Genomic DNA, 255,304 nt, shown 5'->3' with positions numbered 1-255,304 from the left:
TTTATACTGTTTGATGGTAGTTGTAAGTATATACATCTGAATAAAATTGTTTCTAACCAAAAAATTTCTCCACTGCACAAAATATCTTCCCAGAAATTTAAACCTTAAACTATTCTGAATCCTTTAGAATATTTTACACAGTATGTCAGCTTTCTGGAATTAAACTGCCTAAGTATTATTTTAGCAACCATGTGTAGCTTTTTTTAATGATTTTTTTTTTTTTATTTTTTATGATTTGTGTCACTGGCATACCTACATCTCATATGAGGTTTAGGAGAAACGGAAAGATTATCCAGTCAGTTCACCTTATTTCAGAAAGGACAACCATTAAACCAGATGAAAACTGTTTTTAGAATCTTCCAGAGAAAGAAGTTCATAATTTCCCTTAGTAAACTGTTACAGGGTCTGACAAACATGTCATTTGTGGTTCAGTGTGAGTAGCAGTGGCAGCAGATGCGGGCTGCATTATGAAGAAGGTGGCCAAAGAGTGGCTTTTATTAGCCCTAAACGGAGCTACGCATTTCTTCTCAGTTTGAATTCCTTTTAAATGTTATAAATATAGTCATAGAATGCTTTAGAACCCCTCCCCACCCTTGTCCTCTTTCACTTGTTATTGTACCATGGGCTATAATGTGGAGACCAATTTCTAAGATACTGTTTACATTTATTTGCTATTTGTTATACTGGAAGCTGTATAACATAGTAAAATGTTTGTAGCCTTAAAAAAAAAAATTCCATGCTCTCTTTTGTTAAGCTCGAAAATGCCATCCTTCCAGGCCATCTGTGATCCTACCATTGCTAAACCCTTGACCTGGTCAAAAACAATGGGTTTTGACTTAGATGCACGTTGTCAGATTTCAGCGGTCACTAACTAGCCGTATGATTTGAGGCAGGTTTTTTTTCCTCTTTTGTATGCACCAGTTTCCTTATATTTAAAATTAGGGTAAGAATAGCTATTTTGTAGGGTTGGTGGGATAATTAAATGAGAGTGTGGAAAATGTCAACACAGTAAGTGGTAGGTGTTTGGGGGAATATTATACACTGACAGCTCCTTGTTCTGTAAAACAGACTGGCATCATTTAATTTGACTTTGGCCAAACTACTTAATCCCTGTGTGTCCCAGTTTCCTCTTTATTAAATGGGGTTGACAGCAGTGCCCACCCAGAGCTGTTGTAAGGACTATTTTAGTTAATATGTAGTTCCCGGACATAGTAAGTGCTAAATAAATAAAGAGCAAAATATTTAACATCTTAGGGTTGTTTTAAGGATTAAATGAGTTACTCTCCCCCTATCTTAAAAGAATAATTATTTTCTGAAAAAACCTCATAGGTTGACTTTGCCTCTGTCAAAAGTATAATTACCATTAATTTCTGTAGGTCGGTAAAAAGGTGCTCTGTTCTAAACTGAGCTTCAAAATTGACAGACATTTTGCTAAAACAGTACCGAACTTCATTAAGGGGACTACAATTACTTGTGCAGTTAGAGCTGCAGCTAACATTACACATCATACGGGGTGCCTGGGTGGCTTAGTCAGTTACGCATCTGACTTTGGCTCAGGTCGTGATCTTGCGGTTTGTGAGTTTGAGCCCCGCGTCAGGCTGTGTGCTGACAGCTCAGAGCCTGGAGCCTGCTTCAGATTCTGTGTCTCTCTTTCTCTTTCTGTGCCTCCCTGATTCATGCTCTCTCTCTCTCTCTGTCTCTCAAAAGTAAATAAACGTTAAAAAAAAAAAAAACAAAACTGAAAATATTACCCATCACAATACAACCTAGCAAGGAATTCTTTATTTTTATTTATTTTTAAAATTTTTTATTACATTTATTTATTTCTGATAGAGACAGAGCACAAGTTGGGGAGGGGCAGAGAGAGAAGGAGACACAGAATCCGAAGCGGGCTCCGGGCTCTGAGCTGTCAGCCCAGAGCCTGACACGGGGCTCGAATTCACAAACTATGAGATCATGACCTGAGCTGAAGTTGGACGCTCAACCAACTGAGCCACCCAGGCGCCCCTATTTTTATTTTTTTAATGTTTTATTTATTTTTGAGAGAGAGATAGAGTGTGAGTGGGGGAGGGGCAGAGAGACAGGGACACACAGAACCCAAAGCAGGCTCCAGGCTCCAAGCTGTCAGCACACAGCCTGATGCCTGCCTCGAACTCACAAACCATGAGATCATGACCTTAGCTGAAGTCGAAGTCGGAGGATTAAGCGACCAAGCCACCCAGGCACCTCAAGGAATTCTTTCTTTATTATCACTCTCTTATATGGTTATTTACTTCTTTCCAAGAGTGCATGTAGCTTTTGTAGCTCTGGTACATGCTGAAGACAAGAGTTAATGAACAGCATGCATATGATACTGTTTATGCAGTTCAACCTTTAATACAGAAGGAAAAAAAAAAAAAAAAGGAAAAATCAGTGAAAACAATTATAGCATTACACCCACCCAGTAGATTGCCATCATAGAAGTCATGACACCCTTGCTAAAAATTAGTAAAGTACAAGGATTTTGAAAAGAGAAGCAGTAGCTTTTATGATCTATACGTTTGTATAGATGGTGGCACTCAGCTGCTTCTAAAGCCTGAGAAAGCCATATGGGGCTTCATAAACACAAATGCTTCCTAAGCCACTTCTCAAACACCTCAGAAGGTCGAGTTCTCATCATGTAAGGGGGGTATCTAATGAACCACTGTAACTCATGTAGGGTGTCAGAGTGATGGCCGGGACCAGTACTTGCTAAATGTTAGCATGGTTATTCAGGTGAGATGAAGAAAATGATGAACAAGTCAAAATGTGCCTTGAAAAAGAACAATCAAAAAGCGACGGCAGCCTGTTTATTTTTCTTCCACTATCATATTTGGGTTAGTTGGTTACTAATAATGAACTTTCTTAACCCCCTTGACCTAAATGCTTGATGACAATTCCTGCTCCATGAGGTTCATATAAGTTCACCATTTTGGTCATTAGTGCTATGTTTGATTACAAAATATTAGAGTGGCACAAAAGCAGTTATAAAATACTGAATTTTTTTTCAGAAAAAACTGTATTATGAAATGTAGATGGTGCTAATGTGAGTCGAAATACATTAATATTTACCTGTAAATTTGATGCATAAAGGTAACCTTGGGGAAATTTACTTTGCTTAGCCACCTCAGCTTCCTGATGGGAGGAAGGTGAGTGCACATGAAAGTCAGTGAACTTTTCTACTCACAGCAAGACCAAATGCTTAATCTCAATTAATGTTTGCTTTCAACTAACACGGAGGAAATCATGTGAGCTCATCCTCAATGCTCTGTAACATCTGCCTGGCCAGTGTTAAGGTGTGGTTAGAATTCCATATAGAGATATTTTAGGATGACAGTAAAGCCATTTATCAGGCTCATACTTAAATACCAACTCTTGTCGTGTATAGAAGCCAACTATTTCAAAGATCAACACTCTTCTTATGAATAAAATCATATGAGGTTTTATGCTCAAATTTTGCTGACTTGGGATTCCGTCCTATCATGAGACAGGATCTCAGTCCCCGAAAGTCCTCTTGTCACGTATTTTTGGAAGTCCCTGGGGTTCCTCACTGATGTACAAACAAGCTCACACTCTCACGTGCAGCTTGCTCCTCCCAGGCTTTTCTTGGGCCTCTGCTATTTTAGCTGCTGCCGTTCCTGTAGGAGAATCCTGCCTTGCTTAGGTGTTCCAAACTGTGAAACTCTTTAGTTCCCCAAATAGTGCTGTTCCCTGAGAACAGGATCCTTGCCTCTCTCCTCACAGGGGCTGCTCCCACAGGCTGGGGTAGGAACCAGTTACCAGACAATTTCTCATTTTCTCATAGTACTCCTATTTTCATTGTACTTGAGCTCTCCTGTCTCCTCCTGAGCATACAGTCTCTGAAGCAGATTTTCCCCTCACACATCTCCTCTTCAAAATGTGGATCGACTCCGGCAAAAGATGCCTGGGTTGGAGAGTTGGCAGGCTCTTCCCTTTTGACATATCAACTTTATGTTGAGTCATGATCTCCCAGCTTCACATATTGACGATTGCTAATTCTGTCAACAACCTGTCAAGAGAGGCGTTATGACCCCATTTTACAGGAAAAGAAATTGAACAACCAGAATATTAAGAAATTTATCTAAATTTATTGTTCCTAAGTGTGATATACATTAGATTTTGAAAATACTGTTTTCTAAGTTGCTCAAAGCACTTTATGAACTTCTTTTCATACTTCTTATAAATAGTTTCATGACATATTATATTCATAACTTATAGATGCTTCTGTGGTATAGGGTAGATTTGTGCATAAATCCAGATGGCAAGATCTTGCTTGGTATTTGATCTTAAAGGCGTATCTTCTGTAACTTACTATCTTAGATTTTGTTCTTTTGGAAACTGGTGCCTCAATGTATTTTTTTTTTCCAGTAGACTTTTCTGCTTCTGTTTGAAGATAATATTTTAGACATTAAAAACCAAACCAAAATGAAACTTAATATCCGTTTTTATATTAGCCAGGATTCTTGGCCAGAAATAATAGAAACCTACTAGTTTGGGCAAAAATCCTATTTATTGGCTTATCCAGTCATAATGTGGGGAAAAGTAGGGGTTCAGCAAGCTTTTCAGGGACATAAATAACACGAGGGTTCTCCGTGTCTCATTTCTTCCCCTCTGTGTATTGACTCCATTCTCCCAGCTTCCTTCACGTAGCTGAAGATGTGGCAACCAGCAGCACTTGGGTCCAGGGGAAGAACTTCTCTCCATAGCTCCAAGTCTAAAAATCTCAGGGAAGCACTCAGACTGCCCTGCCTGAAAGATCACAAGTTCATCTCTGTGGCCAGAAGTATGAGGACTGGGATTGGCTGGAAACACTTGGACTTCAAAATAAGCGGGGTGCTAGTTACAGAATAAGGTAGGATGCCAGGCAGACAGAACATATGTCTATTACAGATGACTGAGTATGCTTTGTGTTTTGCACTAAGGTGAGATATAAATAAATGTTATTGATATGTTATATTAAAAGATATGATTTTTGTGAAAATGAGTATTAGCCCAATTGCTGGTAATATATCACCAGAACACACAAGTGACATTCATGTAGTCAGCTGCCACTCATTTTTAAACTCATGTGGCTATACCTCTATTTTGTTTTTTTTTTAAGTAGGCTTTATGCCCAGCAGGGAACCTAACACAGGGCTTGAACTCATGACTCTCAGATCAAAACCTGAGCTCAAGACTCAGACACCCCAATGATTGAGCCACCGGATGCCCATATACCACTCTTATTTATTGAAAATATCTTTCCCTAATCCAGTTTTACAAGTAGAGTATTCCTCCCACCCCCCAACCACCACTAGGATATTTACCCTTCCTTACAGTGAAGATGCATCTGAAAACAAGAAAGGATCAGTATGTTAAAGAGGAATGGTTTAAAAAGTGTGGTATAGCTTAGGTAATATTTCCCTTTTATGTATAACTGATTAATAGAAGATTTTAGAGTTCTTCAGCCTAACTACCTCCTTTATGCAGTTGGAGAAGCTGCAACTCATGACAGGCAATGAATTTTGGACAAAGTTCTTTTGATTGTATGGTTGACCCACACTCAGGAGAAGGTAGAGTTACTTTAAACATGGGGATCTCGTGAAAATCCAAAGATAGGAATCAAAGTTCAGCCTTCAGGAAAGGAGGCGATGATGAGGACCTACATTTTAAACTCTGACACATAAAGAATTTGGAAGTCTTCACTCTCATCCTTACAACTTAGAGACAGCTGGTCAAACTGAAAATTCTCTTTCTTGGACCTCTGGAGAAACCACCACCGTGAAATCTGGGGATAGAGGTATAGGCACAGAGTCACAGCCAGGGTCTGCTTATCTGGAAGAGACTGTTGGAGCCATAAATTAGTAGGCATTCTTTAGTGGTTACTCTGAAGAACTGCTTAAGTCTGAGTGGGAACTGGTGGGAGAGTAAGAAACTCCTGGGGCTGCAGTCTTGCGGGGCCCACACACTTTCATGGACTTTACCTGTAGGAAGCGTGTTGTCACAGTGAAGACCCAAGAAAAATCCCCTCGTGGCGCTGACAGGAGGAAAGTAAGAGTAATCGTGTAGTAAACCCAGGATCTTCTCCATAAGGACTACTCTTCAGGAGAAAAGACTTTGCTGGGGCCTTATCCAAGCTACGGTAAGGGCATTCCTCCCAACCCCTAGTGGTTTTTGTTGTTGTTGTTGTTGTTGTTGTTGTTGTTCTTTTTCCCTCACCTAATATGGGAAAGGGAACAAGGTCAACAGGGGTCATGGCTTCAAGGGAATAGATTGGGAACTCTGTGGCCAGTGAATGGGGTAGGGAGTAGGAGTCAGGGAAGCTATACTATGGGAGAAATACTTGCAAAGATCACAGCCCAAGGACACAGGACAATTTAGAAGACTGATATTTAATCATAAGTTTATAGAACACTCCTCCTTTCCCCACATTATCATCATCCGAACAGGGCTTCAGGATAATGCCAGTGAATTACCATTGAAAGAGTTGCAAGATACAGACTATCTCTGAGGAGGAGTATGTAAGGAAGCCCAAAATCAAGAGGGGAGGCAAAAACAAGGACACTAGAGGATTTTGTAGCTTCTGTCACCTACAGCTACAACAAACATGAAATACATCCCAACACTTAGCCAGATTAACATACATCCTCACACTAAAGGGCTATTTACCTCAGTTCCTGTTATTCAATACATTATGTCTGGATTTCAACAATTACAAGACATGCCAAAGGCAAGAAAAAAACATAGCTTGAAGAGACAAATCAGTCATCAGAATCAGACTCAGATATGCACAGATTTAGACAGTTTAAAATAACTGATTGGGACGTCTGTGTGGCTTAGTCAGTTAAGCATCCAAATCTTGATTTCGGCTCAGGTTTTGATCTCACAGTTCGTGAGTTTGAGCCCCACATCCAGCTCTGCACTGACAGTGCAGAGCCTGCTTGGGATTCTCTCTCTCCCTCTCCCATGCACATGCTCTCTCTGTCTCTCAAAATAAACTTAAAAAAAAAAAAAACTATGATTAATATATTCAAAGCTCTAAGGGACAAATAGATAACATATAAGAACAGATGGTAAATTTAAGCAAAGAAATGGAAACACTATGAAAGTATTGAAAGCATATGCTAGAAAAAATAGAAATTTAGAATGCCTTCAATGGGTTCATCAGTATACTCAACATGGCCAAGAAAAAAGATCATTAAACTGGAAAATAGGCCATTAACAACTTTCCAAATTGAAATGCAAGATTAAAAGGATGAAAAAACCAGAACATTCAAGAACCATTTCAAACGATAAAACATATAAGCCATTGGAATACTAAAAGGAGAAGAAACAGAAGAAATATTTCAAGTAATAATACCTAAGAACTATCCAAAATTAATGGCCAAGCATCTGGGTGGCTCAGTCATGATCTTGTGGTATGCTGCTGTCAGCAAAGAGCCTATTTTCGGATCCTGTACACCCTTCTCTCTGTGCCACTCCCCTGCCTGTGGTCTCTCTCTCTCTCTCTCTCTCTCTCTCTCTCTCACTCTCAAAAATAAACATTTAAAAAAAATCAAAATTAATGGCGGACACCAAGCCACAGATTCAGGAAGTTCAGAGAACACTGGACAGGATAAATACTCAAAACAGAAAGAAAAACATACATGTAGCTGCATCACATCCAAAGAGCAGAAAACCGAAGACACCATGGAGGCAACTCTCACACATGAACTAGCAAGTCTCAGTCATGACACCTCTGCTTCTCTCTTTTTTCTGTACCATTCTAGACTTTACTTTTTTTATAACTGTTTTCTTAGACCATCAAGGCCCTTTCGATTTCCAATTTTATCTCATTATTTTATAGTTCTAGTTCCCACATTAACACTTCATAGTTTCTTGGTTCCCAATTTCAAATTCCTGATGGAAATGTGATTGCCCTGTTCATCTTTTGGAGGCAGTAGAGCTCATGGAAGGAAATCTCTGGGTGGGTTTCTTGGAATCAGTTGCCCACCTCCACCTGTGTTTCAGGGGGTGGGATAAAGTATGAATATGGTTCCTTTTTGTTCATCAAAAACAGTTTGTAAGGCACTGTTTCTTGGGGTTTGGGAGGTTGGGCTTGGGCGGTGATGTATACTTCTACTACAGAACAAATTATGTAGATAAATTGGGTAGAAAATGAGTTTCAGAGGGGTGAAGTGATTTGCTTAAGCAGTCAGTATGACTCAGACTCAAATCTACTTCCCTTTACTCAGTGATCTATTACATGGATTAGAAACAAGCTGTTTTGAAAAGTATATTGCTTGTTGACCATATAGTATCCATCATATACCATCACTGTTATGGTTTGAATTTGCCACTTAAAACATATATTGATGTGCTAATCCCCAAGATCGCAGACTGTGATCTTATTTGGAAATAAGGATTCTGCAGATGTGATCAGCTAGGATGAAGTCATGTTAGAGTTGGATGGACCCCAATGCAGTATGACTGATGTCCTTATAACAAGACAGTCATGTGAAGACAAAGCCACGCAGGGAGAACACTGTGATGATGAAGGCAGAGACCAGAGTGACACAGCTGCAAGCCAACGGGTGCCAGAGATCACCGGGAAACCACCAGCCGTGAGGAAGAGGTGAGGGAGGGTTCTACCACATGTTTTAAATGGAGCATGGGCCCTGCTGATGCCTTGACCCCTGGCCTCCAGAACTATGAGACAGTCAATTTCTATTGTTTTAAGCCACCCAGTCTGTGGCACTTTGTTAGGGAAGCCCAAAGAAACTAATATAATTGTCTGAGTGTAACTTGAAAAAGGAAACTCCTACAAAAATTTTATTACACTCCTCTCCACCCCAAATATAAGAATACATTCTTTGACCTTCCAATTCCGCCCTCCCTCGATCCCTTGACAGCCCATAAAACCAAAGGAACACAAGAGATGCCTCATGTTTCTCTTGTAAAAATTCCTTGCTCTTGTTGGTATTCCATAATTTCTATCATACCTTGGCACTGAACTCATTCATTGTAAAACGTTTAGACAATAAAGAAAGCAATGTAAAATATAAAATCACATGTAATCCTCCCACTCAGCTATAAGTATTAACGTTTTTATTTATAGCCCCCTAAGTCTTTTCTTACACACCCATATACTTTTTATTAAACAAAATTGGGATCAGAGTGTATACATTGTAATCGGTTTCAATTTTCAAATAGTAAACATAACCAAAAATAAATCTCAGGAAAGACAAGAGGCTTTCTTTGAAGCTTCTCCTCACTAATTTTATCAGTTTTATTTTCCTGTTCCTTTGCACTTTACCCTTCTTTTATTTCCATCTAGTCCTGTTGCAACTGGTTTCCTGTGTCTCCTAGACCACGTTTTTTGATCCGTAAGTAAATAAAAATTTCCAAATCACAGAATTGGTAAGTATGAAGAAGTATTTTAAGATCAAGGACTGAGAATTGATATTAGTATAACTGACAGACTCAAACAGTTATTCACTATAACACATGCATGCTCATTCAGCTGTTGGCTACACTTATCCAAATATCAGAATTTGGCACCTTGTGGGGGGGAAACAGATTTTCGCTGAGATGGAAGCTTCGGCTTCATATGGGATCTTTTTTCTCAAGGGAATTCCCGCTTTTTCTGGCCTTTATATTACTTGCTTTCCTCCTGGTTTCGTCTTGGAATGGCATCAGTAAGTTTCTGCCTCCACAGAATACAGCCTTGATATATCTAGTCTGCAGTGATGGAAATAGTGGGTATGAGTGTGTGTGTGTGCACACACACAAACTTTTGACTGGAAAGGGACAAGATTTATGCATCTGGGTAGAAGTTACGTGAATGTACATATATGTAAAGTATACTCGTGTCCTTTATTACTTGATGTTATATCTCAATTTTTAAAAATTACCGCCAATTTTTAAAAAGTACTGTCCAAGGTTTAAACTGGAGATCTAGTCAAGGGTAAGTAAATTCCAGAGACTGCAGACCAGCCATTATCTTAGCTATAGAGACCACTAGCCTTTTCAGCTCTTGGACTGTTCCATAGAATAGCAATACCCAGGGATGCTCTCCACCCCACTAATGGAGTTTTGTGGTCAAGGAAGTTTAGAAAATGCTTCACTATCCAGGCCCCTTTGAATGATTCATTAGGCATACTGAAATATCAAAGGCTCTAAGTCCTACAGCAAAAAAACACTTATACCAACTTGTCCCAAACTTATTTAACCACGAAACTCTTTTCATCAATGCCTGTTAACACCTCATTAGAATAATCAGCTTATGTTTAGAAGCCTGGTCAAGGCCTACCCACCTGCCAGTACGCCACCTGCTGGTTTTATTGGGTATGAGGCCACTCAGGAAGCTTCTGTTTTCACTAAATCTCACTCACAATCCAGAGTTCATTGTTCTAGTGCTCTTGATCAGCATTTTCTTCACATTTAACAAACCAGGGACTGAACGGCATAGTTTGCTATCATTCAGTTGCAAACGGAGGTTTTTAGAGAGTTCAGACTCTCAGCTAGCAAGTCAGACCACACAAACCAGCACTGGATGTGTCCAAGAGAAATGAAGCATCTGATAAAATGAGAACAAAGAATGAGCGAGAAGTCCTTTAGAATTCTGATTTTAGAGCTTAAATATTTATGATAATACATTCAGTCAGTCTGTTCTATTTATTCTCTAATTTGAAGTTCGACTTATTTTTAACAGACTTGTTCAACATCTAATAGACTGATGAACTAAACTCTAATTCCCCCTAAACCCAATGTGAGTCACTTTCACTTAAATTGCAGCTTCACCACTCTTGGTTCTGGAGGTTATAGTTGCTAAAGTGATATCATCATTTATTTGGGAAGAAGAAACAAAAATAATATAAAGGATGGGAATGTGATAATAAAGGACACTTATGCCACAATTTATTTTTTTAAAGAGCTTATTTTGTCACAGATTTGTTTATAGACTGCCACACAACCTAAGAAGAAAACTTTTAAATGTTTTCTACAAATAATCTTTCACAATCTGTTCTATATATTTTCCTGTCCCCAAATAATATATACTGCCAGGAGAGATTTCTTTAAAACCACCGTTTTCGCTAGAACGGTTGAAGCATATGTACGGTTATTACCTGACACTGGGTGGGTTCAAAGGTGCTGGGTAGCCAGGTTTTCGGCCCCCTACCTCCCTCTGCATCTCCATTTTATCTGATCTGGATTTCTCAAGGAGCCCCAGTTCCTTGGGAAAAACAGCAGCTGGGTCTGAAACCTTTGCCTAATTCTTCTAGGGTGAGGGTACTTATATTCCCAGCTACAGTTTTAAGGAAAGAAACTCCTAACTTTAAATACTACAAATTATTTGCCAATAATTTTATTCTCAAAGAAACATGGCCCGTAGTATGTTAGCCTCACTATAAAACAACTTTTTTAATGTTTTATTTTATTTTTGAGAGAGAGACAGAGTACAAGCAGGGAAGGGGCAGAGAGAGAGGGAGACACAGAACCTGAAGCAGGCTCCAGGCTCTACGCTGTTAGCACAGAGCCCGACGCGGGGCACAGGGCTGGAACCCATGAACTGTGAGATCATGACCTGAGCGAAGTCGAATGCTTACCGGACTGAGCTACCCAGGCGCCCCAGCCTCACTATAAAGGGCTGTTTGAATTCTATTCCTGGAGCACCATTCCCAGTATTCAAAGACCAGTTGCATCAGCATCACATAACAATGTAAGTATGCTGATTCCTAGGCTTCTCCTCAGACCTGTGCAGTCCCTGAAGGCAGGGCTCAGGCCTCTGCATGTTTAGCAGGCCCCGTAGGTGCTCATCCAAACACCTATGGAGATGCTGGTTGTTCAATGCTGGTGATGGATCTGCTGGCAGAGTTGCCTCTGATTGCATCCAGATGAGGTATGACATCAGCATTTATAACGAATTCCACAGGTTATGGGAATGAACACTGAAGGTGGAGAACTGCTCCAAGAGCTGATAGGTTTTTTTGCTTTTTTTTTTGGCGGGGGGGGGGGGGGGGGCGGGGGGGGCAGAGGGAGAGTGGGGCAGGGCAGAGACAGAGGTAGACTGAGAATCCCAAGCAGGCACCCAGCTGTCTATGCAGAGTCTGCCTCTGGGCTTGATCCCACCAACTGTGAGATCATGACCTGAGCCAAAATTAAGAGTTGGAAGCTTAACCGACTGAGCCATCCAGGTGCCCCTCCAAGAGCTGATAAAAGGATGAAAGCTGAAAAACCTATTTTGATTTGCCAATGAACTGTTAATGCAGAGAAGGATAGGCAAACATATTTAGTAGTGATGGATGGAGGAAATCACGTGAATGGAAGATTGAATATTATCACCTCTCAACCTAAAAAAGGCTCACAGTGGTATTTCAATGACCTTAATTCTTAACCCCGGCTGTCTTTAGAATTCTTCAGGAGTCAGCCTTTAAAATATACCAGTGCCTGGGCCCTACTCCAGACCAGTTAAATCAGGCTCTATGGGGGTGGGATGGGGGGGGTGGGTGAGGTCTGAGTTGCTGCTTATTTTAACAGCTCCTGGGGTGACTTTAGTTGTGTAGCCAGCTGAAGCACCATTGCTCTATGACGTAGGAGAAGCTGTCTGAGTCACCTGTTATTGTTGACATCACAAGCAGTTCATTTTGCTTCCAGATCCTTGGAGCCCAGTCTTTAGAAAAAAATGAATGCTTGGCACTGTTCTTTTATCTCATTTCCACCTCTTAAACCACCATCATTAGGATTCACTATTTTATTTAGGAAAGCAGTTTCCCCCTGTTTTCTTGACATAATTTGAGGCAGTATATTGCTCAGAGCAAAGGCCAGAACGTTCTACACCTTATGCATTTGCTAGTTAAAATCTGGGGCTTGGGGGTAGAATTTGTGGAATTTTGCGTTCTGTTGCTTGGCAACTTTAAGAGAGTTAAGCCTATACATTCTGTGAGCATCAGAGTTACAAAGTTTGGTGAGCCCAGTCAATTATTTCTTGATACTAAAAAGAAATTAGTTCTCCATTATGTAGAGGGCTTGAAAAGTTGTCATTCAGAGCAGGGCATCTGTAGCGATGTCACACTTCTTCTACTTGACTCCACAAATTATTCTGCCCTTCAGCCCTCTCACCTCTCAAGAGTTCGATCTGATCAGACGCATGGCTGGCATATCTTGGCAGAATGAAGCAAGGTGGTCACATTCCTCTGTGACGACATATGCAGGCAGTTACCGGAAAAAACAACTGGATGAGTCCACACGCAGCCGATTTTCTCTTAAAGCAGGACAGCATTGGCCTGAGTGTAACCAGTAAGACTTCTTTGTAATTTGCACCTGGATATGTCACTATAAATAGACAAGAATGCTAGTAGGAGGAAGAAGGTATTGTAGACCCTGAGAGCCTTCATAGACTTTTAACTCTGTGTATTTTCCTGTGTAAATGTCAGCTGGAAGAAGAGCTAAATGTCAGTTACCAGCTGAAATTATGATTATATTCTCTTTTAGTCCCAACATCATGTATAACTATCTACTCTTGAAGAGATAAAAATGTGAGTATTTGATTAAATTGTAGGTATTTTGTATTCTCTGTTCAGCAAAGAGGTGCTCCTGAGAATTTCAGTTTTGTTTCTTGTCTAGTTTTTCCACTTTTAGAAGTTGAAAAATTCCCTCAGAGCAGAAAGAAAGTTGACAAAATCCTCCTCTTTTCCCCACCTTGTATCGTCTATCCATAAATGCAAGCGTTGAGGTCCTGAAAGACATTGTCTGAGTATTTAAGCTCAGTCTTACGAAAGGCCCATAGAAAAAAAGAATTTGTTTCATATGGTGACTGAAACTATAGAAATAAGTAATCACAAAGGAAGGACATTTTATCGGTGTCTGTGGTGGGGGAAGGGGTACTGTGTTTCTGGAAAGATCTCAGTGAAGCAGGTTTCCTCTGAGCTGGTTTAGGAGGTAGGGAAAGGAAAAGCATATTGCATAGAGAAGAGAATATGCACAAAGGCAAAGAAGTGTTTAATCCAAGTACGATCAGACAACCACAAATAGCTCAGTGAGTTTGAGACAGAAAGCGTAAGTGGAAAACTATGAGGACATGTTATGAAATATGTCCTTCTGTATATTAATTGTCTACTATCTCATCCAAATTCTGGAAATGTATTTGAAAATCGACTGGATTTTTGACTCCAACTTGAGATGTGAGTAATTTCTCAAATAATGCCCTAATAATTATTAACTGTACTGCCTTCCGGGTCTTTCCAAATCACCAAAACAGTGCTGAAAACTAAAATGTCTCAGAATTACTCTTCTATTAGATGCCTTGTCTAGTTTATTCCAACACACTCTAATCTCTGTATTTTTATTAAAAAATTTTTTTAATGTTTATTCAGTTTTGAGAGACAGAGAGAAACAGAGTGCAAGTGAGGGAGGGGCAGAGAGAGAGGGAGACACAGAATCCAAAGCAGGCTCCAGGCTCTGAGCTGTCAGCACAGAGCCCTACGTGGAGCTCAAACCCATGAGCAGTGAGATCATGACCTGAGCCAAAGTCAGACACTTAACCGACTGAGGCACTCAGGCGCCCCTCTAGTCTCTGTATTTTTAGTTGCTCTCCAGTATGTTGACACTTGAATTATTTTTGGAAATCCTTTTGCTAATTCTGTGAATTCTGAAATACCTTTTGGCCAGATAGAGGAGTCTTTATGCATGACCAGGGTCATCTTCTCTGAAAACAGTGTTTGAAATCTGGTATCCAAACAGATCCAATCATCAGAGCAGAAAAAAAAAAAAAAAATTAGTAACTCAAAAAGTACAGAAATACGACATCTGGTGAAAATGTCCAGAACTTCAAATCTGTGTCCTATTCAGAGTGTGATCATCTCACACATCATTCCAACCAGTGCCCTCTTGTGACATTGCAGACATGAAAGACCCCAACCTTGTGAGGCTTATCTTTTTGGGGGGACCTCAGAAATGTAAATATATCATTGGCATAACTACAGCTTATTCTGTTACAGGTTAAAAAGCAGTAAGTGTTATAAATGAAGATGAAGGGCAGATTCAGCTCATTTTGAAAGCACTGATTAAATTCTAAATTTGCTTTTGTTTTTAATCTTTTTCTTGGTTAATTTTAGCCCCAAGGCAAATGTCTTAAGTTCTGAGCAAAAGCTGTTTGATTAAAATTTTGTAAGGCTCTAAGCAGACATTTTTACACTGCTATACAATGAAAATGGTCCAAGGGGGATTTTTGAACAAAATATAAAATGACTGGTTATTTAAAATGTGTTAAGGCAGGGGAATATTAAGTATACAAAACACAAGACCTTTTTTTCACTTATTTATTCACCACATACATTGACTAGCCATATAAAACAAGATGGAAGAAAATTGGTAGAAGTCTCAATCATTTGGTTCTGAATCAGTTTTAACAGTAAATATATAAAATTCATAAACATGCAAAAAGAAAGATCCATGCAAGAAACATTGGAAGAAGGGAGATTAGTGTGGTATAAAACGTAGACTGTGGGTTATCAATTCCACTTGTCTGCCAAAGTTAAAATAGGAGTTGCATTTTGACATCTGAAACTAATGTAACATTGTATGTCAACTGCACTTCAATTAAAAAAAAAAAAAAGTTGCCCTTTGGAATGCCTAGACAGGGATATGGCTCGGTATAAATAATTTTAAGTCTTGATGCTTTTTTTATTAAATTATTTCTTTTATTCATTCATTAATCATATATTTATTAAGATGCTACTATATGTAAGATCTTTTAGGATAGATGCTGGGGCCACATCAGTGCTCAAAACATACATATGGCTCTTGTCTTCATGGAGCTTATAGTCTGGTGAGGGAAACAATCACCAGGGAAACAAGCTATTTGTGTTTGAAGGAAACAAATAGGGAACTCGGTTAAAAACAAAGAGGGGTGGCAGTTTCTTACAAAACTAAACATGGTCTTTCTATATAATCTAGCAGTCACGTTCCTAGATATTTACCTAACTGATCTGCAAACTTACATCTACACAAAAACCTGCATGTGAATGTTTATAGCAGTTTTATTCATAATCGCCCCAAAGTGGAAGGAAACAAAATGTCCTTCAATAGGTGAATCAATAAAAAACTGTCACATCCACACAGTGGACTATAATTCAGCAATAAAAAGAAATGAGGTATTAAGCCACAGAAGACATGGATGAATCTTAGCTCCATAGCCCTAACTGTACAAAGCTAGTCTGACAGGCACAAATTGCATATTCAACTATATGATATTTTGGAAAAGAAAAACTAAGACAGTAAATAGATCAGTGATTGACAGGGGATAGGAGAGGGCTGAGTAGGTAAAGAACAAGGATTTCTTAGGTCAGTGAACCTATTCTATATGAAACAGTGATGGTGATTATAAGACATTAAGTTTTTGTGAAAACCCATAGTACTTTACAGAGCAAAGAGTAACATTTAATATGTATAGATTTAAAGAAATTATTTAGGAAGTAGGAGGGTTCCCAGGATGGCATACAAAATGTGACAAAGCGATATAAATGTATATTACAGATGTATGAAACAAGCTCACAGAAGGAGGTGTGGGAATAAAGTGTTGATCTAAGTAACTATTTTTTTTAAGTTTATTTATTTATTTGGGGGGGAGGGGCAGAGAGAGAGGGAGAGAGTTCCAAGCAGGCTCTGTGCTGTCAGCAGAGAGCTTGACATGGGGCTCAAGCCCATGACCTAGGATCATGACCTGAACTGAAATCAAGAGTCAGATGCTTAACTGACTGAGCCACCCACGGGCCCTGGATCTAAGTGACTTTAGAAATGAATGGAGATTGCGAGACTAAAAGGCTAAAGGAACAATACATAACCTCTGTACCCTAGTTGATAAAGTTGTTTCCTATAGGGGGACAGGCGACAATTCTGAAACCAGTATACGTATATTGGAACTGAACAATCAAGTAGATGGACAGTGGATGTTGGAGTGGGAACTTAATGATAAACAAAGGGAAGAGGATAGAATGATCCACGTAGTAATGGATTAGAATTGAGTACATCAGTATGAACACGTGTTTAGCTTAATATAGATATAGATGGTTATGTAAAGAAACATTTATCGCCTTATGTATATACACAGATTAGTATGCACACATGTGCTTCCTTGGTCCCTGTGTGCAGCCCATATCAGTATGGGACATCGGCTGAGAGGGCCTAGAAATAAGACCTTGGAACAGTGAGCACACCAAATACCCAGATTTTAGTTTTTAATACTATCGTCTAGTAAAGGAACCAGAGTTTCTTGGACAAATGGTGATTCTCAGACTGGAGCAGAAGATATACAAGATGAGTTTGGAGTATCTTGTAGTGCCAGATAGTAAGAAAGTGTCAAACAAAACAAAACAAAACAAAACAAAAATGATGGAGCCAACTGAAAGAGCTCCCAATGACCAAAGCTGGAAAAATTTAAGCAACAAAATAAAGCAGCATTGGATCATAGCCCAAAGTATAAAATAGGCACCAGTCCATACTCTGATAAATGAATGACTAAATTAATTCATTAGTGAGGGGGGAAAGGACACATCCCTCATGCAGAACATTTTCATAATTTATGTAGTTATCTTGTACTCAAGGAGGTGGAGCATAACTCAGAGTAGTTAAGTGTGAGCTGTGCACAGCGACTTTCTTCCATTGACCATAGAAAGAGAAAAGACAGTAACTTTATAGTGGGGAAACCTGACAAATACTACTTCAAGCTAGCTGAGAGAGGTAAATGTCAATAATGATAAGCCATACTGATAGTCTTTAGCCTTGGTATGAGAATGGTACTTTAACTCTGTGGTTTTCTTCCTCAAAATATATTACCCTCATCTAATCGTGAGAAAAACATCAGGTAACTCCCAATGAGGGACATTCTACAGAATACCTGACGACTAATCCTCAACGTTGTCAAGGTCATCAAAACAGGAAAGTCTGAGAAACTGTCACTACTAGGAGGAACCTAAGAAGACACGATGACTAATAATAGATGTAACTGGGTGTGGAGTACATGAGAACTCTCTGTACTGTCTTCACAATAATTCTGTTGATCTAAAATTGTTTAAAAGTTAAATTTTAAAAAAGGTAACACTGGAGCTGCTAAAAGAGAAATGAGCAAATCCACAATCATAATTGAACATTTTAACACTCTTCTCTCAGTAACTGGTAGAACAAACAAATATCAGCAAGAACACACCAAATTTGAACAACATGATTAAGACACTTGTCCTGAGTGACATATCTAGAGAAGTGAACCCACCAACTGAAGAATACACATTATTTTCAAGAGTATGTGGGCTATTTTCAAAAACTGACCATATGTTGGGCCGTTAAAAAGTACCAAATTTCAAGGGCGCCTGCAGGGCTCAGTCAGTTAGGCGTCCGACTTCAGCTCAGGTCATGATCTCACTGCTCGTGGGTTCAAGCCCCACATCGGGCTCTGTGCTGACAGCTCAGAGCCTGGAGCCTGCTTCAGATTCTGTGTCTCCCTCTCTCTCTGCTCCTCCCTGATTCATGCTCTATCTCTCTCAATAATGAATAAATGTTAAAAAAATTTTTTAAAAAGTGCCAAATTTCAAAGGATTCTAATCATATAGAGTATGTTCTCTCATGTTATCAAATGTTATCAAACTAGAAATTGATGACAAAGAGAAGACTAGAAAATGTCTAAATATTTAGAAATTAAACAATACATTTCTTTTTTATTTTTATTTTTATTGTTTATTTATTGTTGAGACAGAGAGACAGAGTGTGAGCAGGGGAGGGGCATAGAGAGAGGGAGACATAGAATCTGAAGCAGGCTCCAGGCTCTGAGATGTAAGCACAGAGCCTGATGCAGGGCTTGAACTCACATGCTGCGAGATCATGACCTGAGCCAAAGTTGGACTCCCAACTGACTGAGCCACCCAAGGGCCCCAACAATACATTTCTTATAACCCAGGGGTTAAAATAAAATCACAATGAAAATTAGAATATATTTTGAATTGAGTGATAAATAAAATATAATATACAAAAAACATGAAGGCAATACTCAAAAGGTGAAAACAACCCAAACATCCATCAACAAACAATGGATGGACAAAAGGTGGTATATACATACAATGGAATATTATTCAGCCTTAAAAAGGGAATGAAATTCTGATACATGCTGTAACTTGGATGAACCTTGAAAACATTATGCTAAGTGAAAGAAGCCAGACACAAAGGGGAAAATATTGTAGGATTCTACTTATTCGAGGAACTTAGAATAGGAAAATTCATAGCAACAGAGAGTAGAATAGAGGTTACTAAAGAATAGGGGGAGGGGGAAATGAGAAATTATTGTTTAATGGACATAGAGTTTCTGTCTAAGATGACAACAAAGTTCTGGAAATGGATAGATGCACAACGGTTGTACACCATTGTGAATGTACTTAATGCCACTGATCTGTGCATTTAAAAAATGGCTACAATGGTGAATTTTAGGTTACGTACATTTCATAATAATAGCAATGGCAACAGCAGCAGTAATAATAACTGATGAAGGTCAGGATTTCCAGAATGCAGAGGGAGGATATATGTACATCCACTCCTCTATAAAAAAAGAAAAATCCTGGAAGAACTGTCAAAATCAACTTTTCAAAAACTCTCAAAGTTAACCATAGGTGTGCAACAATCTGACGAGTGTGTTTTCAAGAAAAACTGCAGAACTTTGGCAAGAACATCAGGGTTTGTGGCACTGAAACTGTCCTGTTGATAGTTCTTGAGAGCAATGGTTCCTACACTTGTTTGATCATGAGAATGATCTGTTTTGTTAAAAAGAATGATTCTCAAGCCACTCACCTTAGAAATTCTGATTGAAGCATCAGTGAATCTGAATGTTTAACATATGTTCCACATGATTCTTATGATTAGAAAACAATGGGAAATGCCACTTTGTAAGAGGGTGAAAGACCCATTCTAGCAACATGGCCACCTGATGCCAAACTCAGTGTCGCTCCAGGGGCTTTTGAGTAGTCACTCTTTCAGTTACTCTTTTCAGTTGAGTAATCTACAAAACCGGATGTTGTAGGGGTTTAAGTACTCTCCTTTACGTTCTAGGGCAATGCTTGCTTGCCTATCTCAACCTCGGACTCCCAGGTGGCCTCACTGTTGCTCAGGAGGAGTACAAACCCAGAAAAGATGAAAACTATGATAACTCTGACAGGGCCTTGCAGAACAGTCCCGAAGTATTTGAAATGATTTTCCTTTCTGACTTGGTACTTATACAGACAAATCCCTTTATGAAAAAGCAGCAGCACATTGGACCATGCTTCTGAAGTGAAGAGGAACTGGGCCAGGCCTTACCGAAAGCCACTGGACGAATATGGAGCATTAGTTTGTTACAAAAATAATACAAGGGGAACAGAGAGCAGAAACGTTTTTATAATGAAGGAATGTATAAATGAATTTTTATAAGAAAGGAAAGGATAGCATGGTACAAAATTTTCATGAATGTATAAATTAAAAAAAGGAAATATAAAAGAAATTTAGTGCTTACCAGTAGGCTAAAATATGTCAAATTTCTAGGAATAAATGTATTCAAAGATGGGCAAGATCTCCACACAGAAAACTGTAAAACATTAGTGAGAGAAAACAAAGATGACCTAAGCAAATGGAGAGATAAACCGTGTTCTTAGATTGGAAGATTAAAAGTTGTAAAAATATCAATTCTCCGCAAATTGATTTATAGATTCTATGCAATTCCAGTAGGTGTTTTTATGGAATTTGACAAGATGATTCAAGACAAGGAAATAGCCAGGACACCCTCAAAAGAGAACAAGGTTAGAGGGATTGCTCTACAGATAACAAAATGTACTATAAAGCCTCAATAATTAAGATGGTATTATGGCATAAGGATAGACAAATAGACCGATGGAACAGAATAAAGAGCCTACAAACAGACCTCTGTATATATGGACAATCATTTATGAAAAAGGTGGCAGAGCAGTGGAGAAAGGCCATTCTAGGTAGATGGATTCCAGATGAATCAAAGATCTAAGTATGAAAGGCAAAACAATAAAGCCATTAGATGACAGAGAATACCTTGATCTTGCAGTTGGCAAAGACTTCTTAAACAGAACACAAAAAGCCCTAAACACAAAGAAGAAGTTGTATAAGTTGAACCACTTTAAAATTAAGAAGTTCTGGTAACAAAATACACCACTAAAGGTAGGAAAATGTGAGCCACAGAGAGGATGAAGATATTTTCAACTCAGTGACCGACAGAGGGCTCGTAACTATAATATAGTATAAACATACTATAATCTAGGAGGAAAAAGACAATCCACTAGCAAAATGGGAAAGAGACTTTTAAAAATGAAATTCACAAACCATATACCATACCATATTGAGTATAACCATAATGTTACAATGTAATGTTGAGCACTATAAGCCAGATGCAGCATGTATTGTATAATTTCATTTATATGTATTTCTATATATCATTAAAAAAAAACAGCCCAAACCATAGTGTTTGGGTATGTCTGCTTAGGCGATAAAAAATATGAAGAGAAGCAAAGAAGATTCCCATAGACATTAGTAAACTGGTCCACTGACTACCTGTATTGGACCTACCCCAAACCTACTGAGAATTAATTAGTTGGATTGGGCTCAGAAATCTGCATTTTATTTTTATTTTTTCAAATATTTATTTATTTAATTTGAGGGGAAAGCAGAGAGAGAGAGAGAGAGAGAGAGAGAGAGAGAATCCCAAGCAGACTCCACGCTGATAGCACATAGCCCAACACAGGGCTCGAACCCATGAACCGTGAGATCATGATCTAAGCCGAAATCAAAAGTCCAACGTTTAACCAAATGAGCCACCCACGTGCCCCAGATATCTGCATTTTAAAATTAACACCCTCAGGTGACTCATCTGCTGCTTTAGGTTAGGAGAAGATGTAGGGTGGGATACCAGGCCCTGTCTCAGGGATGATTAGGGCTAGTTTGTTGGCTGAATGAATGTCTAGGAGCATTTTACGACTCTCTAGGCTAACATCAATTCCACTCTACACCTACCTCACACACACATAGTTCCAGGTCCCTGGAGCTTGGAGACTCTCTTCTCCCTCTAATTAGATGCCATAAACAATGTGCTGCACTCTAGAAATTGATGACTGCCCATTCTATACAAAATAACTGCTTCCCACCAAAACCTGCTTGCCTAAAGTATCATACGTGTTTTGAATGATAGACACAGTATCTGAAAGTTCCTGAATTACTCCTCTGCTATTAAATTCTACACTTTCCTGGGAAATCAACACAATTACTGTAATATTTCCTGTTCCATTCATAGCACTTATCTTATTTTGAAAACAACTCCCCTGGGGCACCTGGGTGGCTCAGTCAGTTAAGCATCTGACTTCGGCTCAGGTCATGATCTCACAGTTTGTGAGTTTGAGCCCTGCATCGGGCTCTGTACTGACAGCTCAGAGCCTGGAGCCTGGAGCCTGCTTCGGATTCTGTGCCTCCCTCTCCCCCTCTCTCTCTGCCCCTCCCCCGCTCATGCTCTCTCTTTTTCTGTCTCTCAAAACCAAATAAACATTAAAAACAAAAAAAAACACTCCCGAGAGAAAGACTCACAAATCCTGTTAAAACAATTATGAACTTAATGTTTGAACTTTTCATGTAGAAAAATTGAATGTTTTACCCTTTTATGATGAAATAGAACAAACAAATCACTAAAGATAATGAGAAAGTCCAACTTGGGTTGATTTTAATGGGAGTGCAGGGTTATGGCTGGGAGTGTGGAAGGAGGAGCAGAAGCAAAAGTTTATGGAGTCAAATGAAAAGATGAGTGAAAATCCCTCTAAAACCACAGTCTGTGGCTCATCACCCACAGACTCATAACTTGTTTCTTCTACTTGCTTCAGGGTGTCATCACCTCATGGCTCTGCCTTCAGTCCCAGACTCTGCAGGACTGGTTCCCCAGAGTCTACAGATGCTAAGGGTAAGTGCGGCAGTCAGCTGCGAGCCCATTTGCCAGGGCTGCTGTCTTTGTAACTTTTAGGCTCTTGACTATGGTCCACATGGTTTCCATTTGCCTCTGAAAGACAAGGTGTCTTTCAGGGAGAAACGAATATGTTGCACCCTGGATCTGTGATTCTTAAAAATGAGCTATTCTGGGGCCAAAATGTCCTCATACATATTAGTCCCAGAATGTCACTTCTACCAGAGTTTGGAGATCCAGGTAAGGTATTCTGAACTTGACTGGGTACATCAAAAAACTTAGAAGAGAAACCAAAGCTATAAACCACCAACGAGTAAGCTATATTTACTCATCTATAACCACCACCACCCTGTTTTAGTTATATTAGAATAACACTAGCCGCTGAAACATGGAAACCTCAAATTCCAGTTGCTTAGCATAATAAAACATTTTTTTCTTTATATATAGCCCAAGGTGGGTGTTTTGCAGGCACAGACGTTCCACATGCTCCAGGGACACAGATTCCCTTTATTTGGGGGTTCCACCATCCCCTGGGGTGCCAGAGTTCTTTGTTTCCATTTAAAGGGTAGGGAAGGCACACCTGCTTTTTTCTCACTTCAGCCTGGAAATGACGCCTCTCTGGGTCACATTGCAATGGGAGTAGCCACAAGGCTCCACCTAGATTCCAGAATGTTTACAAATGGGTTCCTCGGCTGGGTGGTCACTTCCTGGTAACAACTTCACAGTATAGAGGGGAACAACTAGCCTTCCTGCCACACGCACGCTGATTTTGAGGAAAAAACACAATAGGTTTTCCCATATAATTTCCATCTCTCAGGGTGCCATCTTCAAAGGTTTAATACGACTTGAAATCTCAAATTAGGACTTTTTAGCACTTTATAAAATCTTCTGGTCATTTTTCTCACTTAGTATTTAAAGGTTTAATATGCATGCATGTGTGGTGGGTGCAGGGTGGACATTATTTCCCAAATAATGGAGATAAACGTCTTTAATGGCTGCCTCGGACAATCACTATCCTGCGGGCTTTCCTATTAAAATTTGGCTTTATTGGAATAGTACATTTGAAGTGGATTTTATGTGTTCTTCTATGGTTTGTTGAGGCAAGAGGACAGGACAGCTAACCATTTGTGCTATGGTTAAAATCGGGACAGACTTTCTTTCTCTCCTTTGCAGTAATGAACACAAAATGAAAACACACTGTGTAGCTCCAAGACAAGTCTGAGCTAGGGTACGGGGAATTAAACAGCCTGATCACGTCATTCGCAGTAAGTTAAGGTGACAGTGCATCTGATCTGAGTAGTGCAGAGTCCAGTCCTATTGCATTTACACTGCTATCTCTGCCCTTCAGAATTCTGATTAACCATGCTAATTACCCATGGCCTGTGAGCGCTGGTAGCTGAGTGGTCCTGGAGCTGGATGGGTGGAAGTTCTTTTTTTTTTTTTTAATGTTTATTTTATTTTATTTTTTTTTATTTTTGAGAGAGAGAGAGAGAGAGAGAGAGAGAGAGAGGCAGAACGTGAACAGGGGAGAGGCAGCGAGAGAGGGAGACAGAATTCGAAGCAGACTCCAGGCGCTGAGCTGTCAGCACAGAGCTCGATGTGGGGATCGAACCCCTGAACCATAAGATCATGACCTCAGCCAAAGCTGGGTGCTCAACTGACTGAGCCACCCAGGCACCCCTCTTTTTTTTTTTTTAATGTTTATTGATTTATTTATTTTGGAGAGAGAGAGAGAGAGAAAGCAGGGGAAGGGCAGAGAGAGAGAGAGAGGGAGACACAGAATCTAAAGCAGGCTCCAGGTCTCGAGCTGTTAGCACAGAGCCTGACTCAGGGCTTGAACCTACGAACCGTGAAATCATGACCTGAGCTGAAATTGGATGCTTAACTGACTGAGCCACCCAGGCGCCCCTTGAAAGCAAAAGCAACAATTTCCCACTACATGATGTTTTCCTACCTCCTCTTCTGCTGTCATAGCACAATACTGGTAGGAAGAAAGGAAGAAACAACAGAAGTGTATACATTCATGACGATGACTTATTAAGTGATTTGGCCCATGTTGCCTTCTTCACTCTCCTCCAACGGTCATTTTAACTTAACTTGATGACTACTCTCTTCCTTGAGAGGTGACAGTACACCTAGGTAGTATTATTTAACTTACTCAAATAATAACTTCTTGTGTTTCTTTTCAGTTTCCATGCCCAGTTTTTGGATTATCAACCGTAATTTTGCTAGAAGCCCCTAATGATGGGAGGTAAAGCATGGAATCAAGTGACCATTGATCTATTATTGATTATCTCTTTGTAGACACATATACATTCATCTATATGCAAATAAGATGGGCTGTTCTTTTTTTTTTATTTATTTTTAACAGAGAGAGAGAGACAGAGCATGAGTGGGGAGGGGCAGAGAGAGAGGGAGACACAGAATCCTCCAAGCTGTCAGCACAGAGCCCAACGCGGGGCTCGTACTCACAGACCGCGAGATCATGACCTGAGCCAAAGTTGGACACTCTACCGACTGAACCACGCAGGCGCCCCTATCAGATGGGCTGTTCTTAAGTGTGATTTATGATCATCATAGGAAAAATACTCTCAAATTCTTTTTCACAATTGCTTTTCAAAGATTCATTCAGTCTTTTGTTCTACCTACACTAAGGTGGTTTTTCCTTTTGCATTATTATCCATTTTTTTTCCAAGTGTTTGATTTGGTTGTGGCTTTCCCTCCTATGGTCCATCACATGCTCATCTCTCACATTCAAAGAACAAAAAAATAGCTAATAAAAATTAGAATCTCTTTTTTTCTTACTGAAGTAAAAAAAATGGTATATAATTTGTATAGAAGTTTCAGGTGCACAAGATTATAATTCGATATTTGTATACACTACAAAGTGATCAATGCTGTATGTCTAGTTATCACGCATCACCATACAATTGAGCCCCTTCACTCATTTTGCCCACCCCAATACCCGTTCCCCTCTGGTAACCCCCAAGTATCTAAGAGTTTGTTTTTGTTTTGCTTTGTCTGTTTTGTTTGTTGGATTCCACACAGAAGTGAAATTATATGGTATTTGTCTTTCTCCATCTGACTTATTTCACTTACCATCCATGTTGTCATCAATGGCAAGATATCATTCTCTTTTATGGCTGGGTAGTATTCCATTATATGAATACCACATCTTCTTTATCCTTCAATGGATAATCAATCCATGGATACTTAGGTTGTTTCCATATCTTGGCTATCATAAATAATGCTGCAGTGGACATAGGTGTGCATATATCTTTTCAAATTCATGTTCTTCACATAAACACCTAAAAGTGGAATAGCTAGGATCATTTAGTTCTATTTTTAATTTTTTGAGGAATATCCATACTGGTTTCCATAGTGGCTGCACCAGTTCACATTTCTACTAACAGTGCGCAAATGTTCCCTTTTCTCAACATCCTTGCCAACACTTATTATTTCTTGTCTTTTTGATGACAGCCATTCTAACAGGGTGAGGTGATGTCTCATTGTGGGTTTGATCTGCATTCCCCCGATGATTAGTGATGTTGAGCATCTTTTCATGTACATGTTCGCCATCTGTATGTTTTCTTTTAAAAATGTCTACTCAGGTCCTCCCCATTTTTTAATTGGTTTGTTTGGGACATTTGTTGTTATTGTTGAGTTGTGTGACTCCTTTATATATTTTGGATATTAACCTCTTATCAGATATATCATTGCAAATATCTTCTCCCATTCAGTAGGCTGCCTTTTTGTTTTGTTGATGGTTTTCTTCACTGTGCGGAAGCTTTTAAGTTTGATGTAGTCCCATTGGTTTATGTTTGCTTTTGTTTCTCTTGCCTTTGGAATCAGATCCAGAAAACATCACTAGGACCAGTGTCAAGGAGCTTACCATCCATGTTTTCATCTAGGAGTTTTATGGCCTTAGGTTTTGCATTCAAGTCTCTAATCCATTTTGAGTTAACTTTTGTGTCTGGCATAAGAAAGTAGTCTAGTTTAGTTTTGCTCTGTAAGGCTGGCCAGTTTTCCCAACACCATTTAGTGAAGAGTCTGTCCTTACCCCACTGTATCTTCTTGGCTCCTTTGTTGTAAACTAATTGATTATATATGTGCAAGTTTATTTCTGGGCTCAACAAATCAAAATCAAGCATTATAAAACTGCATTACAACAAACAGAAATTGTTAAACAATTTAACTGTCTCTCCATTTATACTCTGCTAAGACAGACACTAGCAAAAATTTTTTGTTAATTAAAAACCTCTCCAGCAGAAGCAATTTCTGAAGAATGTGGTGGAATGCAGCACACTAGAAGGCAGCACTCCCCAGCAAGCCCTTTCCCTTCTTTTCTTCTTTGCACCATGCCTGTGTCCCATCTAAGATGTGCCCAAGTTACCCTTGCAAAACAGTACACTGGCCTCTTTGATTCCTGCTGTTTCAGGAGATGTAATACGGACTAGGGAGGAGGTTTTATATACTATGACCACATCAAAGCCCAGATGTGCCAACATGTGTGAGATCTCCCTGGGATATTCCCTAACCGCAGATAACAAATTCCAAGTCCCAGAAGGAGCTCCTTGGAACTGTTTGTATGGTATATAGCTTCTTATAAGGATGACGATGTTTAGGAGAATATTTACAAGAATCAAATAATATTTGAAGAGGACAACATGGAGATAGTTTGTCACGTTAGTTCAAGTACTTGTGTCCATTTTTAACATCCTTCTTTTTCACTTATTCTTTTACTCCCACTTTTATTCTTCTGTGAAGACTTCTCCAAACCTCAAAAGACTTCTAAAAGCAGTAAGAATTCACCAGACTATTTCACAAGTCATGTTTTCACACGGGGAGATCTTAAAACATAAACAAGATGTTTTCACTTCTTTTTCCTGTCTCACTTGCAATAAAATCCCAATTCCTTACCAAAACCTATAAGGTCTTGCACAAACATGACCCAATCTTTCCAGTCTCATTGCATGCCTCTGCCCTTTTGTTCTTTTAGTAACTTGAAAATGCTAAGCCATTTCCTACCTCAGGACCTTTGCATATACAGCCTCTTTGTTGGAATGTGATTATCCCAGCTCTGCTGAGCTGCATCCTTCAGGTATGAATTTAAATGTTACCTCTTCAGAGAGGTCTTCCCAGGCCACCATATTTAAAATAAGTTCTTCACAATTTTTCCCTCTTAAATTCTATCTTGGTGCCTAGTTTGCTTTCTATGTATTATTGTATTTGTTTACTTGTTATCTCTTTCCATTTCTGGAACATAAGTTCCATGAGAGCAGGGACTTGTCCATCTTGTTTGTCTCTGTATCTCTAGCATCTGAGACAGGGCTCAGCATAAACCAGATGCCCTATAATTGTGTGTTGAACAATGGTTTTTATGGACCTTCCATTGTGGACTTTCCCCCGCAACGATAGTTTCTTATTTGTAATTTGTCTTCCAAAAGGGAACTTATGAAGTACTTTTAAATATTAGAATGTAGTCTTCACGGAAGCAACCTTTCAAAGACTTGTGTTCCCAGTGGCCAGTCTGTAGAATTCTGTGTCGTGGCACATAAAATTGTAAGACTTTAAAAACTGCATAAATAAGTAGTGTATGGCCCTATTGCATGTGTACATGATTTTAGTTACATATACTCCTCCATCCCGGCCCCAGGTCTGCAATGGGCTGAAGGAGATACAGCTAAGCAAACCCCAAATCTGAAACATAGACATACAGTAGTACAAACGAGAAATGGCAAACATGATTTGGGATGAGAGGGAGAGAGGAAAGAGAGCGGAATAGCTGGTACCTGTAGGGCCTAAGGCAGGGGAACTGCCTTCCACTTCTTAGGAATGTTGATGTCTTGTGGCTTTCGAGTTTTGTCAATCTTGTTTCCATAATGTCTCAGGGATACATGCCTCTGGTACTGTTTCTGGGCCATTTCCAAAGCTTATTGGTCCTAGAGGCTGGGGCCCCAGAATGAAAGCAGAAGATGGATTAGGGCATGCCTGAACAGAGGAGGCTTTGCCCACAGGTTTTCTAGTCTATCTGAGAAAGGGGCAATAGGTTGGCCCTGGGATGGAATAAGAAAGGAGTAAATGGCAGCCAACCCAGACAACCTGCTCCCTGCCTTTCTGGAAGAGCCTCACAGCTCCCCAGTCAAGGCTCCTTCACACCCAGGCCAGCTTTTCCCGGATAGGGGTGATGAAATTATGAAATGGGGCTTAGCTAAGGCTAAGAATGAACTCTTGAGATGTTTTGGTGCAAAAAAATGATGTTTGTTAAAGTTTATTCATTTAATTTAAGAGAGAGAGAGAGAGAGTATGCGAGCAGGAGAGGGGCAGAGGAAGAGAGAGAGAGAGAATCCCAAGCAGGCTCCATGCTGTCAGTGCAGAGCCCAGTGTGGGGCTTTAACTCACAAACCATGAGATCATGCCCTGAGCCGAAATCAAGAGTCAGATGCTTAACTGACTGAGCCACCCAGGCACCCCCAAAAAGGTGGTTTTATTAAAACACAGGGACAGGACCTGTGGGCAGAAAGAGCTGCACTGCAGTTGTGAGGAGTGACTGATTATATACTTTTAAGTTTGTGGAGGAGTGGGGATAAAGATTAAGTAAGTTTCTAAGGAATTTTGAAGCAAGGCTTTCAGGACCTTGGGGAGGGGGGGCTAGCCGCTGTTAAGATAAGGTCACTTTTATTCTTTAATAAAATATAAACATTAAGACATGGAGGCAGCCATGGGTTCCTGGAGGAAGGTCACGCTCTGCATGTTTCAGGTGTCAGTGAGCTGCAAGCTGAAAGCAGATTTAATTTAAGCTACATTTCTCTTGCCTTTGTTTCCCTCATCAGAGGCATCAGGGGGACCTTCCCTCTCCGAGGCATTCTCATTAGTGCAGAAATGGGGCCAACAGAAAAGAGTGTCACCTCCCCCTCAGCTACCAGGAGAAACCCTGGAATGACACCTCCCTGCACAAACAGAAACCTGGTTCTTGTCTTTCTCTTCCACACAGTCCTATGCCTGTCAGCTGAGTTGTTTCTACCCTAAGACCCCATGCTTTTCACTCCTACCATAGGCACCCACCCATCCCCCACCCCTATTGCCTGACAGGGACTGATGTTACCATTTTTCTCCCGGTACAGCCCTTCCAGGTTCATCCTGTCCAGAGGAGGAGACTCCTCAGGCTTTGGTGAGACTGTCTTCATTGTCTTTTCTTAGGGCACCCTTGTTTGCCTTCCACTGTTGCCAGACGAAAGCTGCCCCTGTGGGAGAGCTGAGGACTTGGCAGGCTGCTCCCTCACCTCACCACCTAGTGCCCTCATTCCCGCCCCCTCCTCCTCTCAGTGCACAGCCTGCCGGGCCACTGGCTGCCCAGGCACGCAACGGAGGGAACAGGGTGACTTAGAACAAGCCTCACTCGCTGCAGGCTCCCCACATTCGCTCCTAGTGTGGGCGGTCAGAGCAGAGGGACCTTGTAACGATGGGATTTAGTTTGCTTTCTGGCTCATTTGTATGCTTTGCTGTGGGAAGTGCATTTCTTTTAAACTATAGAAAGACAACAATCTTACATCGATGACAGATAAATCTAGATAGCCTGATGAGCAGTTTGCCTGGGATTGATGTCCTCACCACACAACAAGTGACAGATATGCTGAGTGACTGCCAGCACACCCCAAAGAATCCCAGGATAGAACCCCCAGACTCAGGAATTACCAATGTCCCTTTCAGAAGTTGGGGATTTTATTTTGCTCTCTCTGACTATTTTGAATTGGGAACCAGTGTCATAAATGGTTAAATGAGTTTGCCAGAAAATATTCAAGTGTAAGGCAACCGTATCCAAGTTCCCTGCAGAGACTGGACACAAAGGAACACTGGCAGCCAAGCCTGTTATTAAGAAGGTCACAAGATGCCATCTGTTACCGTGTGCACTTTACTGTTCAAGCATAACATCAACTAGGAGGTAGCTGCAATAGATTGTGCCTGTGAACTTAAAAGACAGCACTCTATTGGGTGATTTTAGTGGGCTTGCGTGAACAAACCGTGCTGTCTGCCTATGGGGATGCACAGGGTTGTATGGGGAGAAGATTAGAAGAAAACAAAGTACTGCTTTTAGGTCTGTTCTTGGTAATGGCTCCAGTGGAATTTGGGATGATACTGGCTGGTTTTCCTAATCTTTTTCTTGCCTCATTTTAGCCATTATAAAATATTATAGTGGCACTCTTTCTTTATCTGTAATTATGAAAGTGCCTTATTCTTTAGCCACAACTTAAAAACATTTTTTTTTAATCCCTAGAGAAATGTAACGAATTGCACAATCAGTGTTTGCTTACTCTTGCCTACATTCGTCAATTGTTAACATTTTGCCACGTTTGTTAACTGGAACTTTTTCTCTTGTTTTAAATTTTTACTTATTTATTTTGAGGGAGAGAGCATGAGTCGGGGGGGGGGGCGGGGCAGAGAGAGAGGGAGAGAGAGAGAATCCCAAGCAGGCTCGGTGCTAACAGCAGAGCCCAAGTTGGGGCTTGATCTCAGGACCGCGAGATCGTGACCAGAACTAATATCAAGAGCCGAATGCTTAACCAACTGAGCCACCCAGTGCGCCCTCTGTCTCTTTATACTGATACTTGGTATACACTTCTTTGCTAAGCTTTTGAGAATAAATTACAGATATCATAACAGTATATCCTTAAATACTGCAGCACTTACCTGAGTAAGAATGTTCTCTTACATAACCATAATACTATTATCATATTCAAGAAGCTTAATACTGATAGAATACTTTTCACCAAATATACAGACAATTACGTGCCTTATTTTTTTTTTAATTTTTTAAAATGTTTGTTTACTTTTAAGAGAGAGAGACAGGGGAGCAAGCAGGGGAGGGCCAGAGAAAGAGGGAAACACAGAATCTGAAGCAGGCTTCAGGCTCTGAGCTATCAGCACAGAGCCCGATGGGAGGCTTAAACCCACAAACCATGAGATCATGACCTGAGCCAAAGTCGGACGCTTAACGAGCTGAGCCACCCAGGTGCCCTCGTACACTTGCTTTCTTGATAACATGCTTTAAAAAACCAAACACCTGTAGCATCACATCAGTATTGGCACAACATTTAAGGACCTAAATGTAAAGGTAGAATTTGTTGGCTGTTACTAATATTGTTAGTTTCATCAACAAAATTGCTCAGTTTGGTACAGTTCTAACATTAGGAAGAGAAACAGGGAGGTGAATACACACTAGCAGATTAGGGTAACATTAAATGTCCTTAATTAAAAGGCCAGCTGAAACTACCAATGTCAAGTTGCATTGTGGACTCACTTTGTCAACTTTGAACTCACAAAGAAAAAAATTACTAGCTAACCATGCTCCAACATATGTGGGTTTGCTGATGTTCCTCTCCACAAACAGACTAAAGAAAATGAGAGACATTTCTGAAAATGTCAGAAAAATGCTCAGAAAGATGACCACGTTTGGGTAAAAGATGGACATATAAGTAGAAATCCCTCACAGACTGTCTAGCACAAATTCTAGTGCCTGTTTTTTCCCATAATCCATCAAATACCTCAAAAATACTTTCTATAAAACTTTAATATTATAGAATCATATCATTTACTAATTACTGATTATCATATAATTCTTGAAAGAAAAGGTGACATAAAACCATTCAAAGCCTCTGGCAGTCCAGTGGGATTTATAGAAGTCTCACAGAGCTTTGAAAGGCTAAGGATTCATAGCTAATGGAATAATCAGAACTAACTGTGCAGCATAAACTTTTTATCCACCTGCTTTTACTGTAGCTGTGAAAAAGCAGGTTTTTCTTGAATTCACCTGAATAAATTGTTGGACTCCGTATTGGACTTTAGCTTAAGATATCTTGTTTTTAGAAGTTTATCAGCATAAAATTGCACAAATAGCAATGAGCATTTGACAAAAACTATTCCTCTCCCTTGACTCATTCGTAATGAAGAGACCCCATATTATGCCAAGCAAGCCCCCTTTCTCTTTTAAATCAATTTTTATTTATTTTTAATCAAATTAAAATGTTCTCTTATTTTTTAAATCAAAATACACCAGAGAATGGAACATGACTAGTCATTAGAGAAATGTAAATTAAAACCAGTGAGACAGCACCTCACATCCATGAGAATGGCTATCATCACAAAGACGGACAATAACAAATGTTGGAGAGGATGTGGAAAAACCAGAATCTTCATTCATTGCTAATGGGGATGTAGAATAGTACTGCCACTGTGGAAAACACTTTGACAGGTTTTTTTTTTTCAATATATGAAATTTATTGTCAAATTGGTTTCCATACAACACCCAGTGCTCATCCCAAAAGGTGCCCTCCTCAATACCCATCCCCCACCCTCCCCTCCCTCCCACCCCCCATCAACCCTCAGTTTGTTCTCAGTTCTTAAGAGTCTCTTATGCTTTGGCTCTCTCCCACTCTAACCTCTTTTTTTTTTTTTCCTTCCCCTCCCCCATGGGTTTCTGTTAAGTTTCTCAGGATCCACATAAGAGTGAAAACATATGGTATCTGTCTTTCTCTGTATGGCTTATTTCACTTAGCATCACACTCTCCAGTTCCATCCACATTGCTACAAAAGGCCATATTTCATTCTTTCTCATTGCCACGTAGTATTCCATTGTGTATATAAACCACAATTTCTTTATCCATTCATCAGTTGATGGACATTTAGGCTCTTTCCATAGTTTGGCTATTGTTGAGAGTGCTGCTATAAACATTGGGGTACAAGTGCCCCTATGCATCAGTACTCCTGTATCCCTTGGGTAAATTCCTAGCAGTGCTATTGCTGGGTCATAGGGTAGGTCTATTTTTAATTTTCTGAGGAACCTCCACACTGCTTTCCAGAGCGGCTGCACCAATTTGCATTCCCACCAACAGTGCAAGAGAGTTCCCGTTTCTCCACATCCTCTCCATCATCTATAGTCTCCTGATTTGTTCATTTTGGCCACTCTGACTGGCGTGAGGTGATATCTGAGTGTGGTTTTGATTTGTATTTCCCTGATAAGGAGCGATGTTGAACATCTTTTCATGTGCCTGTTGGCCATCCGGATGTCTTCTTTAGAGAAGTGTCTATTCATGTTTTCTGCCCATTTCTTCACTGGGTTATTTGTTTTTCGGGTGTGGAGTTTGGTGAGCCCTTTATAGATTTTGGATACTAGCCCTTTGTCCGATATGTCATTTGCAAATATCTTTTCCCATTCTGTTGGTTGCCTTTTAGTTTTGTTGGTTGTTTCCTTTGCTGTGCAGAAGCTTTTTATCTTCATAAGGTCCCAGTAATTCATTTTTGCTTTTAATTCCCTTGCCTTTGGGGATTTGACAGTTTTTTTAAAGTTAAACATAAACTTATCGTAGGATCTAACAATTCCACCTATAGGCATATATCCAAGAGAAATGAATACATATATCTACACAAAGACTTCGACATGACTGTTCACTGCAGCATTATCCATAATAGCCAGAATTGGAAATAAGCCTTATGTCTATCATGGCGAATGAACAACAAAATTTGGTATATTCATACAATGGAATACTGCTCATCAATAAGAAGGAACAAAGTACCAAACAGCTGCAATGTGGATGAACCTCAAAAATATTATGTTAAGTAAAAGAAGGCAGAGAGACAAAACCACCTGGCAGATGATTCTGATTTCTACGCGATGTCCAATAAAGGCAAATCTATAGGGAAAGTAGGTTAGTGGTTTTCTGGGGCTGAGGGCAGGAAAGAAGATTAGCCAAAAATGGGCATGAGAGATCTTACTGGGATAATGAAAATGCTCTAATACTATATTATGGTATTTTGATGGTTGTATAACTGAGCAAATTTACTTGGAATCACTGAACTATATACTTAAAGTGGGTCAATTTTATGATATATAAGTTATATATCTCAATAAAATTGTTAAGAAATATACCAGGCCGTTTCAGACCTTGAGAAAAATGTATACCCTTACAATTTCTGCATAGCCTTGGTTCCCTCTGATTCTAAAAGTATAAGCTGTGTATTACAGAATGTTCCAGGTATGAAAATGTTTATCCCAACTTCTGGTTTCTGGTTCTGCTTGTAAGGAGCTTGGAAGATGCCTCTCCATTCTAGCAACAGGTAAAAAGCTGGACAAAATTTAAAATTAACAACTCCTCTTGGATTCATAAGAGAGGTGAGGACACAGGGAAAACTGCTGACCCCAAGATTAGAGAGACAGAAAAGGGAATATAGGTAGTGACAGCTTACCAAAGCAGAGACTCACAAGGAGAAACCACCATAGGAACCAGTAACGGGGTCTGAATATCCAAGCTATACTTGATGAATCGCTGGAGCTGGGAGTTAAAAAAACTCCAGGAAGGCCCAGGCATAGGAAAGCACCTACTGTATTGTGAGACTTACCTTCAGGAATTTGGCCAGGCTACCACAGTAAATATCAGAGAACAATTCCCTTGTGCTTCCAGCAGGCAGAGGGGGAAGTACCATTTTGAAGTACTCCAGAGTCTATGTTCTTAACAAGGTCTGCCCTTAGGAGAAACTACTTTGCCAAAGCCTAATCTGCTCGGGTATCATTATGGTAGCCTAACTGAACTGGGGGAAAAGAAAAACCAAACTCTAGCTTACCTTAGCCTTCCATGAGGGAAAAGAGAAATACTCAACTCCAGCCCACTCTAGCCATCCTATTCCACCTAACACGGAAGGGGGAAAACCCTAGAAACACTGCGAAGTTCACTGTCCAGAGGGATAGTCTCACTGAAAGACTGAGACCTAATCATAGGACTGTAGAATGCTTCCTCTCCCCCCATACCCCATCACCTCATTATTAAGGGCCTATTTACAGCAATTCTTTTCCTTGGTACATCATGTCCAGCTATCAAGAAATGTATATAAGCCAATTTGACAATAACTTATATTCATAAAAAAGAAAGAAAGAAATAGTTACAAGGCATACTAAAAGGCGCAAACATAATTTGAAGAGATAGAGTAAGCATCAGAACCAGACATGGCAGGATTTGGTATTATCAGACCAGGAATTTAAGGCAACTATGATTAATATTCTAAGGGTTCTAATGGATAAAGTAGACAGCATATAAGAACAGACAGGCAACGTAAGCAGAGAGATGCAAATCCTAAGAAAGAACCAAAAAAAGAAATGCCAGAGATCAAAAACACTGTAGAACAAATGAAAAATGAAGAATGCCTTTAATGGATTTATAAGTAGACTGGTCACAGCTGAGGAAAGAATCTCTGAGCTTAAGGTTATCTCAGTAAAAACACCTAAACTTGAAAAGCAATGAGAACAAAGACTAAAAAATAGGACAGAATAGCCAAGGACTGGAACAACTACAAAAAGTATAACATATGTTTTGGGAATACTGGAAGGAGAAGAAGGAGAGAAAGGAATAGAAGAAATGTATGAACAATAACAACTGAGAATTTCCACAGGTTAATGTCAGACACCAAACCATAGATCCAGGAATCTCAGGGAACATCAAGCAGGATAAATGTAAAACAAACAAAATACTTAAACCTAGGCATATCATTTTCAAACAACAGAAAATAAAAGATAAAGAAAAAAATCCTGAACAAAGCCAGAGGGAAAAACACCTTACCTATAGAGAAACAAGAATTGTATCCAGCTTCTCCTTAGAAACTATGGAAACGAGAAGAGAGTAGCATGAAATAATTTAGTGTTGAGGGGAAAAAAAATCCACCAACCTAGAATTCTGTACCCTGTGAAATTATCCTTCAAAAGTGAAGGAGAAATGAACACTTTGTCAGACAAAGAAAAAGTGAGGGAATTTGTTGCCAATAGATCTGCTCTGCAAGAAATGTTAAAAGTTCTATACAGAGAAGGAAAAGAATAGGTCAGAAACTCAGATCTACATAGACAAGAAAAGCATTGAAGAAGGTATAGGTAAACATAAAATCAAAACTTTTATTTTTCTAATTTTTAACCTAACAACAGTTTATTCAAAATAATAATAGTAACAATGTATTCATATGTAGGCTTATGTATGTCTTCCAATAAAGGAAGCTAGAGAAAAGAAAATGTTATGAAGAAAATCATAAGGGAGAGAAAAAACATTTTATAACACTACATTGTAAAAAATCCATGTGTAGGTGGGCCTTTGCAGTCCTAACACATGCTGTTAAAGGGTCAACTGTATATGTACTTATTTATGCTTAAATACAAGAGAAGTGAATGACAACAATGCCATAAGGGAGGGGAGAGAGGAGTTAGGAATATTTTGTTATTATACGGCACCTGCACTACTTGTATAACATGTGGTGTAATGTGACTTGAAATGTACTTGGAGTAGTTGTAACTACTCCAAACCCTAGGGCAACTATTTAAAAAGTAAAAAGAGAGGGAGGGAGGGAGGGAGGGAGGGAGAGAGAGAGAGAGAGAGAAATATAATTAAAATGTTAAGAAAGGAGAGAAAATGAAATCATATAAAATGCTCAACTGAAACCACAAAAGGCAGAGAAAGAGTAGAAGACAAATTTAGGAACAAGGAACAAGGGCAACAAATAGAAAACAGTAACAAATACGGTAGATGTTAATCCAGCCATATCAATAATCCTCCAGGTGCCTTGACACTACCCAACTTCAATACTTACAAGAAAGAGTAATTAACACAATGTGGTGAAAGAAGAGACATATAGATCAGTGGAACAGAATACAGAACCCAGAAATAGACCCACATAAATACAGGCAACCTATCTTTGACAGAGGAACAAAGGCAGTGCAATGGAGAAAAGATAGTCTTTTCAACAGATTTTGTCGGAACAACTGAACATCTGCATGCAAAAAAAAAAAAAAAAAAAGATCTAGACATACACTTTACACCCTTACAAAATTTTCTCAAGATGGATCATAGACCTAAATGTAAAATGCAGAAGTGTAAAACTCCAAGAATATAGCATAGGAAAAAACCTAGATGACCTTGGTATGGCAATGACTTTTTAGATATGACATCAAAAACATATTCCATAAAAGAAATAATAGATTAGATGACCTTTATTAAAATTAAATTTTTCTGCTCTGCAAAAGACAAGAGAATGAGAAGCCACAGATTGGGAGAAAATATTTGCAAAGATACTTTTTATAAGGAGTTGTTATTCTAAATATACAAAGAACTCTTAAAACTCAACAACAAGAAACAAACAAAAAAACTGACTAAAAAATGAGCCAAAGACTTTAACAAACACCTCACTTAGAAGATATAAATATGGCAAATAATCATATGAAAAGATGCCCCACATCATATGTCATCAGGGAAATGCAAATTAGAAAACAACAATGAAATATCATTACACACATATGAGAATGGCCAAAATCTGGAACACTGACACCATCAAATGCCAGCTGGTAAAGATGTGGAGCAAACAGGCACTCTCATGCATTGCTGGTGGGAATGCAAAATGGTGCAGTCACTTTGAAAACCAGTTTGGTGGTTTCTTAGGAAACTAAACATGCTCTTACCATATGATCTAGCAATTGTGGTCCTTGGGATTTGTCCAAAGAAGTTGAAGACTTATGTCCACACAAATACTTACTTACACATAGATATTTATAGCAGCTTTATAATTGTCAAAATTGGGAAGCAAGGAAGACGTTCTTTAGTAAGTCAATGGATAAATGAACTGTGGTACATCTAGACAATGTGATACTATTCAGCACTAAAAAGAAATGAGCTGTCATGGAAAGACATAGAGGAAGCTTAAGTGCATATTACAAAGTGAAAGAAGCCAATCTGAAAAGGCTACATACTATAGGATTCCAACTACCTGACATTATGGAAAAGGCAAAACCATGGATACAGTAAAAAGATCAGAGGTTGCCAGGGGCTGGGAAGGAAGAGGAATGAATAAGCAGAACACAAAGGAATTTTAGGGCAGTGAATATACTCTGTATGAAACTATAATGATAGACACATGTCATTATACATTTGTCCAAACCTATAGAATCTACAACACCAAGAGTGAACTGTAATGTGAACTGTGATTAGGATGTTACAATGTAGGTTCACTGACTGTAATAAATGCACCACTCTGGCAGGGGGATGTTGATAATGAGAGCTATGCATGGGAGGGGGGGGGGAGGCAGGAGTATATGGGGACTCTATGTTCTCTCAATTTTGCTGTGAACCTAAAACTGCTCTAAAAAATAAAATCTTTTTTAAAAAGAGCAGCATTTGAAAGGTTAACTATTTTTAGATGGGAAAGGGGACATAGATAATTATTTTTTACTGGATTAAAATTTAAGAAAATTAATAAAGACTGAACACAGTCTCTACTTTAGGCTTACGTCAGGACAACCTCATAGAGAAAGCCAAAGTACATGTAAAACTGAATAATTTTGATAACATTTTAAGAATCATAGATGTATAATTTCTATGTCCCCTTAGCTATTATCAGTCTGGTTTTCTTTTTAAAATAAAATTGAAATGTGTACCATAAAAAAAATTACCTCCACCCTCAAAAGCTCCAGAATATTTACTAAACATTAACTTTTAGTCACAGTGTCTTTTTACCTGACTCTTAATTTTTCCACCAGTTAAATTCTAAAGGGAAGTAAGTAATGTGTGTACAATTCATTTGCATGGTACAAATGGGAATGTAAGAGATTTTACTCTAACCCTGGGTTTAATCCTGGTTTTCCCTCTTCATTTGGATGCAGGACTATTACCTCATATGACCAGTTCTTTCAAAAATTCACATGATGTCAAGCACAGTGTGGTAAGTCCAATATTTCTCAATGACCTTGACATGGAGAGCGCTTAAACAATCGTACCCTGCATATTTCATAAAAAACTATTTATTGTTTAAAATTACTTACTCATCAAACATGTATTTATGAACGCTTATTATGTGTGTAGCTTTCTTTTAGCTGATGGGGATACAGTGATAAACAGCCAAGGTTATAAATTGTGAACTGATGGTGTTGTGTCTCTTCTTTACAGTTACCAACATTCCTCTTTCCCATGTAAGGCAATAACTATATAGATTATATTGACAGTTTAAAAACAAAAACAGCTTTTCTCTGATTGTAACCTTTCAAATAATACAGAGAAATAGAGACGGAAGTAAAAATTATCTGAAATCCTTTCCCTCCCCCCAGCGATAATTGTCATTAACATTTTAGTGAACTTCCTCAGGAATGTCTCTCTATATTTATGCATATGTAAAAATACACAAACACACACACACACACACACACACACACACACACACACACACACACACAGAATGCCTTGATGGGATCTGCTGTCCTCTGCAATCTGCTTTAATCACTGAATATTTTCATGGAAATATTCTTTCAGTATTAGCAATATTTATCATTTCAATGGATACATAATGTTCCATTGACTGGATATATCCCAATGTAAAAATATCCTGTATTGCTAGGCATTTAGGTGTTTCAAATCGGCAACTATTGTAAATAATGCAGTGATGAGTAAATTTAAATGTAAAATTTTGCAATTGTACAATTATCTCCTCAGGGTACTTTCTCATAAGTAGAATTCTTGGATCAGGAGTTGTTATGCTTATTTTAAATCTTGATATATGGCCAAATTGCCTTCCAGAAAATTGGCCTCATGCACCAGCGGTCCTCAAGAGTGCCTGTTTTCCTATATTTTCTCTAACACTGGCTTTAAAAAATAATTTTAGTATTTCCCAATTGGATAGATGAAGATATTTTACTTTCCTTTTACTTTTAATTTCCTTGATTATTAGTGAGTTTGAGCATTCTCTGCTTATTACTTATTCATAGCTTTTTTGTGCTGATAGTCAATTTTCATAATTCAAGGTAGTTATGTTTTCTAAAGTCCCTACTAACAGTGAAGTGGTCATTATGGAACTGTTGCTCCTAGGAGAAATGTAGGGCCAGGTTCCTGTGAGCCTCTGGTCACAACATTTCATCAACTGTAAATTTGTATTTATGTATGTTTCTGTTTAAAGCTACCTTATTTCATATGTACTGTTGATTCACTGACATTGAACTCACAGCCAACAGCTCTATAAATCACGCCTGGATGAAGTTTCCCTAACAAATGTATCTTTTCCATAAGGCACATCAAAGTCCTCTTGCACGTAGGAACGTTACACAGCACGTCAGCATGACACTGGGGGCCACTTCAAAAAGTGATACCACTCACAAAATGCATAACAATGCAGAAAACGTGGCACTAAACAGGCCACAAAAAGGACACTTGTGTAAAGTACGAGAGCTGAAACAAGAAGGCAAAGTGACCTCTGGTTTGACCTCGACTGGAAACGTGCATATCAGGTGACTCAACTTGTTAACTGCTCTGTGCATGTCCTTGAACGCTTCAAAAGTGCTGCACGTATTGGCTTTGGGGTTACAAATAAATTTTAACGAGTAGGAAAATTGGAAACTACAGAATCCATGAATAATGATGACTGACTGTATTCATTTCCTTTGCCCACTTTTCTATTAGGGTGTTCAGCTTCTTCTCATTGATTTGTATAAGCTATCTCCATATTAAGATAGTACTCTTTTGCCTATCCTACTTTATACATTTCTCCCCCAATTCTGTCTTTCGGTTTCACTGTTGGTGTCTGTTACGACAGTGGGTTTTGATAGCAGTATCAAACTGCCTTCTGAATGAGGAAGCACAACACTGGAAAAAGAATTTTATTAAATTTCTATTGTTGTGAAAGTGGCTGGCATTTATTTTTATATTTTTCACAGGCACACCAAATTCTGTGTGGTGATTTTTCTCCAGCACCTCCAAATTATGAAAAATCAGGTAAGTCCTGTCCTAACCTACCACTTTACATCATGTTCTGCCTTGATTTGAATGATGGTCTTCATCTGATATTTTCACCCCTTCCAGCGTCTGAGGTCATTCAAGGCCTTTTGCATTTCTGCTTCTTTCCTCCTGTCATGCACCGTTATTTTGTTGTACCTCTCCTAACAGTAAGGATGGCAGGATGCAGAAATAAAAGGAGGGGGAAATCCCAGAGAAACATTCCCCAGCAGCACCTCTGAAAAAGACTGTACATGTGAGAAGGTTGTGGTGGTAACAGATGTTGGGTGGGGCTGGGAAACTAGTATGTATGTGAGTGTTTGAAGTTATTGATTAAAAGTGATTTTGGAATACTAGTAAATTTCATTTACTCATACTACGATAGACTCTACCATAAGCACTTACACACTGCCTGTCTCTGTTACACTAGGTATGAGAATTAAAAAGCCAGCATCTAAGAATCTGATGAGCTACAATCGACTAAAGAAAGACTTTCTGAATGTAAGAATCTTTTTACTTGTCACCCAACAGTGGACCCCTGGAGTAGTGTCAGTGAGTGTGCAGTGTGGCAGTGAGGGTGGTGGCGTGTGTGTGTTCAGAGTTGGTATGCAGGGGATCCCAAATTTACAATCAAGTGACAAATAGAAAAGTACACTATCCTGATGAACATTCTTTCTTTCTTTTTTCAAAATTTTTTTAACGTTTATTCATTCTTGAGAGACAGAGCATGAGTGGGGGAGGAGCAGAGAGAGAGAGGGAGACACAGAATCTGAAGCAGGTTCCAGGCTCTGAGCTGTCAGCACCGAGCCCAAGTTGGACGCTTAACTGACTGAGCCACCCAGGTGCCCCAGTTGAGCATTCTTTCTTAAAGCATCCTGGACATTTTGTATAGATCTCTCCGGTTGTTGTGGAAACAAGCCTCAAAGAGGCTTAGGTGGATTGGAAATTTCTCTGGTACTACCTAAATTTTCATCAGTGATATCAGTGATTTGCTGGATTCTGCCTCTTGCAAAAAAAAAAAAAAAAAAAAAAAAAAAAAAAAGGCAGTAGGTTCTCAGATTGTCCTTCCTTTCTGGAGACCTACCCTGGGTGCCCAGAGTCCTGGCCCACTCTCCTCATAAGCTTGTTCCACCACCCAATATCTACTATCTCTGCTCCCCCTGACATGGCTCTCCAGAGCAGGGCCTCTGTCTTTGCCGATCAGACTTTCTCCAAATCAAGTAATTTTCTTAAAGTTGATTTCTTTATTTTGAGAGAGAGGGAGAAGGAGAGAGAGGGCAGAGAGACAGCATCCCAAGTAGACTCCTCACCATCAGTGCAGAGCCCAACACGGGGCTTGAACTCACAAACTGTGAGATCATGGCCTGAGCTGAAGTCAAGAGACAGACGCTTAACTGACTGAGCCACCCAGATTCCCCTCAAAATCCAGTAATTTTTAACAGGATGTTAAAATGGAATTCTTTTTTTGTCTTAAAAGTTCTGGCAGAGATTCCTAAAGAATTAGTTGAAAAAAAGAATAAAAACTAGTTTCTACAAGTACTCCACTGACTTCACCTCAATATAAAAGTTACAACTAATTAGTTTTGCTATCCCATTACTTTTGTTTATTAAGATTTATCTTTAAATTAACTTGAAAAAGGGGTTAAGCATCTGACTTTGGCTCAGGTCATGATCTCATGGTTCGTGGGCTTGAGCCCTGCATCGGGCTCTGTGCTGACAGCTCAGAGTCTGGAGCTTGCTTTGGATTCTGTGTCTCCCTCTCTCTCTGCACCTCCCCCACTCAAGCTCTGTCTCTCTCTGTCTCTCAAAAATAAATAAATGTCAAAAAATAAAATAAAATAAATTGGCTTGAAAAAAATCCCAGCCTCACCCTAAGTAATTATATTTGTGACATCACAGATTTGGTATTCCTAGTTGTATGTATTAGACAAAAACCCTGACTATTAAAATAAGAAATGTTATTCAGGTACCACCTAACATTATCACAAGAACCACCAGTTACATGTACATATCATTTTGGAACATGCTAGTCTATGAGCACCAACTAGCTAATCTCACAAAATTAGCTAATGGGGCCTGGCTAGACAACCCACCTGGGTTCCCCGGTACCATTCAATGATGGCCTTCCAAAAATTGTGCACTTTTCTTGATTTTTCTGCTTTAGGCTTTGATACCTCTCCTAGGGAACATTGTAAGCACGACAGGGCAGGGCTGTGGTAGGCTGTGGAGGGAGTTCTTTGGGGGCATTCGAAGCTGGGCAGTGGACTAAAAGATGTATTGTACGGGTGGCCGGGGACCTCCCTTCGCTGTAGGGTTGCTGCATCCTTCTAGGAAGGGTAGATGATTTCCTGAAAGTGTATTTACTGCTAGCTGGGCCTCCTGGGGTTTGCTTGGGAGAATCATTAACCATTGCTAAATAAATCAGTCCCTCTTGCTGCGTGGAGTTGTACTGGTTCCAAGCAATTCCACTGCCAGTAGCTGCAGCTGCTCTTGGGAACAGTTGCCTTTCTCTTTGAGGTACTTCCCCGGCCCCCACCCCTAAAGTGACTTTACTATACTCACAGTGGCCTCTTTTAAGTCAACAATTCCTGACAAATTAGTGGCATTACACTCTACTCTTGATTTTGTGGTACAACAGGTTAAGAGTACTCCCCGTCCCGAACCTTGCTGCTCCCACAAAGAATATGGGGTACTTGTTTGGGAAACTTGGGGCTTGAAGTTCTGACCAAAAAAAAACAAATAAACCATGACCTTTTATTTATTAGACAAGGCAAAATCTTAAAATTTTTTAGGGGTGCTATATTTTGGGGGAGAACAAGCATTGAGAGGTAAAATGTACAAATTCCTGCATCAGCAAAAAGTAGGGATTGAATGAAATCCTCAGCAACACGGATGAAATTTTCAACCATCATTAACAACATTCTCAGTTTTTAAAGAATCTGCTTGGCGTTGAATGCCTTGGTAACCATCTTCTTAATACTGCTTTTCCTGGGCCCTATCTTCAAGGAACTCACGTTGTAAAACTGTCAAGTAGAGAAACTCACACCCAGGAATGTCCATACTAAAGGAACCCTAGGGGAGGCAGGGGAAACAATCTTACCACTCACGGATGATTAAGGGGCGGGAGAGAAGCAGCATGGTTGGTTTGCGATGCCAGGGTTCTTACATGTTTTCTCTCTCCTGCGTTTGGACTGGCCTTCCTAACAGAGAGACACGATACATGTAATAGGTTAACGGAGGTGTTAGAAAATGCAGGAACAATCCCTACTCCTGCTCAAGAATGAGGTCTTGGCAACTTCACTTCCAGTTCCGTGCAGAAAGTAACCTCAGTGGAAGGGCAAGGGCTAACAACCAGGCCATTTTTCTCCAGCTTCAGGAACCGTGTAATTCCACCAGCAAGGTTGGCTCGTCTGAAGACTCAGAAAGTGATCAGTACTCCGTTTATAGCCTGGGAGGACCGTTCTCGTCACTGAGCTGAGTCGGAAAACCCAGTCCCAGAGCTGGAGGCCTGCAGCTTCGTTTAGTTAAAGACTTTGAGGTAAGAGTGGGCCCAGTAAGATCTAGACCTTAACGACTGGCTTTTTCAGACACTTCCCTGGGCTTCAAACACCCTCCATCCCTCGATTTTTTTCCCTCTTAAATTGGAAGCGGGAACAAAAGTTATCGGTATGATCATTACATAAAATCATTTTTTTAAGAGTAAATACCTGGAGCCACCCTTCTCTACAAGAACCACAGAAATGGTGCTGTGGCCCCCACAGCTGCAGGCTCCAGCATCAACGGGCCGGTCCCCTCTATCTGGAGCCCCGGGCGGGGAGGGTCGCAGGGGCGTGAGAAAGGCTTTTTTGTATTCAGAGCAATAGCCCAGAAGAGCCGCAACCTTCCACGGCCAGGCTTTCCTCCGCAGCGGGCGCCGCGGGGAAGCAAACGCGCCCGGGCCGTGGGACACGCGGCGGTGATTCCGGGGACGCCGGCTGGGAGCTGGGGGCGGGGAATGCCGCGGTTTTTCCAGCCCCTGCTCTCCCGGGAGGAGCCTCGCGGCCTCCACGCCCCGCCCACGCCCCGCCCCTCTGTCCGCCGCGGACTTCCTCTCCCCCTCCCCCTGCTCCCCCTCCCCCTGCTCCCCCTCCCCCCACGCTCCTCCCCCCCCCACGCTCCTCCCTCCCGCAGCTCCGCACGTCCCGTCCGCCTCCCGCTCTCTCCGGCGCTGCGCGCTGGAGGCGGGGCCCAGGCGCGGCTGGCGTGGCGGCGGCGCAAAGTCCCTGCGCGCGGGAAGGAGCCAGACGCGGTCCAGGGCCGCAAAGCGTCCCAACGGCTCGTGTTTTTTGAGGGCAAGCGGAACAGTGTGGTTACGAAAGTAGCTACTTCCTACCCCTTGCTGCCCACCTCCCGCTCCGCCCTCTGCCCCCTCCTCCATTTACTTCCATTTACCCAGACCGTCCTTCACATGATTGCTGTTGAATAGAAAAGGTAATTCATTAAAAGTCGCACCACCACCCCTACCCCCCCCCCCCACCTACCTCCCCCCCCCCGCCCGCCTCAACTCCTAGTGGTTATTTTTGTTCTTTAACCCGGGTTAGGCTAAATACATTCCCGGGAAGCCATCTGGTCTGGTTCCCGGGATCCCTTCGTATGGTTTCCATTAAGCTCGCCAAACCGTGCATTGAAAATGTAGCCTTGGAGCCACTCAGGAACCTCCAGGATTTTTGCTTTTGCCAACCTCGTTTAGAGAATCTCAGGCAGAGGGAGGTAAAGGCCTCTGTTTAAGCTCTGAGTCAGGTACCCAATGTTCTGGCCTATGTTGTAATTAATATGCTTGACTACTCCAAGAAAATACAACTCTCCATGTCAATTGGCATCATTCCTTCCTTCCTTCATTCATTCAGTATTTGTTTACCAGATGCAAGGCATTGCTTATTAGAGTTCTGTTTTAATTCTAAAACTCTATGTTAACGGCTTTACAGATGAGGTTACAAAATAACCTGGCCACAGAAATTCAGTTCGAACAGCAGCATTTGTGCGGTTGGGTCTACACCTTTTCTTCTGTTGTCTCCCATTTCTCTATCCCCCACAGACAAAAAACAAATACTGGCTTGTGGGAACATATTCCCTTACACATGGATTGGGGTTTATGGTCCAAGAAAAAAGGAAACAGATTCATACATAGTGTTATAACTGCAAAGTTCCTTAGAATTCATCACAAATAAGCCTGTCAGTTTATTGAGGAGACTCTGAAAGTGTAGAGAAGGTCACTCTGCTTTCAGTACTGTGACCTAATTTGAGGAAGAGACAGAGACATCAAGTGCCTTCTCATACACTGCACAAAGGACTTTGATCAAACTCAATTCAGTTGTAGTACATCCTCTCTCTTGCCCTTCACTCCGCAGTCCCTTCTCTGTCCCACTCTGGATCTTGCCTGGGGAGGGAGGTGTTACAGCCCTTTCTTCCTTCCCCTAGCCTACGCCTCACTCCCTTCTTTCTCTTTTTCTTCCCTTGCTATCTCCACCACCACCCCCAACCCCTGACCATGAGATTTTATTTGGGTTTTTAAAATGAAACCAGGTGCTGCATAAAACAAAAGCAAAGTAATAACAAGGAAAGACTATCCAATGCCTAAGGAATGTGCTGAGTTTTATGACTCAGGCTGTCCTGGCAAAGAACTCCGACTTACATGGAGAGGTGGGTGGCACAGAGCACGGACCATACATGGCAGCCCTGGCCTCCCCAGATAGGCACGGTCAAGGCAGCCTGTGACTCATTTTCATAAAACCAGAGACTCTTGTTCCTTGTGGAGCAAGACTTCCTGGAGGCTAGAGCCAAATGATCTTCAACTTTTCCCTACGGGGCCACTTCAGCCTGACATAGCAGGGGCCACCTTGATGTTTGCAGGGGAAAGGAGCCTGGGCAGAAGGCCATCCCTGGGAAAGAAACAGGCTTGCTGGACTTGGGCAAGGGTTTTGGTGCACTGAAGTGATGAGTAACACATATGCTGCAAAGAGACATGAAAAATTGGCTTGTATTGTACTGGAGACAATGGCTTATGAGCTCCAGGTGACAAGACTGCCCCAGTGCCTTGGAAGAGGAGAGTGTGGCAGAGGTGCTGGGAGCCCAAAGGGTGTTTGCTCTTTGCAGTGGTGGGTGGTGAAGAGTGCAGGAACAGCTGGTCCGATTCTGGCACCATTTCTGGGGGGGGGCTATTGCTAATGCAATCGAGAGTAAGTAAGGGCAGGAGTGGGGGTCTCTACATAAACACTCCAGAGACACCCAGGCACACATGCTCACATTCTGAGAATTCTTTGCACATGAGCATAGGAATGGGGTGAGGTGTACATTTTTTCTGTTACTAAGAGACAGGCTGAGAGAGCTGAGAACGCGAAGGAGAATGTCTCTCCCAGCAGAGGTGGTGGGAGGGGTCTGAACTTGGGTGACAAGGATCTGTTTGTGCCTCCTTCATTGCACAGGCCTGGGTAGAACAGGACTGATAGTGTTCTTCTGGTTTCTGCCCACCTCAGAGGAGGCTGTCCCTTTTTGAATGAGAATGAATCTTGACTGGCATAAATGAGATCTTCGTGCAGCAGCCTCTTGGAATGGGGCCTTATTTTTCCTTTTCTTCTTTCCCTTTCCATGGAATACCCGTTGAAAAGCTACAGTGACTATTCCATAATTGCAGGAAAAGCTCTGCTCAACTTTTTCATTAAAGTCTACTTACCTGGAAAAATAAAGTCTTTTAAGGACCATGACTTCATAAATATTTATAGTGTGAACAGGCGTCACTCTGGTCCTGTAGGAGAATGGGCTCATTCAGTTTTATTTATGATGTGACACTCGGGTGAGTGACATCCGTCATCTGGGTCGGTCCTACACTCTGTTCCACTGAAGCATGTTTATGGAGTGATTATGCCTGCAAATATTTGCTATATTTAGTCCCTCTCCTCCCCTAACCCCCTCTTAGCCTTTTAAACTCCCCAAACCAGCAAAAAGCCAAGCTTATGGTCTAGGGAAGATTTGAACCCTAATGACAAGGCACAGGGGCTGGAACAAATGCTATAGAAGCATTTGACGAGCTGCGAGGCAATTTGAGTGGGAGCAATGGTGGTTATTATAGCATTCATACACTGTGGTGTTTTTGTTGGGCCTGTATCTAGCAGGTGAGAGCTCTCAGCTGGGCATTTGACAGGTGATGGGCACAAGCCTGGGTGATGAACGCAGATGGGTACTTATGAAACTTTCTTTCCTGGGGAGCTTTCTCTGGACAGGCTCTCATAGCCCTCAAATCTGTCACTGTGCACCCTGGGGGTCTGGGGGCAGGGGACAGTGTGAACTCTGTGGCCTCCCCTGGGTCAAGGTTTCTGGTGAAACCCGAGGCTGTCCCCTCTCAGCCACACCTGGCTCCTGGCTGTGGGGTAGCAGCTGCCCTTCTTCAGCTGGGGAGGAGGGAGGGCCACCTTTGGCTTCTAGTTTTACAGCTACACATGCCCTGACCTAGGCATTCCAGGCTGGACCCAGGCCTGCTCCTGGGCTCAGTGCTCGCCTGGGATCGGCTTGGCCACCTATTGTTTATCCTGGGAAGGGCCAGGTCTTGGCACAGAGGCCTGAACTGTTGCCAGCATTTTATTTTTAGAGACAGGAAAATGTTTGCTTTTTGGCAGCTTTTTTTTTTTTTCTTTTCTTTTTTTTTTTTGGCACACACCGGGACGGCACAAAAAAAGTTCAAGTGAGAGATTCCAAGCCTTAAATTCATGGCATGTGACATAGGCAATAGTACCATGAACCTCTCAACAGAAGCCTTTGTGGAGCCTAAGGCTTTCCATTAGCAGGCCTCTTTTGCGGAGTGGGTCCTGCCTGTTCCCTCCCCCCACACCCGCCGGCAGCAAGAGGTCTCTAGTCCATAGACCCCCCAAACTGGACATTTGATGAGTCCTTTTGCAATGTGTCAGCTGGTCTGAGATTTTGTAGTTCTTACCTCCATTCATTTCCTTCTCTACCAATTCATAATGCAGTCCAACTTGGTAGACAGAGGAAGAAAAACAATCAGCCCGCTAAATCTGATGTTTATCTCCCCTCCTCAGACCCACTGTCATTGTCATCATGATGCTTGGGGCAAAGCATCCAGCTTCCATGGCAAGAAGGGCATTACTACACTTGGAGAGTGCATTTCCAACTTTCATTGAAAATTATTATTTGTCCCAACATTGTCCCTCTTAAAACATATTTTCTAGGTCCTGGGATTCTAATTACTGACAATTTATCTGAAAGCACTATGTAAACTGTAAGACATCGGGCAATGGTAAAATGGAATGAAAACAAAAAACCAGAAGCAGACCCATAAATACAGGGAACAAACTGGTTGTTGTCAGAAGGAAGGGGGGGTGAGAGGAGGGGCGAAATAGGTGAAGAGGATTCAGAGGTACAAACTTCCCGATAGAAAATAAGTCACGGAGATGCAAAGTACAGCATAGGGAATATAGTCAATAATACTGTAATAACATTATGTGGTGACAGACGGTGATTACACTTACCGTAGTGACTCCTGAGTAATGTATAGAATTGCTGAGTCACGATGTTGTTTACACCTGACACTGATATAACATTGCATATCAATTATACTTCCATAATAAAATTTTTTAAAAAAGAAGTTGAATTGCGTTTTCTACCTTCCTTTCTCCCCAACCTTTTCAAAAATTACTTTCTTTTTCATTGAAGAATGGTTGACACACAATGTTAGTTTCAGGTGTGCAGCATAGTGATTTGACAAATCTGGATGTTATGCAATGATCATCACAAGTATAGCTACCATCTGTCACCATACAACCCTATTGCAACATCCTTGACTATATTCCCTTTCATCCCTGTGATTTATTCATTCCATAACTGGAAGCCTGTGCCTCCTCACCCCTTCACACGTTTTGTCCACCTTCCTCCTCCCTCTGTGGCAACCACCACACACACACACACACACACACACACACCCTTTTAATTACAAAAATAAAACACAAAGTACATTTGGGGCATTTGGGGCTCAGTTGGTAGAGCAAGCAACTCTTGATCTCGGGGTTGTGAGTTCAAGCCCCATGGTCGGTGCAGAGTTTACTTTGAAAAAATAAACATGAATATATTCTTCTTTGCCATTTGATTACCTTTCATTTTTCTTTTTGCTGGAGTACATCCTCTGGTAGGTTCCTTTTGCTCTCTCTCTTTTCTCCGCCAGAAAGTGTCTGTGGATAATACATTTTTCTGAGGGCTTGTGTGTCTGAGAATATATTTTCATCTCTCTCTTGAGTGTTAGAGTTGTTATACAACTCTAAGTTTGAATTTACTTTTCCTGAACATTTCTAAGCTATTGTTCCATTGTTTTCTTGAAACTTCCATGGTTGATCTGAATTTCACTCCATTGTAGGTAATTTATCTGAATCCTATTTTACCTTTTAGGACTTTTTTTCACCTTGATGTTCTGGAGTTTTAGTATAATATCTGTATGTGTCAGTTTATTTTTAAAATTTGTCCTCCTTAAGACTGATAGGCTCTTTCAATCTGAAGGCTCCAGTCTTTCTTTAGTTCTAAGATGTGGGGTGGTGAGGAAAAAAGCCAGAAAAGTTATAGTGATCTATACGAAAGTGCCAGGGAGTGGAGAAAAGGAACTAGGTGGTCTGAGTATTGGGAGGAATTTTAAGGGGTTCTAAAGAGAGGGAGAAGAGTAATATTTGAAGGGATTCATTGTCAGTAAGGTAAGGAAAATGTCCTCAGAAGAGTTTTTAAGATCTGTGGATGTACATCAAGACTATATTCCCCTCTTTGGTGTTTTAGGGAGAGGCTAACACTTGAATTGCTGTTTGTTATATTTTTTTCTGTAGGAATGTTTTTTCTGTGATCTGTGGCTGAGACTGAACCACGGACTGCCTTGGATTAATTAGTTATAGAAACAATTATTATTATTCTTATTAAGCAAGTATTTTCTTTCACTCTTTCTCTCATTCTCCCTCTCCTCTCAACTTCCCCTCCTGGTCCAGGCTGCAGGTTCTTCTTTTACATAATGAAGAAATGGAATTACATGCTCTGAGGTCCAGCCACTTCTCTATGACTCTCATTCCCTCTCTCTTACTCATCTTTCATTTACCTACCCAAACATTCTTTTTTAATGGCTAATAGCTCATAAGAAGCATAGACAAATAGTTTGTTCATTCATTTCTGTAATCTAATTAGTCACTAAATGAGCTGTCGTGAGTAGACTATAGATTTGGACAGAGAAGATGGGATGTGACCAAGCTTATAGCAGGTCAGAACTCCTGGCTTAAGATCTGGCGTGTGAAGTTTTGCCAACCTCCCCAGAAGCAACTACTCTATCCTGAGGAATTTCTTCCATAGATTGTCTCAGTCCACCCACTGGAGTTGATATGTGGCAAAGGGGAGAGATATGGGAAAGGCTCCACTTACAACAGCATCTCTGAGCAGACAAAGGCCAAAGATGGCAACAAAATTAAATTATTCTTTGGGGCACCTGGGTGGATCCATTGGTTAAGCGTCTGACTCTTGGTTCTGGCTCAGGTCATGATCTCACGGTTCGAATCGGGCTCCACACTGACAGCACAGAGCTTGCCTGAGATTTTCTCTCTCTCCCTCTCTCTCTCTCTCTGCCCCTCCTCTGCTCTTTCTGTCTCTCAAAATAAATAAACTTACAAAAAACTTTAAAAAATTAAATTATTCTTCTTGAAACCTAATCATTGAATCAGTTTTTATTTTTACCATGTGCATGTATTACCCTTTAAACAGTACTAAAACTTGTTATTAAACTTTTACAAGTATGAGGAATATAGGAGTAATCATTGAGGGTCCAAATTCTCCTAGGAGATTTGGATTGCATGAGGGCTATTTCTTCCACTTCTAAATATACACATTAAAGTGTTTGATAGGAAGAGGCAGTAAACATATGCAGCCTATATAATTTGAATTACTCACTCTCCAAACTCAACAGTAATTAGGGCTTGAGCAGCTACAGGCCCAACACCCCTGACAAATACTGAGCTGGTCGATAGATGCTATTCTTCTCATTAGACTTTGAGACATGCCTAAGTAGGAATGCAGTATATCATATTAATACCATTTTGATGTGTAATGTGGCTCTTTTCAGATGACTTCCTACATAGCGATTGAACTTTGGTAAGTGGATGCCTGGTGGTCTTGGGTAGGATCAAGATGGGAATGAACTTTCAAGTGCTGAAACTCTATCAAGGTCAAACTCTGCTGACCCTCCCCATTCTAGACGGAGGAATTTGTTCTGTGGATTCTCTAGGTTCAGCCATTGGAGCTGACGTAGGACCTGGAGGAAAGATTTTTTTTTTTTTAATTTGGTGTTTATTTATTTCGAGAGAGAGAGAGAGAGATACAGAGTCTGATGAGGGACTCAAAATCACAAACCGTGAGATCATGACCTGAGCTGAAATCGAATCAGATGTTCAACTGAGTGAGCCACCCAGGTGCTCTGTGGACACAGAGGAGAGAATTTTGGAAAAGGGAAAAAGGATTGATGTTCAACCAACAATAGCATCTCTGAGGGCAGAAGATGCACTCAGAATTAAGTTCAGGAATCCTTTGAAAATGTAGGGCAGCCAGGTGAGACCGGTTCACTTGGACCCTGAAGGAGATCAGGTGTTTCTTTCAGTTGCCATCAACATTTCTTCTTTTCTGGAATGCAAGGTTTCCTCTACTTTGTGTGTGACCAGTGCTCCGTGCATCTCCAGAGAGGGTATATGCTTTCCATGTCATAGATACTCCTGCCCTTCTGCGAAGAGTGTGACAGTGTGAGGTTTTTAAAAACTGTTTTACAAAAGAAACTTGTATTTACTTTATAATCGCATAATGTTGTACAGTATTTAAAATTTTTGGTTCATCTCTAACTGATCGTGGCTCCTGACTCTTTAGCTGTCCTACGTTGTCCTTCAGCTTCTGTCTAGACTTTCTGTTCAGCAGTAAATGCTGTATACATTTGTATGTAAATACTCTTCTGGAATTAGGTGCCTAAGGAAAGAATCCATTTTTAAAGGGAGAGAACCTGAAATAATAACCACCCCTTTTTTTTGAAAATGTAGGTTTTCATATAACAACATTTGTAAAAGCAGGCCCACCTCTCAAGAAACACATGACAAGTATCTAGCAGATGTCATTACTGCAAAGCATTCCCCTCAAAACCCTTCAATTTTCACTTCCTCTGGGTTTGCTGCTTTAATGGCAGAGCCCGGCATGGTGACACCCTCTGCTTCTCAAAGTGTGGTCTGCGAGGCTCTGCCAGATGGTCTCCTTCAGAATAAATGCTTTCAATATGATAACGTTTATATTTGTGTTTCTGGCATGAATTAACAATTTTGTCATGATACTTAATAAATAACAGATTATTTCATTTCAATCTCATAGAATCCGGTACCTTTCTTTCCATTATGTCTGATGAGGGTGACTTTTTTTTTTTTCCTGTTGGTAGGATGACAGCAAGCTGGGGCAGAAGAATTGAGCTGTAGCTCTTCTTCCCTAGCTGAAGCGGTGTGCAGCCTAGAAGGGTTTGAGATCCATTGCTCTTACAAAGGTCGGGTTTGCACAACATTAGAAAGGGACAGTTAGTTAGGGCTCCAACATGAACAACCTCTGTAAGCTTCAAGATTTACCCCCTGGGCCTAATATTCTGGAATTTGGTGACTAAGTCTGTGCTCTCTGGCCACATCCATCATGGTTTGTTGTTTTTTTTTTTGTTTTTTGTTGTTTTTTTTTAGAGACCTATCATATTCCTTTCTAAGCCTTCATCTTTCCACACAGAAATCCTTATTTTATAGTTCTGGCAACAGTAGAGGGGATTTGGAGGGTGACTTTCCATCTCTTGGTCATCTTTTTTTGCATTTCTCTAGACTCTCGTAGTTAGAAGAACTGCTACTAAATTTTATTCATGCAGTCCGTTTCCTGCGGATGTCTGTGGCTAACAGAAACTGGTCCAGGCAGACACAGCAACAGGAGGCATGGTGTGAACACAGACTTCATGCACTTCAAAGGATGAGTTACATCAAAAGCGGTATGGAAAATTGGTTTGGAGAGTGGCTAGGGATTGTAATGTCAGTAGCTTACGCTTCTCTCTTTGAAGACAAGTGAAGTTAGGAAAGGGAAAAGAGTAGATTTCCTTGAGAGAAAAGGGAAGATTGGGCATCTTTTGGCAAGGGGTAGGCATGCATGATTATTTTTTTTTCCCCACTACCAAACTCACTACAAGAGCAGACTTTTCTCCTTGTGACTGGATCCTCACCATCAATTCATTCTTTAACCTGTAAGAATTTGGTTTCCATTCCCAACCTGTCTCTGAAACTACATCCTCAAAGACCGTCAATGGCCATCAAATTGGAAAAGACTAAAATCCGACTTCACACTACTCATCCTTTCATCCAATGTCGTATAAAAAATTCTCTCTAACCTTGGATTTCTATAACAATGTTGCGCTTATCGATGACTTCTCTGATGGTTTCTTCTAAGTCTCCTCTGTTGCTTCCTCCTGCTTCTCCACTAAAATTGGAATCTCCCAACATCCTGTCTTTGGCGCTCTGCCGCTGTTTTGTTGTTGCTGTTGCTACCATGATGTTATCATCCTGTCCCCTGGCTCCACCTCTCATCTTTGTGTCTGCAAGTCTGATCATGAACTTTATTCTGAGCTGTGGAATAAATTTGTACAGTCTTTCCCACACAAAAATGTCCTATTCAGACAGGAAACCATTGCAAAGACACCTGGCAAGGATGCTAAGGACCTGCACCGGGACGTTAAGAGTGGAAAGACAGGATAGATTCATGAAATACTCGGCAGATAAAATAAGCACAACTCTGATGGATCGACTGTCCAAAGAAAGGGAGGAAGAGACAGAAGGAGAGAGATAGAAGGGGGCAAAGTTGAGCGCAGGTGTTGTAGCTTGGATCACTTGGAGGTTGGTGTGCCCTTTACTGAGCTGAGGAATACATGGTTAAGGGGCAGGTCTGAGGGAGAAGACAATGGCTTCCCTTTAGGACATTCTGAATATACCACATATCTCTGCCTTTTTGTCATTCGAGTCTTCCTTTTGTAGTGCTGTTAGAATTATCTGCCTAAAACAAAGGTCAGATTATGCCATTCTCCTCCTCAATTTTTTTTTTTTTTTTTTTTAGTGCTTATTAACTGCGGAGTTGTTTAGACATTCTGTCTCCTTAACAAGGGGTTTGAAGCCCTGCACAAGCTGGCTTTGTTTGATTTCATTATAATCTCCTAGCACAACAGAACCCACCATGCAATTTCTCACCTTCTTGCCTTTTCTCAAGCTGTTCTTTCAATCTGGACTGCACTCCCCACTTTTTCTGCTTAGAAAATTCCACTCATCGTTTAGATTGCAGTTTGTATGGGATTATATCCTTCATAAAGCCACCTCTCACCCTGGTTGGAATTAGTATCTCTTTATTCAACTTTTCCGCAGCAATTTATGTGTATTTTTCCTGGTATTATAATGCATTTGCTCAAATATGCATTTCTTCTATTGGTTGATAAAACTCTTTAAAGCTGGGGAAAGTATCTTATTTGTCTCTGTTTCATACCAGCTGCTTGCACATGACTTCCCACATATTTGTTGCTTATTAAATAATGAATGAAAAGCAGAGAAACAGTTAGAATGGAAGAGGAGTCAGGGGGAGAAGTGATTGGTAGGATAGGCTTGGGCTTGCTTTAGAATATGGCCAACTGGGATAGGCACTTTGTGTGTGAAGAATAAGTGTGGGGAATAATAATGAGGGAGGCAATGAATTCTGGGTAATATGAGGGACTCATATTTAAAGACAGGATCTTATGACACAAAATCATGTATGTACACAATTTAGCCTTACTCAGAGGCAGACAAGCCAAAGTGTAAACTCCTTCATCAGCAGGAAATTATTACTCTGCCCATTTAAAAAGATACATGGCCTTTTTGTGTAACCAAGACTCCTGTATATTTAGCTATTGCTGCTGCTGTCCATTGTCTGATGCCATAGAGAGACGGGACCTTGACTGATACTGTGGTGATGACTGCTATGCCCATTTAGTTAATTGTAGAAAAAGAAGGGCAGGAAGATATGCTGATTAATGGGATTTCCTTGACTCTTAATTATTCTTTTCATATGTTACCCTTTCATCAACCTGCATTTATTTTCACAGCAGCACAAAGGAAAAATGAAAAAAAATATTTTAATAAGGTGAATCCCAGAATAATAAAATTCCTGACCTTCTTTCTGGATTCTTTCACACAAATACACACATCTTTTATGTTTATGTCTATATTATGTATGTATTGTATGCATTCTTTATATATATTTTCTATGTAGCTGTGTAACTCTCCATCATCAGTCCATGCTTAGCCCAAACCTCTGTTAGCAGGAGGACTGCTAGTTGTGGGTTAGAAATAGAAACAGAGATGACCCATATCCTGACTATTTCTATCTTCAATCAGCTGTTTTCCTTGAGGACAGATACTTCCCCGCTTAGCACCAGGTTTCTGAGGGAAACCTGTGTACACGAACAATGCCAGGTAAACCAAATGTAACCATTTTATTTCTCTCTGAGGTCTGGCTGCCAATCCCTTTGCTGGACCCCCGTTCATGGTAAGTTGGTACGTATGAGAGATACCAGGGGATGCCTTTTGCTTGGGCTTGGGGCTGGCCTCAGAAGCCTGGGGGATGGCTCCTCTCTTCTGGCCTCACTTGGGCTCTCACGTGGCTCCCCCAGGTCAAGGAGGCTTTCTGAGGTGGGAGGCAGCCAATGTCCTTGTCAAGTGACTTTCCCCAATGGAGTCCTAGAAGAGCTCAATTCCTTCACAGACATCAAAAAGCAAACCCCAAAGGGCAGACTCTAGAGAGACTCTATTGTATGGAGCCTTCACCTTCTTCTTATGTGCCACCCCTTCCATTCCGTAGCATCATGACCCAATACTGTCTGTCTTTGGCTCTGCCCAATTTCAGTGTGGGGAAAGGAGAAGGGCTTTGAGCTAACTCAGGAGGTTGGATATGTGCCCAACATTGGTTTAGAGGCTAAAGTGATGGCAACATTCTTGCTGAAGATGATGATTTCATTGGATACCTATGGTTCCCCATCTCACAAATCCACCTTCTTAAGCCAACCTTTGCAATAGTAACCAGCTGTGGTCAGATGCAATTGACAGCACTTGCCCTTGGCTTCACCAGGCGCCTCTCACATTCTGCACCATTGGCTTCTTTGCCACCTTTGTGGCTGCCTGTGGGAACCTATGCAGACATTCTAAATCATGGGTAAACCTGGAAGTGCAAGGCAGTTAACTCTCTGGGGCTATTCCAGCCCCTTCTTTTTTCTGTCCCTTGGGCTGTCAATTCTGAGATACATTGATACAACTTCTCATGAGAGTTTCTGGAAGGATTGCATCCTACTTGTTCACAGCAATGACCAGCTGGTCAATACACCCCGGGGGTTGGCTTTTCCTTCTTACTTGCTTCACTCTTTATGGTTCTCCACTTTTGTTTCTAGAATTGCTTCCCAAAATAAATCTCAGGGTTCTGCTTTTTAGGGGGACCTAGAAAATAGATTGGCGATGGGAGTGGGGGTGTGTGTCACTACAAATGCTGATCATACCCATTGCATGTAGAATGTTATGGCATTCTATTTGAAGTGGGACATAAGAGGACAGGGGGCTTGTTGGTTCTTTATAAGACACACTGAAAAGTGTGGACCACCAATTAGGAATTTCAGTTAAAATAAAAATAAGAGTACGCTGAGGCCAAGTGATGGCATCTCCTGTCTAGAAATTTTTTTTTTTTTTTTTTTTTTTTTTATTTATTTTTGGGACAGAGAGAGACAGAGCATGAACGGGGGAGGGGCAGAGAGAGAGAGGGAGACACAGAATCGGAAACAGGCTCCAGGCTCTGAGCCATCAGCCCAGAGCCTGACGCGGGGCTCGAACTCACGGACCGCGAGATCGTGACCTGGCTGAAGTCGGACGCTTAACCGACTGCGCCACCCAGGCGCCCCCTGTCTAGAAATTTTTAAGATCGAAAGACACTCACCATTCTGGAATGGTTTGGCTGGAGCCCTACATTCAGGCCAGAGGATGGAGATAAATTTCCCTCGTCCTAGACCAGTGGCTAGACCCAGACTCTTGGCTTTAATTGTCTGATGACAGGGATAGATCAGTTATTTTCCTGTGTTTCTGTAAACACGTGGAGACTTTCCATCCAATGGAAGTGACCAGGAACTTTCTTAATGTGTTTAGAGTTTTGGGGCTGAGAATCTTTTTTTAAACAAGTAGAAAAATAAGCATATTTAGTATATTCTTTCATTGTATTAAGACTAAAATGTCTTTTTACTTGTTAAAAGCAACTGTTTGCCTTTCTACAGAAAACATTTGAAATGTGGCAGGTGGTGACAGAGGGCTCAGAGGTCACAGTTGTGCTAGTTACCTGGACTAGGTTTAAAACAGTGGGGAGTGGGGTGGGAGGACGGGGTGAAGTTAGAGAAATGAAGACAGCCCGGCAAACACTTTCCATCCCCATCTAGTTACCCCCTAACCCATCTAACCAGATTAAGTACCCACAGTTTGGTAACATAATGTTTAAGCCACCCTCAAGATGATGGCAGGCTATATAAGCATGATGATTTAGTGTTTAATCAGAAGAGAAAAGTTTTAGACTTCTCAAACTGAAGACAGCAGAACAATATTTTTAGCCACTTTTTTTTTTCTCCCACGAGTCTGTTGTAGTTTGAAAATGTTGAGATGTCATTTTTGCTATAACTGCCTTTCAAGGATTCTGCTTTGTGACCACTTTGTTTCCAAAGGCTGATTTTTGCTTATTTAGAGAGTGATAGAATCATAGTTTATTATACGATATCTGTTAGGGGGTAGGCGTGTTACAGATCACCCAATTTAACCTATAGCTTAGGCCTCCAATTCAGGTGATCCGACTCCACGGTAATGGCCCTCAGGCTTGGAAAACACTATCTGTAATCTAGCTATTTGCACTAACTAGGGTAGAAAGCTACCTGTTAGGGATTGGCATAGGGGAAAATAAGTTTGAAGTGTGAATTGAGGTGGAATCCGCTGTAGGTCAATAATTCTACTGAAAACTAAGGACTAACGAACGAATACTTATCCTCTTATCAAAACAGAATTCCAAAGGGATACAGCAGTTGACTTTCTTTTTCCCCTTTGCAGCTCTGACCAGTGTGAGCAACATTTGCATTTCCTCTTTTATAGATCCAGCGATCAAGAAAGAATTTATCAATAGATCTGCTACCTCATAAAGAAGAGGTCTTGGTTGATGACTTGAGTCCATTCAGAGCTTGGACAGGGGAAGATTGTGCACCTTGGTCCCCACAGTCACCGCACTTTATTTACCCCAGGCGCTGCTTTTTGGATACCTGCTTTGTTACTTAACGGTAGTTATTTGCAAAATAAACCTCATTTTGTGTAGGACTTTTCTGTTTTGAGACAGTGGTGTAAGTAAGAATGTTGGCTGGGGTCTCTTGAATATTTGTGGTTGGTGGCTCCTTAGAATGGAGTCCAAATCCCCAAGGGCATTATTTTGTCCTGTGATTTTGCTCACAGGGCGCAAAGGATTCCAGTTCTACGTTGTCTGTCTTCTGGAAGCGGGATGCAGTCACTCAGCCGCTGTCCTCTTCCTTCCCCCCTCCCCTTTTGTACGTGAAGAGCTCCTCTTGGGTCTCCTTCCTCCCCAAGGACCGAAAACAGTGGGGTGACCTGAGTTCTGTTTCAGCAACTAATGGGATGTGTCCTCTCCTTCAAATAGTTCACAAGCCCCACATGATCTTTGGCAGGTGGGGGTTCTAATATGATTAATCTGTGGGGAAGGAGGTACATGTGCTCATCAGACCTTGAGATTTCTTCCTGTGCCCCTGTCTGTGACCAGCACTGGGGCTCTGTTAAATTGTCAGGGACTTTTTGGTGGCCAAAAAAGAGAGCCAATCAGCCATAGACACATTATAGAAAACATGGCCTTGAGTCTTAAAGTATATTTATTTAACATGACAGTAGGAAATGTATGATTTCAGATTAAATTCAAGTAGGGGGCCACGACACTGCCTTGGAGCTGCCCACGTGCACATGCAGCATTCTACGTAAGCGAAGATGTTAGAGGCTGTGGTCTGTTCCGTCACAGATGGCTCCGATCCCAATCATTCCTCAGTCACTGGAAGCCCATTAGTGGAAGACGACTATGAAACTGATGATTATTTTCTTTGTATTTCTGGCTTTTCTCAACCACAGGGAAAATGTGAGGTAGGTGTGGGATCTAAGAAAAAAAATATGTGTACAAAATGAGAAGCCACCCTGGCCTATAGTGCTAGCAAAAGGCAAAGAAGTCTGACTTATTTTAATATTTTCAGTAAATATCAGCTGCCTGCAAGCAAAACTGATATTGAATAAACTGAGAGAACTTGATTCAATTCCCTAAAAATAGCTTTTGGACGAAAAACTGAAGGCGAAAATAGTGTCTGCTTAGTAACTGGTCATTTTCAAAGTGGCTTCTCCTACATTATCTCATTTTTATGAAAAGTAAATTTGACCTTTTTAAATGCTAGAGTGAAGCAGTTCATAATTTCTTACAAGGAGCAAAGGACATTACATTTGTAAGCATGCAAGCTGTGAACTGGATAGAACATTTTCTTTTGCTGCTTGTATTTTTGATCAACCATCATCGATTCATAGGGAAGATCTCTAATGCACAGAACTTTAAAATGGATTTCAAAAAATTATTGTTTCAACTTAGTGTGCGTTTCATCTTTTTTTTTTTTTTGTCTCAGTTTCTTTCTCTGGTACCTTCCTTTGAATGGTGAACTATTACTTGCATTTCGATAGATTATTATTTAGCTTGCAAAATAGACTATTTCCCCCCTCATTAAAATCTCATAGTTGCCAAACTTCATTAGGAGAAATGGAATTATTCATCTGCTTCCCCCCTGCCCTTTGGCTATGGGGTCAGTAAAATGATGTTAAGCACGAGAGGGTAAGGCTGGTGAACACTTTTAAATGTCACTACGTAATTTCAGGAAGGAGCCGGCCTGCAACTGTACTGAATGATGGATATGCTTTCAGCCTTAATGTCTATTAATGACTTACAAAATGACAGTTTGCATTATCACCATCGCTGTTCAAAACTTGCATTTTGCTATAGCTGTAACTAGAAGGGGACATTTCCTGAACTTATTTAAAATACGCTGAAAAGTTAAAATGGGAACAAAACAAGACAAATAAAACCCTGTGACTAATAAGTAGTCAAGGATGGCAACCAAGGAGAGAGAAAAAAAAAAAAAAAAGAAACAAAGAGTATAGCCAACCTTTTTTTTTTGTTTAATTAGAGTATATTATACTTCCAAACTGGATACACTAGAAATTGGCAATGCAACATAAGATGCAAAGAAATATACCAGTTACTGTCAAAATGACCCTGTACAGCCTTGTAATGCAAAAAGCTTTATACAATACAAATTTTCAGTAATGTACACAAACCTTGACAGTATGATCATCTGAACATAATATGAAGAATTAAAAAAAGGATAGAAGAAAGTGCTGAGAATGCTAACTGCAGTACTATATGGAAAAATAAGCTAGCTTTCATTGAAGAATGCATAGTGAAAACAGAATTGAAGTTAGTTGGCAGGTGAATTTCTCAAAGACGTTAGTGTTTTACACGGAAAGGATATCTATGGAATAATCCTTCCCTGAGTATCAAACTGCAAACCAAATTCGAGGGTATATATTATCTCGGTGGAGTCTGAAAAATGCTGTAGATTTTTCTTTATTAATAACAATAATAATAATATAAAAAGTCAAACAAACTCCAAACACACCTTTTCTCACTCAGAAAACTTTTATAATTTACCAGAAAGATTGATGACTCTTTCCAAAGTGCTAAAAAAGTTGCCCAATTACATTAAGCATAACTAAGTCATTCAAATACAAGTTCAGTGGCAAGCAGTGAAATGCATGGCATTTGAGCAGTAAACATCTCCTTCCAACATCCCTCTCAATCTTGAAAGTATCAGCCTAGGACCTCATATTGCACAAGTGGCATGCTGTAAAACCTGTAGTCCTAAATGTAGGGGCCACCCTTTCAGGTTTTTAACCTGCTGGTGCTTATGTGTGATTCACCTTTTCTGCCAGCCTCAATGGGATCACCGTGGCCCTCTATTCTGTCATCACTGAACTTGTAATTTTGAAAGCACATTATTAGCCAAGTGGCACATTCTCCATTATATGGGGATAAAGACAAGACTTAAAAAAAAAACCAACCCACCCATAAGCCCAGTATTCTTGGAGTGTATTGTCCATAACTGTCTATAGTGTCTTTTACCGAGACATTGACATGGCGAGGTTGAACGACATTTCTAACATAGCCAAGAACAAATGTCTCTGCTGGAGAATGACCGAGGGTTCGGGAGCTTCCTGCCCTAGCTGGCTCAGCCTCCCTGCCCCTGGGGACATCTCCTTAGTGTAAACAGGTTTTCCAGGGCTGGATGACTGGCGAAGAGAAGTGTATCACACCTGCTCGGTCTGGGGGAAGGAGGATGGTATGGGGGTGGGGGAGTCCATGGTGTGGACAGATGGTACAGTCTTCTGGCTTCCTGTAGAACTGTACCAAGTTCGAGGGGGCTTTCAGTGAAGCAAACTGACTAGAGGAAGAAAATGAGGGATGTTTTTATTTTCCCCTGGTGAAACAGATGAAAAGAAAAACCCCAACTCTAGGATAACACGTGATGGAAAACAGCAATGCAGTAAGAAGGCATTCCTCTTGTACACCAGTTCGTCAATAGATAAATAATATATAAACTTTTATATTCCAATCTTTCCATTATTATACAAAGCACATTTCTTCCTGCTCTTTCAGCCTGTTTCATACCGGAAATTCTGTTGTCTTAAAAATACAAGCAATTAACATATTCTGCCAAAGATTCTTTTTTTTCTTGTTAAATCACCCTTTACTTTTTTAGGATTAGCAAAGGGCTCTGCAACCAATCCACATCTGCTTCTTGCTGCAATAAAGTGCTGCACATAAGTTGCCATTTTAATGACCACAAGATAAAAGCTTTAAATAAGGATAAAGTTAGCCTCCTAGCAGGTTACATCTACCAGGCGTTAACAAAATGGAATACAGAATTATTAATAACATGGAGAATACCACTATAGCCAGACGATCTGCAAACACAAGGGAAACTTCTCAGGGGCATAAATTGAACCGTAGGACTAAACAGCACCTTTTTGTTGGGTCGTTATATGTCAAAGAGGTTGTGACAAAATTTTCAAACATACAGTCTACTCATTCCATATAAAAGGTACATTTTCTTCCTTTTTACTTTTTTTTTTTTTTTTTTTTTGCAGATGAGAAACAAAAAGTAGTGCAAGACCAAAGCACTGTGCAAAAAACTGCCGTTTCTTTTTTTTTTTTTTTTTTTTTTTTTTTTTTTTTTTTTTTTTTTAGTCTGAGCATTGATACCCAGAATTTATCCAAACCCCTTTAATCTCCTTGGCTGGATTTATCAACCATAAAATTTTCACTCATACAGTTTTTTTTTTCCTGCAAATGAATGGTAACCACTGAATTAATACATCATATATATATATATATATATATAATCATATATATATATAATCTGCCCTTTAACAAATGATGCAGTGTGTGCACCATACACATTGTATATGTATGAACACACACACAAAACACACAAGTTTTGTGATGTTGGCTGCAGTTCTGAGAGATACTTCTTCCAGAGTGGTCTCTTGGTTCTCACATCTTCATAACCAAGAAGATCTGAGCACAAGGTCTCTGGCACCCTGTCGGAAATCTCAAGCAGCACTGCGGGTGTCTACCAGTCCTTCATCGACTAAGCACCAGGCCCTACCACTCTGTAGCCATAAAATAGAGAGGGAAAGGTGATGAAGGAGCTCGGGGAGAGACTGTCATGGATGAACAACCCAGGAGGGAAAAGAATGTTCATCGCTGTGAAAGAAGCCAGTACAAAGAGATGTGCAATAGAAATGTCATGGCACACGACACACGGCTTTCTCTTTCAGAATCCGCAACACCCACACACCCCATTCACCCAACAGAAAACAAAATGCACCAGTACATAAGCTTGCAAGTGCTGATTGCTATTAAGGACACTCTCTTTAGGGTCTAACAAGACAAAATTCCTTTCAGATAAAAGTACGGAGAAGGGGCTGAGAGTGGGAGTGGGTGGCTGGGGAGGCATGCCTCTGAAGGTAGAAGTATGCAGTAGGTCACCTCTCTGAAGATTGGATAAAGCAGCTTTCAGGTCAATGCAATAGGTATACACACAGAGCCAATTCTCTATTCCTTACTAAAGATATACAGTACACGTGGTTCAGACCCAGGGCGGGTCTGTAGGTTTTGCAGCAACATACACCTGCTGGGGTTGTGTTTAAGTTTTGTGGGTTTTTTGTTTTGTTTTGTGTTGTTTTCTGTTTTTGTCTCTGTCTCTTTGTTTTTGGTACAGAACACGGCTGTCCTCAGACAGTCTCTGCTCTTTCTCTTAGTCCGAGATAGGCGAGGAAGGAGTGTTTGGGTGAGGGGATGCTGGGAGGCGCAGTCTGAGGTCGGGGAGGGTGGAATGTGAGATCCAAGTGGTTCTTGGGGTATAACATTGTCAAGGGAATGAGATGGGCAAAATCCGAGTTCCGGTACTTGTCAAAGCGCAAAGGGGAGCCGTTGAAGGCCAAAGCCTTGAGTGCCAGGTTGGGCTCTGAGCTGCTGCCGTGGGCAGCCGACAGGGCCACGGTCTGCAGAGCCTGGGAGGCGGACATGACCGACAGGGGAGACAAGAGATTCCGGGAGCTCCCGACGACGAGAAGCGGGGCCCCGGGGCCGGCTGGTTCCTTGGGGGCTGGACACAGGCCCTTCTTGTCCTCCTCGGGGCAGTCCCCACTCTGGTGCTTCTTGACGTGGCGGCTGAAGACGAAGGGGTGTGTGGTCTTGAACAGGCACTCTTCGCAGCTGAAGGTCTGGCGTGGGGCGTGTTTCAGCTTCTTGTGCAGGTTGAGATTGTCCTTGCGCTTGCAGCTGTAGCTGCACTGGTCACAGTGGAAGGGCCGCTCCCCGGTGTGGACGCGCACGTGCTCGATGAGCTTGTTGGCGGTCTTGGACAGGTAGCCGCACTGGTCGCACTTGTAGTGGTTGCCGAGGCGATGCTCCCGGGTGTGCGTCTCCAGCTCCAGCTGGTTGGCCTTCACCGTCTGGCAGATCCGGCACTTGTACTCCATCTTGTAGTGGGTCTTGAGGTGGCACTCCATGGCAGCGGGGCGGTTGGTGGAATAAATGCAGAATGGGCACCTGCCGGGGGGTGGGGTGGGGTGGGGTGGGGGAAGCAACGAAAGGGGAAGGTTCAACCGGACAGGTTCTGCTGCGGCCCCGCCTTTACCCTCCTCGCCAGCCTCCCCTCACGACCCTCCCCCCCCCCCAAACTCTGAGGCCTGGCCTGCCCCTGCCCCTGCCCAGCCCAGCCCTGCCGCCTCTCCGGGGTTAAGACGACCCGCTTGGCTCTCTCTGCCGACAGAGCCGTCCCCACTAAGGAGCCGCTCTGGCAAGGTACGCTCGGCCTACTGTGGGTCTCCTGGCTGGACCGGTGAGCACCAGCCCGCAGGAAGGGGAGCAGAAGAAGTGCGAGGAATAAATAAGCGGTTGCTCCCCTCCGTCCTCCCCGCCCGTCCCCTCGGAGACCTCCCCGCCTCCCACCAGACATAGCAGAGGTCTAAACCTCATGACCTCCCCTCGAGATGGGAGCAACACAAAGAATCGACTTTTCATGCACCACACCAAGCACACGCAGAAAGGCTAAGAGTTTTGAAGAACAGCTTATAGGGGGAGAGCTACCTCCGGCAAACAGAAAGTCATAGGGGTCAGAATCGTGCTTATTGAAAGGGTTGTTAGGATGAGAAGGCCTGTGTGTGTCTGTCTGTGTGAGTGTGTGTGTCTATACATAGGTCTGAGCTCCTAAATCCTGTCTCCTGCAGTCCTGGTTCTCCATCGGGGAAGGCAGATGCGGACCAGGATGGGGCGTGGGAGAGGGAGGCCCACCCACCAGCCCATCACTAATGAGGGATAAGGAGGGAGGGAGGCGACTGCTCTCTGGACTTTGAAGACATTATTAGAAGATTATTACATCATGGAGATAATAGCAATCCAACTGGATCATGAATTGTCAGTGGGCAGGACCGTATCTTACATTTCTTCTGCGTTCTCTGCAGTGCCTGGTAAAGTACTCAGCACACGGTAGGCACTGATTCATTACTGGACTGGTCTCTACAACATAATTCTGGCAGATTCTGGTCCCAGCTCCGTCACCTCATTGGGCTATATCTGGATGTGCCCTGGGACCAAGCCTGGGCCTCTCCGTGGCTCGGTTCCTCCATCCTAGGCAGTGAGGCTATGCCACCCCCAAGCCTCCTGGCTGTCCAGAGGGGCTAGGAGGAGCAGTGAGGGCATGTTTACAAATTCTGCTGAGCTGCTCTTTTGGAAGCCGCAAGGCTCAAGTTGGTGGCTGACAGGATAGCTGTAGCGTGTTTGCTCTCTTTGCACAAAGGATGCAAATGCAAAAGTGGCTGCCTCAGCCCTTGCTTGGCACCTGCGGGGCAGGGCCCAGGAGTGATCTGTCCTCTGAGGGTTTGGAGAGGTGTTCAGCAGAGCCCAACACAACCAAGTGCACCGTGCACTGCTCCTCAGCGCCAAGCTCGCCGTTAGCCTTTGAACCTCAGCTCACAGAAGAGTGCACACGAGAGAAATATAAAGCCCATTCCCAGGTCAGGTGCACACACAACCCCTACGCCAAGCTGGGCCTTACCTAGAGGAGTCTGAAACTCACCACTGTCCTGAGCTACGGCAAAAGAAAAATAATAGTATAATCTTATTTGATCTGCATTATGAACAGGATATAGAGTACAAGCAGTTCCATCACAGAAAAGCAACTTAGACATCGGCAGTCTGTTTCATTTTAAGGACATTTCTGTGACCCACAGCTCAATCTTTCTTTCGCTGCTCAGGCAAAGTGCTAAGGGTTTTCTGTGCTCCCGTTATTTATCGTAAAGACACTCTCTCAGGCAAATTAATTCTCTGATATGGCAAAGGGAAAACAAAACAAAACAAAACAAAACAAAGACTCACTGTATAGCCAGAAGGCATTATCAATTTTTTCAAAGTATTCTTCTACTTGGTCATCCTAGAACATAAACTATTACACAGGGGACCGTTAGCACCACACCGGAAGTGTCTGTACTGGCATAAGCATCAGCATTCACTGTGCATTCTCCCCAATGGGTCGGAGGCTCGGGACTCTGTAGGTCCCCAAGGAAAGGCTAACTGACAAAGCCACAACTGGCAGGGGCCGCAGAGTTAATGGGTGTGACGGGGCTACTGGGAAGGGCAATGAGTGCTAGTCCAACCACGGAAGTACATGGCTTTTTTTTCTTTTCTTTAAATAAGAGTAAACAAGTATTTAGAAAGGGACAGTGGGAACAAACCAAATCAAATTCCCAAATAAGCGCTTGCTGGGCATTTCCCATTTATTGGCGGTCTTGGATTATAATCTCCCCTCCCCCATCCCTGCAAACATCCCCTCCCCCTCCCACTTAAGTGCCCCAAGAGTGAAACAAAACGGAATTGGACAGTAGGTGCTGCTCCCTGACTCCTCTGTTTCGTAAAGTTTTTGAGGAGGGTGCCTCTGACCAGGCAGGAGCTTGGAGGAGTCAACCCTGCATTGCTCCCGACATTCGACCCCCAGGTTGGCCCCCAGGGTCCTTTTGGGTCTCTCCATCCCTCACCCATTCAGGAGAGTCATGCCGCCTCTCTGGCAATTTGTGAGTTTCAAAGATAAAAATGGTTAAAACAAGAGGTTCTTTTTTTTTTTTCTTGTGTCAAGTAAAATATAAGTTTTCATTCTTTTAATTACACGGTTATTTCAGCTAAACATGAATAATTGTGCCTAGAAACTTGTGTGTCTTCCTGTACTCAACGACGTATGCTTCCTTCTCTACTAGGTCATGAGTGCCTTGTGAACAGGGGCTGATTTCGGAATCACTGGGAAGATTAAATTCTGGTAGTGCTAGGACATAAATTTCCTGAGGGTGGAAATCACGTTTTATTCCTTGTTTGCCCTTCAGCACCTATTATCAAGCCAGACACACCGTGTGTTTGATAATAACTGATGGGTCTCACTTCAGACCAGAGGGCTTCTTGCAAATATTGGTTAATGATGATGCTTGTGGTCTAGGTCTTTGGGGACCTGTGAATAATGTGTGACTGGAAACGTCAGGTCTCATGAAGGCTAGCCAGGGAGATCCCAATCCCAGTTCCTGGGAAGGCATAAGGCATGTCTGCAGGAAGACCCGAGGCACATGATCTCTGCATGAAAAACACTGCCTCCTGCCTGTTCGAAAAGGCAAGGATCCAATAGCTGGGGGTGCTGTGCAGATGGGGTGGTCGTAATGCTTGTTTAAAAGATGTACATGGCGAATCATCTAAAAAATAGAAATGGTGAAGTGCTGTGACAGCGTAATGACTTACACCTGGGGACACGAACCCCCAAGTCCACAAAATCAAGTCTGAACAAAACTCAAGCAGTGTAGGATGAGTCTCCCCCTGCATGCTGGGCTCCTCCGCCAGGTCCTCTTGCTTGCCAGGAATCCTAGGATATTGGTGAAATGGATTCTCCTGCTGTGTCTGCTGGACCCCTGGGCAACAAGTCTAATTCACATCCAGCGAAAGGTAGCTGACTAACTGGCCCCATGCCAAGCTCTCCCTCTCGATGACCCCCCAAACCTTCGGGGAGGGGCTGGGGTAGGGATGGGGAAGGGTATTAAATAACAACACAGTAAAAGGTTCTGTACTTGCTTTCCTTACTTGAGCCCACCGGTGGGGACAGTGTGGCATTTCTTATGCTCCAGCAGCTGTTCAGGTGTCTTCATGAACTTGTGGCACACGTCACACTCAAACATCCGGGTGATAAGGTGTATCTGCAGGTGGCGCTCAAACATGTTCTTCGTCTTGCAGACAAAGTTGCAAAAAACGCATTCGAACCCTGAAAGGACGGGAGCTGGGTGTGCGGGTGCACGCGGCAGAGGGACAGGAGTGGGACAGACATCCCACTGTTTCTCCTCCTCCCCTTTCAGGCACCGCGCCCAGCATCTTGGTGGTAAAAGGAGTTGAACATACAGCTCCAGAATCAATGCCACACTGCCCATCTACCCACCCTGTATTTGGATGCCACTAAAGCCAAAAGAAATACAAATTTTAGGCGACAGCATTACACTGTTCACAGGTTGAACATCTATCTTCCAACATCACTCCCCTCAAGGGCTGATTTGTAAGTCTGGGTCATCCTCCCAGACTGGGGAGGACTGAGCAGGCCCACAACCTCCTCCCTTACCTTTCTCTGGCTTTTCCTCACTATTCAGTGAGGGCTGGCTCCCAGGCACAACAGAGATCACCAGCACGTTGTTTCCACTCTTGTTTTTCTGAGAGCTGTCTGAATCATCTTTGCTGTTGGCTGAATCACTCAGAGCTGAGAGGGAGGATGAAGAGGGGCTATTTGATTCACTGGGGGTCTTCCTGTCTTCTCCTGAAAACACAAACAAAACCCCCAAAGCCAGGTCTGTTATTTAGGAGATGGTAACCCTGAAATAACAGCAATTAGGGGTGGGGGAATTGGGCTTCATGGCTGCATCATCATTCAGGAAACACAAAGTGAGGCTTCTAGAGCTCTCCTAGTGCACCGACTGGGATCTCAGGTCTCCGTCATCGATGGTGATGACACTTGTGGTACTTGGGAACTCTCTCATGCTTTGAATGCATGATTTCATTGTATCTTCTCAAAAATCCAATGAGGCACAATGGTTACCATCCCCATTTTACAGATGAAGGAAGGGAGGCACAGTCAGGGCAACTTGGCCTAAGTCACATGCTAGGAAGTGGCAAAGCATAGATTTCAGTTGGCCCTACTCCAGGATCCATGCTCTTTATCAGTGCACTGGACTCTCCCTCAAAACCAGGAGTGAACCGGTCAGTGGGCCATTAAAACCCAGTGTCAAGAGACTAATGCTTCCATGCAAGATGAAGTGTTAGGGACTGGATTTACCATCGCAACTGAAACAACTAGAACAAAACCAGACAAAATATATCAAACAAGAGTTTTTGTTTTTGTTTTCAAACAATCGTTTTTACAGCGTTGAACATCAGGCACTGAAGAGTGATCCCTGAGAGACAGGAAAGAAAAGAGGTGGCCCACTTCCTGCCTTAAGAGACTTTAGTCTCCAGGCTGCAGTGCCCATCAGTTTCACTGAATTGAGGAAACAGCACTGAGGGTCTGGGGAGATCAATATGGCTAGACTTCACAGAGCAGGGTCTAGAGAGGGGAGGTTTCCCAGAGGGGAGAGAGCAGCACAGAGGAAGGACTGAAAGACCTTCAGAGGGTCCCCCATGAGTATTCAGTAGAGTAGGGACCAAAGCACCTGTGTGAGAAAACTACCCAATGCTGGAGAGAAAAAAAGGCTTAGAAAACAGTGAGTGCTGTTTCCACTAGCTAAATTTGAGAAACTCCTAATTCCCAGGACACTCGGTGGGAAACTGAGGAAGATCTCTTAGTAATGGGTAGTAATCAGCCCTAGGTTGACCACTGCTCCAGACCCGCCTGACAAGTCACAAAAGCCAGACACAAAGGAATCATAGTTTCCAAGTAATTAACTGCACCCTAAAACAAAGGTCAAGAATGTTTATAGGAATATAAAATAACCAGTACCCAACAAGGCAAATCACAATATCTGACATCCAAATAAAGATTATCAGGCATGCCAAGAAACAAGAAAATGCAACCTAAAATGGGGTAATCAATCAGTCAAAGCTGACCTAGAACTGACACAGTTGTTAAAATGCGCAGACAAGGACATAAGAACAGTTATTATAACTGCATTCCAAATATTAAAAAAGTTAAATAGAGATGTGAAAGATATAAAAAAAAGATCCAAATCAAATTTCTAGAGAGAAATTTACAAAAATTACAACGTCTGAGATGAGAAATATGCTGGATGGGGTTACCAGCAATCTAGACATGGCAGAAGAAAAGATTAGTGGACCCTGAAGATAATAGCAATAGAAATTATCTGCAATGAAACAGAGAGAGAAAAGAATCATAAAAATGAAAAGAACATCAGTGAATTGTGGGATGCCTTCAGATAGCTTCATATAAGCTTGATTGGAGTCCCTGATTGGGTGGAAAGGGCAGAAAAATTTGAAAAGGCCAAAACTTTTCCAAACTTGAGAAAAACCATAAACCCACAGATCCAAGAGGCAAAATGAACCCTATGCATAAGAAAGCTGAAGAAATTGGGGAACTGGGGTGGTTCAGTCGGTTAAGTGTCCAACTCTTGACTCTTGATTTCAGCTCAGGTCATGATCCCAGGGTTTTGGGTTTGTCTCATGTTGGGCTCCACACTGGGTGTGGGGCCTGCTTGGGATTCCCTCTCTCCCATTCTCTCTGCCCCTCCTCCACTCACATGTGCACCTCTCTCTCTCAAAAAAAAAAAAAAAACAAAAAAACAAAAAAAAAACCTCTCTCTTTCTCTCTCAAAAAAAAAAAAAAAGATGAAATCTATATCAAGGGCTATCATAATCCCATTGTTCAACTAGTGATAAAGAAAAACTCCTACCGGCAGCCTGAGGAAGAAGGATACATTATGTGCAGAGGAACAAAAATAAGGATGACAGCAGATTTTTCACTGGAAACAATGCAAGTGAGAAGTAGTGGGGCACCATCTTTAAAGTGCTGAAAGGAACACCTGTCAATCTGAGATCTTGTACTCTGTGAAAAATATTTCAAAAATGAAACTTTCCTCCCCACCCCAAAAGCAGAAAGAATTCATCACCAGCAGACTAGAATTACAGAAAATGTTAAAAGAAATTCTTCAGGTAGAAGGAAAATGACACCAAATGTAAAAACGGATCTACACAAAAGAATGAAGAGCATGCATTTACCCACGAGGGTAAGTTGGTACTGAGGCAGCAAGACAACTGGTAATTTTAATGGCCTCAGTTTACCATTTTGTGTCATTTTAGATTATGAAATCGGGGTAAAAATTTTTTATTAAAATTTTTTTAACGTTTATTCATTTTTGAGAGACAGAGACAGAGGGTGAGCAGGGGAGGGGCAGAGAGAGAGGGAGACACAGAATCTGAAGCAGGCTCCAGGCTCTGAGCTGTCAGCACAGAGCCCGACACGAGGCTGGAACCCACGTGAGTTTTTCTTATTTAAAACTCTTTGAGAGATCATAAAAGTAATTTTGTTAAAAATAATATAATAGAGAGTTTATAACATATATATAAGTAAATGTATGACAGCAAAAGCATAAAGGCTAGGAGAGGGGACAGAGAACTACGTTATTGTAAGACTCTTACACTACCCATGAAATGGTTTATGACTTAAACGTGTACTGTAATAAATTAACAATGTACATTATAAACCCCCAAATAACTGGAGGGCTCTACACTGTTCATGGTTTAGGAGATTTGATATTGTTAAGCTGTCAGTTCTCCCCAAACATAATCAAAACAACCCCATCATTTTAGGATAAAGTAGGTGATATAGAGAGACTGTGCTTCAGTAATCTAGTGATTGTAAACTCTAGAAACGAACTTTCTTTGTTAAAAGATTAAAAAATAAGTCATATATCGTATATAGGCACAAGAAGTCCAGAAGCAAGCAAAGCTGTAATGGTGCTTACAGCTAGTGTGTGAAATTATTAGTGTTATGTTTATTTTATTTTATTTGGTTTTCAAAATTGTCTAGAATGCCGTAAATTACTTGTCCAATTAAAAACAGGTTTTAAAAAGAGGAAGGAAAAAAATATTTACCCTCCTACAGTGTTTCCAAGTCTTGTTCCTGGCAGAACTGAACTTGGTTCCTGGACAGACATGATGTGACCTCATTCATGGACCCCCAAGGAGGGATGGAATATGCCTTGAAAGTATAGACCTCTTTTGGTACAAGGAAGGTATGTGAAAGCCAGCCCCGTCATTGGGGGTCTCTACTATGTGACCTAGGTTTAGTCACATTTTGTAGACAAACAGAATATTTTCAGTGGGGGCCCTAAGTCTATTGCTTCACCAAATCCACCCTCTAAGATGGGTCTCATTCACAGAATATTGCAAGTGATTATTTTAAATTAGTTTTTAGAACGAAAACATATGATTTTAATTACCATCTTTAACAACACCTTTAAGTACCTTCAGGCTTAAGGCAGTGGGCAGAGCTGCCTAAATTAATCACTGTGTAAATACACAGGTGTCATGACAGCAACTCTGCTATTCGGCACGGGGATATGGCCCAGCCCGCTCAACTTGTAATCCCTACCCCACACCGCTTCGTCTGCTCTCAGTCCTCCTCTCCCTTTGCTCTGTCTGTAGGGAGTGAGCTGGGGTGCCCTTGTCAACTCAGTCCACAGCTTGCTGTCATCCAAGGGGTCATTTACTTTCAGCAGCACAAAGATTCTTTTTTTTTTTTTTTTAAGTTTATTTATTTTGAGAGAGAGAGAGCACAGAGAGAGGAAGAGAGAAAGAATCCCAAGCAGGCTCTGTGCTGTTAGTGCAGAGCCCGATGTGGGGCTAAGTCTCATGAACCATGAGATCATGACCTGAGCTGAAATCAAGAGTTGGATGCTTAACCAACTGAGCCACTTGGGTGCCCCAGCACAAGGATTCTTGGTGAATGATTCTCTGCACAGGCAATGCAACCTCATACGTAAGGACAGCCAGCTGAAGTGAACTTTAAAAAAACCTCGATATTTTAGGGGCGCCTGGGTGGCTCAGTTGGTTAATCGTCTGACTTCAGCTTAGGTCATGATTTCACAGTTTGTGGGTTCTAACCCCGTGGTGGGCTCTGTGCCAACAGCTCAGAGCTGGAGCCTGCTTTGGATTCTGTGTTTCCCTCTCTCTCTGTCCCTCCCCTGCTCACCCTCTGTCTCTGTCTCTCAAAAATGAATAAACGTTAAGAAAAATTTTAAATAATTTTTTTTAAAAATCTCAATTTCATAATCTAAAATGACACAAAATGATAAACTGCGACCATAAAAAATGACCAATTGTCTTGCCACCTCAATATAAACACCATTTTTGACATACTTCTTCTTTTTTTTAGAAGTAAGCATATCTATTTTAAAATTGTTGCTGTTAAGGGGCACCTGGGTGGCTTGGTCGGTTAAGCGTCCGACTCCGACTCAGGTCATGATCTCACGGTCTGTGAGTTCGAGCCCCGCATCAGGCTCTGTGCTGACAGCTCAGAGCCTGCAGCCTGTTTCAGATTCTGTGTCTCCCTCTCTCTCTCTGCTCCTCCCCTGTTCATGCTCTGTCTCTCTCTGTCTCAAAAATAAATAAACGTTAAAAAAAAAAAATTAAAATCGTTGCTGTTAATTGCAAAGTAGTTAAGAATAAAGACTTTAGATCCAGAACACCTGAGTTTGAATGCCACCTGTTCCAATTAATAAGCTGAATGACTTAAGACAAGGTATTTAACTTAGTGCCTCAATGATCTCATCTTAAAAATGGGGATCGGGGGCGCCTGGGTGGCTCAGTCGGTTAAGCGTCCGACTTCGGCTCAGGTCACAATCTCGCAGTCTGCGAGTTCGAGCCCCGCGTCGGGCTCTGGGCTGATGGCTCAGAGCCTGGGGCCTGCTTCCGATTCTGTGTTTCCCTCTCTCTCTGCCCCTCCCCTTCTCATGCTCTGTCTCTCTCACTCTCAAAAATGAATAAATGTTAAAAAAAATAAAATAAAACAAAAAAAAATAAAAATAAAAATGGGGATCATATCGGCAGCCTCATACGTGTGTTGTGAGGGTTAAATGGGTTTTTATATATAAAGCACTAAGAACAATGCCTAGCTCATTGCAAGCATTACAGAAAAATGTATTATTATTATTATAAAATATAACATAATATTTATAAGTAATACTAACAATAATTAACACTTTGTATTTTCCCATGCTGTTTTATATACCTGGCACATAGTTGGCTCTCAAAAAATTTATGAAAATAATTATGAGTTAATGGTTTTAAATGACAGTATTCTATATCCTTGGAGTAGACTTATCCTACATTACTTATTTCCTTAAAATTAAATTTTAAGTGAAAATTAATATTCCACTGGTTGATTTTTTTCTCCTAGGGACAGACTCCCAGAAGAAAGATGACTGACCTGCAGGCATTTTCAAACCTCTTGGTCTACACTACCTAAGTAGTTTTGAAAAGTTCTCCCACCCTATAGCGTCATGGCCATCAGTGTCAGCAGCATCTGGCGATCGTGGGTGACGCTGTGAAACACGCTCCTCACGTGATACATGAAACATAAGCCACACTTGAGTTTTAACTGGTGGCTAGTGAGGTTCCTTAGATGGAGTGGTTAGCCTTTCTTTCTTTTATTATGTATGGACTGTTTATGCCCTTTGTAAATTCTGTACTTAGAGACCTAAAGTGTTTCTTACCGGGTTTATATCAATTCTCTGTATAGTAAATATATAGCCTCTGTCATTTCAGGCTGGTTTTTGGGTTTTGTTTCCCATCTTTTCCTTTGCTTTGGCAAATAGAAGAAGATATTTTTATCCATCAAATCTCTTGATTCTTTTCCTTTGCCATTTTTTGTATCACTTAAGCTTTCACAAATCCTTCTCACTCTGGAAGTTTGATAAACATTCTATTTCCTTCAAGCTTTTCTAGGGCTGATTTGTTAAGGGGATTGTGTAAGTCATCTGGTATTTATTTTGGTGTCGGTGTGAGGGTAAAGTATTGATGGTGGTATTTTCCAAAGAGCTATTCAGATTCCTCAGTGCTGTTACTGCAACATTTAAAAACTGCAGCAAAATTTGCATTGATGAAATCAGAAGCAACCAGAGGGAATATTTTTCCCTTGCAGAGATCACTTCACTTCTGTAACAAGAAAGCATTGAGGAATTCTTAATGTACTGAAATAAAAGGCGTCCATTTCTATGTCAGGTAAATCAAATCAGAGGACAAGGCCCACAAAATGAGAGTCTTATGCCTGCTGGACATCTCCTGCACATTCAAAAGGTCAAGGAATGGACGGCCCAGAGAAGTTGAATGAGTTCCTACATTTGCAGCGTTATTTATGGTAACATCGGGTGTAGAACCAGAATCTAGAATTCAAAATGTGTTTTCCTCCATCCCAAGTACCTTCTTCCACATGGATTATATGCATAAGTCAGTAGACTCTCAGGGTTCGGTAAGGGGCACGTTTGAATAATTTTCTTGCTTAGACCACACAAATGTGTGTAGACGTGCTCGGGCACACATATTCATTCACCGGATGAATGTTTACTCCTCACTTGCACTGTGCAGGCACTGGTCTAGGTGCTTGGGAGACAGCAGCAACTTAGATAAGCTTCCTATTCTCAGGAATATATAGTATAATATGTATTACATAGTATATATACTGCTCTATGTCATAACTTTGTAATTACACAGTTTATTAATTTGCAGATTTAGATGGACATATCTTGGGTCAAATTCAAACACTTCAAAACAGCAACTAGATGCAAGAAACCCTCACTGTGGAACCATTAGCTTATAAAAAGGGTCAGCAAATTATAGTCCTTTGGCCAAATCTAGCCTCCCGCTTTTGTAAATAAAGTTTTATTGGGACACTGCCAGGCCTGCTCAATTGTGTATTGTCTCGGCTACTTTCAGATTCCAATGGTAGAGCTGAATGTAGCGACAGAAACCGTTTGGCCTGAAAGCCTAAAATATTCACTATTTGGCCCTTAAAAAAAAAAAACAAACAAAAAGAACTGTCTCCCTGGCTAAAAAAAAAAAAACAAAAAAACCCCAAAACTATAAAATAGGTTACAACCTTATTCCCTAATAGCAGCAGTGTTACAGGCTTCTACTATATTAAAAAAGCAACTTCTTTAATGCATTTCTTTCTGGCTCTCTGTGCCAACAAACAAGAATATTCTTTGCAGGTAGACAAGGAGCCCTACCACCTCAGAGGGAACAAGATCTCTGTGTTCCCTGTGGCAATGAGTGTGTTTGCATTGGTTACTTGTCAATGTGAAGTTTCCACCAATGACGATTAAGTGACTCTAAATCCAATGGCTTTCCAGCCATTTTGGTTTCTATGGTTTCTACGGCTTCCTTGAGGTGGGGTGGTGGCAGAGGGGCTGTGGCCTGGGGAGGGAGGAGGAAGGTTCTCGACTGGGTTTAGGCATCCCTGGGGTGCAGAGGGTTAGAAGAATGGGAGAGTAACAGAAACGGGGGGGAAATATCTGAAAAGCCAGCGGAAATGGAAGAGAGTTTGGCCTTTCCCTCCACTGGCACTCCTGAGATGCTGAATTTAATTTGTCTTTGACATGGGCTTCCCAGCTCACCTGCTGCCCATGGTGCTAATGTGGTTATAGCGAAACAACCAACGGTAGAAATGGCACCTTCTCACCCGGCATAATGGCTCTCTGCAGACCTCCAAGTCATAGCTTCTCAACTTATGATAAAAGCAAGCTTTTATTGCTGTTGGCACCCTGGAACCAAAGCGGCCGGTAAAGCAAAGAGAGATCCGTCTCGGCTGAGCACATCGTCAGCACAACTGTCAGGAACTTCCCCTTCTCAAATCCTTCAAGGGCCAACGATGTGAGGGGCTGACCCAACACCCAGCGTTGGCAGTTGGCAACATCAGCTCGTAATCTGTAAGCACCACACAACGCAGGGTGGGGGAGGCTCTTCCTCATTCTCATTTAATGACTCCACGCTAGTGTCATTTGTAACCATCACTTGTGAGAGGATAATTGCATGGTGGATTCAAAATGTTAACACCGTTAAGAATGGCAAGAGCCTTAAATGGAAGGAGAACACTGGCAAAGTCTTGGCCACACACAGCCTGGAGGGCGATCAGGCTGTTTGGGGAGAATCCGGTTTTCTGCCCCGCCCCCCTCCCCAAGCAGACCTGATATGTGTCAGGGCTGGAGTTTCACGGGACAGGAGCAGAGCCTGTTAAAGTACGTGCACACAGTGTCCTGGCACAGAGAACCACAAAGGTTCAAACCTCTGCCAAGGGCTGCTCGGACCTGTCAGAACAGCAGTGAGAATGGACTAGAATGGAAACTGTTCTGGCCCAAGCTTCTGGAGGCACATCCTAATTGCTGACTTTGGACAGAATGCCTCACCTCTGTGAAGCCTCCGTTTCCCCACCCCTATAGCACAGGAACAGTAGCATCGGCCTCAGAGGCCTACGAGGCTTAAATGAGATCCAGCATGTGAAGACACAAGGGGAAGGGCATCCGACGGCTGCTACCTAGGATGACGACATCCAGGGTGAGGACAAGCCAATGGCTCAGCACCTCACAACTGCATCTGAACGTGTGGGTCTTTCAGATCAGCGAGGCCCAAGCTGTGCCAGGCAATGGCAGGATGGCCACAGGGCACTGTGACTCCGAGACCCTGGGAAAGTCCTCCCTTCTGAGGAAGGGAATGTCAGTGTCACAGGGTGATGAGGACGCTTCTGCCAGGTGGGCGTGCATGCTGGCAGGTTGGGGGATGGAGGAGAGAAGGACCGACAGTGATGGTCACCTGTGTGCTTGGTGCCAATGTGAGCCTTTATCTCTGCTTCCTCCATGGTGACAAAGTCACAGGCGGTGCAGCAGATGGAAAACATCCATTGCTCCTTGTCCACGTGGAGTGACATGTGGCTGACAAACTGGACATTGAGCTCGGTCTCAAATCCACACACGTGACAGCTGTATGAGGGGACGAAAGAAAAGAAGGGGAGAGAGAAGAGTGATACTTTGTGGCACACTCAGAAAACTGGACTTTGACACATGCTTTTCTTCCCACCAAAAGGTTTTGCATTAGAAAATTATTCTACTTGGGGCGCCTGGGTGGCTCAGTCGGTTAAGCGTCCATCTTTGGCTCAGGTCACGATCTCACGGTTCAGGGGTTTGAGCCCCGCGTGGGGCTCTGTGCTGACAGCTCGGAGCCTGGAGCCTGCTTCGGATTCTGTGTCTCCCTCCCTCTCTCTGCCCTTCCCCTGCTCATGCTCTGTCTCTCTCGGTCTCTCAAAAATAAACATTACCAAAAAAAATTAAAAAAAAAAAAAAGAAAATTCTTCTGCTTTCTGGAATGCCTCTGAAGTGGTCACCGTGCCAAATGGATTAAGTGTCAGCATAATGTAACAATCCCATACATGCTATAATGATGCTGAATAATCATACAGTTAATTAAAAATTACAGGTTCCAGATGCCGCACATCACCTTACTGATTCCTGTGGGCAAAGAGATGTGGTGCAGCCTTGCCAAGATATTAGCGGTGTGGATACACTGATCAATTCAGAGCACCCCGCATGCCCAGCGAGCCTCTCTCTGGCTCTGGAAACCTTCCGTGTAGGAAGGAAGGCACATGCAGGTCATCAGATCACACTGCCAGCAGGAGCAATTCCTGTCTGTGACAACTGCTGATAGAAGTCACCGTCCATGGAGATATTTTGTGCAAAAGCAAGTGTCCACCAATCTGTATGGTCTACCTCTTGGGCACAATTCTGAGACTTGGGATTTCACTGCAACCAAACCAAATATTGATTCATGGTCAAATATGAAAGGGAAACATGAAATTCCAGGTACTGAAGTCAATACAACCAGGGGCAAATATGCAATGCCTTCAAGGCTATTTCCTCAGAGTTCTCAGATTTATTTTCCCTGGTCTTTTTCTCCTTAGGACGGTTCTCAGGAAGTAGCAAGGTGCTCAGTTACAAAGGTTGGGAGCTTTCCAGCTGCACAAATCGAGAAGCTAATAATCCCCGGAGCCCTGTCACTCCCTGGAGCTCCACCCCAGAGAGCTACCTCCAAGACCATTTCCCTTTCAATTAATTCTACCAGGGCCATCCAAGCCAAGAGAGGAGTCAGTGTGGCTGGTGGGTCCAGTGTAAACAAAGCAAGTATTAAAATGAAGGTCAGCACTATGACTAAGAGGTACCTCATCACATATGCCCTAGCACCCGGGTGGGGAGTGTTCTAGAAAGTTGGGGAAGGCTGGGCCAGTTCCACTCACAGCTCACCTGTAATAATAAGGGTGCTTCTTCCCATCACTGCCTTCAGAGGTGACGGCGCTGACAATGTCCTCAGTGTCCGTACTCACCAGCTTCACCGAATGGACAGTCAGGTGCTGGTTCAGGTTCGCACGGCACTTAGCAGCATAGGGGCACAAGTGGCATTTGTATTTTCTTTCCTCTGGGGAGAAGGAACAGGAAAAAAAACCCAAACTGCTCTCAAAAATGAAAACCCAACACCTGCAGGAGACCACTTAGAGCTGTCATGGCAAGGAAGGTTCAGATCTCATTTCAAATGGGGACAAAGGGAACACCTTGGAATTATAAATATCTAAAAGTCTTCATCTGGGAGGTCACTGCTGTATCAGTACTTAGAAGAAAGTCCCAGGGCAGCTGGACCATCTGCTTTTTCCTAGACACGTACAGGTCCCTCTTCCTGATAAGGGGAGCCCCGCAGGGGCTAAATGAATGTGTGTGTGTGTGTGTGTGTGTGTGTGTGTGTGTGCATGCACACCTGCCATGCGTCAGCTGAGGGTGGGTGCTTAGCTGGGGAAAGGGGAGTGGAGCACAGGATTCCTGGGTCTGGTGTAAGAGAAGCCCCATCATGTTCCCTAAGCTCCAGGCCTGGGTCAGCCAAGAAATAAAAACTCATGAAATTAAAGGGGGAGAAAAATGACTCATGTGAAGTAATATGATGGGAGATGTTCATTTTACATAAATAGAACTAAAAGCTGCAATTAATTTCTTAATGAAAACCCTCTCCTAAAAATGACAATGTTTCAGGACTCTTTCCAGAGTGGCATTCTGAATTCATTCGATTAATCAAGCAAATTATAGTAGAAGGAGCAGGCTGGCTTTCATTGTGCAGATAAAGGGAATGGACGATAGTGGAAAAAAGCAAAGAGCAAACTCATTTTCCATCCTTACTTCTTACTTTGTCTCACTGGGCTTGCCCTTAAAAAATACCTGTCTTACCACTTCACAGCAGAGAACGAGGAAAAAAGTTCTTCCCCAACCAAATGCAAACCATCATCATTGTTACTGTAGATGGTCCCCACATCTGTCCTGCCGGTGGCCTGGGGCTTGGCGGGGCCAGGTGAGGAACCGGCCATACAGATAAAATACAGCCCTTCCTTTTGGGGGCAAAGGAACTTATTCTTGCCAAATTGATTAAGTTACTATTTATTCCTCCTTTATCCTTTCTTAATTTGGTTTGCCGTCCCTTTTGCAATGCGCAGAACCAACCACATTTCTCTACTATTATATGAAGATAAAGATAGCAACTGTTTCTCCACAAGCTGCTCTGTCCCTCTGCTGCTCCCATTTCCCACGAAAAGATGGAACCAGTAACGTGGGTGCAGCCCCCATCGCCTGCACCCTCCAGGTGAGAGCAATGGATTTCTCAGAACTCAGGAACCTTACCTGGATACACTTACATGTGTATCTTTTCTCATCAAGCCTACTTTCAATACAAATAAAAACCCTTTCCGGGGCCTCTTTGAACATGCCAGCTAAAATGGTTTGAAGGGTCAGGATAAAAACATTTCCACCACTTCCAGTGAGAATTGTCTTAGACAAAGTCAGCTTCTTGACGGTAGAGAGGCTGGTGATCCAGAGTGCAGACGGCCTAGGAGCAAGGCCTTGACTCACCTGTGTGCAGCGAGAGATGTCGGGACAACGTCTGCTGTCGGCCAAACACTTTCCCACACACATCACAGGGAAAAAGCTGGTCATTGAATTTCCAGGATGGCAATCCGTTTCCTGCCTCTAGTACTATCTTTTCTGTTTCTGGGCCAAAAGAGCAAAGCATCATGAGGGATAGACAAGGCATCATGAACAAGCTGCATTTTAGTCAATATCCAGCAGGACGTTAGCAGGGGATTCCTTCTGAACAGCGTGGCTGATAACTGCAGAGAAGTCCCAGTTAACCTCTGGCCTTCATGCTCACTTCTTGTTTCTAAGAAGGCTATTCCTGAAAGTTGTGGTAGCAAATGGATGCCACTTCTAGTCAACTCTCTGGTGTTTTCCCTCCCTATCATTAAAGGTCAGCCAACCAGACCCTCCAGTGGGTTGACAGCATGGTTTAGCGCTATGCCCAGTATACAGTTGGTACACAATATTTGCTGAGTGACTAGTTGAGTTGCACGTTAGAACTCCAGACATGTACGCTCTTGCCACAAGACGGTAAGTAAACAATCTCCGACTCTAACTGAATTGGTAAGAATCTGACGGTAAGTAAAGAATCTCAGATTCTGATGTGAAAACGAATGGTTGGATCCCTTGAAAGGACATACACGTTCACTGTTCTTTATGAAGAAAGGTTTTGCCCTGCGTTCTGGGTTGTGTAAAGTCCTTCATGAGGAACTTCATGTTTCACAGGCGCAGTGATGACAACTGCACACTATTTGCTGTGGTCTGATGTTTGTGTCACGCCCTCCCCCCATTCATATGTTGGGATCCTAGAGCCCAAGGTGACGGTATTGGGAGGTATCACCCCCAGGAGCTGACTGGGTCATGAGGGTGGAGCCTCAGGAATGGGATTAGTGCTCTTATAAAAGAGACCCCAGAGAACTCTCTTGCCTGTTTCGCCTTGTGAAGACACAGCGAGAAGTGGGCAGTCCGGGCCCTTACTCAACCATGCTGGCCCCTGGTTTCAGACGTCTGGACTGCGGAAGTGTGAACAGTACATTTCTGTCGTCATTATAAGCTAGCCTGCCTGAGGGATTTTGTTACAGCAGCCCAAATGGACTCAGACACTACTCCACATAAAATTCCCTAAGGCAGTAATGTACCACTAGTGTTTCCCCAAAGATCTCATCCTATTAGGAAAAATGGTGAGATCGCCGGTTATCTGCACATACTTCACAGTCATGACTGAGATGTGTGGACACTAATACATCCTCTGGTCCTCTTAAAAAAAAAAAAAGGTTTCACTTTCCCATCATCATCCATAGGAGTACGTCTGATTTTTTCATCCACGTTTCTTCTCCCTGAACTGTAATGGTTTGTACAAGCATTATTTCTACAGTAATAAAAGGAGCCAGGTGACAGAATACTAAAGAGTGAAGGGGACGAGTCAACGAGAATGCTTTTTTTAGGCCTCACTCTGAAGAACAAGACAATTTACGTAGTTGGTGTCTTGTCCACTACCTCAGTAAATTATCGTGAACCTTTTTAAAGCATTACTTTTTAAAGTATTACTTTATAGAACTGGATACCAAGTGGTGACAATTAAATGGCAGAGAGAACTTTTTTGTAAGATCCATGCAGATGAAAATGCTCAGACCACCAGACAGAGAGACATCAGAAGAAAGGACTTTATTTCACACAATTTGGTTAAAACTGCTTCCCGAATATGGGCTTCCACCTGTATTTGGGTGAGTCAGCAGGATCGGTTTTTGTTTGAGTGCAGATCTGTCAGATAGTGGAATCTAAGGAAAAGAAGAAACAAACGAGTGTGTGTCCAGGGGAGGGGGAGGGGATGAGGTGGAATCACAGTCACGTTTGCTCTGGGGCACCTGCCAGCAATCCCAACACTGATAAGGCACATTTACTGATTTATCTGTGTTTGCAAAAACACAGCTTTTGGGGCCTCAGGGAGAACAGCTAGTCTTATTAAAGCAGGGAGGTGCCACTAAAACCCTCTGGGGGGAGGGGGTGGAATTGTGGGGGGGAGGGAAGGTGAAAAGGGAGGTGCTGGCCACTGAGCTGTTGAGGACACAAGAACCACTCTCAGGTGACTGTCCTTGAGCCCAAGCAGTGGGCATTTCAGCCACACGGCGCTGAGAGGGTATTTCAGTAGCTCCTTTTAAGTATGTAATCAAAATGGTGCTTCGAAGGAGGGCAACGGTAATAATTATAAGGTCAAGAGGGTACAGGGTCTTCGAATACCTTCACAACAAGAATGAATTAATTGGGTCACATACCAAACAAGGAGATGCAATTAAAACTAAAGAAGTCTCTTAATGAGTCTTTTAAGTATTAGTCACACACTCGAGAAGCTGAGCATCATATGAAGTCCAATTTCCTCCACTGGCCTTAGAAAACTCTTAAAACTATGAATACTTGCTTCAGCCAAGCAGGAAAAAAAACCCCACAGTCACGGTGAAGCAGCCAGAGCCATCAGAAGCCGTCCATCTCTGGTACCCTAGGCCTTGAATAGGGATCACCTGCTTTCCCTGCTCGCTTGCTGTCTGCATTTAGTTTATTTTAAGATGTTAGTTGAAAGACAACTTCCCCACAGTGTTGTTGTTGTTTTTTAATATTTATTTTATTTTTGAGAGAGAGAGGGAGACAGAGCACTAGTGGAAGAGGGGCAGAGAGACAGGGAGACACAGAATCCGAAGCGGGCTCCAGGCTCCGAGCTGTCAGCACAGAGCCCGACGCGGGGTCTGAACTCAAGAACTGCGCGATCACAACCTGAGCGGAGGTCGGACGCATAACAGACCGAGCCACCCAGGCGCCCCACTGCTGTCTACATTTACAGGGGCCACGCATTTTCATTTCACAGGCAGGAACAAGGCAACCACAGGCCCTTTGCAGCTGGCCCTGAACACAACTTGGAAATCACAGCTGGGTGAGGCTGGGGAGTGGAGGGCAGTGTGAAGGGGAGCATTGTTTTGACACAAGAAGCACTAAGGTAATGGGCCTGCTCCTCTCCTCACAGAACTGCCATGAAGCCGAAAGGAAGCTCAGCGGATGCTGCGTTCTTGCACGTGTCCTGTGCATGGCGCCATTCAAATGCTACCTGAGAAACTGCAGAATCTTTTTTGATTCCTCCCTCCTTCCCTCTCTTTCGGCACATCCAGTCGGTCACCAAAAACTGTCCATCTACTTCTAGACTGAGATCTGAATGTGATGGGCACCTAGCAAGTGCCATGAAAATGTCCATGGCCTGCCTCTCTGAAGCACGACTGGACCCCATTGCCACTGGCAGTTATCAACTGCGGCCACAGGCTCTCGAGGGGAATGCCCGATCAGGGCAGCACCTTCTGTCTGTTCTTGATGATCGACCATTACCAAAAATATTTTAAAATCATTAAATTTATTTAATAAATATTTTATAAAATAAATATACATAAAGAAATATTTATAAAACCTGATATACAGGCCTGTCCTAGCCTCTATGAATTAGCAATAGTGACTGTAACCCTACATTAGGGAAAACACTGTGAGGACGGTGGGCAAGCTTTGCGATTCATAGACTCAGACACCGTGCTTTCTCGCTGTCATGGGGCCCGAATGAATTGGGCTGTCCTTGTGGTCACAGGCCACAGGTTTATTTTTTATTTTAATTTTTTTAAATGTTTATTTATTTTTGAGACAGAGAAAGACAGAGCATGAACAGGGGAGTGTCAGAGAGTGGGAGACACAGAATGTGAAGCAGGCTCCAGGCTCCAAGCTGTCAGCACAGAGCCCGATGCAGGGCTGGAACCCACCAAGCCTGAGATCATGACCTGAGCTGAAGTCGGATGCTTAACCGACTGAGCCACCCAGGCGCCCCCACAGGCTATAGGTTTAACAAAAAGATTTCATGTTCCAATTTGTGTGTGTGCGTGGACAACACCGTGGAAGCTACGTTTGATATACTTTTATGAAAAATGTTTCTATTATTTGATTTGTTTAAAAAAAAAACTTTGGAAACAAACCAACAAAGATCTCAAAGATCTTTCTGGGACCGCACTGCCTGAACGGAGTTATCATCTCTCACCGGGATTGTTGCAAAGCCTCCCAAACAGCCTCTCTATTCCACTCGTCCCCCGTCACTGGTTCCAAAATGGTCTTTTGGAGGCACAGATCTGATCCGTCTTGTCCTGGACTGCAATGGCTCCTCCAGGCCAGACTCCTTCATGTGCCTTCTGAAGAGCTTCACAACCCTTGCAATCCTTTTCCAACCACCTTTCACCTTCAGCTCCCCACGTCACTCCCAACCACCCAAGCATTCGGCAGAGTGAGCTACGTGCCCTTTTGGAAAACTAACCAGTCCCTTTTAAGTCGTCAATGCTTTTGAATCAAGTGCACCTGCATCAGAAGCTATTCCCCATCCCAGCCCTTCTTCTGCACAGCAGTTGGGCTCATTTTCAAGCCCTATCAGGTTTCATCTCCTTGGTAAAGCCTTCCTCAATTCCCCAGGCAGAATTAGTCATTTCCTCTTCTCTGTCCCAAAGCACCTTTATGAATACTTTCATTGCACCACTTTACCTATTATATTATTTGTTTGCATATCTTCTATAGTACATATATCTTTCTCATATAAAGCAGCCAGTGAGTCCAATATGCAGCAGCACTCGATAAATGTGTTCCCTGGTCTCTCTTCTCTATGAGAATGTGAGTCACTGAGGGGAAGGGTTTCTACATGATTTGCTTCTGTATCTGCAGCATTAGCACTGCCTGACACATAACCAGTGTATATGGTATACATGTGTTGAATATATGAATGACTGAATGAATCTTTTTTTTTTTAATGTTTATTTATTTTTGAGACAGAGAGAGACAGAGCATGAACGGGGGAGGGTCAGAGAGAGAGGGAGACACAGAATCTGAGGCAGGCGCCAGGCTCTGAGCTGTCAGCACAGAGCCCGACGTGAGGCTCGAACTCACGGACGGCGAGATCATGACCTGAGCCAAAGCTGGAGGCTCAACCAACTGAGCCACCCAGGCGCCCCTGAATGAGTCTTTTTCTAGAGAAAGCACGTGCGAAAGTGTGGGAGTGCATGCACACACGTAAGTTGGTAAGGGACGGAGAGAGAGAGAGAGAGAGAGAGAGGAGAGAGAGAGAGAATCTTAAGTAGGCTCTACGCCCAACATGGAGCCAGACATGGGGCTTGATCTCACAAATTGTGAGATCATGACCTGAGCTGAAATCAAGAGTCAGAAGCTTAACCGAGAGAGCCATTCAGGTGCCCCTGAAGAATCTAAGTGAGGTAGGGAATAAACACTATTCTTATTTCATACTGGGAAAGACTGAGGCTTGGAGAGAGCCTTAGTTAATAAGGTTTATGGCCAATTCAGGGTAAAAATAAGGCTACTTGCCTTTTGAATGTGTTTCAACTCAATCCAAGAACTGTGATTTAAGGATTCTATCAGTGGAAACATCTATGTTTCTGAGCCATACCGCAAATGTTCTATATCCTTACTTCCTCCCAGTAACAATAAGCCAGAAGATTATTCTCTTCGAGATAAAGTTTTGGCAGACATTGTTTATCAGTTAGCTCAAAACTCATTCTCAACTTTCTTTCTCCCCTGCCTATTTCACTATAGAGGCAGCTGGGGCAGCCACGCACAAAAGTTCTAGGCAGTGAGAATGCTTTTGCTTTCCCCATCAAAGAGAAGATATCCTTGGTGTTGGTCCTCTTCTCTTTTTTCTTGGCTTGATCACAGAGGAAATGCCTGGATATGGCAGCCATTTTGTGAATAAGAAGCATGAGGCTAAAAGCCAACCTGCTAAGGATAGAGGAACGGAAACGTGGGAAAAGTCTGGGTCTTTGATGGCATCTTCTAGTACTTGAATGACTGGCAGCAACCACCCACCTATGGACTTCTTGTTTTGTGAAGAAACTAAGCCTGTTTGTTTCAGCCACTATTAGTTGGGTTTTCTATTACTTATGACATTCTTTTTTTTTTTAATTTTTAATGTTTGTTTATTTTTTAGAGACAGAGAGAAATGGAGCGCGAGTGGGGGAAGGACAGAGAGAATGGGAGACACAGAATCTGAAGCAGGCTCCAGGCTCTGAGCTGTCTGCACAGAGCCTGATGTGGGGCTCAATCTCACAGACTGTGAGATCATGACCTGAGCCAAAGTCAGACGTTTAATCGACTAAGCCACCCAGGTGCCCCTACTTATGACATTCTTAACTTAAGTCCCCTCCCATGATTCCTCTTGGTCTTAGTACTTTGAATGTTACATTCTGGCCTTTGACGAACTTTGTTCTAAAGCCCCAGAACCCTATGGAGAATTTCATGTTCATTATCAACAGCAACAAGCGTACAGGCAGCTGATCACACATCCACCTTAATTATCTTCTTTTGTTCTGATAAAAAACAAAACTTAAAGTTTCTTTTAGATTAGTAAGGAATTTCCTTTTTAAAAACTTTTTTTTAATTGAAGCGTAACATTTAACAGATAACAGCAACTGCTTTTAAACTGTTCCATAGTCATGAAACAGTTTGGAATGTAGGTTTATTGAACAAATGTTTTGCTCTTCATCTTTATTCCCACGTCCCTTAGCATTTGTTTCATTATTTTAAGTAGCTATGAATAATGATTTTCTTATTTCTTTTATAACAAAATACTCATCTAATGATATCTTTTTTAGCCACAGCCTCAGAGGATTTCATTTCCTACAAAGCAGTTTCTGTCTCTTCATAGTCTTAAGCTCAGATTCCTAGGAAAGCCATTAATTGTTTCCACAAATTCCTGACTACTCAGTATTATCTGATCTGATGCTTTTCTCTCTACTTTCCCACCTGTGGTTTTGGTCCTGAACGTCATTTGGGACTTTCCCTGTTCCTTAAACAGGTTTTTGTTTTATTTATTTATTTATTTATTTATTTATTTATTTATTTTTAAATGCTTTTGTTTATTTTTGAGACAGAGAGAGACAGAGCATGAGCAGGGGAGGGGCAGAGAGAGAGGGAGACACACAATCCGAAGCAGGCTCCAGGCTCTGAGCTGTCAGCACAGAGTCCGATGCGGGGCTCGAACTCACGGACTAGGAGATCATGACCTGAGCTGAAGTTGGACGCTAAACCAATTGAGCCACACAGGCGCCCCAGGTTTTTGTTTCATATGAAGTAAATGTATATAGGAACAAGCACCTTTATCCCCATGGTGCAGCTGGAAAAACAGGAACTGAGTGAAAGGAGAGTCACTATCTTAGCGGTCCCCATACTCTCAGCTCTTCCCTTAGACAGTGAACTGTGGTTCCCTCATTCCTAATGAGGAGGCCTAATGGCCAAGAGACAGTATGCCAAACTGTGCCTCTTATAACCTAATGATCCAAGGAGACAGATTTCATTTCATACACGGGCCCTGAGAAGATGAACCCCAGCAAGTGTTTCTCCAAAAATTTCCATGAAATAAACCAGCTGGTAGAATCTGGGAGGGAGCTTGACAGACCTGCAGAACACTAAATCCAGTAGAAAACTCAGATTCCTTTGAATCCATCTTTCATTTCCATGAGGAAGAAACCAAGGCTGGATTCCAGGCCCTCTCTCACCCCAGCACCCCCCACAACTTGTACAGGGTTGAATACCAGAATCAAGGGTTCCCTGGTAATGAAGGCTCCATCTTGCCCCAAATCGCAGTTCGGGAGGAACCTTAAGGATCCTCTCCTTCAATGTTCTCTTCTTACTTACAAGGAAACTGAGGCCCAGAGAAATGGAGTAATTGCCCTAGGTAACCTGGCTCATGACTCTGGGAGAGCAGAGACTTCAGACCCATGGTCCCACTGAAGCTCCTCCAAGCTTTGTGGGATTAATGCCAAAGTCTACAGCAAACAAGGAAGGGGTTTTTCTTCTCCTGTTCTTTGGCTCTGAGTTTAATATTCTTGGTTACAAGTGGACATGTGCAGATTTAGCAACAATTCACAGACACTAGGATTTCTATCCATTTTTCTTCTTGAAAGTAGCAGCCTAGAATATTTCCAGCCGCAGAGAAGTCAGAAACTGTAGTATGTCAAGAGTCAGAATAAAGAAGGAACAAGAGGAAGATTAAATAGGAAAATCCTAAAAGTCAATCCTGTCTGAGGTAAACTGGTCGTTACCAAAGAAAATTCCCTTGGACATTTCATTGACATTTGGGGAGTTTTTGGCAAAAAACAAAAAAACCCTGCCCCGAAACCCAAAATCAAAAATAGAATAAGCAGAGCAAAGGAAAGGAGTTGAGTTTAATTCTTTTCCATTTTAACACCATTTAACCCCCGACTGGCATTGGTGCATTTGCTGTGTGAGAAATCCCTGCATCTCCTGCCAAAACAATGGTCTCAAAGAACCATCTCTCAACCTGATTTTGGCAAGAGACATGCGGAGAGGGAAGGCTTTATTTGGTTAAAGTTGTAAGCAAAAGATTGGCCAAAATGTGACCTCAACGCATAAATAACTGTCCAGATTGACTAACGCTGTGTGGCTGCTGCATGAGGAAGAGGCTCGGGGCTGCCTGGGTTTTCCATTATGACAGATGGTATTTTGATCATTTCTTTCTTTCATCGTCAAGCCTGGAGCTTCAAGGCCTTTGTCAACTGAAATTCTGAAATCCTGTGCCTTTACGGTCAGTACCGTAGGTACTGGATAGGTTAAAACCCACCAGGTCATTTCCAGGCAGGCCATGTGATTTTCTGGTTAGATCCCACCCCTACTGGCTCCATTCTTTGGTGTCACGGGCTCTGCAGGCCGCTGCTTAGAACAAGCTGCTGCCTTCTGAGGGCAGCCTGTGATTTAAGGGGTCAGCTGTGGTTAAAGACTTTTGGGGGCTTGACATTTATGCTCTAGTGTGTAGTTCTTCTATAGTCTTATTTTTTTCTTTTTTCTTTTTTTTATTTTCTTTTTTTTATTTTATTTAAAAAAAATTTTTTTTTAACGTTTATTTATTTTTGAGACAGAGAGAGACAGAGCATGAACGGGGGAGGGTCAGAGAGAGGGAGACACAGAATCTGAAACAGGCTCCAGGCTCTGAGCTGTCAGCACAGAGCCCGACGCGGGACTCGAACTCACGGACTAGGAGATCATGACCTGAGCCGAAGTCGGCCGCTTAACCGACTGAGCCACCCAGGCGCCCCTCTTTTTTCTTTTTAAGGATCACTTCAACTTAGGGTAACTCAGCAGGTCCTCCCAGATCTATTAGGCTCCCTAGGAACTCCTCTCTGCAAGTCTTGGTGTGACCAAATCCCCTTTAAGGACCACTTCAAACAATCTCCCAAAACACAGGATTTTCTGCTGGTCAAGACGTCAATGCATGAACAGCTAAGAAGCAGAATGTAGTGATAGTTTTAGTCACTCTGTGTCCAATTAAAAACACCAAGTTGAGATACTTAGGCATAAGAGTTCACAGGCTCTATCTTCTGTAGACTCATTTCAAATTTTAATGCTTAACAAACTTAGGAGGGTCCATGCACAGGCCCTGGGAAGATGAAACCCATCAAGTATTTCTCCAAAACTTTCCATGAAATAAACTCAGTTGGTAGAATTTTGAGGGAGCTCTACCAAACTCTATTCAACAGAACATTCGGTCAAGTAGAGGACTCAGACTCCTTTGAATCCAACTCTTTCATTTCCATGAGGAAGGAACCAAGGTATAGACTCCAGGCTTCTCCTATTCCAGGGTACCCCACAACTTGTACAGGGTTGAGTACCAGAATCCAGGTTTCCCTAGTAACAAAGGCTCCATTCTGCCCCAAACCTTAGTTCAGGGAGGAACTTTCAGGAACCTCTCCTTCAATGTTCTCTTCTTACATATAAGGAAACTGAGGCCCAAAGTACTTAAGCAATTGCCCACAGTCTCATTCAGGCTCCTTTCAGCCTTAAGAAATCAATGCAAAGTCTATAAACAAGAATGGTCTGTGAAATTGGTTCTTAGTAAACATCCTGGTATTAACCCAGAAAAATTTGGGTAACATTTTTTGCTTAGTGCTTGCTGGGCAGCAGTTTGCCTCAACAAATCCTTACTGGTTGACTTGTAATCTGTTAAACTGGTAAAGAATCATAAATGTTTTCTAGGTGTGTGTGTGTGTGTGTGTGTGTGTGTGTGTGGGTGAGTGTGTGTGTGTGTGTGTGCGCGCGCGCACGTGTTTTAATGCAGGTCATTTTAAGTCAATAGAAGAAAACTGGACCTTGATCCCTCTGGTAATAGAAAATGGTTAGGACTTGGTACTCCTAATTTCAGTGAGGCCAATCACATAGATCTTGAGCACTTCAGGGAACTTCTCCAAGCATCCAAACATAGAGCATCACTGTTAGCATCTAGGCCTACTGATGTCTGTCACCTCTAATTTAGCCTTAAAAAAAGGTTTGGATGTTGCTTCTATATTTCCACCCTACTTGTATTTCCAAGATCAGTGGGTCCGCAATAAATGCTTATTGAATAAATGAGACAGTCATATCACCAAGATCATAATTGTTGAACTAAGTGGCAACCTCATTCTACATTGCAACATGAAAGCAAACTGACAATATTGATTCAGGAGTCACATCTAAAGGACTTTGGCTGTTATCTTGTCAATTACATAGATCAGTGACCATCTCCCTTCTTAATGATGATAGTAGGACCTAACAGAATGTCCCAACGTTGAGGACATTTATAAATCTTTGTAGGAAAACCATCAGGCCTAGGAGCTATGCCCTTCTTGCGCCTTTGTAACAGGCCTTGCTAATTGCTTATGTAATATCTAACAGAGCTGCAATTATTTTTTTTAGGGCCGTTATGTGCCCAGTTAGAAATATGCCCTTCCCTTCCCAGCCTCCATTGCAATTAGGGGCTAGTCATGAAACACTGTTCAGGCAAATGAGATATAGGTGGGGGTTCCTGAAGACAGAGTCTCTGACATTCCCCGACTCCTGAAAAAATGGCAGTCTGGGAAAAAGGCCATTCACCCTGGGCTCTTCTCTCTTGGATGTCTGGAGGTAGAGCAGCCCCCTCTCAACTAAGAAGATAAAAGCCATCTGATAAGGGAGGTGGAACAGAGAATTAGAAGGAGGCTGGGTCCTCAAACAGCTACACCAGTCCTATCCTGTCTATTTCTGAATTCCTAATTACGTGGAAAAAAGAGACTCCCATTTGGTTGAGTCGCTGTGGCTAAGCTGAACATAACTGTAACAGACAAAGGTTTAAACTGTATAACTAGTTTCACCCCATTTTGGCAGTTTATCTCCATTAGGCAAAACAATATCAGAGTTTGTTAAAAGTATATCAAGGAGATAATGCATAATTAAAACAATAGCTTATGTTTATGGAGTATTTACCATTATGTGAGCCACTGTACTACGCTGTTTACACATATTATACTGAACCTTATAACAGCACTATGCATTAGTTACTGATATTACCGCTCCCAGTTTACAAAAAAAGGAGTAGCAGGCTCAGGGAGGTTGAACAATGAATTCAAGGTCACCCAGCTAGAAAGTGACAGCCCATCCCAAATCCAGGTCTCTCTGACTCCAAAGCCCATATCCTTAACAATTCATTACATTATACTATTCTTTACTGTAAGATCAAAGAAGAAAAATCGAAACATTCTGGTTTATTTTATCAGAGACAAATCTGCTACAGTCTTGATTGGTTCTACTTTAAATTCTCCTGTATTCACCAACCACAAAGAATAAGCGTCTATGGTCCCATTGATGTAACGGGGGCTTTACCGGGGCAACCCAAACGCCTCATTGCTCTTGCCTACTTCCTCTAGGCTTCTTCCTGCCTCTTCACTGCTGGTGGGCTTCTGTGCGTCAAAACTCTGAGCACCGATTATGTAAATTTTAATTACAAAATTCCTTTCAGGCCAGCTTTCACCTGCCCCAGAATAAGACCCTCTAATAACTGTTCTTCCAATTTTCCCAAGGGAGGAAAAGAACAGGCATTCAAGTGTGGAACTACCCCAACTGCACATTAGGTGATGGAAAATCTTTAAATCCAAGAGTCTCCTTCTATGAACTATTATAAAGTATGGGCACATATGAGAATATCTTGGGAAAAACCTTTACCGTCATTTGGGCAAACAGAATTCCCTCTTTTTTCTCATCTTCAGTGTTGTACTGGGTGGTAAATATATACTTATTGAATAAGGAAAATAGCAGAATACTATAAAATAGGAAAATTCAGACTTCTGAAAACACCTTCTAAGATATGAAGGTTTTAACGTCCATTTACTCCTAAAATTATATGATGTGCAGCACACCTATAGAGTATTTTTAAAATATTTAGTATGTTTCTTTTAAAATTCAAGTCACAGTCATTTCCAAATGTTATTCAAGTAAGCCTTGAGGGATTGTGCACTTCTCTTCACTAAGATTGGAATCCACTGGTATTCTCAATTATTTTAGTCCTCTTTTCTTATGGACAAGCCTTGATCATATCATGCATTCCTTTAAAGATTTCTAAATTTCCTTAAAGCCCTTATCAGCTCCCAGACACTGCAGTATTCTTGTGTGACTGTATCCAGTTTCAAATTTTCAGACTTCTTCTCTCTCTGCTCCTAATCTATTGAGTTCTGTATTAACAGAAAATATAACTCTTCTATTTTGCCTTTCTCTTGACCTTGAGTTTTAGCACATTATAAAATTTATGTTAGTTGATGTCAGCTTTAACATTTTATTATTTTTTTTTCAGCTTTAACATTTTAAAGCAACACTGATCACAAATATTTTTTTCCTGGACCCAGAAATACTATCTATTTGATTAAACAGACTCATGTGTGTTTATATGGTGGAGATTTCTGTTTGTTGGTTTATTTAATGATTTAATGACAGGATTGGGAAGTACCTCGTTAGCTAGGAGATATGAGAAAGGATTGTTAGCATTTTCCTACTAAAGTCTGCCACAAAGACTGGCAGTACTAATAATCTGTTACCAAGAATGGTAAGTAACACAGTTGGCAAATATTTCATTTTTAAAATAAAAATATCAGGCCATCTCCATAATAATATCATTGTCATTAGTTCAAATATCTATGGCTAAGGTTTACTCAGCACTTATTTTGTTCCTGGAACTGTGCTAAGGCTGAGTCCTCTACTTGTATTATTTCATTTAATCTTCACAACAATACATTAAGATTGGTCTCATTAGTATCCTCATTTTATAGAAGAGAGAAGTCAAAGCTCAGAATGATTAATGAATCGGCCTGTTCTCACGCAGCTCCTTAGAGGCAGAGCCAGGATTTGAACCCAGGATGCTCAAGCTGGGAGAATGTGTACTCACTCAATGGCTTCCCTTACACCGCATGTAACCCTCTAGGTGTGTCCACGGAGTGTCACTCCTTTTTGTGAAGGATCTTTCATCTCTGTGTCAAAGTAGAAAAAGGCTGTGCTGGCTGCTGGCTTTGAGATTTTCATAGGCTGATGACCTTGATTCGGACTGGGTCCTACGGAGGCCACGGTCATGTGTTAATTTTTCTCTTTCCTAGGTGGCAAGTGTCACTTCATTCTATGGTCTCAAATGAAAATACAATCTTATCAGCCCCCTTGAACATAAACGTCCCTGTTGAATACGGTGTGGAAGGTTTAACATAAATTTAATCCTACTCCAAACAGATATCCTTCAGACAAGGGGTCTGAAGAATTGAATTTGTATATGAAAGTTAGGGCATAACCATTATCAATACAAATACATGGAAAATCTAAGTCACTTCTATTTAATCATTTCAGGATTGAAAGAATAAAACATGGATTTTTGGCTCACAAACCAGAAATATGAATATCTAATAGCTCAAAAATACATTAAGAAACAGGGAATACTCAATGACACAATTCCAAGTAGTTGAGCAAAAGGAGAAATCTAAAAAAAAAATCTTCCTTCCATTTCAGTTTGAAAACTGAAGAGGAAATCAAATAAATTAAATTAAAAAAAATCAATGCAATATTTTCATTACAAATCAAACTATTAAAGATCAAATAATAGATTTGGAAAAATGGAGGCACTACCTTGCTCTATAGTGAAAATGCAATTATTTTAGTTACATGTCCTGTATCACTGTGGGTGCTATGTATGTACTTTATTCATGTATTCTGACTTGGTCATCTTTCAAAGCATCTCTGCTCATCCTCTGTCTGTATACAGACCTTAAATAGAGTGGACAATAAATATTTGTTGATTTGATTAAAAGTTCACTAATTACAGGCAAAGGAGAGAACACATGCATTGATGCATGATATATGTAAATTAATGTAGATCACTTGCAAACAGACAAAACTGAGGAATCCTAGCCTGTCCCTGACATGCCACTTCCAACCCTATAACAGAAAGCCATTGCCTCTAACTTTGATAATACAAGTTCAAAGCTCATTCTTTGGAGACTTCACTTTAGCAGAATCTTTGCCTCGCCTTCTGTGAACTAGGGAGAACTAAAAAGAAGGCACATTATTACCTCTAGTTTCTAGAGAACCCGAGGTGCAGGTCAGCCAATTGTTTGCCTAAAGTTATACAGTGAAATCCTGGCTGGCAGTGAACCAGTCTTAGCTTAGTGCCCTCTTCACCTCATCCCTCCTGCTCCCCCACACGCTGAAGTTCAGGTTCTTAATCATACTACATGCCAAAGGCTTTGCATAACTAATCAGTCTTCAAACTGTACACTGTAGTATAGAACATGTACTATAGTGGAGAACAGATGTCACCGTGAGAATCTTATTTTCTGCTATTTCTCAATTTTGGCGTGTGCACATTTGTAACCTTAACATTGCATGAACAAAGATTCTTGCATTTAATATTAATATGGGGACTCACAAATGCTCCTTGAATTGGAATGCTGCCACATTCTGATTTCAACAGCGTATGGCTGCTTTTTCAGCGTATGAATTTGCCTCAAGGTCCTGTTGGTGCCTTCGGAGCTGAAAACATGGTCACATTCTAATCTTACAGGAGATAATGTCAGGTGGAACTCCTAAAGATATCCACATTTCTCATTTAAAAAGCGCACACATACCCAACATCTTAAAGGCCAATGGAAAAGCTCTTTACTTAGCAAGACCAAATTCACAGAACTATTTCTATTGTTAAGGAGACCAGTAACATCCTGAGCAAGACAGAGGACCAAATAACACCAATTCTCAAATACTGGTTTGGCAGGTAATCCTGGGTCAAAAGTGAGTATCCAAAGGGAAGGTTTTCAAACAGATGGGCACATCTATTGTTCCAAAGGGAAGGTTTAACCAAAATGGCAAACCACAATACCTAGACTAGGTCTGTTAACCACGCACGTGGGCCTGCCATATGATGTCAGTCACCGTCAGCTGCTTCTAGGGAGTGAATGTTTGCTTCTTCCCTCACTGCATTACTTACAGATCATGTTACCACATGACTAAGGCACCATGATAATCTAAGTATGCCCTTTTAACCCATTTTTGTCCTAAGTGACAGAATGTGGACGTGCCAACTCATGATTTGATTAGGTTCATGTGTGTGGGGCGATGGGCATGTTTAAAAGAAGAGAAGTAGAAGCAGCGGTTGCTTTTCTCCGATTCTTTGCCGTATCTACTCGACTAGAGTAGTGTGTTTGACATCAGTGACTCCTCAACTAAGCCTTCCAATTTCCTTTCAATTGGGAGCCAGTCAACCAAACTTCATATGAAATTATGTAAAAGAAAACTGGTTGTTGATTCTGGGCCCATATAGTTGGCCCAGTAGTTAAATAATCATGTCTCTAAATGGACATAAAATGGTCTACTGAATGCAGTAATACACTCCAGTGGGACTCCACTGAACCACTTTGGGCCTCAATGTGTATCCTATCAAAGGATGCTAAGGTCCTCCACATCCTGTTAAATCGGGAAGGACATACCCATTTGATTCCACAGGCTAGAAGAAGTTGCCATTTGCAACCCTGGAGGGAAGAGACAATTACTTCATTTCCCTTGTCAATTATCAGCTTGAAAGGAGGTTCTTTACTTTTTCAAGTGGAGGGCTGCTTAAGAATAAATGTTTCAAAAATAAATATCACTATGCACAGATATGTTTTCACTTGTCTGTATATTCAGTATCTCTGGAAGGATGCCATGAAACTGGTAACACTGCTTGGGTGGCAGAGAGGGGGAGGGAAGAGATGTGGAGGGTGGTGGTAGGAGCCAGGCGTTGTGAACTGGTGGTGAGAAAAAGGGTGGGAGGGGCACTTCATTTCATCACTTCCGAATTGAATTTCTAATCAACCTTAAAAATTGGGTATCATCTCTCCATTTACCCTCTTAACACTAGCGCAGGAAATATGGCAGCAGCACCAATAATCATGTTTACTGGGGTGGCCTAGGTGTCTCAGTTGGTTAGGCATCTGACTCTGGTTAAGTATCTGGTTTCGGCTCAGGTCGCAGTCTCGTGGTTCGTGAGTTCGAGTCCCACGTTGGGCTCTGTGCTGACAGTGAGGAGCCTGCTTGGGATTCTCTCATTCTCTCTCCCTGCCCCATCCTTGCTCACACTCTCTCTCTCAAAATAAATAAATACACTTAAAAAAAACAACAACAAATTCACATTCACTGTGTTAACGATGTTCCAGGCGCTCTGTTCTTCCCAACAGCCTATAGGGTAGGTGCTGTTCCCTTTTCACAGATCCTGAACCAAACCACCCACAGTGATCAGAAATGGACATGCTGGGGCTGTCCTTCCAAGGATGGCCCCGAGTTACACAATTCCGGGACTACATTTGCAGTAATTATTAATCAATGGAATCCTAGTTTGACCTCGTATCCCAAAACAAACACTGAGGTGTTGAAGAGTCTCCCACAAACATATCATACCTGGTTCAAGTCACAGTATGAGTCTCTCTGTGTTGGATAAAAGAGACTCTATACAACAGAGTAAGTACAGATCTTGCTCTTAAAGGCAAACTCTTTGCCTTTATGTAAAATCATTTTCAAAAGTTTCATGTTGACCTTTATAGACACTCTCTCTACTGCTCTTATATAATAATAGCCAGATGATTATCTTTCTATCAAGTGACAACTGTTTACTTGGTCACGGACATGAGTCTCATGCTTTAAATTGGCCAAGAAAAGATCTGTCAAGTCCCTAAACTTAATGAAATTATTCATAGCCCCCTACTCACAAATGCTGTCTTACAGGAAATGGACTTTTCCCCCTTTCCATCGGAGCTTGTTCACCAACGTAAGGTGACCAGTCTTCACTCTTATCTGCTCCTTCTCTGCCTTTCTGTTTTCTGTATTCATTTATTTTAGAAAGAAAGAGTAAAGGAATGGAACCGTTCTTTTCCTGTTTGGAGGAATTAACCATTCTAAGGCCTGTTTCTTCAAGTCGTGAGTAATTTTTCAGCTTATACTATGGTATGTTGAGTTTTAAAGCTTCTGTAGTAGAAATGGAGATGCTTATTCTAAAATTCTCATTGTGTTGTTGTTGTCAAACCCACACAACTTCTGAGTGTTTCTTATCTGGCCTACTAAATATTTTGGCACGGGTCAGTCTAAATAATTTTCATTTCCATACGACTGTATGAAATTGTTTTCATTATCATTTTCTGCTGATAAAATAATAATAATTGCTATGATGTCACCATCATTATTCTTCACTGAATTGAACATTAAATGGATAGAGACACAACCTGTTAAATTTTATGTTATGAGGACCAAAGGGACTTTGAGAAGAAAATCAAGACACAAGTTTGTATACTGGAGTATGGCTTCCCCTACTAACTTCACATTCACACCAGAGTATGTTATGGCCTATAGAAAAATACATCCTTTTCTCAATACAGCATTACATGATTTGCATTTCTACCATTTCAAATAGAGGTAAAATATTGACTTGCTTTCAAAATTTATACTAGTAAAAATCATGCAATGACCTAAAAATGAACATGGTGTTTCAGGGGCCAAACAATACTAATTTCAATACAGGATTTTCTTTGAGACACACACACACACACACACACACACACACACACACACACACGTGTTTGCAGCTTTAAAGATACTCTAACTTTATTTTTAGTCATTTGCTTACTAGCACTGAAGAGACAGAATGTCAGGGAAAGAGATCGGCTACAAGATGCTGAAATATAAAATACCGTAAAAAGTAAGACAAACACGGCCATTTGTAGATCTTCTGAGTTTGAATGTTTTCACGGTGAGTTCTTAAGCTCTTTTACTGAAGAGTGAAGAAAATGATCAAGTTTACTGAACTTTGTTGGCTTAAACCAGATTATCTCTGAAATCTGCTGAGAAATCAACAAATGTGAAGCAAGGTTATCTACTGACAAAGCAGCTGGAGCACCAGATGTCCACTGAATCTCTCGCTTGTCCACTGATGTGACTTCGTTGTAAGAAACTGGCAATCCACTGGTTCACGAGTTAGTGCAAGTCTACAACGATCCCAGTCTAGCCTCATCTTCATGTCAAATCAAATCCTACTTTTAGGGGCATCTGGGTGGCTCAGTTGGTCAAGTGTCTGACTTTGGCTCAGGTCACGATCTTGCGGTTGATGAGTTCGAGCCCCACATCAGGCTCTGTGTTGATGGAAAAAAGTAAAGTAAAAATCCTACTTTAAAAAGTTTTTATTTTTGTGGAAAGAGAGAGAGGGTGCAAGTGAGGGAGAGGCAGAGAGAGAGAGAGAGAGATTGAGAGAGAGAGAGAGAGAGAGAGAGAAGCAAGGCTCACCAGAAGTGGGGCTTACCTGAAGCAGGGCTTGAGCTCACCCGATGTGGGACTCGAACTCGGGCAAGATCATGACCTGAGCCGGTCAGATGCTAACGACTGAGCCACCTAGGCACCCCCAAATCCTACTTTTTTAAAAAATTGAAGTATAAAAAAAAAAAAAAAAAAATTGAAGTATAGTTGACATACAATGATACTTGAATTTCAGGTGTACAACAGAGGTCCAACAACTCTGTAAGTGCCTTACAAGTGAACTACAGTCCATGCAGTGCTATTACTATACCACTGACCCTATTCCCTATGCTGTACCTTTTATTCTCATTACTTATGCATTCCATAATTAGAAGCCTCTACCTCCCAGTGCCCTTCCCTCACTTTGCCCTTTCCCCTCCCTCCCTCCCCTCTGGCAACCACCCATTAATTCTCTGTATCTATGGGTCTGATTCTGCTTTAAGTTTGTTGATTCATTTGTTTTGTCAAATCCCACATTTTGACACTTCATTGGGTGTGGGGGCCACAGCTCAAAATTAGATCAAAACAACAAATATTTATTAAGATTTTAAAACCAAATGAAATTAACAGATATTTATGACCTTAATAAGTTAAGGTTCAAAAAAACCTAAGGCTTCAATCAGCCGATACGAAAACAGTTAGTCAGGTGCAGGAACCCGCACAATGATAACAATGTTTAGAGCTATCAGGGGTGCTATGTGAAGGACTGTTCTGAGTGTTTTACATGTTATTACTTCACTGATCCTTATCATAACCCTATCATTAGCAATTTACAAGAGGAGGAAGTCCAGGCATAGAGAGTGGAAGAAAACTTGCTAAAATCAACCCACCTGGCAAGAGGCAGAGCTAAGATTTGAACCCTGGTGGTTTAGCTCCCGACCTAGTACTGCCTCTCATGTAATTTAGGATTAATGCGAAAACACAGGCCATTGTAGACACCATTATAGTCTATGATCTCTATCTTGACCAAAGGCCATTTGGAATTATTAAGTAGCCTTTGAGTTCCTTGACCTTGAATTAACCTAGGACAAGATATCTGAAGCAGAGACCGCTAGCTGTCCTCCAATATCAGCGGGTTTCTTCTTCCCTTAATAAAGGCAACCCTGAGTTTTAGCTGGACACCCATAATACAACACTGATGGTCTCCCTACCTGGTAGGTTTAGCCACGTGACCAGGTTCTAGACAAGAGGGTGAACAGAAGTAATGTGCACAGCCTCTCGATCTTGCCTTTAGAAGGAGGGTTATGCCCTTGACTTCCTTCTTGCTTTTCTGCTGTTTAGGATGTGGGTGGGATAGGAGTGCTAGAGCAGCCGTATTGGACCATGAAATGGAAGCCGTGTGCCAAGGATGGCAGAACAAGATAGGAGGGAATGGTTCGAGTGCCATGAATCCACGACATCAACCCTGGACTGTTCACACTCTGACTGCTATAGAAGAGGAAAAGAAACTTCTACTGGGTTTTTTTTTTTTGCTTTTGTTTTTTAATGTTTATTTATTTATTTTTGAGAGAGAGAGAGAGAGAGAGAGAGAGAGAGAGAGAGAGAGAGAAAGGGGGGCAATCCCAAGCAGGCTCCACTGCTGACAGCACGGAGCCTGACATGGGGCTCGAACTCACGAACCATGAGGTCATGACCTGAGCTGAAGTTGGATGCTTAACCAACTGAGCCATCCAGGTGCCCCAAAACTTCTACTTATTTTAAGCCACTATTATTTTAGTCTTTTCACAGCTGAAACCTTATCCTAACAAATACACACAATTTCTTATATCATTTAACATGTGTTCAGTGAGTTTATGGGGCATGGGACTCTCATTCTATAATGCATATTCTGTTTCCTGAGATTTTAATGATAATTCACAAGCAAGATTCTGTCATGTTTAAGGCTTGTTTTTCAGAGTACTATTACACTGAAATAGTGTCAAAATTGACCAGTTGTTTATTATGAAACAGGTGCAAGTGTTAACAGCTATTAAGTAACCAAACTGTAGCTTAGAAACTTGACAAGTTTTCCAGAAGCACATGTTTACACACAGCTGAAGTGGTATCATCTAATTTGTATATGTGGTCTGTGAGTTTCAGCTTTCCACATGCCCTTTGTACACATCTGCCAACACCCGAGGCAGGGTTTCTACCTCGGCACTATTGACATTTGGGCCAGATAATTCTTTGTTGTGGGGTCTGTCCTGTGCACTGTAGGACGTTTAATAGCACTGCTGGCTTCTACCAACTAGATGCCAGGGGCATCTGCCCTCTGAATCATGACAATGAAACACCCCCCGTTGAGAACCCTACAATTCGTGTATCCTGGGGTGGGGGGTGGGGGGGAAGCTTTGGGGAGAGCAGAGATTGTGACTATTTGAATTCTAGCAGAGATATAGACAGGTAGGTCCTTAATATACTTTTTGTGATAGTGGTGCCCTGGTTATTACAGGGGCAAGGAGCATGAGCTGAGTCTTATTTTTTAAATTAAGAAGTTCACTGAGCTTTCAATAAGAAAATTCACAGGGCAGTAAAAAAGTCATAGGCATAATTCCAAGCACATTTAACTCTTAGTCCAACTTCCGCTATCCAAGGTTAAGATGGAAATAATTGCCCATGTGAAGTGAAAAAAAAAAAAAAAAAAACCCTCTATGTATGAATAGAATTCTTTCATAGAAACTTTAATGATAGTAGAAAACTTGACCCTGCAGAACTGAGAGCACTGCCTTACTAAACTTCCAGTTCCTTTTAGCCTTTATATGTTGCTAGCTCCATAGTTTCAGACATTTGGATATTATGTATATGTTACCAGTGAGAATGATTTGCAGGTATGTTCAACCATGGAAGCTTTTTTAGCCCCACCAGTCACGTTCTACCATGGTACCTCTGGCAGTCCTTAGCACTGAATCTATTCTGACGAATGGAACTTTTCTATGTTCCATGGGATCAGCCTATTCGAGGCAAATAATACCTTCAAGATCTCTCTCTTATTAGGAAGAGAGGGGAGGAAGTGTATTCTGAAAAGATACGTCAGTCCTGTCACCTGGTCCTGAGATGGAACTCTGGGGGTGAAGTGAGGAAAAAGCTGTCACCTTGCATTTCTTTCAGATCACTACACTCATCAGGAAGGTCCCCAGCACCTTTGGCATAATTACTGATTGTCAGGGTGTGGGAAGCCAATCAATTTGACGTTCATTTTCATCAACAAAGCAGAAGTAATGCCCCCAGGGTGGGATGAAAATGACATTATGTTTTAATTGAGAGAATTCTCTCTTTGCTGATTTCTGGAGTGGGTGGAATCCAAGATATTTTTTCTTTTCTCCTTCAGTACTACATATGCTTTTAAAAGCTCATTGCTGCAATCCATCATTTCCGGCAACCAAAAAACTCCATTATTTCATTCCAAGCATTTTACCATTCAGGGAGGTGGGGGGGGAGGGGGCGGGGATGGCACTGGGAGGGGGATGGCAGGAAGGGTGATCTGCTATTCATAGGAAGAGATTATTTAAAAAAATGGAAATTAAAGGCAACATACTGGGAAGAGGGGGTTATTTATCCCTTATCTAACACACTGAATAAGAATGAAAGCTGGGCATTGTCATGGCTAACCTAATATCTAAGAAGGTGCAAAACCAAGGACTAGTTTCAGATACAAGGACCTTAACAGCTCAAGTAATGACAGATTTTTAAAAATTTCTTTTTCCTCCCACTTAAGTTCACTTTGCCATCACTGTAAGATTTTGAAAAGCCATTCACAGACATTTGTTCTTCAATGAAATTCAATTCACTCAAATGTAAAACATCATTCCTTTGTCTTTCTTACCTAGATACAAGCCATGTATTACCAGACCACGCTGGGAAAGGGTTTCGTTCCTTGTGTTTTGTTTGTTTTTATTAGAGTAAGGTGCAGCTTCAAAGGTCTAGTTCTGTAGTGGTCCGGTTATTTCAACACAAATGGGATTTTGGATCCATAACGTGTTTGGCACAAACCAGCCTGCTGAATCAAAACCAAAGATGGCAGTTCTTGGATTTGCCAGAAAGGAACTCAAAGGTGGGAGATGACTCCAGGTATCCTTATCTGTGAGTCTAGTGATGTCCAAATTTCTGGTTGTGACTCACTGGCAGATCATGAAATGAACTTAGTGGGTCTCAACCACCATAAAAAAAGGTAAAATACAATCGGACAGATTAGAAAATATTATATATGGTACATGTGTGAAGATTGTTTCATTCATCTGTCTTTGTCCATTAATCAACCAACCTCTCTGCATATTTTATGTTGCCATTTATCTATTTTAAAGTTTATTTATTTCTTTTGAGAGAGAGACAGCACGAGTGGGGGAGGGGCAAAGAAAGGGAGAGAGGGAGGGAGAGACAGAGAGAGAGAGAGAGAGAGAGAGAGACAGAGAGAGAGAGAGAGAATCTCAAGCAGGCTCCACACTGTCAGCACAGAACCTGATGCAAGGCTGGAACCCACGAAACTGCAACATCATGGCCTGGGTGGAAACCTAGAGTCAGATGTTTAACTGACTGAGCCACCAGGGGCCCCTTTTTTACACTGTCATTTAGCACACACAAACACATACTCATCTATAAACATGAAATTTACTCTGCGTTTTTTGTCAAAAAAGCTTGAAAGGTAACAACTCAGTACATCATTCGACCTACTTTGTTATGAAAAAGTCTCTTAAGAGTCCAACTCTATGAAACCAGTACATAAAACAACAGATACCCTTTTCCTAGTGCAGATTTACAACTCATTCTCCCAGAAATCTCTTCAATCCCACCCACCTCAGCAATTAAAAAAAAAAAAAAGAGCCTAACCTTGTTACCACCTGCAAGAGGGTAAAAAAAAATCACTTCTTTGCTAGCAAACAGTGTATCAAAATCACTTCATAGTTCTTCAATTGCACAAACCAACAGTCATGTTGGAATCCGGCTGTTTGCAAAAGGATTTAGAAAGTGTTATGGATGTAATCTGAGAGGAGTTAATATCATCATCTCTAGAATGTCAACCACACAATCTGACCTGTGAGACGTCTTCTCTGCCTTCCTTCTGAGCAGGGAGGTTTTTCCAATTGATCAAAGGATTCCTTATGAATCAGTGTATATGACTCCCCAAGACTCTAAGAACGTAATAGAGTCAGCAATATCATTTAGCTTGAGCCAGTAATGATTTCCCAAAGGTCTAACTCCAGGTTTATCCCAGTTCCCCAATAAAACAAAAATGACTTCAATGCATTCAGTGTGCTAAGGACACAAGAACATTCTGGTAGGTTATTTCTGCATACAAAAAAAAAAAAAAAAAAAAAAAAAAAATCCAGTTTCTCAACAGGGATTCAGTTTTCCTTACATTCATTTCTTTTTGTTATAACTTGTTCTAATATATGGTGTGCTTCCCAGAAGAGGGGCCACCATTACTAGGGAACAATTAGTTGACTAAGAACTTCCTTTTTTTAACTATAAAATCTCTTAAGTGGAAATTTCTGTTTAAAATTGCAAATCCCTTTTAGAGAGTTTTGACCAGTTTGCTCTCCCACACAACAATTAAATGAACACACACACACACTCCCAGTGAAAACGGACATCAGTATCAACGGACCACTTGTAAAGGTTTGTCTCTCCACTGTCACCCTTTACCCCAGTGAATCCTGAAGCTTGCATCATCTTGGAGGAAACTGCAATTCACAGCTCACTCAATATTCAGCTCAATATTCAGCTCAATATTAAGTAGTCAACCTCACAGCTTGCCAGCAAGGAGTGGAGTGCTTATTTTATCATTGAAACATATTATCTCACTCCCTATCTCAAAAAACTGCCTTTGAATGGCTTGGCTGAAAAATGGTATGGTAGCAGGTCTAGACTTAGAGAGTGGCCTCCACTATTCTGGTGGCCAAAACCAAAACAACGAAACAAAACACATACACACACACCACTTTAAAATGTAGCAGCTGAGGGGCGCCTGGGTGGCTTAGTCGGTTAAGCGTCCGACTTCGGCTCAGGTCATGATCTCGCGGTCCGTGAGTTCGAGCCCCGCGTCGGGCTCTGTGCTGACAGCTCAGAGCCTGGAGCCTGCTTCAGATTCTGTGTCTCCCTCTCTCTGACCCTCCCCCGTTCATGCTCTGTCTCTCTCTGTCTCAAAAATAAATAAAAGTTAAAAAAATAAAATAAAAAAAAATAAAATGTAGCAGCTGAAATATATATTTATATAATACAAGTCTTGAAAAGTCTATGAAGAATCTACATGTCCTCAGATATTGTGGATAACAAAATATTTTTTAAAAGGGAGTTCAACATCTCAGGATTATTGGAGATAGGTGTGGTGTGGTGCGTATGCCAAAAGGTTGTCTTGTACCTGAATCCATCAGTGATGGTGGTCATTCTTACTTAGTTATTAGGTTTTTGATACTTTAGTACTTGGTGGTCTTTCTAAGTATGGAAGGTAAAGAAATTCCTTATTCAGTACCGTTTCCATGAATGGGGCAAAGGTTAATCCCCTACTCCAAAAAACTCACAGTATGTACTAGCAAATATAGGCCCTTCTGATTGTCAGTAATGCATGTATGTAACAAATATTTAGGAATTCCGTTGTAAATGAATTTTATTGTTGTACACAATATAATTGGGCATAACATTTGTAAAATGCTGTCATTAGTGGTTTTAGGATTGTAAATCACCTCTTCAATGCCAGAACTGGCAAAACACGCATATACAATAGCCTCTAGGCACACTTTGTAAGCATCTGTTAGAGTAATTTGCAGTTTTATTGGTGAATTCATAGTTCCCTGACATAGCTCTTTAGAAATAATACTGGAGGGGCGCCTGGGTGGCGCAGTCGGTTAAGCGTCCGACTTCAGCCAGGTCACGATCTCGAGGTCTGTGAGTGCGAGCCCCGCGTCAGGCTCTGGGCTGATGGCTCGGAGCCTGGAGCCTGTTTCCGATTCTGTGTCTCCCTCTCTCTCTGCCCCTCCCCCGTTCATGCTCTGTCTCTCTCTGTCCCAAAAATAAATAAAAAAACGTTGAAAAAAAAATTTTTAAAAAAAGAAAAGAAATAATACTGGAGCAAGTCTTGTGTGAAGCTGAAGTCACCTTTCTCATGAAAGCATTCTCTTTTCTACAATGAATTCTAAATAATGAATCTGTCTTATGGTTGCCTTTAAAAATTTCTAATCTCAAACTCTGTAACTTTCTGAGTCTTTTAATAGTACATTGAGTTTTGTATACTTTTTCCCATAAATATTCAGTTAAAATATCTCGATAGCCATTTTTAAGTAATTGGGAAAGAAAATCAAACTTTCAACTAAACATAATAAAAATATACTCTCTTTTAGAATAACTTAATAGTAAGAAAAATTAAATGAGAGAAATCTTGGGCAAAACTTACCATCAATAATTAATTATTCAAGGGATATGCACAGATCCCATCCACTATAAAAATAATACTCAGCAAATTCAATTAACTTTCTTTGCCTCTCTTATCTTTCTGCAGGCCTCTCTGTTTCCATTAAGCCTTTCAGGGGACTTTATTCGGGCTTTAAAGATTAAACAAGAAAGAGTCGGATTAATTTTTTAAAATGGAAGTGAGATTATGCCATTTCTCTGCTCAAAACATTCCTCTTGTTCCTGGCATGCTTACAATGAAAGCCCAAGGCCCTGCTATTCACCAGGAGGCCCTATAAACTATTCTCCTTTATTTCCTTCCAGCCTCCCCTCTCTTCTGGCTGTCACTTCCTGTGCCAAATGCACCCTCACCCCAGGGCCTTGTTATGACTGCTTCCTTTACCCAGAACACTCTATCCCACATGGCTTGACAAGACTCGCTCCTGAACTGGCTCCAGGGTCTGCTTGATACTTTTTATCTCTCTCAGGGAGAGCTTTCTCTACCACCCTACCTTGGGTGACCCCTTCCCAACCACCTTCTCCCTACCTTGCTTAGTTTTCCCATGATGTTATTATATATTACATTTAACACGAATAACATGTTTTTATGATGTTATTATATATGTGTGTGTACATATTATACTCACCCAGTATAATTAGTTGTTTGTTGTCTGCCTCTCTCCCTTGAGCGTAAACCCCATAAGGACAGAGACCCTTTGTTCATTGCTGTTCCCCAGGACCACAAAAGTACTTGGTATATAATAGCTGCTCAATAAGTATTTGTTGAATGAGTCAGTGAACTTTCTTTTCATCTCAGTGGTACACACACCTTAGCATAGCTTCCTACACTGTTTATCAGATATGTAATGATACTCAGATCCTTTTATATTTAATTCTCATTTCATAACATCTCAGTGTCCCCCTGACACTGATGGAGCAGAATGAAAACAATCGAAGGGGAAAGTCAATGAACTGGTCTGCAGCCACTGAGGTCATTTTTCTAATTGATTAGGAAACAAAAAAGATGCGACAGAAATGTGAATGCTTATTATTTTGATAGAACTACTGAAAATACCCTCCAGAGCAGCTATTAGTTTATTAATTATACCTTGACGAATGACATTTATGAGACCAGCCGTGCAACACAATAGTACAGCGGAGTGTTCCCTTGAACACTATTTCCACGACCAAGTTAAATAAGATGGTGCGCAGTACTTCTTTGACAGCTGGCGCCCTAAGATAAATTTAATTCATTAATCTCCTTCGTGAGGTTAAAAATAAGTAACCATCCTGAGACTTCAACCACTCCTCAAGTGAGCTGAGTAAGTACCCGACATGAAACATGTATTTAAATGACTGTGGTCATATTTGTATTTCATATGAGGGTTTCACAGCTCTTTGGTAGTAACTTGCAGGATATTTAACATAAAATTTTGGAAATGACTCTGCCAATATTTGTTCGCGGTAACACAAGATGTTTAGGAGCCTTGGACAAAAGACCTACCTTGCATGTGACCATAATAATTATTATAGTGTAACTCAAAACACCGGGAACCTTATCTTTGTTCCTTAACACCTTACTCCCTCTAATAAATTAGGTTTTGTTTTTTTTTTTCCTTTATAAAAGTGTTCCGTGCTCATTACAGAGAACAAGAAGAACAGAGACAAGTGGGGGAAAAAAAAGAAACACAACCACAGATCCATCACCACCCCTTAAAGACAACTGCTATGAACATCTTGGTGAACTTTCATTTTATTCCTTTTTCATGTCCAAATGCCTCTTAAAAAAAAAAAAACATTAATTACTATGAAAGGCATGTAATTCAAGGCAAGTCTTAGTATGACACCAGTGATGATATTTTTAAAATACCACATTTTCGAGTGATAAAAGTAACAGTTGGGAGATAGACCGGAGTGCTTTAAAAATTAACATTTTTCATAAAAATGAAAACCAATTTGGCCAAAAATAGTGTCAAAAATAACTTTCACATACCGAAAGCATGCCTACATGTTAAAAGCATTTGCAAGAGTACACATTTTTTTTTTTTCTGAGTAAAATTTCCCCCTGCTTTTCTTTTGGCAAGTACCTACAGAGTACATACAAAATTAGTGAGCAAGAAAATAATTGGTAGGAGTCATTTTGTCTGAAAGACAAAATAGTTACCTAAAATCCATATAACCAATTAATTCCTGCCACCATACTCTAGCAAAGACTGACAGCCAGAGTTTGGACCTAATCTTTTTTTGTAAATCATTCTCCCTCTGGGCTATCTGACTCCTTAATTATTCTACTTCCCCCAGCCCCATTCTCATTTCTATAAAACTGCTGATTTCCCAGATAACCTCACCAATGCCTTCTCCCCACCCCCCCACCCCCACCCATTCATGAATCTTTCAATTGAACATCCCTGAGCCTAATTCCATTCAAGTTAAAAGAGAACCAACTGATTGAGTGACTCATTCCTGGATACTTAAGGCAAGAACTAGATTCTGCAGATGGATGAGTCATTTTGACTGGAAAGCCTGGATGGGAAAGAGTATCTGAGGGTGCGTGTAACAGAGGATGGGGAAATCGTGAAGGTAGTAGGTGCCAATAAATACAAGATGTTAAAACAGTATTCCCTAGTTTGAGGTACTTTGATATCTTAAGATGGGTTCTACTTTCCAAAGACCATTTACAAGCCCCCCCCCCCCCCCCGCCCCCAACATCTCTTCTAGCTGAAAATATTTCCATTCACTTTTGTTGCTTTTAGGTAACAAAAAGGTTGATCTCCTTATCCAAAGCTCCAGGCATTTTCTCATGATAGAAACTTCCAGAAAGATCTGGTGTCAACCATTGAGGACCAGAATATAGAAGATAATTTCTCCTTTGTTCAAAATGAAGGGAGCTTATTGAGGTTTTCTGATTACAAAAATAATATATGCTTATTGTAAAAATGTCAGTCCATAAAATAAAAGTAAAAATCACTTGAAACCCTAAGTAAATGGAGACAACAGTTAATATTTCTGCATCTACTCTTTCTGATTTTTTTCCTGTATGCACACATTTTATAAACGATAGGATCATTCCATTCAAGGGGATTTGTAACCTGCTTTATAAATAGTCACTTAACTGGCTTCTGGCTGGGACTGCTCACTGAGGTAAGATGGCTAAGAGTCACTGTTTTATCTCTATTTTCAGTAGTTCACTTACTTTACAGATTATTCATTAAGGCCTAAAGTCATCATGTGTAAATGACAGATTCTAAAAAAAAACCAAAAACCAAAACATGATTTGAACACATACTTTACTTTTTTAAGTTTTTAGAAGTTATAAAGGTAATGTAAATTCATGGTAAAAAAAATAGAATAAAGGATACAAACTGAAAAATAAAAGAATACCTTTCCCTTACTATCTCTCTCCTCCCAAACCCAGTCCTTTTCACTCTTCAGGGGTAACCACTGTGAACAGTTTATCTGTTGAGAAATTATCCATGTACATCCATGCATATTATGTGCACATAAATGTACCACCTCTTTTTTTTTTTTTTTTTACCATAAATGGGATCATGTTACACCTGTTGTCTGCAGCCAGTTTTTTGTGTTTGTTTTTCTAAATCTAACATTATCTCTTGGACATCCGTTCAAATACATTTCTATAGATTCCCTTCATCTTTTTTTTAATGGCTATTGTTTCCCACAGAATGTCCCATGGCTCATTTCATCAACTTTCTACCTATGGACATTGAATTTGTTTCAAATCTTTATGCTGCACATCTTACACAGCACATCTCTGTCCATATACCTTACATCCTTGTCCACATACTATAGTGTTACTTGTTCAAGTCTATTTGTAGATTAAATTCCTAGAATGGGACATCAGATTCCAAGCTCACAAAATAACACCGGAGCATCATAAGTCTCTGTAACTTAGAGGACTCCTTTCTTTTTTACATGTTTAATAGAGTATTTAATGGAACTACCGCCTCGGGTAACCCCCACAATGGCTCACAATAGAAAAAAAGGAAGGAAAAGACTGAGATGAGATAGAATGCAGAAACATTTGAGACAGCATGTAGCTGAGGGCAAAATGGCGTGCATGGGAGTTAATTTCCATCTGTAGTAGGGCTAACTGTTGTTTCTTGCAGAGGTGAGGAGACAGGTATAAGGCTAGGGAGCTGTGTAGTCTGAGAGCTGTAGAAAACGGCTCCTCTCTTCATGTGGAAGAAACACTTGAGGAAGTGTCAAAAGATTTGTGGAACATGTTTCCAAGCAAGAGAAAAAAGCCGTGTACAACTTTTTAATGATTTGAAAGAAAAAAAAAAAAAAGATGTTTTCATTTCATGGGCTGTCCAAATTCCAGGATTCAGGCCTGAATTCAAATCTGTCTCACACAAAGCTTGCCTCTAGTCTTTATGAGACACTACTATGTGAACTTTTGTCCTATTTGGATCAAAATATAACACTGTCCTTCAATAAAATAATTTACATTAAACAAGAAGCTTATTTGATAAAGCAGTTGGCTCACGGATGTGGAAAAATTCTATATGAAATAATTCTAAACTTTTAAAATGAGGTTAATGACACAGGGAATTTTAGGCCTGGGAAGTTTATTATTAAACATGAAAATCAGTGTAATAGTCAATGGAATACTACTTGGCAATGAGAAAGAATGAAATATGGCCTTTTGTAGCAACTTGGATGGAACTGGAGAGTGTTATGCTAAGTGAAATAAGTCATACAGAGAAAGACAGATACCATATGTTTTCACTCTTATGTGGATCCCGAGAAACTTAACAGAAGACCATGGGGGAGGGGAAGGAAAATAAAAAAAGTTAGGGAGGGAGCCAAACCATAAGAGACTCTTAAAAACTGACAATAAGGGTTGATGGGGGGGGGGGGGGGGGTGGGAGGGAGGGGAAAGGGGGTGATGGGCATTGAGGAGGGCACCTGTTGGGATGAGCACTGGGTGTTGTATGGAAACCAATTTGCAATACATTTCATATTAAAAAAAATTAAAAAAAAAAAAAGAAAATCAGTGTAATAGTAACCGTAATTCAAGTATTGACTTTTCACATCAAACCAACTAAACTCTTCTTGTACCTCCATTATCCACTCTCTGCCTTTGGAAGTTTCTTTGGTGGTTGGCAGTTAGATCTATATCCAAGGTGAAAAAAAATGAACACAACAGCCCGGCAATCTTTCTCTTGTCAAACCAAACTGTTTAATGCTAAAAAAGAGAGTTACATCATGGTAGTGTGCTACTCATATTAGACAGAGAGACCAACTATATTTGGAAAGGGCTTTACTGCACATCTTATATTTATAAAGGGATCCATTTTTATCTGTAGTCAAAAACAGATCTGTGTGATAATCAAAGCCTTATCAGATCTCTCTTTAGAACATTTAACACTAGTTCTTACAAACTAATGGTTTTTCAACAATATGTTTTCCTCCCAAGATCTGATTAGCAACTATATTAGGTGCTAGCTTCTGGGAGACATAATGGTCAACAAGACAGTTTATGCCCACAAAAGAGCTTGCAGTTAATCAAGAAGGTGATGAGTAAACAGGGAATTCTAAATATCCAAGGACATGAAAGGAAGTGGTATCTAATCCAGTTTTGGAGTGGCAGGGAACGATTTCCAAAGAAAACACAGGCTATTAAAAAAAACAACCAAACAGGCAGCATACAGGAGAGTGCACGTGCAAAGTGTAGACTTTATCTAGAGGGCAATGGGAAATCAGCAGGGCTGAGAGGGACACGATGAGATCCGCCTTCTAGAAAGACTAGGACTTGAGGATGGAGAGAAGGGAATGGTGGGAGTGACCCTGGACATAGGGAGACCAGCCAGAGGCTGTTGTTGTAATCCAGAGGACCAATGATGGAGACTTGAATGAAGTTCTTGGCAGTTGGGACTGAAAGAGAAGAATGCGTTTAGGAGAGGTAGGAGGTAGGATCTATGCAGGAGGAAAGGTAACTGAATGGAAGTGGAGGGTGCAGAAGAGGTAATAATGAGAGCTGATGCAGCAAATGCTGCCATTCCTGCCCTCCCTTCCTCAGTGATCACATGGCCTTTACTGCTTCAATGCTGCCTTCCCGCTGCCAGCACCTGCATATATCCGCCAAGGATTTTTCTCTAGCCACTGAAGCCTGCTTTGCTCACCTGTGCTGGAGACCACAGCGTGAGGGAATTGACTCCTGAGAGCGGGTTTAAGTGATCGATGGTAGACCACATAAACATCCCAGCTCTCTTAACCTATTGGGGAGGAAAGTCTGAGGCCTTCCATTGCGTGAATTACCCTCCAGTTGTCCACAGCAGGTGACCTGTTGGATGACAGTCCCCTTATTGGATGCCTTCTTTCCCTTGGCTTGCTTCCTCATTCCTCTCCCAGTGTTTCCTGTGTCACTTCCTACAGAACTACTTGCACTCAACTTTTTGTCTCAGGATCTGCTCCTAAGCAAACCCAAACAAATGGTGTCCAACTTTAAGGTTTGTGTCATGGTGGGTGATGATGATGATGCTATCCACTAAAACAGAAAACAACAGAATAGAGAGGAGGGTTTTAACCAATCAATCAATTGACTTTTGGAAGGGACAGGGGAAGGTAGGGGAAAATGGTATGCTTTGTTTGGGACCTGTTGAACGGCAAGTGGTTGAGGGACCTCTGCATGGGATGTCTCAATAGAACTCCAGCAGATGGTACAGTGGACCAAATATCATGAAGCAAATTCAAAGACTGCCCATACTTTTGTGCTTCTAGTTAAGTTTTCTTTTCTGGAAGATAAATTGAGAACAGAAATGATAAGTACTCTGCTAAAGGAAAGACGCTGCATAAGCCAAAAAATGAAGCCCCTGACTGTCATTCCTATAATGACATCAAGAAACGGGCTGTGGTGTGATGTGGGGGTGTCTCTCTTACCACCGAGAAGCACTCATTTGGCCCTACATATGGGAATACAGAATGGGTTTGTTTAAATGAAAATATATGGTCTAGTTTGCAACGATTTTTCTCTTTTTTTCTATCCCGGTTACCGGAGGGCAGTTGCTGCCCTGAAAAGGAATAAACACAAAGAAGAAATTGCATGAAATGAGAATATGTATTTTTGATAGCAAAGGAATGGAAAGACATATTGTATACACAGAATAGGCCTTGTAGATTGAATTAGCCAGTCCCAAACTGAAGCCAGAGGTTACTACATTCCCATTTTCAAACAAATACTCTTCATCATCCATTACACATACTTGAGAATTTGGCCTTTTATTCATTCTCAAGGTGCTTCAATAGTCTTTGCAAAAGTAAAATCACGACCACAGGCACTGCTGAGGCCTTGTAAATGGGGTGCAGAAAATTTTATGGGAGCATATACACATTTGTTGTGTTCACAGGAAGACGCAGGGCCGGGGCCAAAGTGGTCACAGCCCCCGGGGCTTTTGGATGTTACATTTCCCACAAAGAACAAACATGAAAATGTTGATGATTATCTTCGATACCAAGTGATTCAACCCCTGTGCCATCTGGGCGGAGATAAAGAGGCTTGGTCAAACAACCACAGTTGTTTTCTGGTCCTGTCTTTGTCCTGTCTTTAGAGACAGCTCATGTGAGGCATCCAATAAATTTCTCCTTCGCAAAGCTGACCACCCATTAAAAAAGTGCACCTGCACTTCAGTGTGTGAACCCCACAAGCGTTGGTCTGCAGAGACCCCATTGGTTATAGTTTTGAGAAGGGCTAACCTGGATACAAAGTTGACAGTGATTAATGCAAGCCCCTTTTCTGCAAGGAGTTCTGAACGGAGTCAATAGCTCTTTTTTTAGAATTCACCCATGAATTCATTAGGCTGGTGAGGGATGGATGGGGCTAGTTCCGAGAACATCTTTTTTAGCTTCAAGTAACATCATCTAGATCAGGAAAATCCGAAACAATGAAAACTTTCCCTCCGGTAAACAGCTGGACAGACTACAGTTCATCTACTGCGAGTACATCAAAGAAATGCTATAAGCAATACAGAATAGCTTTCCAATTTGAAACACAACAGGAATCAGATATATCAGTCTACGTGTCATTTAGTTCAGGGCAATAAGTTCGTGCTACAAATGGAAATGCTCCTGCAGACTAAAAGGTGGATAATTGAAAGACTGCTGTCCTCATCATCACTGTCCTAGTCTCTGAAATGAACATGCACTCAGATTGATGGTTTGGAGGTGACCACTTGGCATCTAGACCCATCTATTTGTGAATAAGCCAATTAGCCCTAACAAATGCAGAAAGACTCATAGTGCACAGCTTGGTGAATTTTCACAAAATTACATAAGCATGTAATCAGCAGCCAGGTAAAGAAATGGAACATCCTTGGGGCGCCTGGGTGACTCAGTTCGTTGAGCATCCGACTTCAGCTCAGGTCATGATCTCACAGTTCATGGGTTCAAACCTTATATCGAGTTTTGCACTGATAGAGCAGATCCTGCTTCAGATCCTCTGTCTCCCTCTCCCTCTCCCTACCCACCCACCTCTCTCCCCCTCCTTCCCTCGCACGTGCTCTCTCTCTCTCAAAAATAAACATTAAAAAAAAAAGAAAGAAAGAAATGTAACATCCTGGCTTCCTAGAAACCCTTCTTGCGCCCCTTCCCAGCTGCTACCACCCCCAATACCGAATACTTATGGTGACTTGTCCCGTCGCCAACTCTTAGTGTGGGCGGTAGAATTTCAGGGGTAGAGACTGATTTTGCCCAGTTCCAGCATTATAGTTTGGGCCCTACCAAAAAAAATAAAGGCACCTGGGCTGAAGTTGACAGGACTGCTCCAGATGGTAGACCCTTTTTTTATTATTATTATTTTTTATTTTTTTTAAATTTTTTAACGTTTATTTTTGAGACAGAGAGAGACAGAGCATGAATGGGGGAGGGTCAGAGAGAGAGGAAGACACAGAATCTGAAACAGGCTCCAGGCTCTGAGCAGCCAGCACAGAGCCTGACGCGGGGCTTGAACTCACAGACCGTGAGATCATGACCTGAGCGAAGTCGGACGCTTAACCGACTGAGCCACCCAGGCGCCCCTGGACATTTTGAAAAAGAAGGGATATGGAAGAAGCTTGGAGACCTTCTATCCTCTTTCTACTGGAAAGTGGGCTACACTTAACACCTGGGCTCTCCTGATTCCCAGTCTAGAACTTTTTCTTCTGTACTGCTGACTGGATCACCACTACCTTCAGCATTATGCGCTTTATTTAACCAAGAGGTTTTTACAGTTTCCTGAAACTATTTCTATGGTTCAGAGGATCTACTAAAAATGACTGAAAATAAACATTAACCCTTTCTTTAATTTTCTTAATTGAAAGAAGCATTTTAAGGGACTACGATTACCAGATATTTTAAAGGAAGAAAGAAAAGAAAGAAATGGAAGAGAAGAGGACAAAATTAGAATTAGAATTCTAATTAAAATTAGATCTAATTAGATCTAGCCTTGCTGTAGATCTAATTAGATCTAATTTTAATTAGAATTAGAATTCAAAATGTAGAATTAGAATTACATTGATAAACAAAATTACATTGATACACAGAATATTCTTATCTTGTAACTTCTTTGAAGTATTTTACTTAAAGGGCTACTTTTTATTCTTAACTAAAAAAGGGTAATCCATCAGTGATACGTCAGATGCCAAATGTGGGTATATGTGAACAAATACCGTAGAGATGTGTTCCTTATGCTCACGGCCAGTGACACCTCACCTGACTTAGCAGGTGGCGTGACAGGGCACAAAGGAAGAAAATGTACTGTGTGCAGTTCCGGGTTTGAATTCCGGTGCTGCCGCTCACCAACGGCAGGACTTGTACAAGCTATTAAGCCTCTCCGCAAAAGGTCCTAGTACAGGTACAAGTACAGAGTGCTTCGTACTGGCTATTAAATCTCTCTGCAGAAGGTGCAGACTCCCAGTTATAAGACAACTAAGTCATGAGGACGTAACGTACAGCATAGGTAACGCTATCGTATCGTTAATCTTTAAGTTACTGCCAGCGTAGAGCTTAGAAGTTCTCATCATGAGAAAAAAAGTGTGTCACTGTGTATGGTGATGGATGGTACCTAAACTTATTGTGGTAACCACTGTACAATATATATATACCAAATCATTATGTTGTCTACCTTAAACTAACACCATCTGATATGTCAATCATATCTCAATAAAATTGGAAAAGTTATTAAATCTCTCTGAACCTCCATTTAGTCATTTGTAAAGTAAACATAATTCCCATGTCTCGGTGAGTTGTTTTCAGAATTAAATGAAATGACATCGGTCCTGTGCCCTGATAATTACATTTGACCCTTGAACAACACAGGGGTATTGGGGTGCTGACCCCATGCAGCCGAAAATTGCATATAACTTCTGGCTCCCCAAAAACTTAACTACTGGTATTAACTATGGTATTAACAATAATACCATACTGTTGACTGGTAACCTTCCCAATAATATGGTTGATGAGCACATTATCTTGAATGTTATAGGTTATATGTACTGTATACAGTATTCTTACAATAAAGACGGCTAGAGAAAAGAAAATTAAGAAAATCATAAGGAAGAGAAAATACATTTACAGTACTATACAGTGTTTACCAAAAAAAAAAAAAAAAAGCTGCATTTAAGTGGACCCGTGCAGTTCAAACCCATGTTTTATTAGCTTCCTTCTCTGTACGCAACGAATGTGTGTAATCAAAAGGAGCTTAAGCTACAAAATGATACACACCAACAACACTCAAATGTTCTACTGTTTATCCGTGACTTAGTCTGAATTTAAAAAGAATCCGCTGTGTTTGAAAAAGGATTAAAGAAAACACTTTGCTGTAATCTAGGACAGAGTTGTCTATCTGTCTGTCTGTCTGTCTGTCTGTCTCTGTCTCTCTCTCTGAGCTGGTTAAGTCTTAATGTAAAGGAAGGCGATGTGCACATCTTCAAAGCCAACAGTCTGAAAGAGGTCATTCCTATCTGGCCAGTAGCATGGCAGGCGGACAGTCCACTGTGGGTGCCCCTCGACATGAGGCATCATTTGTTTCGATTTCAGTGAAGTATATGAGATGGTACCACTTATATTAGATTGATGGGCAGAACAGAGAGAGGAAAATAGATTGAGAATTGGCCCAGTGACAAGGCAGACCACTCCAAACTGGTCTTGTTAGCTTCACAGCAGATCCTGATTGGCATACCAAGTCCTGGAAGGACCCAAACTCTCCCCGTGTTCTGTACATCCTGTTTATGTGCTGTAAACAACAACGACAAAAAGTGTTGTTTTCTTTTTAAGGGGTTCTGGCAAATGATCGGGGCAGGGGTTTACAAATGTAATTGTTGATACGTTTTGCATTGTCTAACTCTAAGCTCGGTCTGAAATATCAAACAGAAGCATCAGTGACTCCAAACACTTTGAAAGAATTCCACAGAGACCCACATTTCCCTTCACACCCGCTCTGGTTGTGTTTTTGTTTTTTGGCTTAATACAGAGCAAACATACTGCGCCTTCAAAATCATAATAACACAAGAATTGAAGCTCCATATTGTTTAAAAGTAGTGCTGAGATATAAATTCTTCTCTTGATGGTCTTTGCTTATGGAAAGACGATGGGGAATTGTAAACAGCTGCAGGTACAATGGTACTAATGCATCCACTCCTTATACAGACCAGCCCTTGGTGCCCTGAAAAACACCCGATCTCACACTCTTTTTTCTATTAGTGTAAATCTTCTACAAAGTGAGACAACGACAAATTAGACAAAGTACATTAAATCATACATGGTCTGTAATTTCTATCTCCCCCATTATAGGAAAGTTCTTTTCTTCCTTTTGTAAAATCACCATCAGCAACACCACCACCCAGGGTGCACTCAGGCATCTATTCATGGCTTTAAGGATATTTTGTCCCCATGTCCCTCCAGCTGAAGGTGACAGGAGCTTTTAACTCGTCATTTTATTAAGGATTCCTGGTGTTCCCTCTGTCTCAGACATTCACAGCAAGTGAAAATGTTAGGTCTTGGCTCATGAACATTCTTTGGTTCTCAGGAAAGTCAGTCTAGAAATAGTGGCAACGACGAAGGCCAGGACACCCTGAAGCTCTGTGTTTATTCTGTTTCTCTGGGATGGCGGCAGCTGTGTGTCTCAGACACCATCTGCCGAAGGCAAATGCCTAGTTAAGTGTGCTATTCTCGATGTCTTCGCAGTCCACAGCCCTACCCACCTCTCCCCACTTTGCTATCCCCCATGCTGCTTGCTTCACTCTCCACAGGCCTGCAACACAATCACAACACGCTGGGTGGGTCCCCTTGGTGTGGAGCTGTGGCGTCCTAAAGGGTGCTCTCGCGTGGCACGCCTCCCCTGCCCCACGGGCTTACTCCAGAAGTGTTTAGAAGATAATCTCATCCCGTTGATAGAAGGTATATAAATATATAAGCACATTATCTATGGTGTTTGAAAAGCCCCACAAACCTAAAAAGCATGTAGGTACCTGAACTCTTTGGGGATGAGAAGAAAGCTATGGGTCTTCAGCATTTGCTGAAGATTGAAACCAGACATGTTAAACCTCATTAATTATGGTCTCTACTAATTGGGAATCGGAGACAATTCTTTGGGCTGATACTTATCTTTGCATTATCTCTGGAAAGAAGAAGTTTGCTAAGTAACTAAAGAATAGAAATAACATTGTAATGGTAATGTTTAAACTACTGAAGAGAAGATTTCTAAGAACTCTGAGGCCTTTATTTATACAGTAACAACAAATTATTTTTTGCCTAGTCACTAAAGCCACCTGTCTCCTTCCTGGCTTCCCCATTTCTGCACAGACACTATTCCTCCCAATTCAACTTGCTCATAGCAAAGCTAACCAGTCTCCCAAACCCATGAACTGACCCTTTGTCTGCCTCTCTCACCAACCACTTCCTTTTCTCTTTAAACCCAGGTCCTCATCAATAATGTTGCCTTAGCATGAGAACATCCCCCATTGGACTCCTCTTTCTTGCCACATCTCCAATGATTCAGCAATCTGCTGCCCACTCGGTCTTCTGAAATTTTCTGTAGGAATCCATGACTCTTATACCCGTGAACCTCAAGGTCCTCAACTGTCGCTTTAATGTCTTTGCTTCCAGTACTGCATTTAGCAGAGTACTAGAATAATTGTAGGTCCACACTATCTAGCTGAGACCCCTGGGCTCTGACGTGTTTGGGACTCATACTTTCTCTTATTTTAGAATGATAATATGATGCCTGAGACATATTTTACATAACACTCCAGTGGGCCTTCATAGTCAAGCACGTTGATATTTCTGTAGCAAAATGTATGAATTTCACCCTTGGTAGTACATAAGGGCTATAAATCGCCTCCCATTAGGTTTTGACACTAAGTAACTTATTAAAAAAATTGCAGTTGGTGGAGCTTTTTGGATTTCAGAATTGTGGGAAAGGGACTGAGGAGCTGTAGTCAGAATACGATGGCCATTTATCACTATCCAGACTTGAAAGAAATGTTTTCTCGAAAAGTCTCCGTCCTGCAATCTTTTGTTAATTCAGATCGGTCTTCTCCACAGTTAGCCCAAATTATTGAGGCTGTCCTCACAAAACATGTCTTCAGGTTATGGGAACTTTGTGATTACAAGGTTGTCCTTGTCATTTTTAATTTTTTCTAATTTGACTCCATTTCTAAAGCATTTTCAACTAGCTTTTTTTTTTTAAAGTTCCTTGTTAGTTGTCTGTTTTAGCAAAATGTATACTCATTTTGTTTGTCCCCTGCCTAAATAAAGGCTCTTAGAAGTATAGACTGATTCTCCCTCAGAATGGTAGATTTACATTTCAAAAATCCCAGTTATGCTGACTTCCCACCCAAAATAAAAGTTAACATTTTAAGTGAGTTTATCTAATTTGTAATAGGTCTATCCAGCAAACCACACAAACCTCTTCTATACACAGTGAAACATACACTGATATCACTCTTTGAGGTCGAGTTGTAACTTGACCAATAAAACCTTCTTAAAATATAGCCAAGCCAAACATTATTAGGGCAGCAATGCAGGGTTTGGATATACATCACGGGATGCTGGCTGTATGGGTCACAGCACTCTGACAGGCAGTTCCTAGGCAGTTATTTTGACATTAGAAAGTCACAATCCATCAACTTAACAGCAGGGTGATAATTTGGGGACTAGGGAGATGGCTATACAAAACGACACTGTGGGAAGCAAACAGTAGTTCAAATAGCTCCTGTTTGAGAATGAAGACATCAACTAAGCAAAATTTCTCTCCACCTCTAGAACCAGGTATAATGTAATGTGTTTTGGGGGTAGCGCGTTATCTATGGCGTTTGAAAAGCCTTGCAAACCTAAAAAGTATGTAAGTACCTGGACTCTTTGGAGATGAGAAGAAACGGATCTGCCATGACAAGACTAAAGAGTGACAAAGAGTTGCATTTCCCCCCCCCCCCCCCCCCCCAGTGTTTGTCACAAACCACTTCCAGTGACCTGTGTGTGCTACCCCAAGCCAGTATTTCCTGAGATGCTTCTTGGCTCTTTCTGAATTGCAAAACACTCAGACTTCCAGCCATCTGTGACACCTGGCTCCTTGGGCGAGTGGGAGACACTTGGGCTTTATCGTTGCAGGGGTTCCTGGCCAACGACCCTGCTATAAGCCCTTCCTGAACACTCGTGGCCTTGGTCTCCCATGCTCTCCTGGACAAATGAATGGGTGCAGAGGCCGTGGAGAGCTTCTGAAATTTTCTCAGTTGCTGGAACTAAAGTAACAACAGCAGGAAGCTTTCAGGCTGCTGCACTGGGGTTGGGGTGGGAGGTGGGAGGGTGAGGACTATGGGCTACCGTGCAGTGGTTCTCAAGTGTTCTCATCTCATAATAACTCTGAGAACACACAGACAAGCCCTGAGGGATGGCCATGCAATTGGGAAGGGGACAGAAAACACATCTTGCCTTCTACTCTGGAAAGGAGAGTAGATAATAAATTATGTATTGATGCTGAGATTGCAAAAAGGAACATTAGATGGATATATGCAGATACTCTGATTAAGAAGAGAGGCGGAGTCCGGGTGGCGAGATTGTCTTAATGAGCTGTGCTGCCTCCATGGAAACCAGAGTGGTCTTTGTGGCCACCCACACCCCACTAGGGTCATGACCTTCCCTGCTGGTGATTAGTTCTTGCCACTGCCCTCCTGGCAGTCTGCCCGAAATACTAACAGTGTGTAAAGCAAATTACTTTCAGGTTATACTTAGCTCTTTCAAAGAAAAAGAAATTTGCTGTATGAACGAAACATCAGCAGGTAAAGAACAACGAGCTCCTAAAGCAAAAATGAAGCACTCGATTACTGCCGACCCTTGATTTTAATAAACCTTTGTGGCTGTTAAAATTGAGTTTCTCCTTTAAAAAAGAAAAATTAGCTTCAGACGAATAACTTCAGCACATAAGCTGAGAGTATCTGAGAATTTACACATATCAGAAAAGTAATTTTAAGCAACCAACAGTAGAAGCAAAGTCAATAATGTTTCCATACCTGGCGCTGATATTCTTCCGTGAAGCACAGAGTCACTGGGCAGCAGGTCTTTCGAATTAGAGGTGAATGGTGATTGTCTAAATGTATCTTCTGAAAAGAAAGGGCTGGGGTGGGGGAAAGCAGAGCAAAGTTTAGGAAATCAAAGTTACTTACATTACCCAGAGCATCCGGCCCCAAAGACACACAGACACACAGACAGACACACAGACACACACACACACACACACACACAAATGCAGGATAAGGTACCTTTTTAAAAAAAAAATGGTGTTTACAGAATCTAAGAAGATTGTGCTTAAAATGGAGGAGAAAATATATTACATCAGACAAGTGCTGTCTGTATATTCTGTCTGTTGGTTTTATATTTAAGGTGAATATATGAAATATCACCATCTTTGAAACATTGTTAAGCACAGTCAGGACAGCTGAGCAGTAAATTTTACTCTTGTACTATATGTTCACTAAGTGTGTTGTGCCCAGATGAAGACCAACTGCCCAGATCAGGATCAGAATCACAAAGGCCTATTTGAGGTTCTTCCCAGAGGAGCAAGAGATTCGCCCTGGTTCATGCACATTCTGTCACCTGGGTGCTTAGGACCAATAGCACGCATCAGAAGGACAGCAGGCAGGCCAGAGTCAGGGGCCAGTGCACTTTAAGAGATAATTCACCGGTCCCCACGGAAACCGAGACTGCATCCTAGAACCATCTTGTTTTGGAAGGAGTTAAGCCAGCTAACGGGACTCCTGAAAGGACCCTGGGGACCCATTATTTCCCATGAAACTGAGGCCCTGACTTGACTGGTTCTCAGTTCCCCGAGTGGCTCAGCTAGAACTAGAAGCAGGGATGTCAGACATCCAGCCAGGGTTTTGCTCTGCAGCGAACACAAAGGATTTGGTTGCTTTTAACCAGAGTTTTCTAATCCAATTGTAGCATCCACCGTCCATTCCTCTAAAGTAAACTGAAAATAAGTAATGTGATCACATGTGTGAATACTGCAGTTATCAGTACAGTCCAACCTGGAGAACGACAGCCCAATTTATTTACAACAGAGGAAATTTATTTATTTATTTTTATTTGTTATTTTTTTTCACTATATGAAATTTATTGTCAAACTGGTTTCCATACAACACCCAGTGCTCATCCCAAAAGATGCCCCCCTCAATACCCATCACCCACCCTCCCCTCCCTCCCACCCCCCCATCAACCCTCAGTTTGTTTTCAGTTTTTAAGAGTCTCTTATGCTTTGGCTCTCTCCCACTCTAACCTCTTTTTTTTTTTTTCCTTCCCCTCCCCCATGGGTTTCTGTTAAGTTTCTCAGGATCCACATAAGAGTGAAAACATATGGTATCTTTCTCTACAACAGAGGAAATTTAATGGAGGAAGTGGGTACACAGGTGGTGAAGGTCCATAGGGACAGTAATGCAGCCCGACACAGACTGGCGCCTCCCTTTGGCTGGAGGAACAAAAGAAGGAGGTAGATGGAGCCCAAGGTCGGGAGCCACCTGGTAGGGTCTGCACCTTGGAGGAGATGCAGCTCCCGCAGGAGACGGAAAGGGAGTGGTCTTCCCTAAGCCCCTCCCCCTTCTCCCACCAGGGCGTCGGATTGGTGGAACCTTCCCACAAGCCAAGGAGAGTCAGCCTGCAGGGATCAGGTCCCCTTCGAAACTGCAAACCAGGGGGAAGCCTGGGAGGCTCAATCGGCCTCCGACTTCGGCTCAGGCCATGGTGTCACAGTTTACGGGTTCAAGCCCCACACTGGGCTCTGTGCTGACAGCTCAAAGCCTGGAGTACACTTCGGATTCTGTCTCCTTACTTCTGCCTCTCCCCAGCTCGTGCTCTGTCTCCACCTCCCTCTCGAAAATAATAAACATTAAAAAAAAATTTAAAAACATCCCTGCAAATTAGGGGAAGGAAAAGATGTGAGGGCACACGAGACTAGTACTGCCACGACTAGTGTTGCTTTTCTAAACATGCCTCAAGGCTATGGTTACTGTCATTAAATAGTAAAAGGAAATATTAAGATAAAGACGGAAGACATACTTCTTGTAAGTACAAGAAGTAAAACATATATTAGTTCACAATATTTGATATGACTGTCAGGCCAGATTTAATGCAACTTTGTATGGCAGGCTTTTTAGTTATATCTTAAACATAAAACAATTTAAAGGGGCTTAAAGAGTGAACCTGCTACAGGCTAGTAGGTGATGGGAAATGGGGAAACGTTTTATGCCAAACAGCTCATAACCTGCAAGTGATACAGAATACTTGAAAGGATAAGGCGATGCAGTAAGGTGGCCAATAGCACGTGCTCAAAGGTAGGCAGCTCTGAGTTCAAATCCCAGCCTCACCACTTCGGCTGTGTGACCTTACACGTATTATCGAGCTTCTCCGAGCCTCCGTTTCTTGTCTATAAAGTGGGGTGATCACAGCATCCACACCTCACAGAGGAGCTGTCAGGACTGAATAAGATGGTCTGGAGAATATGCTTCTGTAGTGCCTGGTAAACACTAAGTGCTCAATAAATGTGAGTTATTTTTTATTTGCATCTTTGCCTAACTCAAATAGGAGCATAAATGAGCCAACCTACAAGTTGACAGAAAGCGTAGAGTTTTCTTGTATAAAATAAACGAAGAAAAAGCCACTCTGATTTTGAAGAGTCTTTTTGACTTCTGGGTGACTAGGTTAATTTCCAACTCTTCGGTGAAGGACGTGGTTAACAATCAAAGGGCTTTTAAGGACAGAGACACCTTGGAGGATTGTTGGTCAAACCCAGAGTATTAAGATTTCTCCACTCCCACCTGGGTAGTGCTGGAGCTTCCATACAAAGGTGCCAGTGCTATTCTTGTGTCTGAGCGGACAGTTCACAGGAGAGACACCAGGAGCTGGTCCCCAGGCACAGGGTTAAAGGTCAGGCAGTGGGTCTGCATATTATTGTGACTCTGGAGGTAGCAATTCCCTTAAAATCTTAGAGTTCGGAGAAACCCACAAACTGTTTGGTCTGAAATGTGGAGAGTTCCCTCTGAGGACATCAAGAATCTCAAAAAGGGCTCCCTAATGGGTATCTCAAAATGTCACCCTTCTTGCCACAGAGACATGGTGGGTACTTCCCCCATTCCCTCGATCTGCCAGCAGCTGTCTAGTGAGTGCCTACAACGTGCCAGGCCTTGGGAACATAATGGTCAGCAAAACCAGCCATGACTCCAAATCTCAGGGAGTGCAAAGACCTGTGTGGGTACATGAAAGGGAACTGTAACGGAGTCTAACGCTGTGGAAGGGAGGGTACAGTGTTACGGGGCGGGGGGGAGGGTGTGGGGGCTAGCCTGGCTAACTGAGTCGAGACCTGAAGGGAGGGTAGGGTTGTGGGAAAATGGGGAAAGTGTCCCCTGCACAGAGAACACAGCCCATCTACAGAGCTGCTGGAAGGCGCATCGAGGAGGGACATGAGGCTAAAGCCTGGGGAAGGAAGGCACACTGCATGTAGGGATCCTGACTTTGTCCCAACAGCAGTGGGAAGTCCTGCTGTGTTTTAACAAAGCAGTGGGGCCTGCAGAAGACAAGACAGGTGGCCAGAGTAGCGGTCCACATGAGACATCGTGACACCGGTGGCCAACGCAGCAAACCAGCAGTGACACATGCAGACCGAATAATGGTTTAAGAGATAGGGCAGGTAAAGACTACAGGTACATTTATTTTTTTAAGTTTATTTATTTATTTAGAGAGAGAGAGAGAGGTGTGCACACGAGCACGGGATGGGCAGAGAGACGGGGAGAGAGAGAGAATCCCAAGTTCGATGTGGGGCTCAAACTCATGAACCACGAGATCATGACCCCACACTAAAAAACTAAGAGTCGGATGCTTAACCTACTGAGCCACCCAGGCACCCCAAGGTACATTTAAAACCAACCCTCAGGTTTCCAGGTGAACCAGGACGAGGCTGCCACGGTATGTGCCAGGAACAGGCTCCTAGATTTTGCTAAATACTGGAAATGGGCTACCTCTGCATCGCAGATCTCCACCGACGTGAGGAGTGAAGCCCAGTTATCACCAAGCCACTCAGAAGAAATTGAGTTGAAAGGGAGACAATCACCGAGGGAAACAACATTCCAAATAATTTTCTACCCTGGATGCAGCTTTATCCTGCACAGCACAGAAGAGGTTTCTTCTCAGCGAGAAGGAGTCATGCTGCATACTAAAAAGGCAACAAAGGACAAGCAATGTTACGGGGCAAGGAATCAATGAAGGACCCTTCACAAGCCAAGGCAGCATGAGCCTAATGTGAGGTCTTCTCTAGAAAGAGACGATATTAGATTAACAGGGCATCAGTCTCAGGCCAAACGTGCAGCTGCAGTGCTCTGCATTGGGAGGCGTCCCCCGGAGGCGGGGAGCGCGGTGGTTTAGCACACCGTTTGCAACAATCTGAGTCTGCATTCCGTACTGGCCATTTAATAGTTAAGTGACTTCCGGTCAACAGACTCTCTAGCCTCTGTTTCATCACTGGAAAAAAGTTTCAAAATACCTTCTTTGTAAGGGTGCTGCAAGGTTAAGTAAGGTATTTCATGTTAATGTTCTTAGTACACAGTACATGCTCAAAAAAAGTAGCAACTGATGCATATATCGCTACTCACTGTTCTAAAGTACTTTGTGTATATTAACTTCAGGTTAGTCCTCACAAGGGCCGTACTGGGTGGCTACTATTATTATTATCCATAAGGAATGCAGAGACTGGGGCACAGAGAAAGGAAGTGATTGTCCATGCCCGTGAGCTGAGCTCAGATTTGAATACAGGCAGGCTGGCATCCCAGTCTGCACTCTTACCCACTAAGCTACACTGCCTCCCTCCTGTGATCCCTTAACATCCAGGCAGCTCAGGGGCGGTACAGAACCGCAGATCCTCCTTGGAACGAACAGAGCAAAAGGAAGGGATACAGGAAGGAGGGCTGAAGGGGGGATGGGAGCAGCCATTTCAGTATGCAGGATCCCAGGTAACTGAAGAAAGACTTTTTCACCTGAGAAACACAGCACGTGAAAATGATTTAGTCTTTCCCTCCCTCTAGAAGTTAAGATATGCCCCAATTTCCTAAAACTTCTGCAACCCAGAGGCCTGTCAATTTGCAATCCTAATTATTCCCCCCCCCCATCTGCACCCACTGGTTTTGAGGGCAAGCTCATCTCTGTGATTAAGCCTAAGTGAAGAGGGAAGAGTAACGAGGCCATCAGGTGTTCACAAGCCTCTATTTCAGCACAGATCTGAAGCTCATGGTGGCACTATGGTTACACAGACATTTGTATATTAATCTTCCAGCCACCTAGATTGGCAGCTATGTTTCAGGAAGAGGAGCAGGAAAAACCAAACTTGCAGGATGCCTTATATAGCATGTGCTTGATTAACGGGGTTACATCTCCAATGACATTAGCCATCTTCAACTCTGCCCATGATCTGAGGACAGAAGACACTGCACCTGCACCTTCGCACCAAGCAATGTCCTTTTCAGAATGTCGAGATGGTATTCCTTAAGCTCCTTTTCTTCTCCCGTGCCTCATGCATTTGCAAAGTGCAGAAGCACATCCACTCTAGGCAGAGGCCCAGCTCTGCGGTGGACAGGGCCGGCCCTGCGTTCACGCCAGTGATAGCCACTGGTGGGAGAAGGTGGTGGACAGGGGAGTGCCAGGACGTGCCTGACACAGGATGAGCTGGGTCTGCATCTCCTCAGGGAGGAGAGCAGCAAATGAAATACGGACTTGCCGATGTGCTCGACTTGAGCACATTCGTACCATCCTTCAACTAGTCACTTAGTCGGTTCCCAGTTCTTCCAGAAAAGCAGCTGGCTTGTGACTGCTGCATGGCTCTCACTTCCTGACTCCCCAGCTGCCCGAATTTTAGTCATTTCACTATGAAAAAGCCTCTCCATCAGAAAGTGAGCTAAAGAGGTGGAAAAAGGGAAACACTGTCAACAAAGTGATTTATTTCTGGTTAATATTTTTGGTGAAAAGCTGGTAATGGAGGAGGCTGAAACTAACAGCTAATAGGAGAGAAGATCATCACCTGTCCTCATATAATGAAATCCCCACCTGCCACAGCATATCCCCTCTGCCCCTGGAAAAGGCTGCCTGGAAGCCTTCGTTATTGCAGATAAATGTTCAGAAGCAGCATCTGGAAGCTGTTGGTGTAAACTCCCCATTACTTTTCTTGCCTTTTGCTAGTTAGAAAAAACAAAACGTTTACCTATTCAAGTTTCTCTTGTGGGTAAAAGTGAAATGAACATCTAATGTGTCTTTTTACTTTTCTCTGGTAGAAAATCTAAGGTCTAAATTATGAAGGGGCACTGCTGTCACCGTGACTGGACAAATCCAGGCATCAGACGGCATGGCCTGTAGGGTCAACAGCGCGGGGCTGAGGAAGGAAAGATTTACAATAAATAATAAAACAGTTCATAAAAGATTATGGCCGTAAATAGTGATACATTTTGCTAAGTGCAGATTGTGGCACAAACATTTCCACCTTTAACATCTGAGTGTGCCAGCAGGGAGCTGTGCCTCATGCAGAACAGAAGGCCGGTCTACTTACAAACCACCCCTCCCTGGGCACCAGCATTGAAACCAAAACGTTACAGGAATTCTCGTGTTGATGACAACAGCAGAATAAAGCAAAGAGGAAGAGAAAAAGAAGGTGGACACAGCATAGAAGAGAATGTTGGAAGAAGTACTTTTAAATAATGACACAATTGGTGGGAATGCAAACTGGTGCAGCTGCTCTGGAAAACAGTGTGGAGGTTCCTCAAAAAATTAAAAATAGACCTATCCTACGACCCAGCAATAGCACTGTTAGGAATTTACCCAAGGGATACAGGAGTGCTGATGCATAGGGGCACTTGTACCCCAATGTTTATAGCAGCACTTTCAATAATAGTCAAATTATGGAAAGAGCCCAAATGTCTATCAATGGATGAATGAATGGATAAAGAAGATGTGATTTATATATACAATGGAATACTACTTGGCAATGAGAAAGAATGAAATCCTGCCATTTGCACCAACATGGATGGAACTGGAGGGTATTATGCTGAGTGAAGTAAGTCAGTCAGAGAAAGACAGATACCATATGTTTTCATTCATATGTGGAACTTGAGGAACTTAACAGAAGACCATGGGGGAAGGGAAGGGGAAAAAATAGTTTCAGAGAGGGAGGCAAACCATAAAAGCCTCTTAAATACAGGGAACAAAGTGAGGATTGATGGGAGGGATGTGGGGGAGAGGGGAAAATGGGTGATGGGCATTGAGGAGGGCACCTGTTGGGATGAGCACTGGGTGTTGTATGTAAGTGATTAATCATGGGAATCTACTCTGAAGCCAAGAGCACACTGTATATACACTATACATTAGCTAACCTGACAATAAATTATATTAAAAAAATAAAAATTAAAAAAATAATAAATAATGACACAATTATTTTAAAGGAGCAACAGAGAAGAAATTTTTTTTTTCCTTCTCAAGGACAATAATAACTCTTAGGACTGAACTTGGGAATGGCAAACAGAAAAGAAAGATTAAACAAGGAAGAGAGACTTTGATCTGTAATGAGTTTTTACTCAGAACCAGTAAAGATCTGTATACTTCAGGGTAGAAGGAAATTCTATGAAGGTAAGAGTTTCAGACAAATCATCCTGAAGTGACATTCTGACTTCCTTTGCACATTTGCAAATTTTTCTTTAATGAATAAAAAATTAAAAAAAAAAAAGATGGTGTATTTTCAAGTAAAAGCACTTGATTATCTATTCAGCTATGTATCATAGTGCATAACAGGGCTTCAGGAATTTTTCCAAGAGCTGCATAAAATATGTCCTAAAGATTCCGGGTTAATTTTTGTTTTGTTTTGTTTTATTTTAAGGAAATCTTAAGAATAGATGATCTGACTCAGATATTTCTGAAAAGTTATAATATATTGCAAAAGGAATGGAAAAGTTCTGTGGTGGTCAACGTTTTCTCTCTGTGGCTGCTACCTGCTCCCCAGCAGACCCCAGCCCCTCGGCCATCTCATCAGAAGGCCCTGTGTGCAGGGCTTGCCTCAATCTCTGCTCAGCCCCCGTTATTAATTCAAGTCCGTAAAATCCTAGTTTTCTGTTCTAATATAGCATGTTTTTTTTAAAGGGCTGAAATTCCATATATTTACCTAAAACCATTGTACTGATATTTTTAAAACTCTGACCTCTGAATCACTTAGACCTTGGGACACACCCTCAGGGTGACACGCTGTATTAACATCTTGAAGTGAACAGGAAGCAATGGTTGAGAAAATCTTCCATGCCTTAAGAAAAAGTAGGCAACAGAACAGTGATTCCGAGAATAAACCTTGCTGTAGTTCAAGGACTCTCTGACCATGTGGCATATGAGACACGTGACAGATTGAAATGGATACAGGTAACGTCCGCATGGAGTCTCCACGCAGACATAATGACACTAAAGGAAAGGACGACAAGTCGGAAATGTTTTCTTGCAACAAAACCTGGACAGGGCTGAGCAAGTCCAGGACTTGCCAAAGGACTGACAGAATACAGTCCTTGCCAAAGAGCAAAGAGGGCTGTTTTTGTTAAGCTTTTCCAACACATCAAATACAAAAGATGGGCTTATTCGAAGATAAGGAATAGGGGAACTATTTGGGTTGGTTATAACTAAATCTTCTCAACATTTCCCCAAGTACCTTAAGGTCACGAGAAACTTTCTGAGAAGCTGGAGTCGCTTGCATGAAAATATGCTCACGACCGAACAACAGAACATCACCATGCTTTATTTTTTATATCTCATTTTTTTTTAATTTTTTTTAACGTTTATTTATTTTTGAGACAGAGAGAGACAGAGCATGAACGGGGGAGGGGCAGAGAGAGAGGGAGACACAGAATCTGAAACGGGCTCCAGGCTCTGAGCCATCAGCACAGAGCCCGACGCGGGGCTCGAATTCACGGACCGCGAGATCGTGACCTGAGCCGAAGCAGGCCGCTTAACCGACTGAGCCACCCAGGTGCCCCAGATATCTCATTTTTTATAAAAGGTCAAGTAACATTATTTCATTTCCAACTTAATTTTCATGATTAACGTGTGAATTTGTAGGAAGTGTTTCTTTTTATCTCAAATACTACTGGCCTTGATTACTTTCTTTGTCAACAGTTTATAACAGAATAATAGATACTTAAAATATTTTTATATACTTACATATCTATGTGTTTTGTAACATTTATAAATGATTGCATTGAAATATGTTAAATACTCAGTTCCACAGATCCTTGTAAAAGAATTTTTAGCACTTTATAAAAACGCTGGCAAGGTCATTTTGCTAAGGTATAGCAATCACTATATGTCATGTTGGACTGTATGTGGTCCTCCCAAACTTCCAGCTTCAGCCCTCAGTTTCTCTTTGGATGAGAGATTAGCTGTTTCTTCTGAAACGGGCCCAGATATTTTAGGTATACCAGTCAGTGCCAATTTTCCTATGAACATTCTAGCAGTCAGTTAAAAAGATAATCATCTATAATGAATGAAAACAGCTTCAATGGTGTTCATGAACACTGTCCTTCTCTTTGCAACACCAGAGAAATAAGGATGCCCTATTCTTGAATGATTTTATGTGTTTATTTATTTATTTTAATAAAAGAATTTGAACATAGGGATGGAGAAGAGTGCCCAAGAGTAAAAATGATTGCAAGCCTTGGACCTGAAGACAACTCTGACCATCTGAAACAGCAAGTTCCCTATTCAAGCTTGGGAGGGGACACAACAGAGAAGACCACTGATGACCCCAGTGGGCAGGCCTGGAAAGCCGGTCATCGATCACCTTGGGTGCACACATTTTCTGAGAAAGGATTATAGTGAATAAAGCGTGAATTAATTGCTACCCATCGGCAGGCATCAGCCAGGGCATTTGTCTACAAACTGAGGCTTGCATTGCAGACTCAGTGGGTTTCTAAAGGGGGCTTGTGGACAGATGAGAACCAAGGTCATTATACTGCTCATATAAGCCCCAGATTTTCATCTTTAATTTTCAGAGTTGACAAGAAAGCTAAAATGTCCTCCTCCTCCTGGCCCACTGACATGGCTGCATACTCAGCTGGCACCAATCAAATAGAACTTTCTCAGCAATTAAAAAACAATCAAATGTGTTGTTAATTCTGTATGGTGTACAATGATATTGTCGAAAATATCCTTATCTTTTCAGAGATCTATATTAAAGAGTCTGCAACTGAATGTTATGACGTCTGGGATGTGATTTTAAAGTATAGGGTTTTTTAAAGTATATGTGATCTTAAAGTATAGAAAAGGGTTGTGAAGTAAAGTGTGACAAATGTTTTTTCAGTGGGTGATAGGAATATGGTGGTTTATTTCATTATCCTTCTGTTCTGTTTTGAAATTTTTCATAATAAAAAAATCAATAACAACCAAACAAAAATTCCAACCCAAACCACCAAACAGAATAATAAATGACAATAAGAGAAAATATACAAAAGAACGAATACAAATGCCTCTCCATGAAGTAAATGCTTGACATCATTAAGAATCAATCAATACAAAGATTTTAACTATAAAATATAATTTTTAACCTCCCAACTGTTAAAAAAAATTAATGACAAAGCAGAAGACCTTTAAAATATTCTCTCTCTCTCTCTCTCTCTCTCTCTCATTAGCTTCTGGTAGAATTGTAGATTCAACTTTTTGGAAAGTCAATTAGACAATTCATGCAAAAGCCTGAAAACTGAGTGCTTTTTTGAGTCAATTTATCCCCAGATTGTTTATATTAGCAACAACTTGGGAAAACAAAACAAAACCAAACCCTTGATATCTAATAACAGGGGGCTGATGAAATAAATTATGACACATGCAAACACTGAATACTACGTAAACATTAAAAGAATAATATTGAGTTATGTTTACTGACACTGAAAGTAGTTCTTAATATACTGCTGGGTGAAAAGAGAAACCTGCAAAACTGTATATATAGTAAGATCCAATTTTTATAGGAAAGTATGTGTATATAAATGGACGAAAACTTCAGCCAGGAGAAGAACGACCAACTTAGCAGTGGCTGTCTCTAAGTAGCAGGATTGATTATAAAGATTGGTTTTTTCTTCTTTATGCTCTCCAATATTCTCTAGAAATAAGTTATTTTTAAAACATTTTTTAATGTTTATTTACTTTTGAGAGAGAGAGTGTGCAAGCGGGGGAGGGGCAGAGAGAGAGGGAGACACAGAATCCGAAGCAGGCTCCAGGCTCTGAGATGTCAGCACAGAGCCTGACACGGAGCTCGAACTCACAAACCGTGAGATCATGACCTGAGCTGAAGTTGGACGCTCAACCGACTAAGCCACCCTGGTACCCCTGATTGAAGGCAGTTTTAAGACATAGGCGGGGACAACTGTATGTAAATTATGATTCCACCAGTATCCGTCAACTCCAGCTGGAGAAGGGCCAAAAGCTATGGAATAGAGAGGCTGTTGAAAATACAGAAGAAAAACAGAGCATCTTACAAAGAAGTAGATATTGGCGATGTTTTTATTTTCTTCTTGCAAAAGCACAAATGCCTTCTATTTAGGGTTGTCTCAGAGGCAGGCCAATCTGTACAACCTAACACCACGTTTTCAGGAACAATTCCTGCTGGTGCTGTGAGCATTCATCCACTCTGGAGCCAGGAAACTTCTCAGGACGAGAAGCACAATGCCAGGCCTTGTGGAGGGCCGCTGTGGCGGGGAGGCCAGACCCCAGGAGCCAGAGCCAACCGCAGGCCAAGGAAATGAACCTGCATATCCAGATCTGCAAAATGTCAGCTTGCGAGGGACCTGGATCTCCCACAGGAACCTGACTCTGAGCATCAACAAGGACAAGGGGCTTTCTGCTGAGGTGAGCGGAGACTAGATGAACGCAGTCTTCCCTGCAGTGATGCAAGACTCTGTGCTGTGGATGCTGTAGGTAACGCCAGTGCGACATGGATGCTTCCTGGCCTGTTGCACCATCCAAGAGGGCTTCTTGCCCCCAAACTAGAGGTCAACCCTTGCGTACGTGATATATTTCTAGTAAAAACTGTGGAGACATACTCAAGAGAAAATCCCAGAAAAGAACAATGGGATTGAACTAGCACCTGAGTCGCATAGACCTTTTGGTCATGTCACCCCTGCTTAATTTGTCAAAGGTGGCTAAGAGAGAAAGCTAGATGTCTACTTACAGAGAGTTACAAATGTATGCTTCATCCCTGGCTATTCCGAGTTATACAAACAACAACGAACACTGTTGCAAGGCAGGAGAAATAAAGATGGCAGAGCTCGTGGGAAATGAGGAAAAGGCACAGCCCTCTTTAGATCCTCAAAAGGAGATTTAAACCTGTCTCTTCAGAGTAACACGATACCAAACAGTTCTGGAAGTGTATTGTTTCAACTATAACAGTTCAATATAGACATCACAGATGGAAAGAAAAATGGCAGAGACGATGGTTACAGGACAATGGAGTGTAGGAATAGATAAAAGTACTAAGAAAGGTTTGGTCAAATAAGGAAAAAGTCCAAGTGGCAGCAACAATTTCAGGCCATTGCGATTACATATATATCCTACTATTCTCAGGAATGAGTTTTAATTTCTTTGAAAAATAAAAACTCAAACATAAGTTGAAAAGGATGTATTACCAGTGAAAAGACACTTAGATCAACAGTTGTGTCAGAGCAGCTGCAGACAGTGGTGCAGGTTGTGCACTGCACAAAGGCACCACACACCTCCACAGATACCAGAGATTTATGTATTTATTGTGACAATATTCCAGCAGATGGCAGTATCTTCAGGAAGGGTGTCTTAAAATTTGCAGTGGCACCATATGGCCCACCAAGAGCCTTGACTTCACCAAAAAAAGCAGTGAATATCTTAACTGAAGGGACTCCATGAAATTAGTAGCAATTTCCATTTTTTTTAGAAATGGAATCTCAATGCATTTAATTTTAAAGTCCTAAAATTTAATGGGTAATGAGACTATGTGGAGAGCTACTCAACAATCACCAATTTCATTTGCTCTCTTTCTTTTTTTTTTTTTCTTAATCGTTTTTGTCTAATCTGGTTTTCTTTGTGAGTAATCTTTTACTTTTTAAGGTAATAGAGCATTATTCTCTTTTGCCTTCCAAAAAATGAAAAGAAGAAACTATATAAATTGAGGCAGCACGTCATGCTTTTCTAAATGTGTGCAATTTCTATTACTGAATCATAAATATTTAAGGACATGTATTCAAACCATCACACAGGAAAATTCTATATTGGATACCTCCAAGTGCATATGTCTTTTAGTAAGCACTGTAAGAGCCATTATCTAAATCATAACAAATAGCCCACATTTCAAGTTCTGAAAATTGGGCAAATTAAATGTTGGTTGGCACAGCAGGATATGAGTCTACCTTTCTCTGATTTTCCCACTTCTGCTTTTTGTCTTATAGAGGAGAAAAGGACAATTCGGGCAAATGCTTCCTTGCTTTTGGAATAAAGCAAACCAGGTGTGAGAAGTTTTTCTTAAGGCCTGCAATCTTATATCCCCGAGGACACTGAATTATTAATGGGTAAAAGGGAGAACAAATAACCAAGAGAGGGTTCTTGGCAGCCATTGTTTGACGTTCCTGATGTTACACAACATTGAGCATATCCAATTCACCTGCCAGGAGCTATCTGATTCTTACTCTAGGGTTCCATTTTCCTATTTCGATCTTATCCAGCATCTGGCTGGGTGATGGTCCATGTCAGAAGATGTAGATCTTCTTTTTATTCCATTAAACTTTGGGATCTGGTTATGATATCATGCCTCATATATTTTCATCAACAAATGATACATATTAGCTGGTTATCTATTCCCTGCAGAATCTAGGCTTGTGCTAGGAAAGGAAATAGAAAAATCAGGATTTTATTAGTCTCTTAAGTGTTCAGTCCTTCTGTTCTCCTGGGTCTGGCTGGACTGTCTCCTCATCTCATTCATCAGGTAGAATGGCATTAAGAACACTCAGTCCACACACTATCTCAAAGGAGACACACAGCCTTCTTTACCCTTAGATTGAATTTGCTGGACTCTGAGGTTAAACAGGCAAAAAGAACTGCTGTTTTAGCATTTACAGCGAAGTTCCAACTAAAGGACTGATTCGGTGAAGGGGCCCCTAGGAGGGCACAAACAAGGGTGGAAAGGTTAAGGCCAAGGCGTTGGTGAGTGGGACCACACGATCCAATCATTCCAGCTGTTAAGTAGATTGATTTCTTTGCCTGGCCACATGGCACTTTGGTAGATTGTTTTTTACTTTGGGGAAGATGATATTATTTAAGTAGCTGACTCTCAATTCTTGGGATGAAAAAAAAGGCATTTTCAAACAAGTCCTTAAAATGATGTCTGGGATTTGCTTGAAAATAATTTAGGGGGGCGCCTGGGTGGCTCAGTCGGTTAAGCGTCCGACTTCAGCTCACGTCATGATCTCACGGTCTGTGAGTTCGAGCCCCGCGTCGGGCTCTGTGCTGACAGCTCAGAGCCTGGAGCCTGTTTCAGATTCTGTGTCTCCCTCTCTCTCTGAACCTCCCCCGTTCATGATCTGTCTCTGTCTCTGTCTCAAAAATAAATAAACGTTAAAAAAAAAAAAAAAGAAAATAATTTAGGGGGATGGAGAACAAAAGGAGGGGCCCTGTCAACATAGGTCATGAGATGATAACTGTTCAAACTGAGTGATGGGCACATTCCCTACTCTTGTATATGTTTGACATTTTCCATTGAAAGAGTTTTTTAAAAAAAATGAGGTAGAAAGCCAATGATTCAGAAACTTGCTAGTTATTAGTTTCAACCTTTAGCTTCACCTAAACCTGGTTTCAAAAAATTGCTAACAAGGAATGCTAACATCGTTTTCTCTCTCCATATCTGCCCATCTTATAATAGAGGTATTAACAAACAGCAGAATTGCCAATGGAAAGGATCTGACGAGGAGGGAGGTGTAACTGTCAGCGCCATGGAGGACAGTGGGATGCACATGCATCCACAAGCTTCATGCACTCCTGGTGCCCAGGCACGGAAATCGGCACCTTGGTAAGCACATGTTGGAATGCTGAGTTACAATGTTTCTTTCTAGGCTGCTGCACTTTTTCTCAGTTCCTGCAGTTGGAATGAGAGTCAAGACCAAAAATGACAAACAACTGCGCACAGAGTTACGGATTTGTACAGGACAGGGAGAGAATCAGCTTCTCTCTTCAGTACTGCACATCTGCCCTCGGCCCCCTGGATATCCAGACCTTAGGGGCAGGAGGAGATCTCACTGAGTGGAGGGGGCTCAGGCACCCCTGGCATTTGGAAGAATTGATCTCAGTTAAACTATCTTCAATGTACCTAGCAACCCTCAAACATGGCAGATTCTGATCTTGACTGCAATCAGGAGCCATCGTTCTGGACAGTGAGCTTCTTCTGGAAAATATGGAAGATCCCACCAAGTACTACCTAAATATCTGGGGATAAGGACATTTTGAGGCTTGATATCAATCTTTTTTGAAAAGTATCGCAAATCATACCTTAAAACAAAACCCCCATGAGCTGACCTTGTGCATGCAAAATAAGGGCTCCTTCTAAAACAGGAATCAAAAAAGAAGAGAGGTAGTTGGCATTTTCCCCCCATCCCTGTTATCAGTTAACTGAAGTTAAAGAGGATTTCTTGGCACAAAGCCACTTGATTCTGTTCCGCCTGAAGTAATGAGGTGAGAAGGTAAGAAAGAGATCTATTTGAGGAGAGGCTAATTGAACAAGTTCCTACTCAAAGGAAAAATAAAAACACACCAAGGATTCTATAGAAGAATAAACCAAGAATTCCGTAACACTGGTTTCTGAACACTATACCATGTCAGGGGCTCACAGCAAGCCCCCTACTTTGCTTTGGGCAAAAGATCTCATTTGGATTTCTTCTTACTCATAATCTCCCAGCAAGAGAAGAATTTAAGGATTGCTTCATTTTTGCCAAATGGCTAAAAAAATTTTTTCTTCTATCCTATAATTATGCTCTAGCTCCAGCCAAGGAAATTTAGACTATGAGACGCATTTCACTCATTTGGGACTGGTTCAAACCTCCTTTTACTCTTCCCAGAGAACACCTGAAAAGCATAAAATAACATGGCTTCGCAGCACACCTTTCTGTTGTATAAATATTAGTTATCCTAAAGATGCAGCAGAAAACCACCACAGGGGGTGCTGTTTGGTCCTGCCCACAGCTCCTTTCCTGCATTACCTCACTCACCGGCAAGCGGCTGGCGGTGCTGCTTGCTAACAGCGAGTGAGAGAACTGCCTTCGCCATTGGAGCCCCTGCAACTAGGAGGCTACTCAACCCTGGCTGGAGGTGACCTGAAGCTAGTGGATAGTATGGCGGGGGGCGGTGGTCCAAACAGTCGGCCCCCTTGCCTCCAGGCAGGCTTTACCCTGTGGTGCAATTCATGCTCCAGAATTCTCTGTGGGATCGAACTGAAGCTGGAATCCGGTGAAAACCACGTCCTTGCTCCACAACCTCCCCTTCCTTCTCCTGCCCCTTCACGGCCCAGCATGGTCCTCTGAGCGCACTCTCTCAATAAAACCCGTTCCCAGATCCCTATCTCAGGCTCTGCTTCTAGGAAACCTAGATTCATGACACTTCAAGACACCTAGGACTGCAAATTAAAATTAACATTTATTATTTTTCGTCTGCTGTCTTTCAGTATCTCCCAAGCGGGACAATTTCACGTGTTTACACCCATGGACACAAGACTTATTAAATGGTCTTCAGAATACATGCAGAAGGTCCACTGGAATCTGCAGTGGCTTACATTTCCTGTTTGAGCAACTAACTTAATAGACAAATAGCCCTCCCAGCCCCCAGACCCATTTCCCAAAACAATTTGCAGACAAGATGGCGAGCCCCGTTTTCCACCCGCGTACTTATACAGAGAGACGAGGCCAGCACCACTGTTCTGGTCTGTTACGGCAGGTTTCCCTTCCCTAATGCGCCCTGAACTTTGTGCGAGGCCAGCTTGCTCTGTTTTAATTACTGTTTGATATTTGATATTTCTAAATTCCAATTCATAGAATTAAAAAAAAACACAACAACTCGGGTTAAGGTTCAAATGAGCACCGTTCAGGTGCCTGATGAGACTCCACGGTCAGTTCATACCGCCTCAAAAAGAAAAGCATATTTATCTTTCATTGCAAGAATTAAAAAGACAAAACCGGTCAACTGTTCCCATTAGGAAGAATTTGCTAAGTTTGCTCAGGAAAGCAAAGTTCCTTCATTTAAAGCCTTCTTGGTAGCTGACACGTCGTAGTCTCTGTTCCTATTTCATTCGGTAAAGCCTGCATATTGGGCTAACTCAGAAGCTGGGGGGTGGCCTGGGGTGGGGGTGGGGAATGGTCCTTCAGAGCTAGAGGTCGCATTCCACCCCTCACCCCCCACCCCCCGCCAGGGTTTCCTTTTTCCGCAGGGGTGGGGTGTGCACTTGTTGGAGCTTGCGCAGAACCGTTCAGGTCTGGACGGCCTTCCAGGCCGGGGAGGAGCAGCGCCACTGGCTGGACCCCTACCTTTCCTATGGCAAATGGATGGGGAGGAGCAGCGCCACTGGCTGACCTCCTCAAACTGCCTTTGGCAAATGGAAAGCTTCCTTATGTTCAGCTGTTAGCAATAATGGCTTTCCTGCGGCCTTTTCAAGCATTTTCTTCTGCTTTAAATTTTTTTGCCCTCCTCACAATGCTGTGATATCCTTGGTGACAAATTATCAGTCCCCAGCTGCCGAGCTACTCAGGAGCACAGCTGCAGTAAAACCTTGGTCTACCGACTGAGCGGGGGAGGCCTTCCTGAGATACAGACCCGGTTCCCAATTACAGCTGCACGGCCCGTTTAAACTCCCAAGTCAAGAAACTTCTGCAAAGAGGAGAATATTATCTACTTCACAAAACTACTGTGAGGAATAAGAAAGGAGAACATATGGAAAATTTTCCAGCCAAGTACCAGCTCTTAGATGTTTGATAAATATTAGTGGTCCTCCCCCTTGGTGTCCTTCCTTTCTGTGTTGTTTCTGTCAAATTTTTAACACAAACTGGTGGCAAAGGGCATGACTCCTTTGAACCCCGTGGGAGAAAACAGCTTGGGGACCAATGCGCAACACGTGATTGGAGCCTGATGGCCCCACACAGAGGGCGCTCTGAGGGGACCCCGCATAAAATGACCTACCTGGTGGTCGTCCGAATGGTGTTTTCTTTTGTGTGATTGTTCTCTTTGCTCACTTTTTCTGTAAGGAGAAAGAATGAAACATACACCTTTCAGGTCGTTCTTACTCAACTTGTATCTTCTAAGGCTTAAGCAGAAACTCCCTTAGCATTTCTTTTTCCCTCCTGCGGTTTTCTTTTGTAAGTGTGCAAACCCTCCCTGACTTACTCACAAAGACAATCATGAAAAGCATATAGAGAGCCTCCGCAAAAATATTTTAGTAAAAACCAATCAAAGGGAAACAGTTACTAACAAATTTTAAGTGTGTTGTCAGATTTTAATGAGGCCTTAGTAAGTACATATACACAGACAGAGATGTCCACAAAAACAGCTATTTCTACTGTATCTTTCCCCAGCTGAAATTTCTGCTTTCCTCTGATTCAGCACGAAAACTGCAGTGGTTGCAAGTGTTCCGCTTCTGACTTTGATGACAACCTTTAAGCATTCCGTATTGTCAGGCCCCTTTGTGAGAGGGGATATAAAAACAGCCACAAGACCTCTGGGCTCTGCAGTCATCAAGCGCTTATTCTGATAAATGTCACGAGGGACAAAAAATATCATTAGCCAAGCAGAGGTACACCCTCCCTTACTCTGTCTTGAGGTCTGTATCTACCAGCTGTCAGAAATTATTTAATTAGCTTTCAAGAACACAAAAGTTGAACTCTGGCCTTCCCGATCCAGTTCAAATGTGAGGATTCTGCCCTGTCACAGCTCTCAATGGCTCAAGTATGCGGAGAAAACCTGGCCAACTCTGCAAGGGTTTCAGATTTCCATGGCAGGGCAAGCAAAGAACTCCAGATCGTAGGGAGTTCCCAGATATTTGGGAAAACGAAAGGTTTACAACATCTGTCCAATACTTTGTAACATTGGTCTGAAGCTACTGCATGCACACCTGGGCGTGGACAGTTGCTTTCTGTCTGCTGAACGACGACGGGGGGGGGGGGGTGAATTTGGATTCAGAGGCAGTATTCTTTCAGAGAGCAGGAAATTGAGGCTCCAAGATTTGCCTGAGGTCACCCAGGCAGTAAGTGACAGTGCTAGGGTGAGAACTCTTCCACAGAAAGTTTTTCGCTGATAGTAGACAGTGATAATGTACTGTTAGAGACAGAGACTTTCTGAAAAGAACCACACTGGCCTCACTTGTGCAAATTTTAACTGCTAAGTAATTTTCAAAACTAAATAAATAAACTAAAAGTTTATTTAGTTTTGAGAGACAGAGCACGAGCACAGGAGGGGCACAGAGAGGGGGAGACACAGAATCCGAAGCAGGCTCCAGGCCCTGAGCTGTCAGCACAGAGCCCAATGTGGGGCTCACACTCATGAACTGTGAGATCATGACCTGAGCCCAAAGACGGATGCTTAATGGACTGAGCCACCCATGCGCCCCCAAAGTTACATTGTTTAATGGACTGAGCCACCCATGCGCCCCCAAAGTTACATTGTTTTTAGATACACTTTCAGCCTGCTTTTTTTTTAAAAAAAAAATGCATCCTGTATGATTTGGAGCTTTTGGGAGCTTGCAGAGATCTGTGTGTCCCGTTAAGTTTACAGAATTAACTATTTCTGTTACTGCAGAACTTTGCACAGATACAATCCTTGTTCGAGAACTGGGAGGTCACCATTTTCAGGACCAACTGATAGTTTCAAGCTCTGGGGTGTGTTACCAGGCTAACAAGAAGGTGAACTATCATGATGGCATGCAGATTCTAGCAGCTTCTTTTCTCTTCCCTGATACTTTTCTTAGCGGGGAAAACAAGTGAATGCTTAAATAATGAGCCATCTCATGGTGTTTTGAATATGTTATCCATAACAAACAGAGTTTATCAAACATTAGTAACAAACTTTACTGATGCATGAACTTCCATATGTAAGCCAATGCTTGACTACCGACAAGGTATGTGTATATCTTACAAATCTTAATCCTGTATGTGTAGGTATCTTCAATCTCAACCATGTCCAAATAATAACAGCCTATTAAATTTGTTAAGGACAAACAGTATGCAGCCTGAAAGAGTTAACAAAGGAAACAAATAGGACCCTTGTCTGTTCTATCAGAGCTGGTAATTCCTACACCTGTAAACTCCAAGTATTCAAAGTAGAAACACTGGTTTACAGAAAATGCTCTATAAGGCTATAGCTGGAAAGAGTCCTCATATTTTCATCTTTTCCTTTTCCTTTTTTTTTTTTTTCCTTTTCTTTTGGCTAGAAACAGTACGATCTCCTTAATTCAAACCACACTAATTTGGAATTCATGGTAATTCAGTCACTGTTGGAGTAAATCGAAGTTTATCTTTTGAACGTTAGGGGAGAAAAAAAAGGCTGCTAATCAGATCAACTGCCTAAGCAAAATTAGAGGTGAGATGTTTTGCCTAGACAACAGGGATCATTTGCACAGAATTGAATAGAGTTCTAATTTCAAATGATTCTTAACTATTTATTAACGAAAGTTTGGCAGGAGTTCTACTTGGCAACGTTTTATTAACCGTTAGTTTGAGTGGCAGCATGGGTGTTAACGTAACAAAATCGATTTCTGTCTGACAAATCTATAATGCAGGTGTTTTTTGCTTTGTTACCGTGGCTTTCCTTCCAATTATTCCCAATTATTGACATTTTTCTGCACAGAAACATACCTGACAGTTGAAAGAGAAGCTCGGAAGCCATCTTCACAGAGATATCCTGACTGAAGAGGTTTCTCTCTGGGGGCACTCTGCCCTCTGGCATCTTCTGTAAGGGTTCGGCTTTCTCTCGCCCGATTAAAGTGCTATAGCCAACATTCCGGCTGGGTGATACCGAGACATGCGAGTCCTGGATGTCAACCTCCATGGGCTCCTCTTTAATCTTCACCATCTGAGTTTCCTTGTAGCTTTCCGCTGCAAGCAGGTGGACGAGGAGAAACAAGAACACCACCGTTTTAAAATTCTGAACCAAATCCAGTTTCTCATCACAGAGAGAACCATGAGGATTGCGTCTGGGAGCAGGTTAGAAGAGCACCACAGCTCAGAAGAAACACAGTTTCAAAAACTACTTCGTCCAGCCCACCTGGTTTCCTGAAAAGGTTTTCTGAGCGGAAACCCAGAGAAATGAAGTGACTTGCCCAAGGCCACAGCAGCGGCAGCAGAACCAGGCCTGGGTCTCCAGATCCAGCACTCGGGTTCCGTGCCCAGGGTCTCCTGACCACTCCCCCCATGCACTCCATCCTCTCTGCCACGCTGCTTGCAGAACTAAGGAGAACATGGTGAATGCCTGTCCTTGTTTTAGAACTTACGCAATTTCAGCAAATCAAATAAAAGCAAGCATATTAATACTACGATTGTCTCCCTCTATCTTTAAAGCTCTACCCAATTTTTCTTCTCTCTCTTCTAGGGCATCTAAATTAATAAAGGGTAAATGGGGTCGATTCAACTGAGACATTTATACCTTGCTGGGAGCTAGTAATCCTCAAGACCACCTAGGAAGTTAATTGTAGCCCAAGGATGGAGGCTGAGAAAAATAGCAATCTTACAGGTTATAATAATGGTTCAATTTACTGACTGTTGTTGCTTTAGGTGTGACTATTAGATGTTTGATCTTTAGTCCGAAACATATATTCGCCTTGTAAAGTCAGAGTGTCTTTATGTCCGTGCAGTCCTTAGAGCTAATGACAGCATCTTTGAAACAAAGTGTGCAGGCAATCAGACCATTAATTTGGGTCACTTTAAAATGAGCACACTTTCAAATCAATAAGCATTTACTAGTAACTACAGCGTACTCAGCATTCTGGGAGAAAAAAAAGAGGAGACAGATAGATAGCAAATAGCGGCCCCTCAAAATATGTCTACATCCTAATCGCGGAAAGTTGTGAATGCCACCTTATTTGGAAAAAATGTATTTGCAGATATGATTAAGTTAAAGATCTCAAGATGAGATTGTTCTAGATCATCCAGGGAGGCCCTAAATCCAGTGATAAGTGTTCTTATAGATGAAGACAAGACACAGTGGAAAAGGGCATGTGAAAACAGAGACAGTGCTTTGGACTGAAAATGTGCCCCACTCCACCCCCGAATTAATATATTGAAACCTCACCCCCAATATGAATCTGGAAGCGGGGCCTTTGAGAGGTGATTAGTCATGAGAGTGGAGCCCTCATGAATGGATAAGTGCCTTTATAAAAAAGACCCCCGAGGGCTCCCAGACAGCAAATACTTGAGCTCCTCGATTTTGGACTTCCCAGCCTCCAGATCTGTGAGAAAGAAATTTTTGTCATTTATAAGCCACCCAGTCTATGGAATTCTGTTGTGGCGCCCTGACCTTAGCAAGACGAGAAAGTGGGGTCATGTAGACACAAAAAAACGTCACTGCTGGGAGCTGGGGTGGTTAGAGAAAACTATGCTTTCCCTACAAAGCAGGAGAAAAGTGAGAGCCAAGTACATGCACAGTTTATTGAGTTGTAGGAAAGAAGACAGAAGAGCATTTCTAATTAAATGATTACAGTTAATGTAGTGTTGTCAATAAAAGCTTACATAAGAAGTGTGCTAATTGTTCTTTTTTCCTCTTGACATACTACACATGCTTTTCAGGGAAAATGACTTGTGTTTTTGTCAGCAACTAAATTGCGAGCAACTGTTATATTTAATTTAGATCCCTCCCCCCTTTCCCTATTCTTGCCAAGCTGCTGTTTCTCGGTACATCTGTGAAACTCATAAAAACCAAGTTCATCGATTCAGTCATGGCAAGGAAAAGAAAAGAAAAGAAAACATTAAGCTTTCAAAGTTACATACCTAGCTTCTCTGCCTTGACTTGTAGTCCATCTGCCTCTTTCTGGAGTGCTGACTTTACCCCCTGGCCACCCCTTAGGGATTTGGTGACCTGACGGCCACCGTGACCTCTAGCTACCTAGCTACCTCACTCATAGGTGCAGTCACAACACACGTTTCCCTCTTTGTGTTCCCTCAGAGTACTAAATATTTGGGAAACAAACAGTGGGGTCAGTGTCACAGGTAGGTAGTGATGTCTCCGAACCCTGCAAGTCATTCCAAGGCTTGAGGACAAACACAAAAACATGGCAGCAAAGGATTCACTTAATTTTTAAAAGGAACCTCAATGATATAAAGAGCAAAGCTAGAAAGTAGCTCTTTATCTTCTCCCATCCCCTTTCCCCAGCGTTGTCCCTGGGTTAAAAATCCCATGGCTAGGTCAAACACGGACTTGAATGGTATCGGGTTTTGAAAGCTACTTGGGATAATTTCAAGTATGATTTACCAGAAGTGTTGTCTGCCCTTTCTTATGATAACTCTTGACCTTTCAAAATTGCACAAAATGCTGATTACTGATAAAAAAAAAAAAAAAAAACCTTTACATTTTTAATCTACCTGATAGACTCGAGACTCACAGAGAAGAGTTTTCAAACTGACATCTCAGTGGGCAGGTGAGGCATAATATAAGAAATATCTTGGTGCTTCTCGCTCTTCCATGAAATAGCATTATTGCCAAATGGTTTTGTTGTTGTTGTTGTTAAAGCAGGGTTTCTCAACCTCAGCACTGATGACATTTGGGGCCAGATACTTCTTATTTTGGGAGGCTGTGCTGTGCATTCTAAGATGATTAGCAACATCCCTGGTTTCTACCCACTGGATACCAGTACCACCCATCCTCCAGGTGTGAGAACCACAAATAACTCCAGACATTGTCAATATCCTCTGCGGGGAGGGGGCAAAATCACCCGAACCGAAAACCGCTGCTGTAAAGTTTTTGCAACACTTTGACGTTTAGCCCCTTCCCCCAAATTTAATCTGCACCCGAGGCAAGTAAGAAAGAAAAGCTGCTCTTAAGTTATAGCTTAGGCTCCCCCACATACTAATCCCATCTCAAGCTGGTGCCTGGACAGGCTGGCGTAGGAGGCAGGAGGAAGGCTGAGTTGGGAACAGATCCCAAGTTGGCTAGAGATCCCCACCGGTGCTCTCTCTCCCCTCTGCCTAGGGCATCCTGACAAAACAATTGTTGAATTAATCATTTCACTCTTTGCTTGGACTCCCTCACCCAGAAACATGCCTACCCATCCAGGGTTTACTCATTCCCATCATCTTCCTTCTCCACGTGCATTGTAAATCCTTCTAGAATGTCTTCCTAAAATAATAGGACAAATACTAATTTTACCCCAAGTGACCTATTCTGCTATTCCAAGAAAGAAATTGGCACATGGAAAAAGAGGAAAGACAAGAGCGTTAACAGTAGGTTATATGTGGGACGTGGGTTGAAGGTGACTGTTTATTGCAATGTTCATTTGTATCTTGTAATTTTTCTATGATAAATACAGATATTTTGTCATTTACTTAAAATTTTAAAAACAAAAAAATGACAACATATGCCCATAAAAAGGTGATTATTTCCTCTTTAAGAGTATTTAGAGAGGCGCCTGGGTGGCTCAGTTGGTTAAGCACCCGACTTGGGCTCAGGTCCCCATGTCAGTTTGTGAGTTCGAGCCCCATGTGGGGCTCTGTGCTGACAGCTCAGAGCCTGGAACCTGCTCGGATTCTGTGTCTCCCTCTCTCTCTCTGACCCTCCCCCCCTTGTGCTCTGTCTCTTTCTCTCTCAAAAATAAATAAACATTAAAAAAAAAAGAGTGTTTAGAACACTGTGTATGCCTGGTAGCATAGGAGAAGTAGGTTTCAAATTAGGTAAGTCCTATTTAAACTCTGCTTGGCAGAGGGGAAAAAGCAATGACAACGCAATAATATTGTCTTTTCTGCTTTCACAAACAGTACATGTTAGTAATTACCGAACGGGATTATGTCATTCATCCATCGTGTGGCTGTTTCCGCCATTTTTTAAATGTCCACTGCATACTGAGTACTATGATAGAGGCTATGTGGGATACAGAGGCAAAGAAGACACAATTCTGGCCCTCAAGCACTTTTAGTCTAAATGAATGATCAGACAAGTATAAACAGCTCTCTAATAAAAGAGGTAAAAATAAAATACAGTGTGGGAAGAGGAGTTAAGGACCACGGGGACCACAGCACAAAGGCAGAATTGTACTCTACCTGGAGTGTTCAAGGAATGTCTGTTTTCTGGTTTGGCTGGGGGGCCAGCATGGAGAGGTGGAACTGGCACCTTGAAGAAGCCAGACTCATAGCATAGAATATAAACATAAAAGCACCTCTGTTTCTGTCTTCCATTGTCTCTTTAAAACTGCCCTGTAGAAAGAGCTCCTCTCCTGTCCCTGGGTGAGAAAACTCAGGCCGGCCCATAACCTGGTAATTCTTATACAATTCAAAGCCTTATGGTCCTTTGAGCAGCAAAATGGTCCTGATTCAGAATCCAGAAGGCCCAATCCCACATGTTAGTCCACAGTTCCACCTTCTGGGAAGGTGAGTCCCTGCCCTTCCCTGGAAGGGTCGACAGGTAGCCTTTTGGGAGGAAAGGATCTGCTTCTTCTCCCTTTCTTGCTGCCTTCTCCCCAGCACACTAGTGGCCCTTTCAGACCCTAGAAAAGAGCTGGAGAAGGTGGGGGAAGAAGCGGGGTACAGAGGAGGGAAAGGTCTTTGCTAGCCTGTTCTAGAATGGTTTCACCCTGTTAAGGCCAGCAGGCATTTCTCTCATGGGATTCAAGCATGGGATCTTCAGAGATCTTTTTTTTTTTTTTTTTTTTTTTTAATGTTTATTTATGTATTTTGAGAGAGAAAGAGTAAGTGGGGGAGAGGGAGAGACAGAATCCAACCCAAGCTGTCAGCACAGAGCCCCACTTGCGGCTTCATCTCACAATGGAGAGATCATGACCTGAGCCAAAATCAAGAGTCGGACACTTAACCGACCGAGCCACCCAGGCGCCCCTCTTCAGAGACCTTTAACTTCGAGGTGATCTTTCCCCTGTAGTTCCCTTTACCTGGCTGAACTCCCTCTTGTCTGGGGTCCCTTATTCCTTCCACCGACCCAGGAATCTGCCAACCACCAATCATCTAGGCAGCCCCACTGGAAGCCATATAAGACAACACCCATGCCATCCGTGCCACAGGAAAATGGTCTACCCTGGAGCCACATTTAACACCTCCCTCTTTACTTGATCCTACAAACTGAGCAAGCTCAGACCCCACACAGCACTGCAGTGGCTCTCGGCGCTCGTGCACGCAGCCCCCAAGGCAGCTCTCCATTTCTCACCTTCTAGATTTCCCAGGCAGACGTCAGACACCAGCGTAGTAGGCTCCCCTCCTGAGGAAAACAGGACAAATGCCCCAGTGGGCGCCCCTTAAGCTGTGCTCTCTAGAGTTGGGGTGAGGCCAGTACCTCTTCCCTCATCCCCACCACCCTGCAGTGGGGGGATCACAGCACAGTTGTCTCCAAGATTCCCTCACCCCCGTCTTCAATTGCCTCTCACTTTTACACCTTCAATTTGGCCAAGAGGTCCAAGAGGCGTGTGTGTGTGTGTGTGTGTGTGTGTGTGTGTGTGTGTGTGTGGTAAAATACACATAACATAAAATTTACCACTTTAGTCATTTTTAAGTGTACAGTTTAAGTACATTCACACTGTTGTGCAGCCATCACCAACCACCCATCTCTAGAATTTTTCACCTTCCGTAATGAAGTTCTACCCATTAAACACTAACTCCCCATCCCTTCTTCCCCCCAACCTCTTGTAACCACTGTTCTATTGTCTGGCTCCAGGGTAAGAGTTTCCTTCCTTCCTCCCTTCTCTCCCTCCCCTCTCTTCCCTCCCTCCCTGCCTCTCCCTTCCTCTCTCTCTCTCCCCCTGCCTACCCCTCCTTCCTTCCTTCTCCCCTCCCTCTCCCCCTTCTTTCCTCCCTCCCTCCCCCTCCCTCCCTCTCTCCCTTCCCTTCCCCCTCTTTCCCTCCCTTCCTCCCTCCCTTCCTTTAAAGTTCTTCATGCTGAAACCTTGGTGCTGAAGCCAAATCCTCCCCTGAACAACCGTTTAACAAAAAGGGTCACATTATATTCCAGAGAAATAAAACCGGAGAGGTAGGTAGGGACAGCATGCAGAATCTTAGGTGGGGGCCCGGAAGCCTTAGGGAGAGGGGGCAGGGAGGAGCCAGCCTTTGGGAGGTTTGCACAGAGGAGGAGCACGATCAGATTGCACTGCAGAAGGCCAACCTGGCAGTGGCACTTGGAAGGCCTGGGAGGAAGTGGCAATGAGGGCAGTTGTTAGGAGCTTATGGTGGTAATCCAAGCAAGGAGAGGATGAGGGCCTCAACTAAAGGTCACAGGGACAGAAGAGATTCACAGGATACTCTAGAGGTTGAATGGGGAGGAGCTGGAGGCGACTGGCTAGGAGTCTGAATAAAGAATGAAGAGACCAATGTGAGAGAAATTACAAGGAAAGTTTGTACGTGGCCTGGATGAGGGGGAGGGTGATTAAAAAAATAATTCTATGATTTCTAAGCCTTGAGATTTGGAAGATGCTACCAACAGGAGTAGGAAAATAGAAAAGTTGAGTTGGGGAGAAATACGGAGGGAAACTTTCAGTTCTGTTTTGCCTAAGTACTTAACCAGGAAGTGGAGGTCAGGATGGCTGCGGGCAGAAAAGTGACAAGTGACACACAGACCAACAGTCATCTGACTCCAGAGGACTTGGGGAGATCCAAAGGAAGGTGAGTAGAGAGAAGCGGATGGGGAAGAACTGTTACCTCTACTTTTAGGAGGAGGAAGAAAGAATGAGGAAAAGAGGAGGAGAGGGGCACCTGGGTGGCTCAGTTGGTTAAGCATCTGACTTCAGGTCAGGTCATGATCTCATGGTTTGTGAGTTCAAGCCCCACAACGGGCACTGACAGGACAGAGCCTGCTTGGGATTCTCTCTCTCTGGCCCTCCCCTTCTCCTGTGTGTTCATGTGCATACACTCTCTCTCTCTCTCTCTCAAAAATAAATAAACATTAAAAAAAAAAAAGAGGAGGGGGAAAGGGAGTGGTCTGGCATGGTGTGTTCATGGAAACCCAGAGAGAAGGAGCGAGGCACCCGGGCACCTTCACGAGAGCCTTGAGCTTACGGCCAGCCACCGCATTCTTGCCCTGGGGTTCCTGCACCCTTAGATGATTCCTTCCTTTAGTTCCATCCCCTCTAAAGCCCCAGCCCCACACTCCCTGCAGCATCCCTCAGCACACCTCCACGTGCCTTCGTGCTCCTGTGATGCTGAAATATTCCAGTTGCCTGAACGTGCCATGCTGTTCCTCACCCTATTCCCTTCTAAAATGCCCCGATCACATCCTATTCAGGTTTCAAAAGTACACTTGGCCTCTGAACAACTCCTCCTCCTGCAGTTGTAAGCTCACATGTAGGGGCGCCCGGGTGGCTCAGGCGGTTAAAGGTCCGACTTTGGCTCAGGTCACGATCACGTGGTTTGTGAGTTCGAGCCCTGAGTCCAGCTCTGTGCTGACAGCTCAGAGCCTGGAGCCTGCCTCGGATTCTGTGTCTCCTTCTCTGCCTTTCCCCTGCTCATACTCTCTCTCTCTCAAAAATAAACATTTAAAAAAAAGAAAAAAAGAAAAAAAAAGAAAATTCACATGTAACTTCTTTTTCTTTTTCTTTCTTTCTTTATTTTTAAGAGAGAGACAGAGTACGAGTAGGGAAGGGGCAGAGAGAGAGAGAGAGAGGGAGATACAGAATCCGAAGCAGGCTCCAGGATCTGAGCTGTCAGCACAGAGCTGGACGCAGGGCTCGAACCCACCAGTCGTGAGATCATGACCTGAGCCGAAGTCGGACGCTTAACCGACTGAGCCACCCAGGCGCCCCCACGTGAAACTTTTGACTCCCCCAAAACTTAACTACTAGCAGCCTGCTGTTAACTGGAAGCCTTAACGATAACATAAATTGTTGATTAACACAGTTTTGTATGCCATACCCATCTTAAACAGTATTCTTGCAATAAAGTAAGCTAGAGAAAAGAAAATGTTAGAAAATCATAAGGAAAAGACATTTACAGCATTGTACTGTATTTATCGCAAAAATCCTTGTAGATGTGGACCCACGTGGAAGTGAGCCTGCACAATCGAGCCTGTGTAGTTCAAGGGTGACCTGTATTCAGGTGTCCCCTCTGTGAGCAGCATTCCTTTATCTTGGTCGAGCGACGCTCTCTCTCCGCTCTATCCTATCTCTAGATTGTACGGCCCCTGCAAATCCTGTAGCGCTCTGCAATGATTACTCACACGCGTGTCCCCTCTGGGCCAACCTGGCAGGGGAGAGCTAGATTCCCACTTGTCTTCCATCCCCAAGACATTGCCCCGGCCCTGGCACATTCGATGTGCTTCATGTATTATCCGTCACACGTGTCACCTGAAGCACAGCACACAGGAGGCATGCGATGCTATCCTCTGTCTCTTGACTCCTCAGTCTGCCACAGACACTCACACATGCAATGACCTCAAAAAAGTATGAAAGGATGGAACACTGGCCACGGCGCTGAAACAGACAACAAAAATGGACACAGGTGTTTCACTCTCCAGGCGGTTCACCATCACGATCCCCAGCTAGCATTTTAGAATAACAAGAAGCTTAAGGAGCAACGCCAACTATGTATGCCATGCGGAAACAGAACACTTTCGAGAGGGCCATCCCTGTCAATTAGATAAGTTAAAAATCTTTCATCTCCAACTTGCTATCCGCAAAGATACGGGGTTCTTGTTGGTCATAAACACACCGTCCGGGTATGAAACCTGATCCCCATAGACGGTGGTTTTATTATTAACACCCTGTGAACAACAGTGCAGGTCAAAAGGACCAGGTGAAGTGACATGAACAACTGGGAACAAGAAGTGAGATCACATGGTAACGTCCCATCGCGGGGCCTGGCACCACTGGCATCTGATAAAGGCGGCCTCTTTCTGCCTTTGCTTTCTCTTGCTTGACTTTGCCCTTGCCAAAATCAAAATAGGATGGAGAGCTGGGTTGCGTTTCCTGGGTTGCTCGGGGAAGGACCGAGCCCCAGGCCTGCTCGAGCAGCGGTGAGGGTGGAGGCAGAAATGGAAATGTTATTCCACAGAAGTCTGACACTATCTGTCAGACTCTTTCTCCTCGGAGAGAAGCAATGTGGGAGTGAGGCCAGCCTCAGCCCGGCGGCCATTCCCTCACCCTAAGACTGGGGCTGGGTCTCCAGCGAAATGGAGATAAACTCAGCTCCATTCTTCGTATGGATATTAAGAACCCGAGTCTTAGATGCTGAATGCTATTCTTCCTTTCCTCTTTCTTAGCCCACCCCGTCCTTCTGAAGTAGCCATCACTCGGAACACAAGCACATGCATCCTGACACAATTTGCTGCTCTTTAGGGGACTGGATTGGTATACGCTTCTCCCTGGGAAGTTTTATATTAAGTTTCATTTTTCTCTACGGTGTGGCCCTTGGCTCATTTCCACCACGCATAGAGTACAGTGGGCCTCAACAGAAAAGCTCCCCATTCCTGCTCTGAGTAACGAAATCCGAGGCTGAGGCTTTTCCATGGAGGCTGCCACACCCCAGAGAGAGGGAACACAGGCTCTCTCTCACATCAGCTTCCTACTCTCCCTGTGGGCACACTGCTCATCTGCTCCTGGGGAAAATGAGAGAAAATGCTCTCCATGAAATACCGTGATGCAGCAGATTTCTCTCTAGTTCTTCTAGTAATATACAAGGACCTTCAAAAACAATATTTCCCAACAGAGGAGACCTACATGACTTCTAGTACACACACACACACACACACACACACACACACACACACACAGTTTTTGATTCCCAAAACAATTTCAAAGATATTTTATCAAAGATATTTTATCAGAATTGGCCTTTGGAATTGGTTCACCAAAACTATAAATCACCTAGTGTTTCTCCTCTGTATCAGTGTTGTACATGGCCATCCAGGAAGGAGAATACACAGACATCTGATGATTTGGCTTTGCACACTAGAATTCACAGTTCACTAGACAGAGGTAAGCAGGGGGTCAACTTAGAACCAAGTTTTTTTTTTTTTTTTAAATGTTTGTTTTTATTTTTGAGACACAGAGAGACAGAGCATGAACAGGGGAGGGGCGGAGACAGAGGGAGACACAGAATCCGAAGCAGGCTCCAGGCTCTGAGCTGTCAGCACAGAGCCTGACGCGGGGCTCGAACTCACGGACCGTGAGATCATGACCTGAGCCGAAGTCGGACGCTTAACCGACTGAGCCACCCAGGTGCCCTGAACCAAGTTTTTAAAAACATAAAATGAGGGAGGCAACTGGATGGCTTAGTTGGTTAAGCGTCCGACTTCGGCTCAGGTCATGATCTCATGGTTTGTGAGTTTGAGCCCGGCATCAGGCTCTGTGCTGAGAGCTCAGAGCCTGAGCCTGCTCTGGATTCTGTGTCTCCCTCTCTCTGCCCCTCCACTGCTCACGCTCTGTCTCTCTCTCAAAAGTAAACCAACATTAGAAGAAATGAAAATTAAACAAAAATAAAAACATACAATGAGGTACACCAGGTGTTCCATCTGAGTCTGCAAGAACAAATATGTCCTAAAAAATGGAACTTGAACTTTAAAGGCTGAAGAGTTAGTGAGACCTGGAAGTTCTCTTTCAGGGGTCCAAGAAACCTTATTTTCTATTAAAGCAAAGTACTTGATGCTTTATCCTTCAGTCGACTTTTAAACTTGTCTTCACATCCTCTATACCAGCAAGCAATGCAACAGGTCCTTGCCTGGGATATCTCAGCTGGGCATTTACTGGTGTTTTCAGACCGGCCATAAAACTGGGACCACCATCGTAGCACAAATTTTAGACTCGATTCTGAGTATGATGTTACCTAGTGTTAGCTGACACAGGAGGCTCACGTGATGAAAAGGAGGTCCTTTGGACGTGTAGAAGACGATCACAAGTCAGAACACGTCCATCACGCTAAACAAATTCTGCATTCAATTTCACTTGTGTCCAATGACAATCAAGCATTAAAACGCTTTGGTCGGGGCGCCTGGGTGGCTCAGTCGGTTAAGCGGCCGACTTCGGCTCAGGTCACGATCTCGCGTTCCGTGAGTTCGAGCCCCGCGTCCAGCTCTGTGCTGACAGCTGTTTCAGATTCTGTGTCTCCCTCTCTCTCTGCCCCTCCCCTGTTCATGCTCTGTCTCTCTCTCTGTCTCAAAAATAAATAAACGTTAAAAAAAAAATTAAAAAAAAAAAAAAAAAAACGCTTTGGTCACCGGGGGCTCTTCTCCAACCAGCAGATGATGTAGGGCGGCTCAGTCATTATCTTTTGACCCCCAAGTGTCCTGGTGTTAATGTAAAACCTCTCCCAATCATCTTGTTTTCTTTTTATTTGATGATTTCACTAGAAATTAGCTAAAGAGGCGCATTTAAACTGTATGTCTGCCATTTGGTAACATTCCAAATGATCTCATTTTTTAAAAATTAACCTATTTTTCATCTAATGTCCAGCATATACTCGCCTGTCTCCCATTAAAAAAGAAAGAAAGAAAGAAAGAAAGAAAGAAAGAAAGAAAGAAAGAAAAAAGAAAGAAAGGAGAGAAAAAGGGTCAATTAAAGTATCTGATCTAACGTTAAATCTATTTAACATTATTATCCTTTGCCTTTTAATAAATCTAAGCCCTGTCCACCTCATCTGCTGTGATTAATTGGCCTTTATATATCCTCAATGAACATGAATGCTAGTTGGGGGTGGGAGGGGATGAATGCATAGGTTTTAAGCAGAATCCCTGAAAGATTCAGTTAAATTCTTGCTGACATAAAAATAACCAAAAAGCAGGGCTCCTGGGTGGCCCAGTCAGTCAAGGGCCTGACTCTTGATTCCAGCTCAGGTCATGATCTCAAGGTTTGTGAGTTGGAACCCCGCATCAGGCTCTGTGCTGACAGTGGGAAGCCTGCTTGGGATTCTCTCTCTCCCTCCCTCTCTGCCCCTCCCCTGCCTGTCCATTCACTTTCTCTCTCTCTCAAAAAATAAATAAACGTAAAAAAAAATAACCAAAAAGTGAGGTCCATCTCTGTTAGGTGATCGGTTGACCACTGCTTTATGCACAAACAGGAGGGAGAAGGGCAGAGAGAGTCCCTAATACTCAGAGAGAGGAAGGAGCACATGAAGAGTTTTATTTCAGTAACTGAGTTTTACTAAACTTTAAGTATTTTCCATTAAAAGATGATAACAGGGTATGAGTATATGCAGACAAGTTTAAAATGTTTTCCTTGGGTGGTGCTAAATATTACTGAATCACGTCCCAAGTTATCTCTGTTGAGAAGTCCTGACTATTTCTGTTCCATTGGTTGATGCTTCCAGCAGCCAGGGAAGGGCTGGTAAACATGATGCAGAGCAGAACATCACATAACAACAGAGGTAGAACCCAGGTAATAACTAACTAGAGTGAGATATGGGCAGCTATAGATGGGGTGGAAAAAGAATGTAGGACCCATGCAGGAGAGGGCACTTATTTCCCTTTGTGTCCCTAGTACCTAAAGCTGGGCTTAGAAAATAATAGGAGCTCAATGTTGAATGAATGAGTAAGTGAAAGAAAACAAAATAATAAGAAAGAATAATACATAATACATATAATACAAAACAAAAAAATAAGAAAGACAAAGACCATAAAGAAAAAATGGAAAGACTAAGACCTCAAGAATAGAGTTCATTTAAACCCCTAAGACATCTTTACATACTTGTGCCAGGAACCAAATCCTTCATAGCCAATGATAAATGAGGCTTTGCTTTTGATAGGGCACCGTCCCTAGTACTATGCTTGTGGAGATCCTTGAACCATGCGTGGGACCATGTGATGGTGGAAAATGGTCCCTCTGGGCTCTTAATTCCCCATAATTCTTGGAGACATGAGTGCCTGGGTATCTTCACAATGTATTCTGGCTGTGTTTCAACCTTCTTTTCCAAATGTTTTTTTAAACCAAAGTTACTTATAAGTAGCAATAAATGACTCATTTTAATTTCCCTTCCTCTCTCTGTTCCTATGTCCTCTCCAGTGCAGGTGCTGAAGAGCACCAAAACAGCCAACCGGCGGCAGGAGGAGGAAGGGGAGGGAACCCCTAAACTGTGAATGAGGCCCCAATACTTAACCATTCACTGTTTGTTTGTTTGTTTGTTTCTTGACCACTCACTGTTACACACAGGATGAACACTGTAGCTCTGGGTGTCTCCCAGAAAGCCGAAAAAGAGTCGGATAGGAAGAGCTTTCTAACATAAACAATGTGTTAGGAGAAAATATTTTCAACAGCATTAAAATGGGATAAACAGGGCACAAAGGCTTTAGCACAAGGAACCGAAGGAGACCACCATCTGTCTCCATTAAATTATCCTCTCACTCCCCAGTTTTCTTCTTTATTTTTCCACAGCTCTTTCAAACGAAGTGAAGAGAAAAAGATATTTTCTACATATTGTCCAGTATGTGAGCTAATACGTAAGCACTGATGAATTCTAAGTGACGACTACCACCAATATTCAACTGCACAGTGAGGCATGCTGATTCCACTCTCAAAATAAGTCCCACAAATCACTGCAACTTCACCTTTCATTCTCATTAATCCTTTGCCTCTGCTGAGAGCCTCTCTCCCTCTCGACCAGAGGGGCCATTAAGTGTACCTTTGGCTACATGTATGTGGACCACAGGACTCCTCCAGTATGGTATCTCCATGAATACCCCCACCCCCAAACACTAGGAAGAATTTCTACTAGCAACAATAGGGAGGTGTGTGTATATGTTTAGGTGGGTTTAGGGGGATAAGGACGATAGTAGTAGGAAGTAAGGAAGTGAGTTCATAAATCATTCTCTAAACAATGACCCTCACCGCCTGATTTTGGACCTAGGGTCACAAGTATATTCTATCACTTCTCCCCCATTTCTCCAGCTGTGGAGATAAGTGATCCAAGCATGTGGCAAGTCACAGGAAACCAGGAAATGTGCTTGAATCCAGCTGCTATCCCATATTTAGAAAATAGGAAGTAAATCAACTCACAGCACCAACTCAGGATGGTTTAGATTTGGGAAAAATAGATACATGGGTTCAGTAAATAGAATTATGAGGAGGGGAGACCAAGATCCCTTCAGAAAGAATGTCACTGGTCCTCATATTTGGATAAAGCAAAAATGCCACTTTTTAATCCTTTGTCTTCACATAAGAATAATAGAGGCCATTAGGGAGAAATAGAAACAAAGCAAGCCTAAAGTGAGTAGAAGGAAGGAAATAATAAAGATTAGAGGAGAAATAAATGAAATAGAAACTAAAAACAAAACAAAACAAAAGAATAGAATAGATTAATGAAGCCAGGAGCTGGTTCTTTGAAAAGATAAACAAAATTGACAAACTTTTAGCCAGACTCACCAAGAAAGAAAGAAGACTCACATGAAATCAGAAATGAAGGAGAAATAGTAAATGACACCACAGAAATACAAAGGATATAACAGAATATTTAGGAAAAATCATATGCCAACAAATTAGATAACCTAGAAGAAATGGATAAATTCCTAGAAACATACAACCTTCTAAAACGGGTTCAGGAAGAAATAGAAAATTTGAAAAGATCAATTACTACCAATGAAACTAAATCAGTAATCAAAAAACTTCCAACAAACCGAAGTCCAGGATAAGATGGCTTCACAGGTGAATTCTATCAAACATTTAAATAAGAGTTAATACCTACTGATCTCAAACTATCCCAAAATATAGAAGAGGAAGGAAAGCTACCAAATTCTTTCTACAAGACCATCATTTACCTAAAGACACTACAAAAATATAACTATAAGCTAATACCTTTGATGAACATAGATGCAAAAATCTTCAAAAAGCATTAGCAAACCAAATCCAACAAAACATTCAAAAAACCCTTTACCATGATCAAGTGGAATTTATTTCAAGGATGCAAGCGTGGTTCAATATTTGCAAAGTAATCAACACGATATATCACATTAACAAGAGAAAGGATAAACACCATATGATTATCTCAATAGATACAGAAAAGCATTTGACAAAGTACAACACCTACTCATGATAAAAGCTCTAAACAAAGCAGGTTTAGAGGGAGCATATCTCAACATAATAAAGGTCATATATAAAAAAAAAAACACACAGCTAACATTATACCACTCAATGGTGAAAAACTGAGAACTTTTCCTCTAAGATCAGCAATAAGACTGAGATATCCACTCTCACCACTTATATTCAACATAGTATTAGAAGTCCTAGTCACAGCAATCAGACAAGAAAAAGAAAAGAAGACATAGAAATCAGTAAGGAAGAGGTAGAACTTTCACTATTTGCAGATGACATGACACTATAAATAGCAAACTCTAAAGACTCCACCTAAAAACTACTGGAACTGATAAATGAATTCAGTAAGGTCACAAGATACAAAATTAACATACAGAAATCCATTGTATTTTTATACACTAATAATGAAGTAGCAGAAAGAGAAATTAAGAAAACAATCATATTTACAACTGCACTGAAAATAATAAAATACCTAGGAATAAACACAATCAAGAAGGTGAAAGACCTGTACTCCAAAAACTATAAAACATTCATGAAATTAAAGATGACAGAAACAAATGGAAACATGGTTCATGCTCATGGATTAGAAGAAGCAATATTGTTAAAATGCCCATACTACCCAAAGCAATCTACAGATTTAAGGCAATCCTTATCAAAATACCAACACTACTTTTTGCAGACTAGAACAAATAATACTAAGATTTGTATGGGACCATAAAAGACCCTGAATAGACCAAGCAATACTGGGACAGAGGAACAAAGCTGAAAGTATCACAATCCCAGATTTTAAGTTATACTACAAAGCTGTAGTAATCAAAACAGTATAGTAGTGGCACAAAAAATACACACATCGATCAATAGAACAGAATAGAAAGCCCCCAAATCAACCCATGCTTGTATGGTCAATTACTCTACAACAAAGGAGGCAAGAATATGTAATGGGGAAAAGACAGTCTCTTCATTAAATGGTGTTGAGAAAACTGGACAGCTACACGCAAAAGAATGACACTGAATCACTTTCTTACAGCATACACAAAATTAAACTTGAAATGGATTAAAGACCTAAATATGAGACGTGAAACCATAAAACTCCTAGAAGAAGACATAGGAGTAATTTCTCTAACATTGCCCATAGAAACATTTTTCTAGATATGTCTGCTCAAGTAAGGGAAACAAAAGCAAAAGTAAACTACTTGGACTATACCAAAATAAAACGCTTTTGCACAAGCAAGGAAAACCTCAACAAAACGAAAAGGCAATCTACTGAGTGGGAGAAGATATTTGCAAATAATATACCCAATAAGGAGTTAATAACCGAAATACGTAAAGAACTTATATAACTCAACACCTTCAAAATTAATAATCCAGTTAAAACTGGGCAGAAGACATGAATATTTTTCCAAAGAAGACATACAGACAGCCAACAGACACATGAAAAGATGCTCAACATCACCCATCATCAGTGAAACGCAAGTCAAAACCACCATGAGATAGCACCTTCAGTCAAAATGGCTAATATCAACAAGAAACAACAGATTTTGGAGAGGATTTGGAAAAAAGGAACCCTCTTACACAGTTGGTAGGAATGCAGACACTGGTGCAGACACTGTGCAAAAGAGCACGGAGTTTCCTGAAAAAATTAAAAACAGAATTACCATATGATCCAGTAATTCCACCACTGGATATTTACTCAAAGAAAATAAAAACACTAATTCAAAAATATATATGCACCTCTATGTTACTTACAATAGCTCAGATATGGAAGCAACCCAAGTGTCTGTCTATAGATGAAGGGATAAAAAAGATGTGGTCTATATTTATGCAACAGAATATTACTCAGCCATAAAAAGGACGGAGATCTTGTCATTTCTAACAGCATGAATAGACCCAGGGGTATTATGCTAAGTGAAGTAAGTCAGTAAGAAAAAGACAAATACCATATGATTCTACTCATATGCAGAACTTAAGAAACAAACGAATAAACAAAGAAAAAAAGAGACAAACAAAAAACCAGACTCTTAAATACAGAGAACAAACTGATGCTTGCCAGAGGTGTGGTGGATGGGGGTATGAGTGAAGTAGATTAAAAAGATTAAGAGTACACTTATCTTGATGAGCACTGAGTCATCTATATTATTGCTGAATCATTATTTTGTATACCTAAAATTAACACTGTGTATTAAAAATTTTTTAATTTAGAACTTTATTTATTTATTTATTTATTCATTTATTTTTTTTTTTTTTAAGAGGAACAGAGGCACCTGGGTGGCTCAGTCAGTTAAGCATCTGACTCTTGATTTAGGCTCAGGTCATGATCTCACGGTTCCTGAGTTCGAACCCTGCATCGGGCCCCAAGCTGACAGCATGGAGCCCACTTGGGGTTCTCTCTCTCCCTCTTTCTGATCATGTTCTCTTTCTCTCTCAAAAATAAATAAATAAAACTTAAAAAAAGAAGAAGAATAGAAGCCATAAGGGAGAACAGTTTGCTTCATTACTTTCCCATTCTTGGTCTAATATGGACACTCCCCTACCCAACAGAAACATGTCCCATTGCTCTCAGGTTGTGGCTATCTTCTGGAGCTTATGCACTGAATGACCCAGGCACTATCACCCGCTTGAGCCCCTGCTCAGTGGGTGATGGGCCACTGAGCAGCGGACAGGCTGCTTGACAGTGGAGAAAGGATTTCCTTCTTCAGAGGTAGATCTGTGATACCTGTTTGTACCCAGATGAGCACAGAACCCATTGGGGTTTAATTATACACGTGAATGAGTTAAAGGTGAAAGGTTAATAAGGCGATGAGGAGAAAAACCCCTGTGGAATGAGAATGTTTTAGATCTCTCGTTGAGGGAAATAGTGGCCATGCTCTTCCTCACAAGACTATAACTGTGGTAACATATAGCCAAAAAGGCCGAGACCTTTTTGAGGACCATGAAAACTAGGGCGGTAGAGAAGATCCTAATGCAGTGATAGGGCACGCAGCTTCTACCAGGCAGGGAAATTTGTCCTCTGTGTGAAAAATGGAATAGAATGTTTGGTTACTCAAATATTTGCGTCCACGCCGCAATTGGATCCCTCCAAAAATGAAGCTCCTTCTTCGAGCTGTCACCATTGAATAGAACTTATTAGTGGCCTCTCTTTGCCACGGTTCGCGTTATACCTGCAGTCATTTACACCAGAACACAGAAAACAACACAGGAACGAGGAGGGCACACTATTCCAGCTGCAAACACATTTTCTAGGTGGCATTCTTCATTCTTTTGCTCAGTATTATGAAAGGAAGACCTGGAACCCCTCCACACTTCATCCTACCCTGCCTGCACTCCACCCCACCCCCACCCGCCATCCTACAGCCCTACCCTCACCCCTTACAGCTGTGATCAAACCCTTGCCTCCCCCAGTTCAGCCAAACAGAAAAGGAATCTATAATGAAGGTGGAGCCTATAAAATTCCTTTCAGAGTTCTTGCCTGGCTTCTGGAAACGCACGCCAATACAAATTTTCGTGGCTATACTAATATATGCAGCTATGCAACAGGGAAATGATAATAAAACAAAAGCCCTTTTGAGTCCAGTCCTTCTGAGTCCCAGGCCTCAGTGTGGGAGGCGGAGGAAGCTGGGTCAAGAAAGCAAAAGGGTGAGCAGAGGGGTGAGGGCTCTAAGGGGAAAAGGAGTTCCCAGAGGCTCTGGCCCCAGGGGTGTGAACCGGAAAAGCTCCTGCATTAAGGCGGGGAGCAGAGCAGCAACAGCCATTCAGGTGTGTCCCTCCAAGACCTGTAAGCTGTGTGTGAAATTACAAAATGAATAGAAGGGTGCATACTGGTCAAAGAATGAGGGTAACGCCAGTTACGGTGGGAGAATCTGTTCGAAGCAAGTTCTTTCTTCTTGCTGAGAAAAGGATGGTGCTTCCAGAACTGCACATGGCAAGTTGCTACTCTGTCTGCCTGAACAGTCAGGTAAATAACACCACTGTACCTCCACTGAGTTTAACAAGACCTAGACCTTCAAGAAAATGATTCTCTTTGGTATATAAACATGCCACATTTTTATCTTATTAAAGTGATCTATTCCCTGTTTGTATAAGACATAGTTTTCACACTCCAAATACCTTCAATTCTCACTGAGTTTTCAAGTACTAAAAAAAGAGTCTAATTCCTTATTTAAAGATTTAACTCCTGGGGTGCCTGGGTGGCTTAGCTGGTTAAGTCTCCGACTCTTGATTTTGGTTCAGGTCATGATCTCACAGTTTGTGAGTTCAAGACCCATATCAGGCTCTGCGTTGATAACATGGAGCCTTCTTGGGATTCTGTCTCTCCCTTTCTCTGTCCCTCCCCTGCTTACACTCTCTCTCTCAAAATAAATAAACTTAAAAAAAAAAAAGATAGAACTCCCCCAGTTATGGGTTTTCTGTGTACGTGTGTGTACATACATATATACATATACAGATACATATATGTATACATATACATATACATGCATATCCCAAGAGTTGCTTAGGATATATATGGCATGAGGACAGTGATCTAGCCATTAGCTGTAAGCCCCATTACTAGTCACATTCATTGTAAGTCATTTCAGAAGCTGACATACAAATACCCTTTGCCATCAGCTGAATCATAGAATGCTATGGCAAATGCAGAAATCAGACAGGCCAACTGCACTAGGGAGGTCTGTGTTAAATAAATTAGCTTTCATAGGCTTTATATCTGAAAATTAAATGCTGTGCTCACATAAGCAAGCGCAGGCTTTCATTTTAATACTAAACTATTCTGCATTTTCACTTAATTTTTGGAATTACAGAAAACATGACGGTGCTCACAAGCAACAAAAGAAAAAACAGTGAACCTGGACTATATCAAAATTAAAGCCTTTTGAGCTACAAATAATGCCATTAAGAAAATGGAAAGACAGTCAGCAGAATGGGAGAACATATTTGCCAATCAGGTATCTGATCAGGGGCTTAGATCCAGAATTGCTAAGGAACTTTTACAACTCAAGACTAAAAAGACAAATAACTCAAAAAGCAGGAAAAGGACTTGAATAGACATTTCTCCAAAGAAGATACACAAAATGGCCAATAAGCACGTGAAAATACCCCCGCTCTTAAGTCATCGGGAAATGCAAATCAAAACCACGGTGGAATACTAGTGCATACCCAGTATGACAGCTATAATAAAAAAGACAGGTAATAATAGGTTTTGGCAAAGATGTGGAAAAATTAGAACTCTCATACATTGCTGAATGTCAAAAGGTGCAGCTGCTTTGGCAAATAGTTTGACAGTTCCTCAAAGTGTTGCATATGGAGTTACCATTGGATTCAGCAGTCCACTCCTAGGTATACGCCCAGGAGAAACTAAATATGAGTCCAAAAAAAACTTGGACATAAGCGATTACAGCAGCCAAAAGTTGGGCAACAACCCAAACTTTCATCAATAGATGACTCGATAAACAAAATGTGGTATTATATCTATTTTATGCCACATAGAAAATTAATATTAATTATTGATGTATTTATTCCAATAATATTCAATGGAATATTATTCAGCCATAAAAAGGAATAAAGTACTATAGATGAGCAACAAAGACGAACCTTAAAAACATTATGCTAAGTGAGAGAAGTCAGTTACAAAAGACCGTATATTGTATGTTTTCATTCATATGAAATGTACAGAATAGGCAAATCTATAAAGACAAAGAGCAGATTAGTGATTGTCTAGGGTTGGCGGTGGTATGGGGATGGTTGAGGACTGACTGCTAATGGATAGTTCTTTTCAAGGTGATGAAAACATTCTATAACTAACTGTGGTGACAAATGCAAAACTCTGTGACTATACTAAAAACCATTCAACTGCACAAAAGCCAACATTGCCCAAGAATAATCATGAAAATTAACAACAAAGAACACTGAGAAAAGCAGTATTAATCTGAGGCTCACAACCAACACTATCTTGATTTATTAAGTACATGTGTCCTTCTACAGAAAGGTTCCCAGATACCATTATTTCATAAGTTAAAAAGAACCTCTACTGAAGATGCTCTTTTTAAAAATAAGATGTACATTAAATAGAGCTTTGCTCCCTGTCAGCCTTAACGTAGGCATGTTACTCAGATGGACAAAATTTATTTCTCTCATTGACCATTTCCTCGGCACAGGGTTTCTCAAAACTTAGCTGTCAGGTTCACTTGGAGGGCTTGCAAAAACACAGAGAGCTGGGCCTCCAACCTCAGAGTCTGAACAAGGTCCAGAGTAGAGTTCAAGAATTTGTATTTCGAACATTTCCCTATCCTCCCCCACCCATGCTGATTCTGCCAGTCTGGGGACCACTCGTTGAGAAGCAATGCCACAGCACATACAGAGTTGAGGCTGGCTAGGCAGAGTCCTGGCTGGGCGGGTCTTCCCCAAGACTCTACCAGAAAAGAAAGGTAAAAGTCATCCAAAGGCCAAAACGCATTTACATTCAATATTTAAATAACAGCAATTACCATAATCTGCTCCTCAAACTTTTGTGGTTCACACATATTGTTTATCTTCCAGGTTTCATGCCACCCCCATTCTTGCCCACCCAAGACACATTTCTGGGGATTCTTCTCCCTCACAGCCATCCTATAAGACCGCAGCCATGTCTGCCCAACGTGACCTTATCCCTAGTGACAGAAGTTTCCACTGGTGGATCCCACTTGGAGCTGGGGCAATCAGCTGGAATTTGGAATTGGGACTAAGAAATTTCTGTCTGGCTCCTCTTTTGAATAAAAGGCAAACTCAGAAAGCTGCAAGAAATTGCCATTTTCCACCATGTGAACTGGGTAATCGAAAAAGCCCATCTGCATTGCACAGAGAAACAGGGATGAGGTAGAGAATGAGAGCTTTCTGGTTTCCACATGGTCCTCCAGACTCCGGCTTCAGTGAGGGACACGCCTTTCTGCATCCCTCCCCTGGGGTTCCATAAGTTTACCCCAAACCTGCATCTTCTGTTAAACTCCCCTGGCTTGCCTAAACCGGCTGAAGAGGATTTATTATGTACAACCAAAAAGGCCTTAATTAAAACTGTTAATAAAGTCAATTTGGGGGTCTCTTTCCTCTCTGTTTCAGTTCCCCCCAGAGATTAAACTCATCTTAAACTTCATCGCACCCAAGTTCACCTGCTTCTAAATATTTCATAGCTATGGGACACCTGGCTTCCTCAGTTGGTAGCATGCAACTCTTGATCTTGGGGTCGTGAGTTCGAGTCCCATGCTGGGGATAGAGACTACTTTAAAAAATTATAATAAATAAATAAATAAATAAATAAATAAATAAGAAAATAAATTAATATTTCATAGCTGAAGCCCTATCTTACTCAGGAGATTCCCTGAATCCTACACCATTATGTATTTCAAATCTAGGGCCTGCTTGGATTTCTCTAGAAAGGCAATTATAATTTATTGTTCTCTCTAAGACTAGACTGGGATAAATAAATATAAATCAGAAATGAATATAAATCAATTCAGTTTCTTTCCTTGAGCAAAGAAATAAGAAAACCTATAGATGTGTTTCAAATTAAGGTCTAATATTAGGTTGTATTTACCATGGTAGGTAAATTTAAGTGTTTAGTTTTTCATTAATGTTTCTGAAATAACTTCAACTTTTATTTTTGTGGAATTCATATTTTTGAGATTGCATTCTTAACCCGCTACTTCTAGGTTCATCTACAAACATGTTACATTTGATGTATTTATTCCCTCGCAAGCATGTGGCTCCCCAAAAGGAGAAGGGGCATTTCTTTATCTCTGTGTGTCCAGCTACTTCTCTCACCGCACAACAGAGACAAAACAGATAAAGTTTTGTGTTGCCTTCAACACTGCATCTCATCTGCAGCAACACATCTGTTCCATAAGTTTGTGAGGTCACCAGACGTTGCAAAACCAGGGTTTAATAGTGACAGGATTCTCTTTGTCTAATGTTACACATCGTCTGTATTGAACTTAGGATTTTGGCCTCCTTAAATCGAGACTTCTGGGAATTATCTTTGGCAACTATGCGCTTTAGCAAAAAAGTCTGATTGTTTTGGCTGCCTTGTGTCACATAACAACAGGTAGTCACAGACATCCAGCAGTTTCCTTAGAGTGGGTTGCTTTCTTTATGGTAATCAATTTACTTGGCCCAGCTGTCAGGCACTTGACTTCCCAATTAACAACTGGAAGCAGAACTTGAGCTGCAGGAAGGAAGAAAACTCAGATTTTCCCAAACACACAGTTAATGAAAAATTTAGCCTAGCCTCTACCTCATCTGTGTTTTTCCCATAAAACGTAAATGTCAATTTGGAAAACAATATACCTACAGACATTTCTCCACACAGGAAAGTTTCACATGATATTTCACTAGGCCCTGTGCCCAACATCCATCATTGAGGAGTCAACATAAATTAATTTAAAACTGGAAATGAGGCAGCCAAAATTGTTGACCAGTTTCCTTGTATTAATTCAGTGAAAAGACTAAGAGTGCCTGCACTACAAATCACAGTTTCTAATCTCAAGGGAATAAGCAACAAAGAAGAAAATCCTTTTATTCCACATCTTCTCAAATCTGGAAGAAGGAAAAAAAAATGTATACTAATGCATGGGGCATACTTTTCTCACCCAACTCTTCCTGGCCGAAAGGATTTTTCTCCATGCCACAGAAGACTATAAATGAAAATCAGCAAGGCAGGAAGCAATAGGGACTCCTGTTCATGAGAATGCCTGCAGAAGGGCTTTGTGGGTATCAACCCAGGTGAACCTAATGCAGCTTTGACTAACCTGCATGTGTGCAAGGACATCCATGTATGGACAAGAGCAAGACCTCTTGTCCATAGAGGGATGGGAACTATCGTGGGAAAGGGGATTTGAAGACACCAACAAGTCCTTTACTTGGATGTCTTTGAGTGTATGAATCCTGAAATTGCTAAAATTACATCTTGAGGAGAGAGAGCATAGGAAGTCTTTCCCTAACATCCTTCCAAAAGCACTGCTTCATCCATGATTAGAAACTCTAATATCCACTTTAAACCCAATAAAGAGTGAGTCCTCTTTACCCTGTGGCTTAGGAATGGAAGAAGCTTGTTTTTAAGTTACATGTCTTGTTTTAGGACTAACTTGGAAACTTCTTCACAGTTTACCTGATCATAATCTGCTAGAGGGTAGATGTGTGGAGTTCTAAGTGCAAAATGCTTGTGGAATGGAAGCCACTGCCCTGGTCTGCCTCTACTAGATCATAACCATCTAGAAGATAGGGGCTGTGATGCATATCCTTTTGACCTAAGTCTCCTGCAAAAAAAATGTTGGGGAATTTTTTCAGGACAAAAAAAGAGTTATGTTAGTTGTTCGAACAAGTTTTCACTTCCACGCTAGGAAGCAGGGCAGATGCCCTTTGGAAGTACGACTGTGTCATAACATTCAACTGTTGTTGAATAGCACATGTACTCAATGTAAGTCAACATAAACATTTAGAAGGGTCACTGTTGTCTACAAATATCAGTAAATGTGCAAGGCTGTATGACCATATTCTATTTGAGGGATATCATTATTATCTAGGAAATGATTTCATACTTGAGTGTCTCAAATCACATCTGTTAAAAGGGTCAGGATAAAATGTCTTCCTTAAAGAACATCTTTTCACAGGACACTTGGGTGGCTCAGTCAGTTAAGCATCTGACTCTTGATCTCAGCTCAGGTCTTGATCTCAGGGTCGTGAGTTCGAGCCCTGACCTAGGCTCCACACTGGGCATGGAGACTACTTTAAAAAAAAAAAAAAGTTTCCTAAAATCTCATTGCATATTATCTTTTGGTGCCACCCCAGCTCTCCCTGCTCACAATACTGGTTGCATAACAAACTCTGAAACAGAAATAGTATACACTAGGATCCTACCAACAGGAGTTACTGCTGATAGAGGGTCACTGCCATATGAAAGCCTATGCTACACAAGAAGAATCAGAGAGCTGTGTGATCCCTTTGAATTGACTGGAAAAACAACAGACATTATACTCTGTCACTGAGACTTTTCGACAGGAAGGAGGGCTCAAATATATGAAAATATGTTGGCCTGAACACTATTTTTTTAAACTTTCAGCTTTCGGCAATCAGCATAATCTTGCTAGACCTCCCATCTGTTAAAAAGAAGCTGAACCATCACTGTGAAGTTTAGAAAAACGGGGCTATAATAAGGATGTAATAACTGTCTTATGCTTTATCTATAATAAATCATATTCCCCTGAAGTTCCAGTGTGTTCTAAATTAACATCAAAGGAAAGAATTCTTAACCCCACCAACTGGCAAATACAGGAATTTCAACTGTTCTGATATAATGGCTCTAAGTAAATCACTATTAATTTCTTACTTCCCAACCTACTGGTCAACCAGAAACACAGTCAGAATTGCTGATGAAATTACCAGGAACGAATATCCCTAATGTATTTCCTGCTTTCATCCTCCAAGCACAGCAAGTTACAAACTGAAAGGGCTTTTGATTCATATTAACATTTTGAATATAGTTTCTAAAAATCACCTTTAGTGAACTGAGGCTGGGATATGACTTGGTAAGTATTATTATTGATGTAACTTTTCTTTCCATGCTCTGAAAGTCATACTTTTGAGTTCAGAAGACCCTAAATTTTTACCTGTTTTGAAGGCACATATGGGAGACTGCATGGAAAAGAACCCAAAATACATGAATTTCAAATTATAACCCATTTCTCCTACCACTGACAGGCTGGGATTACATTTAGATATGATTAAAATATTATTCATTCATCCCAAGAACTTAGATTAATTATTATAATATTCCATTATGAAATTTTCTCTTCATAAAATCTCTTATTGCCACTCTATTGGTAATTACTTCAAGTGCCATCTCAACTGCTTATTAAGAAAAATATTTTTAATGGTTCTTAACGAATACAGTATAAATACACACAGAAAGAAAGGTCCTCTATTAAGAAAGAATAGATATTTTGACCAATTAGCAGAAGTGCTTTGAACGTCATTAGAACCCACTTAAGACTATGACCTGCATCATCTTAGAAAGCAACAGTGTCTTCCAACAATTTCCAGGAAAAGAAGGCTGTATTTCACAAGACAGGTACACAGTTAACGTCCGCAAACAGACTCGTACACACGACACAGGAACGTGAGCCAAGTCATCCAGTCACTCCTGAATTCACCTCAATAATGTGATGTTGCCACCATTAGGCTAATTACAACCCATGCAGGAAGGAGCCCAGCTGACTTCAAACGAAATGAGCAGAATGTGAATATTTTAGAATAAACCAAGTACCTGATAGTTTCATGAGAAGTTCGGACGCTGCTTTGACTGACATATCCGGCCTTAGCACGTTCCCCTTCCCCTCCTGGGGCTTAAGGGTGTCCTCAGCGATGCTTGGGGCTGACACTTCAGATTCCGGGCTGAACACATAGCTGGACCGAGGCAAAGCGGCACTTAAGGCCTCTTCTTCCTTCGGCTCCTCTTTCACTTTAAAATTAAGATTCATGGGCTCCTTCTGATTTGCAGCTGTCAGAAGAAGAAAGGTATTGTATATATACATATACAAAAGGCCACCCCCCCCTCTTAGCTGCCCCCGGACTTAATGAGATATGGAATGCACAATCAGTGTGCCAACAGCAAGAGGGACCACAACCCGATCAAAATAGGATGGGACCTGGGCAGAAAAAAATACAACACGCTCCGCGAGCACAGGACTCTGAAGAGTGTGGGCTTCTGAATCTTTGGAACCCATCATAGTTGAAGAAGTGCTGCCTCTACAAAGTGGTCATTTTCTCTCTGGTTTCCCCAAATGTCTTCTTTCCTGTATATGCTGCTGCCTCCCTGACCTATAAGCATTCTTCCCACTTAATCCTATTATAAAATAATGCTTTCAGGCAATTATCCTGCCAGAAAATATTCAATAGAAACATGAGTCAGAGGCAGTCCCCGAAGCCGAAACCTGGGGTGGGGTGGGAAGGTGACGAATTTGCCAGAGAAAAGCTCAAACTAGAGATATCCCACTCTTGCCTTATTATAAACTGACGTTCCTGACCCTCGAACACTGGGGCACGCACTTGGAACTGTTTTCCAGTCACGGTGAATAAATCCGCATCTGTGGTTCAAGTCATTTCTAAGCCCACGTTGGGCATTTTTTTTTTAAGGATTTTATTTTTAAGTAACCTCCACATCTAACGTGGGGCTCGAACTCACAACCCTGAGATCAAGAGTCACACGCTTCACTGACTGAGCCAGCCAGGCGTCCCTCACAATGGGCATTTTTTAAAAGAAATGCTTTTATCTTGAAATAATTTTGGATTCACAGAGAAGTTGCAAGATGGTTCACGGAGTTCCCATATATTCTTCGCCCAGCATTCCCCGATGCTCATATCTTACATAACCATGGTGCATTCGTCAGAACTAAGAAATTCACATTACTATGATCTAAACTCCAGATTTTATTCAGATTTCACCAGTTTTTCCACTAATGTCCTTTTTTCCATTTTTAGCATGGGTGGTTGGTGTGGAGTGTGCGGTCAGGGCAGAGCTAACTGGTCTATTATGGGATGGATTCTGTGGCTTGGCTACACCATAACAAGCCTTCCCCAACTGAGCTACTCACTCCCTGGGAAAGACCAAGAAGGAAGACAAGCATCCTCTTCCACCACTGGCCACTTTCCCAGGCATCTTGCTCCCCTTTAATGGGCCATGCAGTAGGACCTTTAGGTTGGTTATGTTAGATGTGTCGGTCTTTTGAGAAAGAAGATCTCTTCCTAATATACATTTCTTAGTAACACTTATTAGATGAGCCAAAAGCCCATTCCCGCTTAACACAAAAGAAGATAAAGATAAATCCACAAAGCTTTTGACTTGTTGCCCACCACCTACCGTAGCCTATACACAACCATAAAGTCCTTTCTCCCTTGTTCCCTCTAAGGATATACATTCTGGAATCACAAGTTTACACAGATCAGCGTATTAAGAAACTGGACCTTGGAAGGCTAACGTGACATTTGGAAGTGTTACCACCAGAAAGATGCACAGCTGGCACTAGAACCTAGTTCTGTGAGCTGCCCCCCTAGGTTCCTTATTGACCTCCACCCTTACCTACCTCCACCTCACCACTCCTCCACTTCGGGTCCCTGTGCTATAAACAACACGTGAATGTAATTTGACCTTCAAATACCACCTTCTCAATGAAGTCTACCTTGACTATCCTATTCAGAATTGCAATCCCCACCCCATAGACACCCAGTCTCTCCTACCTTACTCTAATCTTCTTCTTTTTTTCCCCAAAATACTTATCACTTGATAACTTATTGTTAAGGATTTAATTGTACCCACCCCCACCAGTTCTTATGTTGAAGCTCTAACCCACATTGTGGCTGTACTTGGAGATAGGGAAATAATCAAAGTTATAAGAGGGCATCAGGGTGGGGCCCTAACCCAATATGATTGATGTCCCATAAGAAGAGACACCAGCAGGCATGCACACAGAAGGAAGATCATGGGAGGACACAGCAAGACGGTGGACATCTTCAGGCCAAAAAGGGTAGCCTCAGAAGAAACCACACCTGCCAACACCTTCATCAGACCTCCAGCCCCCAGAACTGTTAGAGGTAAGTTTCTTTTGTTCAAGCCACCAGTCCTTGATATTTTGGTATGGCAGCCCAAGCAGACTAATCACATACCGTATAATTTTGTTTTTATTTATTATATTAACCATTATGGTCTGTTTCCCTAACTCAAGGGTAGGCTTCAAGAAAGCAATGACCTTAACATTGATGTATCTTGAGTGCCTAGAAGAGTGCCTAGCACATATGAGGTGCTCAATATGTATTTGTGGAATTAAAAAAATATCGTAGCTACAAATTAGTGACATCTGATGGTGCTTCACTATTACTTGTGGAAAACAAAAACTAAGAATCCCAAAATATCAGAAGTGCTTTCCTTGGATCTGATCATTAGACTGGGAAAAAGACCTAGAGATAAAAGCTTTGCTATCTACACCATAGCACTTACTGAGGTATCTGTGAGTAATCATTCACTTGGACTCTGGCATTACTAAAGGAGGAGTCCAGAAAAATTTCAAGAAAAGAGGTCCAAATCTGGCCCTTTGGGGCACCTGCCTGGCTCAGAGAGTAGAACATGTGACTCTTGATCTCAGGGTTGTGAGTTTGAGCCCCACGTTGGGCATAGAGATTACTTTAAAAAAATAAATAAAATAAAATAAAATAAAATAAAATAAAATAAAATAAAACAAAATTTGACCCTTTGGGGACAATGCCATCAGAATCTAAACCAAAGAGAACAATGATGGTCTCTAAAGCAATCCTCACGTATTTCTGACCTCAACCAGGAGGGTGCCTCCTAAGAGGACTTTGTTTATTTAGCATACTTCTCTCCTTTCAACCACTTTTGGTGAAGGGGGTGGGAGGGGTTTGCTAGCCATCTCCTAAATCCTCTCTGGCCCTATTCCTTTCTTCCAGAACCCTTCATAAAATCCTTTTCCAAAAGTATCCTAGTTAGTCACAACAGAATAATTAAGTGGTGTTTTGTCTATTAAGTCTGAAATCGTGATTCTTTGGGAAGGAAAGAATAATATTCAAAGTTATGTACTTTTAAAAATGTTCTGTATCTTTTATGTTAAAACTTTTTAAAGTTCTAAGGTGAGGTTAGGAAAGAGAAACTATCGAAGCCCTAGAAGCAAAATCCCAATTTCTAGAGAGAGCAACCTTAAGCTGACACTCTCTGAAGATATAACCAGCTTCTACAAGTTATTAGTTACGATACATGCGTACATACATAAGATTTCAGAAAAAAAATTAGCATTGTTAGTACAACTCAGATTTAACAGAACTTCAGTAAGACACTTAAAAAGACAATAGGCAAGCTGGTATGTTGCTGGATTATAAATGTGCAGACATTTCATACATGGTTTTCATTCTGACAATGTCAAGAATGACATAACACTAGTAACTTTCTGGGGAAATGTAAATATAGTTAGCAACAGATCACACACACAAAAACAACGTGGGAAACACTCATTTGCCCAAGTTTTAATTTCCCAAACACTTGTAATTTCCCAATTTAATTTCCCAAACACATGTAAAATAGAAATATGAAGGCTACCCTCTTATTAAAAAAACTTTTTTTGTTTATTTATTTTTTAGAGACAGAGAGAGAAACAGAGCACGAGCAGGGGAAGGGCAGAGAGAGAGAGAGAGAGAGAGAAAGAGACAGAATCCGAAGCAGGCTCCAGGCTCTGAGCTGTCATCACAGAACCTGACGCAGGGCTCGAACTCACAAACTGCAAGATCATGACCTGAGCTGAAGTCTGATGCTTGACCGACTGAGCCACCTAGTGCCCCTACCCTCTTATCTTTTAATTACCAGAAATATTTATACTAAAAATAGTACATAAAGCTTACATTTTAAAATTAATCTGACTGAATAATTGCCATAGTTTTTTATTATCTTGCTTTTGTCTTTTTATCTTACTTTAAAAAAGACCCATTCTCTTTCTACAGAAAAAGGTCGAATTAAAGATGTTTTCTTTTTTTTGTTGTTTGGGGAAACTGCTATGAAAAAAGGAACAATTTACAGTTCACTGCCTAGTCTTTACTTCATTCTTCCCAACACAAAAATCTGTGCGCATATGGAACTCAATTCGTAAAAGACTTTCACAGCCTTTACCCTGACTTCTGTTTATGTATCTTAAAGTTTCCAGATACTCCACTTTTAATGCAGTGAGGAAGCCCCATAATCAAGAGGCCTCTGTTCCCAACATTTTAGGACCTGAGCTACTTTGATTATAAATTATGTGTACCTGTAAGTTCACACACTCAAATAGAACTGGGCTGCCATTTAAAGGAAATAAATCAGCTTTTTGAGGATTTAAAAAGGATGTAAGATAAAGATTCATATGGGAAATGAATAGGAAAGCCACTGGGATAAAATTATCCCAAATTTCCAATTATAATAGGCAAAGATTAAAAAAAATACACACACACATATATATATCCCTCTTTATAGCAAAGGGTGATCAGTTCACGCTGAGATCCCTTCCAAGTGCCCCAACTCCCCCAGGACAATTCTATAAATGTCCTTAATAATAATGCACACACCTAGCATTTGAGAAGTTAACAAAAATTGGTGCTTCCATCAGTCACAGGAGGTAGATATTATTACTACCCTTATTTTATAAGTGAGGGAACTAAGAGCCCAAGAGGTTAATAAACCAAACCTTCCAAATCACAGAGACACTAGGCTTCAAGGTTTCTGGCCGAAAATGCACCCAAGCTCTCTCCTTTCCCTCCAAGCGCTTCTGAGAGGGATACTACCTTAAGAGGTTGGACTATGGGCTTTGGAAATAAGAGATATGGAGTGAACTAGGCTTTGTTAATTAAAGGGAAAGGTGGGGACATGACCTAGAGGTAAGGGACAGAAAACGTCCCTTTCTGCAGGAAGGAATTTTGTCAACATCTAAGAAGGTGGAAGAAGAAGACTGGACTGCACCATGGCCGCTGCTCTTCTGTTTTGTCCATTCCCTCCGGGGAAGGAAGAAGATGACACTTTCCCTGCATTTAATAAGACAGGACTCTCTTTCAGCTCAGAATCTGGCAATTGTGGGGGGCGCCTGGGTGACTCAGTGGGTTAAGCGTCTGACTTCGGCTCAAGTCACGATCTCACAGTTCTTGGGTTCCAGCCCTGTGTTGGGCTCTGTGCTGACAGCTCAGAGCCTGGAGCCTGCTTCGGATCCTGTGTGTTCCTCTGTCTCTCTCTGCTTCTCCCCCTCTTGTCCTCTGTCTGTCTGTCTGTCTCTCTCTCTCCCAAAGATAAATAATAAACATAGAAAAAAAATTCTTTTGAAAGAATCTAGCAATTTTGTGAATGCTGAAATGCTACATGAAAAAGGTAGGCCATGAAGGATTTTATTTACTACCTCACCCTTCAGCACAGCCAGGCTCTTGGACTTGGAAGGGACCACAGATTGGTGGTTTTCAAACAGTGTTCCAAGGAATCCTAGGATAAGCTTCAGGGGTCCCAACAAATGTTTGTTTCCAATTTAAGTTTTTAAGATTCTTTAAACTAATTTAAAACTTAATTTAGAAATGTGCACAGTCATCTGTGTTGTAATGGAGACCCCTAATTTTTACTTGTGTTGACAAGTTAATTGAGTTTCGTTATCACTTATAACACATTGCCTCCCATTATTACAGGAGTGGCAGAGCTCTAGGAATACGTCATTAGTAAGGAGGAGACTGGCTCTGCACTGATCTTTCAAAAAATTCAGGCCTGAGCATGTATGTCCATGTAAAACTGTACAGTTGTGATCCTCCTGGAGTCCATGTGCCTGCCTTACATCATCAGGCTTTCTCACCCTCAGCACAACTGACATTCTGGGCAGGGTAAATTTGCCGCGGAGGGCTGTCCTGTGCGGTGTAAGATGTTTAGCAGCATCTAAGGCCTCTACCCACTAGATGCCAACAGCACTACCCCATCATGAAAACAAAAACTCACTGTCAGCTGTCCCCCGTGCACACCTCTGGTTGAGAGCCACTACCTTAAATTAAATGCCAGGGTGGGTTCAAGTGTATCTACTTTGGTGAAGCTTCTGATCGTGGCCGACAGACAGACAAGTGCAGATACACAGATATATCTAGTCTATCATTTACAAAGCACTTAAAGTGGACCAGGAAGTATGCTAAGTGTTAGTTTATTTGAAATAATTTATTGGCTCTTCACAGCAACCGTACTACTGTCCCATTTTGCAGCTGAGGAATCTGAGACTAGAGAGATTAAATAAATTTCCAAATAACAGTCCATGGAGCAAAGCTGAAGTGGTTACTATTGAATCACAAGTGGCTTTACTGCATAGAGAAAGTGTTAAATGCTTCTGGTCTTATGATAAGGAACGAGGGCGGTTGCTTAAATGTTGTCAACTTGGAAGCAAAAACTTTTCATTATTATACTCTTTTTTCAAGCAGCTGAATAAATTTAATTAAAGGCATCTTGAGATTACAAGGCGAATTGTTACACGTCTACTCTCATTGGCCACAACATCCCTGTGTAAGTGGTGTTTCTTGAAAGTGCAATCGGCAAAATAAATTCAGAAATGTCCTAGGGGCTCACGCTGCTACATGGCCTCTCTCGACCGTAACATTAATTGCATGTTGTGTGCTTATCACGCAGCAACTTGGCTCTGGTTGCTGGACTGTTTGAATAAATACATACAAGAAATGTGAACTTAAAAAATAAAGTTATATTAAAAAACACACATTCTGTGTGTTTTACATATTGAGTCTGCACTTCAGATTCTGTTTGAAAAAAATGAGTTTATTCTTTAAAAAATGAAGTGAAAACCATTACTGTTTCCGCTTCCTTTATTTCATGATAAGTAAACACAGGCTCAGAGAATGATATGACCTGTTGAAAAGCACACAGATCATTAATGACAGAACCAGAATCAGAGCTCAACCCCCCATATTACAAATAACTACCCAAGTCCCCTTAGCAGTATATGCAAGTACATATGATCTGGCAGGACCTGGGATTATTTGACAACCTGATGCACTTTAGGTGAGAAAAAAAATAAACTGCCTTCTAAAATTATAAGGAAGGCCAAGATTTAGTTCAATAATAATTAATTATAGTGGAGCATTGCTTTTAGATGCTAAGCATATTATATTCAAATAGAATGTTTAAGACATTAGCTAAATATTTTTAAATGTTGCTCTCTAATAAGGTAAACTACTTAATTTGCCTTAAGTAGTTTTATAATTAGTGTTTAGCGAAGTTTTAACCATCTCATATTTCTCATTAATCCCCACCTGGGCTCATCTTTATTTCTGTATCAGTGTCCTCAAAGCAAAACCACACAGGTCCCCTATGACAGCTACGACCACAGTATACACACAGTGACAAAAGGGAAACAAAACAGCCTCCAGGGCAGGGTCAAGGGTAAGAACAATGAGCGGTGCCTCAAGAACTGTAAAATAAATAAATAAGGTTTTCCTCCATGAACTAAACTAGCAAAATCAACACATCATGAGCAAAAGTAGCTATCTGCAGTAATCTGCTTAACAGACAGGGTATCTCCCATGTCGAGAGCAGGAAGGACAAGTCCTGAAGAACCAATCAAGGCACGAGTAGATGTGAAAGAAAGCTGCATTTTAAATTTATTCTATTAACACGTACAAAGAATGAAATGTATGAACAGCAGTGAAGTGATTTGTATGTATGAACAGCATGAAGTGATTTGAGACTTGAAAAAGAAAACCTAAAGATTGGATAATATGTTTCCAACACTTTTCAGGGAAGTTGGTGACCATCTGCCCCAAATGACATCTCCTCTTGATTGTTATACTTGTCATTTTAAATTACCCTGCTGACATTCTGGTTTACACATCAGTTGTTAAATGATTTTTGTCATTGTGGAACACCCAGAGAGTTTGAAGAACTCTAGGCTGTGGTAGACTATAAAATGGCCATAATGGAGGGGCGCCCGGCTGGCTCAGTCGGTAGAGCATGTGACTCTTGATCTTGGGGTCCATGCGACTCCTGATCTTGGGGTCGTGATGCAGAGCTTACTTAAAAAAAAAAAAAAAAAAAGGCCATAAGGATTCCCTCCCTGAAGCCCCACCCCCCCTGGAATGGGACTTTGCAGCTCCTCCCATCAAGAGGTGGAGTATATTCTCCCACTCCCTGAATCTGGGCTGGAGCTGTGACGTGCCTTGGTCAACAGAAGGTGGTGGAAGTGAGGTTGGGCCAGTTCCTAGCCTAGCCTCCAAAGGCCTTGTGCACTTCCACTCTCTCCTTTGGAACCACGCCCGGCTGCCGTGTGAACGAGCCTGGGCTAGCCCACTGAAGGGTGAGAGACTCTGAGGAGCAGGGAGAATTCATCCTAGCTGAGGCTATGCTAGACCAGCCCTCCCCCAGCCCATGTGGCCACGGACTTTAGATGGATGGGTCAGCCTGGAGAGACCCAAAGCAGCACCCTGCTCAAACCATGCCCAAATTGCCAATTCATAAAACCCTAAGCTAAGTAAATGGCTATTAGTTTGAGCTGCCAAACTGTGGATGAGTTTGGTACTGAACTAACTGTGTGAGACACTCCAGTTCTCAGACTTGGCCTTACAAGCTGAGGGCCTGGAACACGGGACTCGAGACCACACCAAGGGACTCACAGCCTTCAAGGCTCCCTTTGAACAGCTGCCTCCTTTCCGCAGACCCCCCTCTGCTCCATCTTCTTTCTTCTAGCACTATGGAGCTGATTGTGAATTTGCAAATCTTTTTTAAGTGAAGTAATATCACAGCCTCAGAAAACCTGACTTCTAGGACATGACTAATGGAATATCTTTCTTATAATCCATCATGAAATGCATCGTGGATGGTACAAAGATAAAGATGTTACAAAAGAAACATTATCTGTTCCCTTCCTCCCACCCCAACACAAACCACAGCAACTTGAAACAGTTCAAGAGGCAAGACTAATAATACACAAGCAATAGAATGAACTACACAAATAATACCACCACCAACCTGAGCGATAAAGACTCTAAATATCACTGGAATTCACAGGGGGTGGGACGGTTGGCAGTAAAGACCAGAATAACAGGAAAAGGCTCTACTGAAGAAGGGGGAACCAAAATATTCTTTGAAGGATGGCCAGCATTTGCATAGGCCACACAGTAGGGGCGGGCATCACAGGACTGGGCCCCGACATTGCTAGAAATTCTCTACAAAGATGCAGAACCACTGCGTGTCAGAGGTGCATTAAAATAGTTAACTTAGTTTTAAGAACAAAATTATTCTTTTTTGAAAATTCTTATTCCGCCCCTCCCGCATTTTACTTAACAAAGGGGAAGATCTATGGGACGCCACAGTTCAAATTACCAGACCCCTGGAACAACATGAGTGAATTCAGAGAGACGGTAGTGAGAGGCGTGTTATGTATGAGCTGGTGAGGACTGTCAACATTTTTCCAGACAGGAGTGAAGATATGGTTACTCTGTAGAAAGAAGTCAGCCAGGGGCATAACCTGATGCAAGAGGTATTAGAAGAAGAGTCTGTTAGAATGTCACTGGAGGGCCTAGAGGGGGGCAGCTGGGGTGGAGAAGGCACCAGGGAGGGCAGCTAAAGGGGCAAGCTGGCTAGGTGTGAGCTGATGGCCAGGAGACGCTGCACGCAGAGGGATGGATTATAGATATATTTTGAAGACACAAAAAATTTAACCAGATTAGTGACTGAATTAGCATGCATTAGAAATGATGCCATGGTTTGAAGCCAAGGAAAATAAACAGCGAAGCAGACGGAGGTCAAAAGACAGTTCGCTCAACTGAGAAAAAAAATTAGGTAATAGCTAATTAAGTGGTCATGAGCCAAGGCTTTGCAGTTAGGCAGAGCTGAATCTTTGCTCTCTCCCTTGTAGCTAAAACCTTTTAAGCCTCAACTTCCTCATCTATAAAATAGGTTTAGTGATATTGACCCTCTACGCTTTCAAGAGGGTTAAATGAGAAATTGCATGAAGCAATTGGCACAGTGCCCCGCTCACTGTAGACGCATTTGATTAGTAATATGAAAATAGTAGTAGAAATAGAAACAATAGTAATGAACAATAACAAGTAGAAGAAAATGTACTTCTGAAGAAAGGAAGAAAATGACTTGGATTCAGGTTTGCAGAAACACAGACTTTGATACATTTTCCCAAGGATCTATCAAGATAAAAAATTATTCTCAGGGCAATTCTAGAATTAGGTATACTCTATCCAACACAGTGAGGAAAGAAAGATCTGGATTCCAGTCATGACCCTTTTACAGTTAATCTCGTTGAGTCTTGCTCTTTGTCTACATGCTTGTCACGAGACAATGTATTTGGAAACACGCCATGCACTGTAAAGTCCTACGGAAATATTAGTTGGCCTTACTGTTTTTACTATTTGCACTAAGTAATTCCTGAAAAGCCTAAAAGAATTAATGCAACTTCCAATGGGGTCTAACATACAGCATTCAGAGAATGGCTCCCTGCTGGGGACTCTTAACTCTGAGACAGCAAACAAGGTCAAAGAACACAGCCAAGTTTGATTGTGCTGCCTCCTTACTTTGTGATTTGGGGTATAGGCAGCCTTGGGGAGGGAATGCTGGAACCAGTTCAGTCACTTCTTAGGAGTGTAAACTTGGACAAGTCTCTTAATCTGTTTCTCAGTTTTCATCTGTAAAATGGGAATACGAATACTTTCTACCTACAGAGTTGTTATGAAAATCAAATGAGTTAAATGGCACAGAGTAAGCACTACCTGAGTGATTGCTGAGGAAAAATAAGAAACAATGAGTAGATGTCACAAAGTCTCTGCAGACATTTCTGTACATGTGTGTATAACTCCAGGCCCCCTTTCTTATAAGGCTACCTGCTCCTTTTGTGACTCAGATCAGTCCTTGTCTCATGGAGTGGCAAGTCATTGAAAAACAGGAGACACACACTCTCTCTCATATGTATGAATCGCCACTGGGGTCAAAAAAAAATCCAGGATTTCAAAAGGATATTCAGGCTGCCTGCACGGATAAGGTCCTAAATGCAGCTTCTGACACCAAGAATTTCAGTCACATGATCAGTGAGTGCTCATCATGAGAAAAGCAGGGCAGGGTTAAAAAGTAAGGTCAGGGCGCCTGGTTGGCTCATTCGGTGGGGTATGTGATTCTTGATCTCCGGGTTGTAAGTTCGAGCCCCACATTGGGTCTACGTAGAGATTACTTAAAAAAAAAAAAAATCTTAAAACAATAAAATGAAATAAAATAAAAAGGGCCAAACTGAGGGCATAAAGGAAGGTTGTTAAAAATAAACCCACTGGAGAAAGCACGTTCAGGGATGGGGAGTGGGAGCCCCTGGCTACTGGCACTGAAGTCTTAGGGCATGACAGGCACAAGGACAGCAGTTACTTGCAAGAAGGCTCATTTGTAAAGATGTTTTATAGAAAGCCAATCAGAGCCACCAGGAGATAAGGACTACCTGGTTTACTGGGTATCTCCCACCCCTCCTTCTCCAGCAGCACAAACAAAGGCATCGCAGGATAGGGCAGCTGCCATTTACAGACTAACTGTATTGTGAGGGCAGATGCATCCAGTTGTGTGAAAGAGACAGAAGCAGAAAGAACAAAGGCCTGCAGGAAACGGCAAGATAGGACACAAACACATTCACCAAATCACCTGTATTTATACAAGAAAGCCTTTGCTATTGTAACCGCTGAGCTCCTAATAAACCAGAAACAATTCAGCCTGTACCCATTTGTAAGTCCCTGCTTTAAAAATGCCATCTCTGCCTAGTTAGAATTATTTCAGACTCAATTTTATAAAATTAATATAATGTGGGAGACAGTATAAAAAAAATTTTTTTTTGCCCGTTTTCCAAATTAAAAATAGTTGAAATGACTTGTATCTTTTATTTTGGAAAACCAGCGACAAAAAGATATTCCCAGCCCGCGACCGGAGATGCCAAGTTTCTGTCAACTGCTTGGTTACAAATGGAGAGTTAGAATTAAATTTTGTATCTTGAAGAGTATAGCTCTGAGGAAGAGAAATGATGCAAAGACTATTGCAAGCAACTGTTAATCAGGCCTCTAAGGATGGCACTCCCAGCTCTTTGATGTTCTAGATGAGTCTCGAGACTTTCTGTTTCCAACTGGAGAACACTAAAATGCTTCTTTTCACTCCCCTGTCATGAGGCCCCACAAGGAAAAACAAGGGGCTCAACAGACATGACTCACCCAGGCCTCTCATTCATGTCAACATTGACCTGTGGTGAGTGCCCCAGATCCTTCTTGCACCACCAGGCCCCTTTGAGTGGTCTGAGATAGAAAGTAAGGGGAGAGAGCTTTACTTGAAACAAACAACACCACCACCACCAACAGCAACAAAAAACACTAAAAACCCCACAAAACCAAGGTGTACTGAAAAAACTTTCTCAGGTACCAAGTTCACATTCCATGTCAACAGGGCCTCAGTCCTGGCTGCACATTAGAGTCATTTGAGGATTTTATTTTTTATTTTTTAAAAGTTTATTTACTTATTTTGAGAGAGAAAGAGAGCACAAGTAGGGGAGGGGCAGAGAGAGAAGGAGAGAGAGAATCCTAAGCAGGCTCTGCACTGTCAGTGCAGAGCCCAACTCGGGGATCAAAGTCACGACCCGTGAGATTCTGACCTGAGCCAAAGTCAGATGCTTAACCGGCTGAGCCACTGTCTCATCTGAAGATCCTAAAGACAACACCAATGACTAGGCCCTTTCCTAGACCAATTAAACCATAACTTCTGGGAGTGGGGCTGGGCCCAGGCATTTTTGAGAAACTCCCCCAGGTACATACAATGTGCAGCTAGTTTAGAACTGCTGCTAATTAGGGAAAAGAGGTCCCAGGAGCAGCAGGAACTGAGGCACTCTGTGGTTGGGTGAGCACCTCTCCCAGCACATCCCAGTCACGCGACCACTAGCCCACTTGCTCTGACAGTCCGTGACCTGCCGATGCCTCTGGCTCCCAAGAAAGATCTATGCAAATAGGTAGGGCTGTAGCCCTCAGCCTACCTCTGAGGCTGAAACCCTGAGCGAAGTTTACAAAATGATTTTTTCCATCAGCCCAGAAAGCAGCGGGGGCTTCCCTATCCTCTTCTCTGAATCAATTCCAGTGCTGAGCCTGGAAGGCTCGGTTCTAGGGAGCCACATTAATCTTGAAGGACTATGGAATGTTAAATGTGGGCTCAGGCAGAGGAATTGTTGATAGATCGGAGAAGGGGTTTGATTTCACAATCACATATACTGGGAAACCTCAAAACGGAGGTGGGGTGGGAGAAGGATTTAGAGTCTGTTTAAAACAGCATTCTACCAGCGATTTTTAATCCCTCTGGGTTCCATGAAGTCATCTTTATGCTTAGTTTTAGTTGAAGGAGCAAGAAAGACTTCCCTTAATAACCAAGCAAGAAAGAATCAAGTGTTTTCCATCTCTCTTTGGGAAACAAGTAGGTATGTACACGCTTGAATTTGTCACTGTGCTCCAGTTCTGCTGTGATGTGGCTGGCACAGAGACTCGCGGACTCGGTGCCCACAAACAGCTGCACCCTACAGTCCCAGCAGGTGCACGCACAGAGCCCAGCTCAAAATTCATCGCAAGAACAATGGCGCCGTTATGACACCAAGGGACAAGGCCTCATACTGACCACCACTGCACGACATCTGACGATGGCAAGAGCTAGAAACTCAGCCACAGCTCCCTGGGATCTGGCCTTTTGGTCCCAGGATCATATTCACAGACACAGCCAGGTAGAGCACCACAGTGACAGCAGCTATCAATTATATGGCCCAACCAACCAGAGAGTTAGTGGAATTAAAGAAAAAACAAATCCCTCCAGAAAATGTATTCCTTTGCTTTTAACGTATCTTCTCCTCCTGCGGGCTGCACTGCCACAGTCACCAAGTTTACATTTACATCCAAATATGCACACACAAAAAAAATTACCGATGCTTCTCACTCCCCGGTGACTTTGTAACAGGTTGCTAGGTAACAGTGCATACAAGTCAGGTTTCAGGACCTCTAGTAAGCCACCATAAAATAACTGCATGGGCCTTTTGCATAAATAGTGTGCATTTGTTATCTGTTTCCTTATGCCAATTGATCAGTCAGTAAATACTCTGACTGCCAAACTGTAAACAAGTACCATCAATAACTAACTGAGAAAACAGATCACAGTGTAAGGCTTTGGTGCAGGGAGGGTCTTTCACCCCCAACCCACTGACTGGCTTCTCTGGAGTCTTTCTTGTTTGCAGTGTTGGCTCTCAGCAGGCTGTATCTTATGCTCCCTGAGACTGGGTCTGGAGCTAATTACAGCCTGAGCCCAGCGGGAGTAGTGGATTATACACCAGCATTTTATCCAAAGACCAGTCCTTCCTTCACTGCCTCTCCCCCTCCTCCAGATTTAAAAACTTCCTGCAGTCCTGGAGTAAAGGCAGTAACCCTGGTACTAAGAGCTACTCACCCCTACCTAGTGTCCCCCTGGCTGTTGAGTAAGGAAATGTCCCATGTTGAAACCCTGCTAAGTGAAAATGCCATTTGCATTCCTTCCCTTAGGAGTGCACTGGAGGAGCCCAGAAAAGGAGCCCCTTTTGCTATAATATTGGTGGGAGAGACCATCAAAGAAGAAGCGGTGACCTCCCCACCACCACCAGAGGCAAAGCCTGAAGGATCAACAGCAAAAGGAAAACTATAAGCATGCATTCCCCCACATTTTCAAAATGTTTAAATATAAAACTCAAAGACTCTGCAAGCACATTTTCCCCTAGATTGGGGCAGAAGAGGGAGAAGGCAGGCAGAGGGGTAGAGAGGAAGAGAGAGTCCCCCGTTCTTCAAGGCCATGGACAGATGCACTTGGCTCCGGGTGGCCTGACCATTTCCAGCCGAGGACTCCTCACCCCTGGCTGCCGGTAGGCAGGCTGGCATGCCTCACTGTTGGTCATTCCTGGTCATTTCTGATGCCTCATTTCCGTCCCCTGCTTTTCCCCATGACTACCAACTAGTATTGCATGCTCCTGAGGAGCAAAGATCTGGGGTGCTGGGGACATTCCAAGAGCCCTGACTGAAGTGTCACTGAGCAAAGGGACTTCTGAGCGGGCAAAACTGAACCTCTATTTCACCTGGCAATGACATTTAGTGAAATGCGACTCACAGTCCATTTAAAGGAAGGCGGTGACCAATTATTCTCCATTTAAAAGGGTATTGTCAATCTCCAAAGAGCTGAAATGGCATTTGGAAATCATCGTGGGGACTGCCATCTTCACTGAAAGACAGAACCAACTCTCAGCCGACCTTTCCCCACCCTGCGCATCTCTTTTACAATTTAAAATCATACTTTTAAAAATGTAACCTGTAGAAGCACAATCCCACATCGTGTTTTATCATTTCCAAACAGTCAGGAAAAATAGTGCTCCCTCAATATCGCCACACCCCCTATTCAACTCCACAACTTAACCAAAGAAATTGGGGGGAAAAAAGGACAAAAACAACAACAAAAAAACGTCATGTATAAGCTGACAATGAATGTGATGTCAATTAATAATAAATATTGATAACCTACTTCATCTTCTTTCCAAAAGGCAATGGGGCAGGTGAGAAAGAATATTTTTTTTTTAAGTTTTTTTTTTTAATTTCACTTTACATGAGGCACCTAAAGTAGTTAAATTCATAGAGGCAGAAAGTGGAATAGCCGTTTCCAGGGGCTGTGGGGAGGGTGCAATGGGGAACTATTGTTTAATGGGTACAAGGTTTCCGTGTGGGATGATGAAATGTTCTGGAGATGGACGGTGGTGATGGTTACACAACAGGAATGTACTTGATGCCAAAAAACTATACACTTAACAATGGTTAAAATGGTAAATTTCATGTAAGGCGTATTTTATTACAACAAACATTTTTCCAGTGGAAAAAATTACGTAAAGGTAATCTATCATTTGCTCAAATTTTAAAACTGTAACTCCCAACAGTAGTCTGTGTGTATATCCAGAGGCTTTATATGTCCTTTAAAACTCTTTCAAATTAAGGCAATAAAGAAACTGAATAGTGCAAACTGAGATGTTCCATACAAGCACTTTAAAAGAACCAAACGCAGAAACAAGTTAAATATGGCCCAAGGTCACACAAAGAACTGTCACCAATTTGGCTCACCATGTGTCCTGCCCCCCATAACAAGAACCCATAAAGGGGAAAAAACCAGAAGGAAATCAACAAGACCTGTTGTTTCTAGACCCAAACCACAGAGATGCCTACTTCCAAAGGACTGGAAAAAAAAAAAAAGTCAAGGAGAAAATTCATGAAGGTGCAAACTAGCAGAATTCAAAGGGCTCTTGAAATCACCTAGTACTACCAGCTTATTTTTACAGATGAGAATCCTGGTAGAGAAAGAGAGAGAGAGAGAAAGAGAGAGAGAGAGAGAATACAACCCTATTCAAGTACCTGACAGCTTCATGAGAAAATCAGACGCCATCTTAACAGAGATGTCCTGGCTGAACAATGCTGACGCACTGTTGGCCACATACTCGGAGGGGTCTTTCAGCTTTGTGTGGTTGGCCGGCCTGTCGGCAGCATTCAGAGTAAAGGAGGTTGGCAGGCCGTTATCTTCCTTGGGTTCCTCCTTCACCAGCAAAGGCGAGACGCCAGCCCCACCCTGGCTAGTCCTCTCTGGAGTGTTGGACGTCATCATGGTCCCCACTAGCTCTGTCCCTCCTCCTTCCCTTTGCTGCCCCAGGCAGGCACTGTCACTGAGGTGGGGAGATCCCTTGACATCTGGGTCTGGGATCTCCTCCTTCACCTTGGCTTCTGTCCTCAGGAAATGCTGATGGCAACGCATGTGGAGTTTCAGGCTGAAGTGGCGTGAGGAGGTAAAAGGGCATAGCTGGCACTGAAAGGTCTCTCCCCGGTCCTGGTGCTGATGAACCTGACGGAGAAGCAAGAAGAATGAGCTGTCCACCATGTGCTTACGGAAAATGCCTCGTCGTACATCCGGACTATTCGTCCACAATTTCCTCACAGTACCAGGGCTGGCCCAGGAAATAAAATCATCAGAGGAGAGTTTTGTTACTGTGCCCCAAGTAATGAGGTCCGTCCCTAAACATAAAGCAGGTCCACGTAGGTTAAGAGTCCATTATTAGAGCCACACTCACAACTGAGGATGCTGTCTGCCAATGGAGGCTGTGTTTAGTAGAATCCTCCAAATAGTTTAGTCATCTCATCTCGGTTGGTCTTTGGAGAAAATATAAACCCAGCACAATTCGAACTTACATAATTACCAGCTGGGGGTCAAAAGAGGCAACCTGTCAAGCAATTCCTCTCACAATAATAAGTTGCGTGTACCCAATTATTGTCACTCAGAGAATTAGTTATGTTTTGCAAACACAATTTCAATTTTCAAAATGCTTCTCTGGGTAATTAAGAATGTGGAAAATGACGTCTCCGGGGTATTCCCGTTTCATAGACAGGGAGACTGAGACCCTAGAGTAAGTGGCTTAAGCAAAATTACATATGAAGAAAGCACAGCAGAGTGGGAGAAAAACCAAGGTCTGATCTCCCCCAGGTATTCTCAGCAAGGTGAAACCAGGGTCTCCAAACGTGGTTCTATCAGGCTCCAGATTCTGATGTGGGCAATGGAAGAATGCAGACTTTTAAATCCAGTTCCAGTCTCGCATGCACAATACCTGTAGAAATTGTACGAAACTTTTCTCTTCCTGTCCCTACCAAAATGTAGTGCTTGAGAAAGTGAGGAAATCACTGCACTGGCCTGAGCCAGGCTTCGAGCTGGCAGGTGCTCATAAGCGTGTAACTTCCCCATTCAGCTCTGCCAATGTACTTCAGGGCTGACCTGCTACACCCTGCTATTTCAGGACTGCCCCTCCCTTGTGTAGAAACTGCCAATTGTGTAGATTTGGGCCAAATGATTTGGGGGAGTTGTGGGATCTGGACAAACAAGTGATTGGGATTTCAAAACCAAAACAGAACTGACTCCTCATCTTCCAGTGGTGACCTAAACGGGACTTGAACCCAGGTCTAACAAAGGTTAAAGGCTAGTTTGTTAATTCACTGCACTACCTGGACCCTCTGCACAGGCTTCCTTTCCAAAAGAGCAAGTTTTACTACAGCTGTTTATGCATTCTGAATGCAATCCAAAAGCATTATTCACCAGCCAAAACATACTTTTAAATAATGTTAAGTGACCAACAAAAGCAAAGAAATTAAAAGTTAATGGTGAGATCCTGTCGCTACAGCACCCCACTGTGGCTTTTTGAAAAAAACAGTCGAAGAGGTTCTGGGTCCCCCAAAGCATAAATTTCTCAGAAAAAAACATATAAACTTAAATTCAGTTGCAGCAAGGCCTTGCTTGTTAAAATGCTTCCGCTCTGCCAGGTTGGGAGGGGCTGGGGGTAGGTACCCGTTTGTCACTGGTCGTTAACATCACCTCTCTCTGTTCTGTCACAACAAAGAGATCTCACTCTGGAGCTGATCATTTCATTTGCTTTCTCACAGAATCGTCCACCTAATTCACACAGGAGCAGGAACCCTGGGGGGGTTCGGGCACAGCCCCACAGGATCCTGGCAGATGCTGCCAAAGGCATGCCCAGGAACCAGGTGGTAAAGGTCACGGGGCAGAATGCTTTCTTGGGAGCAGCGCGGTGGGGCAGATTCCGTTTCAGAAGTGTCCTTACATCTATTGACCCAGGAGAGTAGAGGAGCTAATCCAAGAACAGGAGCTCTGGAAGCAGCTTCTGGAAGAAGGAAAAGGACAGAGAGAGAGCCCAAGTCCTCAAGGCGAAAGGGAGCCCTGGACTGAAAAGAGTCTGCGCTCAAGTATTTTACGTGGCTTCTCTTCCACCAGATCCTGGCCTTGCTATATTTAGTTGTGGAAAAATCAGTGTCGGTTTAAAGGAAAAACAGTGGCCGAGGTGTTGACTTTCGCACTTATCGTTTTATTTGAGCTACACCTTCCCAAAGGGGCTGTATGTCGCATTTGGCCTTCGAGAGAAGTATTCTCTCTACCTTCCAGCTGTGGTTTCTTCCCTTCTGTCCTGACAGAAAAGCACTTTCTGTTATAACTGTAATCTCTTTAGCCTAACACTGGCTTTAAAATCCCTCCAAGTCTGCTAACGTGAAGAAATGCTTGTCTAAAGCATATCATTCTTTCCAGGCCACGTAAGAGACGTCCTTACTGACTGGTCATTTTGCACGGGGCACCTAAGGGCTGGGAATAGAAGGCACTGTTACATCATTAGGTCCATCTCCTGGTGGCGGTCGGACGGACATAAGGAAAACTTTGGCAAACATCTGCTCCACCCACTTAGGGGACCAGGCCAGACAGGGAAGGGGCATCCTTGGGAATCACAGCTCCTTAAATGGCAGGCCTGAGACTGGCAGAGCTCAGCGCTCTGACCCTTGTCCAGTTTCTTACCATTACTTCATCAGTGTTCTTTATTTTAGCAGTTCTCACCTTTTCTGTTCAATCTTAGCTTACGAATTTCACATTTAATTCCCCTATGCTCACTCATCCAGGAAAGTTGTAAAAGACTTAATGGAAATCTAAGATAACCCTGAGGAAGCTGGAGGCATTTACAAGCTCCTTCCTCAGCTGCCCATAAAAACATTTGCGAGATCTACGAAGGAGGAAAGGCAGGTTTTCAAAAAAATGTACAGTGCCCAGCACCCGGTAGGACACGGTAAATACAGTCCTTACTGAACAAATAAAGGAGAATCCCAATTTGTCTTAAATAAATCTATGTCATCATTATAGAAGGATGTATGTTAGAATAACAATAGTGGTGATTTCTGTGTGATGGGAGTGAGGGTCAATTTTATATTCTTGTTGTTTACCAGTTTTTTTTCTAAATTCTCAGCATTAAAGATATATCACAAAAAGAAAAAGGCAATAAAATTTAGAGTAAATTCTTTATACCACATCATTAACCTATTTCCAAATGTAAACACTAAATCAGACAACTTTTGGATAATAATGACCAGGTTGGCTACATTTACTGAGTGTTCTCCATGCCGGGCATTGTATTAAGTTGCTTTATGCCCATTATCTCATTTAACCCTTATAACGACTCCAGGAGATAGACTGGATGATTATCTCCATGAATGGAAACAAAGGCTGGGAGAGGTTAAATGATTCACCCAAAGTCTCACAGCTACTAAAGTCGTGGAACTGAGATTCTAACTAAGGTCTTTCTGACCGCACACAGCTTGAGATCTTAATCTACAGGTGACACTGCCCCACTTCACAGGCCGAACTCGTTTTAGAAAATCTATTCATATTTGTAGTCTCTGGTGAATGCAGCAGAAGCAGAAGCTATCCATTCACAAGACCACCGCCATCATATTCCTGTGTGGACTATACTTACAAAATCTCTCTAAAGTATGTTGAATCCAAACAAAACCATGAATTCTTTAATTAAAGAAAGAAAATGGCCCATATGCGAGGTGGAGAACAGAGAAAAGAAACAGTACACCATTTGATAAAATTAAACTTGCATGAGCCCTTCTCACACGTCCCTTATCAAAAGCTGGAGTCGTAGCTCAACAGGTTAGGACACCATGAGTTTGAATAAAGTAGTAATTTCACACAACTGCTTTATTGTACTGGTTATTGATTTGTTCTGAAAGCATTCTGAGACCCCGCGACCCGCAAAGCCCTCGCGGCTCTCATCTGTAACACTGTCATGGCCGACCGTCTGTATCATCAAGGCACCCAACTCATCTCCCTGTAGCTTCAGGGTCAGTAGTTCCTGCTATTGAAAACCCAGCTTTTTTTTTTTTCCCCCATGGGTTTATAAATAGGTTGTTTTATGTGACCCTGAGCTGAAACCAAGCTTACAAGGTGTCAGGCTAGATGCAAGTTTTCTGCTCACTGAAGCTTTAAATTTGTCAGACCTGATTTCTAAACACAGCGTAGGACATAGTAAGGAAAACAAATTTTAGTGTTAAAGGCATTTCTTTTGAAGTCTCGGCCTGCTAATGAAACCCACTTTGCAGGTGTAAAATACGAGATTTTATTTTGGGAAGAGGTGATAGAGGATGAGGAGGGTGAAAGGAAAAACTAAGTAGGCTCAGTTAAATCCAACCAACCAGAACTCCTGGTTAAATGGATTCTGAAGATGAAGGGCATGCTACTCTCAGGAGAAAAAGGCAAATGATAGAAAACAAATTACATCATGGATTTAATTTTTTTTTTAATCTTCTGAGCTATTTCCTAAAATTAGTAGACGTTCTGTCTGATCACATTTTTTTTAGAGCTACAATTATAAACGGTGATCACTGATCTATTCAGATGGATTAGACTACATGGCTTTGAAAAAAAGCAAATATCTTAATTACGTACATGCACAATGCTTCTTATGGCAGGAAAGTAAAAACTTCACAAACAATGTCAACAGCCAAACCATATTGAAAATATCAGTGGAAAAATGAAGGTGTTTACTGAAATTAAATAACCACTATTGAACATTTCTGTGTCAGATACTTTGTTAATATTATCTCCTTAAATACTAACAAGAACTCTTCCAGATAAACAATATCATTCTCATTGAACAGATGAGAAAATTGAGAGCCTGACATTCATTTGCTCAAGGCCTTTAGCTAGTAAGTTTCACAATAAGATTTAAATTCAGGTCTATCAAATTCAAAAGCCCATGCTCTTTTGATCTTGTGATTTTCTTCTTTGAATTTCAGGGGAAACCTTTATTAGTAATGGGGTCTGCCAGAAAGCTATCTAGATGACTAAGTTTTCTCCATCTCATGTACGAGTGAAATACAGAGTCTAGACAAATCTCTTATATGCTTATTACCAGTGCAAACTCCCCAGCCGTTTTTAAAAAGACATTGAAAACAATGTCCTTAGATGTTTGGTAAGTGTGATCCTGGGAATTAGGATAGCACAAACACTGAGAGCTTCAGGAGGACTCAGTCCTGTCAGATATGCACCCCCACTCCCGCCCCCCCAAGCCTCACAGAGGGCAAAAGTTAAAGCCCAGGCTTCTCTGAAGGTTCTCACACCTCCTATAAGGCGTCTCTGGGTGTCCTGTGAGTTTGTAAGCTGGAGAGCAAAGCAAAAGCAGAAGAGGGCAGTCGCCTCTGGGGCGCAGGTCCAGCAGCCCGTCGTCCCATACTGGTCTTCCCTGCCCTTTGCTCTTCCCTAAGTCTTCCTCCCGGCCCCCCAGACACGTATTGCCACGCAAGGCCAAGGTAGGCTGCTTCTCCCCAATAGGAAAGGACGGCTCTACATCATGTCTATTATTTGGATACTGGAGCTTCTGTTTGGTTTTAAGTTCTTGGTTGTAAAATGAACGGGCAGACTGTCACAAGGAGACCCTTTTGAACGTGCTTCATTTGCGCCACCAGCTACCTCAAGACGAGGAGCACTGAATGCCACAGGTTCCACCAGCGGCCCCTCTCCCAGGAGCCTCCTGCACTGGACCATGTGCAAGAGCTCTGGCTGTGCCTCCCTGTCCGTGAGGCTCATCCGCAGCTGCCTTACCTTCATGTGGGATTTGAGATTGTCCTTGCGAGCACACCGGAATGGACAGAGCGGACACTGGTGACTTTTTAAACCTGTGTGGATCACCATGTGCCGCTTCCAGTAACTCTTCCTTTTTATAACCAAACCACATATCGGACACTGGAAAGGCTTCCCGCTTTCCTCTTCTGAGGCTTGGAAGAGGGAGAAAGAAAGAAAAAATTGAGGAAAATTCAGAGGTACATTATTGCATCCAGCACTAATTCACATGCACTGCTATATAAAGAACACTAATAATGATCCGGTATTTTTCCTGGGTAATTCCAAGGCTTTCTTCATGAAGAAGTTTTATTACTGCTTTTCTCCCAGTAGAAACCCACATCCATCTCATTAATTCCATGTAGCTTCCATTTTTCAAAATTTGATCATGCTGCCGTGGGAAAGTCTTACTTTCAAAGGCCATCTCACACTTAGGAAGGCATCTGCAAAGGGGCTCTGCCTGGCCTGTCCTCGTTCAGCCCAGAGAAGCTTGACTTTGGGGGCTTTGTTTCCCGAAGGAAACCTCCGGATTTGAGGCCATATCTGAATTCCTAAACTTAGAAAACAGCAAGAAATAAAGACAGGGAAAGACGCACTGCACCACACTGAAAACCATAGAGCCATCATAAGCCTCCACACCAAACTCCTATGGCGACAAATTTTAGGATCCTACCGCTGACGTGGCTAGTTATGTCTGGAGCAAATGCTACTGCCAATTTAGCCATCAGGGGGTCTTAAGGTCAGGGCTTTTCCCCCACCCATTTCTGTCCCTCTGGTTGCCACTAACAAGATGCACTGCCTTCTCTGAACTGGGCCCCACAACCCACTTTGGGAAGAGCTACAACGAGGCAGTCACGAATGCTTCCATTTTTCAGGAACGCAAACAAACCAACTACTTCCTCCAAGGAAAGCTAAGCTAACTCTCTCCTCCATCCCCTCAGGAAAGGGTCTCTTTGTGACACCGTGCGGCTACACTGCTCAGTGTCACGCTCACCTCTGCAATTTGGAGACAGAATAAACACAAACAAGTAGAGCTAAGACTCAGACTTTCCTTTCTTAATCATGAGGGATCAGAAATATTTCCGGGTCGCCTGGATGGCTCAGTCAGTTAAGCGTCCGACTTCGGTTCAGGTCATGATCTCTCAGTCTGTGAGTTCCAGCCCCACGTCGAGCTCTCTGCTGACAGCTCAGAGCCTGGAGCCTGCTTCAGATTCTGTGTCTCCCAACCCCCCCCCCCCCCCCGTTTGCCCCTCCCCTGCACTCTCACACTCTCTCTCTCTCTCTCGCAAAAATAAGTAAACATTAAAAAATTAAAAAAATGTTTTTCCAAATGGATTAAATAAGACATAATACACTCATAAAGCAATACACTCATATATGGAGCCATTTTAAAAAATGAACTAGATCTATAGATGCTGGTACAGAAATATGTCCAAGATATTAGAGTTAGTAGATATGCAAGCAAGATATGAAACTGTATGTCGAGGCTGATTCCACTTTTGTTTTACAATAACTGGGAATCAATTGCTAATACAGCAAAGGTAAAAGGTTGAAAGGAAACGTTATAGAGAATGAGTCTAACTGACAGCACTTAAAGCCATTCATTAAGCTTCACCGCTAAAAAGGGGACACTGTGTGCCTTCTGATAAGCCATCTATCAATTATTCCTATAAAAAGTTTAATCAAGCCTCTATATAACTACAAGTTTATCAGAAATATAGGTGATTAAAATAACAAAAACACGTTAAACACACACACACACGCAAGGGACAGAATGAGCCAAAGCCAGAATGTGAGAAATTCTATAGGACGAATGCGTCTCTTCAAGCGAACAGCGCTTGGAAAAGGGACACGGTTATGGAGGCATATAAAACAAATATGAAGTGTGAGGGTGATTTCAATCCTGACTTGAACAAAACAATTATAAAAAGACACTTTTGAGATAACTGAGGGAATACTGATTATAGCCCAGGCATTCCATAAAATCATGAAACAATCATTGATCCCGTTAGACGTGATAATAGTTACGGTGGCTATTATTTTTCCAAAGTTCCTCTCTGTTGGAGATAATGTATATGGTAATATTTACAGGCAAATGGATATGAGGTCTGGGATTTGCTTTTAAATGCCTGAGCAAAATAAAGAGAGGGGGTAGGAAGAACGGGACGCACAAATGACAGAAAACGATATCCTTTTATTAGTATGAAAATTGTCCGGAAGCATACCCAAGAAACCATTAAGCAGTCACCTGTGAAGAACTGTGGATTAAAAGGAAGGGGTCGGGGAGGGAAACTTTTGTTTTTATTTTATATTCTTCCATACACGTTGAATTTTCTAATGCACACGTTACTTTTATAATTTTAAGAGGCTATATTCTCATGTGTAAACTTTAAAATCATCTTATTATTTATTCATTGAGTCAATTGACTCTCTATATGCAAAGGACCGCTTATAATGGATGGAACCAGAAAGGTTCTGGAATACAGTGAGGATATTCCAAACACACTGTTTTACTATTGCCGGTATAATAAGTAATACTGGTTACCCTAACCAAACAACCTGAAAAAAGAAACTCCTATTGAAAAATATACCTTCCAGTCTAGAAATCCTACTGGTGATGTTTCTGTCACAATTATTCCCTTTTCTGATTGGAGGATGGAGTGGGATTGAGGGTTCCCTTTCGTCCTAGGACAAGCACACTTTGTAGAGGCCTATAAACACACTTTCTTATTAATCTGACTGTAGCTTTCCTGCTGTTTTTTTGTTGATTGTCTCTGTTGACCTGGAGTCCCATCCCTAATCTGGCCTCTCATTTTCTATTCTCCATTGTCATTTCTTCCATTCGGGTATCTTGATCATGAAGACTGCACATTGAACAATAGATTTGAGAGGAAGGACTGAATCAGGCCTCTAGGTGAGATTACTGTCATCAACCAGAGGGGGGAAAATGATAATGATGTCTATTTGGGGTTGTAAGAATATCGAAGTAACAAGAAAGAAACACACAAACAGGCTGCCGCTAAGCCCTATTTTCCAGAAGTATTTCCCAGTGTCTCAACCCTAAACTGCCTAATGTTACAGAATTGCCTGGGAGAGGAGAGAAAAACGGAGATGTCTTCTACTGACCTGAGGTTTCTTGGCACATCACACGAAGGCAATAAAAAGGCATTACCTGACCAAAGGAACATCACCAGCATCCCCTGGACACCTTGTTTTGCTTAATGTGGCCAATATCTTTCTTATTTTTTCTTATGCCCCCCCCACCCCGGGTCCCCTAGTGTGTATTATAGAGCACACTACATTAAACCTTGATATTAGCATTTCATATAAATCTATTTTATTTTGGAGCTATGCTTCCTTAGTTTTAAGTAATACCAAAAGACACACGAATTGTGTATAAATTAGGGTGTCCTTGGATTGACTGGGAAAAAAATTAGCATACTCATAATGAAGAGAAACTAATGGCAAGATATGTGGTCAAATAGCTACATTATTATAACTTTGAAATTTTTAACTGATCATGGCAGGAAAGGAAGAAGACAGAAGCCAAATGATAAAAGTAACCATAACACAATGATCTATTTTCCAAATTGGCCATTAATCTCCCCTGGTAACATCTGCATTTTTGTTTATTAGAAATTTTTTGATATTTTAATAGGATGCCCTCCATGTGTAAACAATGTTGTTAACTACTTTGGAGAAGGGAGGAAACAAGGATATATTCTAGTTTGTATGCCAAACTATTTTCAAGGCTATAAATTTCACTCGAAGTTAGAGCCTAAGGAAATATGACCACTTCCTTAGACTGAACCACATATTCTTAAGGCAATAGGCTTGAAACATTCATTATTTTACATAGTTTACAACCGTCTGGGAAACAATTCCCCCCAAACATATCACTAGCTAGTTAGTATCACCACAAGCAAAACTAGATCCCACCAAATGCTAATAAACCCAGTGGCATGGATAGCTGCTGATTTGCTTGTTTGGAGAAAACACATTCTCTTTACAGGCATTAGTATTACTGGAAGAAGAGAGATAATGTGTGCAGTTCTCCCGTCACACAGTAAACGGAAGCTACTGGTAGTAGCTGTTGCAATAATAGCAGTGACCATAAGTTCTAGTCGTACCCTCTAAAGCAGGACACTCACCAGGAGAGCAGATGTAAATTTAAACAACTGACATCACATAAATACATAGCCCGGGGCCTGGCCCAGAATGGCACTTTGTCACAGGAGCCAGGAGAAAACAAAGGAAAACAGGAGTCCACTGTGCTACACAGGTAGGGTCCAGCTCAGCCCAGGCAGAACTCTGATGGCCAAATTCAGCTTGGCAGGGAAAAGAGAGAGGTGGAAAATACAGAAGGGGAGGAAGGGGAGGAGGGGGAATTGGCTGGGGTGAGGCTAGAGGTCTTTCCCTGTGTGTCTCCAGCACCCAACAGTGCTAGGTACTATGTGCAACTGAATAAGTGTGTGTTGGATTGTAATGAGAGTAATTGGAAAGGGCTGGGTCAAGAGAGTATCAAAAAGTGAAATGAGTGCTGGAAATGGAAGAAAAAGGTACAGGAAGCTGCCAGCAAGTCCCAAAGGCAGCAGTGTCAGCCCAAGAGTACATGCTTTTCACATAGCACACCAATACATGTGTCAGATGAATGGGTGTGGAGAGATGTGCACGTACTTACATCTTACCTATTTCCAAAATGAATTTGGAGGAGCTGATATTTAAAATGCATACAGTATGACTACACCATTAATAAGATACAATGATAAGCGTTCAAACTATTTACAATGGACAAGATCTACAGAGGCAATCTTGTGGGAGGTTTGATGGTGAATTTTAAGAAGCAACATATTTACTTCAAAAAAATTATATTTGTTTTGAGTTGATAGGGTTAAAGAATAAAAAAGGAAAAGCAAGGCATTTTAACACAGGAAGGAATCTTGGAGATAATTCCCAACTAGCTCAGTTTATATAGATGAGGAAGCTGAACAGAGGTGTGTGCTTAAAATCCCTGTGCTAGTTAGTGGCAGTGTTGAGATCAGAGCCAATATCTTCACTTCCACTTTGGTGACCTACCAAATTGTCTACACATAAATCCACAAAGCAACACCACTTCATTCGGGGGAAAAAAATTCATGGAGGTTTTTATTAACTTATGTGCTTTAACTCAAGGTAGGAATTTTTTTTAGTGTTTATTTATTTATTTTGAGAGAGAGAGAGTGAGCAGGAGCAGGGGAGGGGCGGAGAGAGAAGGAGAGAGAGAATCCCAAGCAGGCTCCATGCTACCAGCACCGAGCCTGATGGAGGGCTTGATCTCCTGAACTGTGAGATCGTGACCTGAGCGGAAATCAAAAATCAGGAAGCTTAACCAACTGAGCCAAGCAGGTGCCCCTCGAGGAATGGATTTTAAAACAAATGTAACTGTTTCGTAGGCCTTGAAATCACACTTTCTTTTGGTACATCTTATGTGGCAACTTGCAGAAAATGGAGCTAATGTGCAAGTAGTTTGCAGGTAGTGTCTGCACACTTACCATATGCACCTTACCATATACATCAAAGGGGTTCAGGATGCCAGGTGACCCTGGGTATGCATGACCTTCATGGCTGTCCCCACTGAGGCCTCCTAACTTACTGCACATCTGAGTAGGATGACCCATCCTCCTTCCTAACAATATACATGGAATTAATATATTTTCATAGGATTTCATGGACATGTCTCTCAAATGCTATTTCAGGGTATAAAAAACTATGTTGGCAATGGATATCACCGGGTTTATCTGTTGTCTTTGACACTGATAATTATTAATGCATATTTTAATGATTGTGAAGTATTCAATAAAACTAAAAAGTTTTAGATATCTGGATAGACTAGAGGCAGTCTATATTTAAATCACTGAGGAAATATAATTGAGGTCAGTGACAGATAGTTCTGAATCTTGATTAAAAAGTGAATTTTCTAAACAAGTTCCTGCCTTGTGATCATTGCCAGATTAGGGTTAGAATAGCCATGGTCCTAATGGAGTAGAGGCAGAGGTTACCTTACACTCTGGCCTTTCTATGCCTTTGCAATAATTTTAATAGCATCATGTAAATATGAAAGAAAACAGGATCCAGAAAACCTCTATCTATGGACCCAGGAAATATGCTGAGCCTTCAGTTGTAGGAGACCAGCTTGGTTCTCAGCACATTTAAATTTTACTCAGTGAAATAAGATGTTCTGTCTCTCTGAAACTCTCCTTGTTATTTCTTTTAACTGGGAGCCTGGCATCCTGGGACTCTTGCTGGCCATTTACAAGAAACTTTGTCTTTAAAATAAAAAGCATCTATTTTATTCTGAGAGGCAACAAACAGTAGCTTCAAAGAGAATTCAGTCAATGTGTGACATTTATCTTGAGAGCAAACGGACATAATCTTCTCTCTCCCGTGTCTCTTTTCAGAGAACAGTGCAGCATGTGCTGGGGCACAGGGTCACATGAAAGAAACCTCCCTCCTCAAGTGTCACGTCTCTCTAGCAGGGGGGAAAGGCTACTGAGCGGTGGACTCTTTAAGGAATGAAATACACCATGACCTGGCAACAACTGAATCCTGTTCAAAAAAGAGGAATAAGGTCAGACCTAAAAGACACTCTTTTTCCCCCATGGTTTGGACTTCCCTTGACCTAAAGAAGGTCGAAGAAATGCTGGGGTCTAAATTACTCAATACAGGATTGGCTTTTCTAGCACATATCTCTTTGTAACTCTAGAATCAACTTTATGTGCCCTTTTTGCAACATTTTTGGGAAACAGCTTTAAAACGTGAGCCCTGATTGAAATCAGGATGGTGCTGTAGTTATTTTTATGGATTTTTTTTTTTTTGTGGGTTATTGTTTGTGTATTTAAATTATTGGGCAACAGATAATTTTCTTTCTTTGGTGCAAGAAACCAGCCATACTATTCATTTTGAATTAAATGAAGATTTCTTTCTAAGCTAAAGGAAAAAAATAATAATGAGAGATGCTTAGAAACATGGGTGACAGCCCTCACCACATTCTCCTAAATGCTTTCTTGGTATGGACAAGTTACATCTGAATCTAGCCCTGGGTCGCCCTGAAGCCCACAATACAGAGTGTAGAAGGGGTGGGGGACTGGATGGAAAAGACCCATCTTTCTTTCCACTTCTAAGATTAAAAAATCTGTAACAGCAACCAAATCATCTCTCTGTGATATGAAGGTAAATAACAGAATTAAATAGTCTATCCGTTCCTCCTTAACCCATAATCTAGTTAGCATGCCGCGAAGTGATGACATCGCTTTAACTGAGAGGGGCACACAGGCACCCTTCCTCCTGTTTGCAACCCAGGGAGCAAGAAAAAGAACTCGAATTTAGGATGCATCCACATGGGCACACCGAACATTTTTCAAGGGACCATTTCAAGAGCCCTCGTGTTTGTCTTCACAGCAATCTTTCCTCTTGTGTGAGTTTTACAAAATGGGTGATTTTTTCCTACGGTTACTCGTCAATGGAACTGTTTCACCAACTCATGGCTTGTGCAGAGGCACGTGGAGAACAGGGGACTTGGGTACCAGTCAACCAGGAGGGGGTTGCAGAGACACAATCCAAGAATTTCCTCTCTCTCCTCTCTCAGTTTGGTCATTTTGAACATGCATTGATTAAAAGAGTAAGTGTTTTAGCAACAGAAGAAATCCAGTAATAAGAAAAGAAAAGAAAATGATTGTTTCTAGATCTCCGTGTTAAATTCTGCTGAGAAGCTCATTGCGATGTTTTCATGAATTAAACGCATTTAAACCATGAAGGGAACCTATCTTTTCCTTTGGGTATGTATCCTACAACCAAACAGGCAGAAAGTCTACCGCGCACTGCAAGTTCATGACCTCTTTCACATCTTTACATGCATCTAAGCCCTGGAGTGAAAAAAATGATACTTCACCACTGTTGCTAGCTAACTCAAGACGTTTTACGATGACAAAGCGGCCACAACGTGCCTTCAGGAGACACAATTTTATCAGTTACCTCTTTCTGAGCCTTCAGTCAACTAACATTTATTATTAATTTTATATAAGCTTTTCTAAGTAACTGAAGTCCATATGAATTTGTAGTGTAAATACCATAAGTGCGTTCATTCAGTAACCAGATACAGAGAATATTTGTAAAACTACATTTAAAAAAATTTTGTTAATGTTTATTTATTTTGAGAGAGAGACGAGTGCAAGCAGGGGAGGGGGTGAGAGAGAGGGAGACACAGAATCGAAGGGAGGGGTGGAGAGAGAGGGAGACACAGATTCCGAAGCAGGCTCCAGGCTCCAAGCCGTCAGCACAGAGCCCGACACGGGGCCTTACAAGCCATGAGATCATGACCTGAGCTGAAGTCGGACGCTTAACCGATTGAGCCACCCAGGCGCCCCTATAAAACTACATTTTATATACAGCCATGCCTTTCTTCCTGCTGCTCCCCTAAATGAAATTTCTATAAATGAGGGGTGATTTTCTCCATTGCAAGATTACCCAGCTCCCTTTGCTCTTCTCCTGGTTTCCTAATTTTAGCCATTTCACCAGATGGCAGGTAAAAAGTGAGGAGAAATGAAACTCGGAATGGATAAACATTTCAGGATTTTATGGACCCTTCAGAAACTCTGGAGTGACTGGTTTGGATCACTTAGAGTCATAAAAGTTCCAGGTATCCATTTCCTTAGTTCTATTCTGCTGTTTACACAAGTTTTAAAACAATTAGAATTAGTGCATAGAGCTCACTCAGCAATTTAAATGGAAATTTGTCTGAAGTGCATCAAACCAATGTTAGCAGCGACCATTCAATTATTTGCCATTCATCAATGTGGCTGCAAATAATCAAAGCTGGCTAGACATACACAACAGCAGTGTTTACACTGACGAGGGCACACATAGTCTACTTCCTGTTCCAATCTGACAGGATATCCTCGGGAGACATCTGAAACTCCATACCTCCATCCCGGGACCATGAATTTACCATACGCACAATTTAAAAACAACCCAGCACAAGATGGGATGCTTCCACCGTGAGAACTCAAGTGACTAACTTTCTCCCTCAGACGAGTCACTTGTGAATGTCAGGGCTCCACAAGACAACGACTTCTCCTTTGGAAACACTGTCCTCCCAAGAAAAACTTATGATTCAAATTTTCCACATGCACATGCCTTCAGAATCTGATTGGATTTGAATTAAAAAAAAATCTGCAGGAAATGCTTTGATTATGTCTGAATGACAATATTCTTTAGGGTTCTTCTATGGCAAGAAATTACAGAAGAACAGGGTAAGTGGGAAAGATTTAAATTACACACACACACACACACACACACAAATAATAAATAAAAATGCTAACATAAAAGTATACAGTGTGATAAATTAGGGCAGAGTAGTTACTGTATACAGAAGTCCATTTGTGATGGGAGGTAGCAGGAGGGTGGGCTCTCCCTTGTCCACTGTATCAAAAGCAGCGGGTTTTTGTGGGTTTTTTTTTATCCCCCTATGTTCAGTGATGCCATGCACTCCATGACAAAGCTGCTTTGATCTTCTCCCATTAAATATGTCTTGTATGGACCTAGCCTGCACTTGATAAGAAGAAAAAAAAAAAAGATCATTTATATGAAAGGGAGGAGTACTGTACGTCTCCAAGATTATTCATTACCTTTCAAAAATGAAGCTATTTGTGAAGTCTTTGTGTAACACATACATGAAAGAATACTACACTGCTTGCTTAAAGTATTTTCTTGTGCTCCTGCTTTCTTATTCCTGCCTCAGATCAGATGGGGACCCCTTCGGAATAAAGCAATGAAGAAGACATTGCAATTTACGGTCGAAAGAAAGAAAGAAAGAAAGAAGGAAAAGGAAAGAAAGAAAGAAACGTACACGATGATTGAAATAAAAGACCCCATACCTGAGCTGGAGGGTTTAGAAACTCTTCCCTTAGGAACTGGGAGTAACAATAATTCCAAGGACTGTGGTGGTGGTGGCGGAGGCGGTGGAGGCGGTGGCGGGGGTGGTGGGGTTACTTTCTCTTGCTTCTTCTCTGAAGGCGGTGGCGGTAGAGGGTCCTCAGGCACCAGTGATGATTTCTCAGCCAGAAGACTCCCAGCAGCCCTTGCTGCTACCTCTTTCAGAAGGGCCGCCGAGGAGGTCATGGAAGCCAGGGAAAGGAAAGAGCTGGCCGGGGGTGGGTGTTCCTGACCGGGAGTCAAGCTTCTCTCACTGACTTTCTTGGATAAGGCTGCCAGCGTGGAACTGGCAGACTGGGAGCTAAAAGGGGAGGAAAAGGACTCAAATCGCATGGTCTCCTCAGTCCTGGTGAGAGATTTGTCCTGCAGAACGGCATTGGCTGCGGCTTTCAGTTTGAGGATGGCTGAATCCGGAGACAAGCCGCAGGTGGTGGTTGAGTTTGACAACCACTTACCTTGATTCCATATAAAACGGTTACTTGGAGCGTATTGGTCATTCTGTTCCTGCTTCTCAGCCAACTTCCTGGCAAGAACACTGAGCTGCTGGGCATGGTGGGACGGTGGGGAAAAGGAGAGATTCGAGCCCACGTTCACTGGGGACTCCACCCTGCCATTGGCCGTGGCGGTGGCATCGAGTTTGAGGGAGCCAGCCTCCAGCAGCCGCCTCAGGTTGCTGCTCAAGGGCTTAGTGGAGCCTGGGGGGTCATCCTCACACAAAGAAGACACGCCAGGGGAGAGGTGATCTTGACACTGCAGTGAGTCTCTCAGGACCTCACCGTCAAGTCCCACCAGCTCCAACGTGTGACTGCTGGGAGTGGCACTTCCCAAGGAGGTGTCAGGGGAAGTGGACTGCTCTTGGATCCGGTCCTCCAGAGACAGCTTATAGTTCTCCTGGACTTCTCCATAGGATGCTTCTGACGGAGTCTCTGAAGAGTTTCCATACCAGTGCTCTCCTTCACTGAGTTCTCCCTCCGCCTCTTCCAGCCTACTAACATCTGGGGGAATTAAGAAGATCAAGTTTACTCCCCAGTGGGCAACAAGCAAGTCTGAAGACATTCAAACGGAGTTGTTCACATGCTTCCTCTTCCCCTCGCCCCAAGAACCACAAGAGAGACAGCAGCAACCTTACCAGAATGTCAGGTGCTGAGTCAGACAGTCTTGGCAGAAGCCTTCTGAGAGAAGGTAAAATACTAAACAGGCAAAGGTAAAAACACACCCACCTACGAAACATATTCATCTTTCTATAATTATTCCAGACAAATTGAAATGGAAAAGAGGGAGAGAGAAAAATGGATCTGGGAGAGAAGTAACTGCATGAAGAGACTGCTATTCTCAGTGGTGGGGGAAATGGAAAGAAACACGTTCCCTTGTTAAAAAAAAAAAAAGAAAAAAGAAACCGGCATGATATCTTTAGTGTCGCATCAGAATTAGAGAGGCAGCCTGGCAGGGTGGGAAAATGTTGTCTGTGAGGCACAAGACAGTGGGAAGCCGCTTCCCCACTTTCTGATTCCATGACCTCAGGCAAGTCGCTTAGCTGGTTTGATAGAAGAGGCAACTGACTTTTTTTGAAAAGTTCATCCAACGATGTAAATACTACCTGCCTGTTAGATATTACAACTGCATCCAATTGTTATGAAGCTTAAATCACAATAAGCATGTGACTGTGATTTGCAAACAGGCAAGAACTATATAAAAATCAGATCTCATTCGCAAACACTGCTCACATTACTGATTTCTTAAAGTGACAGCATTTCCCATGTTATGCATGTTACTTCTTTGAGAGTCCTGGATTCCGATTACCAACATGCCTGCCATCTTATCACAGGCAATGATTAAGAATTTGTCTCCTCACTCCACTAAGAGTCTCCTTTAATTATTTTCTGTCCATTAATTTTTCTTTCCACCACTGCCACACCGACTGCCCGCAAAGCACCGCTCCGTTGGGACTCCCAGCCATTCCAAGAGCACCCATGAGCTCTGTCATTGTTCTACCTTTGCTCAAGATAGTCCTTCCATCAGGAATGTCTTTCCTCAGAAAACCTGACTATTTATCCTTCGCCTGCCAGCTCAAAATTTTCTTCCTTGTGATTCTCCCCGGAACTCTCAGAATTAATCTCTCCTTTCTCATTCATTCACTTATCCAACAAACAATTGTGGAGTATCTGTGGCATGCCAGGCATTGTTCTAGATCATTCTAGACTGAACCACACTGAACGAAAATCCTGCCTTCGTGGAGCTTCATATCCCAGGAGAGGAAGATAGATGGCACACAAAATTTAAAAACTAGTAAGTCATACAGTAAGCCAGAGGTTGGGAAGTGCTATGGGAAAAGATACAAAGCAGGACAAGGAGGATGGGGGGGTAACAGGTAGGAGGGAAGTTGCCATCTTAAATAGGACGGGCATATGGGGCCTCACTGAGGTGGTGACATTTGAGCAAAGACTTGAAAGAAATGAGCAGTTGTTCATTCAGCTCCCTCTGGGAGAGCGTTCCATGCAGAGGGAGTCACTGTAAAGGCCCTGATGTGGAAACACGTGTCTGTGGCCCAGCGAGGAGGCTAGTGTGGGTAGAATGCGGTGAGTAGGGGTCAGAGCAGAAGGAGAGGAAGTCAGAGAAGTAACATCAGAGAAAGAGAGGGAGGGGAGGGAGCGAGGATGGGTGTGTGTTGTGAACCAGTGAGGCTATGCAGACCTGCAGAACACTGTAAACTGTGGAAAGGTCTTTTGCATCTGGTGAAATTGGGAACTACCAGAGGGCTTTGATATGATATGGCTTACATTTTCTTTTTTTTTTAATTTTTTAAATGTTTATTTATTTTTGAGGTGGGCGGGAAGGGGCAGAGAGAGGGAGACACAGAATCTGAAGCAGGCTCCAGGCTTTGAGCTGTCGGCACAGAGCCCGACGCGGGGCTTGAACTTGGGAATGGCGAGATCATGAAGTAGGTTCAAGTCAGACACTTAACTAACTGAGCCACCCAGGCACCCCTGATGTGACTTACATTTCCAAAGGGCTGTTCTGGCCGCTGTGTGGAAAAGAGGCTACAGACACAGGGTGGAAGCAGAGAGACCAGCCAGGAGGCTGGAACCCAGGTGAGGGATGACAGTAGCTCAGCTCGAGGTGACTGCCAGCGGTGAGAAGCAGCAACATTCTGTGCATCTTTTGAATGCAGAGCCAACGTTCCCATGTTCTGTTTACACTGATTTTACATCACTCTAAATTATCTACTATAGACTTATCTTCTAAAACGTAAGCGGTGGTGTTTCTTGAAGGCAGGGATCATGTTCTATCATCCACACATCCCCCACTGTGCCTAACACGATGCCCGGACCCCAGCGGAGTTCAATGAATGTTTAGGAATTGAGCTAAAATTTCCCATTGTGCCAAGTTTTGCTATATGATATGGTGTTTCTTTTCTGAATAGAAGTAGTTGAACTAGTAATGCATGAGCTACAAGCTGATACATTGATCTTCCCATGCTATTTAGAGAAGAAATGTCACAAATGACAAATTCTCTTTCACTAAGCTAAAGTTCCATGACTCCTTCCTGAGATTCTTTATTAAATTATCAAGAAAATGTAAAATATCAAATGGAATTTGCTGAAAAAAGGCAGATAAAATTGAATTTTCTCTGTTAAAAACAGTCTGGTTCCTTGTGATTTGCCACATTTCCTTCTTCCCACTCCATTTCAACATTTTTCATCTTTGCTGAAACCAGCACGACCCTAAACTACTCATCTCCCCACTGGCTTCTCCAAGAGATGTTTTTTTTTTTTTTTTTTTTTTTTTTAACCAAACATCAAGTAGTCAACATCCATTTCAACAAGAGAGCTAATTTTGTGTCCCTTTGGTAAGCCACCTTTCTTGATTTCAGTTTAAATATCTTATCCTTCAGAAAAATCACATGGGAACGATCCTGTAAATAGTTAAGAGAAATAAAAGAATCACTACAATAAGAACAGTTGAGTGTCTCAAAGAATTTCTTCTCTGATCTTTATTGACGCTCACTGAAAGAACGTAGGAAAACAAATGATTCAAAAGTGAGTACTTGCAGATGATATTTTTGTCACACTAGAGTAGCTCCAGATAGTCAAGACTGGTCCAGAACCAATGTGGTGTCAGTTAACAAGGTGCCTGAAAGCAGGGTTTTGAGAACCACAAAAATTCATAACCACATGTCCCGGCTCGTCATTTTACTGAGACTATTACATATTCTGAGGGAATATCCTGGTGGGATCAAAAGCACATAGCTACCTACTGTTAATGCCAGAACCAAGAACCCAAATCACACAACAACTGGCCCAGTGCTTCTCTGCAAAGCTCCAATGCACCGCCCGCCAGATGCCCTCTGAGTGGCAACTTCTAGTTGTCAGAAACTGCTGCCCTCCTACTCCTGGTCATCCATGCCTCCACGCTCTAGAAACAGAAATCAGCAAGAGAATTCTCATAGATAAGGACAGTAATCACTCCTTATCTTAGGATAAACCATTCAGAGGTAAGAATCCATCATTCCCATATTCTAATCTCTCCATTCCTTCCAGGCAACTTCTTTGTTGGTGATCAAAAGCTGATTCAACCGCCTCTAAAATTCAGCACTTCTACTGGCAAAGCCCCAAAGGCATAGCTTAATTTCCTACCCCCTCCACACCCTCAGTGAGCAAGACTAGTCCCCCTCCAAAAGTACTGAGGCTGGTGAGTGCATCAAAAACTAAAGCCGTCCTGGGGCACCTGGGTGGCTCAGTCGGCTAAGCGTCAGACTTCGGCTTAGGTCATGATCTCACAGTTTGGGAGTTTGAGCCCCACACCGGGGTCTGTGCTGACAGCTCAGAGCCTGGAGCCTGCTTCAAATTCTGTGTCTCCCTCTCTCTCTGCTCCTCCCCTGCTCACGCTCGGTCTCTCTCTCCTTCAAAAATAAATAAAAACATTTTTAAAAAATTAAACAAGGGGCGCCTGGGTGGCGCAGTCGGTTAAGCGTCCGACTTCAGCCAGGTCACGATCTCGCGGTCCGTGAGTTCGAGCCCCGCGTCAGGCTCTGGGCTGATGGCTCGGAGCCTGGAGCCTGTTTCCGATTCTGTGTCTCCCTCTCTCTCTGTCCCTTCCCCGTTCATGCTATGTCTCTCTCTGTCCCAAAAATAAATAAAAAACGTTGAAAAAAAAAATATTTAAAAAAAATAAAAAATTAAACAAAAACAAAAACAAAACTAAAGCTGTCCATTCAGGCTCTAATCCTACCAAGCAGTGATCAGGAGATCCGAACATTCTTGAATGATACAAACAATTGATATCTACGTTTAGAGAAACTTTCCCAACCTTGCCAAAACATAAGCGCCCAACAAGCAAACCAAGCATCCCTTAAACGGACCATTTTATGGCCTCTAAAATAGCTGGATGTTTCTTAACCAACCCATTCCCGGTTCTTTGCGGACGTGACCACCTAGATACACTCTCTTCCTGACTGCAAGAAAACTCGGATATGTAGAGTATTTTTTAACTCGCAATACTCTATTCATCACTTTTCTGAAGATGCTGCTACTAAAATTGAGACTATTCAAGTAATAAATCACCAAATAATTTCAACGCACATAGCCGAGGAGGAGCCAGACCAGAAACCCGAAAAGAAACATTTTTGAAATTATTCTGGCATCACCTGAGGTCAAGCAGAAAGTGGGGGAAGCTTTCAGAGACATGAATGCAAGAGAAGTGGAGACCTGCAGAGGCTGGAGAAAAATCATAAGCGGCTCAAACAAATATGCTTTCAGCTCAAAACAGCAGCGACAAGGATTTTCTCCCACAAATATTAATTCTCCTCCCCCTGCTGGGCTGCTCTGTATTTCACATCTGAATTCATCCAGGAGATGTCCTTGAAGGCTGCATCGGTCCAGTTACGGGGAGCTCCCCTTCGGCGGGGTGTGCAGGAGCCCGTAGCACCTTTCACACCACATTATGAGAAAAGATTCTCATTGGAGAAGCTCAAAACAAAGCATTCTGGCAATCTAGGGGATTAACTTGTTGGACACCACAAACTTTACAAGAAGCCAGGCTTGACTTTTGACTCTCTTTCACAATTCGAGAAGCCCCTGGGCAGCGAGACAGCTCCATTTTCCTGTCCGTCAGGAGCACAGAATCATGGCACGTAATCTCTGAGCACCCCACATGCTGCGGTCCCGGAAACGCTTCCTGAGCACATGGACTGTGGATTTCACAGCTTTCCTAACTAAGGCTCCCAGGGGAAGCCTCTAAACGGCCAATGTAAATAACTTCCTTGTAAATACATTATTTTTAACCTCCAGAATAGGAAGCTATTTCCATTGCTAATTTTACAACAACCTATGTCTCTGACAGCCAGGTTCACACTCATTCCTGTCAATTTTACACAACAGTCTGTTTTTGTGTTTTTCACTTTAAATCATCAACTCAAAGAATTAAGAATAGAAGTGGTACAATTACGGAACGAAAATATGCTGAATAAATTTTGTTTCCATGTGGTGAATATTTCTCCTTTGGGGAAAACAAAACAAAATTCCACTACCTAACACATTTATTTATAATTCAGTTCTCAAGCAGAAAACCGGTAACTCGATATCTGCAACTCTGGCTGCGTTTTTTTCCAACTCACTTCCTTTTCAGTTTGACAGTTTTAATCAGATGCATTTAATTGGACAAATACTCAACTCAGAAGATCCTCGATCAGAAAGATAGGGAGCGAAAAGAGAAAAAAGAATGCAAGAAAGAGATACCTATTAATTTTTATGCCTTTTGGCTGTGGTTAAAGTAAGCGGAGATGGAGATCCAAAAGCCCCATTTCTTAATCTACCCGCAACTCATCCCACCAGTGGCTCCACATGAATCTAACCAGCAGGGTTTTGAAAAGAACAAAGTTTCACCTCTTAGGACTCATGGTGAGTCCTGCCGTAGTCAACACCTTCTTCTTGTGACAACAGGTGTCTTCACCTAGTACCTAACTAACCCTCTGGCTCATTTGCATCTAAAAATCTTCCCAGTGTTCTTCCTTTCCAGCTAGCATACATTTATAGCTAAATATTTCACTTAATTTTTTAAAAGATTATTTATTTATGAGAGAGAGAGAGAGAGAGAGAGAGAGAGGGAGGGAGAGTACGAGAGGGCAGAGAAAGGGAAAGAAAGAGAATCTCAAGCAGGTTCCGCAGAGTCAGCAGCACAGAGCCCTACTTGGGGCTTGACGTGGGGCTTGACACGGGGATGGAACTCAGGAACTGTGAGATCATGACCCGAACTGCAATCAAGAATCAGATGCTTAACTGACTGAGCCACCCAGGCACCCGTATACTTAATTCTAAGGTCACACATCTCTATTAGTAATATCACCCTATTAGTAATATCACTTGCAATTATCTAGTACTAGACAACCAATTTTTCCATGCAATTTTATACAAAAGTGGTTTGTAAGGTTTAAGGACCTGTATACAGGAGTTATTAGCAAAACCAATGCTGATGACTGACTTAATTTAACAAATATGAGCATTTACTATGTTCGGGGAGCTGTTCTCTGCAACAGAGAGCTTCAAAGACGCAACAGTGTCTTGCCCAACTGCTGCAGTCGACAGGGAGTGAGGGTTACACAAGTATACGAAGTGCAAAAGCCCGGTGTTAAAACAGAGCAACCGAGCAAGGGTTGTTTGTGCATAAATTAATTCCAGTGGTGCACATGGCTTTGGAAATGGACCTTGAAGGAATGAAGATGATTTTAACAGATGACACTGGAAATTCATGTATAGGAGGGTTTGCTAACATTCAGGTGACTAAAACCTAATAATTTTTTTTTTTCTGCATTCTTCACATTTTAAAAACTGACCATCTATTGATTTGTGAAAGGGCAGATTTTACCAATTTTCTTACCACACCCACTGGTTTTGAAATCAAACCATTAGATTATAAATGCCTGAGGCAGGGCCACAGGTGAGTCATTTTTGTATTCCTGCTGGATGCCCTGATCCTAGTAGGGGTACCAGGGCACCTGTGGTTGTAGTGACAACCAGGACCGCAAGAAGTGACAGGTGCAATTCCCAGTCCCTTACGCAAACACACGGAGGGGCACAGTGGAGCCGGCATCTGAGAGGAGGGCAGTGCACTATCGGGGCACTCTCTCACTGCTTCTCATCTCTTCTCAGAGGCTAGCCTTGTCCTCTCAGGACACCTTTCCCTGGAGGCTGCCAACTTGGCCACACAGGTTCTGGGTTTTCCCTCTCAACGACTTACCACCAGAGAAAGGTCTTTCCCCTCTCATCAGCCTGTTGGAGGTCCTATTCCCTTCTCCAGACTTACCACTGAAGCCAGAGGGCGGGGGTTCTACAATTGACTTAATGTGGGTCACAGAAGAAAGGAGAGGGAAGAGACACCGGGAAGACAAAAACGATGACCCCTATAATGTTTAATAAAGGTTTAGTATGCTGCACATCAGGCTGTTATGAACCAATTTTATGATTTTAAGCATAAAACATACCCTCATGTAGGCCAGTTTTACCTGCCAGTTTTTACACTGTCCCTTTGGAGCCTAAACGCCTTAGCACATGCCCCACACCAGGTGTGCCCGGCACAGAGGGAGCACTCTGGGATTCAGGGCTCCGAGGCCACAGTGCAAGTGAAACGCATGGGCCGGCCATCGGCCCCGGGGGACAAAGCCTCAGAGATCACGGTTATCAAAACACCGATGCCCAGGGTACCCAACCGCTGTCAGCATGGCCAGGGAGAAAATTTAAGAACTGCTAGTTATTTAAAACGGCCAGGGTGGAGAAGACGACCAGACTCCTGTCACCAGTCCAGCTGGGGAAGAGGTGCTGCCAGGGCACTGGGAAATGGGAGGAAGTCTGGAGAGGATAAGAGTCGACAGACTGAGATGGCACGGAGAGGCCCTCTGGGTCAAGACGAACATTGTGCACACAGGAGTGGTTTTAAATTATAGTTGCAGATGTCCACGAGTAAAACAAAGGTAACACAAAGGAACGCACGGCTCTTTATCTGCAAAGGGAGCTGCAAACCGTAGGGGAGCTGCTTTCAGGATTTTCATATAAAGGTGCCAGACCTTCCGGTGACCATCAAACTGCCCGTCACAACATGAATGGCAACTCCTCCCTAAGATTGCTTAGACCAAAACCCCGCAGCTTGCCTTGACGCTTCCCTTTCTCTCAAGTCCTCATCGAACTCATTTGTAGATTCCACTGGTCCCACCTTCCATATACATCCCAAATCTTGCCACTTTTTACCACGTCTACCGTTCCCACCCTGGTATACAACACTGCCGTCCTTGGCCTGGACTGTGGCAGTAGTCTTCCAGCTGGTCTCCTCACTTCCGATTCTTGCCCCGCTGTGCTCAGCCAGCAGCCGGAGTAAGCTTTTAAAAATATATGTCACACTCCATTACCCCCATCCTAGAAGCCTCCAAAATGGCTTCTCATGTTTCTCGGAATAAAATCCAAAACCCTTCCCTTGCCCTCAAGGCCTCCATAATCTGTATCCTTCAGACCTCATCCCCTACTACTCTGCCTTGCTAATAAATAATAAATAAAGACCAAAATTCCCCCCAAATAGCCACACGGCTGACTCCTTGACTTCCTCGGGCCTCCCCTCAAAGCATCACTGTTTATTAGAAGAGAAGCTCCATGAGAGAGAGGACTTCGTTTTCTTTGCTATGTGCTCAGCACATAGCACATGGCACGGAGCAGGTGTTCAGCTATTGTTTGTCAAATGTATGAATGAGAAAGAGGATGCGCTTAACAATCAGAAAGGCAGCACTTATCAGTACTGGAAATGAGAACAATTTTCAAAATTACAAATGATAATGCTGTTTTTCTGATGTGAGTCAAACATGAAATAGGGAAAAGAGAGTGTTTTGCAAACTTTTCCACCAGTCTCCCTAGTGGCCAAGAAACGAGCACAGCATCCCAAGGTAACTCGGGGCCGCAGCTGAAGCCCCCTCCAGAAAGTCCCAGATTTCTTGGACTCTTTGCTTAACATTTCAAGGGAATTCCACATTCTACTCTGTCCTAGAGCTGTACTTGTTCTTACTAAATACTGCAGGGCTGTGCTTCACAAACCACTGAGGAACATCGATTCTCTGTGTTCCCAGCTGCTCTGGAGAAGCAAGGATGTATGAAAAGTATCTAGCACAGTGTCAAGAGCTCAGTAAAGGGCGGCTATCATTGTTACGATCATTACCGTCGGAAAATAGACAGTACTAATCCTATTACCCGCACTTCAGACAGAAAAGCTAAACACAGAGGGTAACTTTCTCAGACTGCACAATGGATCTGTAGGAGACCAAGAACTATAACTCTATTTGCCGATTTTGAATTTGTTGTCTGAATTACTTTAGAGATGGTAAAGCCTTGGAGATTTAGTCCATATGGCTAGTCTCTAGGCAGAGGCCTAGAAAGGGCCAGTGATTAGTCTGTGGTCCCATACTTGATTTGCTAACACAGACAGGACTTGAGCTCAGATGTCTCACTCCAAACGCCAGTGCTCTACTAAATCACGGCATAATCATCATTAAGTGAATGAATGAACTCTAGAACAAGACCTGGAACACAGCAGCCTCCCAACAAACAGTTGTTGAATGAATGAACAATCATGCATAAAACACTAAAAATATACCAGGTACTTTATTAGATGCTTCAGTATTCATCAGCAAATTCTTCCCATGATTTCATGTGGTAGACCATAGTCTCTTCATTTTACAGACCAGGAAACCAAGGCTCCAAAGGTTAATGGCTTACCCAATATACCCACTTAGTGGGTGACAAAGCAAGGTTCAAACCCAAACCTTCAGGAAATCTAATAGAGTGTGAGTTGTTTGACAAAAAGTAATTTTTCAGGTAAGCAAAAAGTACAGTAACTTCAAGTAATCAATTTTTTAAGTTTCATTTTTTTTTTAATTTTTAAAGTAGGGGTATTTCTATTTAGTTACTTATTTTTAAGTTTATTTTCAAGAGAGAGAGAGCAAACAAAGGAAGGGCAGAGACAGTGGGAGACAGAGAGAGAATCCCAAGCAGAAGCAGGCTCCACACTGTCAGCACAGAGCTTGATATGGGCTCAAACTCACGAACTGTGAGATCATGATCTGAGCCACAATGAAGAGTCAGATGCTTAACCAGTGGAGCCACCCAAGCACCCCTTTATTTATTTATTTTAATTAATTATTAATTTTTTATTTAGAGAAAGCGCACAAGTAGGGGAAAGGGGCAGAGTGAGAAAGAGAGAATTTCAACCAGGCTCCATGCTCAGGGTGGACCCCTACAAATGATAGGATTGTCATTTGTAATTCTGAAAATCATTCTCATTTCCAGTACTGATAAGTGCTGCCTTTCTGATTGTTAAGCACATTCTTCTTTCTCATTCATACATTTGACAACCCTGGGGTCATGACCTGAGCCAAAATCCAGAGTCAGATACTCAGCCAACTGAGCCACCCAGGCACTCCTGCATTTTAAGTTTTGTTTTGATGGGATTTCAAAAGCATACACACTCAGACACGAGTTCCTTCTTTCTAAATTGTGGCTTTTTGTCTCCCATCCAGCTTAATAAAACTGTGCAAACTAAGGATGAAAACCTAGTGTCATGGGTTGAATTGTGTCCCCCACCCAAAGATGTTGGAGTCCAACCCCCAATACCCGTGAATGTGACCTTATTTGGAAATAGGGTCTTCGCAGATGAACAAGTTAAGATGAGGTCATTATTGTGGACCCTCATCCAATATGACTGTGTCCTTACAAAAAGGGGAAATCCAGACACAGAGACAGACACGCCTACAGGCGTGAATACCATGTGAAGACTAGAGTGACCCTCTCACAGCCAAGGAACTGCCACAAGCAGGGACAGACATCTGGAACAGACCCTTCCTTGTGTCTTCATTGTGTCTCTGTTGGCTGACACCGTGATCTGGGACTTCTGGCCTCCAGAACAGTGAGGCAATAAATTTCTGTTGTTCAAGCCATCCAGTTTGCGATACTCCGTTACGGGGGCCCCAGCAAAGTGATACATGTACGTCTGAACGAAGGCCTGAGACTTTTTCTGGATTGGTTCACCTCTGGATTCTGAACCGTAGCCTAGCTTAGTGCTGTAGTTTTTGCACAACCTGGTTATCACAGAACGGACCATGCTGCTGCGCCGTGCGATGTCCTCCGAGGCTGGAAGGACTGGGAGCTGACTATTAAGCTATTTTTACCTACCTCTGAATTTTAACCAAATTTTGTTCAAATGAAAGATTCTGAGAAAGACGTTAAGCAAGAGAAGTCTTCTATTACTAGAGCTACTTCACAATCTCCAAACAAAAAAATACACTCGTGGCCACATATGTTGTAGCAAATCAATAAGAAAGGGATAGTTCAAAGTATAGCACGAATCCACGGACCCCAAGGCCAATCTACACACCAAAACACTTCTGGTTAGTCCACGGATTGATAACTTGCTCCTTCACCCTTTCCTGCACCTCCATGTTACAGAAAGCATATAGAATCTGTCCCCTCAAGCAATCAGAAGTAAATTTACCATGGCTACCATGGCATTATCAGAAAAATTGTCTGTTAAGGCTGATAAATCGGTCGATTATCTGCTTCCTTGACTTTTATTTCCTCTTGTATAAATGTTTTCATCCCAACATTACCAATACCTGTTATAAGATGAACGATATATCACCAAACTACTGAAATCACCGGGAAATTCTTAATAGATCAAAAAAGAACTTAACTACCAAAAAAAAGCCCTAATAACATAATAATGCACTCTGTCGTCTAGGAACAGCACTCTATAGAGAGATAAATGGCTACTTATTGAAATCTCAGCTTATACATAAAATGATACATTTCTTCCCGGGCACATTTACCAAGCACTGACATCACGTACCTTGTAATGAAACATATTATGCTCATAATCATTCTGACTGCCAAAAGAAAATTTCACACAGTAAGTCCTTTATTTACTAAAAATATATGTCTATACAGGAAGAAAATGGGTGTTTGGGGAGAAGAGATTTACCAAAGGAGAGGAGAGCAAATGAAATTGCTTTTATTTAGTGCTTAAATACATATAAAATAAAAGCTGCAGAGAAGACAGATCCCAATCCCCCACATTTTCATGAAAGAACGATGGTGCATGGGCACCTGGATGGCTCACAGGGGTAAGTGTCAGACTCTGGATATTAGCTCAGGTTATGATCTCACTGTTCGTGGGTTTGAGCTCACGTCGGGCTCTGTGCTGACAGCGCAAGATGCTCTCTCCCCCTCTCTCTCGCTCTGCCCCTGCTCATATGTGCATGCTCTCTCAAAATAAATAAATAAACTTAAAAAAAAAAAGGAATATGGGTGCAATGAATTGTGAGAGAATATTTTTTTTTATTAGGCACAAGAATCCATGACATCGATTAGAAGGACAACCCCTAACTCAAAGTTAACTTTAAATACGGATTTAGGCCAAGAATTTTAACCTTTATTCCGACCAGGTTTTGTGCCATGGCTGCTACCAAGCGGCCAAATGTATTCTTATTTATTGTCTTTTATTTTCCCTGGACACCTTCTGGAACACACATAAGTCAATGATCTGGCCAAAGACCATGAAAACAACAAACACCACAACCAACCAACCAACTAGGGCAATCCCAAGGGCCAGGAGAGCCTGTAGCTAGGTTAACATCGCCTCAACAACGGGGTCCTGTGGTTTCATCCACTTAATTGTCTTTGAAGGATCCGGGAGGTGGGAGCTTTCCACAGGCATGCCCACTTTGGGGTTTGTTTCGCTGAGAAACCTTTCCTAGGTCTTTCACTCGAAAGACCTGTCACTGCCTTCTAGCTGTCTATCTCTATGAGCAATGCTCCACGGAGGAAAACATTCATTCCACTTCCCAACAAAGCTCAGATGCTTCTGGAAATGCATCAAGTGGTAAGGATGACATTAGGAAACCTGCTCTACTGACGACTGCTTCAAAGGAAGGCTCAACTCCAAGGTAAGGCTCAAAACAAGAAATATCCCTCTGGCATGCATACGTGTGGCCCCAAAGTGACCAGGAGTGACTGACATTATTCACACTCTGCTTCCTCTCTTTCTTAACCTTTTGGGGGGGAGTCTAGAAGACACCCTGATTTTGTGTTCAAATATGCACATTGCTTCCTTTCCATCTTCTAGAACTTACAACTGTAGGCAGCCCTCTAGGGGCAATGTTTCCCATGTATTACAAGAACCTAGTTAACTGGCCTATCCTCCCCCAAAATCTGGTGTTTGAAAAGAAGGATGAAAATGTATTGAGCAATTTAAAGAAGTTCATTTGAGGAATACAAGTTTGAAACGCTTTTTGACGTAAATACGCTCAACTAATCGGGCTTTGTTTTAAATCTACATGTTTTGAAGTTACTTAGAGAAAGCCAAATTCTTCTGGCATTTCCATGTTAATATCAGCAGCAGTGACTCGAGTGAAGCAGGTTCCGCAATCTTCTTCTGTGAACAGACAGACAGCAAATACTTTAGGCTTTATGGGGCACCTATGGTCTTCATCCCATGTTCTTTGCTTTTGTTGTTGCTGTTGCTTTTTTTTTTTTTTTTTTTTTTTAACAATTGTTTAAAAATGCAAGAACCATTCTTAGCTCAAGGGGCTGCACAAAAACAGGCCACAGTTTGCTGACTCCTGCTCTAAAGTATAGGTGATTTACTTTTTCTTTATAATAAAAGTAGAATGGTGCTTAAAATGATATCGGAAATTCAGATATATGACAACACGCTTCATCATCATCTTAATCCAGCCACCTCTGTGAGTCACTGAGCATGTCTGTACCTCGGTTTCTTCACTACAAAATGAGGGGCAAGAACAGATCAGTGATTTATAAACCATACCCTCAAGGAGCCCAAGGACTCCAGCTTACCTCCTACCTTAGCACACACTTAAGCAGCACAACCTGGCATTGATCTTGTCTATACACTGGAGCTCTCCTTAAAGACAAGGGTTCCACTAATTTTTTTTTTTTTAAGTTTCAAAAATACGGTACCAAATGATCTCAAGAATCCTTCTGGTGTTAATTCTCTATGAATCCAATATTGGATAATTGATCCTTTTCAAGTCATTTGATTGGGAAGTGTCAGGTCCTTTAAAACCCTGTCTTGAGATATTTAAAGGAAGAGAAACAAGAACAAGAATGAGATCATACTCTAAGAGACTACCCGTACGTATGTATTTAGAGCTGTGGAAATCCACCAGACAGGCCTATCAGAGGGTTCCCGAGTCCCACAGATTAGGGGTCTGGGAAAAGCAGAATGGTTTCGCAGGGGAAAGAGCTCTGAGTACAGACTCAGGGACCTGGGTTCCCATCTGAATTTGGAACTTACAAGCTATATGACTCATGTTTAGTTAAAAATTCGAGAGCCCACTGAATATGAACTCCTGGTGCGGGTGTTAGGAATATGGAGATGAACCAGACAGACATGGAACGTTCTGCCTCCCATCACTCGATCCCTCATCTGTAAAGTATGGTAATAGCGAAGGATTTGTCGACTGCAAGGCGCAGAGAACTTTAAGCTAGAAAGCTACAGATTCTCTTCCTTTTAAGTACATAAAATAAATGCAACTTCAAGGATTGACCAAATTAATACAATAAGGCCATAATAGGTTTTGCAGAGCAAAAGAAACCATTTCTAGAACCTGAAGCAGCAGGACAAAACAGAAAGGGCACAAGCTTAGACTCCAGACACTCCCACTCTGCTTCCTAATAGACCCACCTGACATGCACAGGCCTATTCTCTTGTTTATAGAATAAGATACTGATACCCATCATCGCCATGAGGCTACTGTGAAGGGAAGTTAGAATTACGTAAGTGAGGCACCTGGCACAGAATTAGCACTCAGCGAATAATAGTGTCCCCTCGCCCTCCCTCCCAGACACCTAGAAATCTCAGATGAGAGAACACTGTATTTTAGATGGTAGGGCTTACCTCAAAATTGTTGATATTGCTACCCAGCTCTATATCATAATCACCTCAACCAAAGAGGACAGGAAACTTCTGGTTGTTATGACCATGGAATCCAGATGTAGAATATGCCCAGTCATCAGGAAAATCTTACAGTCTTGGCACAGTTTGAGGACAGAGAGAGAGCAACAGCCAATAGCTGAGGGGAGACTCTACAGTCTGGAATGTGCCACAGACTTCCAACCACAAAAGTTCTCTTTGCACTTCGTCTGTGGTATCCCCCTGTGGTGTAGGCCGTGGCCTCTGCTCTTCTCGGCAAGTCTCCTCCGGAAGCACATGACTCTCCCCAGGCTTCTCTAGGCCGCATCCATGTGAATGTCTGTGGCACTGTTCATCACCTCTTACCCAGCCCAGCTGTACACGTTAGCCAAATCATTGTCTCATTGCTGAGAAAGGATGACAGCAGGTGATGTTCTCCATGGTCCTTTCTACCTCTAAAATCCTTTGATTCTGTGACTCACTCTTAACCTCATTCATTCAACTCATTCATTCATTCATGCAAGAATCTTTATGAAACACCTCCTATTTATTTGATTGTGTGACCCATTCTTAATTTCATTCATTTGTTCATTTATTCAACCATATCTGACCACTTACACCAGGTACTGCGATGTGCAAGAATGTACAAAAATGAATACGGAATAGGCCATGCCCTTAAAAAGCTCACAGTGATAAGGACATAGAGGAATAAGCAATAACAGTGTGGCATGGGAGGTATTATGAGAGACCAGTGGGAACCAGTGGAGGTCCCCTAATTCCTCCCAGTAGGTGGAAGGAACAATAGTAGGGGAGGAGGGGAAGCTGGAAAGGCCTCCCTGAGAGCTGAGTGCTAATTGATAAGCAGAAGGTTAATCTGATGGGTTCAAGACATCCAGAAATAGGGGGAACGAATCTGCAAACATAAGGAAATACAAGCATGATGGTCTGTCATATAGATAATTCAGTATGAATGAAACAAGGGGTATACAGCAGGGCAGGAGAAAGGGGGCACAGATGATGAAGCATCTTCCATACTTTACTAAGAAAAGCAAACTTTATCCAGTTAGGGGATGTTTGGGATGTCTAAAAGATCCTCAATAAATCCATGAGTGTTTTAGAAAGCCTACTGTGGTAGCAGTGTGGATACTGAGCTACACAGAAGCCAGGGTAGGGGGATGGGGATATGACATTGAGGCAAAATAAATAAATAAATAAATAAATAAGTTGTGAATCCTTACAGGAGAAAATGAGAGTGTATGGTACAGCAGTGGCAGGGAGTGGCCATGATGAACTCCAGAGATATATCTACAAGAGAGTCAAGAGGCTTGGTGATCAGTTTGATGCGGGAGGAAAGGAAGAGCATGGCATCTAGGATCACACTCAAGCTTCTGTCTTGGGCAAGGGGGTTAATGGTTGGTGAGGACAGCAGTCCAGACAGAGAACACAAGAAGCCCAGAAACACTCCCAGTTTCCCAAGCCCAAAAGCCTTGACCATCTCTTGTCCGCAGCAAAGCACGGTCCACCTAAGTCATGCCAGCCCGTGGCACCTACACCTGCGTGAGGAAGAAAAGTACTAACTGCAAAGTGTATCGAAAGCTTTACTTTCATTTTAAAACAGACAGATATACTATAGAGCAAAGTACATTATTTTCATTCCCATTTGCAGACAGAGCAAGAGACTTCAAAGATACCTCAGAGAAATCTCAGAGAAGCTGAGAATACTTCCCTGTCTTCAGGGCTCTCTGTCTTTTGGGTTCTTCAGTGCAAATATTCACGCAGTGCTGCAGTATAACATTCTCACGTAAAGCTGAAGAAACACGAACGCCAACACCTGCATTCCCATTTCTATGCAGACAGCTTAGACGGTGGTTCTCAAAGTGTGGTCTGTGGGCCCCTACTGGTCTCTGAGACCCTTTCAAGGGTCCTCAAGATCAAAATTGTTTTCATAAGAATTCTTAAGATGTTATTTGCCCTTTTCACTCTATTGACATTTGCAATGATGATACAAAAGCAATGATGGGTAAAATTCTGGCTCCTTAGCTCCAATCAAGGCAGTAACACCAAACCACACTAGGAATCATTGTATTCTTCACTGCCACACACTCACGGTAAAACATACACACACCCCCCCCCCCCCCAAAATAACCAGGTCCATTTCACCCAAGAATGTCTTTGATGAAGCAGCAGCAAAGATTATTCATTTTATTAAAGACTGACCCCTGAGGAAACACCTTTTGAATATGATATGTAATGAAATGTGTCCATGAAGCACTTCTGCCATCACTAAAGTGTGATGGCTATCTCAAGGAAAAGTAAATCTGTGATTTAGTTGAGAGGTGAACCAGCCACTTTTTTCATGGAACATCACTTTTGACTGAAAGCGTAACTGACAAACTATGGTCATTCAAATTTGGGTACCCAGGGGCGCCCGGCGGCTCAGTCAGTTGGGCGTCCAACTTAGGTTCAGGTCATGATCTCATGGTTCGTGCATTCCAGCCCTGCGTCAGGCTCTGCACTGACGACACAGAGCCTGCTTCGGATTCTCTCTCTCTCCCTCTCTCTCTGCCCCTCCCCCACTAGGGCACACACTGTCTCTCTCCTCTCTCTCAAAATAAATAAATAAACTTAAAAAAAATTGGGGTACCTGGCACACTATTTCTTGGAAATGAAGTAAGGCTGATACTTTAAGGAAAAACTGACAGTATTTGTAGCCAATGATAAAATTCAAGCTTGCCAGCAAGAATTAAAATTTTGGAAAATCCATATCTTACGCTATGAACTTGACAGTCCCTCAAGACAAAGTGATATGTGCATGCATGTTCACAGCAGCACAGTCCATAATAGCAAGAAGTAGAAACAAACCATACACCCCTTATAGTATGGTTCTGCAGTATAACACTAGAGAGCAGTGAAAATGAACTCACTACAGCTACAAGCATCAATGTGGATAAATCTCACAAAGATCACCGTTGAGTGGAAAACCAAGGTGCAGAATACATGCAAAACCAAACAGGGTAAAGCTAGGGGTACGATAAGCAGAAAACTCAGGATAATGGGGACAGGTAGCAGGCGAAGGGCACGTTAGAAGTCTGATAGGGTTGAAACGTGTTAGATTGGGCAGTAAGTTTACAGGTGTTCATTTTACCATTATGCTTCCTTATCTGTGTATAAATGTTGGATGTGTTACTGTTTGTAAACAGCACTACTTTACAGCTTTGAAAGGGAAGCACTGCATTAGAGCTTTCTTTGCCAAAGAAAACCAAAGAGGTGAGGAAGGGGCAAGAGGCATGGGGTGAGCCCTGGCTGAGGGCCTCCAGCACTGGCCCCAGAGAAGCCCATCACCGGAAAGCTCTTCCAGAGACAACTTCAAAGCAGCATCTGTGCCATCCATGGATCTTCGGTTTTTTAACAGCCCTCCCTGCATAAAAAAGACCATTTTTGCTCCTTCAGGCCACCAGCCTCCATGTCACTTGTCATCACAGTGAAAGAAACTACTACATTTCACAGTTGATTTTGTATTGTATCCAAACTACAAAATTTAGTAATCCTAATCTCTTATCATCTGGACCAGCTCCTACTACATTTTTCCTGCCTCCTATCCTTACATCACCAATATAACCCTTTTGATTCCACTTCCTAGTGTCTCCCACATACTTTTGGCTTATTTCACCCTCTTTTGGCTAATGTCATTTCTTCTGCTTAGAATGTTCTCTCCTCTCTTCTCAAGATCTAAATGCATCCCTTCCTTAAGGATGTTTTAAGTGTCACTCCTCTTCAGGAATCTTACCCATCACTCCCACTGGGTTTCCTCGAACATTTACACTTCTAATTCATATTATATTGTCTTGCACTTGTTAGCATACTGATTTGCACTTATCCTCTGCTTGTTTTGTGTCAACATTTCAAAGAACTGTCCGCAGGGGCTGCAATCTGTACAATTTCTACAAGTCACATAAATGCTCAAAACTTTTTCTTAATGAATGAGCACCCAGTAGGGACTACAACTCTCAGCGGACCATGTCCTCACTGCTCTAATGTGACACCATGTGTGTTGACATATGTCCTTCCTTATTCCCAAAAGACTTTCGATTCAGCATTCCGAGGGAGGTTTTGCTCCGTGGTAGGAATAGATCTCCCACTTCACGACAGAAACCAAACAAAACAGCATTTGCTTTAGAGAATTCTTTTTCATAATATTAAATGATTTCAATGTAAGTCAGCATTGTCTCCTCCCATCCCACTCCTCTTTACCTGAAGTCCTTTGAAAACCACCCCTGCCAGGTGGTTGAACGAGCTTCTTGGTAAACACAAGATCTTTCATTTTTGCACAGTTGTATTTATTCAACAGGCCCTTATCTTTAAAAATCAGTGATCTTCCCTATAACTTCTATCCTCTTGGTCCTAGTCTCTGTTTTCTGGTCAGTATTTCATAAATCTATGAAAATACCTTTCAAGCCGAATTTTAATTATTTGTTTCATCTCTTTCTGTGCCCACTTGGCTCTGAGATCCTTGCAAGCAGGGACCATGCTCTATTCAACTCCACTGATCCCTACTCCCTGGCACAGAGCACTCAGTTACTGCTGCTTGAATGAATGAATGAATCAATCAATCAATCAGTCAATCAACCAACCAATCAATTAAACAAGTATCAGCAGACCCAAGCTAAGAATTTAAGATGAATGACAATTCAGAGTAAGTTCACTCCCTTTATCGCTTGACAGAACTTTATATATTTGAGTGTAGTTACCAGGCATGATTGTTATCTAACTTCACTCTTAGCTTCAAATTAAGCACTCCCAATTGTCTCAATAATTAATTCTTTATACGATGAATTCAAGAACCTAGACTCTAGTTGCTTCCCTTCTGGTGAGTAGTTTATCAATTTCCCCCTTTAAATTGGGGCACTCAATTTGGCATTCAATTTACAGATGTGATCTAATCAGTTTACAAGACCAGTGTTGCCACCCTTGTTCTGAATTCAGTACTTGAATTAACTCAGCCAACTCTGCTGAAATGCATCCATTTTTCGAATGAAGGCTGAATTTTAAGTGTTCCTTATTATCTTTTTGCTTGTTATCTATTAATAGTGGTTATCTCTGGGGGTGAAAGTTGGGAAAGGGGACTTTCATGCTTTACTTTGAATATTTCTACATAGTTTTAATTATTTACACTGAGCCGGCACTGCGTTTGCCATTAAAAGCCAATATAGACTTTAAAAAATAAATTAATAAGCAGAATTCATATCTGTGATTTCTCTGGCTCCAGTCTGATGAAGTACACTTAAGTCACGTTTCAAATACTTGTATGGTACTTCTGTACTTTCTTTTGTATATATTTCCTCACCTCTCGGCAAGTATTCAAGAAGCCTTTGGTGCAGAGCAGTTCTCTCTAAATGTGATCTAGTGGTCCAGCCAACCCAAACCCACTTCTCAATCATGAAATTTCTCTCCTTATCAGTGTCAGAAAACAGCTCGCTATAATTTAATTCCCCTCTTTCTTAGTTCAGATTAAAATGCAGTAAATTATCATTTGACGTTTGCTTCCCCCTAGAAGGGAGAAATCATGCAGCACATTTCAGGAATATTTCCTGAAGCAGAGGGTGTCCCACACTTTGTTTCCTTCCAAATACAGCTGTGTTTCATGCTGTAGAGAGGACTGTTGGGTTAACAAGTAGGGCCAAACAAGCACAGATTAGAAGACAACTATAATTCTAGGCCATTACACGAAAGCAGTGTTCTCCATATGGAGCACGTAATTCAGACCCCAGAAAGTGTCACGGCACGTGACTCTCATTCTCTTACCCTCAGCTTAGCCTAAATCTTTGAGGAAAGAAATATTATCGGTGGCACAAGTTCTCACGAATCACAGAGCAACGTGCTCCAGCGGCACCTGTAGAGGAAGGTCCCTGAATGGAAGTGCAGGTGGCAAAGGCATGTCCTTCCTGTGTAGGGCCCCAGGAAGGTTTTGAAGTCCTCAGAGACACAGTGGGCCTCAGAAGACCAGTAGATGGTCCAGCCCTTGATACTGCAGACACAGGTGACCTCAGGCTAGTTTCTCCCTTTTCATGGCTCTGTTTCTACTTCTGTCCAACTGGTGGGAGGAGTCTTTCCTGTTTGCTTGTAGGCAGATGATATCAGTGAAAATGCTTTGTGAACAATAAGATACAACATAAATAGGAAGCGTGGGTGATCTACTATTATCCATTTTACAAGATGGTGCGAGGTAAGCCCAGAGAGGTTCAGTGACTTGCCCGAAGTCACAAAGCTAGTGAGAAACCCCGGTGACCGTAGGGGGACAGTGGACAGAGAAGACTGGAGTCCTTGTCTCCTGCCTAGTGCAGGTTCCTCCCTGAGCCTCTCTCTGACTTCAACCTGGAGGAGTGAAGTCAATTACTGAGGTCCATGAGCTATTTCCAGGGTTTTAAAAGTCAAACAAATTATTGTTAATAAGCTGCTAGGCTCAACATGTCTTTATTTTTGGCTGAAATGGCATCCACCCAGAGTGGGAGTTCTGGTAAGTTCAACACTGGTTATCCATTCAAATTGGTCAGAGAACTTTTTAAGAATGTCCATGCCCAGGTTCCATTCTGAGCCATCAAATTTAAATTGCTGGGGGTGTTTGCAACTTTTTAATCTCCCAGGTGATTCCAACATGCAGCCAGTGTTGAGAACCACGGTGTTGGTTAATGGTGATCAGAAACTTAGAGGCAGCAGTAGTTGTCTTTGACTGATTACACAGCACAGTTAGAGCCATCTTACTGGGATCCTTAGTTGAAATGAATTTACACCTCGTGTCTATTAACATGGCCAGCATGTATCGTGCATATACTCTGTGCCAGACACGAATCTAAATACCAACTTGTGTGAACTCAGTTCCCATAGGACCTACAATGTTCCCCCATTTTACAGATGTGAAAAAAGGCAGAGACTGCAGTAACTGCCAAGGTCAAGGCTAAAATGTGGTGCAGCCAGGACGGATCTCATGCTTCCCTGGGACCAGGATCTTAATCCCCACCCTATACTGCTTCTTACTACTGCCATAGAATGTGGCTTACAATACTTTAGCTTCAACAATGAATTAAAAGATCACTGAATGTTGAAGAATGTAGGACGGTTTCCAATCCAAAGGCCTGTAGGGGCCGGGCAGGAATATACATGAGGGAGGTGGGCAGGTGTACATGCAGACGGGGACACGGCAGCAGAGTGGTAGGAACCGTGGCAGACTGTCGAGCACATGCCCGGGGAAGGGAGACAGCCGCCACCGACTGTAGCAGATTGCTGCCATGTGGGGAGGTGGGCCCCGTGCTGCTGGCTCTTCCAAGTTTTCAAAAGAAGCTAGAAATTTGGATTTTTATGTGAAACCACCCATTTCCAAATGCTGTTTCAAGTTTTTAAACATACTGTGTGGGGCAAAACACATCGGTAGGCCACTAGCTTGTAACCTCTGATATGATCTATCTCCCACACACAACACACACACACACACACACACACACACACACACACACACACCTGAATTCTTCATTTAAAATTAATTTAATGTGTTCTCTTGGCCTGCTTCTCTGCAACTAAAAACGACAGACCCTGACTTTCCTTCTTTGGTGCAAAATTTAAACTACCTAAATAGCACATGGAAAAACCAATATAAATTTCCCCTGGGTAATTTTAATCAGTGGACTGACTGTTGAATAAATGAATAAATAAACATTTATTAAATACCTATTTTCCCATTTGAATCTCACTATAAGTCTGTGAGCATGGATTTATTGTCCTTACTTCACAGTAAAACCCAGTCATAATTCATATGATTATTACACAGTTTAGATGTAATTCAGGTCAAATCACACACACCGAACATGTTCCTACAGTAAAAGTCTAGTGTAATATTGTTTGCCTATGAAACAATATTAGTCAAGCCCTATTTTAACAGCCTTATAAAAGAATTTTACCATATCACATTATTACTCATCACTCTGATGAGAGATACGGAAAAAAAATTTTTTAAACACAGAAATCACCAAAAAGTCCTGGGTCAGAAATGCCTGTAGTCTAATCACAATCTAAGCAAATGGAAACTTATTTCATATACATAATAAGAGCTGATATTTCTTGTGTTCTTTCTATGCAGCAGGCACTAACTAGGCATGGATTTATGTGTGCATATATTACAGATATTTATCAATATCGATACTGATATTTATCAATCAAACCTTACAAGAACCCTATGATAGAGGAACTCTCATCACTATTGAGAGATGAAGAAACCAAAGACAGGGAAGTTAAGTAATGTCCCTGAGGTCACACAGCAAGTCAGTGCCAGAGCTGGGTTCTGAACAGCCTGGTGCCAGAGTCTGTGCACTTAACCACCATGAACTTAAAGCACGTGTGTTCTGTTTTCACTTAAGTTGTACTATATACGGTAGACATAGTGAAAAGAGGACAAAGTCACATGATATTTTCTCCCTGTCATTACAAAAAGCAACAAAAGCTTTTTCAAATATCCTGCCAGAAAACTTAAGAAACGAGCACTATAGAACGTTAGAAAAATCCAGCACCCTTCCACAAGTACAGTAGCTTGTCTTGAAAGCTCAGATAAGCAGAGTGCTGCTGGTCAATCCCGTAAAAGTTCATTTTCCCCTGGTCTTCTCTGGTCCCCTTTGAAGGCCAACTTCTTCAGAGTACTCAAAACAACCCACCCTGAGATCCTCTGGTCTCTCACTCCTTGCCTTTTTTTCTCCAGCCCACATTTCTAATGGGGTCTAACCACTTGTCTGACCTGTGCTGGAATTACAAGAAAGACAGAGAAAGAGAGAGAGAGAGAGAGAGAGGGAGAGAAAGAGAGAGATTATTTTAGGGTTTCCTTTTTCAGACTCAAGCTTCAGAGAAGGTCCACGCATTTCTTCGTTGCTGATAGACAGAACCTGGCTGAATTTGGACTTTCTCAAAAACAGAAGCAATGAATACCTAAGCCTTAGTCACTTAAGAACTCTAGAGACAGAACTTCAGTGGTGGAGGTTGTTTTTTAATAAGAAGGGAATGGACGGCTGGAAACAATATCCTTTTTAGGCACACAGAATCTGCTGTATTTAATATAACCCTGGGTCAGTCTGTGAAAAGCAGAGTTGCTAAAGGCCACATGCTGATCTCAGACCGTGGGCGTGTATCACTGTACATTTTATAAAATTAGCTACAGTGCAGCCTCTATGTGTGTGTATACATGGCAGTGAAGCTGACTTTTATAAAATAAACAGGAATATGCACCCATGCAGCTAAAGATTAGTATCAAGCCCAAGTCTGATTTTAATTTATGAAACTACCTTGTAACTACAGCAATTCTATCCCAAAGGTGGGTCCTTGGGGAATGATGAGAGTCATCTGAGAGGCCCCCGCTTCAGCACCTAGTCATACACTATTCTCTGATATCATAAAAGATGTAATTTACAGACAGAGGACAGAAACACAGAACTTGCCCCGGAGCAGAAGAGAGAAAGCAGCTGGCAACTTCAGCCTAGCGAGTATTCCTAGCTATTTCTAGGGTCTGTACTTTGCACATTAGTTTCTTATAAAATATGACAGAAGACACTTCAGCTACCATGAACCATAAAGTATTTTGTACACTTGGCCCTCAATGGTGTGAATTACTGAGCTGCACCTAGCAAAGTAGGGAACAGAAGAGAATACATCAAAAACAGAACACAGCATCTTCATTTATAATCTCTGTCTAAAAAACGTGATTCTAGAGTATCTTAACTAAGCCAAAACACAGTAGTAATGAAAAGCTGATAGGAAAAAAAAAAAAAAAAACCCACACGTCTTACCAGAACTAGGCCTGGTCTGAATTTCTTTCTGATAAGAGAAAACTTAGAATCTATTCCTTCACCACAAAGCGCATGGTCTAGTAAAACCTTATGCTAGAAAGCCTTGAACGCCCCCAAACGTCTTATTTTTTAGGTCATACCATCATTATCTCGTTCTGCGATCAGTCTGATTAAATTATAGAAAATTACTAATACATCACTCAGAATGCAGATATCAGCTCCAGCCTGTTGTGTTTGTTTTTCTGTCCTCCTGTCCTAATGCTCCAGCGGTACTTACTTCAAAAAAGAAGAATGGAAGAGAGACCAGCAACTCCCCACCAGGAAGGGGAAAGGATACATTAACCTACTCTCAGGACCGTGCTTTCACAGATGGCAATGCCGACCAGTCACAGAAACCAAGGGAGCCTTGTTCCACACAGTGGCCGCGTGGGCTTCACCACCACTCCTTCACACCTTGTCCTCTTTGCGTCCAAGGACACCACTCTGCACGCAAGTGACCGGGGTGAGTGACACTGGGTGAGTTTTTCTCTTTTGTCAAACCGATTCACGCTGACCCCGTCTGAACTCAAACTACCGGGATTACTAAATAAACTGGTTTACCAACCCAGCCGAGCAGCACACGATTCAACAAACCCAGTCTTCCCTACGAGAACCTCTTGACATTAATAGGACTCCTTGTATTTTAAGCCACCTTTTGACCCCCAAGAGAAGCCTGCCCGGTTGCTCCACCAACACAACACTGTCCCTTGGGTGTTTCCGCAGGCTTTGTCCACCTAATTTTATAAGCCTCGCAAGACAGAGATTTTCCACACCTCCTTTGGACCTCTCCTAATAGAGGCCATTCAAAGGCTCTAAAAACTCAACTGCGCAGCCAGCTCTGACCCTGGCCGACGGCTGTCCAATTTATATGCTCTAGCGTGATTTATTAACACTTTGTGCTTGAGGACTTGTCAACTCACACCAGCTGTGGCATCTCCAGAGCAAGATGGCAGCACATAGATAAATTAAAAATCAATTTTTTTTACTTGAAACTATTTTGAAGCATTAGAAGGAATGTGATTTTGAACTGTCTTCCTTATTTTAACAAGAAAGTTCAGTGTACCTTACTTGCTACATCAGGAATACACGGATTTCCTTTAGGAGAACAGATGAACATTACTGCCCAGTATCAACCTAGCCTGCTGTGTGGTACTTCAGAATCATTAGCTCTGCCTGACACGAGCAGTGAAATATTTTATTGCTTCAGACTCAAAATTTTTCCCTGTGGTTCCTGTCATAGTCAGGAGGAAGTGCCTCGTCACTGAAAAAAAAATAGTAAGACCAAGTAGGGGAAAGAGTTAAAACCTTCTACCCCTTCTCTTCCAATAGACATAAAAAGCAATGGAAAAATATAAATATAAGGGCTTCTGCTGCTTTGCTGTCATTTTGCTTCCCACATTTACTAGAAAGCAAGAGATGATTTTTAAAGTTTTGTTAATGAAGAACACAATAACGTCTTGACCCACAACTGAGTAAACAATGAAAATACTAGAATAACAAAACAACTGTTCCATTAACTTTTCCTTTGTGCTCCCCCCTGGGAATAAGCATCAGGCAGATTTCCAATGATAAATATAATAGGATCTGAACTCATACATGTTCATGGGTAAGTTGAAGCTAATGAGGAAATCTTAAAAGTGCTGATGGCGCCAATGGTAAAAGGATTTACAGATGTAACAAACACAAGAGAAAGCCCTTCCTGACCATTTCCCTCCTGAGTTAGTGATCCCAAATGTAGCGATGTTTAGAAAGTGCTGAGCCCCAGGCCTGGCAAACAGTCACAGTATCACTTTCCCCCTCTTCCTCTTTCTTAGACCGACAAACATTTTTAAGGTATGCAGTTTGGGATTCTGCTACAGATAAGCACATGGTATGGTTCAGAGGATCTCTAGGACTTTTTTTTTGAACATGGTATTGGACCCTGCTGGTGAAAAGAACTTTTATAAAAGAGCCATCAAGAGCAGCAGAATCATATTTAAACCCAAATGGTAATATTGCTCTAGGCCAAGAAATCAAGGCTTTATTTTGAGTAATAATTTTTAAAGCCACTTCTCAAAAATAGTTTAGGTTTAACACCCTTTGCTGGAGGTCACCTCCAAAAGCTAGTGCAGAACTTGTTTTTGATTTGTGGCCAGTAGAATCACCACTCAACTGTATAGGACAGGCTATTTTTTTTTTTCTGCATATGTATGAGGCCCATATAACAGAAACAAAAACAAACACACACACACACACACACACACACACACACACACACACACACTCTCTTACTTCTGAGGCTCAGGAGAAAATGACTATGTAGCATTTTAAATCAGAAATCTAACGCTGAGGTTAGTAGTGTCAGGTTAATGGCTCACCCATCCCCAAGGCTAATTCGGTTCTGAACAGTCCCATGGGTGTCTAGTTGAACAGAAGGAGCTAGGAAACCTTAGCAGGCCAAAGCCCAGCCTGGGGAATTGCTGGAACTCCGTGCCAGGGGCTGAGACGCACCCCAGACTCGGTATCAGATAGTACCAAGTGCTAGTCTGGATTTCCAGGACTAATCTACTTGAGGGTGGAGCTTCCAGGTTCCCTGGTGTCTGTGCTGTAGAGTGAGAGACCTTGTCAATCCACGCCATGCCTGGCTAGTAGTATATCTAATAACAGAAAAATAGGTTCTGCACATGAAGTCTATATTAGTAGCAGTGGTTGATGAGGGGGCTGAGGCAAGGGGGCGGGCCTAAGGGAAAGTAGAAAGCACTTTGAAGTTTGTATAGATTCAGTTTTCACCAATTTCTTTTTGTATTCTAATTTGTATTCTACTTCTAATTTTAAATGTGTTTACAGGTTCTCTAGATTCTTAAAGCTATATTAATAGTGTCTATTAGCCACTTCTGTGTTTGGCTTCAAAAGCAAACTTCCCCATCACATTCCCCCTCTAACGACCCTCCCCCCTAAATTATACACATCGCTCCTTTCTTTCAGGGTCAAGGTTAAAATGTGCCACTGTATAACTTCTTAAAACCCTGAGATGACTTCTATCAGTCCCAGAGTTACTATATTTTAACTCTGTACAAAAAAGTTCTCCAGGTTAAGGCAAAATCTTCCCCTCATATAAATAAACAAATAAAGAATTTAGCATTACAATGAAGTCTTAAGACTACAGTTATATTCTACATTAAATATGAATTAACACTAATTTTATCAAAGTCAATATTTATTATATCTCCCCACCACTGCAAGTTTCTTTAAGACTCACTCAGCACTTAGGAAGCCTTGGGTTACAGTGTCTGAATTGCAAAATACACCATTTGCCCAAAAATTCCTTAGTCCAAATGCAAATTGCTTACAAAACATGTGTAAACCATGCTTAGAACAGGCAGCACACATCCACAAAAAAGGTAAGTGGAAAAGCTTTGCAAATTAGGCTTCCCTTTAAAAACTACAGGGACATTTACGGTGTTTCCAAAAAGGTAATTGCTTCTTACTTCACTAAAAGTGGCTTTATGTGACTAGAAGGAGTTGATTTTTTTTTTTTTTTTTTTTTTTTTAAGTTGAGTGGATAACCGTATTCAATTAGAGAACAGGGTGGGAGAGTCCACTCTTAAAATATAACTTAATCACCAGGCACCAGCAAGCAGGAGAGGCCCACCAGGCATACGAGCTAAAATGGAGCCTGAATTTCCTCTCAGACGGAGAGGGTAGTCGCACGAGGTCAGGGTCAAGGTCACCAGCAGGGCAGGCTGCAGCTGCCCGAATGCGCTGCACACAACGGGAGGGAAGGCGTTCCATCTCCGTCAGAGCCGAAAACAGATAAATCCCTTCTCCTCTCCTACCCTCCCTCTAACCCCGGCAACATTTTTTTTTTTTTTAAGCAGTGGGGAGAAGAGAAGAAAGGAAAATGACCAAATAACCTCACCGTCCTGGTTTTCGCACACAAGCTCATCAGCTCCCAAAGTTGCCATCTAAGGGCAAGTTCGCAGAGAACACTGAAGCCCATTTTGTCCGAGCAGGGCAAGCCTCCCCCGACCCCCCCCCCCCCAGGATTCCTGCCTCCTCTCCCTCCCCCGCCACACGCCCCCGAAAAGAGCTGGGAACTGGCCGACCGGCCATGTGCACGCACACACTCTTCCACCAACTGCTGCGAGTTTTCTGTGAATCGCAGCGCGGAGCCTCCCAACTCGCCCTCCCCGACTCCGCCGCCTTCTCTTCCCTCGCGCAAAATTTCCCTACACACGCAGCCGCCTGCGAGTGATTTTATGTGCATATATATTACATATGTGATATTATCCTCAGAACCTCTAGCGGGCAGGCGAAGAAAGGACTGCACAGGGGCATTTTTTTTTTTTTTTTTAAAGGAAGGGGAAAAAAGCACAACCCAAGCCCTGTGCGTCGACTCCGGCGTACCGGGAAGGGGAAAGAAAGAGGAATGTTTGCGGAGCGGGCTGCCTGCAAGTGCCCTTGCTCGCCACTCCGGCCGCGGCCCGGGTGACACGGAGCGGCGGGGGCGCTCGGCCCGAGCAGCCCGCGCCCCCTGCCCGTCCCCCCGGGCAGGCACCGCCGCGGATATTTCGCGAGGGGGAGATCGATCGAGCTGCCTGTCTGCAGCGGAAACGCACAAGCTCACACACAACCCGAGCCCGAGACACCATAACCTTAACCCTTCCCCCACCCTCCGTGAACTTCAGGTGACCGACCACGTCGGCCTGACACCCAGGCGGGCGGGCGCTCCGGCTCCGCTCCCGCCCCCAGCCCGGGTTTTGCAGGATCGGGCTCCAAGCAGCGCCAAACCGCCGGGAGAGGGGAGCAGTGCGGGGGGAGAGAGAAGAAATTGACCCTCGGTCTCCCCCGACCCCTCCCTCCGGCGCCTCCGGCGTCCCCTCCTCCCCGTCACCCCGCCCCACGCCTTCTCCCCTGCCCCCTCCTCCCTGCATTCAAGGAGCCGGGCGGCCCCGGGGGATATTTTTAGTTGCTTCTTTCTCCTTCACTTTTAGCTTTAGCAGCATCTCGGAACACTCAAAGCGGAGAAAGATTGGGGTGGGGGGGGGCGGGAGCTGGAGAGGGAGTGGGGGAAAAGTTAAGAGTCTAGCAAAGAAAAGCCGGAGGGAGGGCGGAGAGGGACCGGGGGCGCGGGTGGAGGAGGGGAAGGGGACCGGGCCGTGCCGGCGGGTGTGTGTCTCCAGTTGGTGTGTGTGGCTGCAGCCGGGGAGGGTTGTGATGCACTTTAGTCCTGGACTCTGCTCAGGCTCGCCGGGGAGGGGGGTCTGAGAGCCCGAGTCTCGCCTGGCTCCGTCTGCTCCGACTGACCCCGCATTTTATTGCGGCCAGGAGCCCTGCTCCTCCCTCCCCTCGGCTCTGCAGGGACCTCGCGCGCCGCGAGCCGCCCTGCCTCCTGCCTCCGCCTCGGCGCAGCTCCCGCACCCCACATCCGCCCGCCGCTGCCCGGCCTCGCCCCCCGCCCGGCCGCCCCGGGCCCCCCGCGCCCCGGCGCGCCCCCTCGCCCCGGCGCCGCGGGAGCAGCCGCCCGGCGGCGCGTGTGTACCGGTGTGTTTGTGTGCGGTGCCCCCACACCCTCCCCAGCCGCTCCCGCCTCGCCCGCCCCCGACTCCCCTCCTCCGCCGCCGCCTCCTCCACCTCCGCCTCCTCCTGCTCCTGCCGCCGCCGCCGCCGCCGCTGCCGCCGGCGGCTCCGGGGCCGACCAACCCCGGCGCAACCTTTAGCCGGAGACGGACCTCTCCCTGGATCCTGTAGCCGGCGGGCGGCCGCGCGCCCTCGCCCCGACACCCCCAAACGCCATGTCACGGCCCCCAGCCCTCCGCACGCCCCGACCCCCGCACCCTCAGGCACTGGGATCCACAAGGATTTTTTTTTTTTTTTTAAAGATTCCAACCTCTCCCACCACCCCCCCCCCGATTAAAAAAAAGAAAAAAACCCGGCATCCACACTACTCCCCTCCTCCCGTCTCTTGCCCCCTCCCCCAGCAACCCGGAGTGAGGAGGGGGAGGGGGAGGGGAAAGGAAAAAAAGCCCGATCTCAAGGAAAAAAAGAGGGGGGGGGGTGAGAGAAAGAAAGAAAAAGAGAGAGAGAATAGAAAGGGCACGGGGCTGATCATCACCAACATGGCTGCCTCAGCATAGACCTAAACGAGGAGTAACCCGGGCTGTGTCTTTGTCAGTTTCACCTCTGTAACCCTAAACTAATGCAGAAAACAACGGAGGAGGCTGCGGAGGGGAAAGAGGAGAGGGAGGGCGAGAAAATGGCACGAGAGGAGGTGGAGAAGGGATGACTTACGTGAGGGAAGGCGCTTGGGCTGCTCCTGCTTCCTCCTGGGCATTTTCCCCCTTTTCTCACATTCTCCTCCTTGGTTAATGTGAGATCAAATAAACCCCCGTGGGGGCAGAGAGGCAGACACTGGCAGGAGCGGGGAGGTAGTTGGGGGGCGGGCGGGCGGGCAGGGGGAAACCCCTTCTCTCCGGTGTGTGCAATGGGCTGAAGCTGGTTTCCTGGAGCCAGATGAGGGGTTCTCTTCTTTTCTTTCCTTTCTTTTTTTTCCTTTTTTTTTTTTTTTTTAATTTTTTGGTCGTGCACCTGGCTTGTCCCCGAGCGTAATATTCTTCAATGGAAACGGATCTAATAGGTGTGAGTGTGTGTGTGTCCTATGCTCGCGTGTGTGATGGGAGGTATAAATAAATGAGTGCCGGTGCGGCGGTGTCTATGGCCGCGCTCTGTGTCTCCGAGCCCCTAACACTAATGTCGGGATCAAAGGGCAGCGGCGGCGGCAGCACAGCTCACAGCTCGCTCTCTTGCTCTCTCTCTCTTTCTCGCTCTCTCTCTCCTCTCGCGCTCTCTCTCTCTCTCTCTCTCTGTCACACACACACTCACACATACACAGAGGCACAGACTGAGGGAAAGAGCGAGAGCTAGACACACACACACACACACACACACACACACACACACACACGCAGAGCAAAGAGGAAGGTGCCCTAAGGCTCCCAGGGCGGACTCAGCCTGGGATTTGCAACCGCTCCGTCTGGAAAGAATGGGGGGCGCGCGTGCGGGGGTGGGATGGAGTTCTTCGAATTTATCCCGCTATTCGCCAAATCTAGGGGGAAAAAAGTTTTCCCCACTCTTTAAACAACGATTAGTTCATTATTCTTGCTGGTTTTTTTTTTTTAAGAAAAGAAAATAGATTTTTCTCTTAACTTTCTTTTGTTTATTAAACTACATTTTGTTCTGTATAAAATTCTTCAGGGTTTTGCACTGCAAGAATTACTCTTCTCACCCCATCACCTTAAGTTTGTGGAGGTTATGGTTTCCCACACATTCTTCCAAAAAACATTCCAATAAAAATAATTTTAAAAAAAATTAAAAGATAACATATGGTGAAATCGATAATGAGGTTGATGGAATAAATGCCCAGTTTGGGAGTGTTTAGTGGAGTTAAAACTGAAAAACGCTGCCTACGTGAGAATTACATCCCCTTGACAAAGGGGGAAAAATAAGATTCGGTCACCCCCTTGGTTGTTTTAACAGCTACATGATACTCCTACAGTGCACAAAGCAAGCTTGACTTCTGAAATTTACTTTTTTTTTTTCCTGCTGCTGTAATGCAGGTATATGAAGCTTACCCTGAAGCGATTCTAGTTTGCATTATGAACCCAAATATAGCAGTTTTCATCAACTGATACGTACTTTCATTACTTTACAAATCACACATCTTTCTTCAAAGAGAGACATAAAGAGGAAAAACAGAAAAGGATGGGTCTCACTCTAGCACAAAAGATACTTGGTGAAAGAGGACTGTTCTCTTTGTGACTTGCAGTCATTTGGATAAAAGTTCACTCAGAGGTTGTTAATGATTTAAACTCCAAAACCTGCTACTATAATTGAAGTAAAAATGGTCTGAAGAAGAGTTGTTTCATAAAACTCTCTTTGTAAGAGGAAACTTTGAACTTAGCAGAATACATTATATGTCATGAGTCAGATGTAGCTAAAAAATAAAAAGGTGAATTATTTAACTACATCTTCCCTTTTTAGCTTTTTAAAAACTCTGACTCATCATCTTATTATGTTAAATATTTTCTTACCAATTTTAAAATAGACTTTTTCATCAAAGAAGGTGGAGGCATGGTGAAGATACAGAACGTTAAAATGACACTCTGTAAGCTTACTTGGATATCTAATGCCTCTTTGAGGTTCTAGCTTAATTCTCACAACTTGAGTGGTGTTAACAGCCACAGTGGATAAACCCCTACGCTCTCCTTAAAAATAACAATAAGCCTTTATATTGCATACTTTTATTAGAGAAGCTTAAAGAGTGTTGTATCTTCCATAAGATGTTTTTCATTGATAATGAAATCTCAGGATGAAACCCTCCTTGCCAACTACCGGAAAGATCTGGCTTCCGTGTGTGACGAGTAATGCTATCCGAAACAGGTTTTGAAACACCTGCTTGAATTCAATCTAAAACCAAAACAGAGCAGTCAAGGTTAAAATGGAGCATCATCCTTAAACCAGTTCTTCCCTGAGTGTTGACTTAAGTAAACTGGTGATCTGAGTTTCCCTGTGTTACAACTTGAAATGGAACGATCTTCCAACTCAGATAGAACTCAGCTTGCCATGACTTGAGTATTGTCAGTAGCATTGGACTCGAAATTAATATGTGAATGATAAGTCAGAGCCCGTTCATTCCAAATAGACTCATTGCCCGGAGTATGCAGGCTCTTTAAACCTAACACGGAGTAAACAGAACTGTCACGACACTCCACCACTCCACCCTCGGAACTTTTGGCTAGGATATGAAGGACCACTATGAAGGAAGTAAGAACTCTGCATCTATGCACCACCACTGTTTTCCTGAATTGTTACGAGTCTTTACAATGCTCAGTACGCCATAATCGAACACATACTTCAGGCCTTTCCTCAAAGTAGAGTACATTTCCTGCAACCTTTTACAGGCATGCAGGCAAACACTGTCAACTTTTAATTATATAGGTATTCTATCAACAGCCCAAAGCATTTTTAATTGAGTGTATTCATACCTCTACTACTTTCCAAAAATTATTTGAAGTAGTACACAACAATAGAAAATGGAGATAAGGGCACAACAATTTCTGTTTAAATCTCAGCTTGGAATCTGTCTGCTGCAAAGCACTCTACGAGGGCACCGCATCTCACCCGCAATGGCTATATGTTCAGAGAACACAAACTAAGTTTAATGGTAGACTAACCTAAAATATTACGATAATAAGTAGCTGGAGATTGCTACAACAGATTTCAAAATCAAATGAACAAATGATTTTATGTATGTGTGCCTTTTGGATGCACGTACTCATGAGCCATTAGCTTGGATTATTGTTGACCATAGTCATTACATTGGAATATTCTATTTGCTTCACCCCCACAGTCCAAGCTTTTAAAGAATATTTTATCTTAATAATTATAGTACTCTCTCCACCCCCATCTCCATCACCTCTCAAATGTGAGATTAGAATAGATTTTCTCAAAATTGTGCATTTTAAGATGTTTCATAAATGCTCACTCTCCCAGGAGTAAATTCTATCCTAGCCCCAAGTATTGCTAAAGTGGGTAGACAGAGGGAGCACTTCCCCTGGAATGGTGTGTGGTCTCTAGAGGGGTCCTTGAGGTCAAAACTATTTTCATAATAATACCAAGATGTTATTTGCCCTTTTATCTGTGTTCATATTTACATTGATGATGCCAAAGCAATGGGAATAAAGTGCCAGGACCCTAGCAGCTCGAATCAAGGCAACAGCACCAAAATGTGTTAGTAGTCATTCTCTTCTTCACCACTGTGCACTAGGGGAGTGGGGGACTTGGGGGGGGGGGGGAGGAAGATTCATTTAAAAGTGTCCTTGATGGAACAGTAAAATTTACTGTGTTAAATATCAACCCTTTAAATAGTCTTTGTGACAAAATAGTAGATAACGTGTAAAATTCCTCGGCTGCATACTGCAGTACATCAGTGTCTCCAGGAAAATCATTTGTGGGATGGTTTGATATTGCTGCTTTTTTCGTGGAATACTGATAAGGGGCTCCTGGGTGGCTCAGTTGGTTGAGCATCAGACTCTTGATTTTGGCTCAGGTCATGATCCCAGTGTTGTGGGATCAAGCCCTGCCTCGTGTTCTGTGCTGAGCATGGAAACTGCTTAGGGTTTTTTTTCTCTGTCTCCCTCTGTGCCTTTCCCCTGCTTGTGTGCTCTCTGTCTCTCTCTCTCTAAAAATAACAATAATAAATAAATAAATAAGTAAAATAATGATAATAATAGTAAAGAATGACTGAAAGACAAACTGTGGTTATGCAGAGTTGGATATTTCTCAAAAACTGAATTAAATGAATCTGAAACTTCAAGGAACACAATGCATGGTATTTTTTGGCAATGATAATATTTGTACTTATACGTGAAAATTTTAATTTTAGGGGTGCCTGGGTGGCTCAGTCGGTTAAGCGGCCGACTTCGGCTCAGGTCATGATCTCGCAGTCGTGAGTTCGAGCCCCGCGTCGGGCTCTGTGCTGACAGCTCAGAGCCTGGAGCCTGTTTCAGATTCTGTGTCTCCCTCTCTCTGACCCTCCCCCATTCATGCTATGTCTCTCTCTGTCTCAAAAATAAATAAACGTTAAAAAAAAATTTAGAAAATTAGAATTTTAGATAACTTGTGTCCATCACTGTGAGTTTAATAGCTTCCTAATACAGATTTTTCTGATGAGATCCATGGTGACATTAATGAATATGACTTTTTTATATTGTGTAAACATTTTGGAGGAACTGCATAACTCAGTGAACCAATGTTTCCCAAATGACCAATACATGATGATACAAAATCATAATGTAAATAGCCATTCAAAGTACAAGGTAGACCAATGGATTTTAGTGTAAAAGTATAAAAAGTTCATTGATACGGTTCCAGAAACCACATGTAAGTAATCTTTAAGAAAGTACCGCTCACCAAGTTTTGATGTAATGTCAAAGAAGAATGTCCATAATTATCTGAAAAGGTTACTAAAATACTCCTCCCTTCTGGGGTACCTGGATGACTCAGTGGGTTAAGCATCCCACTCTTGATTTCGGCTGTCATGATTTCACAGTTTGTGAGATCAAGCCCTGCATCAGGCTCTGCACTGACAGTGAGGAGGAGTCTGCTTGAGATTCTCTCTCTCCCTTTCTCTCTGTCCCTCCCCTGCTCATGCTATCTCTCTAAATAAATAAAAATAAATAAATCTTTAAAAAATACTCCTCCCTTCCTCCAACTACATATCAGTATGAAGCTTGTTTTTCTTCATGTACATCTTTAACCAAAGCAACATATCACAACAGATTGAAAGCAGAAGCAGAGATGAGAATCCAGCTCTCTCTACCAAACCAGACACTGCAGAGATTTGCAGAAACATAAAACAATGCTACTCTTCTCACTGAAATTTGGTTTTGAAAAATGTAGTTATTTTTCATAAATATGTGTTACCTTTTATTGAGTTTATCATTGGTATTATATGTTAATTAATAAGTAAATATTTTCTAAAGTCTGCAGTTTTGATGCATAATATAATAAACATCAATAGGCGTAACCTGTGTCTTCTTTGGGGCCCTCGATAACTTCTAAGAGTATAAAGGAGTCCTGATTCCAAAATGTTTGAGAACCACTGCCTTAGAACTTAAGATGCAGTGAAAGAACTTCTCTGGGTGTTTTAAGAGAGGCCTGGGGATCTGATTGTAAATATGTTTCAGCTTCTCATAAAATGAAGCACACTTAGCTTTAGGAGCTGAGCGTTGGTTATGTGTTCCCTAAGACTGGCTCCTCTGATAGGATCCCTTATGTGACACAGAGAGGATCTATGAGACAGGGTTCTCCAGAGAAACAGAATCAATATGATATATATAAATATTTACAAGAGGAGACTTATTATAGGAATTGGTTCACATGTTTATGGAGGCTAAGAAGTCCCATGATCTGCTCTTTGCAAGATGGAAAACCAGGAAAGCCAGTGGTGTAATTCAGCCCAAGCCCAAAATGCTAAGAACCATAGGACCTGTGTCTAAGGGGGAGAGAATGAGTTCAATCAGAGAGAGTGAATTTGCTCTTCTTCTGACTTTGTTCTAATCAGGCCCTCAACAATTAGATAATGTCCACCCTCATTTGTGAGGGCGATCTTTACTTAGCCTACTGATTCAAACGGTAATCTCTTGAAAAAACCCTCACAGACACACCCAGGAATAATGTTTTACCAGCTATCTGGGCATCCCTTAGCCCAGTCTAGTTGACACATAAAGTCAACCATCACAGAGGAGAAGTAGGTGTTCAGCAAGTCCTGCTGGAAATGCCCAGCCATGTGGAGGAGCTGGTTATTCTGAACACAGGGTCCAAGCCTCTTCTGGTCTCAGGCCCCTTTAAGAAAGTGAAACCACTCAGGGTCTCTCTCTCTTTCCCAGGGCCTGAGCTATCTGCCTCTGTACACTCTTTACCCCCAAAACGCTCCACATCTGACATTTTAAATAATTAGTGCCTGTCCCAAAGCAGAGAAATGGGTCTGGCGTCTCTCCTGGCCTGGACCTCACGTGTTGTAAATCAGTATCCGGTGACGATGACCAGCCATCATTTATAGAGAGAGAGGCTTTTGCTGTAATCTGTACATGTGTTCTTAGGAGGCCGGGGCCTGGCTGGGATCAGCAAGTTTTGCCACAATTTGGATAAACCATGCTTTCAAAAGCATATGACCTGACAGAGAACCAGGCACAGGAAACACTTCCGAGCATTTTGGGTGTATTTCGTCCAAATTCCTGTGCTTGGGATCTTTCCCTTAAATATCTTACCAATTGTTTTTCAACTCTGCACCCCCTCAAAGTCCAAGTCATGCTTAGATTAGGTAAATTCCTGATCTCTGTAATCTATGTTTCCTTCACCTGGTCCATCCTGTCAGCTCTAATGATTGGGTCACTCAGTCCTTCCTTATTCATTCCAAACTTGAATCCCAACTGGAACTAAAACTCTTGTCTCCAAAGCCCCATTTGCCAGGTTTCTTAGCATCTCTATCGACTCAGCTTCCCTGGGCCTTTTTTTTTTTTTTATCTACATGGATGAAAACCCCCCTAAGCAGCTGCTCCCCACTTTCATGCATTTTTCCAACTGATTTGTCTGGTCGCTTAATGTACTTCTTTGCTGCCTGACCCAGTCACCTTCTGACCTGCTTCAAATCATACTGCTGTCTCCTTGCAAGTTCCCTCGTGCATTGTGGCTTTGCTCCCAGCCCCTCTCTCTGGCTGCAATCAGCCCTGATTCAGTTTCCCTACAATTTCTATCTTTCCCTTTGTCAATTCTCTTCCCCATCCCCTTTACCCACTATGGGGCGGCCACTGGGCCATCTTGGCAAAGTTGTTCACCCAACCCACATGTCAAGCAACTTTTGACCACAGCAGTATGTGGCATAAGGCCCTAGGAAAAACAAAAGGCATAACTATAACACAACAAGTATTATGATTTTTGGTGACCAGCAAATAAATGGAAGCAGAAGCCGATCAAAAAGTTTCCTGCGGGTTTCCCTTATATACTCCTTCCTCCATGATTCCCATCTCTGCCATCTGTAGTCATGCCAGTCTGCCTCCATCCATTTTTTGCCAGATTTTATGTGGTTTGATACCTCGTGGAAGATAAGGCCAAGTTACCTTAAGCTCCAAATGCATCTTTTCAGTGGTTGAGGGGTTGGCTATGCCTTTTTATTGGATTAAAAGTCCTTTCATATACAACAGCACATGATTATCCCATGGGAGTTAGCTAACATGCTCCCTCTCTTCCATCATTTGCTCACGTATTTTAATATTTTTAATAAGGAGAGAAAATTAGAGCTCCAAATTAAAATCACAGAACTTTATGGCCAAAAGGTGTCTAGCAGATCACATGGTGTAGCCCTAGTATTTCACAGATGAGGAACTGGAGGGACTGAACCGTTGGATGATGCTTCTGGCTGGGTTTCCACTAGTGACTGTTTGCTCTTTCAGTAAATTAGACTCAAACATAGGATAATGTAAAAACATATTTATGCATCCTAGTGGATTTAAGCCAACCAATTTTGCAAACCAGGACTTAGAAGCATTTGATATAACAACATAAAAAGTTAGGGAATTTCAATATTGTACATGGTAAATTCAGCATAGGTTTGATATTACTTAACTAATTTTTGGAAGGTTCTTTTAAATGTGAACAAAGGGCAGCTAGGGGGGCTAGAAAGAAAGGTTTAAAAGTTACCCCTCAAAATTCACAAACCATAGACATAAACTCTGTTGGAAATGTAGATAGTATTTTTTTAAATTTATGTATTTATTTTGAGAGAGACAGAGGACAGAGAGTGCACACTGGTGGGGGAGGGGCAGAAAGAGAGGGAGAGACAGGAGGTCTCAAGCAGGCTCCGCACTGTCAGTGTTCAGCCGACATGGGGCTCCAATCCACAAACCATAAGATCATGACCTGAGCTGAAACCAAGAGTCAGATGCTCAACCAACTGAGCCACCCAGGTACCCCAAGAGTATAGATATTATTGATTAAAAACTGGAAACCCCTTTTTAAAAAAAAGCAAGGGAGAAGAGGTGCTATATCTTTTGAGCAGAAACATTGCAGACATTTCGAAATAAAATGTTTATACCTTCGTGAAAAGAGTGTTTTAAGAAGCCCAACTTCTGATCTGTTCCAGTGTTAGCCAGTGGTGCCTTGGCCAATTGTCTTACAAAAGTCTTCCAGTGGAGTTCATAGGTACCTTGAAAGAATGTCAATGTATCCGTTCAAATCTATTACACTTAAAGCACAAACCATGGGTCACCCAACTCCGTTCCCTGACAGCAGGTCAGCAGGGTTGTTTTCACGTTGGGCACTCTTTAACAACAGCTGCTCCCGAAACCTCATCCTTCTCCCATGTTACATTCAGGATGACGTACCTGAGGGGCAATGGGGAAAAATGGAGCTTTGTGAAAAGTTCAGGACAAAAAGTGATACCTACAAGCTGCTCAAAACAACAGGAAGGAACAGAATGGATAAACTACAATATACAAACTTGTCCCGGGATCTCAGCACAACTGGTTCAGCAAGTGTCCTTTCAGTAAACAGACGCTGGTGAGTGGATTAACAAATTAGTGTGGAGTTACACTCTCATACAGATGCTGCTCCGTGGACATTCTGTTTGTACAAGCCTCACACACCAAGACTCCCTGTGGCACCTGTCTTGTTCCCAAAGAGCCCCAGACTGGCTGCCGTGTAGTTCCTATTGGATGTCCCGAAAAACAGACAAGAAGCATGGTAGGAAATACTTAATTTCCAAAGGTCGTGCCTTTAGAAATTTGCACCCCAGGAGGTTCAAGCTCCATTTGTGCCAGATTGTTTGTTGTTTTAGAGAGGGTTAGGTTGCTGTTTCTTTCTTTGTTTTTTTTTTTTAATTCCAAGTTCTCAGAGAATTTCCTTCTTTGTAGGGTGTCCATGGGCAGCTTTGCTGTGTCTTTTTGCATAATATAAATGTTTTGTTCAGCAGTATTTCTGTCTGAGTGTCAACATAGTTACATATGGGGTGGTGAAAGAACATACTGTATCAGCAAGGACTCTCTAATTCATTTTCACATTAACTTTTTAAACCATTTCTATGGCTGGGGAAGCTGAGGCATGGTTCAGGCAAGAAATTGCTCAAAACCATGTTATTAGACCACTTTCACTTGGAGCTATAGATATTTTAATTCAATGACTAGAACTCTACTTCAGCCCTAATGATATAGAGAGTATATCAATCAGGCAGAAGCCTAAGGAACAGATGGGCCATGTATCACGCCCCAGAGGCCAAGAGACTCCCAGCTTTTATCTAATAGAGAAGGAGTAAACCCAGATGCCCTGGTTCTCTCCTCAGGAAATGTTGCTTCCAGTTCCCTGAAAGACAAGGATGAGCTCCCATGGAGATACCAATTGTTACGTTAGTAAAGAGAACAAAGTAATTTCTAAAGTAACCAGAACACAAGTAAGCAGAAATGGACACTGAATTCACTGTGCACTGTTGAGGGAGCAGTAGGTTGGTTCTTCTGCCATTGCCTCTGTCAGTTGTCCTCCTTCCTTTGCCCTGTTCTGTGCCCCAGGAGTTGACCTCAAGTGACTGCCTCACTCAAGCCCCCTGGCTGGCTTGATCTATAGTGGGATCCAGCCAAGAGGGGGTGCTCGTAAGAGGAAAGAGAGTGAGAGGGGAGAAAGATAGGGGTAATTCTTTCCTCCCTCCCTGCTTTGACGCCATGGCTGTAATTCTGTCCTTCCAGGAATACAGCTTCTGAGCACCACGCAGACTTCACTGGACTTGGGATATACTATTTCCACCCCTGTTCCTTCAGTCCTAAAGGTGGTCATGGCTTTCTACCATAACTAGTCTCTAGATGGCTCACCAGCCCTGATTTGTTCCCATAACCTTACCCACACCTCTTAAGTAGTCCCTTCATTAGAGGTTCTTTATTGACCCATACAAGGTGAATTCTGTTCACTGACTGAACCTAGATTGATCAAGCTTTTTCTTTCTTTCTTTCTTTCTTTCTTTCTTTCTTTCTTTCTTTCTTTCTTTCTTTTCCTTCCTTCCTTCCTTCCTTCCTTCCTTCCTTCCTTCCTTCCTTCCTTCCTTTCTCCTCCTATTTAATAAGTACTACTATGTGCAAAACACTGTGCAAGCCACTGGAAATACCATGCTGAGCAAATAGCAATATTATCCCTAACTCTATAATTTACAGAGCTCCATGGCTTATTTTAGTTACCCCTTCTTTGTTATTTCACCTAACTGAGATGATTTTTTTTTTTACTTTTAAAGTATAGAAATTCTCCAGGTCAGTTAAGAACTCTGAGACCAGGAAATGAGGCTATGTGAGAAGTAATAATAGCCCAAGCCCAATATGAAGCAAATAATTAGTAAATGCTATGGATTGAATGTTTGCATCCCCCCAGAATTCATATGTTGGGACACTACCCCCCAGGGTGAGATGGAGGCTTTGGAAGGTAATGAGGTTTACATGAGGTCATGAAGGTGGGGCCCCATGATGAGATTAGTGCCTTTTGGAGGAAGAGACACTGGAGGACTTTCTCCCTCTCTCCCTCCGGGGAAGGTCATGTGAGGACACAGGTAGATGGCCCTCTAAAAGTAAAGAAAAGGGACACCTGACTGGCTCAGTCAGTAGAACATGTGACTCTCAGTCTTGAGGTCGTGAGTTTGAGCACGAAGTTGGGTGTGGAAATTACTTAAAAACAAACAGATAAAAGCCAGGAAGAGAATCTCTCCAGAACTGCACCATGCTGACACCCTGAACTCAGACTTCCAGTGACCAGAACTGTGAGAAAATACGTTTCTATTGTTGAAGCCACCCGGTCAATGATATGTTATTATGGCAGCTCCAGCTGACCGATATAGCAGATGATAAAAATGGTAAAAGAGAGCAAGGAGAATCAGTTGCCTAAAGAAGGGCCTACATCCCTAGCCCCCCAGGATCCAAGACAATCTCAGTCCCATGCTCTGAACAAATTCAGGGTGACCTAAGCAAAATTGCTAAGTGGGCAAGGTTTTTGCCACACCTCACCCCCATGCCTCCTCTGCCCTTGTCCCCTCCTGCTGGGAGCACGTTTGATGCCCACTTGTCCCTTCAGCAGTACTGTTCCTTTCAGCATCCAGACTAACAACTGTGCAGCCCATCAAACACACCCTCTCCCAGCAGATCAGGCCCATCATCTTTCTACATCCAAAATATCCCTGTTCCTTTTCTCTCCCATTTTCCAGGGCCTCCAAAAATTTTCCAAAAACGATAGCCAATAAGATAATGAGAGTTGTTCTTTATTTTCCTTTTATTGTCCACAGTATTGAAACATATACCTATGTTTTTTAATTAAAATTTAAGCATTTAAAAACAGTAACAATAATATATTAGCTACTCAGTGCTGATGTCTTCAGCCCTATGAATAGCTTGTTACCATGTTTTTTCAAATAGGAATATATATAAAGTAGCCAGAAAGTATAGGATATCATAGATTAAACATGGCCATCTTTCTGGGATGTTCCTTTCACTCAAATATTTGTTGGGGGAAAATTAAGTAATTTAATATTGAAATCATTTTAAACATACTTTTATTAAGATATATTTGGACATACCAGGTAGTTTAGTTTTGATCATGGAAAATGGGGATAATGACTGCAGATTCCTTACCCTATGAGGTTGGTGTGGGGTTTAGATGAATCCTGTGTGTGAAGTCCCAAGCACAGTAACTGCTCCTGAACTATGCCACGAGGTCCAAACTCTGCATAAACTTTTAAGTCAAAATGCAAGGTCTCAAAGAAGTTGTGCCGGAAACCTCTTCAAGCTCTACCTCCTAAACTCCCAGGGAATAAGTTTTCATTTTCTTTGGCTACTGGAGGCAAGAGTTTGAATATATTACCTCTGCTTTCTGGGTTCCCCATGCTTTATCCCAGAGCAGTGACTTTAATAGCAGGAATTTTAGGCATTGTGGCATTCATTCTGTTATAAATTTCACTTATAAAACATTTATTGAGGTTTTCATGATTTGATTTGTTTTAAACCAACTATTCTCCCTCCTCCACCCCCATTGTTGTGCCCGAAACAAAATAAATGGCCCAGTGTTATTTGGCATTCATCTGACATAAATCATAACCCACATTGGATTACTTTCAACTCTACATTATAGTCTTACGGAAAAGTATGGCTCTGAATGAGCACTCCCCTTTCCCTTTTAACACTTCTCTGTGTCCAAAACAAACAGATAGGCAAGCAAAAATTTTTTTAAAAATAATAAGAAAGAACAACGTAAAAAACAAAATTTACTTTATAAACTTGGACTTTCTCTGAATTTAGAAAAGGATGTTTACACCAAAATGAATTAAATTAAATTAAAAAAAAAAGCTCATATATACATATGTAAATTTCGATGTTTAATCAAATATCAGATTGGAATTTTATCCTTTTCTTAAAGTTTTTATTTATTTATTTTGAGAGAGAGAGAGAGAAAGCACCAGCAGGGAAGGGGCAGAGAGATGGGAGACAGCAAGAATCCCAAGCAGACTGCACTGTCAGTGCGGAGACCGAGGCGGGGCTTGAACCCACGACCCGGGAGATCATGACCTGAGCCGAAGTTGGGTGCTTAGCTGACTGAACAGCCCAGACGTCCCTGGAATTTTGTCCTTGAAAGGACTAAAGTCAGCAAGCAGGCAAATTTAATTGGCTCAATGTGTTCTGAATAAATGAATGCTTTTAATTACACACTATTTTAAGTACCTGTGTCACCCTTCAAGTTACAATGTTGGACAACTGCATTCAACTCACCACAAAATACACTCGATACTTAATAGTAACATCGCATGAATATTATGGTTAATATCCTCCTACACCAAGTATGCTTTGGGTATACGGTGTAAAAAAAAAAAAGGGGGCCACAGTCCCTGCCATCACAGAACAAATATCAGAATGACAATTCATAATTCTTTCTGTAAAGGGGTTAGTGCTAGTACCTTAGACTTTATCCAGTTACTTTTGCTTAAAAAATTAACGAAACAATTAAACATATAAACACTGGAAAAATAGTAAATGTGGTAATGTCTTGTTTCACATGCTTTGGTCAATGAGCTTGTGTCTTATTGAGCGCTCTTTCAGTTCAGACATCACTCAGTTCACCGTGCATTTGTAGTTAAGTAGCTTGTCTAAATGGACGGCAGGGGCTGGGGTGCGAGTGGCCTATACACTTGGAACAGGGCACCCGGAGCACTTCCTGTTTCTCCACTCCAGAGACTGCAGACCCATTGTTGCCACATCTTCCCACCTTTCAAGAGAAGCAGGACATCTAACTTTCATTGAGAAATCTCCGGGTTTGGGGACATAGATACTAAACAAAGTACATCTGTAGGTCAGATCTCTGGATCACCAGTTTGTGGTCTCCCCTCTGTCTATACATAACTCCCCAAAAGTCCTTGTAATTCATACATTACTCATATATATGGGACCAAAAAATAAATAAGGCCCTCCAATACATTGCGTGTCACAGATTCATAGACTCTCAATTCTGGAAGTAGGTTAGCACTTATCTAGGCTAACTTCTGATTTATCATCCCTACGAACAGGGCAGACTGTAACCAGACATCTCTTATTGTGAGGTAGTTCTTTTTTAGAGTCCGTCGAAATCTAACATTTCCCTTCCCACCCAAGCTTGGCTATTATCAAACAGAAAATAACAAGTGTCGGTGAGGCTGTGGAGAAATTAGAACTCTTGTGCATTGACAGTGTAAATATCAAATAGTGTAGCCACTGTGGAAAACAATATGGCAGATCCCCAAGTAATTAAATTACAATTATCTGATGCTCCAGCAATTCCATTTCTGGATATAGCTCCAGAACAATTGAAAGCAGGGACTCAGCAGATATTTGATCCGTCACATTCATAGCAGCATTATTCGCAGTGGCCAAAACGTGGAGACAATCCAAACACCCACTGACAACTGAATGGTGGTGTATACATACAATGGAATATTATTCAACCTTAAAAAGGAAGGAAATTCTGACACGTGCTACAACATGAATGATCCTTAAAAACATTTGGCTGAGTGAAATGATCCAGGCACAAAAGGACAAATATTGTATGATTCCACTTATATGAGGTACCCAGAGTAGTCAAATGCACAGAGACAGAAAATAGAATGGCAGGCATTGTGGGGAGGAGGGAATGGGGAGTTCGTGTTTAATGGGCACAGCATTTTGACTGGGGAAGATGAAAATGTTCTGTAGATACTTGGTGGTGATGGCTGCATGGACAATGTGACTCTAATGCCACTGAACTACACACTTAAAACTGGGTAAGGTGGTAAACTTTAGGTTATATGTATATTTTACTACTATAAAAAATGTAGGGGCATCTGGGTGGCTCAATCGGTTAAGCAGCCAACTCTTGGTTTCAGCTCAGGTCATGATATCGCAGTTCATGGGACTGAGCCCCCTCCCCTGCATGGGGCTCTGTGCTGACAGTGCAGAGCCTGCTTCGGATTCTCTCTCTCTCCCTCCCTCTCTCTCTCTCTCTGCCCCTCTCCACCTTGCATGCTCTCTCTCTGTCTCAAAATAAATAAATAAACTTAAAAAAAATGTAGAGAGAAACCTAGCATTTCTGCCCTCTGAAGCCATACTACATAGGTCTGCTCTTTTTCATGAATATCCTCCAAATATTGGCCAAGAGCAGCCCTGGTACTTCCCAGTCTCCCTTTCTGCATCTTTCTACTCTCCTCTGGAGTCCTTCCAGTCTGTCTGGGCCCAGTGCTCAGAACAGAACACAGTGTGTGTGCAAAGGTGAACAGGAAGCTTGCCTCCCCTGCTCTAAATGCAGACTTTTAGGAGGCTGTCTCCAATTGCATGACACCAGAGTGTTAGGTTTTATCTCATTTTCTTTGGGCCCTTAGAGCTTGTGCCTCCAGCATCATCAGTATGGCTCACTTATTTGCGAATGATAGATAGCCTCCAAAGAAAGAGGTAGAGAAAAGGAGACCTCCAGGAGTGTTATTCCCTGCTCAGATGTCTTCAAAACTAATCTCTAAGAAATACTTCATTTCTTTCCGAATTCTGGAACTGCAGAATGAGTGGATTTGCATTTCCACTGAAAATTAATCTAGTCGAAAAAGGCCCCACAGGGAGCTCTCTGGTTCATCCATGGACTTTCGTGTCTGGAAGCTGTGTCCATCAGAAATCAGATGAGGCTCCAAGAGGAGAGGTACTGACAGAAGCTAAAACAAAACTTATTTCTCCCTCTATGCTCTGCCACCGCCTTTCCTGACACTTCTATTACTGAAAGGTAAATGTAGTCTTAAAAGTTTAAAAGTTAAATTTCCAGGGGCGCCTGGGTGGCTCAGTCGGTTAAGCGTCTGACTTTAGTTCAGGTCATGATCTCACTGTTTGTGGGTTTGAGCCCCGTTTGTCAGGCTCTGTGCTGACAGCTCAGAGCCTGGAGCTTGCTTCGGATTCTGTGTCTCCCTCTCCCTCTGTCCCTCCCTTGCTCACACTCTGACTCTCTCTCTTTCTCAAAAATAGATAAACATTAAAAAAAATTAATAAAAAAAAAGTTAAATTTCCAAGAAGGGCTCTTCCTACACTTAGGTATCAACAAAACCAATTGTCCTCCTCTTGTAATGCATTTCCTAACCCCAGAATACAAGGCCTCTTTTACATTATTTCTCATTTGGTATTTGCCCACACAGGAGAATATAATAAAAAAGTGGTCTTCCTAAAGAAGCTCTGACAAAATCCATGAGATCTTTGAACTCACAGACTTTAAGACATTCCCAACAGATTTCATTCTAAGAAGAGAGGTGGAAAAAAGGGTTTCCTTGCGCAAATGGCTAGCTTTCAAAGCACCTTAAAAGGTCTGGGGGGTGTTGGGAGGTCCTAGCTTGCCGACTCCAACTCCAATTTCACTAGGTCATGTTAAATATGACTATTTTCACTGAAGAGGGGAGGTGACCTCCATTGTCTCAACAGGATCTAGGACAGCAAAGGGGTGTTGCAGCAAGTGGCCCAGGCCTTCACTCTTAACAGCTTTAAATATCACTGGTATTAGTAAATGAACAGCTACAAGCAGTGCCATAAACTTTATGAGTTCACAACACAGTGTGACAAATCCTTCTTGAAATATTGGTTGTGGCTGTGGGATTCCTGATTGGGCTGGATATGGACACAAGGTAGGTGAGCCAACAAGAAAGGTCATTTGTCTCTAAGCCGAAGTCCATCCATGGGCAGAAGCATTATTACTTATTAGTGTTCACCATAATAACAATATGTGATTTGATGGCATTTGAATATTGCCAAGTACTTCAGCATTGTTCTAAGTTATTGTACCCCACCACGGAGTAGGTAGAAAGTCAGAAGGAAACAACAAGCTTAGATGCAGCAGAAGCTGATTGCAGGATTCAGGTAGAATTGGTAACCCATAGGAAGTCACCCGCTTATACTGCTGAAAAGTTGAAACAGTCAATAGAAGTCCCTTGCTTGAAATGGCCAGAAATGTTTAATGTTCTTATCATGGACTTAAACACAGTGTCAAAAATTCTGAGTTGAGCACTCAGGTTTTTTCTTTGCCTTTTAGCTACCCACTCCCCAACTCCTAACTCCAAGCCAGGACCTATTCCTCCCTGCCATCCTCCCCCCTCCCCTCCTCCCCGCCCTGCCCTGCCCTCCAGCCTACCTCTCTGAACTCATTTCCTGCCCCTTCCCTCCACCCTGACTCCTCTGGTCACACAGTCCTGGTCTTCTAACAAGCCCAGCTCTTTCCTGCTCCAGAGCCCAGGGCTGCACTGTGACTTTTGTGGGCTTGTTCTACCACTGAAAAAAATATGTATTTTACTACTGCATTGGTTTAAAGATGAACATATTAATGTTATATATTAAACACATTTCTTTTTATCTGAAAGTTCATTTCTTTCCTTCTGATTTTGAAAGAAATGAAAACACTGTGTGGTTCCCTAAATGTTTGCTAATCCTGATGAAGAACTCGGCCCTGTCAAGACCTTTTCTGTGCTGTTCCCACTGTTTGAAATGCTTTTCTTACGGGAACCCTCTTGCACTATTGGTGGGAATGCAAATTGGTGCAGCCACTCTGGAAAACAGTGTGGAGGTTCCTCAGAAAATTAAAAATAGACCTACCCTATGACCCAGCAATAGCACTGCTAGGAATTTACCCAAGGGATACAGGAGTACTGATGCATAGGGGCACTTGTACCCCAATGTTTATAGCAGCACTCTCAACAATAGCCAAATTATGGAAAGAGCCTAAATGTCCATCAACTGATGAATGGATAAAGAAATTGTGGTTTATATACACAATGGAGTACTACGTGGCAATGAGAAAGAACGAAATATGGCCCTTTGTAGCAACGTGGATGGAACTGGAGAGTGTGATGCTAAGTGAAATAAGCCATACAGAGAGAGACAGATACCATATGTTTTCACTCTTATGTGGATCCTGAGAAACTTAACAGAAACCCATGGGGGAGGGGAAGGAAAAAAAAAAAAAGAGGTTAGAGTGGGAGAGAGCCAAAGCATAAGAGACTCTTAAAAACTGAGAGCAAACTGAGGGTAGATGGGGGGTGGGAGGGAGGGAGGGTGGGTGATGGGTATTGAGGAGGGCACCTTTTGGGATGAGCACTGGGTGTTGTATGGAAACCAATTTGACAATAAATTTCATATATTGAAAAAAAAAAAAAGAAATGCTTTTCTTACTGACAGTCCTCCGACATAACACCCCAATGAATTCATGTTTCTACAAAAATGGCATCTTTTGAGAGAGGCTTTTCCTAGTCACCTTATTTAAAACAGGCCCCCACCTCAGCTCTGGACGATCATTTTCATCCCTCAACCTGACTCTACTTTTGGTGTAAACATCAAACATTGTATTAGATAGTTATGTTGTACTTGTTTGTGGTCTGTTTCTCCCACTCGAGTAAGTTCTGTGATACTAAGACACTCTTTCCCTAAGGCACAGCATGTTGTCAGGCACACAGTAGGTGCTTATAAATGTCTGTACCATGTTGAATGAATTTGCACCTGGGGTATTTGTTCTATGTTCCAAAACCTCATCTTCCAATCTATAAAGACAATGAAAAGTGAGCATGAATGAAGTAGGAAAATGCTTTCTTGCTCACATATCTGACCTCATGAAGATCTTGTAGGAAAGCTGGGGGTCCCTGGCTTTTCCAAATGGGCCCCCTGTTCTGTGCTTTCTGGCCCTTTTTACATTTTCTGATCCTAGTGCACGTCACCTTGCTCTGTGACCTTGCATTGTTGCTGAGGCTTCATATCTTTCGTGTCTTATTATTTTATTTTATTTAAGTAAGAATACTTAACATGAGATTTACCCTCTTCATTTTTTATGTGTATAATACAGTATTATTAACTATAGGTATAATGTTGTACAGCTGATCTCTAGAACTTATTCATTCTACTTAAGTGAAGTGGGTTGATTAGCAACTCCTCATTTCTACCCTTACCCCCAGCCCATGGTAGCTACCATTCCACTCTTTAATTCTATGAATTTGCCTATTTTAGATACCTAATTTGAGTGGAATTATGCAGTATTTGTCCTTCTGTAACCAGTTTTTTCCACTCAGCATGGTAATTTCAGGGTTCATTCATGTTGTCACATATTGCAGAATTTCCTTCTCTTTAAGGACTAAATTCCATTATATGCATATACCACATTTTCTTTATCCATCCATCTATGTGGATGGGCATTTGGGTTGTTTCCACATCTTGGCTACTGTGAATAATGC

At 42.1% G+C, this 255,304-nt stretch overlaps 2 protein-coding genes across 8 annotated transcripts; one reads left to right on the top strand and one right to left on the bottom strand.

Moving 5' to 3' along the window:
• The first annotated feature begins 11,777 nt into the window (after positions 1 to 11,777).
• CB1H4orf51 (chromosome B1 C4orf51 homolog) lies at positions 11,778 to 77,447 on the top strand. 3 transcript variants are annotated; one of them, XM_042935385.1, is made up of 9 exons: positions 11,778 to 11,899; positions 13,111 to 13,296; positions 22,899 to 22,975; positions 39,654 to 39,712; positions 41,691 to 41,748; positions 42,179 to 42,249; positions 45,119 to 45,286; positions 76,786 to 76,921; positions 77,290 to 77,447. In XM_042935385.1, the coding sequence occupies exons 1-7, from the start codon at positions 11,790 to 11,792 to the stop codon at positions 45,224 to 45,226; spliced, it is 669 nt and encodes a 222-aa protein (XP_042791319.1). In that variant the 5' UTR covers positions 11,778 to 11,789; the 3' UTR covers positions 45,227 to 45,286; positions 76,786 to 76,921; positions 77,290 to 77,447. The 3 variants fall into 3 exon arrangements, with proteins under 3 accessions (XP_042791319.1, XP_042791318.1, XP_042791320.1); XM_042935384.1 differs by lacking the exons at positions 76,786 to 76,921; positions 77,290 to 77,447 and adding an exon at positions 59,985 to 60,203; XM_042935386.1 differs by lacking the exons at positions 11,778 to 11,899; positions 76,786 to 76,921; positions 77,290 to 77,447 and adding an exon at positions 41,047 to 41,264 and having other exon boundaries at positions 12,708 to 13,296; positions 45,119 to 45,139.
• On the bottom strand, positions 63,428 to 236,421 carry ZNF827 (zinc finger protein 827). Of its 5 annotated transcripts, none has more exons than XM_042935382.1 (15): positions 236,284 to 236,421; positions 204,145 to 205,197; positions 194,216 to 194,388; positions 188,152 to 188,632; positions 171,461 to 171,694; positions 144,884 to 145,123; positions 142,218 to 142,275; positions 124,007 to 124,110; positions 82,491 to 82,628; positions 80,850 to 81,021; positions 79,369 to 79,535; positions 70,181 to 70,372; positions 69,655 to 69,832; positions 67,601 to 67,633; positions 66,008 to 66,093 (listed from the first exon to the last, which is right to left on the bottom strand). In XM_042935382.1, exons 1-14 carry the CDS (start codon positions 236,324 to 236,326, stop codon positions 67,618 to 67,620), a joined length of 3,249 nt encoding a protein of 1,082 aa, XP_042791316.1. In that variant the 5' UTR covers positions 236,327 to 236,421; the 3' UTR covers positions 66,008 to 66,093; positions 67,601 to 67,617. The 5 variants fall into 5 exon arrangements, with proteins under 5 accessions (XP_042791312.1, XP_042791316.1, XP_042791317.1 ...); XM_042935383.1 differs by having other exon boundaries at positions 66,058 to 66,093; positions 69,642 to 69,832; XM_042935381.1 differs by lacking the exon at positions 67,601 to 67,633 and adding an exon at positions 67,921 to 67,987 and having other exon boundaries at positions 66,065 to 66,093.
• Between the last annotated feature and the right edge of the window lie 18,883 nt (positions 236,422 to 255,304).

This window comes from Panthera leo, chromosome B1, assembly GCF_018350215.1.
Source record: "Panthera leo isolate Ple1 chromosome B1, P.leo_Ple1_pat1.1, whole genome shotgun sequence".
Lineage (NCBI taxonomy): Eukaryota > Metazoa > Chordata > Mammalia > Carnivora > Felidae > Panthera > Panthera leo.
Note: the sequence above shows the minus strand (reverse complement) of the source record. Positions and strands in the feature narration are given on the sequence as shown.

Excerpts from the sequence above, each read along its gene's own strand:
- ZNF827 (XM_042935378.1), bottom strand. The coding sequence starts at position 236,326 with ATGCCCAGGAGGAAGCAGGAGCAGCCCAAGCGCCTTCCCTCAC. Across the intron at positions 142,276-144,883 it reads GCTTCTCTTTCAACTGTCAG|AAAAAGTGAGCAAAGAGAAC; the intron begins GTATGTTTCTGT and ends TTCTCCTTACAG. Across the intron at positions 70,373-79,368 it reads CATTGGCACCAAGCACACAG|GAGAAGACAGGAAGACCCCC; the intron begins GTGACCATCACT and ends TTGTGTTTTCAG.
- CB1H4orf51 (XM_042935385.1), top strand. The coding sequence starts at position 11,790 with ATGTTTAGCAGGCCCCGTAGGTGCTCATCCAAACACCTATGGAGATGC. Across the intron at positions 13,297-22,898 it reads CATTGGCCTGAGTGTAACCA|GGTGTCATCACCTCATGGCT; the intron begins GTAAGACTTCTT and ends TACTTGCTTCAG. Across the intron at positions 22,976-39,653 it reads AGAGTCTACAGATGCTAAGG|GACTATTACCTCATATGACC; the intron begins GTAAGTGCGGCA and ends ATTTGGATGCAG.